Source organism: Thalassophryne amazonica, chromosome 7 (assembly GCF_902500255.1).
Source record: "Thalassophryne amazonica chromosome 7, fThaAma1.1, whole genome shotgun sequence".
NCBI classification, from domain to species: Eukaryota; Metazoa; Chordata; class Actinopteri; order Batrachoidiformes; family Batrachoididae; genus Thalassophryne; species Thalassophryne amazonica.
The window spans coordinates 96,765,107-96,982,542 of NC_047109.1; the positions used below are offsets into that span (position 1 = coordinate 96,765,107).

Here is a 217,436-nt window from a genome sequence, read left to right on the forward strand (position 1 = left end):
AATTCCTTTGTTTCACACGCTGCTCGAGACGGCGCTTTATCAAACTTTTTTCTGGTCCTGTGAAGAATATCCGAGTGGACACTATTCGAGAAATTCAGCTGGTTTTCAGTGAAAAGTTTAATGGCTGATGAGAGATTATGGGGTGTTTCTGTCGCTGTAACAACTTCCCACGGAGCGGGACGTCATGCAGCGCTTCCAGGCGCCGTCGTCGGCCTGTTTCGACCTAAAAACATCCTAATTTAAGGCTCTGTTGACCCAGGATGTCGTGAGAGAACAGAGAAGATTCAGAAGAGGCCGGCATGAGGACTTTATGCGGACATTCCACTGTTTAAGGACATTTTTTAATGAAAGACGTGCGCGCAAATTCGCCGAGTCGTTTCCGTGACGACTCGGTGAATCTGTGCGCCGCGACAGGAAAAACACCTCCGTGTTGAAAACCATTTGTAAAATTCAGGCAGCTTTTGATGGCTTTCAACAAGTGAGTAACTGAGAAATTGTTTAACAGCTTGGGCATGTTCCAACTTGCCCGTTAAGGTTTCCAACGGAGGTGTTTTTCCTGTCGCGACCCCCCGCGGTCGGGTCCGGCCCGACATGCGACTCTGCCCGCACGTTCTTTCATTACAAAATGTCCGTTAACAATGGAATGTCCGAATAAACTCCTCATGCCGACTTCTTCTGAAAGTTCTCTGTTCTCTGACGACTTACTGGGTCAACAGAGCCTGAAATGTGGAAGTTTTCAACTTGAAACGGCGAGACGCTGTCGCCTCGAAGCGCAGATCGCCGTCAGGCGCCGTGGGCCGTCCTTACGGCGACACTACCAGACCAAAATCTCTCATCAGCCATTAAAATTTTTACCGAAAACCAGCTGAATTTATCGAATGGTGTCCACTCAGTTGTGCCTTACAGTTTTGAAAAAATTTTGATCAAACAAAGCAGCAGTCTCTGAGCCATTCCTAAACAATGAAAAAATCGACAAGAGGGTGGACCACTCCCCACTCAAAGACTGCCCACAGGCGAATGACGTAACCGACAGGCGTGAAAAAACTCTTGCATGCCCACGAGGGTTCAAGCATGTCTGATGTAATCACACGTGATTCAAATCCATATGGTTTTTGAAAAAAATAATAAGATTGGATACTTTTCTAATAGACCTCGTAAATACTGCAAAGTCACTCAAACCTCTGGTCACAGCAGGTCTGGGAGCAAGCGCTGGTACCCTGCATCTCTGCACCAGCCACACACACACACACACACACACACACACACACACACACACACACACACACACACACACACACACACACACACACACACACCTCAGGTCCTGGATGGCAACCACCCAGGCAGACAAGAAAGGGTGGATGAGCTCCTTGTGAGTCAATAGCTATCATGTTTTTAAATAGTTTTATGTACTTTACTCATTTATTTTTTAATGTTGCACTGTAGTTTATGTGTGTGTGTCCCCTGGGCATGGTGTAGCTCTGTATCTGGGAACTATAGTATAGTTAGCATAGTACCTCTGGCCCACAAATAGACTAATCCTTTTTGGAAGGTTGTTAGCAGATTAGCAGTTCAGCTGCCACAAAATATTTTGCAAAGCTCGATACAGAAAAAGTAGGATTCTTGTTTCCGCACGTCGTGGGAGTAACTGCCGTTGCCTTTCATTGGAGGGTAGTGAATGTTATGAAGGGGGTGGAAAGAAGCCGTTTTTAGCGTCATCTTCGGAAAAGAAGAAACCACAGGATAGCATTGTGACTGGAACTGCGCCTAAAATATAAATACATTCTTTTAAAATAATTTTTATCTTATCATAAGAGCAGCATCTGCATTAGCTAGCTAGCTGCCATCCCTAGCACAGTCACTACAAAGTCCCTCCATGCTAGCTTGGCAAGTTAGCACGTGAGTGGCTCAAAAACAAGTTCATTTGAGAGCAAAACATTTGTTATTTTTTATTTTACCATAACATCTGGCTGACACCTAGTTAGTTTTTTCAAAATTCTGTAAAATGTATCTGCGCTTGTTATAAGTTTCACAACAGAGTAGCAAAGATTGTAATCATATAACGCTGGTATGACACAACGACAGAGTAACACACGCTTCAACCGTCGTATTCTGATGGTTGTCTTCTACCTGATGGTCAATATATCTGTATATATTTTTAAAAACATATCCATGCAGTTATATTTACAGTGTGAATTTCAAATGGTGCATTTTGAATGTAAGATTTGGGTGCCAACCATGACATCATGCATTATACTATCATCAGACTTGGAGTGTGCTGTGTGGGCCGCCCGAAGAGGAGGTACTGCTGGACCAACGCCAGAGGGCGCCCTGCCTGAAGGTGGGCTTCAGGCACCAGAGGGTGCAGCCACCGCCAGGAACTTGAGTTGACAGCTGTCACTTATCACCTCATCACACCTCACCCATAAAAGCCTGGAGAAGACACCACATCTTTGCCGAGAAATCGTCAAACCGTTCAGGTAGACACTCAGCCGTTGTGTAATTCAGCTAAGCTAAGTTGTGACGTATTTTGCATCTGAGCTGGTAGCTGTTGAACTGTGCTTTTGAGTTTGCAGCTCTTTCCACTGTCTACCGAGTTGGAGGGACTTGGTAAGAGTTCATGTTCCCGCTCTACACTCTTACACTCGTTGAGTGGAGGCTGCACATAAAACTCAAGGAAGTAGTGAGATCAGGAGGTGGTGTTTTCTCCAAAAGGATTTACCTGCTGACTGTTTTACTGGGTGTGTACACACACACCCACTATTAACTGTTTCTCTTTCCTGCCAGCAGTACCCGATCTGACAGCTGGAGACGGCGGCCACCTGGGGACTCAGGACTTGGCGGCTCCGGGGTGTTCCAGATCCATTGGCGGTGGAAATCGTGTGGGTCCCGACTCTTCTCATGATGGGCGTCTCCTATCCTCGAGTCTGCCCACACGACACCAACTTCATAACTGACTGTAGTATTGAATTGTATCTGTATCCATTGTGCACTTTTCACAACATTAAATTGTTACTTTGTATTTCCATTGACCATTCATTTACGCCCCCTGTTGTGGGTCCGTGTCATCACACTTTTCACAACAGGATTTCTCGGCCACGTCATGGATCCCGAGTGGCGTCAACCATCAGGTGAACCACCAATGGAAACACAGGGTGCACAGGGGCCAGCAGGAGGCGTATTAGGTGAGCTGCAGCAAATCTTAACCACCTTCACTGCTCGGTTGGACTTGGTAACCGAGCAGAACATTATACTCAATCGGAGGATGGAGGCTGTCACCGCTCAGGTGGAAGCGCACGCGCAGGGCGCTGCTGCGGCACCTCCTCCTGCTGCCCGAGTGCCAGATACAGATATTCCAGTGGTTGTTCAATGAACCCCCCCCCCCCGTCCCCTGAAGCATACATAAGCCCCCCGGAGCTGTACGGAGGCTGTGTCGAGACGTGCGCTGACTTTTTAATGCAATGTTCGCTCGTCTTTTCACAGCATCCTGTTATGTACGCGTCGGATGCCAGCCGGGTGGCTTATGTTATAAATTTGCTTCGAGGAGAGGCACGCGCCTGGGCTACGGCGCTCTGGGAGCAGAATTCACGGCTCCTAACGACATATACTGGGTTTGTGCGGGAGTTCAAACAAGTGTTTGATCACCCCAATAGAGGCGAGACCGCTTCGAACGTGCTGCTGTCAATGAGACAGCGGCGTCAGAGTGCAGCCGAATATGCAGTTGACTTCCGCATCGCGGCTGCGAGGTCCGGCTGGAATAATGTTGCACTCCGCACCGCCTTCGTAAACGGACTGTCTCCGGTCCTGAAGGAGCATCTGCTGGTGAAGGATGAACCGCGGGATTTCGATGGGCTTATTGATCTGGTTATACGGTTAGACAACCGATTGGAGGAACATCGTCGGGAGCGAGGCGAAGGGCGTGGCCAGGCACGAGTCGTCCCTCTCCCTTCCGGGTCTGAAAAGGTGCCGCCGTCCCCCCCCTCCACTGCCAGAGAGGTCCGTGTGGCAACAGCTCCCCCTGCTGATGATGCTATGGACACGAGCAGGGCTAAAGTAAAATCAGAGAATAGACAACGGAGGCTGGCCCGTGGGGAATGCTTTTTCTGTGGCTCGAGTGAGCACATACAGAAGAATTGCCCCAAGCCCTGACCTCCACTAAAGTCCCTTTCACCTGGTCAGATCGGTGCGAAGCCGTGTTTAAGGAGTTGAAACGTCGGTTCTCGACTGCACCTGTTCTGGTGCAGCCTGACCCCGATCGCCAGTTTATAGTCGAAGTGGATGCCTCTGACTCAGGGATAGGAGCCGTGCTGTCCCAGAGTGGGGAGTCCAATAAGGTTCTCCATCCTTGTGCCTACTACTCCCGCAGGTTGACCCCGGCTGAAAGGAACTATGACGTCGGCAATCGGGAACTTCTGGCGGTGAAAGAGGCTCTTGAGGAGTGGAGACACCTTCTGGAGGGAGCCACGGTCCCCTTCACAGTTTTCACGGACCATCGGAACCTGGAATACATCCGGACCGCTAAGCGTCTGAACCCCAGGCAAGCCCGTTGGTCACTGTTCTTCGGTCGGTTTGACTTCCAGATCACGTATCGCCCCGGGACCAAAAACCAACGGTCCAATGCACTGTCCTGGGTGCATGAAGAGGAAGTCAAACCAGAGCTGTCGGATCCACCGGACACCATAATCCCCGAGTCCACTGTCGTCGCAACCCTCACCTGGGACGTGGAGAAGACCGTCCGGGAGGCCCTGGCACGACACCCGGACCCTGGAGATGGACCTAAGAACAGACTATACGTCCCACCAGAGGCCAGGGCTGTGGTCTTGGACTTCTGTCACGGTTCCAAGCTCTCCTGCCACCCAGGGGTGCGAAGAACCGTGGCAGTGGTCCGGCAGCGCTTCTGGTGGGCGTCACTGGAAACTGACATCCGGGAGTATGTCCAGGCCTGCACCACCTGCGCCAGGGGCAAGGCTGAACACAGGAAGGCCCAAGGATTCCTCCAGCCGCTGCCAGTGCCTCGTTGCCCCTGGTCCCACATAGGCCTGGACTTCGTCACGGGTCTCCCTGCGTCCCAGGGAATGACAACCACCCTGACGATAGTGGACCGGATCTCCAAGGCGGCCCACTTTGTGGCCCTCCCGAAGCTCCCGACGGCCCAGGAGACTGCAGACCTCCTGGTCCACCACGTCGTGCGTCTGCATGGTATCCCCACGAACATAGTCTTGGATCGTGGTCCCCAGTTCTCCTTGCAAGTCTGGAGGAGTTTCTGTAGGGAACTGGGGGCCACTGTGAGCCTCTCGTCCGGGTAAGCCTTATCACACCCCCGGGAGGCGCCCGTTGAGGGGGGGGTCCTGTTGTGTGGGTCGCACGAAGAGGAGGTACTGCTGGCCCAACGCCAGAGGGCGCCCTGCCTGAAGGCGGGCTTCAGGCACCAGAGGGCGCAGCCACCGCCAGGAACTTGAGTTTACAGCTGTCACTTATCACCTCATCACACCTCACCCATAAAAGCCTGGAGAAGACACCACATCTTTGCCGAGAAATCGTCAAACCGTTCAGGTAGACACTCAGCCGTTGTGTAATTCAGCTAAGCTAAGTTGTGATGTATTTTGCATCTGAGCTGGTAGCTGTTGAACTGTGCTTTTGAGTTTGCAGCTCTTTCCACTGTCTGCCGAGGTGGAGGGAGTTGGTAAGAGTTGGCGTTCCCGCTCTACACTGTTACACTCATTGAGTGGAGGCTGCACGTAAAACTCAAGGAAGTAGTGAGATCAGGAGGTGGTGTTTTCTCCAAAAGGATTTACCTGCTGACTGTTTTACTGGGTGTATACACACACACACTATTAACTGTTTCTGATTCCTGCCAGCAGTACCCGATCTGACAGCTGGAGACGGTGGCCACCTGGGGACTCAGGACTTGGCAGCTCCGGGGTGTTCCAGATCCGTTGGCGGTGGAAATCGTGTGGGTCCCGACTCTTCTCTGGACGGGCATCTCCTATCCTCGAGCCTGCCCACACGACACCAACTTCATAATTGACGGTAGTATTGAATTGTATCTGTATCCGTTGTGCACTTTTCACAACATTAAACTGTTACTTTGTATTTCCATTGACCATTCATTTACGCCCCCAGTTGTGGGTCCGTGTCATCACACTTTTCACAACAGAGTGTTTGGATTCTTTGATCTTGGAATAAATGCTCCACTTTTTAAAATTTTTACAGTCTTGGCAGAGATAAGCTTCTGTCCTCCGTGTCGGTCTCTACCTGCTCCCAACTGCGATAAACACAGACCTTATCACAGTCATTTACAAGTGTCCACATGCTTCTTGAAGGCTGCTGAGTGCATTATAGGTCATCTCACAGGGGGAAAAGAAGCTACATATCCTTTTCTGGAGTGCGGAAGAACGAGTAAAATGGGCGATGATGTAAAGCAAACACTCGGTGACTGGTGCTGCCAGTTGTGTCTGGTGTGTAATTTCTTTATTGCAGTCATTGGCTTTCTGAACTGACCTTGACTCTGCTGCTCTGTGGTTTACATCGTCCCTCTGGAATTTCCATCCTATAATGTTTTCAGGCTTTTGGATTTGTGCATCACGTGTCATAATAAAAGTAATCCGTAATATGTAGACATTGTTACCAAATGTGATTATTTTGGATTAACAGCTAAATGTAAAAAAAAAAAAAGTGTTTATTTACCACAACAATAAAGTCATTTGCTTATCAGTCTCCAAGCTCTGTGCCAGGCACAGTGTAGATTATATATGTGTAAATAATTGATTGTACAATTAAATAATGAAATACAACGTTATTACTAGTCTTACTTTAATTCCTGTTGTGACACTGGATTTTCTGTGTATTCAGTACTATTGCAAATACTGCTACTATACTACAAATAACAATGTCATCTATATTCTTTCTCCTTTTCTTGTAATGTTATTTTCAGTGTTGAATGGGCTTTGATTCAATATATTACTTTTATGGGCAGTGTAATCAATAAAATATCAGATTGAGTACACTGTAAAATAATGAACAGGAATTTTGGATACCCTGATTGCAGGACCTAAGAAGCTGAGTGAGGAGTTGGAGTGTCTGAAATTACGTTTGTCCTGGATCAAAATAAGATCCAGGCTTACAATGACTTCCTGGACTCGGCCATCAGAAGTGCATCTGTATGTGGTGAAGGTGTTGGACTTGAAGGGACATTTACCGTACTTATCTTGGCAGTGACATTCATGTGATTGAGTCATGAGATCACTGGACAGAGGTGTCTGGTTGTACAGTGGCTGGTAACAACTGTTACTTCACAGCAAGAAGGTCCTGGGATCACTTCCCACTTTGTCCAGTTTATCTTTGACTGCCACACAACCCTTCCACCGTATTGGCTCCAAATAGTTTAACCTTTCAGTGTCACCCAAGGTCAAAAGTCATGTGACCAATATAAAGGTGATATAGGTGTTTGTTGTGTTTAATAGTAACCACAAGTATACAGTGCATCTGAAAAGTATTCACAGTGCTTCACGTTTTCCACATTTTGTTATGTACAGCCTTATTCCATAATGCATGAAATTAATTTTTTTCCTCAAAATTGTATACACAATACCCCATAATGACAACGCTTTTGAGATTTCTTTAAATTTAATTAAGATAAAAAAAACTAAGAAATCACATATGCATAAGTATTCACAGCCTTTGCCATGAAATACAAAATTGAGCTATTGTGCATCCTGTTTCCACTGATCATCCTTGAGATGTTTCTACAGTTTAATTGGAGTCCACCTGGGGTAAATTCAATTGACTGGACATAATTTGGAAAGACACACACCTGTCTTCATATAAGGTCCCACAGTTGACAGCACATGTCAGAGCACAAACCAAGCATGAAGTCAAAGGAATTGTCTGTAGACCTCCAAGACAGGATTATCTCCAGGCACAAATCTGGGGAAGGGAACAGAAACATTTCTGCTACTTTGAAGGTCCCAATGAGCACAGTGGGCTCCATCATCTGTAAATGGAAGATGGTGGGATCTACCAGGACTCTTCCTAGATTTAGCCACCTGGCTAAACTGAACGATCATGGGAGAAGGGCCTTAGTCAGGGAGGTGACCAAGAACCTGATGGTCACCCTGTCACAGCTCAAGCATTCCTCTGTGGAGAGAAGAGAACCTTCCAGAAGGACAAAGATCTCTGCAGCAATACACCAATCAGGCCTGTATGGCAGAGTGGCCAGATGGAAGCCCAAATGGCATCCCGCCTGGAGTTTGCCAGAAGGCACCTGAAGGACTCTCAGACCATGAGAAACAAAATTCTCTGGTCTGATGAGATAAAGATTGAACTCTCTGGCGTGAATGCTAGGCGTCATGTTTGGAGGAAACCATGCACCATCCCTACAGTGAAGCATGGTGGTGGCAACATCATGCTGTGGGGATGTTTTTCAGTGGCAGGAACTGGGAGACTAGTCAGGATTGAGGAAAAGATTAATGCAGCAATGTACAGAGACATCCTGGATGAAAACCTGCTCCAGAGCGCTCTTGACCTCAGATTGGGGCGATGGTTCATCTTTCAGCAGGACAATGACCCTAAGCACACAGCCAAGATATCAAAGGAGTGGCTTCAGGACAACACTGTGAATGTCCTTGAGTGGCCCAGCCAGAGCCCAGACCTGAATCTGATTGAACATCTCTGGAGAGATCTGAAAATGGCTGTGCACCAACACTCCCCATCCAACTTGATGGAGCTTGAGAGGTGCTGCAAAGAAGGAATGGACAAAACTGCCATACTACTACACATACTGATACTAGGTGCATCAAGCCTGTGGCATCATATTCAAGAAGACGTGAAGCTGTAATTGCTGCCAAAGGTGCATCAACAAAGTACTGAGCAAAGGGTGTGAATGCTTATGTACACGCGATTTCTTAGCTTTTTATTTTTAATAAATTTACAAATAATTCAACAACAACAAAAAAACTTTTTTCATGTTGCCATTATGGGGTGTTATGAGTATAATTTTGAATTTACTCCATTTTGGAATAAGGCTGTAACATAAAATGTGGAAAACATTGAAGCACTGTGAATACTTTCCAGACGTATTTGTGATCCCTTCCTCAGAGTAGCCATTCAAAATACCCATATGTAGATAAGCATTAGTTCAAATGTTTGATCTTTCCTGTGACTGTGACTTTGATTCTATCCACTTTACACCATTTGTACCAGCTGTTCAACATCCAGAGTACCATATAATATCAAAGGATGCCAGTAACCTGCAGGCTGATCGAGATTGGAGAACAGAATTGGACTTGGACAAAAAGCTTGTGTTTCCCCCAGACAGAATTGAAACACTGCCCAGATATGGTGCTGTGGTCCACAACAACCATGTTGCCATACGTTGTGGAAGTGACAGTACCATGGGAAGGTGGTGTTGAAGAAGCCAGTCCATGTACTTCAACCTGGCACCTGAACTTACTCAGCGTGGATGGAAGACCAATATTTTCCCTGTATATAGGGTGTCCCAAAAAATGTACAAATTATAAAATGCTTTGGTAATTTTGTCACTAATGCTTAATTTCTTTCTGAAGACACCCTTAAGTTTATTTTGATTCAAGCAAGTCCCAGGAAAAATGCCAAGACTAACCAACAACAATGGCCAAAAATTATTGTATGAACATTGCACAGTAAACCAGGAGAACCATGGTGAAATGATTTGGGTCCTCTATCTGCTTGAGCTACGTACTCAGGACAGTAGGAGAAACAACATGATCCAGGTGAGAACCCGGTGGTTCCAGCAAGATGGGGAACCCAGCCAGGGAAAGCAGGCGTTTTCTCAAACAACAGTTTGAAGGCCGGTTTATCTCTCTCTCTATGACGACATTGAGTGACCACTGTATTCCCCTGACTTTACTCCTCCAGACTTCTTCTTGTGGGGTGTCTCAAGTCCAGGATCTATGGAAACTCTCAGCCAAAGTCTCTTCAGCTGAAGGAAAACATCCGCCGATAATTTGGAACATTCCTCAGTAAACGTTTTCCAGAGTGGTGGAGAACATGACAACGCATTTGCAGGCAGTAATCAGACAACGTGGAGTCTACTTCAAACATTTCTAAAAGAAAATGACACCTTATACCAAAATTTTAATTTTGGTGGCACTTTTGACATTAGTACAATAAACTTCAACCTTTCAGCTATCAAGACATATATCTATTTTAAAAATATATGTCCTGACCATCTTATTTGCAGATGAAAAGTTATATATTTTTCTGGGACACCCTATAAGTAGCATGCAGGGGATTTGTTGTTCCATCTCGAGCCAGTCTACTGAAGCAGATGGTGCCAACTGGTTGTTTGCTCCAAAAAGCAATCATGTCTTTGTCAAATGCAGCAGAAGTAAGCAGGAAACACAACAGCTTGACTGCAAGATGAAGACAGGAGGGAATGGAGGGGGGTGTACTTGGGACAGCAGGTATTAACTCTCCGCAGACCTTGTGGGTTCATCAAAGCAGGGTGCCTACCTGATGACCCAATCATGCCCCTCTAACCTCATCTTCATCACTCCAATCCCACTGCCAATCTCAGGAGCACAGGCTTTCTTACCATATTGAAACACCACAACCTACAAACGACTGAAAATAGACACAATAAATGGGAATAAAACAGTGACTCCATGTTGTGAGGGTTTAACTTATAGGTCAATGCCCTCTCATTGCCTTGCCCACTTTGCACCTGTGGAGGTGTGAGCTGGCACTACGAAGGGACACGGTGTGCACTAATTACCTTTGTAGTCCTTGGCAGCTTGGTACTGCTTGGGTTAACGACACCAGCACAAAGATAAGAGCCAACCCTCTTGATATCCAGGCATTTACTCCTGTAGCTCCATTTCATTGAGAAAAGCTTATCAGATTCCCAGGGTTATTCCACCAGTCACCTGGCAGAGCGCATGGCTGTTTTTCACCAGGTCTATTGACAAGTCAAGGTCCACAAAAGGGGGGTGGTTGGCTTTATAAAATGAAAGGCAGCGGCGGGAGTCGATACAAGGCACCTTTCACACGCTCACGTTTAGAATCTCCAGCGTGCAACATGGATAACAGATGTCATTGTTCTGCCAGCAGCGACAGGCTGTCAAATCCAATCCTCTACAACATCCTCAGCCAAGTGGACAATGAGAACAGCAGCTTCGGCTCCACTTCCCTTCCTCACAGGTGTAACTGTGAGACGAGATGGACGGTCTGCTTGCTGAGGCTGTCTGAGGCGTGCAAAGACGCTTCAGCAGTTCTGGTGAAAACCGCCAGCTTCATGAAGAATCTACCTGCTTTTAACCAGCTTCCTCCAAATGACCAGTTCTCACTTCTCAAAGCCTGCTGGGCTCCGCTCTTCATTTTGGGTCTGGCGCAAGAACACGTGGACTTTGAGGTGACGGAGAGCCCGGCTGACAGTATGCTGAAGAAGATCCTCCTGAACGGCCAGCAGAGCCCCGAGACGAAGAGAGAGCAGCCCACCATGGCCGGTGTCAGCAAACTGAAATCCTGCCTCAAAAAGTTTTGGACATTGGATTTAAGTCCCAAGGAGTACGCGTACCTCAAAGGGACCACGATATTTAATCCAGGTATGCGTTTTAATGTGAATACTATTGAAACAGTGTCATTTGCTGCAGGATTGAATGACATATCTTTACATTTTACAGATGTTCCAGACTTAAATGCAGCTATGTTTGTTCAAGGGCTGCAACAAGAAGCTCAGCACGCCCTCAGTGAGGTGGTGCAGCTCCTTCACCCAGGTGACCCGGAGCGGTTTGCCCGCATCCTCCTCACGGCCTCCACGCTGCAGACCATCACGCCCAGCCTCATCACAGAACTCTTCTTCCGGCCCGTGATCGGCCAGACGGATCTGCTCGAGCTGCTCGTCGATATGCTCTTCTGCAGCGAGGCTTCTTGAAACTGCCGAGTCCTCAGGAAAAGAAGGAAGAAAAATTACGCAAAAACATAAAGCTGTAAATGACTGAAGCTGTGGCTACTTTAAAGACTGCAAACATAATATCTGCTAAGTGGAGAGTTTTCCACATCTTAAAAAAAAGACTGTTCATACTGTTAATATGCTGTATTCTATGTGTTCTTCAGTGTTGTAAATAATTTTTGTGTGCATTTCTGCATATTTCAAATAAATATTTTTGTACATGAAGCAAATAGTCCAAATCTGAGTTGCTGCCAATCGACAGACAGATGACAGAGGATGTGTTTGACAAATTTAATGCTTCAAAAACAGTTAAAGGTAATGAAAGATTGCTGAATATCACCCGGCTGAGGTGCCTCCACTTTTTGGGAGCCTGCTCTTGTGAAGCATCTTCAGACAACCCATGTTGTGATTTGGCATGATATAAATTTAATTAAATCTCGAAGATTTATGAATACTAAATAGAAATAAGTAAAATGTGTGAGCTCTTAACCTTTTATTTTAGTTAAGACTATGTACAACATGTGCTTCGAGGTGGTCTCCCACTCTGCAATGGATGAAACAGGTAATGAAGATCAGTTGTCAAACCCTCTAGAAATTTGCGGTGTCAGGGTTTCAACAATTAATTCAAAAAGGAATTCAGCCAATATACATGTATAGAGGGATATAACTCTGCAGATCTATACATATAGATATACAATTAGCTGAATTGTTTGTTGACATTTTGGCACTGCTAATTTCTAGAGGGACTGATTTACTCAAGTATTGTCTTTCTTGAGGTACTTGTACTTTTAGTATTTCTATATTCTACTACCTCTGACTATGACTTGACTTCTACTTCACTACAAAATCTTAGATGGAAAATATCCTACTTTATTTGGGAGCTTTTGCTGCTAGTTATATTTGTTTACTAATGATTATTTTTGTAATTGATTACTCTATTAATTAATCCATTAATCTCATGATCGTTTTTTTCCTGTTCTGTTGATTATATTCTGATTCGCTGATTAATTATTTGGTAAACTCATCATAAAATTCCACCAATAACTTTCAATCTTGTATTAAAATACAACATATAAAGGACATCAAGTAAGAATAATAATAAAAACGTACACAGCTTTACCGCTTCTCAGAGACACAAGAAGACACACAAAGTAAACTCATGACATATTTTATAGGGCTGTAACTAAAGATGACATTTTCATTATCAAGTAATTGATCTGGTCATTATTTTGCGGGTGGATCAATTAGGTGTTTGGTCCATAAAATGTCTTTCAGGGGTTCTCAAAGCCGAAGATGACATTCTCAAATGTGCTGTTTTGTCTCCAATACAAATATATTCAGTTTACTGATAAAAAAAAAAACATTCGCATTTAAGAAGCTGAAATCAGAGAATCTTGACATTAAAAGACACAAAAGATTAACAAAATAGTTGCTGATGAATTTAATGATTAATCACTGCAGCTTTATATATATATATATATATATATATATATATATATATATATATATATAATACTATAAAGCTCCACATTAATGCATCAATAATTTTAATTGATTAAGACAGTACATTATTTGTCCCAATAGCAAACATAATACATTGTTAGGGTGTCTAAAATGTTGCATAGTAATACAGGTAGATACTAAAAATAATACCATCATGTAGCATATTGTATTCACATAATCAGACATAAGCTTGTAACCAGTGTTCACTAAGATGCTCTTGAGCAAGGTCCTAAGACACCCCAGGTGTGCAGTTGAGCAAACACAAGTGCTTTCAGATGGAAAAGTCAATTCAGTCAATTTAGAAGGGATAAATTCTGAGACAAAATAAATTTTTACTCTTAAATTTTTTTAATTTTTACTCTTTCCAAAACAGTAATAGTGCAGTAAGCCACACCCAAAGCCAGTTGACTGACAGACTAAGAGAAAAACTGTTTTCTTCATTATTATTTATTATTTTGTAGTTACTCATATTTTTCATATTTCTATTCGCATTCTATTTTGCTTGATAGTTCCACATGTATTCTTGTTTGTTTGTTTTTTTTCCCTTTTACGTCACTCTCACCGCCTTGTAGTTTCCGGTCGGTAAAACAGCAGCCAGTGTCTTTTTTATGTAGTACTGGACAAAACACAAATCACATGCACAACTTAAACCAAACTGCCAGTTTGATTACTTATTTGCACAAATTAAACACATTTACAAAATCAGACATTAACAAAAATGATGAAACCTGAGGGTTTTTTTTTTTGTAATTTGTCTCCCTCTGGTGAAAATTGTTGGTCATCAGCGACATAAAATCTGTACTAAAACATGAGCTTTTTGTCCAACAAACATTTTTACTAAAGTCACACTCCGACACTGTATGCGTTATAACTTTTATGTACAAACACAAAAATATAGTCTAAAAGTAAAACCAAATTTTGCTCCATCTGACACACAGAGTGACAGTCGGCCTTGTTTCAATAAAACATTTGACCACATCGCACCACTGGATTATTATTGTTTTAATGAAATGAAGATATATTAATCTTTTTTTTCTGTAAAGTCTGATCACATGCCAGTAATTATTGCTGACATAACACTGCTATCATACAACCAAACATCCACAACAGTTTTCAAAAACTGACTGTGCAAGAAGGAAACAAGTGAGGGAAGCCACCAAGGTCTCCAGAAAACCGTGAAGTAGTTATAGGTCTGAGAACTGCTCACTCCAGATAGAGTTACCATCTACAGTAGTGTTCAGAATAATAGTAGTGCTATGTGACTAAAAAGATTAATCCAGGTTTTGAGTATATTTCTTATTGTTACATGGGAAACAAGGCACCAGTAGATTCAGTAGAATCTCACAAATCCAACAAGACCAAGCATTCATGATATGCACACTCTTAAGGCTATGAAATTGGGCTATTAGTAAAAAAAAAAGTAGAAAAGGGGGTGTTCACAATAATAGTAGCATCTGCTGTTGATGGTACAAACTCAAAACTATTATGTTCAAACTGCTTTTTTAGCGATCCTGTGAATAACTAAACTAGTATTTAGTTGTATAACCACAGTTTTTCATGATTTCTTCACATCTGCGAGGCATAGAGTCAACCAACTTGTGGCACCTTTCAGCTGTTATTCCACTCCAAGATTCTTTAACAACATTCCACAATTCATTCATATTTCTTGGTTTTGCTTCAGAAACAGCTTTTTTGATGTCACCCCACAAGTTCTCAATTGGATATAGGTCCGGGGATTGGGTAGGCCACTCCAAAACATTAATTTTGTTGGTTTGGAACCAGGATTTTGCTTGTTTACTAGTGTGCTTGGGGTCATTGTCTTGTTGAAACACCCATTTCAAGGGCATGTCCTCTTCAGCATAAGGCAACATGACCTCTTCAAGTATTTTGACATATCCAAACTGATCCATGATACCTGGTATGCGATATATAGGCCAAACTGTTGTGTGGGCCGCTGAAGAGGAGGTACTGCTGGCCCACCACCACCAGAGGGTGCCCTGCTTGGAGTGCGGGCTCCAAGCACGAGAGGGCGCCAGACCTAGAAGAAGTGACAGCTGTCATTCATCCCCTGCACCAGCTGTCACTCGTTCATCATCATCACCACCATAAAAGCCGGACTGCAACTCCACCTCCTCGCCGAGAAATCGACTACCAGTACCAAGGTAATTTCTCTGCTGACTAACACTGTGTGTGTAATAACTTGAACTTCTATTGCAGCCGTTTTCCTGGAGTGTTGCCTTATCTGGAGGATTGGCGTTTGGTGTGACAGCGACGGCTTCGCCTCTCGCCCCATCTCAGATAAGTGGTTGACCAGGAGCTGCACGAGTGTGTGTGATTTGGAGGTGGAGGTGCTCCCTCCTAATTGTGTTTGGACTGTGAATTACTGAGTGTGCGGACTCACACTCACACATCATATCTCTGCTTTCTGCCAGCAGTACCAGGGTCGACAGCCGAAGACAGAGGCCACCTGGGGACTCGGGACTTGGCGGCTCCGGTGTTCTTCAGACCATTGGTGGTGGAAGCCGTGTGGGACGCGGCTTCTCTCTCGTCGGGTGTCTTCTATCTTCGAGCCTGCCCACACGTCACCTGGTGTTTGACTGTGAAGATCACTGCACGTTTCGTTGTGTATTATCACAACATTAAATTGTTACCTTTTGGCTTACTCATTGTCCGTTCATTTGCGCCCCCTGTTGTGGGTCCGTGCTACGACACCTTCCCAACACAAACACCATAGTAGGAGAAACATGCCCATATCATGATGCTTGCACCACCATGCTTCACTGTCTTCACTGTGAACTGTGGCTTGAATTCAGAGTTTGGGGGTCGTCTCACAAACTGTCTGCGGCCCTTAGACCCAAAAAGAACAGTTTTACTCTCAACAGTCCACAAAATATTCCTCCATTTCTCTTTAGGCCAGTTGATGTGTTCTTTGGCAAATTGTAACCTCTTCTGCACATCTTTTATTTAACAGAGGGACTTTGCGGGGGATTCTTGCAAATTAATTAGCTTCACACAGGCATCTTCTGTCACAGCACTTACAGGTAATTCCACACTGTCTTTGATCATCCTGGAGCTGATCAATGGGTGAGCCTTTGCCATTCTGGTTATTCTTCTATCCATTTTGATGGTTGTTTTTCATTTTCTTCCACACGTCTGTTTTTTTGTCCATTTTAAAGCATTAGAGATCATTGTAGATGAACAGCCTATAATTGTTTGCACCTGCGTATAAGTTTTCCCCTCTCCAATCAACTTTTTAATCATACTACACTGTTCTTCATAAAAATGTCATCAAGTCCCATTTTCCTCAGGCTTTCAAAGAGAAAAGCATGTTCAACAGGTGCTGGCTTCATCCTTAAATAGGGAACACCTGATTCACACCCGTTTGTTCCACAAAACTGACGAACTCACTGACTGAATGCCACTACTATTATTGTGAACACCCCCTTTTCTACTTTTTTTTTTTACTAATAGCCCAATTTCATAGCCTTAAGTGTGTGCATATCATGAATGCTTGGTCTTGCTGGATTTGTGAGAATCTACTGAATCTACTGGTACCTTGTTTCCCATGTAACAATAAGAAACATACTCAAAACCTGGATTAATCTTTTTAGTCACGTAGCACTACTATTATTCTGAACACTACTGTATATATTAAAAACCAAATGGCCCGTGTACACGTATGCGTGCGTGTGTATAACTTTGATCACAGACAAACTGGGGAGAGCTGATACTTGAAATCATATATATATATTAAAAGTGAAGTGGTGTCTGTGTACGTGTATGCGTGCATTTGTGATTTTTATAGAGTAAGTTCAATGCAAGTACATAATATAACTGTAAATACATTAAAAATACATGGATAACACAAGGAAGTGAAAACACTTATTTCTAAAGTGGTCCATTTAAAAATCAAATGACAAAATAGAAGTAATAATAAAATAATAATAACGATAGTGTGTGTATATGATAATGAGAACCTAAACAATTTATAAATACATCAAGACAGTAAAGTAACACTAAAAATTATGTAATTAACAGGAAATAAAAGGGTGGAGTTCTTCTAAAAACTGTCGAAGTCTAAGGTTCTAAAACATTCTGGACTGAAACGTCATTTCAATTCATTATAGAATCTTTGCATAATTTATTACCATCCTTGAAAAATGTCAGCTGCCTATTTTAGAAACACTATCCAATCTAAAGCCCGTGGATCCTCACGGACAAAATGCTAGTAGTTCGTATTTCTTGATTAATGTAAATTAATTCCAAAACATACTCAGCAACTTGAAAATGCTCCTGCATCCAGTCCCACTTGTCTGGAGGAAACTGGCTGTAATCATGATGATTGTAATAACAATAATCCTTATGTTTTGTCTCATTACTTATGGCCTCTGAAATTGTTGAGACTATGTATAAAAATGGCTGTAATTCCTAAATGGTTAAGGTAATATTTTAGTTACAGAGTTTCAATTAAAGTTGCACATCTACACTACAAGCATATTTTTGAGTTATGTCAACTCCACTGTGGTGGTATAGAGGCAAAATTCAAAGAAGAGCTCTCAGAGAGCACAATATCTGCCGCTGGCAAATACTGCTTTGGTACAAGTGCTTGTTACATTCCAGTGATATTTTAAGGTATGTGATAGTTGACTATGACTTCAGAATGCAAACACTAACTCGTGAAACTGACAGTGTCTAGGTTTGTTAATCAAGGACCATGACTCTGCCAAAATGTCTCAATTTTGTACAATATGCATATTACAAACCTATAACAAGGAATTGTACCAAGTTTCAGAAAATTAAGTTTCCTCCTTAAAATGTGAGAGGAGTTGATTTCAAAATGCAGGCACCAACTCATGAAACTGATGAGTCTAGATTTGTTAATCAAGGTCCATAACTCTGGTAAAATCGGCCCAACTCAAACAATGTGATATGCTTATTACCAATGTATAACATGGAGTTGTACCAAGTTTCACGAAATTCATCCTAAAAATGTGAGTTGATTCCAGAACACATATCCTTTTTTGGGACAGACAGACAGAAGGAAAGCACCACAACATAATGTGTGGCACTCACGTCTTTCATTTTGTGTCATGTTCATGTTGTGGTGATAGATTAAACATAGATTTTTGGAAAGCTTACACCACCTGGAACCTCAGTCTTGGCTGTTATAAAATACTTCATTTGTTGTGTTACTCAATTTAAGCATCCTAAATACTTCAAGTGATTCTTGCACAGTCCTTTGCATTACAGGAATGAAGAAATACATAAGTCATGTATACACCCTGAGGCCCATCAGTATCTTATCCTTGGATTCCAAAGGGTGAAGTGGATTAAACCCTACTATCAAGACTGGAAAACGGGTGTGACAGGATGCAAATGCTGGACTCGAACTCAAGGCTTGGTAGGCAAAAACAGTTTACTTGGGCAAAAAACAGGGTCTGGTACACGGGCAGGCAATCCAACAAAGTGAACAAGAGCAAATACATCAGGCAGGTGCGTGGTCGAAAATACAAGCAAGAGGTCAAAGCACACGGGAAGCAAGCAGGTCGAGAACAAGACAAAGAAGGCTGGAGAGAAGGCATAGAGCGCATCAATCTGGCGAGGTAACAGAACAAAAAGAGGATCTTAAATACACCCAAGTGATGAAGTGTACATTGGGAGCAAGTGTGCGTGGAACTCACCAGAATGCAGCTGTGGCCAGGGAGAGGGAAACACCCACCACCAAGAGACAGGAGATACAACCAAGAGAGACAGGAACAGAAAAACTCAAGCAAGGAAAAACCCAGACAAGAGAATAAGACTACAGCGAGGCAAACATAGCAAAAGCATGAAAACACAACCAGGCAGAACCTCACATCCTGACACCTACGACTCCCCTTGGATGGAGAAACTAATCTCATCAGGTTATTTCGCCACCTGAGGCCATTACCCATTTACAGCTGGATGTACTGGGACAATGCAGATGAAGCATCTCATTCAAGGGCACAGACACGTAGCGGGATGAGAAATCAAACCCAAACCTTTACCACACTGAGCTACCTGCTCCACATGCTGAGAATTATGATGAATATATCAACACAATAAATATTCTTTAGTATTTTCTGCTGCTACAGCTTTTTACCCAAGGCCAAAATATGGCCATAGGGTATTGCGAAAACTTTGCATCTGTCTGTGCTCAGTATAACTCCAGTCCTATTACTGTCAGGGTCTTCAAACTCACAGGGAGCACTCTTGGGACAGAGACCTTGGACAAGTTCAAAGATGACAAACCTGGACCTAGTTTAAGTGGTCAAAACATCACATTCTGTTTCCTATTTTTATGCTCATATGGCCGAGGGTATTTTAGCATTGTGTTATATTTATACAATGAGTACATCTTATTTAATTAAGCTTAAGAGAAAAGGATGGTATATATATATATATATATATATATATATATAAACAGTGCGGGACTGGCATCTTAAGGTTGACCTCGGGAGACAGATTAAATTCCCGGAAAACATTGCAGTGACCACACTCAGGCCGGACATAGTCTTGGTGTCAGAAACAACAAGGCAAGTGGTCCTGCTGGAGTTGACTGTTCCCTGGGAAGACCAGCTGGAGGAGGCCTTTGAGAGGAAGAGGGCCAAGTATGAGGAGTTGGCAAGCGAATGCCGAAGCAGGGGATAGAGGACTCAATGCAACCCCATTGAGGTCAGCTGCAGAGAATTCACTGGCCAGTCACTCATCAGAGCACTCAAGATGTTGGGAGTGAAGGGACTGCATTGCAGAAGAGCAATTAAAAACATCACTGACGTGGCAGAAAAGGCGTCAAGATGGCTGTGGATCAAATGGGGTGATCCGTGGACCGTTAAGCTACTCAGACACAAGCCGGGGCCTGATCACCCCCGGCTGGGTCATATATAGAGTACATTACTGTTTGTATAACTTCATAACTGATGTAAAGTCCAAGACATCTTCACCGACTTGGAAATGTTCATGTATCCATCCCCAGACTTGTCTACAGAAAAACTAGCAATAAAACTGATTATTTATTTATTTAAGTATTATACCAAAGGGGACCATTACTTAGGCAACCCATCATCTTGGCTTTTATATTTTTAATTAATTTATATCACATTGTAGAGATATGCTTTGAGTGGAAGATAATTTTAGAAATTTGTATATTGAAAACCTTGATTTGGTTTTTGTATTCGAAATGGCATAAACAAATTAAAATGAGTGAAATACCAAGGGGCCGACTACTTTTGCAAGCCACTGTATATATATATATATATATATATATATATATATACATATATATATACACACACACACACACACACACACGAGACATACACCATCTCCAATTTTAAGATACTTGTTTTTGTATTTTACACAACCTGATGCATAATTTGGCTCACTTATTGATGAAAACAAAAGATGAATGTATTAAATCAAGTTTCTATGTCATTTAGAAGCTGACAGAACATGTCTATTTTACGGCCACAGTTTATGTATATGTAAATCCTTAACCCCTTTTGCCCCACTGGCAATAATTGTTGCTGAGGTGTATCATTGTCATTTTCTACTCACAAAAAACAAACAAACAAAAAAATCTCAAAAGGTACTAATGCAACTTTTTCCACTTATAAAAAATAGCTGGGCATAAACGGGTTAGATTATCCCAGCATTTATGTTTCCAAAAATATGTTTGCTACTGTCTTTTGTTGACATTGTGAGCCTGACTATTTTATGAAAACATGCATTCAGTTTTGATTTACTGGCAAAGCCAATAAAAGGTCAGCTTTTTTTTTTTTTTTCATTCCAAGATTTTCCAAGATGGCGGCAGGTCATCAGAGTGCTGTGCTGCTCTGAGAAGTATATCTTGTTTTAATGTGTTATGTGATTTTAGACTGCAAAAGTTTTTTTTAAGCTGCAAAATCCAAAACCTTTTTGAGGTTTTAATATTTTATTATTATTATTACACCTGGGCCTGCCTGCTCTGCTGGCTGCTCCATATCTGGGCCTGCACTGTCCGGCTGCTCTACACCTGGGCTTGCCTGCTGTGCTGGTAGCTGCAACAGCTGGGCTTGCCTGCTAACTGTTCCACACTTGGCTGGCTGCTATTTCGTGACTGCAATTTCCCTACCATAATTGCTGACTCTACCTGGTATGGCTTTCAATTTAAGTATGCTTTTCCCATGTGTTTTGCTGTGGCTTCTGCTCACTTGTCATAATTTTTATAATAGCCATGAAAAATTGTCTACATTTAGTTTTGGACAGATGCAGAGTGCCCATGTTTCTGAGTATATGCAGGCTGATGTGACCTATGAGCATACCAAGTCAACTGCCTCTATAAAGTTGCCAATATCAAACCTAAACAAGCTCTATGTTCTACAACCTCGGGTCATAAATCAACTGCTTAGTCTCTCAGTCTTATATAATTTTTCCCTTAATGAAACTTCAATCATGTTACTTTCCATTGAAACCCTATCTAAAAACCCTACAGCTCTCCGTTTTGGTAAACAAAGACAACTAATTCTTCTGTTACTTTTACTATCTGGAAACATACAACCAAACCCTGGCTCAGAGGTTCAAACTCCATCTGATCTTAAATCCTTACCTGGCCTTAAAGTAATTCATTTAAATGTTTGCAGTTTTCGACCCAAAATTGACCAAGTTAGAACCTGGGTAAAGTCAACAGGAGCACATAGTTATTTCTGAAACTTGGCTAACCAAATCAGTATCTGACAACGATGTTCACATAAATGGCTTTGAAATCTATCATGCTGATAGGCTAGCGAAAGGTGGAGGGGTTGCTATTTATGTAAATTCATCCCTCCATGTAAATTTGTTACAGGTTGTTTCTATTTGTAAACAATTTGAATTTTTCTAATTAAAGATTGAAATTGCCAAGGGCTTGCATGTAAATGTTGTGGGATGTTATAGGCCTCCCTCTGCCATCTCAAATGCACTCCAATCATTGAAGGATTTGTTATTTAAATTTGACTCAAATGAAACTATACTAATTGGAGATTTAAATTGGGACTGGCTAAATTCAAATTCGGATGATTTCAAAACTGTATGTGATCAACTGAATCTAACACAGCTAATTTCATCCCCCACTCGTCCAAATAAGTGTCCTTCGAAGTCCACATTGATTGATTTGATATTAACAAATGCCCCACATAAATACTGCTCACCTGGGGTTTTTTGCAATGATCTCAGTGACCACTGCATCATGGCCACTGTTAGGAATACTAAAATGGATAAAAAGAAACCACAAGTCATTGTAAAGAGAGATTTAAAACATTTCAGTGAACAGGCATTTAATCATGACCTTTCTAAGTGCCAGTGGAACAGAATTGAACTCATTCCAGATGTTGAAACAGCTTGGTCATTTTTCTATGAGTGTTTCATGGCTACAGTTAACCAGCACGCCCCCTTTAAGAAATTTAGAATTAAAGGAAGAGATAATCCTTGGTTTACCAAGGATTATCTCTTCCTTTAATTCTAATTTTAATTGTTTAATTTTGTAGAAAAAAAAGCAGATCACAGACATGACACAAAACTAAAGTCATTTCAAATGGCAACTTTCTGGCTTTAAGAAATCAGGAAAAAAAAATTGTGGCAGTAACGGTTACTTTTTTAGACCAAGCAGAGGGAAAAAATATGGAATCACTCAATTCTGAGGAAAAAATTATGGAATCATGAAAAACAAAAGAACGCTCCAACACATCACTAGTATTTTGTTGCACCACCTCTGGCTTTTATAACAGCTTGCAGTCTCTGAGGCATGGACTTAATGAGTGACAAACAGTACTCTTCATCAATCTGGCTCCAACTTTCTCTGATTGCTGTTGCCAGATCAGCTTTGCAGGTTGGAGCCTTGTCATGGACCATTTTCTTCAACTTCCACCAAAGATTTTCAATTGGATTAAGATCCGGACTATTTGCAGGCCATGACATTGACCCTATGTGTCTTTTTTGCAAGGAATGTTTTCACAGTTTTTGCTCTATGGCAAGATGCATTATCATCTTGAAAAATGATTTCATCATCCCCAGACATCCTTTCAATTGATGGGATAAGAAAAGTGTCCAAAATATCAACGTAAACTTGTGCATTTATTGATGATGTAATGACAGCCATCTCCCCAGTGCCTTTACCTGACATGCAGCCCCATATCATCAATGACTGTGGAAATTTACATGTTCTCTTCAGGCAGTCATCTTTATAAATCTCATTGGAACGGCACCAAACAAAAGTTCCAGCATCATCACCTTGCCCAATGCAGATTCGAGATTCATCACTGAATATGACTTTCATCCAGTCATTCACAGTCCATGACTGCTTTTCCTTAACTCATTGTAACCTTGTTTTTTTTTCTGTTTAGGTGTTAATGATGGCTTTCGTTTAGCTTTTCTGTATGTAAATCCCATTTCCTTTAGGTGGTTTCTTATAGTTCGGTCACAGACGACTCCAGTTTCCTCCCATTCGTTCCTCAATTGTTTTGTTGTGCATTTTCGATTTTTGAGACATATTGCTTTAAGTTTTCTGTCTTGACGCTTTGATGTCTTCCTTGGTCTACCAGTATGTTTGCCTTTAACAACCTTCCCATGTTGTTTGTATTTGGTCTAGAGTTTAGACACAGCTGACTGAACAACCAACATCTTTTGCAACATTGCGTGATGATTTACCCTCTTTTAAGAGTTTGATAATCCTCTCCTTTGTTTCAATTGACATCTCTCGTGTTGGAGCCATGATTCATGTCAGTCCACTTAGTGCAACAGCTCTCCAAGGTGTGATCACTCCTTTTTAGATGCAGACTAACGATCAGATCTAATTTATGCAGGTGTTAGTTTTGGGGATGAAAATTTACAGGGTGATTCCATAATTTATTCCTCAGAATTGAGTGAGTCCATATTTTTTTTTCCCTCTGCTTGGTCTAAAAAAGTAACCATTACTGACTGCCACAATTTTTTTCTTGATTTCTTATAGTGTTTCTTAAAGGCAGAAAGTTGCCATTTGAAATGACTTTAGTTTTGTGTCATGTCTGTGATCTGCTTTTTTTTTTTTTTCTACAAAATTAAACAACTGAATGAACATCCTCCGAGGCCGGCGATTCCATAATTATTGCCAGGGGTTGTAAATAGCTGTATTGTATGAAAATGTCTTATGTCTTGAAATTGTGATCTGTGCCGCTGTCTTGGCCAGGACTCCCTTGAAAAAGAGATTAGTAATCGCAATGGGACTTTCCTGGTTAAATAATAAAAAGAAAACATGACCTATATTTTGCAACATTAAAAGAAAAGAAAGACTGCGAACACAACAGGCACTTCCATGTATGACAATCAGCTCATTATGTCTGTAGTCATCCTGTTAACAGACACATAACCTCCTCAGTAGAGGTAACAAACCCTGTCGATTTCTGCCGGTCTGTTGTATGTCAGTTGTGTAACACAATGACACCTACACCTCATACAGGTAAAACAAGAATGTGTTGGTGGGGGTAGGATGCACTGTAACACATTACAAGGAGCAAAACCTAAAATATTAACATCTGGAACTGACTGTACGCATTGCGCTCACTGAGATCAGTGATGTTACAGCAGCAAAAAATGTTCCACGCACCATCTTTCTAATGAAAAGATAAAAACAGTGAGATTTTGTAGTTTTGCCCATTTCTTTTCAAAGTGTTCAATGGTGGAAACTACAAAACATTCCGAATACAACCAGTGCACACTGAGATCATTTCTGGGATTGTAAGAAGACAGCCAATGTTTGAGGTTTTTTCTTCTTTAAATGCACAACACTTCAGGAGAAGTAAAAGAGCTGCAACTTGAAGGTTCCTACTTCAAATTGAATTAAACCTCCAAATACGAATCCTTTCATTTGACCCACAAAAATGGAACTTTGGGGCATGTAAACATTCCCAAACCCAGGCTGATTTTCAGTTCTTGTCTTTGCAATAAAGGACAAAGACAAATGCCAGGATTTTATTTCCTTTTTGGCAGAACCAGCCAAACAAGTTCCCTATTTGGCTGAGGGCAGAAAAAGCCTGCCTGCTACAACACAGTGACCTCAGGGAGATGAGCTCAGCAACAACAATCCAACATATGAGAGGGGAAAAAAAAAAAAAAAAAAAAAAAAAAACAGGTTAGAGAGACAGGGCCGGAAAACCCGGTGAGGGAAAACGTGCAGACAGTCAGTTACACATCAAATGAGGCACTTATCCTGAGACGTGGCTGCTGTCATATTTTCTACAGATGTGAGTGAAAATTACTCAAAATAAATTACAGTTCCTTAATGAATCCACATCGAGTTTTCATTTTGTCAAAAACAGGTCATACCATTTAATAACAACAACAATAATAATAATAAAAAAAACCTGTGACTAAATATCACAGATGGTTTAGCAATTCAGAAAATAGACTGAAAAATATGTGCATAAAAATATGGCTTAACAGCTGGAGCTTCACGCTTCATGGCAAAAGAAGCACAAACATATATGGCAGGAGGGAGGAACACACCCCCACCTCCCAAAAAAGAAGAAAACCAAAACCACACACACAAACACACACATCTTCCACAGACAGGAATGAGGACGGTTATGTTGTGTCATCTTGTGTGCCAACCGATGGAGTGTATTTCATGTCCCAACACAACTTCACACGCAGCACACAAATACTTAAGACTTGCATTGTTGATTACCTTTTGTCAAGACGAAACAAATGTTTGTGGGCTACATGCTGTAAAAATAAGCATCCGAATTAAAATAACACTCGATAATAGCAGGACCACGGAAAAAGAGGCCTACCAAGGCCCAACTGAAAGGTGGTCCGCTCAGTAACAGCAAAAAAAGGTAACAGAAGGTACTGTAAATTTGTCCATCTAGCTGGCTACAAATCTAGTCAATAACTCTTTTCTTTCTTTTTTTTTTAAACCTGCTGTCCATCAGAGAAGCAGAGGAGCACCTGAAGAGTCCGTTTCAGTGTCATGATGATAGGGCGAGTAGGCTGTGGCCATACTGGAGGAGTACTCTGCAAGAAAAGAAAAAAAAGAAAAAAAAGAAGCCACATTTAAATGCACAGAAATGATAAGAAACAAAAACAACAACAAGTAGACATCAAGTTCACAAAATGAGATTCTCGTCCTCTGCCACACTAGTTGTTTGCAGGGGTGGAACGATATGCTAGCTCCACAATAAGATACACTGACCACAATTTGATACACAACTACATAATTTTTCACACTAATTACCGTATTTTCTGAAGTAAACGTAACATTTTTTTAAATTAATTTGGGAGGTCCTGCAACTTATACCAAAAAAAAAAAACAAAAAAAAAACATGCATTAGGTAATAATAACAATAACTATTTATATAGGGCTTCCTTTGGGAAGCCCTATATAAATAGTGAAACAAAATCAACTCCAATAATAAAATAAAAAATGCCAATAAGAAGTACACTGCAACAATGCACAAAATTTCCAAATTAAAGAGCTGATAATACAGGAAAAGGTGCGACATACTTTGGAAAATACAGTAAGCAAAAAAGTAATCCTTGGTGAACTTTTAACTTTCAACAAATACACTTTGAAGTATAAATTGTATAAATATAAAACTGTCATCTTGATGTTATTGCGTTTCGATTTGTATACTTCATAAATAATTTATGATTCTTCTGCAAAATATCATGATTTCTTGCATGTTGTAAACTTTTCATTAGAGCCTGACTGATATGGAATTTTTGGGGGCCAATATGATTCAGATATTAGGAAGTAAAAACAAATTGCGATTATATACGCACGCATGCACGCGCGCACAGCATTCACAGTGCTTTTTCCACATTTTGTTGTGACAGCCTTATTCCAAAATGGTGTAAACTCATTTTCCCGCTCAAAATTGTACTCACAACACCCCATAATGACAACATGGAAAAAGCTTTTGGAAATTTTTGCTAATTTATTAAAAATATAAACCTAATAAATCACGTGTACATAAGTATTCACTCTGTTGAAGCATCTTTGGCAGCAATTGCAGCATCAAGTCTTCTTGAAAATAATGCATCTATCTTTGGGCAGTTTTGTCCATTCCTCTTCACAGCACCTCTCAAGCTCCATCAGGTTGGATTGGGAGCGTCGGTGCACAGCCATTTTCAGATCTCTACAGAGATATTCAATCGGATTCAGGTCTGGGCTCTGGCTGGACCACTCAAGGATATTCACAGCGTTGTCCTGAAGCCACTCCTTTGATATCTTGGCTGCGTGCTTAGGGTCAATGTCCTGCTGACCAATGAACCGTCGCCCCAGTCTGAGGTCAAGAGCGCTCTGGAGCAGTTTTTTATCCAGGATGTGTCTGTACATTGCTGCATTCACCTTTCCCTCACTCCTGACTACTCTCCCTGTTCCTGCTGTCACTGAAAAACATCCCCACAGCATGATGCTGCCACCACCATGCTTCACTGTAGGGATGGTGCCTGGTTTCCTTCAAATATGACACCTGGCATTCACACCAAAGAATTCAATCTTTGTCTCATCAGACCTGAGAATTTTGTTTCTCATCGTCTGAGAGTCCTTCAGGTGCCTTTTGGCAAACTCCAGGTGGGCTGTCATGTGCCTTTTACTAAGGAGTGGCTTCCATCTGGCCACTCTACCATACAGGCCTGATTGGTGGGTTACTGCAGACCTGGTTGTCCTTCTGGAAGGTTCCCCTCTTTCCACAGAGGAATGCTGTATAGCTCTGACAGAGTGACCATCAGGTTCTTGGTCACTTCGCTGACTAAGGCCCTTCTCCCCCACTCGCTCAGTTTAGAAAGGCACCCAACTCTAGGAAGAGTCCTCACAGATCCCAACTTCTTCCATTTACAGATGATGAGGCCACTGTGCCCACTGGGGCCTTAAAAGCAGGAGAAATGTTTCTGTACCCTTCCCCAGATTTGTGTCTCAAGACAATCCTGTCTTGAAGGTCTACAGACAATTCCTTTGACCTGATGCTTGGTTTGTGCTCTGACATGCACTGTCAGCTGTGGGACCTTATATGTAGACAGGTGTGTGTGCGCCTTTCCAAATCATGTCTAATCAACTGTAATTGACCTCAGGTGGACTCAAATTAAGCGGTCGAATCATCAAGGATGATCAGTGAAAACAGGATGCACCTGAGCTCAACTTGGAGCTTCATGGCAAAGGCTGTGAATACTTATGTACATATGATTTCTTAGTTTTTTAATAAATTTGCAAAAAATCAAAAAAAAAAAAAAAAGAAAAAAGAACTTTTTTCACATTGTCATTATGGGGTATTGTGTGTAAAATTTTGAGAGGGAAAAATAAATTTCATGCATTTTGGAATAAGGCTGTAACATAAAATGTGGAAAAAGTGAAGCGCTGTGAATACTTTTCAGGCGTACTGTATGCACAAAGTGTGAAGAGTAATACTTAGTACTGACACTTCCCCAGAACGACTGCACTAATTCAGACATATGCAACAGGACACGCGGCCCTGTTAACACAGGCCCTTTTCAAGAACAGAACAACAAAAAAAACTGCTGCATGGTAATCCATCTGCAACCCAAGCTTCGCACTAAAATGACACAATAAACCGGGTGACATGACGTGGGGTATAGTTAATGTGACTTGATCCACAATCCTGGCAGGGGGTGTATCGTGACCTCTGAGCTCGAGGGGAAACGCGGTGGCATGATTGGTGGGTGTACAGCAGAGAACCAAGAGAGAAGGCCAACTATAAGCAAGGGACTGTAACATACAGAAAAAAAAAAATGGGGGGGGGAGTGGAGGAAGCAGAGCTTTCACTGTTAAGGCGGCATGTACAGGAAAGCAGAGAGGAGGTGAGAAAGTGCCTGCAGCAGCAGAGGGGACAATGAATGGTGGAGAATGAACCCACTCAGATCTGAATCACCTAGGGATTAATTAAACATCAATGTCCGAGGCACACAAAGACTACAACGTGCTGAAAGCAGTAAATCGACAGATTTACTGATCAGTTCATCTTTTTTTTTTTTAAACAGTAAAAGAATGATATTTATCAGAAAATCATAACGGCCAAAATCAGAACTGCTCCTGCTTCATATGTGAAAACTCACTTCTAAAATGACTGTATACCAAATTCCTTTTAAATGTCAACAAACACATTTTAAACTGCTTAAACCGTGACACGACACTGAGTGGTTTTATACAACCACTAAAACTAAACACAAAATCAACTTTTAACTTTATTTATAGAGCAAATTTTATGACCAGAGAAATTCAAGTGCTTTCCAATAAACAACGCTGAAAAAGCAGTCAAAAAACAGCAGTGGGTCTATTATTCATTTATGTATACAGTGCCCTCTAAAAGTATTGGAACACTTGGTATATCACACATTTTAATTTGTTTTTGCCATTTCAAATACAAGAAATACAAAAATCTAAATTTATTTTCATTAATTCAAACCGAAAACAAATCTCTACAACTTGATATCATTTAATTAAAAATATAAAAGCCAAGATGATGGTTGCATAAGTAATGGAACGCTTTGGTATAATACCCGTAAATAATCAGTTTTATTACCAGTTTTCTTGGGTTTTCTCCTATATACGAGGTCTATTAGATAAGAAACCGACACTTATTATTTTTTTTAACTATATGGATTTGAATGACGTGCGATTACACCAATCATGCTTGAACCCTCGTGCGCATGCGTGAGTTTTTTCACGCGTGTCGGTGACGTCATTTCCCTGTGGGCAGGCCTTGAGTGAGATGTGGTCCTGCCCTCTCAGCTGAATTCCTTTGTTTCACACGCTGCTCCAGACGGCGTGCGTTGCTTTATCAAATTTTTTTCTGTACCTGTGAGGAATATCTGAGTGGACACTATTCGAGAAATTAAGATGGTTTTCTGTGAAAAGTTTAACGGCTGATGAGAGATTACGAGGTGTTTGTCGCTGTAAGGACTTCCCACGGAGCGGGACGTCGTGCAGCACTTCCAGGCGCCGTCGTCGGCATGTTTCGACCTGAAAACATCCTAATTTAAGGCTTAATTCACCCAGGACGTCGTGAGAGAACAGAGAAGATTCAGAAGAGGCCGGCATGAGGACTTTATGCGGACATTCCACTGTTTAAGGACATTTTTTAATGAAAGACATGTGCGCAAATTCGCCGAGTCGTTTCCGTGACGACTCGGCGAATCTGTGTGCGCCGCGACAGGAAAAACACCTCTGTGTTGAAAACCATTTGTAAAATTCAGGCGGCTTTTGATGGCTTTCAACAAGTGAGTAACTGAGAAATTGTTTAACAGCTTGGGCATGTTCCAACTTGCCCGTTAAGGTTTCCAACAGAGGTGTTTTTCCTGTCGCGACCCCCCGCAGTCGGGTCCGGCCCGACATGCGACTCTGCCCGCACGTTCTTTCATTACAAAATGTCTGTTAACAATGGAATGTCCGAATAAACTCCTCATGCCAACTTCTTCTGAAAGTTCTCTGTTCTCTGACGACTTCCTGGGTCAACAGAGCCTGAAATGTGGAAGTTTTCAACTTGAAACGGCGAGACGCTGCCGCCTCGAAGCGCAGATCGGCGTCAGGCACCGTCGGCCGTCCTTACGGCGACACTACCAGACCAAAATCTCTCATCAGCTGTTAAAATTTTTACCGAAAACCAGCTGAATTTATCGAATGGTGTCCACTCAGTTGTGCCTTACAGTTTTGAAAAAATTTTGATCAAACAAAGCAGCAGTCTCTGAGCCATTCCTAAACAATGAAAAAAATCGACGAGAGGGTGGGCCACTCCTCACTCAAAGACTGCCCACAGGCGAATGACGTAACCGATAGGCGTGAAAAAACTCTCGCATGCCCACGAGGGTTCAAGCATGTCTGATGTAATCACACGTGATTCAAATCCATATGTTTTTTGAAAAAAATAATAAGGTCGGATACTTTTCTAATAGACCTCGTGTATATATATATATATATATATATATATATATAAAAATCCTGTCAAATCCTGAATACCCACTACAATGTCTGGCATTTTTTGCACAAGTACTTTCCTCTGTTACATTTAATATGAAAGCTAAATTATGAATGAATATCAGAGTTTAACTAACTCATTCATGTCATGCAGTTGGCACTTATACAATCTTATTGTGTTTGATATATTTATTTAATTTAGATTTGTGATTAACAATCATAAAAATGTTTATAAAGGAACTTGAGGGTTGGGAGGAGTAGTTTGATGGTATTAATCCCCTATTGCTCCCAGTGTGTAGTGAGTGCCATGTATGGCAGCACCCTGACATCGAGGTGAATGTGAGACATAATTGTAAAGCGCTTTGAGCGTCTGATGCAGATGGAAAAGCGCTATGTAAATGCAGTCCATTTATTAAACAAAAATGTGGAAGAGTGCCCTTTATACAAACTGTATATGAAAAATACATAAATATGATTTTTAAAATCAGTACCTATGCTTGTATTTTATGGAATAAATTTAAGGTGACTAAATTACATATTACGCATGTGAAATTAAAATTCTTCACCAAGAATATACTGAGTTGATTTGGGTTTAATGCTCATTTAAACATGCTTAAAATAACTTTACACCACATATTAATAAGGACAAGAACTGATGTGAATTTATTGATAACAATGCCATTACAGATTCTGATTATCAGTCTGATTCTTTGCAGATTCTGATCAATTTTCTGTGTGGCAAAAAATACAGTAGATCTACACAGGTTTTTGGCATCATTGCAGCCATTTTCCTTGTTACTAGATACATAGCTTGGTGTCATGACATCACGTTTGACATCATGACACATGAGGTTTTGCAGCACCGAACTGTCACAAAAACAGGGAAGGACTGATAATATGATTATAACATCTGAGGCATACAGTTTCAATGAACTGGAAAATTTGGAACCAGTTTTTGATTTCCATCCATAGATATTAACACCTAACCACTGTTAAACAGCTCAAATCCAATGGTTGAAATGCAGATTGAAAATAAACTTAATCTGGATTTTGGACAGTTAATATCCAAACTCTTTGGGTTCTGGGACACTGATTTATCTGGCTTTTAATAATTAGTATAATACATAATTTGTTGTTGCAGCTGCAAATATAATTAAGGTAAACTACAAAGCAGCCTTATGCTACAGTCACCTTATCTCCAAAGGAGGGTGACAAGCAGTTGGATTTGTCGCCTGATGGGCGTCCCCGGGGCATGCACGCTGACATCTGCAAAAGAGGTCTCAATAGCAACTGCAGATGTTTTATCTGATTACAAAAATAGCATTTCTAGATTTAGAGGTATTCATTTCTTGCTAACCTTTACAAAATATATGAGAAACATGTTAGATTTATACAGAAATAAGGTGTTTCTTAGAGTTTTCTGAAATCTCTGTTTATTTTGTTTGAGCGAGCAGCCAGCTGATGTCACGTTGCCTTTTTTTTTTTCTTTTAACTGACTGGCAGTCATTGTGTTGCATCCCTCAGTATTTGCATAAAATAGAGTTCTGGTCTATTCTGGCCACGCCTAGCTGGCAGCAAAGTGTATCTTGCTGCTGCTGAACGGCCACTCTGATTGAAAGTGAAGGGCATATTTTGCCTCTGTCGGTTGTAGGTAATGTGACCATACCTTTACTGGTGGATGCTGACTAACTTTAGATCTGATTTTACCCACATGTTGAAGTATTTATGTATAAGACAAGAAAAACCTAAGAAATGCATTATTGTGACTGTGCAGTAGTAATCATGGATGCTTAGGAGAAAAAAAAAAAAGACAGCAATGTGATTCATCTATAATATTAAAGACAGCAAAAGTTACCTCAAATGCTATAGGCGTTTGGAAAGCTAAGGGGGGGTCCAGAAAATTCTGAGAATACAAGTGCCCTGTGGTGCATTCTTTGGACTAAATTTGGACCTGAAACAGCTGTTAAATTTCTCTTGTGATCTCATGCAGTATGGCACAACATGTGGCTTTTGAATGCATGTTGTGCCATCCTGTAGGAGCATGTACAGAATATAACAACAACAGTTTACAAATATAGCTAAATGTTCATGAAAACTTTAGTTTGTTTGTGATTGGGCTCAAAGAGGCAATTAAAAATCATAACTCAACTAAAATGTTATAAATAACTTCATAACTGTTTTCAGACTAGGTAAAGAGATATATCATAATATCATACCATAATACTGAAGCCACTCGAGTACTATTATTCATTCAATAATGCACAACAATAAAATGTTAAATTTGTTTAAATTATCCATCTCAGTCTGAGCCCAAACACCTTTAAGAATCTGAACCTGAATTTATTTATTTTTTGATTTTATACAGAAATGTATTTATTGATTGACATACCTTAACATACCTTATAGTAAAAAAGCCACATATTCTTGTGTAAATTCCTGTAAATCCACTCAAAGCCACCGTGTCTTTTTCCCATGAAAAACGTCTACATTAATAAAAACTCATTTACACTCGTGTAAATTCATGTAAATCCATTCAAAGTCAGTCTTTTTCCCAGTGAAAGAAAGTCTAGATAAATGAAAAAAGTCACAATCTTTTCTAAAATCCTGTTTGAACAGCATAATGTTTATTTTCCAGAGAGAAAAAAAATTCTTACCGTGTTTCCTGAGGGCACAGTTCACTTTTCCCGTTTCTTTTATCTTTCAGGTGTGTTGATGAAGCCAGCGACGATTCCACGGATTCTTGTCCTTATCAGACTTTTTCAAACAATCTTTCTCGCCATCTTCTCTCTGTCCGACGTCGGTCCGTGACAGAGACATGCTGCACAAGTCTTCTTTTAAAAACTTTAGCGCTCTAAAGGTTTGCGATGTCCACATGCTACCTTTAGCTTAAGCTACGTGCAGGAGACACACAGCGTCGCCGCAGCAACCAACCAGTCTCACTTTACGACAACTGTCGCAACAGCCAGGCTTTTTTTTCCCTCCGAGGATACTGATTTCTATCAGTGTCCGCGGACTGCCGCGGTCTTATAAAACATGCACAGTGTTGTTAAAAAAAAAAAAAAAACAACACTTTGCGATAGACATTTTAAAAACTCTGACAATCATGATTACACAGTAAAACACTAACACCTCCCTCCCCATGATGAAATCCGAGGAATTTCACGGATCCACAGATTTTTCACAGCCCTGCATTTCTTTGAGACGGCAAGAATTTACAAAAATACGGAAAACTGTCCAAAGACAGTGAATAAGCATCCCTGAGTAATGGAAAATTCACACATATACTTACTTCTCGTACTGTAGAGTCTCATTTTCCTCGCCAGCTCATCTGATGGTGTCTGCTCCGACACTTTGACCTCTGGCACTGCAGCAGGGGACAAAAACAAAACAAAAAAGTCAAGACTGGGAGCATGCAGTGGTGCCATGTTTCATTGCCACATCCACCACACTATGAAATTGCCTGGGTCCTGGATGGCAACCACCTCAGAAAGGCAACCAGTCCATTCTCACCTCTCGTACCTAACCATCTATTTGCTGCAGTGAGAAGACGTGGCCTTCTCCTGCCACTGGGTTCCTCAACACTGAGGCACCTACATGCTGGATCACACAGCAAAACACTCCACATGGCCAAAATAATGAAGTTGACGCTCTTTCACAATGGACGTGATACTCGCCCTGTGCTCATATCATGTTTACTTACATACAGTGTCTTTTTTCCAACTGCTTAAAGTGAGAACAGTGCATGCAGCCAAACCCAGAAGTGCCACACCCAGCATATTTTAACAGAGCCCTTCACTTTTTTGTGCAGCCAATTAGAGTGCTTCAAGTTGAAAAATCATAACTTTTCAGAAAGGCACTGTGATATCACTGCAGTGCCTTTTCAGGCAACCAATCACTCACTCACTCACTCATCTTCAACCGCTTACTCTAATTAAGGGTCATGGGGGCTGGAGTCTATCCCAGTAGTCACAGGGTGTGAGACAGGGTACATCCTGGACAGGACGCCAGTCTGTCGCAGGGCCACATATACAAACCCAATTCCAATGAAGTTGGGACGTTGTGTAAAATGTAAATAAAAACAGAATACGATTCGCAAATCCTCTTCAACCTATATTCAATGGAATACACCACAAAGACAAGATATTTAATGTTCAAACTGATAAACTTTATTGTTTTTGTGCAAATATTTGCTCATTTTGAAATGGATGCCTGCAACACGTTTAAAAAAAAAGCTGGGACAGTGGTATGTTTACCACTGTGTTACATCACCTTTCCTTCTAACAACACTCAATAAGCATTTGGGAACTGAGGACACTAATTGTTGAAGCTTTATAGATAGAATTCTTTCCCATTCTTGCTTGATGAATGACTTCAGCTGTTCAACAGTCCGGGGTCTCAGTTGTCATATTTTGAGCTTCATAATGCGCCACACATTTTCAATGGGCGACAGGTCTGGTCTGCAGGCAGGCCAGTCTAGTACCAACACTCTTTTACTATGACGCCATGCTGTTGTAACACGTGCAGAATGTGGCTTGGCATCAGTGTTGTATAGTAACGAAGTAAAAATAATTCACTACTGTACTTAAGTACGTTTTGGGAGACTTTGTACTTTACTTGAGTTTGTTTTTTTTAATTCAGCTTACTTTCACTTTTACTTCACTACATTTCCAACCTTAATTGCATACTTCTACTCCGATACATTTTCTATGCGCCATGCCGTTACTCCTTACACACACACACACACACAAAAAAAAAAAAAAACACACACACGAAAAAAGTCGTGTTTTCACCCAGAGACACCACTGATTTACTAGTGACTGTAACGAAGTCAGGCCGATTTGTGATGAGGCATGTCCGGTAGGCTTTTTAGCAGTTGCCCACTTGTGGGGTGTTTGTCAGGAAAATGATCATTTCTCTGCATTGATTACAGACCTGCAGTGGGTCTGTAATCAACTTTACTGCAGCACGGCTTTGCTTTGAACCTTGAACCAATCGAAGCAATGATTCACAAGTCGAAGCAGTGCTTTGCTCTACGATTCATGGATTTTATTTCGCTTTATCCTAATTTTTTCCCGCTAAAACCCTGAAGGGCATATGTCTGTGAGTAATATTTCATATTTTTATGGTAAACCGACCTGTTATGGTCTGAAACAGTTGATAGATGTATTTTATAACTTAAAAATGGGACCGATGCTAATGCGTTAGCATGTCTATGGCGTTTTAAATGTTAAAGTTTGCATTAAGCTGTTCGCATCAGCACGTTTGTGTTGATTTGTTTTCTGTATAATTAATGGCTCAGCGTTCATTGTCATAAAAGAGTCAAATTGTAATTTTTTAAATGTATTTTTATTCATATATAATAGCAACAAAATAATAGTCTACATAATAGACAATAATAGTCAATAATAATAGACTAATAACGTCACAATATAATTTTAGAGAAAGACAAAAAGAACCTAATGAAACAAAACACAACAGAAAAGATAAAACCATGTGACAATGAAAATAAATAAACATATAGAAATAAAATGTTTCCTGTGAACACCTAGTGAGTAGCCTACTCTCGTTTATGCTGCGTTTACACATAACGACGACAAGTCACGAATGCCACGAAGTACACATTCTTGGCCGCTGATCACAAATGTGATTATTTGGGGCAGAGGCATCAGGTGTCCTCAGGAACTGCTGCAACCTGTTACCACACGTTACAATTAATGGCATGTGTTGCTGGAGAATTATCAGGAAACATTACACACGGTCAAGAATAGTGTTCCGCGTTGTTGCACGCTATTGCGCGTAACAGCATATTGTTAAGTTCTGTCACGTTGTGAACAAGGTGAATTGTCTCCACACACACCCATATTCATCCAACTGAATTCAGATCGCTCCAGTTTTTCAGAAGAACTTTGTGACTGCATGCATAGTTGGGCTCTGTGCCATGCAGTGGCGCAGAGAGGAGGAGGAGACGGATAGAGCCAGATGTGTGGCTTCATGCGGCTCTCGTCTCGCGCATTTTCCCAAACATCAGGCACATGCAGCAGGTGGAACACCTACAGGAGCACGCTGAAGAGCACTGAAATTAGACTTTTAGCTGACTTGGTGTCAGCAATCAAATTGAATGCGGTGCAGCAGGGTTTAATTGTGTGCACGCTTCTTCCTCTGCCGGACTGGAGGAGTTGCAGAGATGTCTGGCTGCACGTGAGTCTCCTCTCGCTCCTCTGGTTCCTCTGGCTCAGACTCGTTCTCCCGCTCATTGGCTACAACAGCAGGTGGAACACCTGCAGAAGGGTCCAGAGGAGCTTCAGCAGGAACTGTGGAACGACACTTGGAGCCGAGTTTAATTGTGCGCACCTGACAGAAAACTGATTTGTCATGGCGCGCAGTAAAATGTGACGCCACGTTACAAGTCGTGTCAAAACTTGACAGTTTCTGTGTCACTTCGTAATAACGCGTAACAATTTGTGCTCCACGAACCATCACAGGAACCACTACGAACGTTGTCACTTTCTATTAAGGATAAATACTCATGAAGACGGATCAATACGCTCAGTTGCGACCTCCACGACGCGAGACGAAATTAGGGTGGTGTGTGACATTCGTGGAAGATTTTTTGACAGGCAAAAACATGCTCCACGAATATCAAGAATATCACACACCAACACGCACTATTAAGAAACCTATTCAGACGCGTTAAGTCACATTAAGAATGTCAGGAATGTGTCTCGAATGACAGAAAAATGACATTCGTAACGTGTCTTGGTTATGTGTAAACGCACCTTTAGGTTTTGAAACCTTGTTTCTGAAGTGTTTTTGTGTGATGTGCACAATTTTTTCAGTATTTTGACTAATACTACCAGTCATTTACAAGCCTAGATAAACTTTTTTTTTTTATAAATCAGTCCGTTTTTGATTATTAACATTTACTTGTACTTTTACTTTCAATACTTGAGTACATTTAGTTGTACATTACTTGTCATACTTAAGTACAATAAATACTAGATACTTTAAGACTTTTACTTGAGTAGCATTTCAATCAGTGACTTGAACTTCTACCAAAGTAATTTTTTAACGGGTATTTGTACTTTTACTTAAGTGTGATTTTCCAGTACTTTATACAACACTGCTTGGCACTGTCTTGCTGAAATAAGCAGCATGTGTTGCTCCAAAACCTGGATGTACCTTTCAGCATTGATGGTGCCATCACAGATGTGTAAGTTGCCCATGCCATGGGCACTAACACACCCCCATACCATCACAGATGCTGGCATTTGAACTTTGCCCTGGTAACAGTCTGGATGGTCTTTTTCTGGAGGACACGGCATCCATGATGTCCAAAAAAAAATTTGAAATGTGGACTCATCAGACCACAGCACACTTTTACACTTTGCGCCTGTCCATTTCAAATGAGCTCTGGCCCAGAGAAGGTGGCGGCGTTTCTGGATATTGTTGATGTATGGCTTTCGCTTTGCATGGTAGAGTTTTAACTTGCACTCGATGTAGCGACAAACTGTGTTAACTGACGATGGTTTTCTGAAGTGTTCCTGAGTCCACGCGGTAAGATCCTTTACACAATGATGTCGGTTTTTAATGCAGTGCCGTGTAAGGGATTGAAGGTCACGGGCATTCAACGTTGGTTTTCGGCCTTGCCGCTTACGTGTAGAAAGTTCTCCAGAGTCTCTGAATTTTCTGATTATATTATGGACTGTAGATGATGGAATCCCTAAATTCCTTGCAATTGAACGTTGAGAAATATTGTTCTTAAACTACTGGACTATTTTTTCACACAGTTGTTCACAAAGTGGTGATCCTCACCCCATCTTTGCTTGTGGAGGACTGAGACTTTTGGGGATGCTCCTTTTATACCCAAACATGACACTCACAATTAGTGTCCTCAGTTCCCAAACGCTTATTGACTGCTGTTAAAAGGTGATGTAACACAGTGGTAAACATACCACTGTCCCAGCTTTTTTGAAATGTGTTGCAGGCATCCATTTCAAAATGAGCACATATTTGCACAAAAACAAAATTTATCAGTTTGAACATTAAATATCTTGTCTTTGTCGTGTATTCAATTGAATATAGGTTGAAGAGGATTTGGAAATCATTGTATTGTGTTTTTATTACACAATGTCCCAACTTCATTGGAATTGGGGTTGTAGACAAACAAACACATTCACACCCACACAGACAATTTAAAGTTTCCAATCCACTTAACCTGCATGTCTTTGGTTATGGGAGGAAGCCGGAGCACCCAGAGGGAACCCACGCAAACACTGGGAGAACATGCAAACTCCACACAGAAAGGCCACAGGTGGGAATCGAACCCATGACTTTCTTGCTGTGAGGCAACAGTGCTAACCACTAATCCACCGTGCTGCCACAACCAATCACAAGGAGTAAAATGTGTTACTCTCAAGGAAGGAGCCAACTTTGTTTTTGTGATTTCTGTCTGCAATCAGCCGACATTGCATAAAATCTATCAATATGACGAGTGTATACTAACAAGGCCTTATTCTCCCCTAATCAACAGCTTGTTTGATACAAAGTCATTCTAGCAGTACCCACGAACCTAGAACTTTGTTACCGGGAGACCTCGTAACAAAGACACCAAGTTGGTGTCTTAGGTCACCCATAATAATAAAAAACAAAGAAAAAAGAAGCTTCTTGGAGAAGCTTTAATAGACTTTACACTTGAGAAAATCTACTTATTTATGTTTATTGTGCCATATACCTGCATCCGCTTGCCTGAGATTAACAGCGTTTTCATGCCTGTAATACACCGGGTGTATCTGAGCCCAAAAATGAAAAAAAAAAATCTGACAAAACAGCGTCCCAGTCGAAACAATGAATAATTAAGAAAGGCCATGGATGCCTTTATGGTAACCGTGACAATGTTGGTAGGTTATTATTACGGTACTGACGTGACAGCCTAACCTTAATAGCCCAAGTAACCCAAATCAAACCCGTTTCCCAAATGACAGGCAGGGACGCTTATCACTACACTAACAAGGAGCTAGCAATACACACTGAGTGACAGAACATGAATTACAGATAGCCCCAAGATTTTAGCTCCAGCTGCCGTAACTGTAACCACTTTGATTAAGAAGAAATCACTGGTGGTATATTTGGTATGTTGCAGGTGGCAATTGAAAAAGACATCAGGCATTAAAAACGTCGTTAGAGGAGCAACTATTACTCCTAATTTGTTGGGGGAAAAAAATTAGTATGGTATGAAGTCAGATCTTACCGTCACTACTCATATAGTTCATGGTGTCGTTCCCGCTGTCCGGAGGGAGTGTCCCGTCACTCCTACCATTAGGGCGCTGTCCTGAGGACTTGTTCCTCTTACCCTTTCGTGTACTGATGCGGATGACCCCATGCACCAGCTTGCACTCTGCCTCCTGCTCCTCCAGGTTATAGTCCTGAGCGATGCTGTAGATGAGCTCACTGATCTCATTGGTCTTGCGGGAGAACGAGGAGTCAGAGGTGCACTTGGCCAGCTGGTCAATCTGATGCCAGGCGTAGAGCTCCAGCAGCTTTTTGGTGATAAGAGAGTCAATATCTGTGCCTGTGTCACTCAGATCATCTAAATCAAAGTCCTCCCGGGAGTACAGGCTAGCGTTGCTGTCCGGCCGTTGGTTGTCCCCCTTACCAGGCACACGGGGCCGTTTGGGGGCAGAGATCGGATACTTTACCGTCTTACCTGCGATGCGCACATCCGGATAGCGGAAGCTGTCATTCATGGGCAGCTTAGAGGCTTTGGTGGATTTGCTGGTCTCTAAAGGGGTGATGAAGGCAGGGGTAGTCCCTGCCATGCCATTAGGAGGGTGGGGCTCAGCACCTGTTTTAGGAGAGTGGTCTGTGGAGCTCTCGTTTAAAGGCAGACACGGCTCCTTGCTGCCATAAAACCCACAGGTCAGCACGCAGCAGATTAGGGCCTTACATCCACTCCAGCCCATCGAGGCACACGAGCCGCAGGCACGTCCGCTCATGGGCGCATTGTCCGCAGACCCAGGAATGAACCCTATCGTCTCTGACCGCCGCCCGGTGCCATTTCGTGGCTGACTTCTGCGACTGTACCGGTCAGGATAGCGAGAGTGGTCAGCATGGTGATTCTGAGCATGCTCCCCATGAGGATCCCTGCAGCAGTCGCGGTCACCTGCGCTCTCTCTGGACATGGTCCGAGCCTGTCTGTACTTGTCTGCTCTGGAGCTGGAGCTGTGATGTTTGTGGTGGCGGGTCTGCTGGGCCCCTGTGCTGTGGCCAGGCATGGCTCAAAGTGCCCGCAACCTGATGTGATGGAGACAAACAGTAACAATAACCTCTGAGGTATTAGCACACAGACCTGCACAGTTACACCGTGTGTACACTTTAAGATGTCCAACAGTAAACTGAGAAACTAGACTGAGAATAGTTTTGCACTTTTGGTCGCACCCAGCTTGTTTATCCTCCAGCAGCTGTACACAAAAACACTCCAACACACAGTTCAGTCAACATTTAACTCCTTTTCAAAAAATAAATAAGTCTTAATGAGTGAAACGTACCGCATAAGAGAAACCAGTTTTGGTTGTTTTATCCGGGATAACTTGATCAGCCAGGAAACCGCGGAAGTCTCAGGAGCGCAAACTTTCGTCTGTTAGCGCCACAAAGGAGGATTCGGGCGCACGCAGCTGAAGAACTAATTACTTATTTCCACCCGACGTCGAACCCTGCAAATGTCCAACGCGTCGCTTCTCCATAAACTTAAAAAAAAAAATACAAAAAACAAAAGCCTCGACTCATCCGTGTCGCATCCGATCTCTTAATGACTGGCTGCTTATTACCTGCGGCTACAGCTAATCCCAGATCCGACTCCCACCCACAGGTGAGCGGTGACGTCACAGGACGCCGAGACAAAAGCGCAGAAGAAGACGCGGAGGTAAACATTCTCGTTTAGTTCAGGATTAATTTTTTTTTTAACCAGTTTTAAATGGCATTTTTACAGTTTTAGTGTCTTTTTTTAATACTCTTATTGTCCGTGTTAGTTTGTGACTATTTATTAGGGGTTCGTGCCTATTAGAAACCCTTTTGTTTTCGCTGGGATTTTAGGGGTCCAAGCCCGACGGGGCTGTTCCCAGTCCCAGCAAGGCTGGGAACCACACGCACATCCAAGATGTATAAAAAGGTGTGCTGGATTAAGAAACCCGATCAAAACCAGAACATTTTTTTTCTGGTTTTGATCAGCATTTATGATTATTATTATTATTATTAGGGCGATCCAAGCTAAAGTAGGGCTGGGGACAGCGGCTGCAAACAGAACTGGCACAAAACCCTGTAACGAACTCAGATACAAAAAAATAAATAAAAAGGGGCGTGGCCTATTGGCTATTTTAACGTGGGCGTGGCTTACACCATTCAACTTCACTCACTCAGTCACTTAAGTTGGTTCCACTCCTCCAGCCAAGGCAAAGGAGTGGGTATCGGGTTATTTGGTCACGTGACTTTAGTCAGGATTCTGACATTTTGCTGATTGGCTGAGACACGCCACTCTCTGATTGGCTGCAGCCTTTGTTTACAACGTAGCACTGGTACCACAGTCTCTGGAGAAGTGGAACCAACTTACATTTTCGGCGGTTACGCCACAGCCAATCACAGAGCGTGGCATGATAGCCAATAGCGGCCGACGTATCAGATGGACCAATCACAGCCATGTTTTCAAAAACACGCTACCAGAGACTGTGGTACCAGTGCTATCAGTCACTCATTTTCAACTGGTTACTCCATTTTTTTTTAATTATTTAATTTAAAAATTGAATTACGGCTTAGTCCAAAAGGTCATGTGGGGCTGTAGCCTAACCCAGCAGTCACAGGATGTGAAGTGGGGGTACACCCTGGACAGGACGCCAGTCTGTCACAGGGCCACATATAGACAAACAAGCACATTCACACCCGCACACACACCTACAGACAATTTAAAATTTCCAGTCCACCTAACCTGCATGTCTTTGGATGTGGGAGGAAGCCGGAACACCTAGAGGGAACCCACACAAACACGGGGAGAACATGCAGACTCCACACAGAAAGGCCACAGTTGGGAATTGAACCCATGACCTTCTTGGTGTGAGACAACAGTAACCACTAAGTCACCGTGCTGCCACCATTCAACCTATCAAGCTAAAATTTTTAGGGATCTTGGATTTTTAGGGATCAACAAATCTGACAATTTTCCCTACAGGTGGCGCTAAAATAAAGAAAAATACATTTTTGACCAAAACTCCAACACCGTACATTGTTCAATCAACATCCATACATCGACAGATTCTTTGCGGTGTGATAAAGCTTGTGATATAGACCACACCTATTTCAGTATTGCAAAATATGTAAAACCTTAAAAATCGACCTCATCCCACGCCATCACTTCTATTGATACCACTATTTGCAAGTGCTATCTAGGGAGGAATAGAGCTTAAGTTATTAAAAGGAGCATGATAGTTCAAAAGATGCAGAACAAATCTTTGCAACAGTAACTTATATAAATCAAATCAAATCAATTTTATTTATATAGTGCCAAATCACAACAAACAGTTGCCCCAAGGCGCTGGGGCAACTGTAAACTGTTAGAAACTAGAAACTTGCCACAAGGATAAAGAAGAACAACAAACGCTGTGTAACAAATTTGGTAAACAAATGGCAGTAGGGCACCGCAGTCTCATTTGAACCCTGTGTGATATCACGGGATTGGCTCACAGTGGAGAGAAGAGGAGGCAGATGAAAGACATGTTAGCCTACACAGCTAGCCAGAGTAGCTCCGTTCTCTCACCTGTAAAACTGCCTTGACTTGTTTGTGGTCCAGGTCATAAACAAACCGCAAGACATGTCCACTTTCCCACCGCATCATCACTTTTTCTTTCATTTTCACTTTGTTTGCATGTAATTTCCCCTAAACCCATTGAAAATGCTGTTTTTTCCCCCCCCCAGAAGTAGAGAAATTACATCATTTAGTGATTACGTAAAGTGGGCATGCCTCATTATGCAAATTATACTCAAAACTACCTCCCCCCTCAAAATAATAAAAAAAAAAATCACCAAAAATCATGTTTGTCCTACAGAGCTGCAACATTTTTGACATATCCAGTGAATAAAGACCAAACTTTCATACACTGATACCTATTGTCTGTTTTGAAGTTTGTCACGCTATATTTTTTTTAAATATGAAAAATCATATTAAAATTAATGTTGTTCCATAGATTATATCAAATACCACCAAACTTGACAAAAACATTCTCTTAAATGTATATGACCTCTGTAATTTCTTTTTACATTTAGTCCAACTTTTCCAAAATAAGACTAATAGTATGAAAGGGGTGCGTCCCACACCATACAACTTATCAAGCTGAAATTTTTATGGTTGATAAAGATCTGTTCTGTACAGTATACCAATTACATTTATTCACCTGCAGGTGGCACTATTTTGGTCTGTAACACTGCAAAAATCAGTCAACATTCCAACAGTTAATGAAAATTCATACATTACCACAATATTTTAAGGGTTATGAATGTTCTACAATAGACTCTGCCCATTTCTACGTCTTATTTTTTTTTTTTATGAAAAATTGAAACATATTTCAAACTTATATTTTTTTCAACCTCTGCTTTGGTCATGAGTCTCATCTGCACCACAATCTGCACATACATTCAATGGACACTCACGTGTTCATGTTATTAAGATCATTAAGTCCAATAAACAAGAAAACTGGATCAATAACACAGACAAAATTAACAAAAACCTGTCTGCCAAATTTCATATAGTAGTCGGTCGTGCCCCAAGTGTGTGTGTGTGTGTATACAACCCCAATTCCAATGAAGTAGGGACATTGTGTAAAATGTAAATAAAAACAGAATACAATGATTTGCAAATCCTCTTCAACCTATATTTAATTGAACACACCACAAAGACAAGATATTTAATGTTCAAACTGAAACTTTATTGTTTTTGTGCAAATATTTGCTCATTTTGAAATGGATGCCTGCAACACATTTCAAAAAAGCTGGGACAGTGGTATGTTTACCACTGAGTTACATCACCTTCTAACAACACTCAATAAGCATGTGTGAAGGATCTTACCGCAGGGGCTCAGGAACACTTCATAAAACCATTGTCAGTTAACACAGTTCGTCACTACATCTACAAGTGCAAGTTAAAACTCTACCATGCAAAGCGAAAGCCATACATCAACAACAGAAACACCGCTGCCTTCTCTGGGCCCGAGCTCATTTGAAATGGACAGACACAAAGTGGAAAAGTGTTAGGGGTGCCGGAAAAAATCGATTCACGTCCGAATCGCGATTCTTATTTATTACGATTCTGAATCGATCCAAAATGTCCAAGAATCGATTTTTAAAAATCATTTTTTTAAACATTTTCTTACTTACTCGCTGCGTGTGCTGTTTGTCAGGTAACGGCTTCCATACTACAGCATCCCCACGAGGGGAGGGTCTGGCGTGCTTCAAACATTCGTGAGCTGTAGCTTAGCATGGCGGACAAAGAGCTAATTCAGCCAGCACCGTCTTTGCTGAAGGCAAATGTTTGAACGCATTTTGGATTTTATTATTTGCTGCGTAAGAAGGAGCTTGACATGACTTATGCAGTGTGCAAAATCTGCAAAATGAAAGTCAAGTACTTCGGAAACACTTCAACTCCGCAAACCCACATGCTACGCTATGACCTGGAGCTAAAATGAGCGGAGCAGCGGTATCTGCCGATGACTGACCAGCGCTTCGCTAAACTGCCAGCCAACTCTGAACGAGCAAAGCAGATGAGTAAATTTACATCTAGAATCACTTGATTAACCTTGTAAAGCTGCATTTTCTTAAACATAAACATTTTTTAAGTAATATAACTATTTCTCAGAGCTGTTTGGATCGAAAATCAATTCTGAATCGAATCGTCACCCCAAGAATCGGAATCGAACTGAATTGTGAGTTGTTGTACGATTCACATCGCTAAAAAGTGTGCTGTGGTCTGATGATTCCACGCTTAAAATTGTTTTTGGAAATCATGGACGTTGTGTCCTCCAGACAAAAAGGGAAAAGACCATCCAGATTGTTACCAGTGCAAAGTTCAAGAGCCATCATCTGTGATGGTATGGGGGTGTGTTAGTGCCTGTGGCATGGGCTACTCACATCTGTGATGGCGCCATCAATGCTGAAAGTACCATCCAGGTTTTGGAGCAACACATGCTGCCATCCAAGCAACGTCTTTTTCAGGGATGTCCCTGTTTATTTCAGCAAGACAATGCCAAGCCACATTCTGCACGTTACAACAGCATGGCTTCGTAGTAAAAGAGTGGTGGTACTAGACTGGCCTGACTGCAGTCCAGACCTGTCACCCATTGAAAATGTGTGGTGCATTATGAAGCGCAAAATACGACAACGGAGACCCCGGACTGTTGAACAACTGAAGTCGTACATCAAGCAAGAATGGGAAAGAATTCCACCTATAAAGCTTCAACAATTAGTGTCCTCAGTTTCCAAACACTTATTGAGTGTTGTTAGAAGGAAAGGTGATGTAACACAGTGGTAAACATACCACTGTCCCAGCTTTTTTTTAAATGTGTTGCAGGCATCCATTTCAAAATGAGCAAATATTTTCACAAAAACAATAAAGTTTCAGTTTGAACATTAAATATCTTGTCTTTGTGGTGTATTCAACTGAATATAGGTTGAAGGGGATTTGCAAATCATTGTATTCTGTTTTTATTTACATTTTACACAACATCCCAACTTAATTTGAATTGGGGTTGTATTTGCACTGAAAGGCTTGCACCTTACCTTTCGTTGTACTTGTTACAATGACAATAAAGAATGTGTATCTGTGTACTAGTTGCATTGTGAGGGAACATCACGTACAACATTACGATCACGTGTTGCATTTACTTGCGTATGATCCAGTATGCAGGTGACTCTGCTGAGGATTCCAGCAGCTGGAAAAGGTCAACTGGAGGAACACTTATTGCCTGGCTGCAGCAGATAGATGAGCACAGACTTCCGTGAAATGAGGTTGGATTAGTTGTCTGCCCGAGTGGTTGTAAATCAGGATCCAGGCCGGTTCTGTAGCGTAGTGGATGCAGGAATGCACAGCTGCAGTACCTGCTCCAAGACCTGACCTGACCTGAAATACTGGAAATGAAATGACCCAATAGCTGCACTATACAATCTGCTTTTCACAAAACAACAAATAATGCAATCAACTGATAAAGGTTCCCACTAATCATAAATAGATTAACTACTTATTTATTCTTGCAAATGTTTGCCCACTCATCCGTCTGACTTCTGCAACTAGATGTGTAGCCCCAGTACAGACATTAAATTAATATGTAAATTTGAGGGTGATTGTCTCTACTGTAAAGAAAAGTTGTTAGTCTACTTGTCTACAGAGGGTGAGTAGGGTGTTGGTTTTGATGGCTGTGAAGTATCCTTAATCCTCTTGTGGTGTAATGAAAAGACTGAATGATCAAAGACAGACCTCACCCTGATTTAAAAAAAAAAAGGCTTTTCCAGTGAGATAGGGCATTTTTCCAAGATGCTGATGAAATCTTTTAGCCACACATTTCCTATGGTAGACAATCAATAAGTTCAGAGTTGCTCAGATTTGGAGACATTTGCAAACATCCAGTGATGTTAATCCCCAATGCAAAGCTGCAGGACTGTCTAGCTTTGGCAGATCGTTCCAACTGTCTCTTAAAGATATTTGGCTACTGTCTATTAAAGATATTTCCTCATAAATTCTTCAAAAAGTATCTCTTCTTCAGTATTTGGGGTGTTAGTTTAAAAATGTGTTCTTGTTACAAATGACCTGTTTTAAAAGTTGTCCTATGCAAAATAATCCCATTAACACCAAGACAAAGCAGCACTCTGTGAGCCAAAATAAATTGTGTTATCCACAATAATCATTTTTACTAATCCTGTTACATGTAAAACAGCAACATTAGAGTGTGTATTTTTTCATATTTTATTGCACACAAAAATACGTAGCTTTTCCTTTTTCAAAAGACAGAGTCAGAGTGGTAACATAGAGGTACAGGCAGAATAACAGACATGTTATCATTATGGCCCTCGGGACAAAGGTAATTAAAAAAGGCATTTTACTGGTTACTCTGACATGGAACACAATAACTGGTGGAAAGCTGCATTTGCGACAACTGAAGAAGCCTTGTCATTTGTGCAGATGTTACGGCTCAGAGGCACTCAGAGTCGCACGGCTGCATCACCAGCAGGTGCGTTTCCCAAACAGTATCATTCATTCTGCCCCGTTTTTGCCTCTGTGGAAACACTTAATCACCCACTCTTTGAACAGAAACTTTTCATCTGAAGAAAAATGTCCATGCAGCACGGTCACTGTGGTGCCAATGTAATCCCAGTAGAAATAGCAGTAAAAATTAAATCAGTTAACATTTTATTTGGAACTTTACCACTTAATATGCACATTTTGTGTCATACAGCAGTTCTAATATTAATACCTTTAAATGTTACATGCAGACTTTACTGTGATTTCTACAGATTTCCATAATTATACAGATACCTACTTAATAAATACAGCTTTTTTCCAACTGATGCATTAATAATCTTGAGAGCTACACTATAAATCTACTTTGCTGCAAATTACATTTTGTGAGATCAATATATAATTTTCCTTGAAGTGAGTCTCCGTATAGTTTCACTTTTCAAGCATCTAAATATTTTATAGCAAAAACAAAGAAACCACAACTGACACAAATGTAGACATGAGACATTTTGAACTAGTACATATGTTTATTGTACCTGTGGGTTGTACTTTATAAAACTGCTTTTATGTGCACAAAATACACACAGTATTAAACATAAAGAGCCATGCAAGCCATAATTCATTTTTGTACTCTCACATACTCTATATATTCTTTCTCATGCATACATGCATTCACTCTCATATAGTGCGTATATTCTTTCTGATGCATACATGCATTCACTCTCACATACAGTGCATATATTCTTTCTCACATGTACAGGCATTCACTCTCACATACAGTGCATATATTCTTTCTCACATGTACAGGCATTCACTCTCACATACAGTGCATATATTCTTTCTCACGTGTACATACACTCACTCTCATACAGTACGTATTCTTTCTCACGTGTACATGCATTCACTGTCACATACAGTGCATATATTCTTTCTCACGTGTACATACACTCACTCTCATACAGTACGTATTCTTTCTCACGTGTACATGCATTCACTGTCACATACAGTGCATATATTCTTTCTCACGTGTACATACACTCACTCTCATACAGTACGTATTCTTTCTCACGTGTACATGCATTCACTGTCACATACAGTGCGTATATTTTCTCATGCGTACATGCACTCACTCTCATACAGTACGTATTCTTTCTCACGTGTACATGCATTCACTGTCACATACAGTGCGTATAGTCTCTCTCACGCGTACATGCACTCACTCTCACATACAGTGCGTACAGTCTCTCTCACGCGTACATGCATTCACTCTCACATACAGTGCGTACAGTCTCTCTCACACGTACATGCATTCACTCTCACATACAGTGCGTATATTCTTTCTCACGCGTACATGCATTCACTCTCATACAGTGTGTATATTCTTTCTCACGCGTACATGCATTCACTCTCATACAGTGCGTATATTCTTTCTCATGCATATATACATTCACTGTCACATACAATACGTACGTATATTCTTTCTCATGCGTACATGCACTTACTCTCACATACAGTACATATATTTTCTTACACGTACATACATTCACTCTTACATACAGTACGTACACTGTCACGCATACATACATTCACTCTCGCATACAGTATGTATATTCTCCGTCATGCGTACATTCATTCACTTTCACATACACTACATACATTCTCTGTCACACGTACATACATGCACTCTCGCATACAGCACGTATATTCTGTCACACGTACATACATTCACTCTCGCATACAGTACATATTCTGTTGCGTACATACATTCACTCTCACATACAGTACGTATATTCTCTGTCACGCATACATACGTTCACTCTCACATATAGTACGTACTTTTTATCACAAGTACATACATTCGCGCTCACATACAGTACTGTCACGTGTACATACATTCACTTTCACATACAGTATGTATATTGTCTGTCATGCATTCATACATTCACTCTCACATATAGTACGCACATTTTTTGTCACGCGTACATACAGTCACTCTCACATACAGTACATATATTCTGTCACACGTACACTCATCCACTCTCACATACAGTATGTATATTCTCTGTCACGTGTACATACATTCACTCACATATAGTACATATATTTTTGTCATGCGTACATACATTCACCCTCACATACAGTGCGTATATTCTTTGTCACGTGTACCAACCAACAATTTTCAAATGTCTTTTCCTCTTATTTTACTATTTATTAGAATTATTTTAGTCTGTTTATTTTCTATTAACAGTTCGAGATCTATTATTAGTTAGAGCTACTGCAAAAAAAACACTAATTTCTAAACCACTAATTTAGAATAATAAAGTATTTCTGATTCTGACTGGTTGCATATCCATCTGGAAGCACGATGATGGTTACCACAAACATGGAGTCATAAAACGTGTCGAAAGGACCAAGTATTCAACCAAGTATTGGGTGTAGTGTATGTAGCTGAGATAGTCTGAGTCTAAGCGCTCATCAGAGCATCCCAACTTCATTGTGCTGGCGCAGAACGCCTAATGTAAGACTTCCAAAGTTAGTTTGCTATGGTAAGCTCAGAGAAGAAAGAAGAACACAAGGTGGCTATCAGACCAACAGAAAGCTGCCACTGCAATTGGCTGTGATGTTCTCGTGCCAGCTTAGTGGACCATCAACAGTCCTGCCAGACCTAATGCAGCAGTCAACATCGGATTTGATGGCCTGCCGAAGAAGGAGTACTGTATAATTTTGCGCCTGTGATGTTTTTATGGAACCTGTAATCCAGATCCAGTGTGCACTGGCATATTGAACTGGCACAAGTTTTATGCCGGATGGCTTTCCTGACGCAACTCCAGATAACATGGAGAAACTGGCAGGTTTGAACCGTTAACCTTCTGCACTGAAACCACGCGCTCTGACCACTTGGCCACCACCCCTGTATTTTTTTTTTTTTTTATAAAAGCTGTAATAAATGAAAACTGGTGCATGAGCTTTATGGATGTTTGTTTTGTTTATTTGCTTTATTAAAGATGTATATTGTACAGTCATTTTACCTCAGAAAAAGAACCGTTCAAAGAAATGATTTAAAAGGCCGATATTGTCACACGAATTCATGTCCACCATGAGTGTATGCAAACCTCTTACCACAACTGTATGTGAGAGGGGAAATATGTGCATGAAGGAAAATATATATATATACGTGAGAAGGAAATGTATGCATAAGACGGACGACAGTTTATGTGTATAAGAAGCACAACATGTATTTGAGACTACAAGAATGAATAATGGCCTGCACAACCCCTCATACGGTAATAAAAGGTCTATGAAAAAACAGATACAATCAATCCGGTGCCTCCAACACAAAGGCACTTATTAGGCGAGAGTAAAACTGCAGTATATACAAAACCTAGAAACGCAATCACAGAAATTTAACTGAAATACAGCAACAGTAACAGCATAAACGACACGCACCTACATGTACTTCACATATGGTAAATTCAGTAAGTCATGGGATCATCGGCTTACAGGTGTGGTGGTCGTCACTTGTTTGACTTGTGTGTCCGTTGTGGGAATCTGAAGAATACAAGTATCCTGTGCCAGCTGCTGAGATGGAGGCAATCCAAGGTGTCCTTGTACCACACTGCCACTACTGTGTGCTGAAGAGTGGCCAAGCCGGGGGTCAGAGTCCATTTCATAGCGGTAATGATATCCATCTAGAATGTCTCGACATGCATCTCGCATTTCAATGATCCACTTCTTCAAACCTTTACGATTTAGGTAGACCACTAAGAGAAAGACCATGCCAACAAATCCAAGCACTAGCCCTAAGAAGACATAGGATGTCTGCAGGGTGAGGTCCGTCATCTCTTCTTGGACCGGAACAACGCAGCCAATTGCTTGTAGCCCAAGCCCTCGCAATGGAGTATCAATTAACCCACTTGGAGATGCACACCTTATGCTGTCCACATCTACCTGAGCCCTCGTTTCGTTCAGCCAGCTCATGAAGCTATGGATCTCACAAGAGCAGGTATAAGGGTTGTCGCCAAGAAGGATGCGGATGTGTCCGAGCCTACCGAACTCTTGGAGGGCATCAGGTCTGAATGTCCTGAAAGTATTGAAGGTCAAGTCCAACACCTCGAGGTGGTTCATACCCGAAAAAGTGCCACTGTACACGGCCATCAGAGAGTTATTAGCAAGGAAAAGTTGCTTCAGATTGGGAAGGTGGGAGAACATCCCAGGGGGAAGCAACGCCAGCTGGTTTCCAGAAAGGTCGAGCCGAAGCAGGCTCCCAAGGCTGCCCCAGCGCAGCGCCGTTGTAAGGTCCATCAGGGCTGTGAAGTTGTAGAGCGAGCGGCTCAGGTTGAGCTCCTGCAGGGGGCTGCCAGGAATGCTGAGAGCCTCAGGATGGATGAGAGCCAGCTGGTTGCCACTAAGGTCCAGGAAACGTAGGTTGATGAGGGTGAAGAAACTGTGGGACGCCATCTCTGTGACCCTGCAGAGACGCCTCATGTTTTAAACCTTCACATTTAGTTATTGCCCTTAAATCAACTACTGTGGCTTCAATGCACTGTTAAGATCAGATAAAACACCCTCAGGTACGGTTAGCATTTATTTATTTATTAGATACACAACACAAATTTAAATCATATAAATATTGGTTAAATTACAATCACGACATATTTTAAGGGATGGAAAAAAACAGACATTCTCACCTATTATTGCTTAAAATGATGTTGGTAAGATTCTCTAGTTCTGGAAAGGAATCGGGTCCAATCTGGCGAATATTATTTCCAGTGATAACGACAGTCCTTGCATATCCTGCAATACGTTCTGGCACAGAGAGCAGATCCTTGGAAACACATTTCACCGTGCGTGTGACAGTGAAGCATTCACAGCCAGAAGGACACTCCGAGCACCGGTACAGTGCACAGAGGAGCGCCCCCAAAAACACACGGAGTGCAAAAATACACATGTCGAAAAATAAATCCAGTGAAAGAAAAAAATAAAATAATAATAATTTAAAAAAATCTTTAAAAAACAAAAAATTCTAACACCTGAGTAGGAGTTGTGCAGCTTTTGCTCTCAAAAACTCATCTAAATACTGTGTACAGCATCAGTCGCTTGTCATCTGCTCCACTGTGGAACTCAAGGTTCTTGCGCACCGATGGTACTTCATATCATGTAGAATGTGCTGCATGGAAAAAAAAAGTATGTGGTTCCCTTAAAGGTACAGAGAATAATCAGGGGGTGTCCACAGACGCTCACCGACACCACAGACACTCCGTGGAAAAACCAACAGGCTGTGTACAGCACAGCCAAAATGAAATTATAGAATATAACTGTGGTAAACAGTAAAAAAAAAAAAAAGCTTCTGGGTATATATTGTTAAATAATATTATAAATAATAATGTATGCACATTTTTCTATACTCTCTGAGAAAATATGCAAGAAAACACAAGTTTATATCCCAGAAAAAAGGAGATTTTTAGAGGACAGCACCACTATTTATCACATGTAGGTCTGAAACACTATGTATCTCAAACATTTTTCAACAACATTTTTCAGCTTTAATATTTTGTTTCTCCTTTTGTAATGGCTCATCACTGATATACTGAATGTACAATAGATGTCTGGAAACACATTCATCCCTTCTCACGGGGGGGGGGGGGGGGGGGGGGGGGGGGGGGGGGGGGGGGGGGGGGGGGGGGGAATAAAAATTTTTCATCTGATAAACACTGGTGAGTCTAGGGAGTGGCCCGGGGTTGCATGCCCACCCCTGGAATGTGATTGGCCAGTCCATGACTGTAAATTATGATTGGCTAGGTGCAGTATTCCTGATGTCACTTTGGTCATTTGGGTTGGTATCACATCACTTATCCTCTTTAGAAAAAGGCTGGTTTTATTCTCTCATCTGATGACAATTTATAGATCATCAGCCTTAAATCTGAATGAAACCAATTTGTTTTTAATCAAGTAAGCTGACATAAGGAGGATTTCATGCCACCCGTCTATAGATCAGTGCCCGCTCCCTCAAGGGGCACCCCGAGTCAAAGTCAAATAAATCTGGACACACCACTGCTAAAAAAAAAAAAAAACTTATTTTATAATCATAACAACAAAAACACACGTGAAAAACACTTGTGATATTTGAGATGTTTTCAATTATAAATGAAAATAAAGAAGGAAAATTCTCAAATGTTGAAGTGGTTCTCAAACTGGGGTCAGATCACAATACGATATGAATCTTGGAAAAATATGAATGCAAAAAAAAAAAGAAAAAGACAAAAAGAAGCTTACCTTAGGGGACATTACAAGGGCTGTCAATAAAGTATAGGTCCTTTTTATTTTTTTCAAAAACTATATGGATTTCATTCATATGTTTTTACGTCAGACATGCTTGAACCCTCGTGCGCATGCGTGAGTTTTTCCACGCCTGTTGGTGACGTCATTCGCCTGTGAGCACTCCTTGTGGGAGGAGTCGTCCAGCCCCTCATCGGAATTCCTTTGTCTGAGAAGTTGCTGAGAGACTGGCGCTTTGTTTGATCAAAATTTTTTCTAAACCTGTGAGACACATCGAAGTGGACACGGTTCGAAAAATTAAGCTGTTTTCAGTGAAAATTTTAACGGCTGATGAGAGATTTTGAGGTGATACTGTCGCTTTAAGGATTTCCCACGCAGTGAGACGTCGTGCAGCGCTCCCAGGCGCCGTCGTCAGCCTGTTTCAAGCTGAAAACCTCCACATTTCAGGCTCTATTGATCCAGGACGTCGTGAGAGAACAGAAGTTTCAGAAGAAGTCGGTTTCAGCATTTTATCCGGATATTCCACTGTTAAAGGAGATTTTTTTAATGAAAGACGTGCGGGCGGATTGCAGCGTCGGCTCACAGCCGCCGCGACGCTCCGCCACAGGAAAAACACCTCCGTTGGAAGCCTTAAGGACAAGTTGGAACATGTCCAGCTGTTAAACAATTTCTCATATACTCACTCCACTGAAAGCCATCAAAAGCCGCCTGGATTTTACAAATGGTTATCAACACGGAGGTGTTTTTCCTGTGCCGCCGCACCGCGCTGGCTGCGTCCCGACGCGCGGACCCGTCCGCACGTCTTTCATTAAAAAAATCTCCTTTAACAGTGGAATATCCGGATAAAATGCTGAAACCGACTTCTTCTGAAACTTCTCTGTTCTCTCACAATGTCCTGGATCAATAGAGTCTGAAATGTGGAGGTTTTCAGCTTGAAACAGGCTGACGACGGCGCCTGAGAGTGTTGCGTGACGTCTCGCACCGTGGGAAGTCCTTAAAGCGACAGTATCACCTCAAAATCTCTCATCAGCCGTTAAAATTTTCACCGAAAACCAGCTTAATTTTTCGAACCGTGTCCACCTCGATGTGTCTCACAGGTTTAGAAAAAATTTTGATCAAACAAAGCGCCAGTCTCTCAGCAACTTCTCAGACAAAGGAATTCCGACGAGGGGCTGGACGACTCCTCCCACAAGGAGTGCTCACAGGCGAATGACGTCACCGACAGGCGTGGAAAAACTCACGCATGCGCACGAGGGTTCAAGCATGTCTGACGTAAAAACATATGAATGAAATCCATATAGATTTTGAAAAAATAAAAAGGACCTATACTTTATTGACAGCCCTCGTATTCCACCAAAGTATAATAAATAGCATGTAAATCAATTGGCTATATATATATATATATATATATATATATATATATATATATATATAGTGAGGAAAATAAGTATTTGAACACCCTGCGATTTTGCAAGTTCTCCCACTTAGAAATCATGGAGGGGTCTGAAATTTTCATCTTAGGTGCATGTCCACTGTGAGAGACATAATCTAAAAAAAAAAAAAATCTGGAAATCACAATGTATGATTTTTTTTTAATAATTTATTTGTATGTTACTGCTGCAAATAAGTATTTGATCACCTGTGAAAATCAATGTTAATATTTGGTACAGTAGCCTTTGTTTGCAATTACAGAGGTCAAATGTTTCCTGTAGTTCTTGTTCAAGTTTTCACACACACTGCAGCAGGGATTTTGGTTCAGTCCTCCATACAGATCTTCTCTAGATCTTTCAGGTTTAGAGTTTCAGTTCCCTCCAAAGATTTTCTATTGAGTTCAGCTCTGGAGACTGGCCAGGCCAGTCCAGGACCTTGAAATGCTTCTTACAGAGCCCCTCCTTAGTTACCCTGGCTGTGTGTTTGGGGTCATTGTCATGCTGGAAGACCCAGCCATGACCCATCTTCAATGTTCTTACTGAGGGAAGGAGGTTGTTTGCCAAAATCTCGCAATACATGACCCCATCCATCCTCCCTTCAATACGGTGCAGTCGTCCTGTCCCCTTTGCAGAAGAGCACCCCCAGAGTATGATGTTTCCACCCCCATGCTTCACGGTTGGGATGGTTTTCTTGGGGTTGTTCTCATCCTCTAAACATGGTAAGTGGAGTTGATTCAAAAAAGCTCTATTCTGGTCTCATCTGACCACATGACCTTCTCCCATGCCTCCTCTGGATCATCCAGATGGTCACTGGTGAACTTCAAACGGGCCTGGACATGTGCTGGCTTGAGCAGGGGGACCTTGCTGTCCTGCAGGATTTTAAACCATGACAGCATCATGTGTTACTAATGTAATATTTGTGACTGTGGTCCCAGCTCTCTTCAGGTCATTGACCAGGTCCTCCTGTGTAGTTCTGAGCTTTCTCAGAATCATCCTTACCCCACAAAGTGAGATCTTGCATGGAATCCCAGACCGAGGGAAATTGACAGTCATCTTGTGTTTCTTCCACTTTCTAATAAATAATCATAACAGTTGTTGTCTTCTACCAAACTGCTTGCCTGTTGTCCTGTAGTCCATCCCAGCCTTGTGCAGGTCTACAGTGGACAGGTTGGAGTGTGATTGATTGAGTGTGTGAACAGGTGTCTTTTATACAGGTAACAAGTTCAAACAGGTGCAATTAATACAGGTAAAGAGTGCAGAATAACAGGGCTTCTTAAAGAAAAATTAACAGGTCTGTGTGAGCCAGAATTCTTGCTGGTTGGTAGGTGTTGAAATACTTCTTTGCAGCAGTAACATACAAATAAATTATTAAAAAAAATCATACACTGTAATTTCCAGATTTTTTTTTTAGATTATGTCTCTCACAGTGGATATGCACCTAAGATGAAAATTTCAGACCCCTCCATGATTTCTAAGTGGGAGAACTTGCAAAATCGCAGGGTGTTCAAATATTTGTTTTCCTCACTGTATATATGATCGTGGTTCTGCATGTTACTCAACATATAATCAACATCTTCAACAGTTCACTGAAGTCTGTTCACGTGTTTCTAAGATATCTGACAAGCAAGCATGGCCAAAAATGTTACCTCTTCGGTGGCAGTAATGAATTTGATTTGTGTAGAAACAGAAAACAAAAGCCTGTTCTGAAGTAAAAACCACATGAAATGGACCTGATGGTATAACAGGAGGGGGTGGGGTGGGGTGGGGGAGGTAATATTTTGACAGAGAGAGAGAGAGTTTAAACTTATAAATTTGTGAGCAAAAACTCGACATTCTCTGATATTACAAAATCGGAACTTTGCCAGAAAAACTTAAAAGCCAACAGAAAAAAATAGATATTTGCAAGAAAAAAAATCAAATTCCTGAGAAAAACCCTCATAAATTTATGAGAAAAAAACTCAAAATTATTTACTGAAATTAAAATGGCAAAACTCAGAAAATAGTTGGAGGGCTCTTATGTCACTGAACCACAACACGGATGTAAATTAACACATTTGTGATATGTTTTCTGAATGAGAATGTGTGTGTGTGTGTGTGTGTGTGTGTGTGTGTGTGTGTGTGTGTGTGTGTGTGTGTGTGTGTGTGTGTGTGTGTGTGTGTGTGTGTGTGTGTGTGTGTGTGTGTGTGAGCCTCCAGAGAGAATCAAGCAAATTTTTTCTTCCAAATTTATGACTTCTACAACTTTCTTCTGCAACAGCACCAAGATGCAGTTGTATGATGGACAGGTCATTGACAGATCAAGATCAAGCAAGTACGTCTGTCAATCAAAAACAATTCAGCCAAACCTTCAACAGACTTTCAGTTGTTGTATCTAATTTATCATTTATACTGTTAAAAAATGATAAAGAAATCATCAATGGACTGCATTTATACAGCGCTTTTGCATCTACATCAGACGCTCAAAGCGCTTTACAATAATGCCTCACATTCACCCCAATGTCAGAAACATGATGGGTAACATTAATAAAGCCCAAGTGTCCCCTGAGTTACTGACAAATGAGTAAAACTGAACCGGTTTAACAGAAAGGGGAGGCTGACTCGGCTCTGAGAATGGAGAACAGTTTGAGAACCACTGTACCAAATGACTCAAAACAAAACAGCTGAGCTTTGCCTTGAGATACCGCGCAGAGACGCCGTCGACTCTGACGTGCTCTGCTTGGTACCGTGTGGGCAAACAAGCATCGCCTCAAAATGTGGCTCAATTCAACAGCCACTAACAGCACAAACAAAGTGTGTGAGTCGTCACTGGTGGGGTCGTTACTGCAGGTTGAAGGTCAGGATGAACGTGGCGAGGACTCCGCACAGCATGAAGAAGGGGAGCCAGGTCTTGAGAAACCCTGGCCAGCTGAAGGACAGAGAGAGGGTGACGTGTGTTAGCAGATCAACCGTGAACACCAGAGGATCCAACACCTACTGCTGTGTATTTTGAAGAAATAAGGACGTGTGATGAGTAATCGCACGGGCTTCCGCTCGCCTGCGCCTGGCGTCCTACTATACTTTAAACCCAGCTGGCGCAGGGACTTCCAGTGGAGAGGTGACCTCCAGCGGTGGCAAAGAGGGACGTGCATGTGTCAGTGATTAATTACATGACTCCCCTGCTGTTTTAAAGGCTGCCATGCTGTGGGAGTGTTTGTGCAGAAGCAGCACAAACTGTGACGTCTGCTCGCCGTATGTGGGTCAGCGGAGAATAATGGGGGGGGGGGTTGTCTCAGCCGGATGTCTCCTTTATGCTCAGCACAAACATCCAAGCAACATGAAAACAAAAGGCAACACACCATTACAAAAGTGCTGTTATTAATGCCTGCAATATTCTGTCTCTACTCATTCATATATAATATGGTCATTGGACTGCATTTAAACTCACCGGCCACTTTATTAGGTACACTTTGCGAATACCGGGTTGAACTGTCTTTTGCCTTTAGAACTACCTTAATTCTTCATGGCATAGATTCAACAAGGTGTTGGAAACATTCCTCAGAGGTGTTGAGTCTGTCCATTCTGACCTCCGACATCAGCAAGGCTGTGTGGGTGATTCTTAGACTACGGGCACTTTTATGTCCCTTGATCATATTTTATGAAAAAAGAAAAAAGGGGACATTTCACACTTTTATAGTTATATTTACAATGAAAGTGTTAAGAAATTTGTTCTAGTAGTCTATGATGACTTTTTCACCTTTTTTCAGCATCATTATATACAAATATTGCTGTTTTGTGCTTGTCCCACACCCAGACTTATGATCTTAAATGATAAAAATGAATAGTAAACAAACATTTTTTCTAATGTTTTAAAATATCTCTGAATAAAATATCAGTAAAATAATCAAAACATAATTGGGGTTTTCAATGTCATACAACTGTAGTGATTTTTTTCAAACGAAATGTAGTTGTCCCACACTACTGCCATAATTTTCACCACAACAATAATGTTCCTTTAAAAAGTTTGTATGAATGATTGTGTGGGTAGTTCCTACGGAGATAAACAGTAACATCAGAGCACATGTATATAGCGCCAAATCACAACAAACAGTTGCCCCAAGGCGCTTTATATTGTAAGGCAATGGTGTGGTGGAAATTACATTTACAAGGCCTATAGTTAAAGAATCACCCGTGTATGAGTATGAGCAGCCACACAGCTGTCGCTCACTGGATATCTTCTATTTTTCGGACCCTTCTCTGTAAACCCTAGAGCAGGGGTGGCCAAGTTCGGTCCTCAAGATCTACCTTCCTGACACTCTTAGTTGTCTCCCTGCTCCAACACACTTGAATCCAATGAAAGACTCGTTAGCAGACTTTTAATGAGCCTTTCATTGGATTCAGGTGTGTTGGAGCAGGGAGACAACTAAGAGTGTCAGGAAGGTGGCTCTCGAGGACCGAACTTGGCCACCCCTGCCCTAGAGATTGTTCTATGTGTGAAAATCCCAGTAGATCAGCAGTTTCTGAAATACTCAGATGAGCCCGTCTGACACCAACAACTATGCCACGTTCAAACTCACTTAAATCTCCTTTCTACCCCATTCTGATGCTCGGTTTGAACTTCAGCAAGTCGTCTTCACCACATCTAGACACCTAAATACACTGAGTTGCTGCCATGTAATTCGGTGATTAGCTATTTGTGTTAACAAGCAATTGAATAGGTGTACCTAATAAAGTGGCCGGTGAGTGTATATAGGACTTTCATGGTCAAAGCGCTTTACAGTGATGCCTCACATTCACACATTAATGTCAGCCTGCTGCAAGGCAAGACACTCACCTGCACACCAGGAGCAACTTGGGGATTAAGGACCTTACCCAAGGTTCATTCGTGATTTGAACCAAGGTCCCTCTGGTCACAAGCCCACTACTTTAAGCATTTGGTCATCACCCCACCCCCATCCCCCCACCCCCCACTTTACTTTGCTTTATTGGTCTCCACCTGGGAGTCAAACTCATTAGATCAATTTCCAGAGCTCTCACTCACTCATATTCTATACCTGCTTACCCCAATTAAGGGTCACTGGGGGGGCTGGAGCCTATCCCAGCAGTCATAGGGTGAGAGGTCGGGTACACCCTGGACAGGACACCAGTCTATTGCAGGACCACATACAGATAGACAAACATAGTCACACCCACACACACCTACGGTCAATTTAAAGTTTCCAATCCGCTAACCTGCATGTCTTTTGAAGTAGGAAGAAGCCGGAGCACCCGGAGAGAACCCACCCAAAACAAGGAGAACATGCAAACTCCACACAGGAAGGACCAGGTGGGAAGCAATCCCACGACCTTCTTGCTGTGAAGCAACAGTGCAAACCACTAAGCCATTGTGCTGCCCACTTCAGAGCTGGGTTTAAAATATGTTCTAAATCTATAAGTATTTCGACAGTTGCACGTTTTTTTATCTGCTTTGATTCGAGATGTGCACATAGTGTAGTGTACACATTCAGTTTTAATTCCAGCGGTGTAACAAAATATCACATTAATCATAAAGAAATTACATCAATGTACAGTCCCTTCATTGTCAGAGGCCATAAGTAATTGGACAACTGACTGACAAACTGTTTCAGGGCTCAGTGTGACCTGTAGATAAAAGGTCTAAAGTTGATTTCAGAACTGTTGAATTTGTATTTGGCAGCTGTTCAAATGAACTCTGAATTCCACCAAAACCTCTTTAGAGGCCACAATTAGGGTGAAAACACAAAATAAACCTATGAGACAGATTGTGTAAAATTTAGGAGTAGTCAAATCAGCAATTTGGTACATTCCTAAAGAGAAGCAAAAAAACAAAAAACAAAAGGACTGGAAGAACACAGAAGATGATTTACGCAAATGATGGAAAAATGACTTCCTTGCTGAAGAAATCACATACATACATCAAAGTCAAGACCTCTGGAGGTGTGTCAGATCATATATTTCAGTTTCAGTTCTCTGTCCTTTGATACTTTGGTCGGTTTGTATGACCTGACAGAATTACCGCATTACAGTTTGACGCTGCCTGCATTATGTTCACCATTCAGCTGCTTCCAGTTGTTCAGGGTCAAAAACATGATTACGATCTGAGACCTGGCAATCGTGATGCTGAGATGTTACAGCTGAGGGATGAAAAGCGGTGAGCAAAAGCTTTGGCAGTAAGCGATCCCTCTTCAACTGCCAAGCAGCAATGCTTTATCCCTGCAAATGAAGATCCGACATCAAGAATGAGTGTTGGGACTTCCGGTTATGGCGCGTAGCTGCAAGGTCGCTTGGACAGAGGCTCCGCCTGGGTTGAAACAATTTGTAAGCTTTAACAGTCTATATCGAGCAAACTGTGACCAAAATTAATCCTAAGGTCTGAATGTCGTATTATGTCGAAGAATCGAGGGAGAAAACAGACAATTAAACTTAAAAAACACGACGTTGGAGCATTACGCGAGGACGAGTCCGAAGGAGCTGAGGATAGCACTATGCTAAAGCAGGACGAAGCTACTGACGTGAGTAAAATCCTGTCAGCTATAAAATCACTCAGAAATGACTTTACCACGCAACTGCATGAAGTCAGAAATGACTTCTCCACGCAAATGCATGAAGTGGTCTCCTCTAACCACGAGATTAAAGAAGCTATAGGGACCTTCTCGGAAAGACTCATTGAAGCCGAGAACCGCATTAGTGCGGCGGAGGACCAGATCTCCTCTCTCACAGTAATGGCCGACACCACAAAGGGAAAAGTCCAAAAGCTTGCTACGCAGATGGAAGAGATCGAGAACCAACGCCGACGTTGTAATCTAAAGCTGGTTGGAATTCCTGAGGGCTCTGAAAAGCGAGACTGCCGTGCGTTTCTGATGACATGGCTACCGCAAGTGCTGGGTATGGAGGATCACCTGGACATCGAGCAAGCCTACCGCCTGGGTATGACGCCAACAGCAAAAAACCATCAACAACAAAGTGAGACAAAGCCGCATGTTGTGCTTGTGAAATTTCTGTCTTATCCTGACAGAGACAAAGTGATGAAGGTGGCATGTCTGAAGGAGGTTAAACTTGAAAGCAATTGGGTGTTGTTCTTCCCGGACCTATCACCAAAATTCCAGAAACAACGAAAACTTTTTGATGGTGTTAAACTACGACTGAGAGACTTGAATATAAACTGTGGACTCATATTTCCCACGCGATTGTGGATCTGGCACGAAGACACCTGGCACTTCTTTGACTCTACTGCTAAGGCTGAGAAACTCGTCGATAAGCTGGAGCGCTGCAATCCGCAAGACACCCGACGTGAACCTTCCGAGGAACAAGGGTAACATAATACCGACTGTCTGATTGACAGTCCAGATTGTCAACAATAACCTGCTGTTGTGTAGCTGCTGTGACATTGGAATGTGTGTAAGAGACAATAATAGTATGGTCTAGGCTACTGTGGACTGTGAAATATTTTCTTTTTGGTCACAAAAGAAAATAATATTTTTCCCTTTTTTTTATTATTTGGGCGGAGTTTATATCCAAGGTACTATTTTTTTGTTGACTGTTTTTTTTTTTCTCCATTGTGACGATTGGTTGCTCACTGGTCCCTCTACAGGATTAGGTTGGAGCCTGGCCGGGAGGCTGGTTAAGGGGGGAGGGGGATGTGCATTTTTGTCCGCACAGGATCGGTGTTTGGCCTTGTTTGGGATAGGCCTGTGTTTGCTGTGTTCTATGTTTGTTTTGAAGGCACATTATTGGTAATATTTTATGTTCTGGTAATGTTTAATTTACAGATGGTATCATGAGCAGAAATTTAAGGGTAAATATGATTTCATGGAATGTTAGGGGTCTTAGAAAAGTTGGTGAAGTTGAAACAAGTAACATCCAGATTGAAACAACTAAAAACACAGATAGCCTTTCTTCAGGAAACTCATTTACTTTCATCTGAACTTATACCATTAAAAAGGAGATGGCCAGGGCAGATCATAGCAGCCTCATATTCCTCTCATGCAAGAGGGGTAGCAATACTAATTCACTCTTCTGTTCCATTAAAAATTCACAATACCATATTAGACTCAGCGGGCAGATACTGTGTTGTACAGGGTTCAATATTTGATCAAGATATTAATTTGGTTTGTGTTTATGGGCCAAACAATGATGATGCCTCTTTCTATGACAATTTATTTTTAACCTTATCATCACTATATGGTGACTTCTGCCTAGCAGGGGACTTCAATTGTACTCTGGATCCAGCCCTTGACAAATCCTCAGGTATCGATGTCACACACATTCAAAGTAGGAAAGCAATTCAATACCATATAAATAAGTTTGGTCTATGTGACATTTGGAGATACAAAAACTCATCTAGACGTGAATACTCTTGCTACTCTGCTACTCATAATTCATACTCTCGTATCGATTATTTCCTTTTCTCTAAATCCCTTATAGAAAATGTGAATGACTGTGAGTACAAAAGTATTGTCATCTCAGATCATGCGCCACTGTTGCTCTCCTACACTGTCATTGGAGCTTGCAAAGGACCTTCAGTGTGGCGATTAAGCCCACAATGGATCCATGATAGCGAGTTTTTGACATTTCTTGAGGCAAATATTGATATCTACTTTAAAATGAACACCAACCAAACATCCGCGTCAATTAGGTGGGAGGCGTTCAAAGCCTTTATCAGGGGACAAATGATCAGCTATACAAGCAGTATTTCAAATAAACAACATATAAAGCTGATAAGAGTTGGAAAAAGACATTAAAGAATTAGAAGAAGAAATTAATATTCGCAATAAGAAGGAGACCAAACAAAAACTGGACATTCTTAGAGCTCAGTATAATGAGTTGTCAGCAAATAAGGCAGCATCTAGCCTAATGAAACTAAAACAGACATTCTACGACCAAGGGGAAAAAGCAGGGAAGCTATTGGCTTGGCGTATAAAATCATTACAGAATGAAACAGCAGTCTTTGAACTTGAGTCTGAACTAGGGAATCCAATTACTAATTTACAAGATATCAATAAAAACTTTCAGGCATTCTATTCAAAACTATATACATCAGAAACTAAAGCAACCCCTCACTCACTTGACAACTTTTTAAACCAAATTAACATACCTACACTCAACAGAAATATAAACGCAACAGTTTTGGTTTTGCTCCCATGTTGTATGAGATGAACTCAAAGATCTAAAACTTTTTCCACATACACAATATCACCATTTCCCTCAAATATTGTTCACAAACCAGTCTAAATCTGTGATAGTGAGCACTTCTCCTTTGCTGAGATAATCCATCCCACCTCACAGGTGTGCCATATCAAGATGCTGATTAGACACCATGATTAGTGCACAGGTGTGCCTTAGACTGCCCACAATAAAAGGCCACTCTGAACGGTGCAGTTTTATCACACAGCACAATGCCACAGATGTCGCAAGATTTGAGGGAGTGTGCAATTGGCATGCTGACAGCAGGAATGTCAACCAGAGCTGTTGCTCGTGTATTGAATGTTCATTTCTCTACCATAAGCCGTCTCCAAAGGCGTTTCAGAGAATTTGGCAGTACATCCAACCAGCCTCACAACCGCAGACCACGTGTAACCACACCAGCCCAGGACCTCCACATCCAGCATGTTCACCTCCAAGTTCGTCTGAGACCAGCCACTCGGACAGCTGCTGAAACAATCAGTTTGCATAACCAAAGAATTTCTGCACAAACTGTCAGAAACCGTCTCAGGGAAGCTCATCTGCATGCTCGTTGTCCTCATCGGGGTCTCGACCTGACTCCAGATCGTCGTCGTAACCGACTTGAGTGGGCAAATGCTCACTTTTGGCACGTTGGAGAGGTGTTCTCTTCACGGATGAATCCCGTTTCACACTGTTCAGGGCAGATGGCAGACAGCGTGTGTGGCGTCGTGTGGGTGAGTGGTTTTCTGATGTCAATGTTGTGGATCGAGTGGCCCATGGTGGCGGTGGGGTTATGCTATGGGCAGGCGTCTGTTATGGACGAAGAACACAGGTGCATTTTATTGATGGCATTTTGAATGCACAGAGATACCGTGACGAGATCCTGAGGCCCATTGTTGTGCCATACATCCAAGAACATCACCTCATGTTGCAGCAGGATAATGCACGGCCCCATGTTGCAAGGATCTGTACACAATTCTTGGAAGCTGAAAATGTCCCAGTTCTTGCATGGCCGGCATACTCACCGGACATGTCACCCATTGAGCATGTTTGGGATGCTCTGGACCGGCGTATACGACAGCGTGTACCAGTTCCTGCCAATATCCAGCAACTTCGCACAGCCAATGAAGAGGAGTGGACCAACATTCCACAGGCCACAATTGACAACCTGATCAACTCTATGCGAAGGAGATGTGTTGCACTGCATGAGGCAAATGGTGGTCACACCAGATACTGACTGGTATCCCCCCCCAATAAAACAAAACTGCACCTTTCAGAGTGGCCTTTTATTGTGGACAGTCTAAGGCACACCTGTGCACTAATCATGGTGTCTAATCAGCATCTTGATATGGCACACCTGTGAGGTGGGATGGATTATCTCAGCAAAGGAGAAGTGCTCACTATCACAGATTTAGACTGGTTTGTGAACAATATTTGAGGGAAATGGTGATATTGTGTATGTGGAAAAAGTTTTAGATCTTTGAGTTCATCTCATACAAAATGGGAGCAAAACCAAAAGTGTTGCATTTATATTTTTGTTGAGTGTAGGTTGGATGATAATGCTCAAGAAGAACTTAACCTCCCAATATCCCGGTCTGAGATATCAGAGGCTATTGATAGTATGAAAGGAGGGAAAACACCAGGGCCCGACGGCATTCCTATTGACATCTATAAAACATTTAAAGGCATGCTACTTACTCCCTTATTAGATATGTATGAGGAATCGTTAGAGAAAGGTGAATTACCCTCAACGCTAAAGACCGCACTTATAACCTTAATATTAAAATCTGGCAAACCTTCTACAAAATGTGAGTCATACCGCCCAATATCTTTGATCAATAATGATGCCAATATAATAGCCAAAGTTCTTGCACGCCGACTAGAGAAGCATTTGCCATCTATTGTTGAGCCAGACCAAAATGGTTTTATATTGGGCAGACAAGGCTTCCACAATATCCGCAGGGTATTAAATATTATACATGCTAAAAAAGAAACACCTGACACGGCCGTGATAGGTTTAGACGCTTTAAAGGCCTTTGATATGGTGGAACACACATACCTATTTGAAGTTCTTCAACATTTTGGTATAAGCAGTTATTTCCTTAACTGGATTAAGATCTTGTACTATGACTCAAGGGCATCAGTACTGACAAACCACATAGTGTCAAAACAGTTTCCTCTTTCCAGAGGCACAAGACAAGGATGTCCCTTATCACCTCTTCTTTTTGTGTTAGCTATAGAACCCTTGGCTATTACAATCAGAAACAATCTTGAGATAACCGGTATTAACATAAATGATAGAGAATAAAATAGCACTCTTTGCTGATGATGTGGTTGTCTTCCTGACCAACCTGAAGCAATCTGTACCTGCCCTATTGAAATGTATAGAAATATTTGGGAATTTTTCTGGCTATAAAGTTAATGCAACAAAATCTACAATTATGTTCCTGAAAAGCTCAGAAAGGATAACTCCACCGCTCTACACCCCCTTCAAGAATGTCCAGGATAGTTTCACGTATCTGGGTGTTAAAATTACACCAACAATGGAATCATTGGTACCCGCTAATTATGACCCCGTAGTTGAATCTGTGATGGGCTCTATAAACAGATGGAAATCTTTGCCACTGTCCATGATTGGACGTATTAACGTTCTGAAAATGAATGTTCTCCCTAAGCTCCTTTACCTCTTTCAAACCATTCCACTTGCTCCTCCTACTAACTTTTTTTGTCAAAATGAAGCAGATCTTTTGTCATTTTATTTGGAATGATAGACGCCCCAGGTTACGCATGACTCTGTTGTATTTACCATATGATAGGGGTGGGTTAAAAGTCCCTTTTCTCCAAGGATACTATTGGGCTGCACAATTGAGGGCGGCTTCATACTGGTTTGACACTACGTCATTCTCTAATTGGGCGAGGATGGAGGAGAGGACAACCTCCAAAATCCCTCTTAAGTTAAATCTCCATTCAGCAAACCTTTCTATTTTGAAAAAACTAACCTTAATTCCTTTTGTTAGGAATACAGTGATCATCTGGCACGAGGATTTGAACTACTTAAAAGAAAATGCTGCTTTATCCCAATTTACTCCCATTTGGGGAAATAGAAATTTCACACCAGGTACAAACGATCTTGGTTTTAAGATATGGGCTAATAAGGGCATCAGCAAAATATCAGATCTTTATGATAGAGAAGTCCTTTTAAGTTTTACTGATGTCAAGCAAAGATTTAACATTGATGCCAAACATTTTTTCAAATACTTGCAGATCAGACATTTCATAAAACAAACTCAAAACTCCTTAAACCTGCCCCCCCTGAACACTATTGAAATGATAGCTATGAACTATTGTGGTAGACCCGGACTCATTTCTCGATTCTACCACAATATCATTGCAAAATCAATAGAATCCTCAGACGATAAAAGACATGCCTGGTGTCTAGATCTTAAAGAAGAAATAACTGATGAAGAATGGAAACATGTATCCTTACAAAGCCAAGTTCAAACGATAAATACACGGTTTAAATTACTTCAGTACAAATGGCTGATGAGAACATATATCACTCCAGTAGTACAACATCGTATTGATCCTAACACACCTGATCTATGTGTTAAATGTGGCACACATAAAGGGACTCTATTTCATTGTCTTTGGGAGTGTTCCATTATCCAAGAATTTTGGAAGGAGATAATTACGACTTTGTCTAAGATTACTGATACACATCTTCCACTATGCCCTAAGCTCTGTATACTGGGACTTTTCCCAGAAAATTGTACACTCAGTAAATTTGAGAAAGCAATGGTCATGTATTGTATACTTGAAGCAAAATATAAAATTGCTCTGTCATGGAGATCTATGTATAGGCCAAGTAAGCAAATGTGGGCTGAAGGACTCTCACACTGTATAGCCATGGAGAAATTGACATACTTGATCATGGGGAAATATAACAAATTTGTTAAGATCTGGAATTTGTTTATGGAGTTTTTGGAGGGAGGGGGTTTGTCTGAAATTGTATAACTTATTCCTTTTTTTTGTTTTGCTCATGGTATTCTGTTTATTTTATTCACTAATGTTAATTTCCAGATTTTATATTTACTTAGTGTTGTCCCTGAAGACTATGTTTGTTAACGTGCCTTCTTTTGTTCTTGTTGTTTAGTTTTTGTATGTGCTTGTTAATTAAAAGGAAAAAATCAATAAAGATATTTGTAAAAAAAAAAAGAATGAGTGTTGGATTGCCAAATCTGCTGTGATCCAAACCTTCATGGACAGACGCCACAGGAGCAACTTTTAAGCAGAGGTGAACACAGCCTATGGACCCTGAAGAAATGATGTCACATCTGTTAATGGAAATGATGGACACACGCTCTTGAAGGACCTGTCCTTACCAGATGGGTGCAACTCAACTGTTCATCCATTGTGGATCCCTGGACAGTGTCTCTCAGCACCCCATGCCACATGAGGTAGATACACCGCCAACCATCCTGGAGGTCTCTGCAGCCAACCAAAGCTTTACAAACTACAAATCAGCAGGTTCGGATGGCATTTCAATGGAGATCTTCAAGATTAACGAACATTTTCTTGCCTCCACGTGAATTTTATTCAGATCTGGGAGAAAGTCGATGTCCTTTTGTATTTCAGAAACACCCTCATTGTCACAGTCTTCAAGTAGACTAACAAGCAAGTATGCGGGAAGTACATCGGCTTTTCGGTGCTCTATATTGCAGGACTGGCTCTCTTCAGTCACTGAAGAACTGCTCAATAATTGCAATATGGCTTACGCCCCAACCGAGGAACAATTGATATGATTTTTCTTGGTGCATCAACTCCAAGAAAAGGCTCATGACCATCAGGTACTCTTTCACTTCATATTTTGGGACCTGAAGAAAGTGTTTGATTCTATCTGAAGGGAAACTTTATGGAAGTTCTTTGTGAAGTGCGCCATCCCCCCGCCCAGATTCATCACTGTAACCCAAGAGCTTCATGACAGCACCTCTGGAGAAATCCTTCTTCATAGAACAATATCTCAGAGTTTTTGATTAAGACCAGTGTAAAACTATGCCATGTGATGGCCCCATTCCCCTTTGCCATCTACCATGCAGCACTTTACGCATTTATGATCAATGACCCCATGGGACAAATACCTGATAGTCTCCACTAGGATGGATGGCATTGTGTTCCATCCCATAAGGCTGAGGACCAAGATGAAGACCTTCCAGATCACAGTAACGGAAGTTGCAGTATGCGGATGATGTTACAATGAACATCTGCAGTGACCTTCTACAACAAAATACTGATAGGTGGTCCACTGGAGTAGCCATCAATGTACCAAAAACCAAGAGCCTCCATCAGCATGCCCTGGTTGAACCACCACATCTTCCAGATCTAATCATCATGTGTGCAACCCCTATCAGATAGTTCTCATCTTTCCCATACCAAGGGAGCATCCTTTCTTCTTCCAGTACTCTTGATGATGAGACTGCCAACAGAATTCGACTTGCTCAAGCCATATTTGGCAAACTCCTCCGAAGAGTCTTCCATGAACTGTATCCTCTCGAAGGGACCGAAGAGCGACATGCACAGGGCTGTGGTCATCAGCACTCTCCTGTATGTATCTGAGACCTAGGTCACATACTACCGCCACATCAAGACCCTGGAACAGTTCCATCAAAGCTATTCACAGAATATCTTGGGGATCTCTTGGGAGGGAAAGAAGATGAACACAGCAGTCTTAGAGTTGGCCAATATGGACTCCAATGAGCCCCTGATCCTGTGCAACCAACTCAAATGGACTGGACATCTAATCCGAATGGATGATGAATCCCTACCAAAACTTTTCTTCTATGGTGAACTTCCCATTGGATTGCAAAAAGCACACAGAGGAGCAATGACAACGACCATCAAGGAAGAACCGACCCTCCCAATCCTTGCCTGCATCGTAGAATCCTCTTCCATTCTGGACTCTGTCTTCGCAGCCATGTTCAATCTCAAAATCAACAACAACATTGAGCTTATCAAGCTCGGTGAGAAAGGAGAAGAGGAGGAAAGAGTGACTCCTTACTTGAACTACGGTGGACTGGCGACAGTTTAGCTGGAAACCTTTCAATTTTATGGATTTTAATTATTTTTGTTTCCCAACTATTATGCGCCGCATCTTCATCTTTGCCATATTTCTTGTTTGAGTTGGTAAATGTTGGCTGGTTGCTATGCTAACATATAAATCCTCTGGTTGGTGCCTTCAAACAACAAAATATTTCACCTGTGTGAATTTAATATTTGAGTTGTGCTTGTATTTGCAGTTCTCACTGATAATTGTTAAATCTGTGAGATATTAAAATATTACAGTCAAGTAAATAGATATTTGTTTAAATTTAGAATTTGGACAGTAATTTTTTTTTTTAAAGAATGACCCGTAACCATACACTGAGAATAGGACAGCGGAAGCCATCGCTGTGTCCATTGATTTTAACATATAAAAGGCTGAAGAAGGCACAAATACTTACCTCACATGTTTTCCATGGATGAGCATCAGCACACACAGATTCATCATGTTCCAAGATGTGCTGTTGTCATAGCGCATGAGGTTCAGGGCCATGGCCACGTGGGAATGACAGTTATCAAAACACAGATTGTGCTTCAACAACACAGACAAAGTAGTTAGAATATCAATAAGGCTGGAGAAAAACATTTAGTTTCTAGTAAAGAAGTACATTTGTAGGTTGATTTCAATATAACAATTTAAGATTTTCATACCGGCCTACATTTGTATTCCTCAGATGCATCGTGTACGGCTTTGTCCCACGTAGCAACGCCATTGCCACAAACTTTATCAACATCAAGCTTCCAATACCTGAGATATTAACATTCCATCAGCAGCAATCACAAACAAACTGCTGGGTAAATACCATTTTAATAGTCAACATGATTTTAATTAATAAACTTACTTTGTTGGTCTGCCAAAGCCCATGTTGTCCTCCTGAAAGTAAATAAAATTTGATGATTAATGATTTTCCTGATGCATGTGGCCATTGAGATGTCATTAAAACTAAATAAATAAAAACATCTTGGTTTATCAATTTTGTAAGAAAGTTTAAATGTACCAAAAACATTTATTTTTTTGATTTTCCAATTTCAAAAGGAGGCTGTGGCATTCTTACATTTGGGAATAGCTGTATCATTTTCATCAACGTATCATTTTGAACAACTAGCTAGCTAGCAAGTCTGCTCACCAGGTGAAATAAAGAATTAATAATATTAATAGAATATTTGTGCCATCTAATATTGTGTTAAGATCACCTGCAGTATGGTTTAGAATATGTTATATACTTCAGCAGGGTCGAATTTTATCAATGTACGATACCCATCACCATAGTTTACCATGGAGAGCAATATAACGAGTAGGCCCAGACGGCTAGCTCGCTCAAGTGTAGTGCACGAACTATGAAGTAAATTATGAACATTTAAAATTTGATGAGACACTCTATTGTGGCTAGTAATTAGGATATCTGCATCTATACGCGAGCATGGAGAGGACTATAGGAAACAGGACGTGATAGCTAGCTCGCTGGTTGTAAGTGCACATACACTTCAAATCAATCGCTGGAAGCATTTTATTTATTTATTTATTTTTTGCTAAGTTTTCTGCCCAAACCTGTCAAATTGAATAGATACAAACCTAAAACGACAATAACTGATAGCAAGCATCAACAATTAGTCTTTATATAACGGCTGAGTGGATCCTTGTCATTTGTTTGGTGCTTTATATGTCACATGACATTGATTATTCATCTCATTTGTGTTGCATTGCATTTAGATTGCAGTTTGGTTCCATTTAGAGTGCAAATTTGGTTCCATACGTTTGGTACCACTGCACTCTGCACATGTACGTGCACACGTGTTTGCACACGCGCACATGCACACACACACACACATACACACACACACAAAACAAATCCACTGCGCTGTCTGGAGGCTGTTGGCAGGAAGATGGAATGAAAAGCTGGACTAATTTCTGACGTAATTTTTTTTTCCGCTGCACTAAGGATGTGCACAGTCTTTTTTTTTTTTGGTAGTACATGTGCCCACATGCACCGACCTGGTTGCGTGTGTGCGTGCGCGGGGGACAACGACTCTAACGAGACAATTTGATTGAGCTAACTGACACTGCTAATTCTTGTAACACACACAACTTAAAACAACTGGACTGAGGAACTACACAAAGTCTTTTTTTTAATGGAAGTACGAAGTCAGTGCACAGTATCACTGGACTACATGTCACAATTTGGACTTTAGCAGCAGTGGAACACCAAAATGTAAGTCCCTTTTCTGTTGTTTATAAATTAATAAAATATCAAATGACAAGAATCTATTTTAGCCGTTATATAAAACAAATAATGAATGTTTTTACATTCTTTCAAAGGAACAAATATTTGCCTCATTGAATGGTATGTTCCAGCTTTCACCTCATGAAATATTCATAACATTGAACTCATAAACATTCATGATTTGTATAACATTGAAAAAAATAGCTTTAATAATTTGAGAATGAGTAATCAAGGGCGCAATTTAGAACTAGAAATTGGGAAGGGACAAAGTGCGAGGACTGCAGGGCCGAAGCCCATAGGCCGGGGGTGTGGGGGCCGCTTTAGGCCCCCAGAAGCCAACGGTTTCTAGATAAGCTCAGATGCATTCTGAGCATCCAGAACAGTAATTTTAATGTTTTGAGAAGACCATAAAGTGGACACCATTTGACTTATGCAATTTGAAACTGTGGATATAAGTACTTTATTCTGAGACTAGCCAGCATTGATTTTATTAACATCCTGGTGTAAATAAGGTATCACCACATGTGTAGAACTCAAAAAGAATGATAGGTTGAGTTCTCATTAAAAAAACAACTGCAATGTGGTAAAATGTCTTCATAAATATGAAAGAACAGGCTCTTAATAATTGTTAGCTATCGCATACTGTATTTTTTTTTCTCAAGATTTGTTTTTGCATAAGTTTGAAAAAACAACAGATCATAAGTTTAGGATAAATTACTTATCATGAATTTAATTTTCAAAGTGGCACTAATGACAACACTCATAACATAATTTCGCTTGCATAGACTGATTTTGGAGATCAAGCAATAATTGCAGATGGGCTTTCTGAGGTCCCAGATAGCTTTTCTGATTTCCTTTTCTAACTTTCAGAATTTAGTAAATTAGCATATGGTCCATTGATACTTATGTGTAGACACTAGTCCCTAGAGGCAACTATTTTTGGTTTCAAATCTGGGCAAATGCAGTCCCAGAAAATCCCGAATGTGACAAACAAGAAACAGGTGTTGTCAATGCTGCTAAAAATACAAACTTGCAGAAACAAAGATACTACAACCCCTAGCAAAAATTATGGAATCACCGGTCTCGGAGGATGTTCATTCAGTTGTTTAATTTTGTAGAAAAAAAGCAGATCACAGACATGACACAAAACTAAAGTAATTTCAAATGGCAACTTTCTGGCTTTAAGAAACACTATAAGAAATCAGGAAAAAAAATTGTGGCAGTCAGTAACAGTTACTTGTTTAGACCAAGCAGAGGGAAAAAAATATGGAATCACTCAATTCTGAGGAAAAAATTATGGAATCATGAAAAACAAAAGAACGCTCCAACACATCACTAGTATTTTGTTGCACCACCTCTGGCTTTTATAACAGCTTGCAGTCTCTGAGGCATGGACTTAATGAGTGACAAACAGTACTCTTCATCAATCTGGCTCCAACTTTCTCTGATTGCTGTTGCCAGATCAGCTTTGCAGGTTGGAGCCTTGTCATGGACCATTTTCTTCAACTTCCACCAAAGATTTTCAATTGGATTAAGATCCGGACTATTTGCAGGCCATGACATTGACCCTATGTGTCTTTTTGCAAGGAATGTTTTCACAGTTTTTGCTCTATGGCAAGATGCATTATCATCTTGAAAAATGATTTCATCATCCCCAAACATCCTTTCAATTGATGGGATAAGAAAAGTGTCCAAAACATCAATGTAAACTTGTGCATTTATTGATGATGTAATGACAGCCATCTCCCCAGTGCCTTTACCCGACATGCAACCCCATATCATCAATGACTGTGGAAATATACATGTTCTCTTCAGACAGTCATCTTTATAAATCTCATTGGAACGGCACCAGACAAATGTTCCAGCATCATCACCTTGCCCAATGCAGATTCGAGATTCATCACTGAATATGACTTTCATCCAGTCATCCACAGTCCACGATTAGCCCATTACAACCTTGTTTTTTTTCTGTTTAGGTGTTAATGATGGCTTTCGTTTAGCTTTTCTGTATGTAAATCCCATTTCCTTTAGGCGGTTTCTTACAGTTCGGTCACAGACGTTGACTCCAGTTTCCTCCCACTCGTTCCTCATTTGTTTTGTTGTGCATTTTCGATTTTTGAGACATATTGCTTTAAGTTTTCTGTCTTGATGCTTCGATGTCTTCCTTGGTCTACCAGTATGTTTGCCTTTAACAACCTTCCCATGTTGTTTGTATTTGGTCCAGAGTTTAGACACAGCTGACTGTGAACAACCAACATCTTTTGCAACATTGCGTGATGATTTACCCTCTTTTAAGATAATCCTCTCCTTTGTTTCAATTGACATCTCTTGTGTTGGAGCCATGATTCATGTCAGTCCACTTGGTGCAACAGCTCTCCAAGGTGGTGTGATCACTCCTTTTTAGATGCAGATTAACGAGCAGATCTGATTTGATGCAGGTGTTAGTTTTGGAGATGAAAATTTACAGGGTGATTCCATAATTTATTCCTCAGAATTGAGTGATTCCATATTTTTTTCCCTCTGCTTTGTCTAAAAATGTAACCGTTACTGACTGCCACAATTTTTTTTCCCCTGATTTCTTATAGTGTTTCTTAAAGCCAGAAAGTTGCCATTTGAAATGACTTTAGTTTTGTGTCATGTCTGTGATCTGCTTTTTTTCTACAAAATTAAACAACTGAATGAACATCCTCCGAGGCCGGTGATTCCATAATTTTTGCCAGGGGTTGTATTCTGACATGGTTTTGCACATAAGACTGGCATAGCATGTTTCAAGTACACACATATATGTCAGAAGGTGGGGGGGACATACTATATTCTGTCCCCCCTGGTTGAAAAGTGGGGGGGGGGGACCTGTCCCCCTATCCCCCACCAAATTGCGCCCATGTGAGTAATACCGTGCTTTTTCAATTTCTGGGCATGATTTTACAAAATATGACTAAATTTGTTGTAACAACCTCACTCCCAAAAAGGACTGTGAAGGCAACACTTGTCTTATCAAATGCCTCCTGCACACTAGCTTTGAGGTTCCTACCACCTACGTCTGTCCCTTGCTACAAAAATCTAAAGCCGCCCCTGCCAAGATAACACATAAAAGCCATTGAAGAAATTTAATCTTGAATTGTGCAAAACCTACTCACAGAGACAAAGTATGATCCTGCAAAATCTCGTACGACTCCAGTAGAGGTGCATATACCCATGTGACCAATGAAGGGGAGCACCCACCTGCAGGATGCATCCACAAAAAACATGTCAACAGAAGAGAACAAATGGAAGAAGGATGGCGCAAAAACGCAGGATAACAAAAATATCTAGCTTCATTTCATTTGACGTTTGCAGAGTGGATCAGCACTCGGCTGCATTAAGATAACCGGACAGACTATTGGCTCCTTACGATAAGATGGGGATCGGTGTCCACACGATGCAGTGCGGGTAACGACTGTGTTTTCTGTCGCTTTTGGAGAAATCGCCGTGATAATTCACCATCGCGTCGTTGTCGTAGGCCTCCGCCATCACTGAGCTGACAAGTAGAGGTGGGCGGATCGATCCTACTATCGATACCAAAGCTGTATTGATATTGAACGATCCTCGTGTAAAAAGATCGATACTCAAGCTTTTTTTTTTTTCTCCCGCAAGCACTGACTGCTGCGCACGCAGATTCATCAAAGTCTACTCTCTGTCTGTAAGAGCATCGCTGCACTTTGTCACACAACACAGAGCAGCTCAACCTTGTATTGTGGTTTGTCAGCCCTCTACCTCAGGAGATTTTAAGTTGTGTTGAGTGATATTTTTTTAAACAAAAACGTTGATTGTGATTATAAAGTATTTTGTTGTCATGTACAATGTTTGGCGAAATTCTATCCTAGGTCTTTTGGATCGTTTGGATCTATGAAGCTTAAATATGAAAATGTATCTGTATTGGTATCTATCAGCAATACTGGGCCTGCATTTACTTGGTATCGGATCACTACCAAAATTCCCAGTATCGCCCACATCTACTGACAAGAGGAACAGCGCCGCGCAGCGGGAGGGCGCACCGCCTCCGCTGTTCGTGAATGCACCGTGATTCATAGGTTCCCCCCCCCCCCCCAGCTGTTCTTGAATGCAGCATCAGTAGTTTTTTTTTTAAAAAAAGCAACACTAGAATTTTTGTGCTAGTAATCACATCTATTGATTAAAAAAAATCTTTGCTGTCAAATGTTATATACACTTCTAGAAAACTAGAGCTGAAATTTCACATCTTTTCATGGAGCTATAAAACTGCTGAGGCAGCAGAAAAGCCTAGAACTCATGGATGTCTTGTTGGCTTCCCTCACCGGTCTCCTTGCATGGTCAGTCCACCTACTCCAGACAGATTAACCATACAGTACCAAACTGGTTGTATCCCCATGCTTTGGAAAAATCCAGGTATATACCATCTGAATAAAATGAATGATTTTAGTACAATAAAGCAAAGACAATAAATGTTAGAACCTAATTCACCCAATTAAAAGGGTATATTATGAGGTCTAACCCTTTAACATCCAGATCAATTAAAAAAAACAAAAACCAAACTTTGTTGTGTCTGTAATCTGTCTGCCACCTGCTGAATGGTTAGTGGATGTTGGGATTGCTGATGGATTAGAAGCAGGTGTGGTTGTCACCACAGAAGCGTACTAAATCAGAGAAATTCATTTTCTGATTTGTGCAACTGTTACGGAGTGTAGTTTTGAAGTTACATGTAGTTTTAAATTAGCGTGTTTGTCACTTTCTTTCGTGGTCACTTCTTTCTTCATATTTGATGCAAATGAAGTCCAAGACATATAAGTGAGAAAACTGTCCGATTGTATGTGAAAATATAGATCGAATGTGCATAAATGGTTAATGCACCTGTTTTGTTAAATCCCTTGAATTAAAGCTGACAGTCTAGACAACCAGCGGGTCTTGTGAACTCCATCGTGGCAGTGCGCAGAGACAAGAAGCCAAAAACTATTTTACTATCCAAACACTTATATACCTGACGGTATATTCCTGAAACTTCCATTACTCCTAAAGTTGGGTCACCTCATTAATGAGCAGAATGTGGGGCGTGTGATACGTCTCGTGCACTGTGCTCACATTTGTTCCTTCGTAGTCAGCAAAAGCGCAGCCAGTAGAGGACAATGATGAATGATAGTCTTACATCTCGCCAACCTAGTTAGCATTGTTTTAGCACTGCGGCAGTTTGAGGACACGTTTCCATTCAAGGAATAAAATACATCACCAGCAACACATTCACAGCAAATAACTACACATAATAAGGTGTTAAATTATTTTATTCTTTCCTTTTTTTTGCATGAAAGGCAATTGCAGAATTCCTTAAAGAAAACAGAGTATCTCAAATGAGTTAAAGCAAAACACATGGAAGCCTCATGTTGCATGTTGTTGAAGACCCATTCTTTAAATTTACCATAGCTGTGGGCAAAGAAAGCCCAATGAGTTGGTTTCTGAGCGCAGAATGTGTGGCTCCAACTCTCTTATCTAGTGCTATGGCCAAACAAGCCACGTGCAAGCAGGGCTGAAGGTCTGACTACAGCAAAGAACTCCAGCCAGAACCACATAGCTGTCAGAGCAAAGCCCCGTCATCGCCAACAAACAGAACAGTTCCACGAAAAAACTGGAACTGCTCCCCCAGCTGGACCAAGTGCCCCGTCCACGCCTGAAAGGTTTCACACTGACAATCCACGCCAAACTACATCTCAACATTTTGTGAACAATGGGACTTTAAAATGAAGTCTATTATAAAATTAAGCATTCATTGATATTTTCTTGGTAACATTTTGTTAATATTATCAACATAGTGAAATAAAACTTTGAAACTATAATACGACAAAATCCTGTTTCCCTGAAACAGAGAACACTAAACATTAATCCTTGGCCAATGAAATGACAGATGACATCCTTTGGAAGAAGCAGCAATGTGATCTTATCAAAGGCTTTACTCTTAACATGATTCGTCACTGCCCAAACACCTGGAAATTTCCCCCAAAGTGACAATTTAAAGTGTTGCCTTCCCGTGAGACATGAGCAAGTCTGAGGCAGAAATAAAGATGTGGGTGTGCAGCCTTTCAGAGAAGAGCGACCACCGACACTCCTCCATCTGTAGAGCAGACAGAATACACGACGACGCGCCGTGTTCGTCCTCCACGGAGAACATGGCGAGCATGTGGAGAGACAGACCTGAAAATAGGTCGCCAGACAGTGGGCTGCTCCTTCAGTGTGTCTTCAACTTAAACCTGAAGAAGGTTAAGTGCTGAACTCCTCCTCCTCCTCCTTTTTGAGACGCTGGGGAGTTATGTCAAATGTGCCCCCTCCCAACCCCCCGAGGACCGCAGAGGAATGGGCAGAGGTGGTGCCGGTGCATGGAAGGAGCGAGCTGGCATCTCCTCTTCCCTCGGTGAAATCCTCTGCCTCCCCAAAAGTTGTCTCCACGAGTCCTCTTGCAGGACAGAGGAGGGTGATGCATAGTGCAGAGATGTGACATGACATTCACTCAATGTTTCTGTCAGACCGGGGAAATTACAGTTCAAAGAGGAGCCTGGAGAGCAATTTTCTTCCTACCTCCAACCTACAGAATGGCTAACGATTTATGTCATCTTTTTTGTTGTTGTTTTTAGCTTGGCCGACACTGCACTTGTCCCTCTGAGCTGTCCTCGTCATCAGAACCATCTGGAACGACGCCACGCAGGCCTGTGATGCGATAACCCATGTTGAGCAGCATTACCTCCAGGGGGTCAGCGTTCATACGCCTCTGGTTGGCCTGCGCGGCACCTTCCATGTCCTCCACCACTCGCCCGTTCTCATTCTCAGTCTGCAGTGACAGAGAACACCAGAGAAGACCAAGGACAGAGCTTAAGACAGGTACTTATCGATTAAAGGACAGGTTCACTTTTTTACATCTCCAGTCATGTTAAAATGTGTTCAGCAGTCAAGCCTGTGAGGACTTTGATGATTACAGTTCCAAAAAACAAAACAAAACAATAAAAATAAAAAAATAAAAACTTTTTTTTGTGTAAAATTAGTTTAGAAAGGAATGAATGAGAGTAAACACAGCAGGCATACAGAGAGTTAAAATCCACTGTGCACTAAAAATGGAGTCAGAATAATGCTTTAATGCTGTCTGCTTTGTAATTATTGACATGTGACATGTGAAGAAAGATGGGCAGCTTCTTGGTGTATTTTTTTTTCTAATATACCAGTTTACGTCCACTTTGTGTGCCCGGTCCGGTCACACGGCGATAGCTGAACAAAGGAAAAAAATTCACAAAGTCACAAATCGTCAAGAAAAAGTGGACAAATGATCCGGCACTTCTCCCATCACTGAAAAGCCTGCAAGTCCAGAGCACATAAAAGAACGAAACAAAACAGAAACTAACAAAAGAAAAACAAAGTGAACCTTGACGCTTTAAACAAAATGTAAACAAAACATTCATGATGTGACTTTCTCCAAACTACTGACATCTCAGGTAAATGTTTCCCCTCCCAGGACCAAAATACACAATGTTGCTTTTTACCTCTGGCCTGGGGGTCCACAGCCGGACCACAGGATCAATGCCACTTGTAGCCAGGAAGCAGTAGGAGGGATGGGGTTGGAGGCAGTTGACTATGGACTCATCCCCCTGTAGAATTCTCACCAAATTAGTTGTTTCCTTTTCCCAGATAAAGAAGGAGCCATCATCTGAACCGCTGACAATGTACTGGCCTTTGCTGTTGAGACAAAATGACTCTTCAGGCCTGCTAACATCTCTGAATGCCAGTCTAAGAAGTGTACTTGGATGTTACTGTTTAATGTCAACGGTTGTCTGTTGCATTATTTAATGGATCGGCTCATTACTTTACAGCTGTAGTTGTGGGCGTGAACAATTCTGGTGTGAACAGTAATAATGTATCACAGGTCCCTGTGAGCTCAGCAGGTTCTGTACTCTATCAAACTGTAATAAGTTTAACAGCCCAGAAGGATTTGTGATCCAGCTTCTTCAAATGGAACAATAAAATGCAAGAATAAAAAACAAAAAAGGCATTCTTTCTCTGAGTAATGACACCCCACACAGTCATTACGCATACTGCTTGGATCTCTGATTTACTTTATTACCATTCCTTTGTAATTTGTCATGGCCCACTGAAGTGAAGTCAAACTTTGCCAGAACTGTCTGTGAATTTCACCAAAATTTACAACAAAATTATGACTAAGTTAATTAATTCACAGAAAATTTTATGCAATACGCTTTTGTCCAGTTATGAGTGGACAGCGAGTGTGACAGCAATGATAAATGACAAGTCATTTATCACTGATGGCAGTCCCGCCAGCAGTGGCGACAGACACATTAGCTGGTACTGTTTAGGCACCTTGACACTTGCATGAATTTGATCCCCGCACTGCGGCGCAATTTGTCCTTGCCAATGTGTCCCGCTTAGCCCCACACAGTGGTGGGCACAGCTAACCAAAAAGTTAGCTTCCATAACCACTAATCAGCTAACTGAAAAGTTTTATAACGCTAAACCAATAAACCACAAAAAAAAAAAAAAAAAAAAAAAATCTCTGAAGTTACAGCTATCCTCTAAACGAGAACTTTCAGTATTGTCTCCGGTACACTCTCAGCTACCAACAAGCCAATTTTGAGTTTAAACACAGCCAACATTTCTGATAGAATCAAAGACAATCACAAACCCAAACACAGCCAAATAGTCAGCGCTTCTGTCTTTGTGCGCCCTGCCCACTGCTGTATGCTGTAGGGAAGCGTCATTTACCTTGAGAGGATACAGAGGTCCAGCCGTGAGGCAGATGTCTTGAAAAGGAAAGCAGGTTTGACTTATGGTTTTGATTTATAAATCAAATTAATCTGGATAGAATAACTACATTAACGTCAACTCTGTCATTTGTACAAAGTGAAAATATAACACATATCTGTTAATTTTAAAATAATGTACTAATTCTGAAGTTTTGAACATTAACACACAGATGCCCAAAGGAATTATGGGTAAACTGAGTCTTTGCTCACACTGATTGATTGAGTCATTCCTTCTATGTAAAAACCAACACAAGTTAATGTAACGTGTGTGTTGGTGTTTACAAATAAATGTGCTTTTGTAAAATGCCATTTTTTTCATTTGTTAAAAAAAAAAAAAAAAGGCATTTGCAAAACCGAAAAGTCTGTTAAGTTGTGATTCGACAGCCGTGTGATATAACCAGGCGCCAGTAGATTGCAGTGTTCTATGCATTTAGACCCATCTACTGGATGGCAGTGGGAATGGTGCCTGGTTATATCACACGGTTGTTGACCTGAATCTTGGCCTTATGCACTCTCAAAATCATTTGTGCACAAATTAATCAAACAATAATAACAAATTACATGATGTGCACGTGCAATCACATTTCTAATGCTATACAGTTTTTCTCCTTTTTTTCCCTCACCCTGGCCACTCGTGTGCACTTTTCCCATTTGGAGTTAAAAAAAAAAATGGAGGCGACCACCGCCCACAAATTGTTTATGGAAGCCCAGTAGAAATTTGTGACAGTTGAATGTGTCATTAGACCTGCAAAATGTGTAAATATATAGTGTGTAATGTTCTCCAGTCTTACAGATGTTTTTATATCAGCATAAATCTTTCTGACTAACAAAACATGTTTGCCATTGTCTAAAACCTTCATTCTACACTTCATTTTTTTTGATTAATTGTGATTATACAACATGTGTTTCTTCACATTAAACAATGTATGTACTGTTTCTGTCAAAGTGCTTAAAATGCATAATAAATTTCATCCAATCACAATGCAGTTTGTATTTCTGCTGCACTGATGTCGCTCTGTAATTTGTGGCTTTTAGGCCAAAGTACTTGTGAATCCACCAAGTGAGGCCTCTTGTAATGGAGTCAGATCTACTAACCTTCCAAAGAAGTTAGCCTCTTTGATATCGGTGGTGGTGTTGCAGTGACCACAGTATCGGTGCTTGTAGTCAAAGCTTCGCTCCCTCAACACCAGCTCGTCTTCAGGAATGGACTCCTTCCGACTGAACGAATGGAAGCGAATGGAACTGTTGGACTTCTTATCTTCTGCTAACACAGAAATAAAGGCAAGAAATGGATAGTGTGACTCTTCTACACACTTTCAAAAACGTGCCGAGGAGAAGTAAATCAAACATACTAGGCCTCAAGGTTCATTTTTACGCTTGCTCTGCTAATTGCAGAAAATACCAATGGAATAAACAAATAAATAAAAATATGTGTCTTTAAACTATAACTAGGATTTAGTAAGTTTGTATGAGATTAAACATTATTCAAAGAGAGCAAACAATAAGTAGCAGGCCCTCCTTTTATTTTAAATTCTACTCAATGTGTTGACAGCAGCAAGAGCAATGCAAAGTTTGGTACATTCCTGTGCTTGTATGTTAAGTTGGAGTATTGTGTTATAGTTGAGATGACAATCAAGTCTGGAAATTATTTCTATAGCAAAAGTTTGGTGCTTTAAAGATGGCATATGGTCTATTTGTACAGCAAAAGATTGCCGCTTTATAATGGGTACAGCCTTCCCTAACACACCACCATGAAATGGTTTCAATCAGCCAAGGCATTCTTTAGTTACTGCGCAAAAACAAAAACTACAATGTTCCCAAGGCAGCCATACTGGATGATGGATAACCCCATCTTCAAAAAGAATCTTCCTCCAGCCTTCACTAACACACCAGCACAAAATGGTTTTAATTAGACAAATTGTTCTTTAGTTTTTCTGTGTAAAAAATGATGGAAGTCCGGACGTACAGCGTGAATATATAATCCCCCCCCCCCTGTTTACAATGTTTAAACCTCTCCTCATCAATCCCCCAAATGTCTACAAAAAAAATTTATAAGTATTTCTGTGCCCAAACAAAGCTCTGGCAGTGCACCGTGTTCATCTGCACACAGAGGAAACTGTGGAATATGTTGTGGCGTGTAAATCTAATTTCACTCTTTCCTACCTGACTCTGTCTTGGTGAAGAGAGCGGCCTTGATATCTTTATCCAAAGCATCACATGCACTGCTGTGTGCCTGCTCTGGAAACTTCCCCTTAAAATCATCCAGACACTCCAGAGCTTCTGCCACATACTTCAGCTCAAACAGACACCGTGCCAGCCTGAAATGAGCCTTCAAATGCCCCGGGTTGAGATTCAGAGCTTTCAGGCAGTCTCTGAGGGCATCATAATGGTCACCGTCCCTGACAATCACACACACAAACACTTTCACAGCCTTTAGCAAAGGACAGTGAAGAATTTCTCTGGGTGGGTATCATGACAGAAGGAGGCCTACCACTTGCGCTTCATGTAGGCTGCAGCCCGGTTCCCGTACAGCATGGCATTGCAGCTGGCCTGACGGATGACTAAACTGTAGAGCTGGATGGCCTGAGTCCACTGCTGCTGTGCAAATGCATCATTAGCTTGTTGCTTTATCTTCTCCAAATGAGGAGGAAGTTCTGTGGAACTGGGGAAGGGGCAGAGTAGACAAAAAAATGAGAGAATGAACTACAGGGGGAGGTGATGGTCTAGTGGTTAAGGTGTTGGGCTTGAGACCAGAAGATCCTGGGTTCAAATCCCCGCCTGACTGGAAAATCACTAAGGGCCCTTGGGCAAGGTCTTTAATCCCCTATTGCTCCCGGTGTGTAGTGAGCGCCTTGTATGGCAGCACCCTGACATCGGGGTGAATGTGAGGCATTATTGTAAAGCGCTTTGAGCATCTGATGCAGATGGAAAAGCGCTATATAAATGCAGTCCATTTACCATTTACAGCGTGTAAGCAATTAGATTTGGAACTGTACTGATTCACCCTAGCCCTGGTTACCCCTGGTTAAATAAAGGTTAAATCAAATTTAATCAAAGCTGACTAGGTATCTGTTCCAGACCAGATCCAACTGCTTCAAATTACTTCTGTTAAAACTCACAACCTCAAATTTTCAAAAATGTTAACAGGTAAAGAAAGAGGTAAATGATAATGTTTTAAATCTCCAGCTGCTTCAAACTTTTATCAACTCTCTCCTGAACCAAGGACCAAGTCTCCATCAAATTTCACTGAAATCCATCTTTTACTTTGAGTTTCTATGCATGCAGTCAGTCAAACACAGACACACGTGCTCATATACATATTTTCAGTCCTTGATGGATGCCAGAGATGATAAAATTATTACCTGGAGTACATTGCGCTTCCGGCAAATCGAATATGGCTGGTTGCCAAGTGAATTCCATTGGATACACCATTGGTTGTCTTTCCATTTTTCACTTCACCTGGAAAGCAGGAACATACACAGCCAGTATATGACACTTATGTGCTTCAACGTGAGACATTGCTCAAAGTAATTTGTTAATGGGGACAGAACTACCTCACCTGTTGATGACTGACACCTTTTTGGAAGTAAGAAGGTATATGGCCTCTGCTTAAATGTCAGGTCAAATAAATAAACCTGGAAGATCCCAAAAATAATAAAAAATGAATTAAGAAATACAAAGCTAGTACCATCACATAAATTAGGACCTCCTGTCACCACTTCCTGTGTCTTTACCTGTTCCCCTCCCATGTTAACGAGAAGCTCAGTGCCATCGGGACTGAAGGTGACATAGGTTGCCACCAGCACCCTCAAGCGGTTGTTGTAGTCAGGGAGTTTCACCGGTAGGTGCCCTAGACAAGACAACAAAAGCTTCTGCAAAACTGTGCATTTCTGCTGGATGCTACATTCTGCCTGGTCACAACACAACAACAACATGTGAGCCAAAACATGTGCACCTGCAACATAATACTGTCCAGCTCCGTCTGGAATGGGCTTCTGGCTTTCACAGAATGTGTGCACAGCAGCTGATGTGCTCTGACTCATAGATTTCCTGCACATAATGCAAGCAAGAAAAATGCATGTGAGTGTCCTCACCATAAACAAGCACAGGTTTCAGTTTTAATACCTGAGATTGATCTGTTCCACACACATTTTATGTGCAGTTATTTTAAAAAGATCCATAATGTGATTGACTTGGGCTAATTTATAGTAGCTGCAGTTTTTCACCAGTAGGGGGTGCACTAATATTCACAGGACTAAGTATAACCCTCTGGAGTCCAAGGTATAATTGGCTGTTTTTGATTACTTTTGGTTTTACCTTTATAATTTACCTTTAAAAATTGTTTACCTGGCCTTGTTTGGTGTTTTTTTTTTTTTTTTTTAGTACAACCTCACCTGTGTGAATTTCCAGTTTTTCATTCATTCTGACCTACTGTATTAACACAGTGAACCTAAAAATAACAAAAAACATAAAATCCGAGTAGAAAAAAAGTTTGTTTTTTTACTGTGAAAACCACAAACTTGTTTAATGAACTATTTTCATAACTTCAAATGTAAACAGAAATTGTGAATTTCAAAAACATATGTACAAATGTAGCAAAAAAAAAGTTAAATATAACTATTTACATAAATGCAGGAATGCTTCAGGCGGTTTTTGTACAATTATTAAGATAAGATTTAGAATTTCAAAAACATATGTACAAATATAGCCGCTGCTCCTCCACGGCGAAAGGAGTTAGTTGATGTGGCTCGGGCATCTTTTCCGGATGCCCCCTGGACGCCTCGCTGGAGAGGTGTTCCGGGCACGTCCCACTGGGAGGAGGCCCCGGAGAAGACCCAGGACATGCTGGAGGGATTACATCTTTCGGCTGGCTTGGGAACGCCTTGGGGTTCCCCCGGAGGAGCTGGGGGAGGTGTGTGTGGATCGGGAGGTCTGGGCGGCTTTGCTTGAGCTGCTGCCCCCGCGACCCGACTCCGGATAAAGCGGAAGAAAATGGATGGATGGATGGATGTACAAATATAGTGCAGGAAATGCTAATGCTAAACTTTTTAGAAAACAATCAGATGTCAAAATGAGATTTAGAATGTAAATATAAATGGCAAATTTCAAAAACATATGTACAATGTAGTGCAGGACATGCTACACTATTTGTGCCACTCAAAAAAACAATTCCTGTCCAACACAACACAGAGAGGCACATCGCAGGCCTGACACGGTGTCCGCGGTGTGTCACTCCTCTTGTTGCCCACGAGAAGGCACAGTTGGTACCTCAATCTGCCTTTTGGCGAGGATCTGTGCCTGTCACAACTGGCACAGAAACGTGGTTCTGGCTCCTGTTCTGTGGGACACCTGTTTTGTCTGTGGCACACAGTTGACACACAAGCTCCACCATACAGTCCTTGTGTGTCATGGGCTGCACTTGCTTGACACTGCTGATCTCATGATGCAAGATGAATGCATTTGTGGTTGCAATGTCAAAGAAGTGCAGCAACACTGTCCTGTACCAGTGTGCAGTTTTCCGATGGGTGGAGTAGTACTGGATGAGCTGGTCAGATAGGTCGAGTCCACCCGTGTTTTTATTATAAGCCGACACTGGGATAAGACAGGGAATGTCTTTCACCGTCCAGCGTCCATCCTTCCCATCCTTCACCCTTCTCCGCACTGTCTCACCCAAAAATGCATGGTGGATGGTGGAGCACACAGACACCTCCCATGTGTCCATCCACTTTACAAACACCAGATCCATCTAATAAATCCTCTTGCAGATTTTTTTGTGAGAGCATTTGCTCTCCCTCTGGGACATCCTTGTCTGTTCTCCCTGTATGTGCCACATGCCCCAAACTTGATGTTAGCCAGGTCCATGAACAGTTTGGGACTCATGTAAAAATTGTCCATGTAAATGTGGTACCCAGTACCAAGCGAGGATGGCTGGATCAGGTTCATGACCACATCGTAGTGCTCACTTGTAAATGGTGAACTTGAGTGTGTAGCCGTTACTTAAAAACAGCCAACATGAAAAGTTTCATGCCCCATTTTGTTGGCTTTATCTTCAAATATTAAATCATTCCAGTTATTGCCTTCGTCGCCACCATCCTTTCATCCACTGCCAGCTCCCTCCTCGGGTGGTAATAAGCCTGGCAGGCAGTGATGATGTCATCATAAAGAGGCCTGACTTGAAACAGTTTGTCATGACCTGCTATTCTCTTTTTCTATCACTTCTTTTACTTAGGTGGATGTTCCAGAATATCGATCTAAATCTGTCTCTGGACATTAGTTTTGGTGGAAAGGGAACAGACAAAATATTACTTTGTTTGCAGTAGTCCTGGAGACTTGGCAGTGACACCAACGACATGTATATTAGAAGTCCAAAAAATTTGTACAGATCTTCCATTTCAATGTCCGTCCAGTTGTATTTTTCCCTAATTCCTTGTTTTTTGCAGCAATTTTATTGGTGCTGGTACAAATTGTTCCAATTGTGTCAGTTGACAAAAAAAAACAAATGAAAACGGTCTTTTGGACTTTGGGTGGAAAGTCTATCAACTGGACTCCTGGTGTTCTTCAAGGCTGAAATCTGCTTACTGCTGGAGCGGTGTCTGCATCCTCCTCCGTGTTCCAGCAGTTGGCGCTGGGGCGTGTCTCTGTTGCGCGTCCGAGCGGAGAGCTGGATCTGGAAACAGAAGCGCAAGCTCCAAACCTCTCTTCAGATCTCCGTGCGCACGTTGGTGGATCCACCTGCTTTGGTTGCTCCCCCAGAACAGAAGAGGGATCATCTCTTTCATGACCAGAATCCTCACTGTCTGTTTCAGACTCTGACAACACACTGCATGCTCTGTCTTCCTCCAGTTCAAAAAAAATAACTGAAGCGCTTGCTCCACATTCATAAAACGTCTCATTTTTACAAAAAAAAAAAAAAACCCAAACAACAACAAAACACTAACCACACACGCTTCCCAGCAACAAAGAGAAAACACACACACACAATCAGACCCATGTGGCGTGGGTGGGCTGTGATCAAACATGTGGGGTTAGTGACTTCTGATTGGTAGAAAATTTCAGGAGCCAACCAATGAGGAAGAAGTAGTCATATTTCTTCCCACCATTGTCGCTGCTGCAGTAGAGAAGGAAATGCTCCTTTTGGCTGTGTGTGTGTACATAAACGCGCAGTGAAAAATGATATTCATGAAAACGCATGGTGTAAAAATACTCATAAGTCAAGTTATACTAGGCCTATTAACAAAATTTAAAAAGTGCTATAAAGGTTGAAGTCTCCACATTCAACATGCATTTAAAGGGAGCCTCAGAGTGCAGCAGATTGAGTGTTACATCCGCTTAATTAGGACATGTGACTTTTTACGTGAGGGCGTGTCATTCGACTCCAGAGGGTTAAAGCTGTGTCAAAGCTGTGAAATTTAATCTACAATATGTTTACATGTTTGACCTTTATCATATTTAAGCAGGCAGCTATAACATACCTATAGTTATGAATCATTCTTATGTCATACAGGCGGACAAAAGGCCCATTGGCCCCCACTGCCAAGTAGTTGTTGTCTCTGGGATTGACAGCCAAACATTTGGCTTCAACCAGCTGACCGCAGAACTCCGTCAGGTCAATTAGTACCTCTGAACGTTTACTGTTCTCCCTCAAATCGTATTGCCTGCATAGAACACAGAAAAGAATGATGATTGGCACCAAAAAAAGAGTGTTTGTCTTTTGGTTTAAAAATAAAAAGTGATGTAATTAATTCTTGGTTCTAACCTGATGATGCCATCCTCTGCAGCGCTCCAGAAAGTGTTAGGCCACATGGGTGCTGTGGCGATGCGTTTGACTCTGTTTGTATGGTCAGAAAACATGTGTATGGTTTCCTTCACCGTCAAGTCGTGCACGTGGACCTTTGTGTCGGCAGCACCTGTCACCAAAATTCTGTCTCCCGAGTGAGGGAGGAACTGCACAGACAGAGAAGAGTGTATCCTTGTAATGTCTGTGGAGATTCGCACTCATCCAGGCTCTGGTAATCGAGTAGGCCGAGTCAGCTCAAGTAGAATTATTTGGCTAATTGAAGACGCCAGAAAAGCTTCATCAGTACTAGTCACCTATTCTGTTCACACACGTTATGGATCTGATTATGGATTTGAAAGAGATTTCAAAGAAGCCATCTTTGTTAAAATGTTGAGACTTTGTCAACAGGGGCGGGTGAGCGGCTGAGATACCATCTCTCCCATCTATAATTCTGTCCTTTCACCAATACCAGAGACTCAAAGAATATTCTCACCTCTCTTCAAGTGAAACTAAGAACAATAGCAACTTGCACCTGAACTCAAGTGGCCTCCGTTGACCAAAGACTCTTAACGACTTTCTTGACATCACTGTGACATCAGTGACCCCACAAAAGATAAATATTTAAGTCTCTCACTACTCCTTCTGATTAAGCTTTTCTGGGTGAGAAGTGAAATATTATCTTTAAGGAGAAACATATCCAACTGACCTGACACAACCCACATGAATAACCCTACAATGTTTTTAGGCAGAGTATTTACAGGACCAATGTATTAATGTTCTTTTCCTACGGCACAGAGTATACTGTAATTACAGGCTACAGATGACAACTAAATATTTTCCCTCCAGTCAACCTCACATCTAAGCATCCTCTTCAGACAATACAGTAGTTTTCCTTTCAATTTGAAATACAACTGTCTCCACATTCTGAGACTGTCCTCCTTTGGCATGTTTTTTTGTTGCATCATTTATTTCTATCTTTGGTGCATTGACAGTCTTTGGCTATGTGCAGCAGTTATTTTAAAAGTGCTGTATGAACAGATGTTCATTTGAATTGATGGAGCAGTTCTAAAACTAGCTTTGCCATAAAAAGCTTCGACAAAGACACACAAGCTGTAGCAACATTCTTATTTAGTTGTAAAGAAAAGCTGTAAGTAGCCAAAATAGCCAGGAGAACACTGACAGCCCATTTACAATCTGTCACCCAACAGAAGATGGTGGTCAGTATTTAGGGCTGGGCAATTAATTGAATTTTGTGCTCTGCCTATGTGCTTGCTCTGGGGGGCGTAGGCGAGGCATATATTGAATATGCTGGTTATAATTTGTAACATCCACACCCAAACCAACAGTTATAAAAAAAAACCATCATCCAGTCCACAAAAATGTGTGTTAAACACCCAAACCAACAGTTACCTTGTTAATCTTAGCTCACTTGTTAACAACAGGGTGGGGGCGTTTGGGCTTCATTCATCCGGCTCAGGTCATGCTGGTCTTGTCCAAGGGGTATCTCTTTACCAGTTTATCACACAATATTTCTATTATACAGTATAGTTATACTATAATTATAATTACGTTTTCTTTTCTTTTATATCATATAAGATTTCTATGATATAGTATAGTTATATTATTATTAGAATTACATTTTTGCTTTTATTTTGTATTTGCTTTTCAGTTCAATTAGATTTAAAATTGAAGTTATACTTAAAGAAAATCTTTAAAAAATGTTTTACTCCATTTATCTTGTCTGAATTTATATTGGGACTCTTTATTCTCAGCACCAAATCCCAGTAGACATCTTTGGACAGTTTAGATTCAGACAGAATGTTGGATGTTTCACTGCAGACTTCAGATCTCTCCTGGATCATGTCTATATAAACACCAACCAAGAATAGCGTAATTATAGATCTGTCTGATGTAATAAGGCAAGACTGTTAAAGAATGGATAAAAGAAAACTAGCTTACAATGTTAAAGTAATTTAAAAAATAAAAAAAATCTGAGGCAGCTCTGTATCACCAAAATTGAATCAACTAAAAAAGGAAAATATTCTGCAGCTTTGCTCGCTGACCATTCAACAATAAGGTGAAAAGCCAGACCCATTTAACCCAAATGTTGCTGAATGAATTGAACACTGTATTATCCAAGTAGTAAAAATAATATTGGTAATTGTAAAATTGAACAGCCACATTTTTGACAACACTACATTCGGCCTCGTCCAGCCGGCCCATAGTCCAGACCACATCTTTCATTCAGGACACCAATGGGACCGCTCCAAACATGGACTCGATCACCCACACTAGTCAAAGAAATTAGATTTGTGGGTGTAACACGCTCAGGCACAGTCCCAGTGTACAGTGTGCGTACGCCCTCACACAGCCATTGTGCGGTGTGTACATGGACTCAGATTGCTGTCTAATCATATTACACATGGATTAATGAGGCGCCTCTTATTAACATATTATAAAACTTTCCATCTGACATTCAACATATGTCACTGACTGGAAGGACATTCTGAGAGCATACCACTGCTGGGGTAACGCTTACCTCTGCCAATCAACAGTGGGAATGCTCACTATATTTCTCACCAAGATCTTTGTGATGTCATTAGGAGAGAATGTTCAGCAACAGAAAAGCCAAGAACTTTTTTTCTGAATTATAAGAAAAACAAACAGCCAAAAGGAAAAACTCGAAGGCAGAGTGGATCACCAACAAAAGTTTGATAAAGTGTTCCTTCATACTTGCTGAAATCCAATGACCAGTTTTTGAAACATCCTACATTTAGAGATAGGACAGACAGACAGGTTCGATCACACAATTTGGATCACTTGGCAGAAGTAAAAATTAATCTGTCTTACCTTTACAGAGAAAATATTCGCTGCATGGCCTGTGTGCATAGTAGTAAGTTTTTTGTGTCGGAATGGATCCCAAACGATAGCATGTTGATCATCTGAGCCCGAGGCCAGCAGACTGAAAACAAACAGAACACCAAGATGAGAGAAGACCGTTAGTTTGAGCTACTCATTGGTTATAAGCTATTCTTCACTGTCACTACTGGCTTGTGCACTGTGAGCACTACACCTCCTGGTTGGGTTGTGTTTGTTGCTGAGAATGACCTAAGAATGTGCTTGTCACACCCACGTAACACATTTAAGTAATTAACAGCAAGTATTAGTTGATGTTAGCACACAAAGCATTTGACAATGGCACAAACTCACTACAGTGAATTTTGTTTGTTGATACAAATGTTCATGTGCTTTATTTTGGTTTACAATAAACAAGCAGGAATGACCTTGGTGGCCATCAGACCTAGGCTTCAGAAATACAATAAACTGACAAACAAGCTCATTTCAAGCTACATTTACCTTCAAGCACACCTGCTACTAATTCTCATCACTCACGCCAGAAGATTATTCACTAGAACCACCCCACACAAGTCCAGCAGATGGCAGTGTCATCTTAATAAACTTGATGAGATGGACTCATTTTACAGGGTATATCTAGGAATCATATTTTTCTCAAGTCACATGTATCTCCGATTTCTAATCCCAACATCATTTCTTGTGATTACATTTTGTCAAATAGCTGGGAGTGCAAAAGAGAATCATCACAAACACACTACAGTAATGTACTTTTAAAATACACAAGCATGTAGCCATCTAACAGTAACAGATGCAGTGCTAGAACCTTATTTTGAAGACTTACTCTCCTCGTTCATTCCATTCCAAGCAGTTCACACAACCAGTATGGCCCTGTTTATAAACAAAACAGAAAAAAATATATGTAATGATAAGATGCAGAAATATATTCTCCTCACACATGTACAAACATTGACACTTGCTGGACCTCACCTGAAGCTCTGCCTCAAGTCCAAGTCTCTTGATGAAAGGGTCAGTCACATGATAAATCCTTTGGAAGCCTGGTGCTCTCTTGTCCTGAAAATATCAATTAAAATCTTGGTCATTTCTTACTCTGTTAACACCTGAACCCTGAAATGATTTTTAAACACGTGCCCAAATTGTAAGATTAGTAAGATTACTCAAAAACTACTGAACTAATTACCACAAAACCTGAAACAGTCAGGGCAAGAAAAACTTTTGTGGTGCAGAGTGGTTCAAGATAAAGGTGCAGATGCAAAAATGATACATTCTGCACATCCAACATTTTTCATTTTGAGTCTCAGCATTCACTAGAGCTGCTTCCCAATAAATGTTTTTTTTCTTGTGACGGCAATAGCAAGCCTTTATCGTGAAAATGACTCTGGCCATTCACAGGAACACTGCTTCTGCTACATTTACCTCAAATTAATTTGTTGGACACTCACCCTGATCTGCCTATGTAGGACGTCTCTGGTGATGTTGATGGTAGTCATGACCTCACCACAAAGGATAAAGCCGGGTCAAAGCCGGAGGTTCCAGAGGTCAGAGCTCAGAGGACATTTATGCTGTTCTTGGTGAATACGCTGCAGGGAAGCTGAAAACATTCCAAGAAAAAACAAAACAAGATAACATGCAATGAATGCTATGTATTTATACGGCAACGGTATTACATGATTTTAATACTACTTTAAAACAAGGGAGGGTAAGGTTTTGAATCTGTGGAAGCCAACACTAAATTCTGTGACCTAGTGATGAATTTTGTGAACAACAGCATCTGTCTGTTAAGAGGATTATGCTAAATGTTTGTAGTTCATCTCCACAAATGAAGCGGGAGCTCAGGTCAGGTTTAAGAGCATGCAATGGTGCTGCACATCAACACAGTAACCTACCACTTAAAAAAAAAATGGCTTTAGATCCCAGCTGATAATCACCAAACTAAACCTGTGGTCACTTCTTAACTCTCAAGAGTAAGCCTCTACCTGCCACAGCTGGGTATTACCTGGGCAGCCCCATTCTCTGGTTTAGTCACTGGGGGTCCTGGGTAATAAGGAAACTCCACTGCAAATGAACAACCACATACTGATGAAACCATTCATTCATGCATAGCCTATGATACACAATGAACAACAGAAATGTCTACTGCCCGTTTTTTATGAGATGATAAAATATGCAATCAGAAAGTATCAGGATTGTTTAATTTACTGTATTGCATGAACTGGTCCAACAAACATGGAATATTAACCCCAATGCAAAATTTTAGGACTTTTTCTTCATTTGCTAGGGTCCTCAACAGAGAGACAACTGCAGGCTGCATTGTGTATACAAAAAAGTGCCACATGACCAAGAATCTCCATATGTCAAAATCTGTAGACATTGTATATTGATGTTTGACACCATCTGTTGAAAGCCTTAAAGTATTAACTGAATGAACTGACAAGAGCAAGATTAAATGGTAAATGGACTGCATTTATATAGTGATTTTCCATCTGCATCAGACACTCAAAGCGCTTTACAATAATGCCTCACATTCACCCCGATATGAGGGTGCTGCCATACAAGGCGCTCCCTACACACCAGGAGCAATAGGGGATTAAAAACCTTGCCCAAGGGCCATCAGTGATTTTCCAGTCAGGCTGGAATTTGAACCGAGGATCTTCTGGTCTCAAGCCAAACACCTTAGCCACTAGACCATCACCTCCCCTAAATTAAATTAGTGATAGGTTAGATTGTGTCAGTTATAATACACTTCTATTTAACTGCCAAGAAAAGATTGGCCTTTCGTGCATCAGCATCGCCAAAACAACTCAATCCAGTGATCTCATGGCTCCGTGAATTCTTCAAAGGCATCTCTTCATCTTGAACGCTGGTTTCCATCGACATCTCACTGTTGAGATTAACTTGACAAGATACATTTTCTCCATTACATGCATTTGTTTACAACACAGTCGTCCTCAGAGCCAACAACTTTGCCAACATTACCCAATGAAGGCAGTTTGCTTCCCCCACTTTGAGTGGGCGTGTCCCACAACATTAAAAAACGACTGTTTCACGCCTACATGTTGCTGGGGGCAATTTCTACACAAATTGATTAAACTCCAACCATGTTTACGTGGGGGAAAGTGAATAAACGCAAATTTCCCGTAAAAATGTCATTACTTATGAAGCAGATGAACTTGATAAACAGTCAAAGAGCAGTCTGAGGACCACAGAGGTTGAGGTGACGCTTTTATTTAATCGGCATAAATCCACGAACTGTAAGCGACTGAAAACAGATGTTTACCTCATAATGTCAGGTAACGTTAGCTGATCTGCACACTTCGACTCCTAAAAACAAGGCCAGTTCATTAGCTACCTGGCTAACGCTAGCTGATTCTTGTAGCGCTGTCAGTGTTACAAAAATAAATAAATAAAAACGGACCAATCCGCAGAACTCGAATTGTTCACGGTGTTCAGCACAACGGCCAGTTAGGAGTGTTTTAGCCACCGGGCCTTTCAGGGAATAGGCTAACTTTAGCGTGTTTGCGCTAGCTAAACAAAACATCCACTCCGTCTAATGTTACTGTTAAAACCCCGCAAGTCAAAAAGCATTGTGATTTAGCACGGCGTATAAAATCTCACCGTTTTGCTCAAGATAATCGGGCACCTGTCAAGAAATGTCCATTTAATAAACGTACTAAATCCCACTCTCTAAGTTTGTTGACAGGATTCTCGCTGATAGTGTGTGTAACTTGAAAACAACCCTCCTCCCACAGCGAACAGTAACTTTGTTCCGCCAGCTAAAACGCTCCGCTAACAACACATTAATAATTAAATAGTGATTACTTTAAAAGTTAATTCACAGATTTAAAGCCTCAATCTAATATAATATAAATCCCTTTAGACGACCAGTTTCCGTTAAATTACCTACACTGTCGTACTTTTATTTTGAAATCCAGAATTATGGTATTAAATTTGTATCTTCTTCCGTTTTTGATGCCAACCCCAGTGGTATGCCGCCATAAACGGTGAGGTAGTTATACTCACTTACTCATCTTCAATCTAGTTGGGGGCTCGCCCATGACCCATTGGAGACTCACCTATGACTTGGGCCCTGCCCTGGGGATGCTGATGTGAACAATTACTATGACCTATAAATGGACTTGTGTTTTGTTCCTATTTTACATGTTTGATAATACATGGCCTAAGACATAGTGGGTCACCCCTCTGAGTCTGGACTGCTTGAGGTTTCTTCATAAAAAAACACCAAGTTTTTCCTTATCACTGTCACCTACTTGCTTGCTCAGGGGGATTGGTAAGGTTAGACCTTACCCTTGTGAAGCACAATGGGGCAACGTATGTTGTGATTTGACACTATATAAATAAATTGAATTGAAATGAGTAAGAGAGAGAGAGAGAAGGCTGGATGATGTGGAGAGAGTGAATTGGAAAATGCAAGTTATTATTAATAAGGATGAAGTGAAGATGGCTTTGAAGAGTGGAAAGGCAGTTGGTCCAGATGACATACCAGTGCAGGCATGGAAATGGTTAATGGAGATTCTTCTGATTTTTAAGAATAAGGGTGATGTACAGAGCTGCAGTAACAGAGGCATAAAGGTGATCAGCCACAGCATGAAGTTATGGGAAAGAGTAGTGGAAATCAGGCTTAGAAAACAGGTGAAAATGTGTGAGCAGTAATGTGGATTCATGCAGAGAAAGAGCACTACAGATGCAATGTTTGCTCTGAACGTGCTGAGGGAGAAATATAGAGAAGGCCATAAAGAGATACATTGTGTGTTTGTGGATTTAGAAAAAGTTTGACAGGATGCCAAGAGAAGAGTTGTGGCATTGTATGAGGATGTCTGGAGTGACAGAGAAGTATGTGAGGATGGTGCAGGACATGTACAAGGACAGTGTGACAACAGTGAGATGTGCAGTAGGAATTGCAGACGCATTCAAGATGTGGGGGTGGGAGTACATCAAAGACTGGCTCTGAGCTCTTTCTTGTTTGTAATGGTGATTGACATGTTGATGGACGGACAAGATCAGATAGGAGTCTCCATGTTCTATGATGTTTGTAGATGACATTATGATCTGCAGCGAGAGTAAAGAGCACTTGGAGAAGTGGATATGTGCTCTGGAGCGAAGGGGAATGAAAGTCAGTAGAAGCAAGACTGAGTACATGTGTGTGTGAATGAGAGGGAGCCCAGTAGAATAGTGTGGCTACAAGGAGTAGAAGTGGTGAAGGTCAAAATATTGAAGAGTGTGGTAGAGAGGTGAAGAAGATGAAGGTGGAGAAAAGGTGGCAGGAGTGATGAAAGGATATCTGCAATAGAGGTGGGCAGATCAATCCTAATATCGATACCAACGCTGGTATTGATATTGAACGATCCTCGTGTAAAAAGATCGATACTCAAGGTTTTTTTCTCTCCTGCACACACTGACTGCTGTACACGCAGGTTCATCAAAGTCTACTCTTTGTCTGTAAGAGCAGCGCTGCGCTGTGTCACACAACATGGAGCAGTGCACCCTCCCCCCTCTGGTCTTTTGTTGTTGCGCCATCATGTGGCTCAGCGGCGCCAGCCAACAGCCATGCAGGTAGGATCAGCCTGGCCCGCCCACTCAGCGCCCTCCTCAAGTCAGCCCTCTACCTCAGGAGATTTTAAGTTGTGTTGAGTGATATTTTTTAAACAAAAATGTTGATTGTGATAATGAGGTATTTTGTTGTCACGTACAATGTTTGGCGAAATTCTATCCTAGGTCTTTTGGATCCTTTGGATCTATGAAGCTTAAATATGAAAAGTATTGGTATCAATATCGGCGATACTGGGCCTGTATTTACTTGGTATCAGATCAATACCAAAATTCTCGGTATCGCCCACCTCTAATCTGTAAGAGTGAAAAGGGAAAGTTTACAAGATGTAGTGAAGCCAGCTATGTTGGACGACTTGGAGATGTGGCACTAACAAAAAGACAGGAGGCAGAATTGGAGGTGGCAGAGGTGAAGACACTGTGAGTTTCTTTCAGAAAGACACGGATGGACAGGATTAGGAATAACTATATCAGAGGAGGGACAGCACAAGTAGGACGGTTTGGAGACAAAGTCAGAGGGATGAAATTGAGATGGTTTGGACATGTGCAGAGGAGGGACAACTAGTATATAGAGAGAAGGATGATGAGTAGACAAAGGTGGTTTTTGGATGTACTGAGGGAGGACATGCAGGTTGATGGTGTAAAAGAGGAAGACACAGAGTACAGGGTTAGATGAGGACAGTTGATCTGCTGTGCCGACTTGTAGTGGGGCAGTTGAAAGAAGAAGAAGAAGGTATCCTATCTGTCATTGTGCTCTGTGTTTTACAGCTGGAGTGTCTCAGAAACTCAAGAAAATCCTTAGAAAAGACAACATACCCCATTTTCTCAAACCCATTAACCCACTGCATTATTTTCCAAGATCATTTGAACAACACCCAAGCAGAGTGTAATTGCAGCGCTGGTGTCAGAAAACAAGTGTTACAATAATGAACAAGAAGGAACTGAGGGAGTGCAAAGCTCTGCCAAGGCCACATGTTCCTGAATGCTTTAAATTTCTTCTGGATCCTCGATCCAAAATATGTACCAGATAAAATTAAAAAAATCCCCCATTTTATTCAGACAATATCAACTTCCTCTCGCAACTTTTTGAGTTAAATGATGCTATCTAGAGGTGGATGGATCGATCCTAATATCGATACCAACGCCGGTATTGATATTGAACGATCCTTGTGTAAAAAAATCGATACTCAAGCTTTTTCCTCTCCTGCATGCACTGAGTGCTGCGCACGCAGATTCATCAAAGTCTCCTCTCTGTCTTTAAGAGCAGTGCTGCGCTGTGTCACACAACACGGAGCAGGGCAACCTTGTATTGTGGTTTGTCAGCCCTCTACCTCAGGATATTTTGTTTTAAGTTGTGTTACGTGATATTTTTTTAAACAAAAATGTTGATTGTGTTAATAAAGTATTTTGTTATCACATACAATGTCTAGTGAAATTCTATCCTAGGTCTTTTGGATCCTTTGGATCTATGAAGCTTAAATATGAAAAAGTATCGGTATTGGTATCGGTATCGATATCGGCGATACTGGGCCTGTATTTACTTGGTATCAGATCAATACCAAAATTCCCGGTATCGCCCACCTCTACTGCTATCTGTCAAACATTCTTCTGGATCTCAGTTCCAGATTATATTCCAGATCACCTCCAAAACAGAATTGCTTACTTCCCTGAACATTATTCACCTGCTCAACAAATTTCATTGAAATCCGCACATTTCTTTTTGAGTTATCCCGCTAAATGTCAACAAACAGACGAACAAACGCTGGTGAAAAAATTTCCTCCTTGGTGGAGGTAAAAAGAAAACAAAACTGAAAACATAAGAGCGATAAAGGGAAAACAATCACTAAGAGCCACATCACTGCTGAAATGCATTCAGCTCTTTTCTGAGCTGTGCAAAGACTATTTTCTTGTATTTTTGCTTTTCTTTACTTTTTGGTAATAGTGATCACATAAATTTTGTTCACATAATCACACAGTTTTAATCCTTGCACAGAGATGAATTATATTTAAACAAACAAAAACCAAAAAGAGAGGAATGTATTCATGACAGTCACACTAAAGGGACTTTGTCCATTTTGTGGATAGAAGGTAAAATTGATTCTATTTGATTAATGCAGTTGAACTGTGCCAACCTTCAAAACCGAAATGTGTGTGTTGAGAAACCACTTGATCCAGTTTGTTTTAACTGTTACTCATTGTGATGATCTAAAGAAACAAGGCCACCTTTTTCCTGATGAACAAATTTATTTGTGTGTTTTTTCCACATACAATCTCATTTCTTGTACTAGACTGGTTAATGCTAGGGACTGTGTTTCACATGTCCAACGCTGGTGTCCCAACTTCTGACTACTTCCCGTCAGCATTTATTTTAGTTTCACTTCTTTGTACTCTTTGTACTCTTCTTTGTACTCTGTTCTCTTTGGCGTGTGCCAATACCTTCAACCAGGGTGAAAAGCAGAAGTATTAAATGTACAACTGCAGATGTTCGACGCTTTTTGACATAATGCAAAGGACATTTAAGAAAACGCTGAATTTACAAGTTCTGTATATTGTTTCTCTGCATGTAATATATACAATCAATCAATCAATCAATCAATCAACATTTATTTATAAAGTACTTTACAGCAGCCAGATGGTGTCCAAAGTGTTTTCCGGTAAAAACACAGATTCATAAAAATAAAATTAAAACATCACTCAGTCAGGTACAATGATCAGTGATGTCATTTTCTATCTTTTCTTCTGTACACCACCACAATGAAGTTGAAATGAAATAATAAAGGCGTGCTTGTTGTGTAGATCATTAGCTTTAAATCTGGTTTTAGACTATATGAACCCTTTAATAATAACTATCTTATTTGAGGAAGCATAGACTATTTTCATTTTCACTGCTCAATGAAAATAAAAAATTTAAATCAAAACCTCAATCAAGCAGTTTGCAGTTTAACAAATATGTAATTGTGTGCAGAGATGTTCATGCATGATAGGTGCTGCTTGTTTAATGAGATTCTGTGGTTCTCAAACCAGACCCCCTCTACACCCTGGCTGCGCCTAGAAATTCTGTCCATAAAAATAATGAACAGAACCGGTGACAAAGGGCAGCCCTGGCGGAGGCCAACGTGCACTGGAAACAGGTTTGACTTACTACCGGCAATGCGAACCAAGCTCCTGCTGCGGTCGTACAGGGACCGGATAGCCCTTAGCACAGGGTGCCCCGAGGGACACGGTTGAACGCCTTCTCCAGATCCACAAAACACATGTGGACTGGTTGGGCGAACTCCCATGAACCCTCGAGCACCCGATGGAGCGTGTAGAGCTGGTCCAGTGTGCTGCGACCAGGACGAAAACCACACTGCTCCTCCTGAATCCGAGGTTCGACCATCGGTCGAATTCTCCTCTCCAGTACTCTGGAATAGACCTTACTGGGGAGGCTAAGGAGTGTGATCTCCCTATAGTTGGAACACACCCTCCGGTCCCCCTTCTTAAACAGAGGGACCACCACCCCGGTCTGCCAATCCAGAGGCACTGTCCCCGATCGCCACGCGATGTTGCAGAGGCGTGTCAGCCAAGACAGCCCCACAACATCCAGAGACTTAAGGTACTCAGGACGGATTTCATCCACCCCAGGGGCCTTGCCACCGAGGAGCTTTCTAACCACCTCCGTGACTTCGGCCTGGGTACTTCCAATACATTACTGGAAAATATTAATTATTATTATTATTAAAACTATATATATATATATATATATATATATATATATATATATATATATATATATATATATATATATATAAAAAATAACGTTTAGTACTTTTGAATTTCCATGACATCACGTCACTTTGATGAGGTTCGTTCGTTTTCTGTTCCTACAGTGTTGCTTCACAATATTTCTACGATTCGTTTAATCAAGCACAGCGTCAGTGTTGTAAGGCGATAACAAACTCTACTTTTACATGTGTAAAAGATAATAAATAAACAAACAAACAAACCCTGAGGAATAGTTGAAAATATAACACAGTTTGTGCGGACGGACGGTGCCGACGTGTAAATCGAGCGCACATCGTTGCGCTCGAGCTCGTTCCTGCTGCGACTCCTTTAGTTAGCGGCAGCGGCAGTGGCAGTGGATGGTGAAGATTTGGCTTTGGTTATCATCTTAAAACTGAGATTTATTGCTGTATTCTTTTAACGAAAGGTAAAGTAACGTTTTGGGAATTAATAACAGTTATGTTAGTTATATTACCCAACTTTAACAAGAGAGAGCTCAGAGAGAACTGTTGTATTAAGTTACGTGTTTTAGTACTCGGCGACGTTGCATTAGCTGTTAGCTGACTTAGCTTGTAGGACGGAAACAGATTTCATCGTGGATTAGCTAAACAATAGTTAACGGGTGCAGCACAATGCTGTAAGCGTAACCTAACGTTATTGCGGCGGAGTTATTATTTTTGCTGCGTTTAATATGTTAGGTATTTGCGCTTTGCAGGAATTTGTGAAAAATCTTACATTTAAATTGGCTTTGAATGAAGGTTAACCTAGCTCGTAGCTAGCTTTGTCATTTCCTCGATGAAGTGTTTACCGTTACTAATATCAGGATGCTTCGGTTTGTCGTTAAACACCACAGTTGCTCGATGATGTACAGTTTGCCGATGCCTCATTGTAACATAGCTGGATATTTTGGAAGCTGATTATGTAACGTTACGTGACTTGGGGCTCATGTTGTTTTTGTTTTGTACCTAGAAAAGTTTAATGAGGCTATTTGTGGCTGGCTTAAGGATTTAAGATGTGCGTAGGTGAGCGGATGTGTCACTGGCAGTTAACAGCTGTTACATTTAGCTATTATCCTTCAATAGATAATAATAATATTAATAACAAAAATCAGAATAAAATAATAAAAGTATGCATCAAAAATTCTGGTAGTCATGCTTGGTACATCACAAAGCTTAATCAGTATTTTTTTCTACTTCCAACCACAGACTGTAAATCTTTATTAATTTATCAGAGGATATTTACTTATAGTTGACCCCACACAGGTTAAATTTAACATTTACATTCATATCCTACTAGAACTTTGTTGATGCCATGTTACTAAGCTTATGCATGTTTTTATCTTAGGTGTGTGTGTGTATATATATATATATATATATATATAGTATGCTCTGGTGCATGCGTGCAAAGTCGTTGGTGAGGTTTTCTGTCATCTGAAAATGTAGATTCACACTTTCAGTGATAATACTAAATTGTCTTTTCACAATTATCACTACTCTAAGCTCACCACTTTTTCTAAGCTCATATTGCAAGATCTTTTCACAAATATGACAGCCTTGTGTTCACCAAAGCCGAGGGGACTTCCAGCGAGGCAAACTGGGACTGTCAATATCATTTGTTAAGGAACAAACAACTTGGATTGAAGAAATCTGTGCCAAATCTGTGCCAAACATGCATGTATGCATGCTATAGAATGCATATGTGCATATGGCTTTGTGGGTAGTGTCAAATTACTGAATCCACCAAGGATGCAATGTCTCAGCTTCATTTGATTATCAGACTGTTTTGAAGCAGGATATCCCAAAAACACATGAACACATTTTAGTGAAATTTAGTGGATGAAGAAAGATTCATTCAAATTTGAGCCAAGTGGGGTTCCAGGGTTCATTTTGATTAATGTTCTTATAATGTCTCATACATTTCAATATTATTTGTTCTCTTCTGAAACAGTGCCTTTATGGTTTCATGACTATCTGTGTTTTGCTTTATTACTTAATAGCAGGATAACAGAAAAGTTATTGATTTGATTTAAATGCTTAACCATGTTTGAGTGAAATGGCAGATGTCCAGTTTGTTATGAATCAGCACATGCTTAAAATATATGAACCCTGTTTGCTGCTGAATTTGGGAGGTGGGTTACGGTTCTAGCTAGGATAAAATTTTAGCATAGTGGTAATGTCGAGGGAGCGAAGCGACTGGGGGGGGAAGCTTTTGAAAATTCAATCTAAAAATTGGCCATTCTCGGGGTACTCAAAGGGAAAAGCCAGGTACGACTGCCCAAGTCCCTTCATCATGTCCAGAAGGCTGTTGAAGTTTGTTGAGTGGGCAGTCTCATTCTGGGTTAGCCAGTACATGGCCCTCAGTGAGGCAGTCGGAGTTTGTGGACATTTTTAAGTCAAGACTTAAAACCTATTTTTATTCTTTTTCTTATGAGTAGTTTTTATTTTGTTATGTTTGATTCTTTTACTTCTGTTTTTAATTAGGTATTTGAATTTTTATTTATTTATTTATTTATTTTAATTTTTTTATGTTGAACTGTTCTGTGTGAGGCACCTTGAGATGGCTTTTGTTGTAATTTGGCGCTTTATAAGCTGATTAAGTTGAAAGTGAACAAGATTTTAGTGAGTCTTAAAGTAAATAAATATGAAATTGGTTACTGGATCCTTAAACTCTGGACATAATAAACTCTACATGGTGGATCCTTGATCTCTGGACATAAACAGAAATAAAATCTTAGTTTTTGTCAAAAGCATTTCCTTTCAGACATTATTATTGGCATGAATGTATTTCCATACCTATGAGCTGAGCTCTACAGCTACGGTGCAGGTCAGTTTATAAAGAATGCAGGACATCTCATTTTGGGAGGAAAAAACGTTTTAGTTGATAGTAGTTAATTGTCTGTATCGCAACATTTGTAAGAGGTGTCATTTTATTTAAAGTGGCGATTCATTCTGAAGTTATTAATTCCGAGTGGACTCTGTCTCAGCAGAGAGCCGCGCAGCGTTTAAAGCTGCGACAACGGAACAGAGGACAATTATTGTTTCTCGACTGCAGCAACCCGAGTCCCAGTTAGCGACTTTAATCCACACAAAAGTGACTCATGATAGTTTAATGGCTTTCAGAGGGGTTAAGAAGCGGACTTACCACTTCTGAAGAGCAGCGAATCAAAGAGCCACGAGCCACGCTTCAAACTGGAGTCACACTGCAGAAACGGTTGATTACAGACGCTGTATTGAAAATCGTAACGGTCCAAAATTATAACGTAACGGGCCGTAACGCAAGTTTGCGCTAGCTAGAACTCTGGATGGGGTTAATAAGGTTGAAGGGTCATTACACCTTATGGCCCAGTCACACGGCACACGGCGATTCCTGAACGAAGGGAAAAAGTAAGAAACGTTACAATTCGTTGAGAAAAGGTGGACAAAAGAGCTTTTATCGCCGAACAGTCTGCGAAGCAAGAGCGCAAAAGGGACGAAAGAGGAACTTAACAAAACCGAAGCTCACGATCTCAACGAAACGCGCCTGGAGCCACTGCTGGAGCAGAGCGTGTAAGTGTAAAGATGATTGAATACAACCCCTGGCAAAAATTATGGAATCACCGGCCTCGGAGGATGTTCATTCAGTTGTTTAATTTTGTATTTAAAAAAAAAAGCAGGTCACAGACATGACACAAAACTAAAGTCATTTCAAATGGCTACTTTCTGGCTTTAAGAAACACTATAAGAAATCAAGAAAAAAAAAGTTGTGGCAGTCAGTAACGGTTACTTTTTTAGACCAAGCAGAGGGAAAAAAATATGGACTCACTCAATTCTGAGGAATAAATTATGGAATCACCCTGTAAATTTTCATCCCCAAAACTAACACCTACATCAAATCAGATCTGCTCGTTAGTCTGCATCTAAAAAGGAGTGATCACACCTTGGAGAGCTGTTGCACCAAGTGGACTGACATGAATCATGGCTCCAACATGAGAGATGTCAATTGAAACAAAGGAGAGGATTATCAAACTCTTAAAAGAGGGTAAATCATCACGCAGTGTTGCAAAAGATGTTGGTTGTTCACAGTCAGCTGTGTCTAAACTCTGGACCAAATACAAACAACATGGGAAGGTTGTTAAAGGCAAACATACTGGTAGACCAAGGAAGACATCAAAGCATCAAGACAGAAAACTTAAAGCAATATGTCTCAAAAATTGAAAATGCACAACAAAACAAATGAGGAATGAATGGGAGGAAACTGGAGTCAACGTCTGTGACCGAACTGTAAGAAACCGCCTAAAGGAAATGGGATTTACATACATAAAAGCTAAATGAAAGCCATCATTAACACCTAAACAGAAAAAAACAAGGTTACAATGGGCTAAGGATTGTGGATGACTGGATGAAAGTCATATTCAGTGATGAATCTCGAATCTGCATTGGGCAAGGTGATGATGCTGGAACTTTTATTTGGTACCTTTCCAATGAGATTTATAAAGATGACTGCCTGAAGAGAACATGTAAATTTCCACAGTCATTGATGATATGGGGCTGCATGTCAGGTAAAGGCACTGGGGAGATGGCTGTCATCACATCATCAATAAATGCACAAGTTTACGTTGATATTTTGGACACTTTTCTTATCCCATCAATTGAAAGGATGTTTGGGGATGATATCATTTTTCAAGATGATAATGCATCTTGCCATAGAGCAAAAACTGTGAAAACATTCCTTGCAAAAAGACACATAGGGTCAATGTCATGGCCTGCAAATAGTCCGGATCTTAATCCAGTTGAAAATCTTTGGTGGAAGTTGAAGAAAATGGTCCATGACAAGGCTCCAACCTGCAAAGCTGATCTGGCAACAGCAATCAGAGAAAGCTGGAGCCAGATTGATGAAGAGTACTGTTTGTCACTCATTAAGTCCATGCCTCAGAGATTGCAAGCTGTTATAAAAGCCAGATGTGGTGCAACAAAATACTAGTGATGTGTTGGAGCGTTCTTTTGTTTTCATGATTCCATAATTTTTTCCTCAGAATTGAGTGATTCCATATTTTTTTTCCCTCTGCTTGGTCTAAAAAAGTAACCGTTACTGACTGCCACAATTTTTTTTCCTGATTTTTTTATAGTGTTTCTTAAAGCCAGAAAGTTGCCATTTGAAATGACTTTAGTTTTGTGTCATGTCTGTGATCTGCTTTTTTTCTACAAAATTAAACAACTGAATGAGTATCCTCCGAGACCGGTGATTCCATAATTTTTGCCAGGGGTTCTATCTGCAAGAGTGAAGGGGAAAATCTACAAGACAGTCGTGAGACCAGCTATGCTGTACGGTTTAGAGATGGAGGCACTAGCAAAAAGACAGAAGACAGCACTGAAGGTGGCAGTTTTTGCAATTTTTACTAGGGGTTGTATATCATAGCAGTAAATTAATCAGTGCGTGTGAAGGTGCGCATTGACTCTTGCGGTCATTTCCACCAGCTGATCACTGATCCACAACGTGAATCAGAACAGCTCTTTATATCATCATTTTGATTCATCTGCCTGTTGCCACATGTACAGAAGGAACAGAAAGAACTCATATTGTTATATTTAATAAAAATAATAAGCGCACGCAGGAGCTCCTGCTGCCGCTAATGCTGCATTTAAGTACCTTTGGAAATTACACAACTTTTTCGTTGTTTCAAATTCAACAGTTGCTTGTGGCAAAATAATTAATTATATCCACACAAAAGATTAATTTTGGCCTATGTAATGTGCCTGAGCCCATTGAAGCTGCCCCCCACACTGATAAAAAAAATCCAAGCAAGCAGGCTGAGTTTGCCCTGTAATTTCCGACAGTACATGTACGCAGCAGCAGCCTCAGCGCTCACAAACCGGCTTCTGCACTGTATGAAAACGTTCAGCTGCTCCAACGAAGTAAATTAAACAATAACGTTACAAAAACTACACAAACAATTAAAAAAACGTCAAGAACGACAGCAAAACAAAACAGACGAACTGAGGTTTTCGTTGCCCTTCGTTCAAAATTTTCAACGGTATAGAAATCCTGACGAAGCGCCTGCTGCAGGAACGAAGCTGCGCGAAGGTTAAACGATGCCAACGACAGTCAACGAAAGTCCAGATTTCTTGTTTCATCAGGGCTTCGTCACCCTTCGTTAAGTGCCGTGTGACTGGGCCATTCGTGGAGATTTATGCTCTACGGCTCAGTTGATTAGGTGACTGATAGAAAAATAAATATCAATCCTTGTAAGCACAACTCCCCTGATTTCAGTGAAGCCTCACACACTGGTAGCACACCATATTAAGGAAAATGATTATGGTTTAACGTCTTCAGCGGGAGATACAGTATTTGGGATCTTGAATCATAGTGACTTTGTAAACTTCTCTTCAGCTGCTTCAGGGATTTCATTGAAACTTCACATCATTTTCCTTGCTATTGTTACTTGTACGCTTGCTCAGTAGTGGTTGTTAAGGTTGGTTAAGGTTATACCTTACTCATGTGAGGTACTTTTAGGCAGTGATGTTGTGATTTGGCGCTACATAAATAAAATAAATTGAATTGAAATAATGGCAGCACACCATATGGAGATATACATGAAGTAAAACAATTTTGGACTGCTGGAGACTAACTGAGCCTAATATAGAACTTTTGTTGCTTGTGTGTGTGTGTATGTATGTATGTGTGTGTGTGTGTATATATATATATATATATATATATATATATATATATATATATATATATATATATATATATATATATATATATATATATAGGGTGGTTCAAAAAAATAAAAGTTGGAAATTCATTACTCTCACCCCTTCATTTTATGATGCTTTGGGGAAAAAAGAGAGCCTGCCAAATATTTTTGTCATACATTAATATTTAGAGGTAGCACATCATAGCTGAAGGTTGTAAATATATCAATTATCGCTGCCCGAGTGCCCGTGCAATAGGTTATCCATTATCCAGTATCTAATCACATCACTTATAAAGAGGATAGAAGTTAACCACCTGAGTGTAACTAAAGTATAATTTTATGTTCAATTTAAAACTATACCTGGGTTTAAATATTTCTCACAAACAACATACTTTCAAAAATGTTATTTCAGGCTACAAGCTGAAAATTTTGCTTCAATTCACAGCTTCTTTTCTTTCAGATCTTTGGTGATGGTGAATCTAACATGAGATAAATGTAAAAAGAGACACTTGCTGACTTAACATGCTTAACCATTAACTGGAAACTTCAGTAAAACATGTCAGCTACTAGAAGTAGAACATTTGTATACCTTATTGGTTCCACTGACTGAAATAAAGGGAAACAAATTGTCCTCAAATGGGCAAATACTCAAGGTATTTTTCTTCAAACACACTGATTTGAAGAAAACTGTCCATGATGCTGCTGTGACCTCTATAGACATGGCAATTCCTTTTTGGGAGAGAGCTAGAATCCCACTGAGGGCAAAGCAGCATCTGATCACAAAGTTAGAAAAGGTGTTCGGAAAATGGAAAACATTGAAAAAGACCAAGAATCGCAGTACAGACAAGCAGAAGAAAGATGAAACAGTGTTTTGTGAATCTTTGGAGGACTTGTTTGACATGGCACATCAGGATGTCCTAACAATGATAAAGTTGAAGATGACAGACAGTTCCTACTTGCTCAGCGAGAGAAAGGTAGAGGATGCATGACAGGCATAGATAAAATACAAACTGCCAAAGAACAAAGAGCAGAAAAAAGGAAAGCTGCAGAAGCAAAATACAAAGAGAAACTGGAGGAGCCTGGACCATCTAATGTCTCACTACCTGACACTGTCTCCAGCCAGAGTGAAGAGAACACAGAAAGTCCAGATGAAGAATTTGTTATGCCAGTGCCACAAAAACCCAGTAAAATTAAAGCTGTTGTAACACCAGGACATGCAGCAGCATTGGATAGGACCAAAACAACAGACAGAAGTGCCACCTATATTCTGACTGAAACAGCAGCGAGTCTTGGTCATGATGCAAGCAACTTAAATATCATTATCATGTAAAGGATGTTCTCTTATGTTACACAGCTGTATAATTGGTTCTTGTGCTGATTCATACATTTTTGAATATTAAGTACTGCAAGGCATAAAGAATATTATTGTTTGGAGCTAGATCAAAATATATGTGGAAATATATAAAGCATAGACTTATTTAAATTTATCAATAATGAAACAGTATTTCATCAATAAAATGAAAATGCAATGTTTGATTGTTACAAAATCTTCGCTACCCCAGTATGTAGGTATTGTAGGAGCATGATACATGTACGAGAAGAACTGCATCTCACAATTCATGTTTTAGTGTTAACTATTTTATGGGATATGAAAAGATTTGATTTTCCAATGTATTGCTTTAATTTCTGTCCTGACATATCAATATTAAACTGACAGAAATAATTTGGAAATAGCTGGAAATGACCATACTGTATGACAAAGTTATTGCGAGCAAAATCTTTAAGGGCTGTGTGCTACCAGTAAAAATTATTAGAGTTTTATGAAATTGTACATGATGTGTTTTTATGTTAGGTACAACAAATTTAGAGGGTGAGACTCGAAGCTTTTTGAAAAAATTTTTTTTGACCATTTTTATGGACCACCCTAAGATATATATATATATATATATATATATCTATATATATATATAAATTGTTACAGTAATCTGAATTTACTAAAAAGATTAACCTGTGTTCTACACAGTAAAAGAAGGAAGTCATGTTGCCCTCTTTTTTTTTTTTAAATGTGTGGGGAAACTTGATGGTTCTAAACTACAGCAGCATGTTCATGATGCATTGTGACAGAGAAATGTTAGCGGATGTTGAAAGTGGTTTTCCTGTTGCCTTGCGTTGTCTGCTCAAGCGTTTAATTTGTGAACTGAAACAGCCGCTGCTGTTGTGCAGCTCAGTTGCTGCAGCTGCAGAGCTTTGTGAAGGAGTGGAGACAAGTGGAATCACGGTTTATTGTTGCTGCATGATACAAAAAGACTTCATTAAGGCACCATCATTCACATTTGTTGAAGGCACTAACAATTCCTACAGTGGTTGATGTTAGAAGTGAGAATGCATACAGCTTGTAGAGCTTTGTCTATTAGATCTTCAGTTTAAAAAAATCCAGTCCAGATTTCTTTCATATTCTAAATGGCGAGATCATCAAGAACACACTATTTGATAAATTTATATTGCAGGGCCATCAGCCATTGGATTGGATTTTTAACTTTAGGAAATTATCCGTTGACTTTCAGTGTAATGGCACCACTGATTCTTTAAGAAATCTCTTTTTACACGATGATTTTGTAAATCCATGGTTTGCTGAGTTCACTCTTGTCAGCGTACTTGCTCTATTGTGTTCATTGTTTTATAGTTTTTATTGTTGCATTTTATTCTTGTTTGTATGGATATTATTTCCCCCAATATTGGGGGATTTAATAAAGAAATAAAAAATAAATAAGACATTATTCATCCTCAGTGAATTGCTCGTTCAAGGGTGCAGCATTTAATATTTGTAGCTTTAATAACTCTGCAGCACTCTGTGTTCTTTAGTATGTTTTTTTTCCTTAGCAGGATTAAAGAAGAAAAAAGAGAGCAGTTGACGTGGCCAAAGAATTGCTTAAGTTTTACATGGTTTGGGAACTTGCCAGACTTTCAGCATGCAACACTACTGATTGAAGTATTTTCCTTTTTTGTCGACAGAGACATAGTAGATGTGTAATCATAGTCATTGGAGACCTTATAAAATGTAAAGCTATGATTTTAGCTGTGCCTTCTAGACAATTCCATTTATCCCAACACACTTTGTTTGACATATTGAACATGTTGTGGTTACACTTGGCCTTTGGTTAAAAAGATGAATTTTAATGTGATATGATCAACATTCTAGAAGTAACATTTTTCACTGACTAAAAAATGTTAGTATGTGGGGATTCCAAAATAATTAGGAAGGGATCTGTTTCACAATAAAAGCTAACTTATTTATGAAAGAGGGAGCCCAACCAGTTACACAAAAGAAGAGCCTTTTAGTGTGTGTGTGTGTGTGTGTGTGTGTGTGTGTGTGTGTGTGTGTGTGTGTGTGTGTGTGTGTGTGTGTGTGTGTGTGTGTGTATATAAACCCATCCCAATTACAGTTAGACACAATTTAACCACGAGGAGCAGTGGGCCGTCACAGTGGCACCCGAGGACTAGTGCAGCAGATAACTGAAACAATCCTTCACATGGATATGCAAGCATCAGATTTGGCATGAATGTTCTTCATAAATCAGTGTTTGAGAAAAAAGTGCTGGCCACTTGAAAATCCAATATGACAGCCAGGTACAGGTCAATGAAGAATTACACGAGGTCAAAATTTAAAAATGCTCCATTCATATTGAAAGCTATACTACAATATGTGCCTGATCACAAAGATTCCAAAAAGGTATAGTTTGGGCTATCTATGACTGAATGTTATGGGGTAAAAACAGCAAGAATGGTAAGAAAGGTCAGTTTCAGTTTGTACAGGGGTCAAAAGTTTATGTTGCACCAATTTTGGCAAGACGTGGTGCAAATTATTGGTTAAAATAATAGGATTAACAAATGAAATAGTTTTGACTGTGTTACCCTGTAACGTGACAACTAAGCATGACACATGGTGCAAACTATTCCTTTTTAAAACCCTATTAACTCAACCAATAATTTGCATCACATTTGACAAAAATTGGAGGAACTTTAACTTTTGACCGCTGTACAAACTGAAACTGACCTTTCTTACCATTCTTGCTGTTTTTACCCCATAACGCCATAACATTCAGTCATAGATAGCCCAAACTATATCTTTTTGGAATCTTTGTGATCAGACACATAATGTGGTATAGCTTTCAATATGATTGTAGCATTTTTAAATTTTGACCCCTACCTGGCCGTCATATTGGATTTTCACGTGGCCAGCACTTTTTTCCCAAACACTGATTTATGTAGAACATTCATGCCAAATCTGATGCTTGCATAACCATTTGAACAATTCTGGCCAAAAGTCATACTTATCTGCTCCACTAGACCAACTTCAGACATAGAGACGCTGCCTTGGTCAGGTGCAGAGAAAGGAGCAGACCCTAATGGTGATGGTCTAGTAGTTAAGCCTTGGGCTTGAGACCAGAGGATCCTCGGTTCAAATCCAAGCCTGACCGGAAAATCACTAAGGTCCTTAATCCCCAAATTGCTCCCAGTGTGTAGTGAGTGCCTTATATGGTGGCACCTTCACATAAGGGTCAATGTGAGGCATTATTGTGAAGCCCTTTGTGCGTCTGATGCAGATGGAAAAGCACTATATAAATGCAGTCCATTTAAATAAGCATGTTTTGATTATGGGAGGAAACCAGAGTGCCTGGAGGAAACCCATACAGACATGGGGAGAACATGCAAACACCACACGGAAAGGGCGGGAAGCTATCCCACGACCTTCTTGCTGTGAGGCACCAGTGCTGATCATAAGCCACTGTGCTACTAAAAATAAATATACAGTAATTTTCATGATTTTCCTTTATAAATCATTGTTGTCTGGATAAGTTTTAGTTAAATAATCATATAGCAGGCGAACACACTATTTGAGAAGTGAAACGAAGTTTCTAGTATTTACAGAAAGTGTGCAATAATTATTTAAACAAAATTAGGCAGATTAGCACTAATTATTGGAACACAAAATTGGTTTGGTAAGCTCATTGACCCTTGACCTCCTTAATTGCTCTTCTCATAGCTGATATTGGGGGAAAAAAAGACTAACTGTACTGTGCTAATGATCTCATTTCAGCCTCGTGACATTGTGTTGAATGGAATGACCACCTCACAGAGATGCATTGAATCCAAACCATCAGGTAAACTGACAGTCTGTTAGTAAAATGACTGTTTCAGTTCAGCATGCATCAGTATTATCATTACAACTGTTACCCTGTTTATTATTTACATATAAGCTCGGTTTGCTGACATGGAGTGGCAGACGCCAGCTGTGACAGAGAAGTTCCAAAGCCGTTTTGGCCACCGACCAGGAACGGCGGACAGCGGAGACACTGGTCTTGGGACTTCAGCATCTGACAGTGCAGAAGGTGATGATTTCTACATGTGGGTGTATTGTGCAATATTGTTTTGAACTGTCTCCATACAGAGGGTTGTGACGTATTTTGTACTTCCCCCACCCTCAGCAAGGTGTTTTAATATTGGAATTATTTATTTTTACTTAAATATTTTGTGACAACTCTACATACATGCACTTGACAGAATATTTGTGTTCCTTAATATAGTGTCACATTTTTAAGTAGATGCTTTAGATATGTGCTGAAAGTAGTGTTACATTATGTACACTTAAAGGGGATAGAGAATCAAAATCATCTTTTTCATGTTTTTGGTGTTAGTTCAGAGTCTCCCCGCTGTGGGCAAAACACACGAAGTGCCAGCAAGTTTCAGAACCTCTGTTTCAAGTATTTCTCCTTTTTTGAATTGCCGCTAGAAAACAGGCCAATCCGTTTTTAAGAGAAAACTTAGGTCACTTTTTCACCAATAGCCCCCCCACACACACACCCACACCCTTTCACACACGCCCCTTCGAAATTAATTATTCATAAGGTTGTGCCCACCCATTCGTAACACTCGAAGAGAAGCAATGGCGAGCTACAGGTGTGCTTTCCCAGGCTGTTTTAGTGGACTACGATCTTCCCACGGAAAGCATTGTACGCGATCACTGGCTTTTATTCATTTTTAACCGCATCCCCAGTACATACAACCGCCGACTATTTCTTTGCTCTGCGCATTTCACGGAGGACTGTTTCACAAACCTTGCACAATTTCGAGCTGGCTTCAGTTGGCATTTAATACTCAGTACAGGGTCAATTCTGACTTTGCGACAAAATCAACCCAAGCAATCAGTACAGCCTGTAAGTATCACATTTTCTTTTGTTTTAAATTTGTGTTGTGCTGTATTCCTGTTGTAAGAATTGCACGTTAGAATTAGAATTAGAATGTGAATGGTTTGTTCCTCTAAAGGGAATGAGCTAACCCCTTAGCAGCTAGGGATGTGTATCGAGAACCGGTTCCTTTTGGGTATCGTTAAGAAATGACTCGATCAACCGACATCAATAAACTTTGTGCTTAACTATTATGTTATCGGTCCTTCAGAGTGGCCCTTGTTTTGGGGGGTGTTTATCAGGAAAATGATAATTTCTGTATTAATTACAGACCCTGCAGCGGGTCCGTAAACAACTTTTCTGCAGCGCGGCTTTGCTTTGAACCTTGAACCAATCGAAGCAGCACTTCGCAGATTGAAGCAATGCTTCGATTACTCTTTCTTTCTTTTGCTTAATTTTCTCCTGCTAAAACCCTAAAGAGCATACGTCTGTGAGTATTATTTACCTTTTCTATGTTAAACCGACCTGTTATGTTCTTCTGAAACAGTTGCTAGATGTATTTTATAACTTAAAAATGGGAGCGATGCTAACGCGTTAGCATGTCTATGGCATTTTCAATGTTAAAAGTTAGCATTGCAGCTGTCATCACGTTCGGGTGCATTTGTTTTCAAATTGTAATATTTCTTACATTTTTTTTTGTTTATATATTAATAATCTAATGATTATTATATACAATTTTAGAGAAAGAGGCAAAAAAAACCTGAATAGAAACACAACAGAAAATATAAAAGCAATGAAAATAAATAAATAATGCTTTCTTTTCAGTGAGAGCGAGGGCAGCCAATCAAACAACGGCAACCGATCAGCGCCACCTACTTGCATTTCAAAATGAGGTTGCCAAATAAGCTCCGAAACGAAGCCATTAAAGGCAAACGAGGCATTCTAAACCCAGCATAGTAACATAGCTGTTTCAGAGAGCCTTTTAGGAAGGTTCTGAGCCATTACAGACCCAACCAATTTTTTGGGGGCTACATATCACATCACAGAACAAGGATTAATGCCCCATTCAACCTCTCTCTATCACCTTTAAAGGCAGACTGAGAAGATTTCATCTTTGTTTGTTTGGTTGTTTATAAAGCTATTTATAGAATGAGAAAAAAATCCTATTGCTGCTCCAGAGTTTAGATTATCATCTCAGACAAAACTATTCAAAGACTGTTGAAATGACCTGTTAGTCCTTATTGATAGGTCTTGGTGTGAGATTGACATGTTCCAACAAGTACTACCGTTTGTCTTTGATAAGTGTCAAAGGATTTTTAATTTCTTATTTTGCTTTTTTGTGTGTGTGTGTGTGGGGGGGGGGGGGGGGGGGGGGGGGGTTCGATGTTAGTGTCAACAGTATGAAATATTTTCATAATCAGGTATTCTACAGATTATATTTAATATAGTGAAAATTACATTATACTCTATGCACTACTCCTATTTTAGCTAACATAGTGAGCAGTTTGTTAGCTGCTTGCATGGTTCGCCATGTTATTTACAGAAGCAGTGCATTTAATCATAATTGGTGACATTAGAGTAGAGGTAATCCTTGGGAGGGCTTTTTTGGAAATTTGCTTAATTAAATACACGTGCACTTTGTTGTTGGAAACTGAGTGCAGGTTTCCGGGCAAATGCACTTAAATGTGGTTCGAGCTGGTTAAATATGCAGAGAGCTCTGTGGTTGATATTTCATTTCCCTTCACGTTCATGCCAGTATGAAAGAGTCTACAAATTACCTTATTATTGAGGCATTTTCACCCAAAGAACTGTCACTCACTGGATGATGGTGTTTACAGTCTGTGTAAAGCCTAAAGTTTGATTGTGTGTTAAATAAATAAATAAAATTTGGTTGCCAAACAGTTCCAGGAAAAACTCAATCTCTTCAGGCAGCACCAGTCATTCTGTGGTTGAAATCACTTAGACCTCTTTTTCCTCAGTCATTATGTTTGTTTGACATGAGTTGGAGGAGGAGTGGATGTGGAGCAGCAACATGGCATCAATATATAAAATATAAGGATGGTCTGAAAAATCAGGAACAGACATTTAACTTTCCAAAATAAGCATCCAAATTTTCCAAAGGTTTGTCAGATGTCAGTATTTTAACATTTTCTTTATGGATTTGGAGGCCTATCAAGATAACAAGAGTTATGCATCCCCCCCAAATAAAGAAATGATTGACACCCTCCCTGCTGGGATATATTTTGTACCACAGATGTCTTTTGTCATGAAATGGCCTGTTGGGGCAGCCAAATGCTTTTAAGAGGTTGGGGGCCTAGCACCAGGGTGGCCCCTAGGCCCTCATCATTAACAACAACAAAAAAAGATTTAATCTAAAAAATAAAAATAAAAAAAGTTTCCGGAAAGGGTGGTATCAGCAGATGGTCGACGTAATAAGGTTTTTTTTTTATGTGATTAAAAGTTAACTCACCAATCAAAATATATACATTTTATACATTTAAGCTAGACATAAAATACTTAGTTTATGTACTTGGCTTCATGGAAAACTCCTTACCCACTTCTGCATTGAGTTGTTGCCATATGATTGGCTTCACAAGATATTTACATCAGAAAGTCAGTGTACTGAATAATAAGAACCCGTATGTAATTTTCTTTGAAACAATTTTATTTATGCTTGCTGTCTCCACAATAATATTTTTATCTGTGGTGCTTTTAATTTGTCTTTATTTTTCAGAAAAATTGAAGAGCGTCCATTTTTATTATATAAACTTTGAATCAACTGATTCAGGTCAGATAATTAAATAGTAATTGTATGTGTGGGGGGGGTTCAAAGTGAGCCTACTACACCTGTTGACTTAGTGCTTTTTCTGTTATTTTGTTTTTTTTTTATTTTGGTACCATAATATAAGGTCTGGCAGAGCATTGTCTTGTATAACTAAAACATGTACTAGTGCAACTTTTAAAAGTGATTAACTGACTTGAGCTGCAAATGTGACATTTTGTCATCAGCTTTACAAGAGTTTTTATCAAGAAAACAATATTTCTTCATTATTACAGTGTCATTCCAATTGCTTGGTGTTTCTGACTCTTCCCTTCTACAGGTTCAAGTAGTGAATGTTATTTACTTCGTATAGGTGTGAAAGATGAAGGCTTGGTAGATGTTTTCTCAGCAGATTAGTTTGGACTTGTTCTTGTGTCATGAATCATTTAAGGATAGAGGCATCTTTTTATATGTGATTTAAATTTTTTATATGTAATGCTGTTTGTAATACTCAAGGTTTTTTGCAAATTTTTACTTTTCTGTTACAGTGAAGCACTTCTAGTTTTATGAATTTTTGTTGGAAATAGAATGGGAGGAGGAGGAAAAAAAAATCCCATTCTTTCACCCTCTGAATTTGGATGGACGTGTGTGTGAGATGTTTGTCAAAGTGGGAGGAGGCAAGGTGCCTAAATAAGCTGGCTCTCATAGATCCCTCTGTAACTTGAGAGGTGGGCTATAAATACTCCTAACCTTTCCTGTGTATGCCTGTTTGTGTGTTGTTTGTGCAGAGCTTGGTACAGACTGGTTTTGGCTGTTGGTACCACAATGCAGCTTTTAGACATATGACGAGTGTCCTCGTGGTCGTCTTGACGTCAGTTGTTGATTTGATGCCGTTCAGAAATGCGGAGGAGGAGTACTGGTTTGTTTTTAAGTGTACTACGTGTGAACTCAGTTCAGTTCACCTTTAGGGGAGAAAAAATGCCTACTTGTGAAACAAGTTTGTTGCGTTGGAGTGAATGCAGGTGTCTATACTTCAACAGTCTCTCAGGTTTGTACCACTGCTCAAATTATTTATGTAACTTGAAGTTGTGTCAGGGCATTCAGATGTGAATATAATCATTTTTACTGACCTTGGCATTTGTACATTGTGTGTTTAACAGATCTGGTTTATATTCAGTTTTTTTGTGATTGAAATAAGATGACGAACATTTCTGTGCAGTATGTTTTTCAAAGAAGGTTGAGTGCACTTCTTGGTAATCGGAGTGTATTTTGTTATTATACCTTACGTCATCATGACTGAAAGTGAGGCTTTTTATTATTATCCCAAGTGAATTAATGTCCAGTTTGTATCAGTGGTATCGTCATTTATCAGGCAGTTTACTCGTGATACTTGAATAATTTATTAACAGTGCAGTAAGTGCCTTTAAACAGAAACCATTGGCTTGAGTCTATTAAAAAAGGTGAAGAGCTTTTTTCCCCTGTTGTTGTATTGCATAGTGACAGTTAATTCTTTTAGTGGCGTCACCTCATCAACAAAGTAGGCCACCTATAAACCCTGCTCCATCTACTCTACATCACCACCTGAAAAATAGAGAGAATGACCTCCAGTAGTGCTCTAGATATTATGCACCACTTCTTACATGCCCCCCCCCCCCGTGAAAGAATAATGCTTAAAAGAATTGCTAATACTGTGCTTATTTTATTCTCTTCAGATTTCTGCAGTTCAAGCAGCAGCCCCTCTTTCCAGCCCATCCGCAGTCAAATCCCAATTCCCACTGCACATGTCATGCCATCCACGGCCGGAGCCCCGGCCTCTAAGCCCCATCCATCTGTCCAGGATGAGTCCCAGGTCTCTGAGGTCCATAGGAATTCCTCTGGTTCCAGAACACCAAGTGGTTTCGACTTCAAAGTCTTCGTCGTCTCCAAATCGGCATCTTCGCCCAACTTGGACGGCCCCACAGGTGTGGGCGGAGATCCTGTGGGGCCAAAGTCCAGACTGTTTGAGCCGATACCCGCAGCCCTCGTCAACGGACTGGACCACTCGCTTTTCCCGACAGACCACACGCGGGTGGATGAGGGCCAGAGGTTTGACACTCCTGTTGTGGAACCTACGCTAAATCAGGTCAGCCCTGCTTAGGGGGGATATGCTCTGATCTCAGACTCCGATTACAGATGACTGGGCTGAGAGAGACTGTAGACTGTGTGTCAGAGGCCTACAGAGGAGGTATGGAACACAGCTATAAGGTTCTGCCTGAGACTAGGCCTGGAGTTCCCAGTACCGCTGAGCCGTCTAATCAGAGAGGCAGTCCTCATTGTGGGGTTGGATCAGCTGGAATATATGCAAGTCCTTTCAGCCTGACGCAGACGCAGACTTTGCTGAGGGAACATGCAGGAACCAAGAGTTATGACCCATTGTGTCAGGAACGATGCAGCGAACTCCCCAGCTGGCAGCAGCAACATAAGCAGCAGCTGGATAATTTGCACCTGCAGGTAGAACAAATGCTGGTAAGAATTTATGCCAAAATACAATGTAAAAAATGTGAAGTGTGATTACAGACTGATGCGGGCAGAGCTTATGTAGTTACTCTTCTCCATGTGCTTGTGCCCAAGATAATTAAAAAAAAACTTAACAGTTAAATTTTGGTAAAAATTTTATGTGGAGATAATATTAAAACATTTACAAAGAAAAACTGATCAGCTTAGCTTTGTAGAAAGGAAAAAAAAACACTAACTTCTCCACATTACAGTTTTACAGTAAGTCTTCATTGCTGTTTCAGAATTAAATGTTTTTATTGTTGTGTACAGTCAGGAATGTATTTGGAGTGGCAACCAGCTTTATGTATCTTACCTTCAGTGCAGACCTCTGGAGCTGCTTCTAGACTTGTGCTGTAACTTGGGTTGGGGGGAAACAAGTCAGCATTCCATCGTCTGCTACTGGGTGCACATATCTTACTGCACTTGATACATAAATAATGTTTGTACTGGCATCCTTACTGACTTTCCCAAGGTTTTGGGATGCAGTGACTCCCTGCATTTGCCTGGCAATCCACTGGTCCGTCCAGTGATAGGGAAACACTGGAATTGGCCTCTGGCTGACATTGATGGGAGGGCGATTGCTTGTGTGGTAGTTGCCACATTCAGTAAAAACCTTGAACCAGATGTGATTATGTAGCTCAAAAGTTATCAACCATCACTTAATTTAAATGGATGGCAAAAGTATATGAAGCATGTGTTTGTAAAGATTTGGTTGTTGCAGTAGTTGAATGATCACTGACTGAAATTGTGTGAGAATGTTTATGTGCAGTCCCAAAGTCAGAAAAGGTTTGAACATAGGGCAAATGCAAATAATACAAGAAAAGGGAGTGATTCTTACATTTACATTGCCTTTACCATTGCCTTTTCTTTCATTGCCACAGTATGACCAAGATTTCATGTATTGTGTGGTTTGTTAATATACGAGGTCTGTTAGAAAAGTATCCGTCCTTAGTTATTTTTTCAAAAACCATATGGATTTGAATCACGTGTGATTACATCAGACATGCTTGAACCCTCGTGGGCATGCAGAGTTGTTTTCACGCCTGTCGGTTACGTCATTCGCCTGTGGGCAGTCCTTTGAGTGAGGAGTGGCCCACCCTCTCGTCGTTTTTTTCATTGTTTAGGAATGGCTCAGAGACTGCTGCTTTGTTTGATCAAAATTTGTTTAAAAAACTGTAAGGCACAACTGAGTGGACACCGTTCGATAAATTCAGATAGTTTTCGGTAAAAATTTTAAACGGCTGATGAGAGGTTTTTGGTTTGTAAGTGTCGCTTTAAGGACGCCTGACGGCGATCTGCGCTCCGAGGCGGCGGCGTCTCGCTGTTCAAGCTGAAAAACTTCCGCATTTCGGCTCTGTTCACCCAGGTCATCGTCAGAGAAACAGAGAAGGTTTCAGAAGAGGTGTCGGGCATGAGGAGGTTTATGCGGACATTCCACTGTTAAAGGAGATTTTGTAATGAAAGAACGTGCGGGCAGATTCGCATGATCTGGGCCGGACCCCGACCACAGGGGTCGCTGACAGGAAAAACCCTCCGTTGGAACCTTAACTAACAAGTTGGGAACATGCCCAGCTGTTAAACATTTCTCAGAGTACTCACTTGTTGAAAGCCATCAGAAGCCGCCTGAATTTTACAATGTTTTCACACGGAGGTGTTTTTCCTGTCGCGCGCAGACGGATTGCGGCGGCATCACGGAACCGACTCGGCGAATATGCCCGCACGTTCTTTCATTACAAAATCTCCTTTAACAGTGGAATGTCCGCATAAACTCCTCATGCCGACTTCTTCTGAAACTTCTCTGTTCTCTGACGACGACCTGGGTGAACAGAGCCTGAAATGTGGAAGTTTTCAGCTTGAAACAGCCAGACGGACACCACCTCCGACCGCGCCGCGCCGATCCGCTTTGTGAGCTGTCCTTAAAGCGAAAGAAACTCCACAATCTCTCATCAGCTGTTAAACTTTTCACCGAGAACCAGCTGAATTTCTCGAACAGTGTCCACTCGGATATCCCTCACAGGTCCTGAAAAAAGTTTGATAAAGCAACGCGCGCCGTCTCCAGCAGCGTCTCAGACAAAGGATTTCAGCCGAGAGAGCTGGATCAGTGCTCACTCAAAGCCTGCCCACAGGCGAATGACGTCACCGACACTCGTGAAAAAACTCACGCATACGCACGAGGGTTCAAGCATGTCTGGTGTAATCGCATGTGATTCAAATCCATATAGTGGTTTTTTTTTTTTTTTTATAAAACTGTCGGTTAGTTTTCTAATAGACCTTATACATCCATTCCTGAATTTAAGTCCTGCAACACATAAAAAATAGTTGGGATACTAAAGCATTTACCAATTTGTAATGTTGCCATTCATTCTCACTACATTTAAAATGTTTTTGCATCAAGGATACCATTTGATGAGGATTTTCAGGTGTTATTTTGTCCCATTCTTCCTGCAAACACGTCTTAAAACGTGTAGCAACACTGGGTCATCATTGCATTTTTCATTTCAAAATGCTACACACATTCTCTGTTGGGGACAGATCCGGACTGCAGACATAAGTGACAGTTTGTGAATGTAAGGTCGTGTTACTCTTGGCTGTGTATGTCAGCTATTGATGAATGACCGTTCTTGATGGAGTGCTGGCCTAGGGATTGGAGATCACATTTAACATTTACGCAGTGAAATTTTTCCAGATTCCTTGACTTGTTAATGATGTTATGCCTGTAGAAGAAGAAACATGTCGATCCTTACAATCCTTTGAGGAACCTTTTTTTTTTTTTTTTTTTATATAAAACATTTTGACAGTTTTATGATGCATTTGTTGGCAAACTGTAGAGAGGCTGCCATCTTTACCTCTCAAAGCTCAGCCTTTTGTGGAATGCAACTTTGGTACCATGTCTGATTAACATTACTGGTTGACCTCACCTGTTTGAAATCGCATCATTATTTATGTATTTATTTTATTATTTTTTACCTCATGACTTTCCCTAATTAACTCCCTCCCAATTTATTTTGGAATGTGTTCGCAGTCTTATGCTGGAATGTGTGTGTGTGTGTGTGTGTGTATATATGTATATGTGTGTATATATATATATATATATATAAATTAAATGAAGTTCACCACAAATAACATGAAATATCTTGGGTTCACAATATCTGTAATGAAATAAAAGTGAGAATCATTGCTCTTTTTCCCTCTCCATCCATTTTTCATACAATTGCAACCTTTTCTAATTTTGAAGTTGCTCATTTGTTGACATTCTAGTGTTCCTGCTGATGTTTCAAATGAAAAGACAAAAGTGCTTTGACCTTTGGTGATGGTGGGGGTGGATTGAATTTTTAAATACTTCATTTTGTCATGTGAAATGCATAATTCCAAGCCATTTGCATTTTGTTTTGTATAGCAAAATTTTGACCCATTACTCTGAACATGGACCGGTTGTCTGCCTGGGTGGTTGCCATCCAGGACCCAAGGTGATTTTGTGGTGTCATGGATGCGGCGAAGTGTGGCGGCACCAGTGTGTGCTGCTAAAGTTGACTTGACTATGAACAAATGTTGCCAGGAGTTCAGGGGAATTCTGTACAAAATCTTGCAAGTGAAAGAAAAGTTTTTGCTTATAAACATTTTCACAGTGCAGTGTTTTTAAAGGATGGACTTCTGTTAATGTGCCTGTAAGGTTAACATATATTATTTGAAACTCAACTGATGGTTGGTGAGAAAAGTTGTGCGGTGGGACGGCTATGCCATCTTCTGTCACACATTGGCACTATTTAAAAGCCCTATTTTGAGCCTTTAACGTTACTTTATCTAGTTGGTGTGGAGTGGACTATTAAAGCAGCAGCAGAGTGAGTTAGCAGATCTCAACAGTAATGGTTTGCTTCCGCAGAGCCCAGGATAGTCTAGGATAGCACGCATTGCACAGTTGTCTGCTTTGTGAATAAACAGACTGACGTAATAGACGTCGTCGTATGTGAAGTAAAATGGACTAAGAGGTAACGTGATGGTAATTTCACTTAGTGTGTTAATGGTTAGTTCTGGGAGCATGGTAATGCACGTTGCCGCTTTCACCACACTACAAAGCTGCCTTGGATCCTGGTAATAATCACCCAGGCAGATAACCGGTTTGTCGCCACCTCTCAAAAGTAGCCGCCTAGCTGAGGCAGCCAGGTGAAGTGCAGACATCCTTTCACTTTCTCCAGCCGCTGGGGTCCTCAACTTGGGGAGACTCTGGTGAGGCATGTGGCCCGGTTCTCTCTGCATGATCCAGCATGTAGGTGCCTCAGTGTTCAGGACCCCATCAACTGAAAAAGGTCAAGGTGACACCCACTTTACACCTGGCTGAGGCAGTTAGGTGGTCACTTTTGAGAGGTGGGGATGGACCAGTTGTCTGCCTCAGTGGTTGCCATCTGGGACCCAGGCTGGTTCCATATTGTGGTGGATGTGGGGACATGTGGCAACAGTGTATTCTTCCTCTCTTAAGACCAGTTTAGTGGGTTAGGTTTGGAACAGCATATTAATACCTGTATAATATGCTGAGAGAGTGCCAGTCAGCAGTAAATAAATTAGATAATTACTTTGTTTTTCTCTTTTTACTGCAGTTGATGAGTACTGGAGCTGGTCAGTATCCTTTGTATTCCTCTGTTCACCCAGCCAGTGAAAGTCTGCTGAAAGAGAAGGATCTTATTATCGAGAGGTAAGCATGGCCGTGCAAAAGCCTAGCTGCATATATTGAGATGCCATTCACAAACTTTTCATTAAGTCTTGCGGTGAAAGATGAAACGTTTCAACTTTCACCGCTTGAAATATTCTTTCCATTGCTCAAATGAAAAAAACATTCATTACTTTGTTTATATTATATAACACCTTCAATAGATCCCTGTCATTTGATATTTTATTATACTCAACAAAAATATAAACGCAACACTTTTGGTTTTGCTCCCATTTTGTATGAGATGAACTCAAAGATCTAAAACTTTTTCCACATACACAATATCACCATTTCCCTCAAATATTGTTCACAAACCAGTCTAAATCTGTGATAGTGAGCACTTCTGCTTTGCTGAGATAATCCATCCCACCTCACAGGTGTGCCATATCAAGATGCTGATTAGACACCATGATTAGTGCACAGGTGTGCCTTAGACTGCCCACAATAAAAGGCCACTCTGAAAGGTGCAGTTTTGTTTTATTGGGGGGGGATACCAGTCAGTATCTGGTGTGACCACCATTTGCCTCATGCAGTGCAACACATCTCCTTCGCATCATCCGTGAAGAGAACACCTCTCCAACGTGCCAAACGCCAGCGAATGTGAGCATTTGCCCACTCAAGTCGGTTACGACGACGAACTGGAGTCAGGTCGAGACCCCGATGAGGACGACGAGCATGCAGATGAGCTTCCCTGAGACGGTTTCTGACAGTTTGTGCAGAAATTCTTTGGTTATGCAAACCGATTGTTTCAGCAGCTGTCCGAGTGGCTGGTCTCAGACGATCTTGGAGGTAAACATGCTGGATGTGGAGGTCCTGGGCTGGTGTGGTTACACGTGGTCTGCGGTTGTGAGGCTGGTTGGATGTACTGCCAAATTCTCTGAAACGACTTTGGAGACGGCTTATGGTAGAGAAATGAACATTCAATACACGAGCAACAGCTTTGGTTGACATTCCTGCTGTCAGCATGCCAATTGCACGCTCCCTCAAATCTTGCGACATCTGTGGCATTGTGCTGTGTGATAAAACTGCACCTTTCAGAGTGGCCTTTTATTGTGGGCAGTCTAAGGCACACCTGTGCACTAATCATGGTGTCTAATCAGCATCTTGATATGGCACACCTGTGAGGTGGGATGGATTATCTCAGCAAAGGAGAAGTGCTCACTATCACAGATTTAGACTGGTTTATGAACAATATTTGAGGGAAATGGTGATACTGTGTATGTGGAAAAAGTTTTAGATCTTTGAGTTCATCTCATACAAAATGGGAGCAAAACCAAAAGTGTTGCGTTTATATTTTTGTTGAGTGTAGTTTATAAACAAGAGAAAAGGGACTTAAATTTTGGTGTGTGTCACTGGTCCTTTTGAGGTCAAGAGGTTCCAAACAGTCCAACACAAACGTTAAATAGCAGTCTAATCCAAATCCAAAATTGTTCTCAGTCAACTTACAAAAACAGTCAGATAGTTCAAAAACAATCCTGACAACGTAGTCTGTACCTGATGCCGTGCATTGGCTTCTTTGTGTACAGACAGCTGTCTGCTGCTTTTTTTTTTTTTTTTTTTTTTTTTTTTTTTTAGTCCAGCAAAAAAATCGTGACAGAAATTTGTCGAGCTCTTGTTCCAACAGCACTTGTATTTCAGCTAAAGACGTCCCAGTGAATACTGCAAATGCCTCCAGACGGCTTATGGCTTACTGGACTGTCAGCGAACTTGTTTAAATTGTTGTCTGTCACCAAAAAAAAACCCATCATGTTTGTTTTTAAGATAAGTGCAGTCGCCGCTAGTGTGAGCTTGTGGTGGGCGGGGCGTGCAGTATCCAGCAATAAAATGCACTCCCCTTCAGTGTCAACTTATTTATTTGTTTGTGTAACTTCCCCACTTGAAAGAGATGGATTCTTTAACCCAGAGTTATATCTGGATTCCACTCAATCACAACAGCACCTTTTATTTTTTTCTGTTCTTTTATTTGCAGATTCATTTTTGTAATTTGACAGTTGCATTTTTTTCATTCATTCAAGTTAAACTTTCTTGAGTTTGACTTGACACTCAGCAGGAATATAGTGTCTGTTCAGTCTGCTCTCAGATTTATTTATTTGTTGTCTTTTGTGATAGATTTTTTTTTTTTTTTTTTGTGACAGATGACTGTAGACTGAGACGGCAAACGCTTAAACCCTTCACAGCTTCACATTCACAGTGTGACAAATTTTGCTCCATCTGGTTGGTTGCCTAAAAAAGCACTGCAGTGACAATATGGCAGCTTTCTTAAAAGTTCAGAGATTTCCAACTTCTGGTGTTCGCAACAGTCTTGCAAAAAAAAAAAAAAAATAGTGCTCTGGAAAAGACATTGGGTGCAATGTTTTTTCCTCTGTGCAGCCAGTTGTGGCTACCTACATTCTGTTCTGATTCAGAGTAATTTAAAAAAATTTGGGCACGTGCCCTTACTCATTCCCAGTACGACCGTAACATTTGAAAGTCCGTGAGGCTGCAGAATGGTGTGATGCTAAGGTGACATCCCCATAAGGATGTGGTGCCATGCAACAGGAGCCTGTCCTCCTCAAAAATAAATGAGTGCAGGTGTTCATTGAAGAGAGGGTGGCAGAAAACATATTTATGCAAAGAGCTTGAGAACGCCGATTTTGTCATTGTTTGACACACACATTTATGTGTATCAAACAATGACTAATTAGTCATTGACACACATAAATATGTAAATTTTAAATTGTCATGCCAAAGCTACTTGCTTGTGTAGCGGCTTGTTCTGCGTTGTTGTAATTTGACTCCTCTCACTCGCTTCCCTCGGGACGCAAACTCGCGGTCTTTGCTATGGGAGGTGGACGTTCTGTCCAGTCGGCTAAAACCCGGCTCTGGCCCGAGTGGCCGGAGTATCCTTTGGCTATTGGGGGACTGAGGCCTGTTGACTACCATATGCACAGCGACTCCTGCTAGCCTCCGTCACATATGCACATGCAGACGAGTGGTAGTTACTCTGACATTTACAAATGAGGCTTACATGGCGTAGTCTTGTTGAGTATGTTTATAAATCTTTTTTTCTTCATACATGCTGTCTGCAGACAGCTCCACAAATTGTCAGTGTTAAGTAAGAGGGAAGCGCTTAGTAGCAACTGAACATGCATTAAATTTGCAAACTGTCATTTGATTGTCTACAGTTTATGACACTGTTGATAAATGTTAACTATTGCCTGCACAGTATTGGTGATAGGCGGTCCTCGTCAAAATTATTGGCACTCCTCATTTTTATGCCAGCTGTGAAAATGACTTTAATTTAAAACACAAACAAATCATTGCAAAAAGACAAATGCAAGCTTAAGAGAGCGAATGCATAGTAGTGGAAGAGTGGTAGTAACTGTTAGTAGATGGGGGTAAGAAGGTTGTAGATTGCTACAAAAAAAATGGAGGTTGTCATTGTTGACAAATGTTCTGTAACTAAATGTTAGTGGAGGTGCCATTAACTGTGTCCACAAAATTGGTTCATTTGCATGTATCGATCAAAATACTCTGACTTGAAAACTAGTGGTGCCAGTGATTTTGACCAGGGCTTTAATGGCCTAAATATTTAATTTTGTTTCAGACTTTGACAAGAATGCGAGCGAAGGAGATTCAGTATCATGAGAGGATAAATTTAAGAGTTGATGATTTACCACACCTTGCTGACTGTACACTTCTTTTACGAGAGTGATTTTGTTTGTTTTTTGTTGTTGTTTTTTTTCCCCCCTGCGTTATTTTTGTTTTGATGATGATGCTCGAATCTGGAAATGATACAGACAACAGCAGCATATGACCCAGTTGGAGCAGCGTCTGAGGGAAAGTGAACTGCAAGTCCACGGCACCCTCTTGGGTCGAGGAGCTTCTTATGGAGACATGTACATGCTCAGGCTGCAGGTTTGTGGAACAATACGCAGCAGTGATACTCCTGTGCTGTACTGTCATTCTTTTCACACGGCTTCTTAAATTGTGGCTCTACAGGAAGCTCAGAGGGAGAACGCGTTCCTGAGGGCCCAGTTTGCCGAGCGCACAGATTGTGCTGTGCTGGAGAAAGTGGAAGCCGAGCGCAGACTGGGAGCCTTGGAGGCCGAGACTCGCCGATTGACTGACAGCCTAAAGGAGAGCAGTGACAGGCATGCAGAGGAGATGAAGAAACAAGAAGAGAGGGTTTGTGCTCACTTAACACTTTTTGATAATAAAAACAGTGCAAGCTAGGAACCTCAGGACTCTATTTATTTTTATGAAACTGCTGTGAGAGTATCATAAAAATAAACATATATATATCCACAGTGACAGCTTCCATCACCAAGTACAGCGTGTGTGTTTTCACATTAGCTGTAATGCAGGTCATGACTGCTCTAATTACTCTTTCAGTTGGTTGCCCATACACTTTGACCATTTTAGATTATTTATTTAATTATTAATTTGTAATTCCTGGGTTGTCCTTTATTTGTGTGGTTCGCTCCTTTACAAGGGAATGCTGACACTTTTAAACCAATGGAGTATTTTTAGATCCAGGGTCACCAACCCTGTTCCTGGAGAGCACCTGTCCTGCATGTTTTCCACTTCTACCTACTCAAGTCATATGTTTTATTTATTTATTTATTTTTTGTGGTGTTTTTCAGCGCTTGCTTGGCTGAACACACTTGATAGTTATTTGCTAATTGGGAGGGGAACAGGGAGCGTTAGAAAACATGCAGGACAGGTGCCCTCCAGGAACAGGGTTCGTGACCCCGTTTTACATCGATTTGACTTCAACTATTCACTTGGGACTCGAGATTTTAACCCTCTGGGGTCCAGGGGTATTTTGTAGATTTAATCATACTTCCAGTCATTCCAGGGTTTTTGTGTTTTGCCCATGTGTTGCATATCAAAATGTTCACAACAATCTCAGCTTTCAGAATATCTGTCACATATTTGTCTAGAATGCTGTGTGTAGAAATATTTTCGCTCTAGATCTGAAAAATTAATGCATTTTTAAAAGCAATTTTTTTTTTCCTTGACACATTTTTCACTATACATTGTCTTTGTATTTGTGCAGATGCGCAGTCGAGACAAACACATCAACAATTTGAAAAAAAAGTGTCAGAAGGAGGCAGAACTGAATCGAGAGAAGCAGCAGCGTATTGAGACTCTGGAGCGTTACTTAGCCGACCTGCCAACCTTGGAGGACTACCAGAGCCAGAACAAACAGGTTCAGATGGTTCTGCTTCCACTCCTGTCACTAAGTCTATTGTAAAATGTGTAACTAATTTGTGATAACTGTGGATATGTTGTTGTCAAAATCAGCTCCTGGAGGCTGAACAGCAGGCAGTTGTGCTTCAAGAACGAGTAAAAGAACTGGAAGATCGTCTGGAGACGATGCGCGCTCAACTACATGAGAAAGACACACAGCTGGAGGAGCAGAAACGCAGAGAGAGAGACCTGTTGACCACAGTTACTGAGTATGCACACAACCACAGTGTGCCTGCTTTTCAGTGGGCATCAGGCTGTTTACATCCTAAACAAAGAGATGGTGAAAATAATGTCTCTGTTTCGTCTTCATTAGTATGCAGCAGCGGGTGCAGCAAGGCCTTGAGGATGGAGCCAGACTGCCTTCATTGGATGTTGAGAAGCTTAGAGGAGAGAATATGGTTTTGAGAGAAGAGCAGCAGCGACTCAAAAAGGTCCTGTTGTCGGTGTTGTCTATCTGTTTGGAGTTACCCTCGTATTGACTATTTTATTTTTAAAATGCCTGAATATTGGGTAATAGCTGCATTTGTGTAGCAGTTAATAAAATCAAATGCAATGAGTTTTCACCTCTATGGCATGCATACAGAAAAATATTACCTAGGATCAAGTAGCACAGTGGATTCAAAAAACATCGACTGAGCCAGTTTGATGAAGTTTCGTGACAGAAGAAGATATAGTATAGTAACATCAGATTACCGGTGCTGATGAATCCCAAAAAATATATAGATTACCTAAACTAACTAGCCTAAACTTTCTTGGCAAACTCCGCTCATGTACAGTTTAAAATGCTTTTATTGTTGAGCAAATTCTGGAAATTGTTGCACTTTACTAACCGGAGGTGCTGTTAGTCTCATTGCTGCCGGGTAAGTCGGTGTTCCACTGCTGTGCTGTTGTGTGGCTTCCATCCATGTAGTGTGTAAAATCACTTACTGATTGCTGTACCTTAGATAAAGCTGGTATCACTCTGATACTGTTGGCTTAAGTTCAGTAAAGTAGACGATATTGTATTTTCTGTGTGCAGGTTATTGAGAAGCAACACAGGATGATGGAACAGCTTGGCTCCCAGATCCAGGTGTTTATTTTCTACAGCTCGACTATAAATCATTTGTGAGATTAATTTTCTGCGACTTGCCTCCAAATACTTTTTTGTGACTGCAGAATCTGGAGGAGCAGATGTCCCGAGAGGAGAGCACCTCCCACGCTCTCAGACAAGAGGTTTTAGCCAAAGAACAGAATATGTTAGAGCTCCACAAGGCCATAAAGGAGGTGAGAAATTCAGAAACTCCATTTTTTTTTTCTCAAACCCCTCAAGACAGTAAAATGTTTGATGCGAGGAAAGTCATATTGTCATGGGAAAGCTAGAATTCTGGCTTTAAATGATAAACTTTGGAATTTTTATGTTATAATTTTGAGATAGGATTCCCCCCCCCCCACCCCCGAAAAAACAAAAAAAACAACTAAAAAACAATTAAAGAAGAGCACCATAGTTTATCTAAGAACAGTGAAACCAGGCTGGAAAAAACCCTCTGTATATTTAATTCCAACAGGCCATGCTCCAGGTTCACATGCTGAGAGTTGGGGGCGGGGGGGTGCTGAACTCTTCAGCACTCTGATCAGGCCAATTGATGAAGTTGCTGTTGCTTGTCCTCAAAGAAATGTCAGGAAATCCTCTGACAGAACCACTGGCTAACAGTTGCACTAACAACTGCATTTCAGCTGTCTGCACAGAACCAGGACCTGATGGAGCAGAATCTCACCCTGCAGGACCAGTTGAGTACTCCGGAGCACAGGAGGGCTAACCAGGCCTCCTCTGCTCTGCAGCCAACAGGGGCTCATCTCACACAGAGGCTCCATGTGGAGATTGCTTCCTGCCTCAGCGACCTGCGCTCACTGTGCAGCATTCTAACCCAGAGAGCTCAGGGGCAAGATCCCAACCTCTCCCTGCTGCTGGGGCTCACAAGTAAGAACCACCTCCTGTTTTTTCTTTTTGTGCTGATGGTAGAGTTAATCTCCTTCACACTGCACAAACACTACTGAGACAGTGTGGTGTGTGTGTGTTTTATTCCCAGCACCTCCACCAGTGGCTGAGCAGTTCGAGGACTGGATGGATCCAGAGGTCCTGCAGAAGAAGCTGGTTGAAGCTCAGCAGCTCCGGCGAGATGTGGAGGAACTACGCAATGTGATATTGGATCGATACGCTCAGGATATGGGAGAAAACTGCATTACCCAATAACCTCGTCACCTGGATGACAGGTGAAACCAGCATCCGTCCATTTCACCTGCAAACCGTCTCAGACTGATCATGCATGCACAGTTACGGAATGTCAGAAAGAGGACTGAATATTAACTGACTTAAAATGGGGACAGAGAAAAGCTCAGATGCTTTCTTTTCTACTTCCTGCAGCCCGCCTTTAGCTGAGAACCTTCCCGTCCTCTGCAAGTCCGTCTATTTCTGTCCAAGGGCTGAAAATATCTTACCTCCGATACTTGATCCTTAAGCGACGTGTGTTTTAATAACGATGATGTGATACTGTCGGCTACCAAACAGTCTTATACTATATATATTTTTTGTTCTTGTTTATTCTAGTGGATTTTTGTGTTGCTGACCCACAAAAATAACTTATTTAAATTTGTTTTCCCTCTAGAGGGGAATAATGCAAGATGTGGTTGACAATCAACTGAAACTGTGTGTTTGTGTGTGTACGTGTCCGTGTTTATGTGAGGTTTTTGGAGAAATGTTAGGAATTTGCCATCATTTGAGAATGGTGAACACTGTAACATTAGAAACTGCTGTGAGCTACGAGAGCGAACAACCAAATCAGCATCTGTCAGGCCTGAAACTGTTTAACTACCAAAGATTCTCACGCTGAAGCAGTTACGTGAGTCTGAATGTTTGTGCTTGTTTGAATGAACACCAACATGTGCCTTTTTTGTCAGTTTTTTTGTTTTGTGTTGTTTTTGTTTTGGTCACACATGCAACAATGCTAACTCATTAGAAACCAGCCGCAAAGCGTACAGCAGCAGACCAGAATACATTCCCTGACTCTGAATGTAGCGGTTAACTTTGGGCCATGTTGCAGTTTGAAGAGGCCCTTACTGTTTGTTTTTAATTCATCATTCTGGATAATCTCAAAAATAATATGACCGATGTAGATGAGTAAACTCACAGTACTTTGTACATTTCAGGTTAATAATAGAAAACTAATTCAGCAGGTTTAATATATGACTGAGAAACAGTGTTAACCTTTGCTGTGTATTTTTTTTTTTTTCTGCGTCGTTTTTGTGAAAGCATTCTGGGTCCTCCCGATGTGTAGCTGTAATAATATTCTAACGTCCCTCAAACCTGTTGTCAAGTGTGCAAAGGTCCCATGAAGTGGTTTGAGATTTTAACGTCTGCATTTTGTTTTTTGTTTTTTTTTTGGGTCCACCAACATGAAGCACTCAGTGTCTGTCCCATATTTAATGGCAGGAGAATTTGGGAGGGGCCGCTTTAATCCCAGAGGGGTGAGGCTGATATTCTTTTCAGTATAGGACCTTTAAACTAGATTAGCACAAGAGTTGTTGTTAGAAAGTCAGGATCCGCATGCCTTAACATCTCAAATGTTTTGCTAAAGGGAAAAGATGTTTATATTTTCATACTTTGGTTATTCTTTGTATTTGGATATTTTAGAAATAAAAAGTTATGACCTTCACTTTAGAGTTTCCCTCAGATTTTTCAGTTCTGTTGTGTATATTAAGGAAGCTGCTTTTTTTTATGCTTTCAGTTATCTGGATCAATTGATGACATCAAGAATGTCACCAAAGGAAACGAGTCATCAGGAGATAACCCCCCATCCTCACCCCGGTCCCCACAAATCAGTAATACAAAGTGTCAGGGGATCACCCAAGTACACTGTTAAGCTAAATATTAATGAAATTGGTCAACTGTTTCTTGAGATGTTGCACTAACCAGCAAAAACAGACAAGCATACTGATCGCTATATCCCAGCTGTATTTCAAACCGGGGAATTAAAAAAAGGGGAAAAAATCTTGCAAAGCAGACTGATGAAGGGGTTATTTTATTCACTTATTGAGCAGTAGTTGACTTGGTGTGTTGTCTCGTCTTCAGTAACAGATATGCATTAGTTGTTAGACCACAAGAAAGGAGTGTTTGGCTGTCATCAACGTAGCGCCGCTGCGGGTACATGCTGATGATGTCATAATCAGAGGCACTGACCCCTCTAGAAACAACAATAAAAAAATTTTCAGAAAGCTTGCATAAAGTTAAAGCTTTGATAAAAGAAGCTCTCTCACCTGTGGTTGTCCAGATACTGTCGAAGGTGACCAATTGTTTCTGAGAAGCACATTTTCAGTAGGTAAGTGTGATGGCCATCCTCTGATTTTACCTTCATCGTGACCACGCCGTTGGTCGACGGCAGCCTTAGTTTGAAAGGGTAACAAGGCCAACAATTTAGTCATGATGGAAAAGTCAGTCATTGGTGCGTTTCACGAGTGAGCAGAACTGTAAGGACCTATTTCCTCACAAAGTGCAAAACATTGAATTGCAACCTGGATATTTTCTACTTCATATAACAGGACATTTTGCAACATTAATGTGGTTTGAAGAATGTGTTTTTTGTTTTGTTTTTTTCTATTTGACACTTCATAAATTGTACCATTGTATCTGTTTTTTATGTTCATTAAATGTATCTTGAACAAGGGCAATACTTACCCTAAACCTATGACATTGAGTGCAACCTTGTGCAAGGTCTAATCAGGGATATGTAATCTATATCAGCAAGTTTCATGATGATCCATGAAGTTCTTGAGGCATTATAGTTTTCTGAGACGCAAGCCCCTAATGAGAAACAAATGCCCCAACTCAGAACTTCTGAGGTCTTAGTGAAGTAATCTCCATACTAAGTTTTGTCTTGATACAGTCTTTTTCAACATACACTACATACACAATATTTCAGACACTTCGCCTCCTGGTGGCCACAATTGGAGTTGAAATACACCTAACATTAAACTTGTCAGATCTTATGTAAACGGAGGCCAGCAAGTGTCGCTGTGCAGATGTAGTTAGTAAACCACACTCCCAATAGCTCAAAAGGATTCTCTGGTCACAAGGCCAGAGCCCTGGTTTTGGTCTGGGTAGAGAGTCCGACTTCCATGCCGAGGATCGTAAGTTCGCGTCCCGAGGGGAGTGAATGGGCGGAGTCATAACGACAATGCAGAGTGCAGCCGCTACACTTACGGAGGTCTTATGTACTGTACACAGATTCACCTTGATATACAGTATAAAGTTTCAGAGACTCCACCCCAGGTGGCCACAGTTGAAAGTACCCAATGTCAAGCGTGTCTGAGGTCGTAGTGAAATGACCTTGTGTACTAAATTTCACCTTGATACACAAAGTCTGTCCAAGATATTATACACATCAACCACAGATGAATGTGCGCACAGGCAGAGTTGAGCAGTTCCTAGACCTGCTTTGACTTGGGTGAAGCAGGAGAGAGAGAAAAACAAAACAAAAACGTGATAGATTCCCCAACCTTGAACCATGTGTACCTTTGGTTTACTGCCTGCAGTGTGGGTGTGTTGATGAGGACTGATGATTTACTTTTCTGGTCAACAGATGAACCCTGAAGAAAGAACTTGATTATCAGACTAGTATTTAGTAATGCTTGTATTAGCAAAACAGGAGATCATACAAACCTCTGCAAAGTCTACAGGGTCAAACCTACAGCAGGGTTCATTCGCTGACTGCCTGATTCTTACCTGCAGATCAGCCTTCACCGAGTCCCTCATGTCAATCACTTGGCCGGACTTCACTACCACCTTTGGCAACCTATTTTGGAACTGATCCATGCTCAGTGTTTTGCCTGTCAACAAGCAAGAGAAGTTACAACAGTGACCACAATGATTACTTTTATTTTTGGGGTCTGTATTTTGCTGTAAATGAATCACAAACCAGGATTTTCAGAGGTAATGGCTTTTAGGATTCCACCACAAGGTGCCTGTCCTTTACCGGGAAATTTAGCCCATGGCTGTGCGGCGATATACTCCTCTTCTCGTCTGTCGTCAACCTGCACAAAGCTCCTGATAAGTCAACTGGGACAATACTTAACCTAATCTGCATCATCAAACCCAACCTAGAACTTGTGCAAGGTCTTACCGAGGTATAAGCTACAATAGCAATTTTGATCGTGATCCATGGAGGCCTTGTGGAGTTATTACATTGATAGGTTTTTGAACCTCTGCCTCGTTGAAAACTTTAAATGTGCCCAACCTTGTTTACCAAGTTTCAATCAAGATATTGCAAACAAAATATTTCAGACTCTTGCCCCTGGTGGCTATAATGAGAATGAAAATACACCCAACATAGAACTTGTCTGAGGTCTTCGTTATGTATGACCTTGTGTAGCGTATTAGAAGTGTTTCTTAAGATGTCTCGTACACAAGGTTCCAGAGGCACGGCCCCTGATGACAACAATTAAAACTGAAATGCACCCAAATGCTGAACTTGTCCAAGGTCTTAGTTTGGTGACCTTATGAAACAAGCTTCACCTTGCTATGTGAAGTGTTTCTCAACATCGCATACACAGAATGTTTCTGAGATTCAGCCCACTGGTGGTCACAATTACAACTGAAACACACCCAATGCTGAACATGTCCAAAGTCTAAGTGAAGCCACCTTGTGGGCTAAGTTCTCCCACACGTGGTCCTAGACCTGCTCTGTCTTTCACACATTTCATCATTTGTGCAAAAACGTTGAAATGGAGACGCACTTGAAAAGGTACGCCATCTGGAAACCTGTCCTGCAGCTCAGATGGAAAATACCCGTCCATCAGATCTTGCATGCACTGCTAGAAAACCAAAACAAAGATGTAAACGAACAAATATTGCATTAGTTTCTTTTTAAACTGTCTGGTTTTACCAGACTAACCTGAGTGCTGTGCTCCTGATACGAACGGAAGGGCCCGTCAAACATGACAATGCCGTTACTGTAAAGCCTCAGTCGAATTGGATCCTTCTGCGCCAACCGAGCTCCTGTGGCTGTTGCTTGTATGAAAGACTCCCCCTCCCCGACAAGGGCGTTCAGCTCCCTGATCCTCTTCAGCACAAGGTCAAAGTTCATGTGGAAGTCCTCCAGAGTGGTGCCTGTGGAGTAAAGATGCCCGTCAAGTCAGTCAGCCTCTGCTCACTGAACGTTTTTAGGAAAGCTACAGAGAGCCGAGGACAGTACCAGGCTCGGTAAGGCTTCCTTTCAAGCTGTCTGATGCATCACGTGTGTCCGTGTCTCCCACCCACATCAAACCATAGTCGCTGAGAAAGCGCTGCAACATACACAACAGCAACGCTGCAGTGATCCAGATTGAAAAGACTCGAGCTGATGAATACAAATCATCAAATAAACTTGCCTCCATTTCCTGTACTTGTTTCTGGAGTTGTTGATACCTCAGAACAAAATCATCTCCATCAGTCTGATCACGTGCACGCGCTAAATTCACATAAAGATGAGATGATGCAAACTCAAACTGCTTCAGTGTCAATGCAAATCTAAATGAAAAATCAAACTTTCTGCACGATTTAGACAAATACCTGATTCTTTCACATGCCGCAGTTTATCCTCCAAGGCAGAAATGTGTTTATCCTTCAGAAGAAGTACAGATATGATACTTGGTGATTCGTGTACATATGTGACAGGGCCGTACAAAATTCAGACCTGAATTGACAATCAGGTCAAATCAAGTCGGAGTATAGTGATGCTGCGCTTTGCCCCATCCATAACACCACAGAACCACCTTGGGTCCTGGATTGCAACCACCCAGGCAGAAAACCGGTCAACAGCAGAGCAGCATGACTCTTAAATTTCAATTAAATTCTAGGGTGCAGAATTACAATTCTAAAATTTTGAATTTTGCACAGCCCTGGTATGTGAGTGTGTTCCTATTTATCAGTGACTACAGGAGGTGTTTGTTGACCTTCCGCTTGATCTCCTGCGCTTGGCTCCTCACTCTTGCTTCCAGCTGGTTGACTCGCTGTATCGCGGCAGACATCAGCTCCAAGTCGCTTGGTGGGGTGCCTGATGAATCACACATTCACTGATTCATGCACAAAACACTTCAGATTTTAAATTTTAATTCCGAGCGCTGTAGTCTTGTGTTAAAGTATATAAATTCACTGTACGTATAATGTCTGTGTATTTCAGTGATGTATACAATCATATTACAGTCATATTATTTCTTATTCACAGTGCTTCACTTTTTCTACATTTCGTTATGTTACAGCCGTCTGATGGATGGATGAAATTCTTTTTTTTCCTCCAAAATTCTACACACAATACCCCATAATGACAATATTAAAAATGTTTTTCAGAGTTTATTAAAAATAAAAATCTAAGAAATCACAAGTACATAAATATTCAGAGCCTTTGCCATGAAGCTCAAAATTGAGCTCAGATGCATGTTGTTTCCACTGATCATCCTTGAGATGTTTCTACAGCTTAATTGGAGTCCACTTGGGGTAAATTCAGGTGATTGGACATGATTTGGAAAAGCACACACCTGTCTACATATAAGGTCCCACAGTTGACAGTGCATGTCAGAGTACAAACCAAGCATGAAATCAAAGGAATTGTCTGTAGACCTCCAAGGCAGCATTGTCTCCAGGCACAAATCTGGGGAAGGGTACAGAAATATTTCTCCTGCTTTAAAGGTCCCAATGAGCACAGTGGCCTCCATCATCCATGAATGGAAGAAGTTCGGATCCACCAGGACTCTTCCTAGAGCTGGCCGCCCGTCTAAACTGAGTGATCAGGGAGAAAGGCCTTAGTCAGGGAGGTGACCAAGAACCTGATGGTCAATCTGTCAGCTCCAGCATTCTTCTGTGGAGAGAGGAGAACCATCCAGAAGGACAACTGTCTCTGCAGCAATCCACCAGTCAGCCCTGTACGGTAGTGTGGCCAGATGGAAACCACTCCTTAGTAAAAGGCACCTGAAGGACTCTCAGACCATGAGAAACAAAATTTTCTGGTCTGATGAGACTGATTGAAGATTGAACTCTTTGGCGTGAATACCAGGCGTCATGTTTGGAGGAAACCAGGCACCATCCCTACAGTGAAGCATGGTGGTGGCAGCATCATGCTGTGGGGATGTTTTTCAGCAGCAGGAACTGGGAGATGAGTCAGGATTAAATCAAATCAAATCAATTTTATTTATATAGCGCCAAATCACAACAAACAGTTACCCCAAGGTGCTTTATATTGTAAGGCAAGGCCATACAATAATTACGGAAAAACCCCAACGGTCAAAACGACCCCCTGTGAGCAAGCACTTGGCAACAGTGGGAAGGAAAAACTCCCTTTTAACAGGAAGAAACCTCCAGCAGAACCAGGCTCAGGGAGGGGCAATCTTCTGCTGGGACTGGTTGGGGCTGAGGGAGAGAACCAGGAAAAAGACATGCTGTGGAGGGGAGCAGAGATCAATCACTAATGATTAAATGCAGAGTGGTGCATACAGAGCAAAAAGAGAAAGAAACACTCAGTGCATCATGGGAACCCCCCAGCAGTCTAAGTCTATAGCAGCATAACTAAGGGATGGTTCAGGGTCACCTGATCCAGCCCTAACTATAAGCTTTAGCAAAAAGGAAAGTTTTAAGCCTAATCTTAAAAGTAGAGAGGGTGTCTGTCTCCCTGATCTGAATTGGGAGCTGGTTCCAGAGGAGAGGAGCCTGAAAGCTGAAGGCTCTGCCTCCCATTCTACTCTTACAAACCCTAGGAACTACAAGTAAGCCTGCAGTCTGAGAGCGAAGCACTCTATTGGGGTGATATGGTACTATGAGGTCCCTAAGATAAGATGGGACCTGATTATTCAAAACCTTATAAGTAAGAAGAAGAATTTTAAATTCTATTCTAGAATTAACAGGAAGCCAATGAAGAGAGGCCAATATGGGTGAGATATGCTCTCTCCTTCTAGTCCCTGTCAGTACTCTAGCTGCAGCATTTTGAATTAACTGAAGGCTTTTCAGGGAACTTTTAGGACAACCTGATAATAATGAATTACAATAGTCCAGCCTAGAGGAAATAAATGCATGAATTAGTTTTTCAGCATCACTCTGAGACAAGACCTTTCTAATTTTAGAGATATTGCGCAAATGCAAAAAAGCAGTCCTACATATTTGTTTAATATGCGCATTGAAGGACATATCCTAATCAAAATTGACTCCAAGATTTCTCACAGTATTACTAGAGGTCAGGGTAATGCCATCCAGAGTAAGGATCTGGTTAGACAACATGTTTCTAAGATTTGTGGGGCCAAGTACAATAATTTCAGTTTTATCTGAGTTTAAAAGCAGGAAATTAGAGGTCATCCATGTCTTTATGTCTGTAAGACAATCCTGCAGTTTAGCTAAATGGTTAATTAAGGGAAAGATGAATGCAGCAATGTACAGAGACATCTTGGATGTGGATGAAAACTTGCTCCAGAGTGCTCTTGACCTCAGACTTTCAGCAGGACAATGACCCTCAGCACACAGCCAAAATATCAAAGGAGTGGCTTCAGGACAACTCTGTGAATGTCCTTGAGTGGCCCAGCCAGATCCCATTTTGCAGCATTTAAGTATACAAAATCATCACTTTCCATTTTTGCAGACTTAAATGATATAAAATCATGATATTCCTTTTTGCACAGTGTTAAATTATGGTCCTTTCTGCACAGTGCTAAAGGATATAAAATGATCATATTCCTTTTTTGCAGTGTTAAATTACACTAAATCATCACATTCCACTTTTTGCACAATGTAAAATTATGTTAAATGACGTATTAGTGAGATATAAACTACAGCAGCAAGTTTTTCGTGACCCATGAAGGCCTCGTGGAGTTATTACACTGATTAGAGTTCTGAAAATTTACCTTTGATGGCCAAAATCTTTCCTGTGCTCAACTTTTTAGTGAGATGACCTTACTGCATACACAATTGAGAGACTCTGCCCCCTGGTGCCTTAGCCTGGAAAAAGAGTATGTTGCGCTATAAAAAAAGCCCTCCGTAAAGCTAGGACATCTTACTACTCATCACTAATTGAAGAAAATAAGAACAACCCCAGGTTTCTTTTCAGCACTGTAGCCAGGCTGACAAAGAGTCAGAGCTCTATTGAGCCAAGTATTCCTTTAACTTTAACTAGTAATGACTTCATGACTTTCTTTGCTAATAACATTTTAACTATTAGAGAAAAAATTACTCATAACCATCCCAAAGACATATCGTTATCTTTGGCTGCTTTCAGTAAAGTAAGTAAAGTAAGTCCCTTCGGCTGCTCCCTTGTTTGCACTTGGGGTCGCCACAGCAAATCCAAGGTGGATCTGCATGTTGAATTGGCACACGTTTTACGCCGGATGCCCTTCCTGACGCAACTCCACATTACATGGAGAAATGTGGCAGGGGTGGGATTTGAACCCGGAACCTTCTGAAATGAAACCAAGCGCATTAACCACTTGGCCACCAGCCCTGCTCTTTGGCTACTTTCAGTAATGCTGGTATTTGGTTAGACTCTTTCTCTCCGATTGTTCTGTCTGAGTTATTTTCATTAGTTACTTCCTCCAAACCATCAACATGTCTATTAGACCCCATTCCTACCAGGCTGCTCAAGGAAGCCCTACCATTAATTAATGCTTCGATCTTAAATATGATCAATCTATCTTTATTAGTTGGCTATGTACCACAGGCTTTTAAAGTGGCAGTAATTAAACCATTACTTAAAAAGCCATCACTTGACCCAGCTATCTTAGCTAATCATAGGCCAATCTCCAACCTTCCTTTCCTCTCAAAAATTCTTGAAAGGGTAGTTGTAAAACAGCTAACTGATCATCTGCAGAGGAATGGTCTATTTGAAGAGTTTCAGTCAGGTTTTAGAATTCATCATAGTACAGAAACAGCATTAGTGAAGGTTACAAATGATCTTATACGGCCTCAGACAGTGGACTCATCTCCGTGCTTTTCCTGTTAGACCTCAGTGCTGCTTTGCTGCACTGAGGTCTGCTTTGCTGCTGCACTCAGTGCTGCACATGCTTCCCTTAGGCAGTATTATTAGAAAGCATTGCTTAAATTTTCATTGTTACGCAGCTGATTCCCAGCTTTATCTATCCATGAAGCCAGAGGACACACACCAATTAGTTAAACTGCAGGATTGTCTTACAGACATAAAGACATGGATGACCTCTAATTTCCTGCTTTTAAATTCAGATAAAACTGAAGTTATTGTACTTGGCCCCACAAATCTTAGAAACATGGTGTCTAACCAGATCCTTACTCTGGATGGCATTACCCTGACCTCTAGTAATACTGTGAGAAATCTTGGAGTCATTTTTGATCAGGATATGTCCTTCAATGCACATATTAAGCAAATATGTAGGACTGCTTTTTTGCATTTGCGCAATATCTCTAAAATTAGAAAGGTCTTGTCTCAGAGTGATGCTGAAAAACTAATTCATGCATTTATTTCCTCCAGGCTGGACTATTGTAATTCATTATTATCAGGTTGTCCTAAAAGTTCCCTGAAAAGCCTTCAGTTAATTCAAAATGCTGCAGCTAGAGTACTGACGGGGACAAGAAGGAGAGAGCATATCTCACCCATATTGGCCTCTCTTCATTGGCTTCCTGTTAATTCTAGAATAGAATTTAAAATTATTCTTCTTACTTATAAGGTTTTGAATAATCAGGTCCCATCTTATCTTAGGGACCTCATAGTACCATATCACCCCAATAGAGTGCTTCGCTCTCAGACTGCAGGCTTACTTGTAGTTCCTAGGGTTTTTAAGAGTAGAATGGGAGGCAGAGACTTCAGCTTTCAGTCTCCTCTCCTCTGGAACCAGCTCCCAATTCAGATCAGGGAGACAGACACCCTCTCTACTTTTAAGATTAGGCTTAAAACTTTCCTTTTTGCTAAAGCTTATAATTAGGGCTGGATCAGGTGACCCTGAACCATCCCTTAGTTATGCTGCTATAGACTTAGACTGCTGGGGGGTTCCCATGATGCACTGAGTGTTTCTTTCTCTTTTTGCTCTGTATGCACCACTCTGCATTTAATCATTAGTGATTGATGTCTGCTCCCCTCCACAGCATGTCTTTTTCCTGGTTCTCTCCCTCAGCCCCAACCAGTCCCAGCAGAAGACTGCCCCTCCCTGAGCCTGGTTCTGCTGGAGGTTTCTTCCTGTTAAAAGGGAGTTTTTCCTTCCCACTGTCGCCAAGTGCTTGCTCACAGGGGGTCATTTTGACCGTTGGGGTTTTTCTGTAATTATTGTATGGCTTTTGCCTTACAATATAAAGCACCCTGGGGCAACTGTTTGTTGTGATTTGGCGCTATATAAATAAAACTGATTTGATTTGATTTTGATTTGGTGGCTACAATTACAATGAAAATGTGCCAAACATACATGATATCGGTGACCTTGTTGAACAAGCTTCACCTTGATATTTGAGCTATGTAAAATCATCATATTTCTTTTTTCCAGAATGTGAGGATATATTCCTTTTTTGGCCAGTGTTAAATGACGTAAATTCATCATATTTCCATTTTGCAGTATTAAATAATATAAAATTACCACTTTCCTTTTTTGCAGGCTTAAATTATGGTCTTTTTTTGCCCAGTGATAAAGTATATAAAATGATCATATTCCTTTTTTTGGCAGTGGTAAATTATACTAAATTACCACATTCCTATTTTGCACTATGTAAAATTATATTATCACTAGCTGAGTTACCTGTTCTATGCACAGTTAATAGAGATGAATTTTAGTCAAGTCATTGTATATTTCATGTCACTTTAGTTAAGGTGTAGTAAGTTGCATTGCATTATGTGTATGTTGTCATCATTAATTTTCATACAGTAATTTGTGACATTCATGAGACTCAAGTGAATGATGACAAAAAGGTGAGATCGTGTCATATCACTGTAATGCTCTGCCACGCTGTACACAGCACGTACATTTTTATTGAAAAAACATACGCTTTAACTTGCACATGGTGCACACAGGCCCATTCAGATTGTCATTAAAATGTACCCTAGCCAGCTGCTACTACGTGCAGCAAGTAAAGTGTGATGCTGAGTACCAGGTGAACCGCGAAACAGGTCGTGATCTAATATATAAGGTTGGCCATGTTTGTGTGTATGTTCGTGCACGTACACCCCCCCCCACCCCACCCCCCCGGTGCCCCCAGTCACCATAGCAAGTTTGAGGTCAATTACTTACTGTGGCTGTGCATAGCAAACACTGTCGTGCACACACACACACACACACACACACGGTCAGCTTTATATATTAGATATTCCCTTTTTTTGGTGGTATTAAGGTCTGACTTTACCCTTAGGTGACTTATGTTCTGATTTGGTGCTGTATAACTATTGATTTGAATTGAAATATTAAATGTGACATTCCACGTCCCAACAGCCAGGGGCTGTGAGCATGGACTGGGCCGCCGGGCCACCCGCCCTCGACCGCCACCCAATCCTCTCTGCACCAGACCCCCATGGCCCCTTCTGCAGGTGGGGAACCCACAGGAGGGCGGGCCCACGTCGCTCTTTCGGGCTGAGCCCGGCCGGGTCCCATGGGCTAAGGCCCGACCACCAGGTGCTTGCGCGCGAGCCCCAACCCCAGGCCTGGCTCCAGGGTGGGACCCCGGCTCTGCCATACTGGGCGACATCTCGGTCCTTGAATTTTTACTGGTCATGGAGGTTCTGAACTGCCCTTACTCTGACCCATCACCTAGGACCTGTTTGCCTTGGGAGACCCTACAGGGAGCACAAAGCCCACGACAACATAGCTCCTAGGATCATCCGGGTACGCAAACTCCCCCACCACGCTAAGGTGGCAGCTAGAGGGGGAGTACTAGAGGGGGATTTACCGATCAATCTACGTTCCGATCCTCACCTATGGTCATGAGATTTGGCTCATGACTGAAAGAACGAGATCGCGAGTACAAGTGGCCGAGATGAGTTTCCTCTGCAGGGTGGCTGGGCGCTCCCTTTGAGATAGGGTGAGGAGCTCGGTCACTCGGGAGGAGCTCGGAGTTGAGCCGCTGCTCCTCCATGTCGAAAGGAGTCAGTTGAGGTGGCTCGGGCATCTTTTCCGGATGCTCCCTGGACGCCTCGCTGGAGAGGTGTTCCGGGCACATCCCATTGGGAGGAGGCCCCGGGGAAGACCCAGGACACACTGGAGGGACTACATCTCTCGGCTGGCTTGGGAACGCCTTGGGGTTCCCCCGGAGGAGCTGGAGGAGGTGTGTGTGGATCGGGAGGTCTGGGCGGCTTTGCTTGAGCTGCTGCCCCCGCGACCCAACTCTGGATAAAGCGGAAGAAAATGGATGGATGGATGGATGAAATATTAAATGATATCACCTTAATCCTTTTTTATCGTGTTAAATCATCATATTACTTTGATTTACAGTGCACAATTATTTTCACTATCACATTAAAAATAATATCAGGTCTTTTAATTGCATTCAAGAATGCATAATAATTTTGTTTGCACTGTCAAAATAAGTAATCTTTTTGCACAATTTATTATACTTCGCAAAGAAACATTTGCGACTGTTTCAGATCAGATATAATTTGATTTAGGATTGATTGCACTTCCATTTTCTTTTTCTTTATTGCGTTTTGGCCCTTAGGTCTCAGGTCCACCTTTGATTCCTGCAGGGTCGGACTTTGAGCTGGAGACATCAAGGACAAGAAACTCGGGGTCTGTCGGAAGAAGCATTAATCAATGTTACCTAAAGCTACAAACAAACAAACAAAGAGGCGGTCTGTTTTACCTGCCGGCTCCCTCCTGATCGTCAGACCTTCACTGCTGCTGTGAGTGAAAAGAAATGAACAGAATTTCATTTCATCTGTTCACAGCTGAGTGATGAAGTTATAAAGTCGGACGTTTGAAGGAAATGAGTAAATATAATAATAAGTGACCGGTGTTTGTGTTTGTCAGAGGTCGGCAGGGCGGCGCGTCTCGTCTTCTTCAGCAGAGACAAAGGTGAACTCATCATCTCACTTCCTCAACGGACACAAAAGACACAAAACTACGAAAAAAAGAAAGAAAATTAAATTAAAAATAAGCGCCGAACTGTCTGAGCACGAACATAACGTTTCAGCGCAAACGTTAGAGTCTTACGTTTTTCCTGTGTTTGGTATTTGTCGCCTTTGGCAACCAAAGGCCGTAATAACGAGACAAACCGTGTGGGGGCGCTGTTTCCTCTCTCTCTCTCTCTCTCTCTCTCTCTCTCTCTCTCTCTCTCTCTCTCTCTCTCTCTCTCATTTTCTCATTTAACTGTTTAGATCTTTGCAGAATTAGATGTATTAGATGTAAAGTGATCTCAGTTTAGGTCTTTGCTGCACTGGTGGCTCCAGAAAACTTTTGTTGGGGTGGGCTTAGCACACTCACAAATGTAGACTCCCGAGATCTCCAGCAGTTGCAGCTCAGCTCAAAGGTTACAACCCAGGGGCAGATGTGGGGGGTGGTGGGATATTGGGGGAACCTCCTCCTTTTCATAGGACAAAGAAAAAAAAATCAGCTAGATACATTTATACCAGACCATGATTCAGCAAGGTGTAGCAAGGGTGTTCACTTTTTTAGCCACAGACATTTCAAATGTTCTCTGTTATTTGTCATCATAACATTGCAGCATTACATTTATAATTGTACAATAAAAGTTCAAATTCATTAAAAAAAACAGGTTATAAAGAATCTTTTCTCTGATGTGTATTTTGTAGTGAATTATACACCAAAATGCAAGAAATGAAACATAAAATTTAAAAATTTTCTGAAAGACATTCCCCAGACCCCCCCTAGTGAAGTATGACCCGTTGGTTATGCCTGACTTGTTCACAAATCCACCCCCCCCTTTACAAAATCCTGGATTTGCCCCTGTTACAACCTCTGTTAGAATAATGACAGTTATTACAACAGTGGGCACAAATTCACAGTAAACTCAACCACTATTTTATTGTTACTGTAATTAATGTATGTTAATTAATTAATGTAATGTATTGTAATTATTGTTATTACAGTAATGTTTGAATTCACAGTGCAATTTGTAATAATTATATTTAATTATTAATTACATATACATATTACAAAAAAAGTCAAAGAGGAGGAGGAGATACTGTCAAATTTGAGTTTCTGTCAAAATTGTGATTCTGCAAATTACTGTCAAAAGTCTGGGGGGCACAAAACAGCACCACAAAACAGTGACAACACGTGCAACAGTAAGACACACCAGCAAAAACTGTGTCTGTGACAACAACAAAGACACCAACAAGGACATTTATTATGAGCTAAAAGACAAGTCATAATTATGAGATAATTTGTCAAAATTTTGCCTTTCTTAGTCATGAGGTTAAAAAAAATGTAAATTTTGACTTTGTATCACATTTATAAGAAACAGTCAAAACGTTTTGGCTTTATAAGCAATAATATAAGATAGTGGGGAGGTGATGGTCCAGTGGTAAGTGGTGGGCTTGAGACAGAGGATCCTCGGTTCAAATCCCAACTGACTGGAAAATCACTAAGGGCCCATGGGAAAGGTCCTTATCCCTAGTTGCTCCCCGTGTGTAGTAGGTGCCTTGTATGCAGCAGTCTGATATCGGGGTGAATGTGAGGCAGTATTGTAAAGCGTTTTGAGCGTCTGATGCAGATGGAAAAGTGCTATATAAATGCAGCCAGCAGCCCATTTACCATTATACTAAAATCATAATTTTGAGATTATGTGGGTTAAAACTTTGACAATATGATCATCATTTCGAAGTCAAAATTTTGACTTTTTTATATTCTCATAATTTGGACATCTGTGTGCAATTTTTTTTGTGCATCATTTGAGAATGATCATCTTATTTTCCGTGGATTCAGGATGAGGTGAGAGGATTCTGTTTGACGTTACTAAAGATTATTGTCCTATATAAATCATACCGGCCGTCGCCACCGGGTGGCGCTGCGGTGGCCTGACTGTGCTGCGTTCAGTGCCTGTCGGACACAGAGGATGCTGCGGCCTGGCTGCTCCCGCTCATCACATCCATCATCTCCCCGGGTCGACTAGCAGCTGGTCCGCGTCATGGCGGCGCCTGTCGCACGTTTCGACAGCGACTGGCCCGTTGTGGGTGATTTTAGTCTGGATTCGGAGCTCCCGCAGAAAGGCCACCTTGTGTCAGCGGAGCTGCTGCTGGATGATGATCCGGACCGCAGCAGCTTTTCTCCGGCGGATAGCGACGCGTTCCGCTCGTTCCGCTCGTTCCGCTCTACGGAGGATCTAGTCAAAGACTTCGATGAGAAGTTATCGGTGTGTTTTCAGAATTACGAAGCGACGACCGAAAGCTTCTCTCCTGTGACTGTTATCTCCGAGGACACGGTGTTGGAGACAGACGAGTGAGTGTTTCATTTATTTATGGAGGAGGATTCCACCACAAAACAACACCGTGGGTCGCTTTTTACATGAACCACCCTGACGACCGGGGATGGACCAGTGCGGGATTTAAGACTGTAATACAGATTATTTAACACCACGATAGAGCCGATTTAACACTATAATACAGATGATTTAACACAATGATAGCCCTGATTGATCACTGTAATACATATGATTTAATACTGTACTACACATAATTTAACACCACAATGTAACACTGTAATATAGATGATTTAACACTATCATAGACCTGATTTAACAATGATTTAACACTATGATAGACCTGATTTAACACTATAATACAGTTGATTTAATACTATGATAGACATGATTTAACACTGTAATACACATTATTTAACACCACAAGAGATCACATTTAACACTGTAATAAAAATGATTTAACACCATGATAAACCTGATTTATCACTGTAATACATATGATTTAATACTGTACTACACATAATTTAACACCACAATGTAACACTGTAATAGATGATTTACACTATCATAGACCTGATTTAACACAATGATAGACCTGGTTTGACTCTCCAATACAGATGATTTAGCACTATGATAGCCCTGATTGATCACTGTAATACATATGATTTAATACTGTACTACACATAATTTAACACCACAATGTAACACTGTAATATAGATGATTTAACACTATCATAGACCTGAATTAACAATGATTTAACACTATCATAGACCTGATTTAACACTATAATACAGTTGATTTAATACTATGATAGACATGATTTAACACTGTAATACAGATTATTTAACACCACAAGAGATCACATTTAACACTGTAATAAAAATGATTTAACACCATGATAAACCTGATTTATCACTGTAACACATATGATTTAATACTGTACTACATATGACCTTTTGTCTGACTTGGTGCTTAGCTCAGATAAGATAATTATAGTGGGCGATTTTAACATCCACACAGATGCTGAGAATGACAGCCTCAACACTGCATTTAATCTATTATTAGACTCTATTGGCTTTGCTCAAAAAGTAAATGAGTCCACCCACCACTTTAATCATATCTTAGATCTTGTTCTGACTTATGGTATGGAAATAGAAGACTTAACAGTATTCCCTGAAAACTCCCTTCTGTCTGATCATTTCTTAATAACATTTACATTTACTCTGATGGACTACCCAGCAGTGGGGAATATGTTTCATTACACTAGAAGTCTTTCAGAAAGCGCTGTAACTAGGTTTAAGGATATGATTCCTTCTTTATGTTCTCTAATGCCATATATCAACACAGTGCAGAGTAGCTACCTAAACTCTGTAAGTGAGATAGAGTATCTCGTCAATAGTTTTACATCCTCATTGAAGACAACTTTGGATGCTGTAGCTCCTCTAAAAAAGAGAGCTTTAAATCAGAAGTGCCTGACTCCGTGGTATAACTCACAAACTCGTAGCTTAAAGCAGATAACCCATAAGTTGGAGAGGAAATGGTGTCTCACTAATTTAGAAGATCTTCACTTAGCCTGGAAAAAAGAGTCTGTTGCTCTATAAAAAAGCCCTCCGTAAAGCTAGGACATCTTTCTACTCATCACTAATTGAAGAAAATAAGAACAACCCCAGGTTTCTTTCAGCACTGTAGCCAGGCTGACAAAGAGTCAGAGCTCTATTGAGCTGAGTATTCCATTAACTTTAACTAGTAATGACTTCATGACTTTCTTTGCTAACAAAATTTAACTATTAGAGAAAAAAATTACTCATAACCATCCCAAAGACGTATCGTTATCTTTGGCTGCTTTCAATGATGCCGGTATTTGGTTAGACTCTTTCTCTCCGATTGTTCTGTCTGAGTTATTTTCATTAGTTACTTCATCCAAACCATCAACATGTTTATTAGACCCCATTCCTACCAGGCTGCTCAAGGAAGCCCTACCATTATTTAATGCTTCAATCTTAAATATGATCAATCTATCTTGTTAGTTGGCTATGTACCACAGGCTTTTAAGGTGGCAGTAATTAAACCATTACTTAAAAAGCCATCACTTGACCCAGCTATCTTAGCTAATTATAGGCCAATCTCCAACCTTCCTTTTCTCTCTCAAAATTCTTGAAAGGGTAGTTGTAAACAGCTAACTGATCATCTGCAGAGGAATGGTCTATTTGAAGAGTTTCAGGTTTTAGAATTCATCATAGTACAGAAACCAGCATTAGTGAAGGTTACAAATGATCTTCTTATGGCCTCGGACAGTGGACTCATCTCTGTGCTTGTTCTGTTAGACCTCAGTGCTGCTTTTGATACTGTGACCATAAAATTTATTACAGAGATTAGAGCATGCCATAGGTATTAAAGGCACTGCGCTGTGGTGTTTGAATCATATTTGTCTAATAGATTACAATTTGTTCATGTAAATGGGGAATCTTCTTCACAGACTAAAGTTAATTATGGAGTTCCACAAGGTTCTGTGCTAGGACCAATTTTATTCACTTTATACATGCTTCCCTTAGGCAGTATTATTAGATGGTATTGCTTAAATTTCATTGTTACGCAGATGATACCCAGCTTTATCTATCCATGAAGCCAGAGGACACACAACAATTAGCTAAACTGCAGGATTGTCTTACAGACATAAAGACAGGGATGACCTCTAATTTCCTGCTTTTAAACTCAGATAAAACTGAAGTTATTGTACTTGGCCCCACAAATCTTAGAAACATGGTGTCTAACCAGATCCTTACTCTGGATGGCATTACCTGACCTCTAGTAATACTGTGAGAAATCTTGGAGTCATTTTTGATCAGGATATGTCATTCAAAGCGCATATTAAACAAATATGTAGGACTGCTTTTTGCATTTACGCAATATCTCTAAAATCAGAAAAGGTCTTGTCTCAGAGTGATGCTGAAAAACTAATTCATGCATTATTTCCTCTAGGCTGGACTATTGTAATTCATTATTATCAGGTTGTCCTAAAAGTTCCCTAAAAAGCCTTCAGTTAATTCAAAATGCTGCAGCTAGAGTACTGACGGGGACTAGAAGGAGAGAGCATATCTCACCCATATTGGCCTCTCTTCATTGGCTTCCTGTTAATTCTAGAACAGAATTTAAAATTCTTCTTCTTACTTATAAGGTTTTGAATAATCAGGTCCCATCTTATCTTAGGGACCTCGTAGTACCATATCACCCCAATAGAGTGCTTCGCTCTCAGACTGCAGGCTTACTTGTAGTTCCTAGGGTTTGTAAGAGTAGAATGGGAGGCAGAGCCTTCAGCTTTCAGGCTCCTCTCCTATGGAACCAGCTCCAATTCAGATCAGGGAGACAGACACCCTCTCTACTTTTAAGATTAGGCTTAAAACTTTCCTTTTTGCTAAAGCTTATAGTTAGGGCTGGATCAGGTGACCCTGAACCATCCCTTAGTTATGCTGCTATAGATGTAGACTGCCTGGGGGTTCCCATGATGCACTGTTTCTTTCTCTTTTTACTCTGTATGCACCACTCTGCATTTAATCATTAGTGATCGATCTCTGCTCCCCTCCACAGCATGTCTTTTTCCTGGTTCTCTCCCTCAGCCCCAACCAGTCCCCAGCAGAAGACTGCCCCTCCCTGAGCCTTGTTCTGCTGGAGGTTTCTTCCTGTTAAAAGGGAGTTTTTCCTTCCCACTGTAGCCAAGTGCTTGCTCACAGGGGGTCGTTTTGACCGTTGGGGTTTTACATAATTATTGTATGGCCTTGCCTTACAATATAAAGCGCCTTGGGGCAACTGTTTGTTGTGATTTGGCGCTATATAAAAAAATTGATTGATTGATTGATATGACTTAAAACCACAATAGATCTGAAGCAACACTGTAATATAGATGATTTAACACCACGATAGACCTGATTTAACACTATAAAACAGATCATTTAACACTATGATAGACCTGATTTAACACTGTAATATAGATTATTTAACACCACAAGAGATCACATTTAACACTGTAATAAAGATGATTTAACACCATGATAGACCTGAGTTATCACTGTAATACATATGATTTAATACTGTACTACACATGATTTAAAACCACAATAGATCTGAAGCAACACTGTCATAGAGATGATTTAACACCACGATAGACCTGATTTAACACTATAATACATATCATTTAACACTATGTTAGACCTGATTTAACACTATAATACAGATGATTTAACACCATGATAGACCTGATTTAACACTGTAATATGGATGATTTAACACTATGTTGGGGCAGTATGTCTCATGGCTAATATGCTATCTGTATAAGGAGATATGAAGTTATTAGTGTTATATGAAGTTAGCAAAGTAGCATATTAGCCATGAGACATACTGCCACAACAACTACCATAGACCTGATTTAACACAATGATAGACCTGGTTTGACTCTCCAATAGAGATGATTTAGCACTATGATAGACATGATTTGAGACAAGACTTCAGATTATTTAACACTATGGCAGAACTGATTTGACACTGTAATACAGGTCATTTAACACTATGGTAGTCCTGATTTGACACTGTAATACAGGTAATTTAACACTATGGTAGACCTGATTTGACACTGTAATACAGGTCATTTAATACTATGGTAGACCTGATTTAACACTGTAATACAGGTAATTTAAACTAAGATAGACCTGATTTAACACTGTAATACAGGTAATTTCAAAACATATTTCAGTGTATTTGAAGGCTGTGGGTGTGTGCTCCCACAGGAGGTACTATAAATAATTTTTAGGCTTTATTGAAAATGTCAAATGTTGTCTACGATGGTTTGATGCACCAGTCAAATTATGAGCTCAGGATGAGTGCCGAGATCAAAACCGCTTAATCTGGTATATTTGCAGATGTGCCTTCTAAAAATAAATCTTCTGCATGCTGTCCCTGCTGATGATTTGGCAACAAATGTAGGTTAGTTTTCAGGAAGGTTGCGTTAATAAAACATCATGGTTTATTTTGGGAGTGTCATGGTCAGAGATGAAACGGTCATTGCGGTATTGTAACTTGTGCCATTGGTATGAATCAAATTGTAAACACTACTTAATAGGACAGTGCCTTGCTAAAGTATTTGTCTTATTGGTATTTCACACATTTTAATTTATTTATGCCATTTCAAATACAAAAAGTAAATCTGTCATGGTTCGAGGAGGTGTGGCACAGAAGGTTGTAGGATGCAGATGCAGACTCAGACAAAAACGCCGGAGTAATCAAAAAGGCTTTATCTGGAAGACTGGAACACAGGTACACAGTATAACAGTCAGCGAGGCTCAGGTAACAGGCAGACATGATGCCGAGGTGAGGTCCAAAAAAAACACAAGCAGAGTACAGGTACATGGTGTGGTGGAGTTCAGAGGCAGAGGTCAAAAAGCAAAGCAGGGTCAATACAGACAGGCAATCAAACAAGGCTGGAACAACGACATAAAGTTCAACAAACTGGCAGAGAGGTGGAGAACTCAAAGGGCTTAAATAGGATAGGGTGATTAGGAGAACGAGACACAGGTGTGGGTGAACAATCAGGAAAGGGGCGTGGCAAACAGAAGGGACAAGACACACCCATACCAAACCCTGAACACCAGACAACAGCGTGCAGTTAGACAAAAGAAAAGTGAACAGGACCCAACTAAAAGATGAACCTAAAACCACAGTGATCCAAATAAAATATCAAAACCAAAGATGAACCAAACCCAAGGCCAATAAATATGAAATAAAATAAAGAAGACCCAACATGAAGAAACAAGGAATTAAACCAGGAAACAAATGTAAGAACTGAAAAGGGATCAAGGAAATAAAGGCTGAGAAAAAACTCGTAACATGTGGCAAAAGTATAATAGATAATACAGCTAATGACTACACAACGGTGAAAAATGAAGGCTGGACAGAAACTAGAACGCAACTAGACACATGACTAAAGTATGACAAACAGAGACATATGACTAAAGTATAATAAACAGAAAATAAATGATGAACAGAAAAAAAACAGTGACTACAATGTAATAAACAGAAAATCAAAGATAGAGGCTCAAAGAGGTGGGCAAGGACACAGACATGGGACAAAATCAAAACATGAGCCCAGGACAGGGCAGAACATGGCAAAATCAGGCTTCTCAACATAAAATTTTCTAAAATTATCTTTAAACTCAAACTTAAAGCAAATCTCTACAACTTGATATAAATCAGTTCAAATATAAAAGCCAAGATGATGGGCTGCATAAGTAATGGAACGCTTTGGTATAATACCTGTAAATAATCAGTTTTAAATCAGTTTTAATAATCAGTTCATGTTTTTATACATGAACATTTCCAAGTCACTGAATATGTCTTGGACTTTATTTACATCAGTTATGAAGAAATACAAACAGTATGACACTCTATGGTAAATCTGTGTGGAGTAGACAGTTCTCAAGAACTGAGTGACTGTGCAAGATTGAGAAGAGTGAGGAAAGCCACAAAGACAACCCAGAAGAAGTTATAGGCTTCTGTGGCTGTGACTGAAGAAACTGTGCAGAGTGCACGTTTTGCATTTTGTATCACCAGTTACACAGCTTCATGATGAAGTGGTACAGAGGAGGGTTTTATTAAAAAGAAGACCTGAAAGTTCAGATACAATTTGCCAGAAGGTACATCTGAGATGGAAGCCTAGATTTGATGTTTTGGTGAAAGAAAGACAGACAAACACATGTTTGCACTTTATAATGTGATGCTTGGTTTTCTCCATCCCATAATGCAATTTTGATGTTGTGTTTTTGTAATTCTTTCCATGACAGGTGAAGCACATCTTTGAAACTCACACACCAGACTAGATATCTGTGGTGAGGTCAGGCTTGACAGAACTTGTCCAGACTTGCGGCAGATGTTACGTATCTGTTTAGATGGGCTGAAAATTAACCAGTGATGTCATACAGTCCCATTTACTGGGTGTGTCTGTAGTGAATCACTTTGCAGTGAAATGTCTGAAAAGTTCTCTCATCTCCTTTTGTCCTCACAGAATTTGGTCGGCTTTGACCAGTAAATTTGGTCACGTGATGCCAGTGGACTGGAAACGGTCTCGGACACGCTTCCTCCACATTCCCGTATTCAACCTGGAGGACACACCCGTGTGTAATTCCAACCCTCCCATTCCTGCCCCACTTTTCCCTTAGCTCCGCCCCTTTCCCCTCATCAAATCTCTCCTTTTATCATTCATCAGATAAACCAGCAGGATTTAGCACTTTGATTAAATTCCCCCTCTCCCTGTTGTATCGTTGCCAGAGAAATCGTGATGTCACGGCAGAGCCGCTGGACGATGAGGAGCTGAGGGAGCAGCTGGACACGCACTCCATTATCGTCTCCTCTCTTGCTGAGGAGCCCCTCTTCACTGCAGAGCAGGTAAACATTAAGTCCTCAATGTGGTTGGAGAGCTTCAGTGGTGCAGAGCTCAACGTGGCTGAAATCCATCTCGTTACTTACAGTGCATTGATTCGACAGTGTCCGATGTGTGTTGCTGTAGGTTATTGAAGAGTTAGAAGAAATGATGCAGGATTCTCCTAACATGGACACTGGGCAGGATCCCTCTCAGTCGTACCTGTCCATGATGTCCCTGGGCGTCCTGCGGTCCAACTTCAGCCCCGGCTTCAAGGAGAGTGAGTGTCCTCTGATCAGGACTCAAGTTTACCCGCGCTCATCTGTGTGCCCGTGGGCATGTTGATGTTGAAATCGAGCTGTGGTCAGGCACCGTGCTGGTGCATTTTTGTTGTTGGGAAGCGGAAAACAGTGGTGCCATCGAACATGAAAATCCTAGTCTAAAATTCGGGCATTAAACACGTATACAAAAAGATTTGAACCAGGGACTGTTGATTTGCAAGGCAGGTACATGAACGGCTTACCACCAACCCTGTTGTCAAGGGCAACAAAGACAAGTGCCATTACCGGCATACAAATTTTTGTTTTGTTACATGGAGGTAATGTTTTCACCGGTGTTTGTCCGTTTGCCTGTTTGTTCGTTTGCTTACCTCTTAGCAGGATAACTCAAAAAGTAATGAATGGATTCAAATGAAATTTGGTAAGCAGATAGACATTGTTTTGAAAAGCAAGTGATTCAGTTTAGTAGGTGATCCAGATTGTATTCTGGAGCTGAGATCCAGAAAAATGTTTGACACAAAGCACTATTTATCTCAAAACATGGTGAGAGGATGAAGATGATGATGATATTTGGCTAGCAGATGGATAATGTGCTAGAAAATGAAGTATTTTATTCTGAATTTCATCCAGAAAATATTTTTCATCAAGGATCCAGAAGTAATTTTAAGCATTCAGGAACTTTGTATTAAAAAATGTATTAATAATGAACTTTGCTCATGTTATTTCAGTGCTTTGCTCTTGGAAATAATTTGTGTAATTTGTGATTCAATCCATAAGATATTCTGGAATCCAGAATCCAGAAAAACATCAAAAAGTGATCCTGAATGGATCTTGATGAAGTTTTATGAGCATATATTAATTCTTAGGAAAGCAGGCTTGATGGTTGATGATAAATGCATGTGAAAGTGGGTATTTTGGCGGTGGGGAATATGTGGCCTTGGCAGAGGTAATACACTCCCTGAGTGCCTTCTGGTTGGTTTGTTTGTTTGTATTTCACCATTGTGAGGTGGAAAAGTTCTGGTCTGAAGATGATACTGTGAACCCAGCTTTAGTAATCTTAAGATGCAGCTGATCATACATCCTTTTAGCTCCATACACATTTGTTTTTATCCACTTTTGTGCAGTTATTCCTGTGAAACCTATCAAAATATCTAAACCACAGCCTGTAAAACACACATGTAATCCCGGGGTTTGGCCTTTATCCTGCACAGGAGTGAGGGTCCTGAGCGTCGCAGAGCTGAACGAGCGCCTGGAGGGAACGGAGACGGTGATCAGGAGGTTATCTGAGGAGCTGGTGGTCCATCTGGCTCTGAGGGACGAGCTGGAGTTTGAGAAGGAGGTGAAGAACAGCTTCATTTCGGCGCTCATCGATGTCCAAAACCGGCAGAAGGAGCACCGTGAAATGCTGAAGAAAAACAAGAAGCTGAAGGCTGGAGCTGGGACCTCTCAGGGCTACACATCAGTTAGTACTTTCTTCTTGTTACATTTCAAACAGAGGTAACTTTTTTTGGGACAGGACCATTTGCTGCATTAGTTGTGAATCTGAGCCTCGTGTTTTCGCCTGCTGCACTTCGTGGCTCGTTTCCTGCTCTTTGGTGACTTGCTGTCTGACATTTCTCTGCTTTGCTTTATTCGTCTTCAGCGCTTCAGAGTGAACCGACTCTCCTCTGTCATTCAAAACAGTTTCTGGCAAAAATTTGGGAGCGGGTGTCCTGACAAACAGGTTATTTTCTATTTCTCTTTGAGATGCTGAATTTCAACATTCCTGCACTGATAATTCACACTTTAATGCATCACCTCAACAACTGTAGCTCAACTTTTGTTTCCCCCCAAATATCTTGCCAGTTATTCTGATGTTTCTGCTGTTTTTTTTAAAAATGATGCTCTGCAGTTCTTGACCACGGTCATCCCGTATGAGAAGAAAGGATGTCCTCCTTCTATTCAGGACCTCCAGATTCTGACAAAGAGTAGGTTTCCTCCTCTGAACAGTGATAAACATGTAACTGAGTGAATCAACCGCTCACTGCTTTGTGTCCACTGTCCTTCAGTTCTTCTCGCAATGAGAGACGAGAGCGACAAGGTGCCCAGCCTCTTAACTGACTACATTCTCAAAGGTGAGTCCATGATCAATTACTGATCAGATGTCCTGCTAAATCAATAATCAGAATTCACAGCATCTCAAATAATACCTAATATGATGAGACAACTCATGTTAATATCATTACACAACCTAAAGTCAAAACAAGCAAAAAAAAAACCAAACAAAAACCTGCAGTCTTTTACAAAAATGTATAAGCAAAGACAAATGACTAAAACATTATCTATCTATAAAGTGTGTGTGTGTGCGTGTGTGTGTGTGTGTCTCACATTTGTCTCTGACTGTCAGAGCGGCCTCAGCTTTCAGATATGAATTGCGCATGGCACGATGGTGTACATCATTTATTCTGAAAATATTTGGGATTCATTTTCAAAACCTTTATTTTGAAGTCATCACTATTGGAACAAGGTGGAACATTCTCATGTGACAGCTTTGACAAAGATGATCGACAAAGATGAGTCACTCTCTGCCTTAAACAGATGACTCTCTCTAACACATTCATGGGGGAGAGATGGAAGAAATAAATTAAAGAAGTAAATAATACATACACAGTCTAAAAGATATGAGAGCCACAGACCACAGGCAGGCACACAGACGCTTCTTGCTTTATTATTACAAGACGGAACGTTCTCACACGTCAGCTTCGACAAAGATCGTCAACAAAGCTCCCACGTTTCTATAGAAATACATATGTACATCCTACGGGCGCTGCATGTCAGGAACTGAGGTGGCAAGGCACGGCAGGCGGATGGACACAAATGCATTACTCAGATGTGGGTTAAGAAAAGGCTTTATCCAAAAACAGGCTCAATTCAATACACAAGAAGTCAGTCAGTACAGGCGGATGTACAAATGGTCAAGAGGCGAGGACGTGGTCAAACAACAAGCGAGGATCAGACATAGAGAAGCAGGTTCACTGGCGCAGGCAGAGACGTGGTCAGAAAACAGGCGAGAGTCGAGCACAGAAAGACACAGAGCAAAAACAAGACGAGGAAACCTTAGAACGAGGGCAAGGGCACAAGGCATGGAGCACAACGAATGAGCAGTGAAACAGAGGAAAACATGGACTTAAACAGATTAATCAGGGTGCGATAAGATGCAGGTGCAGGGAAGAAGGCGTGGCCAGACGAGACAAGAGCGGAGTGACAAGAGGTGTGTCAGACAAAAGCAGCAAAACAGGAATGTGACAGTGACTAGACAAATGATGAACAACTAATAACGAAACCTATAATCCAAATGTGAGTGAAACAAAATGAATACATAAAAGAGCAGAAACAGAACAACTGCTAGTGACTAAAGTGATACTGATCCAAATGGAAAATCACAGCTGAAGAAAAAACTACCACAAAATAGAATACCTATAAAATGTAAAATAAACAGAGACAAGACTAAAGTATAACCGAACATGCATAATAAACAGAAAACCAAAACAGAAATTACGAAGTTGTCAGGAATTGAGTTTTGTCTGCTTTTATTTCTTGCCTTTGATGTGTTTTTTTCCTCTTTGGGTGTGTCTGTCACTTTTTCTCTTGTCTGTCTCTGCTGGCTCTTGGTGGTGGGTGTTTCCCTCTCTCTGGCCACACCCTCATTCTGGTGTATTCCTGCACACTGGCTCTCAATCTGCACCTCATCACCTGGGTGTATTTAAGATCTTCATTTTGCTTTACTTCCTCGCCAGATTGATGCGCCTAGTGCCTTCTCTCCAGCTTTGTATCTTGTTATCTCGTTCTGCCTGCTTCATGTGTTTTTTGACCACCTGCCTGTATCCTCAACCACGCCTTTGCCTGATGTTCCTAGTTTTGTTATTCCTGTTGGAATGCCTTACTGTGTACGGGACCACGGTTACTGTTTCAGTAAACTGTTTTTACATACAGAGCCAGCTGTCTCAGTCTTGCATTTGTGTCCCGCCTGAACCATCACCCAGACCTGATAGAAGGAACAAATAGAAAATCAAAACTGAGGATCAAAGAAGTAGCAAAGACGAGGACAGGGAAAAAAACATGATGACCCAGGGCCAGATTAGGGCCAAAATCTGACACTGCACTAGTTTAAGTTAAAATATAAATAAAACGGTGGACTGCTTCAGTATTTACCACCATCTGATTTATTATTTAAATGCAATCTATCATTTTTTGTTTTATTTCGACTTAATTTAAGATCAAGAGGAGAAATTTAAAAATATTTTTGCATCAATATATGTACTAGTGCACATACAGACTATGTGCTGACTGTATCTGTTAAATTTGAGAATGATCATTATAGATACGCATTCTTGAACTGCCCAGCAGGTGGCAGACAGGTGTACGATATTTATGTAAGCAAAAAAAAAGTTGCTTTTTCAACTGATTAAGTGGATTAACGTCAACTGTTGAATCAGTTTATTGTCATATCTGCTCATTTAATGCCAAAATCAGTCATTAAGCAAAAGATGTTCAAACGAGAACAAACAAGAAACCTGTAAATAATGCATTTATTCATTCATTCATGTTCTAAACTCATGCTTTCCTTTTAAGAGTTACAGGAGCTCTGGAGCTTGTCCCAATGCTTAAATAATGTTTTGTGCTGTGGAGTGCAGTTTTTTTTTCCAGTATTTTTATTAAATTTTCTTGCAAAGATATAACAATATGAAAAATTGACAATATGAACATGTCAGTATACAAGTAGAACAGTACATTTCACACACACACACACACATCCATACTTGTGCACATATAAACCTTACATTACGCAATTTATCACGATCCACTCAAATATCACTATTCAGCAGTAACAAAAAGGAAAATGCATAATAATAATAATAATAATAATAATGTAGAGATGACTTCTGTATTTCCTATTTCATAGATATAATATTCAAATATGGTTCCCACAATTTAACAAAATCTTTTCGTTTACCCTTGACTATATATGTCAGTCTTTCAAGACCTATACATTCTGAAAGTTCCTTAATCCACTGTCTTGGGGAAGGGGCTTCAATATTCTTCCAATTCAGAGCAATAACTCTTCTAGCTTGTAAAAGTCCAAAATCCAATAGTTTCACTTGTTTTTTTTTTGCAGTAGGCCATCAGGATATATTCCTAATATACATAATTTTGCACAAAGTGGAATGTTTATATTTAATATTTCCATTAAGCATTGAATTACATTTTTCCAAAAAAGTTGAATTGTCGCGCATTCCCAAAGACAGTGTACAAGAGTTCCTTTAAAGTTACCACATTTATTACAAGTGTCGGGAATATTATTAGAGATATGGTGAAGTATTTCAGGAGTTATATATGTCCTTGTTAGCCATTTGTATTGAAGTAGTTTAAGTCTTGTATTTATTGTTTGTTTCTGTGCTCTTAAACATGCTTCGTTCCATTCAGTTTCACTGCAAGTCATTCCTCCAAGCATTCAATTTATCTAGTGTTGAATCTTTAGACCATGAGCAGGTTGTAAAATTTTGATAATAGACCTTTCCCTTTCTGGTGTTTTATAGTAATTTCTTCAATTGTTGATAGACAGGGGATGTTCGTACTTTCTCTATATTTTGATGATATGAAATTTCTTAATTGTAACTATTTTAAAAAGTGCTTTTTGGGGATTTGAAATTTTTTCACACAATTCATTGAATGTAAGCAGTTTTCCATCTACATATAGGTCCTTGATTGTCTGAATGCCTTTGTCTTTCCATAATTTGAATCCTCCATCCATCCTACCTGGTATGAACTGGTTATTGTTCCATATAGGGTTTTTGACCAGTTTATGGGCATTGTGCCACACAGTTATTGTGTTTTTTAGAAATGGATTTTTTGTTTGTTTTTTAAGTAGTTTTATATCAGATGAATATAAATAGTTGTTTATTGGTAAATTTGGGATTGATGTTGCTCGATGGATACCCAAGCTGGAGGAGTGCCTGTACTAAAATAGTGCAATGCTGATGTTAATTGTGCTGCCATATAATACCACTGAAGGTTTGGAAATTGAAGGCCCCCTCTTTCATAATGTAAATAAAGTAGCTTGAACCGAAGTCTTGCTTTCCTCTTGTTCCATATGAATTCACTGATAGTTGATAGTTGCTAATCTTAGGGTGTCTGGGAGGGTCCCAATTTTGTATGATTCTTTAAACATGTCTAAGAGTGGCTGGGCTACTTTATCTTTGAACATCTTATAAAATTCTACCGGTAGCCCATCTGGCCCCGGTGCTCTGCCGCTGTTCAAACTTCCTATTGCTTCTTTTATATCAGTAATTGTCAATGTCCTGTCCAGTATTTCATTATCTTCCTCTGACAGTTTTGGAAATTGTAATTTATCCAGGAAGTTGTTTTGGATTTCTTCATTCACGTTGCATTCTGATTTATACAAATGTTTATAAAATGTCCTAAAACTATCGTTTATTTCTAGAGGGTCACAAGTTAGATCATCCAAGTTTGTTTTTATACTAAGAATTGCTCTGTCTGATTGCATTTTTTTTTTTATCCTCCAGGCTAACAGTTTACTTGCTTTTTCTCCCTGGTCGTAATATGCTTGCTTTGTCCACATTAAACTTTTTGCTACTTTTTCAGTTGTTAGTTTATCATATTTAGCTCTCATAATTCTTAAATTTTGCAATTTGTCTAGGTCATTAGTGTTAGAAAATTCATTTTCTAAAGTTTTAATTTGTTGTTCCATTAATTTAATCTCCATGTTATACTTTTTATTTCTAGTCCCTATGAAACTTATTATTTCACCTCGTATATAAGCTTTAAAAGCTTCCCATCTAATACTAGCAGATGTTTCTTCTTTATTATAGTCAAAATAATCAAATTTTACGAATACTTCATCTTGTAACAAGAAGGTCTGTAATCTCCATCTTTTTGGACTATACACTATTTTACCCAATTGTATCTTAACAGAGACCGGCGCGTGATCACTCAGTACAATGCTATTATACCAACACTCTTTCACTTGTGGCTCCAAATCTACAGATGTTAACAAATAATCAATGCGTGAGTGGCTTTTACAGCTGCCTGAAAAACAGGAATATTGACTACTATTTGGATTTCTAATCCTCCATATATCATGTAGTTTTAGATCTTTCATATAGTTATGAAGTATCTTCCTGGTTTTCATATGTGTGCTATCACTTTGAGATGAACGGTCTAAGACTGGGTTGAGAGTGCAATTAAAGTCTCCCCCCATGATACACATTCCATCTGAAGTGGAAATATTAAGAAAAAGATTTTCAAAAAAAGATGGGGAGTCATAGTTGGGGCCATAAATATTTATAAGATTCATCTTTTGAGAGAGTATAGTACCTTGTAATATAATATATCTTCCTCCTGGATCAATAATAACCTTGGATTTCTGAAATGGTATTGATTTATGAATCAAAATTAAAACCCCTCTGGCATGACACACTTGGCCAGCCATCTTTTGGTTAGTATTTTAATATCTTGCATAGTCAGGTGTGATTCTTGTAGGTAAATAATTTTAGATTTTAACAACTTTATTCTATTCAATATTTTTTTCACTTTAATTAATTTTCTCATTCCCCTGACATTCCAGCTTGTAATAAGAACATCAAAATTTTCTTTTTTACTTCCCATTTAGTGACTTATGATAAACAAGATTAGGACCAAAGATCACCATACCTCTTTCCTTGATAAAGTGCACATTTACACAGTCATACTCATTCATGCACATATATACACACACATTGAACCCAGAACATATTTTAAACTTCCCCTTACCCACCCCTGGTATTCCATCCAGTGGAATGACAACCCCACCCCTTTGAACACTGAAGTTCCCCAGGATGCCGATTCACAATGCTGGGGAGAAGCTAATCAACATAACCTTTCTCCCTTGTTCCAACATCGGCACCCCAACACCATGTTAGTTCTAATGTCTCTTAACCCCCTTGAAATAAGTATAACAATGAAAGATGTAAAAATAACAGTATACTGTATATATTGTTATTGATATCCAAATTATAACTGCCAGCTATAACCTTGAGTTACTGAAGCTTAGCTTAGTAAATAAACAAAAAATATTTTAAGTGAAAATATAGACATTTGAAAAAAACAAAAACACACCCTGTATTTATCAGGTATCACCTGCTTAGAAATGTTTGTTTTATATCAGGAAATTCTTGATCCACATATTACCACACGTTTCAATTCAAACGCCACCGGTGACCTCCGTGGAACCTTGGAGTCGCCTGTAGAATTCCTTTGCTTCCTTAGGTGTGGAAAAAAGGTGGATCTTACTGTCATGGAGAATTCTAATCCTGCATGGATTGTATTGAAACCCACGGAAAGCGTTAATGTCGATGAAGTTCTTGATGACGGGTTGAAAGTTCTTTCTTGTCCGGGCTGTTTCGGCCGAGAAGTCTTGTGCAAACGTGATCCTCTGACCATTGTGCAAGATTTGTTGTTTTCTTGCTTCTCGGTAAACAAACTCTCTCTCTTGTAAGTTTAGAAACCGGATCAGAATGGCTCTGTTCTGGCCCGGTCTGGCTGTTGCTGATGTGCGGTGGGCTCGTTCCAATGTAAATGAACGGTGCGTCAGGCCCAGCCATTTCGGTAGCATCTCAGTAATATAGTCGATAAGTCTACTATTCCCCTCGACTCCTTCACGTATTCCAAACACACAGAGATTTTTACGTCTTCCATGATTTTCCACATCCTCCAATTTAGCCTCCAGGGAAGCAATGCGCTTAAGAGCAGTTTGTAGAGTTGTGTCGGCTTCCTCCTGTTTAGTTTCGGATGCGGCTATGCGGGCTTCGGCCTGCTCAATGCGAGTCGTGTTTGCTGAGACCTCAGCCCCAACCAGTCCCAGCAGAAGACTGCCCCTCCCTGAGCCTGGTTCTGCTGGAGGTTTCTTCCTGTTAAAAGGGAGTTTTTCCTTCCCACTGTAGCCAAGTGCTTGCTCACAGGGGGTCGTTTTGACCGTTGGGGTTTTACATAATTATTGTATGGCCTTGCCTTACAATATAAAGCGCCTTGGGGCAACTGTTTGTTGTGATTTGGCGCTATATAAAAAAATTGATTGATTGAGACGTCTTGTATTGTCTGTGTTAGGTTACTCTCTAATGTTGTGAGGGCGGATGACATATTGCTCAAACTTTGGTCAATACCATCGAGTCTTCCTCCAAAGTCTGAGCGCATTGACTTTAGTTCTGACAGTACATCTTCGATGCTAGCCATATTAGCACTCTCCGTGTTAGTAGTAGCATTAGCATCCGTGCTATCCTGGAGATTTGTCGGGGTTGTTCTGGTACTCGTTTTGCGTCGCGGGTGAAAGATCGCACTGTTTCATGGACGTTGTCTTTTGACATGACCCCCACGCAGCATGTAAAGTGAAAGTTGGCAGTTAATAAGGGTTTTGTTCATAAAACAAGGACATGGTGTCGGAAGCCACAGCGCTAAGTCGCCATCTTGGTCACGTGGTTCCCGGAAAACCCGTGGAGTGCAGTTTTTAGACCAGATTAAATAATTCAGAATATTTTTCATTGTTACTAAAAGTGTTGTTTTGTGTCTAAGTGGTTTGTACATATGTTTCCAAAACTGAAGCTTCTGGTTTGGGCCACCCCTGCCACTCTCCATACGAGTATCTTTATGAATCCAGTCAATCTTAGTTCTTTTCCTTGTGTTTTATATATTTCAACACCAGACGGCGTAAATCAACTGGGATATCTCTAAACATTTGATTAAAATATGTTTCTGACATCGAGGCCCCTTTTGCTACGGCGTGCGGTGTCTTTGTTTTGATGCGGGATCCGGAACAATGCTTCGAAACATGCGTTGCAAAGGTTTTGAAATGTTCTGGAGCAGCGTTTCGAGTTTCCCATCACTAAATTGCAGAACTGACAAAAAGTTTAGTTATCCCTGACCACACTTTCTGCCTTATTCTTTTATTCTGGTTTTACTTACCTGTTGTATTGTATAATTTTATTCTGTATTTTCCAAGCGGTAAGCTTCAATGGGCTCACCCGGAAGAAGAAAAAGTTCCAGTTCCAGCTGGTTTGACTCGAAGATAGTGTTCAGGCTTCTTTTGTCACACATGCCCCACGTCTTTGTCAATTTGTGGGTTCGACGTGACGTAGCCAGCGTCAGTGCTGCCAACATAGCAACGCTTAGATACGGGCTTCATATGGTCTGCTCTAGTGTCGCTGACTGAACGTTCCCCTCTAAAAACTGGTCCACCCTGCCTTCACTGTGCCTTCACTGTACATACGTCTGAGTATGACTCTCTGAGTCTGACTCTTTACACCCAAAGCGATCAAAGGGAATAATGTGATTATTAACCATCACATGACAAATTAAAACCTCTTAAATCATTCTAAAGTCAGTTTGAAGCAGAAACGAGGTGATAATCGTTGAATCACTGCTGATGCTCAGAAATGATGCACGCGCAGTGAAGGCAGGGCGTGTCGGTTTTTAGGAGGGACCGCTCGATTGGAGACACCGAATCTCTATAGAAAACCTATGGGTGTTATGCAGGCTTCGTCCACTCTACGGTATTTTCCCAAGTAGTTGCTTCTTATTGTGATTGCTAGCTTAACCTGTTAGCCAATTCTCACTTGAAAGGCTGGCGCTGGTGGGCCTTGTGCACCAATGAGACCACTAAATGTCCATTGTTCAGTAGGTGGCAGAAAAATGACATGTTCTTTCAATCACAGCTTTTCATAATCTATCCCCCATTTACTAACCATCCAGCAGGTGGCAGACACATTAGTGTTTTTGCACAAGTTGTTTTTACCGCCATCTATTCAGTTCATCCTCAATATGTGCTCTTTTAATTTATTGAGTTATAAGATGATGATATTGTCTTTTATTTATTGTTGATACAAGATGAGTGACGGGGGGCTGGGGGGGCACTCACTCGCTTATCTACATTTTTGCTGTACCAGCCCGACATTGTTATCAACCATCTTAGTTATTGATGGATCCAGCTGTTAGATAAGTTATATCGGCTGGCAATGATTTCAGTTCTTTTTAAAACATTATCAGCACAGCCTTGTATTTTCAGAAAACAGACATAAAAATATTAAATCAATCAATCAACATTTATTATAAAGCGCTTTACAGCACCGAGTTGGTGTCCAAAGTGCTTAACATTAAAAACACCAAATTTACAAAAATAAAACACATATAAAATAAAATTTTAAAACAACCAATAAAAAAAGAACATAAAAATAACAGAACATGTCACCTCCCCACTAAGCGTTAAAAGCCAGTTTAAATAAATAAGTCTTTAACTTAGATTTAAAAAGTGCTAGGTCAGGAATAGTACGTAACTCAAGAGGTAGCTCATTCCACAGTCTCGGGCCAGCTACCGCGAAAGCATGATCACTCCAGCTTTTATATCTTGAACTTGGAACATCTAAGTAAAGCTGGCCAGACGCCCTTAATGTTCTACTGTAGGTGCGCAAAGTTAAAATTTCAGACAAGTAGGGAGGTGCAGGCCATAAATAGCTTTAAAAACAAACATTAAAATTTAAAATCAATTCTAAAACGAACTGGAAGCCAGTGGAGTGAGTACAGGACGGGTGTAACATGCTCACGTCTAAAAGTGTTTGTTAAAAGACGAGCAGCAGCATTCTGCACCAACTGGAGACGTGCAAGAGACGACTGATTAATGCCCGAATAAAGTGCATTACAATAATCAAGTCTGGAGCTGATGAAAGCATGAATGGCCGTCTCAAGATCACGTCTACTGAGAAAGTGCTTTATTTTAGCCAAAAGGCGAAGTTGGAAAAAACTAGTTTTGACAACAGAATTTATCTGTTGATTGAACCTCAAACAGCTGTCAAATATCACTCCCAAATTCTTGACAGCTGGTTTTACATAGTTAGCCAAAGCACCAAAATTTGGTGTTACCACATTTGGTATGCCAGAGCGCTCAACACCATGATCTCTGTTTTACCATCATTCAGGTAAAGGAAGTTTTGGGACAGCCACTGCTTTACATCACGAATACAATTAAATAATGATGACAAAGCATCACTCCCATTAGTCCTCACAAGCAGATAGATTTGCAGATCATCTGCATAACAATGAAAGGACAGGTTGTGCTGGGTTATAATTGACCCCAATGGCAGAATGTACAAAGAAAATAGAATCTGCCCAAGGACAGATCCCTCTGGAACTCCACAGCACAGAGGAGCAGTTGATGAGGAAAGGTCCCCAATCATGACAGAAAAGCTGCTTTCAGCCAAATATGACCTAAACCACTTAAGTGCAGTACCTTGAATGCCAATAAAATGTTCCAACCGGGAAACAAGTACTGTGTGATCCACAGTATCAAAGGCTGCTGTGAGGTCCAACAGAACCAGCACAGTAGGATTCCCTGCATCCACCGACAAAGTAATGTCATTATGAACTTTTAAAAGTGCTGACTCAGTGCTGTGTTGCGATCTAAACCCAGATTGGAATTTTTCAAGGATGAGATTGTCTTCTAAAAATGATTGTAACTGTAAAAAGACAACCTTTTCTAAAACTTTAGATAGAAATGGCAGATGAGACACAGGTCTAAAATTGGATAAAACTGATGAGTCCAGGTGAGGTTTTTTAAGAAGAGGTCAAACCACAGCATGTTTAAAAGCAGCTGGAACAGACCCTGATCTAAGACAAGCATTGATAAAAGTTAGGAGACCCACCCCAACAGTATTAAAAACATCCTTCAGCACCTTAGCTGGAACAACATCTAAAGGACAACTTGTAGATTTTATGTGTTTTACAACATCAGCGAGAGATGCAAAAGAAATGGGCTCAAACTGTTCGAGCACAGCAGAATGTGCACGAGGAGCAGACAACTCAACATTACAGCTCTGATCAGCGTTCTGTCTGACTGAAACCTTGTCAATAAAAACTGAAGAAACTCCTCACAGGTTGTGGTTGTAGCGTCCATCAAAACAGAGGTGTGTGGATTTACAAGTTTATAGTCTGAAATAACACACTGGGACGATGACAATTGCTAGAAATAATATGAGACAGATATTGTGCTTTTGCCTCCTTCACAGCCTTCTGATAGTCAGTCAGACTGTCCCTCAGAAAACCCAGAGACACCTGTAGTTTGTCCTTTTTCCATTTTGTCTCCGCCCGTCTGCAGCGTTGCCTGAGGGCACGGGTCCGTGGCATTTAACCAGTGATGCCGGTAACGCGTTACTTAGTAACGCGTTACTCTAATCTGACCACTTTTTTTAGTAATGAGTAATCTAACGTGTTAATCTTTCCAAAACAGTAATCAGATTAAAGTTACTTCTCCATGTCACTGTGCGTTACTATTATTTTCATTGTGGGTCGATAGCAGCATTAAACTTGGTCTGTGGGCAGGGGGTCGGGGTTCGACTGAACTGCCCACTTTCAGTGAGCTGTGAGCTTTTCATCCGCGGTTTTTTTTTGCAGCTGCTCGACTCGTCCTCACCTCTTAAAGCGCGGTGATCAGCACACCTGCACTGAGCTTTACAAAGACATTTTATACTTTTTTACCTCCTTTATTTAGAATTCTGAGCTGAGCCGCTCCGTATCTGCTCGTTTAAAACAGCTGATCCTCCGCGACGCGTCAACAACTAACACTATTTTCCACTCAAATGCACCTAAACTCTCTTTCTGAGGACCACATGATGTGAAAATGCAATAAAACTTTCTTACCTGTAAATCTGGTCATGTTTTCTGCATAAATAAATGTTATCCATTCTTTGTGCGCAAACGCCAAAGCAGGGGCGAATCCAGATGGAATGGGGGCGTGGGGCAAGGATGTGCCCCCCCTCACAACACCCCTAGATTAAAGGTCCAGTTTTGAAGCCGTTTTTTACTACAACTACTAATATTACTTAAAATAATAATAATTTCGACAAGTAAAATGTTTAGAGAGAATTTAAATGTTAGAAAAATGTTAGAATTTAATAGTTACATTTCTAAACAATGTAGGTTTGAAATTGCAAGTTTTACTGTTACAGTGCTGTCAACAGTTAAATATGAGGTCAAGAAAGAGGTCTTTATTTTACTTTTTATAAAACAAGTATTTATTCTCATTGAAGTCAAGAAAGTGTTGTGAAAGTGTAGTGACACGGACCCACAACAGGGGGCGCAAATGAACGGTCAATAGATGAGCCAAAAAGTAACAATTTAATGTTGTGAAGGTGCACAACGAATATACAAACAATCTCAGAATCTGATAACAGTCAATCCACAAAGGTGACGTGTGGGCAGGCTCGAGGATAGAAGACGTCTGTCCTGAGAAGAGCCGGAACCACACGATTTCCGCCGCCACCAAACCTGGTGAATACTGGAGCCGCCAAGTCCCGAATTCCCAGGTGATCACCGTCCCCGACTGTCGGATCTGGTACTGCTGGCGAAGAGCAAAGACAGTCAAGTGTGGGTGTGTGTACACCCCGTAACAACAACGGTGGGAATGCCACCTCCACCTCTAACACACACTCGTGCAACGTCTGTGTAACCACTTATCTGAATCTGCAGGCTGAGAAGGTTACCTCCATAGAAGTACGATATCTCGGCGATGAGGTGGAGGTGACGTCTGGGTTTTATGGAGTGAGATGATGAATCATGAATGAGTGACAGCTGTCAGGAAATAATGAGTGACAGCTGTCACTCCCGGCTGTGTCCGTGGCGGCAGCGCCCTCTCGTGCCTGAAGCCCGCACTTCAGGCAGGGCGCCCTCTGGTGGTGGGCCAGCAGTACCTCCTCTTCTGGCGGCCCACACAACAGAAAGGGTGACTATAAAGTGAGTTTTGGCAAAACCGGTATCATTGTCATGTTGAGGTGGCAGAGGGTTGTTGTCGGCAGCTGGGAAAAGTAACTAAAAAAGTAACTAGTAATCTAACTTAGTTACTTTTACAGTTGAGTAATCAGTAAAGTAACTAAGTTACTTTTCAAGGAGTAATCAGTAATTGGATTACTTTTTCAAAGTACTGTGGCAACACTGCATTTAACCAGGGGTCGGATTTTGATTTCCTGGATTTGCAGCGCATCGGTGCAACAGAGTCCAAAATTACTGTGCATGTAGAGTGGAAAGAAGAAAGGATGTTATCTGGGAGTAATGGAGAAACCAGTCCATTCATGGCATAAAACTGAGAGTCCATGAAGGCAGCAGCAAAGTCCCCCGCTGTCGAGGAGGTGACCAAACGGCGGCGAGAGACAGGAACAAGTGGCTTACTAGCAGATGGAGGAGCAATAAATTCAAAAATAACAGGAAAGTGATCTGAAATAGCAATGTCTGATATGTCCTTAAGTGAAACTGAGAGCCCAAAAGAAATAACCAGGTCTAAGGTGTGTCCAAGATTATGTGTTGGTCCATCCACAACTTGTGTTAGACCAAAAGAGTTCAGGAGGCTTTTAAATCATCAGCCAGCTGATTACAAGGAAAACAGATATGAATATTAAATCACCACAGACCAAAAATTTATCATATTTTGGGATAAAATCTGCCAGAAACTCAGAAAACTCCTGAATAAAATCCTTATTAAATTTTGGTGAACGATAAACAACAGCACAGAGCACAGGACAGTCGAACTCCATCACAAACAACTGAAGTTCAAAAGTGGAGTAGCCTTAGAAGATAAAAATCGGCATTTAAAGCTGTCTTTAAAAACCGTGGCCACACCCCCGCCTCTACCTGATGCTCGGGGGAGCTGAAAAATGAGCAGCCGGGGGGAGGAGCCCAGAAAAGGCGCTATTTTCACCTGGTTTCAACCAGGTCTCCGTTAACAGGAGAAAGTCCAGATCACGACTGGAGAAAAAGTCATTCAAAATGAAAGTCTTACTTGTGAGTGACCTTGTGCCACACGGACTGAACGCACGTCAGTCTGCTGCGAGACACGACTGAGTGGGCGCAGGTTCTCCTGCACGCAGCCACGACTGCAGCTCCTCACAGGGATGGCGACGCGGAAGTGGAGACCCGGCACCCCGGACAACCGGCCGGAGCCACCGATAGCGAAAAGTCAGGGAACGCCGCACGTCGTAAGCCGTCATATGGTGTGAAGAATCCAGCTATGAACTGTCGTGGAGCATGTTTCAGGAAACAGCCCAGGCACACTCTGAGCCGAACACGGACTCCTCCTCTCTTCCCGCTCCTCTGCAGCGCAGACGCGGAGGCAACATGCCAGAGCGGGCCGGCATAGAAAGTCCGTACGGACGCTAAGACAGGCGGCGGTTGGCAGCCGCGTCCCTGGCCGTCCACACCGAGCCAGGAACAGCGAAATTCTCCAGCGAAGCCCGAATGCTGTTAAGGAGTCTGGCAATCATACACCAGGGCGGTGACACATTCACGCAACAAAGTGCAAGAACAATAAAAACGACACTAAAGAAGCGAGTGCCCGACGGCAGGCCACATACAACGTGCCATCTTGACACCATCTTGACAAAAATTTACGAGGGTCTATTAGAAAAGTATCCGACCTTATTATTTTTTTCAAAAACCATATGGATTTGAATCACGTGTGATTACATCAGACATGCTTGAACCCTCGTGGGCATGCGAGAGTTTTTTTCATGCCTGTCGGTTATGTCATTCGCCTGTGGGCAGTCTTTGAGTGAGGAGTGGCCCACCCTCTCGTCGTTTTTTCATTGTTTAGGAATGGCTCAGAGACTGCTGCTTTGTTTGATAAAAAATTTTTCAAAACTGTAAGGCACAACTAAGTGGACACCATTCGATAAATTCAGCTGGTTTTAACGGCTGATGAGAGATTTTGGTCTGTAACTGTCGCTTTAAGGACGGCCCACGGCGCCTGACGGCGATCTGCGCTTCGAGGCGGCAGCGTCTCACCGTTTCAAGTTGAAAACTTGCACATTTCAGGCTCTTCAAGTTGTCAGAGAACAGAGAACTTTCAGAAGAAGTCGGCATGAGGAGTTTATTCGGACATTCCATTGTTAACGGACATTTTGTAATGAAAGAACGTGCGGGCAGAGTCGCATGTCGGGCCGGACCTGACCGCGGGGGTCACAATCAATCAATCAATTTTATTTATATAGCGCCAAATCACAACAAACAGTTGCCCCAAGGCGCTTTATATTGTAAGGCAAGGCCATACAATAATTACGTAAAAACCCCAACGGTCAAATAGGTGCAATAGGAAAAACACCTCCGTTGGAAACCTTAACAGGCAAGTTGGAACATGCCCAAGCTGTTAAACAATTTCTCAGTTACTCACTTGTTGAAAGCCATCAAAAGCCGCCTGAATTTTACAAATGGTTTTCAACACGGAGGTGTTTTTCCTGTCGCGGTGCACACAGATTTGCCGAGTCGTCACGGAAACGACTCAGCGAATTTGCACGCACGTCTTTCATTACAAAATGTCCTTAAACAGTAGAATGTCCTCATGCCGGCCTCTTCTGAATCTTCTCTGTTCTCTCACGACGTCCTGGGTGAATTAAGCCTTAAATTAGGATGTTTTCAGGTCGAAAACAGGCCGACGACGGCGCCTGGAAGCGCTGCACGACGTCCCGCGTGGGAAGTCCTTACACCGACAGAAACACCCCATAATCTCTCATCAGCCGTTAAACTTTTCACCGAAAACCAGCTTAATTTCTCGAATAGTGTCCACTCGGATATTCCTCACAGGTGCAGAAAAAATGTTGATAAAGCAACGCACACCGTCTCGAGCAGCGTGTGAAACAAAGGAATTCAGCCAAGAGGGCGGGATCACATCTCACTCAAGGTCTGCCCACAGGGAAATGACGTCACCGACGCGTGAAAAAACTCATGCATGCGCACGAGGGTTCAAGCATGATTGGTGTAATCGCACGTCATTCAAATCCATATAGTTAAAAAAAAAATAAAAGGGTCGGTTTATTATCTAATAGACCACGTAGTGTTACCATTAAATGTTGCATTCATGTATTCTGTTGGAAAATAAAATAAACATGAACAAAACAACAACTAAAGGCAAGTTGCTCCTTGAATTATGTTGCAGTTTGGCAGCTGATTCTAGATGTCAGAATTTTGAGAGCAGCTTAAAAATAAATAAATAAATAAATAATAATAAAAAACAGATATTCAAAAGTTTATAACTGTTATCACACAACAGCACTGCAGCTGCAGATTATTGTCAAATATTTAAAGCAATCTGTCCAGAATTGTGACAAAATCCAGTGCATGCATTTTCAGTAACACACAGGCAAAAAAACGTATTATAAAAACTCAAACGCACAAAATGTCAAATTGTAATGCAGCGCTAGGTACTGTTTTTATCCTGTTATCTTTAGTGTATCTCCTGTCTTCCTTCTCTTTTTTTTTCTTTTCTTCCGTGCTGTGTTCACTCTGCAGCTCTGATGTGAGCGATGGACGAAGGTTTGTGACACCTTCACAGGTGACGTGTTAGAGCGCCCCCTCTTGTCCAATCAACTGTAGTGCAGTGTGACCCTGACCTTTGCACTTTGTCCCTCTCTCTCACAGTGATTGGTTGCAGCATGATTATAAACCTCACTGATATTAGAGCTCTGTTTACTCTGCAGATGTTTCCTTCTTTATGGTTTTTACACCATGATGTTCAATAATATCTTTCATAAATACGCTTAAGAAAATCGCAGTCCTTTTCTACACTGTACAAAGCTGCTGTTTATTCCTTTTGTATTTCCTGTTCTCTCCTCCTCCTCTGTGGTTTTTATGACATCATCTCGTGCTGCAGTTTGATTGGTCGGTCACAGTTATGATGATATGTCTCTCTGTTGTTATTTCAGTGCTTTGTCCGACATAGTGCAGACAGATGGAGCCTGAAGCTCTGCACAGACTTCACAGTGAGCCCACAGGAACAGGATTCTTTCTATTTGTTGTTGTACAGTACATTTCGTTTGTTTTTTGTTTTTCTTGCATTTTTTCCCTTTCCATTTTTTCCTCTCTTCTGTGCTTCTTTTAACATTTTTTTTTTCATTTTGTGCCACACTTCAAGATTTTGCAAACCCTTTGTGTTGATGAACATTCAGACTTTGTTATTACTGTTTTGAATTCTTTTGCAGTAAAATTCAAGTAAATACTTCATACAGTAGCAAGAAAATATTTAGGTACCATTGGGGCATTTTTTGTGACTTGTGATTTTTTTTAAGTAATGTATTAGAAAAGGATTTTTCTTGTTTTTTAAACTGCCTTTTGAGCTATAATAGAAGCCTATAATGCCTTCAGAGTTGCCATGGTGTCCTTGGTGACTTCCTTCACTTGTCTCCTTGCACACTCCCTCAGTTTTGGAGAACTCCCTCCTTGAGACAGATTTTCCATACAGTATAATGCTGTTCAGATTTCTTACAGATTGATGTAAATGAAGTCCAAAACTTATTCAGTGACATGGAAACATTCCTGTATTCATGCCTTCACTTGTCTAAAAAAACGGCTGTAAAAGTGATGCTTGTCTACACATAGGCATTCTGTTATTTTCACTTTGATATTTTAATGTACTTTATATCATGTGGTAGTGATCTCTTGTCACTTTAAGTTTAAAGGGAATATGTATAGAAATTGGAATAAAGAGAAGCTTGAAATATTTTTCTTTAATTTGATGTCATAAAAAATATGTAAAATCCAAAGGATGTCCAAACTTTACCCCTTTTCATGCCTATACTGTATAGTCATCATTGCCGTACAGTGTATACATTATTATTTTCCACAATGTTTAAAGCCAAGAAATTATTTGAAATTAGCACTGACACTTCTGATTACCTACTGTAACTAAATAACTATGCATTTGAATGAATACTGTATTATCTTAAAATGTGACCGATGCACTGTCTGTACTTTTGGAGCTCTGAAACAGAGACTGTAGCATCATCGTGCCTCCTTGTGCACAGCGCAGCACAGTGAAGGGCATTTTATGGAATAATACAAACTGCCTTTGCATTTGCCTAAATTTTTGTATTAGAAATTATTTTCAATGAGTGATGTATTGATGGTCTATTTATCTGCTTCTTTGTTAATTTATTTCAAAAGTATTTGGTTTTAGATATAATAATAAAACACAGTCCTCTTTCTTATCTAACATTTTGTCCTTGAGATTGCTTTTATTTATATATATATATACTAGCTGAATTACCTGTTCTACGCACGCGTAACAGAGAAGAATTTTAGCCATGTCATTGTATATTTCATGTCACTTTAGTTAAGGTGTAGTAAGTTGCATTGCATTGTGTGTATGTTGTCATCATTAATTTTCATAGAGCAATTTGTGACATTCATGAGACTTAAGTGAATGATAAAAAGGTGATAGCATGTCATATCATGGCAATGCTGTGGGATATATAATGAATGTTCTTAGTGTTTCTGCAGATGTTTCCCCAGCTCTATTACATTTCATCCGTTTAGCACTAGGGGTTTTATGACCTAACGCCTCCTGCTTCTTGGGAGGCATTTCGACAGTTTGCATGTTGTACACAGCAGGTACATTTTAAGTAAAAAAATGCACACCTTAACTCACATGCAGTGTGCACTGGCCCGTTCAGTTTCTAATTAAAGTACGCCCTCACCAACCGCTACAACGTAGTAAGGTGTGATGCTGCTACCTGACCTGAGTACCATTTGAACTGTGAAAATAAGGGCTCTCGTGAGCGGGTCGTGATCTAATATATAAGGCTGACCGTGTGTGTGTGTGTGTGTGTGTTTGCGCACGTACGCTTTCGCCCTTGGTGCCCCCAGTCACCAGGTTTGGTGACGAGTGTCAATTGTCGAACACACATCGTGCCACATACGTACATAGATTACCTTTTATATATATAGATGATGTGTAACTAGATAGCAACATCCTGTATCAATGAGGAAAGTACATTATGCTTCATTACAGCAACTTAGGTTTGACCATTGATATGCTCAAGGTCAAATACAACGTTGTATGTTATAAGCCCATATATGACTTCCTGTCATTGACTAATAGTAACTATGGATCTATCTGTTATTGATGAGCCACTATAAATAATCAAAGCTTGAGCAACCTTGAGTTTGACCCTTAAGATCAAATGTAGTGATACATTTTGAGAGGCCCCATATGGCTTCAAAGGCAAACGTTTACTTCAGAGGAGGCATGCATTATTATTACCCTGCACATTGGCAAAGCAGAAATACAGTGAGGAAAATAAGTATTTGAACACCCTGCAATTTTGCAAGTTCTTCCACTTAGAAATCATGGAGGGGTCTGAAATTTTCTTAGGTGCATGTCCACTGTGAGAGACAATCTAAAAAAAAAAAAAAATCCGGAAATCACAATGTATGATTTTTTAAATAATTTATTTGTATGTTACTGCTGCAAATAAGTATTTGAACACCTGTGAAAATCAATGTTAATATTCGGTACAGTAGCCTTTGTTTGCAATTACAGAGGTCAGACGTTTCCTGTAGTTTTTCACCAGGTTTTCACACACTGCAGCAGGGATTTTGGTTCAGTCCTCCACACAGATCTTCTCCAGATCTTTCAGGTTTGGAGTTTCAGCTCCCTCCAAAGATTTTCTATTGAGTTCAGGTCTGGAGACTGGACAGGCCACTCCAGGACCTTGAAATGCTTCTTACAGAGCCCCTCCTTAGTTGCCCTGGCTGTGTGTTTGGGGTCATTGTCATGCTGGAAGACCCAGCCATGACCCATCTTCAATGCTCTTACTGAGGGAAGGAGGTTGTTTGCCAAAATCTTGCAGTACACGACCTCATCCATCCTCCCTTCAAAACGGTGCAGTCGTCCTGTCCCCTTTGCAGAAGAGCACCCCCAGAGTATGATGTTTCCACCCCCATGCTTCACGGTTGGGATGGTTTTCTTGGGGTTGTTCTCATCCTCTAAACATGGTAAGTGGAGTTGATTCCAAAAAGCTCTATTCTGGTCTCATCTGACCACATGACCTTCTCCCATGCCTCCTCTGGATCATCCAGATGGTCCCTGGTGAACTTCAAACGGGCCTGGACATGTGCTGGCTTGAGCAGGGGGACCTTGTTGCCCTGCAGGATTTTAAATCATGACAGCATCATGTGTTACTAATGTAATCTTTGTGACTGTGGTCCCAGCTCTCTTCAGCTCATTGACCAGGTCCACCTGTGTAGTTATGAGCTTTCTCAGAATCATCCATACCCCACAAAGTGAGATCTTGCATGGAATCCCAGACCGAGGGAGATGACAGTCATCTTGTGTTTCTTCCACTTTCTAATAAATAATCATAAGAGTTGTTGTCTTCTACCAAGATGCTTGCCTGTTGTCCTGTAGTCCATCCCAGCCTTGTGCAGGTCTACAGTTTTGTCCCTGGTGTCCTTAGACAGCTCTTTGGTCTTGGCTATGGTGTACAGGTTGGAGTGTGATTGAGTGTGTGAACAGGCGTCTTTTATACAGGTAACAAGTTCAAACAGGTGCAATTAATACAGGTAAAGTGTGCTGAATAAGAGGGCTTCTTAAAGAAAAATTAACAGGTCTGTGTGAGCCAGAATTCTTGCTGGTTGGTAGGTGTTCAAATACTTATTTGCAGCAGTAATATACTGTACAAATAAATTATTAAAAAAATCATACATTGTGATTTACGGATTTTTTTTTTTTTTAGATTATGTCTCTCACAGTGGACATGCACCTAAGATGAAAATTTCAGACCCCTCCATGATTTCTAAGTGGGAGAACGTGCAAAACCACAGGGTGTTCAAATACTTATTTTCCTCACTGCGTGCTTTCAGTGGTGTGTGTGGTCTGTGGAAAAGACGGCTGGATGAATTTCCTTCAACCATGATGGGAATATTACTTGGATAGATATCTAGATGTGTTTAGGTTTTGGAGTAGTTTGGTCAAAGGCCAAGAAAAACATGATCCAGAAATATTTTATTTTGTATAGTTCAACAATCAAAAACCCTAGATCAGTATTTCAGATCAAGGACCTCTTAATAATAAGAAAAAAATCTTGTTGACCACAAAACTCTGCAAATATCCAAAAATAATCGGCCTGCTTACCACTCCAACAGTGTATTACTATCTATTAGACTTTGGAGTTGTTTTTCAGCAGTTTGAGAAACATGTTTAAGTTAGAATATGATATTGATTTAAAATGTGATATTTTGCCAATATACTCACAGAGCACTAGGGGTTGCTCAAGGACCACCAGTGGTCCACAAACCACTGTGTCAAAGGTCTGGCCTCGATGGATGTTCAAAACTACCGTATGTATTAATCAGTGAGACAGGTTCGAATCAACACAGGCTTGAAAAGATGAAACCGAATCAAACTACTTTCTTTGTAGTGCAGCAGCTAAAAGCATATTTAGAGCAAAATCGTGCAAATGGTGATACAAGCACCAAAGTTGGCACAAATACTCCTTAGACATTACTCTTTTGAACAAACCGACTGGCCACTTGAATTTTCAATAGACGGTCAGGTAGGGGTCAATTGAAGAATTACACAGGGGTTAAAATTGAAAATGCTCAAATCATATTGAAAGCTACACCACATTAGTTGTCTGATCGTAAAGATTCCAAAAAGTATAGTTTGGACTATCTATGACTGAATGTTATGGAGTTATGGTGTAAAAACAGCAAAAATGGTGACGAAGGTCAGTGTCAGTTTGTACAGGGGTCAAAAGTTAAAGCTGCTCTAATTTTGGTAAAACATGATGCAAATTATTAGTTGGGTTAACAGGGTTTTAAAAAGGAATAGTTTGGACCATGTATCATGCTTAGTTATCATGTTATGGGGTAACATATGTCACATGTCAATCAATCAATCAATTTTATTTATATAGCGCCAAATCACAACAAACAGTTGCCCCAAGGCGCTTTATTTGTAAGGCAAGGCCATACAATAATTATGTAAAAACCCCAACGGTCAAAATGACCCCCTGTGAGCAAGCACTTGGCGACAGTGGGAAGGAAAAACTCCCTTTTAACAGGAAGAAACCTCCAGCAGAACCAGGCTCAGGGAGGGGCAGTCTTCTGGGACTGGTTGGGGCTGAGGGAGAGAACCAGGAAAAAGACATGCTGTGGAGGGAGCAGACATCAATCACTAATAATTAAATGCAGAGTGGTGCATACAGAGCAAAAGGAGAAAGAAACACTCAGTGCATCATGGGAACCCCCCAGCAGTCTAAGTCTATAGCAGCATAACTAAAGGATGGTTCAGGGTCACCTGATCCAGCCCTAACTATAAGCTTTAGCAAAAAGGAAAGTTTTAAGCCTAATCTTAAAAGTAGAGAGGGTGTCTGTCTCCCTGATCTGAATTGGGAGCTGGTTCCACAGGAGAGGAGCCTGAAAGCTGAAGGCTCTGCCTCCCATTCTACTCTTACAAACCCTAGGAACTACAAGTAAGCCTGCAGTCTGAGAGCGAAGCACTCTATTGGGGTGATATGGTACTATGAGGTCCCTAAGATAAGATGGGACCTGATTATTCAAAACCTTATAAGTAAGAAGAAGAATTTTAAATTCTGTTCTAGAATTAACAGGAAGCCAATGAAGAGAGGCCAATATGTGTGAGATATGCTCTCTCCTTCTAGTCCCCGTTAGTACTCTAGCTGCAGCATTTTGAATTAACTGAAGGCTTTTTAGGGAACTTTTAGGACAACCTGATAATAATGAATTACAATAGTCCAGCCTAGAGGAAATAAATGCATGAATTAGTTTTTCAGCATCACTCTGAGACAAGACCTTTCTGATTTTAGAGATATTGCGTAAATGCAAAAAAGCAGTCCTACATATTTGTTTAATATGCGCTTTGAATGACATATCCTGATCAAAATGACTCCAAGATTTCTCACAGTATTACTAGAGGTCAGGGTAATGCCATCCAGAGTAAGGATCTGGTTAGACACCATGTTTCTAAGATTTGTGGGGCCAAGTACAATAACTTCAGTTTTATCTGAGTTTAAAAGCAGGAAATTAGAGGTCATCCATGTCTTTATGTCTGTAAGACAATCCTGCAGTTTAGCTAATTGGTGTGTGTCCTCTGGCTTCATGGATAGATAAAGCTGGGTATCATCTGCGTAACAATGAAAATTTAAGCAATACCGTCTAATAATACTGCCTAAGGGAAGCATGTATAAAGTGAATAAAATTGGTCCTAGCACAGAACCTTGTGGAACTCCATAATTAACCTTAGTCTGTGAAGAAGATTCCCCATTTACATGAACAAATTGTAATCTATTAGACAAATATGATTCAAACCACCGCAGCGCAGTGCCTTTAATACCTATGGCATGCTCTAATCTCTGTAATAAAATTTTATGGTCAACAGTATCAGAAGCAGCACTGAGGTCTAACAGAACAAGCACAGAGATGAGTCCACTGTCCGAGGCCATAAGAAGATCATTTGTAACCTTCACTAATGCTGTTTCTGTACTATGATGAATTCTAAAACCTGACTGAAACTCTTCAAATAGACCATTCCTCTGCAGATGATCAGTTAGCTGTTTTACAACTACCCTTTCAAGACTTTTTGAGAGAAAAGGAAGGTTGGAGATTGGCCTATAATTAGCTAAGATAGCTGGGTCAAGTGATGGCTTTTTAAGTAATGGTTTAATTACTGCCACCTTAAAAGCCTGTGGTACATAGCCAACTAACAAAGACAGATTGATCATATTTAAGATCGAAGCATTAAATAATGGTAGGGCTTCCTTGAGCAGCCTGGTAGGAATGGGGTCTAATAAACATGTTGATGGTTTGGATGAAGTAACTAATGAAAATAACTCAGACAGAACAATCGGAGAGAAAGAGTCTAACCAAATACCGGCATCACTGAAAGCAGCCAAAGATAACGATACGTCTTTGGGATGGTTATGAGTAATTTTTTCTCTAATAGTTAAAATTTTGTTAGCAAAGAAAGTCATGAAGTCATTACTAGTTAAAGTTAATGGAATACTCAGCTCAATAGAGCTCTGACTCTTTGTCAGCCTGGCTACAGTGCTGAAAAAAACCTGGGGTTGTTCTTATTTTCTTCAATTAGTGATGAGTAGAAAGATGTCCTAGCTTTACGGAGGGCTTTTTTATAGAGCAACAGACTCTTTTTCCAGGCTAAGTGAAGATCTTCTAAATTAGTGAGACGCCATTTCCTCTCTAACTTACGGGATATCTGCTTTAAGCTACGAGTTTGTGAGTTATACCACGGAGTCAGACACTTCTGATTTAAAGCTCTCTTTTTCAGAGGAGCTACAGCATCCAAAGTTGTCTTCAATGAGGATGTAAAACTATTGACGAGATACTCTATCTCCCTTACAGAGTTTAGGTAGCTACTCTGCACTGTGTTGGTATATGGCATTAGAGAACATAAAGAAGGAATCATATCCTTAAACCTAGTTACAGCGCTTTCTGAAAGACTTCTAGTGTAATGAAACTTATCCCCACTGCTGAGTAGTCCATCAGAGTAAATGTAAATGTTATTAAGAAATGATCAGACAGAAGGGAGTTTTCAGGGAATACTGTTAAGTCTTCTATTTCCATACCATAAGTCAGACAACAAGATATGATTAAAGTTGTGGGTGGACTCATTTACTTTTTGAGCAAAGCCAATAGAGTCCAATAATAGATTAAATGCAGTGTTGAGGCTGTCATTCTCAGCATCTGTGTGGATGTTAAAATCGCCCACTATAATTATCTTATCTGAGCTAAGCACTAAGTCAGACAAAAGGTCTGAAAATTCACAGAGAAACTCACAGTAACGACCAGGTGGACGATAGATAATACAAATAAAACTGGTTTTGGGACTTCCAATTTGGATGGACAAGACTAAGAGACAAGCTTTCAAATGAATTAAAGCTCTGTCTGGGTTTTTGATTAATTAATAAGCTGGAATGGAAGATTGCTGCTAATCCTCCGCCCCGGCCCGTGCTACGAGCATTCTGACAGTTAGTGTGACTCGGGGGTGTTGACTCATTTAAACTAACATATTCATCCTGCTGTAACCAGGTTTCTGTTAGGCAGAATAAATCAATATGTTGATCAATTATTATATCATTTACCAACAGGGACTTAGAAGAGAGAGACCTAATGTTTAATAGACCACATTTAACTGTTTTAGTCTGTGGTGCAGTTGAAGGTGCTATATTATTTTTTCTTTTTGAATTTTTATGCTTAAATAGATTTTTGCTGGTTATTGGTGGTCTGGGAGCAGGCACCGTCTCTACGGGGATGGGGTAATGAGGGGATGGCAGGGGGAGAGAAGCTGCAGAGAGGTGTGTAAGACTACAACTCTGCAACTTCCTTATGCAGTGTTCGCTCGTCTTCGCACAACGTCCCGTCATGTACGCGACTGATGCTAGTAAGGTAGCTTATGTGATTAATCTGCTTCGCGGTGAGGCACGCGCTTGGGCTACAGCGCTCTGGGAGCAAAATTCACGGCTCCTTCTGACATATGATGGGTTTGTGAGGGAGTTCAGAACAGTGTTCGGTCACCCAAATAGAGGAGACCGCTTCAGCTGTGCTGCTGTCAATGAGACAGGGGCGCCGGAGCGCAGCTGCTTATGCAGTTGACTTCCGCATCGCGGCTGCGAGGTCCAGCTGGAATAGCACTGCCCTCCGTGCCGCCTTCGTAAACGGACTGTCGTTGGTTCTGAAGGAGCACCTGGTGGCTAAGGACGAACCGCGGGATTTAGACGGGCTTATTGATCTCGTTATACGGTTAGACAATCGGTTAGAAGAACGCCGTCGGGAACGAGACGAAGGGCGTGGCCGGGCACGCGCCGTCCCTCTCCCTTCCGGTTCCGACCGAGTTCCGCCCTCCCCACGTTCCACGGCCTCTACGCTCCGTATGGTTACAGCTCCCCCTGCTGATGAAGCTATGGACACGAGCAGGGCCACATTTAGGCCACCAGATAGACCGAGGAGGCTGGTCCGCGGAGCGTGCTTTATTTGTGGCTCGATAGAGCACCAATTGAGAGACTGCCCCGAGCGGTTAAACACCAACGCCCACCCCTAGAAACTGGGCTAGGGGTGGGCCAAGACATTCACGTGGGACATACCCATATTGCCACACGACTCCCAGTTACAATCCTTTACGAGGATTTAACCCTTCAGGCCCCAGCACTGGTGGACACGGGCTCTGAAGGGAATCTGCTAGACAGCAGATGGGCCAGGGAGGCAGGGCTCCCTCTGGTGGTGCTTACTTCACCAGTGCAGGTGCGGGCACTAGATGGCTCCCTACTCCCTCTAATCACACATAAGACACCACCAGTAACTCTGGTGGTGTCAGGGAACCACAGGGAGGAGATCGAGTTTTTCATGTCTCCTGCCACCTCCCGTGTGATTCTCGGGTTCCTCTGGATGTTAAAACACAATCCCGGATCGATTGGCCGTCCGGGGTAGTGGTTCAGTGGAGCGAGACCTGCCATCGGGTATGTTTAGGTTCCTCGGTTCATCCCGGTTCCCAGGGTAGGGAGGAGGTCAGAGTCCCGCCCAATCTTGGGACGGTGCCGGTGGAGTACCATGACCTTGTGGATGTGTTCAGTAAGGATCTGGCGCTCACCCTTCCCCCGCACCGTCCGTACGATTGTGCCATTGATTTGGTTCCGGGCGTTGAGTTCCCGTCCAGCAGGCTGTACAACCTCTCACGATCTGAGCGCGAATCAATGGAGACCTACATCCGGGACTCTTTAGAGCCGGGTTGATCCGGAATTCCGCCTCCCGATGGGTGCAGGTTTCTTTTTGTGGGAAAAAAAATGGCGGACTTCGTCCATGCATTGATTATAGGGGGCTGAACGAAATCACGGTTCGTAACCGATACCCGTTGCCCTTGTTGGATTCAGTGTTCACGCCCCTGCATGGAGCCCAAATTTTCACTAAGCTGGATCTTAGAAATGCGTATCACCTGGTTCGGATCCGGAAGGGAGACGAGTGGAAGACGGCATTTAACACCCCATTAGGTCACTTTGAGTACCTGGTCATGCCGTTCGGCCTTACAAACGCCCCCGCGACGTTCCAAGCATTGGTTAATGATGTCTTGCGGGATTTTCTGCACCGATTCGTCTTCGTATATCTGGACGATATACTCATCTTTTCTCCGGATCCTGAGACCCATGTCCGGCATGTACGTCAGGTCCTGAAGCGGTTGTTGGAGAACCGGCTGTTTGTGAAGGGCGAGAAGTGTGAATTTCACCACACTTCTTTGTCCTTCCTGGGGTTTATCATCTCCCCCAACTCCGTCGCTCCTGATCCGGCCAAGGTTGCGGCGGTGAGAGACTGGCCGCAACCTACCAGCCGTAGGAAGCTGCAACAGTTCCTCGGCTTTGCAAATTCTACAGGAGGTTCATTAAGGGCTACAGTCAGGTAGTTAGCCCCCTGACAGCCCTGACCTCTCCAAAAGTCCCCTTCACCTGGTCGGATCGGTGCGATGCCGCGTTCAGGAGTTGAAACGGCGCTTCTCGTCTGCACCTGTTCTGGTGCAGCCCGATCCTAGTCGCCAGTTTGTGGTTGAAGTGGACGCCTCGGACTCAGGGATAGGAGCTGTGCTTTCCCAGAGCGGAGAGACCGATAAGGTCCTTCACCCGTGTGCCTATTTTTCCCGCAGGTTGACCCCGGCCGAACGGAACTATGACGTCGGCAATCGAGAACTCCTTGCGGTGAAAGAGGCTCTTGAAGAGTGGAGACATCTGTTGGAGGGAACGTCCGTGCCATTCATGGTTTTCACTGACCACCGGAACCTGGAGTATATCAGGACCGCCAAGCGGCTGAACCCCAGCAAGCCCGCTGGTCACTGTTCTTCGGCCGTTTTGACTTCCGGATCACCTACCGCCCCGGGACCAAAAACCAGAGATCGGATGCCTTGTCCCGGGTGCATGAAGACGAAGTCAAAACGGAGTTGTCGGATCCACCGGAACCTATCATCCCGGAGTCCGCTATCGTGGCCACTCTCACCTGGGACGTAGAGAAAACCGTCCGGGAGGCCCTGGCACGGAGCCCGGACCCCGGAACTGGGCCGAAGAACAAACTTTACGTCCCACCAGAGGCCAGCGCTGCAGTCCTGGACTTCTGTCACGGCTCCAAGTTCTCCTGTCATCCAGGGGTGCGAAGAACCGTGGCAGTTGTCCGGCAACGCTTCTGGTGGGCGTCCCTGGAGGCCGACGTCCGGGATTATATCCAGGCCTGCACCACCTGTGCCAGGGGCAAGGCTGACCACCGCAGGGCATCGGGACTGCTCCAGCCGCTGCCTGTGCCTCATCGCCCCTGGTCCCACATCGGCCTGGATTTTGTCACGGGCCTCCCGCCGTCCCAGGCAACACCACCATCCTCACGATAGTGGACCGATTCTCCAAGGCGGCCCACTTCGTGGCCCTCCCGAAGCTCCCGACTGCCCAGGAGACAGCGGACCTCTTGGTCCGGCTGCATGGGATCCCAACAGACATCGTCTCCGATCGCGGTCCCCAGTTCTCCTCGCAAGTCTGGAGGAGCTTCTGCCTGGAACTGGGGGCCACGGTGAGTCTCTCGTCCGGGTATCATCCTCAGACCAACGGGCAAGCAGGAGGCCAATCAGGAGGTGGAACAGGCCCTGCGCTGCGTGACGGCCGCGCACCCGGCGGCCTGGAGTACCCATTTGGCCTGGATCGAGTATGCCCATAACAGCCAGGTGTCTTCTGCCACCGGCCTCTCCCCTTTTGAGGTGAGTCTGGGGTACCAGCCCCCGTTGTTTCCGGTGGTTGAGGGAGAGGTCGGTGTGCCCTCGGTCCAGGCCCACCTGCGGAAGTGCCGTCGGGTGTGGCGCGCCGCCCATTCTGCTTTGCTAAAGGCCCGGACGAGGGCAAAAGCCCATGCAGACCGTCGGCGGACCCCGGCCCCTGCGTATCGGCCAGGGCAGGAGGTGTGGTTGTCGACAAAGGACATACCCCTCAAAGTGGACTCCCCTAAACTGCAGGATCGTTACATCGGCCCCTTCAAGATCCTCAAGGTCATCATCCAGCCGCAGTGAGGCTTCAGCTTCCGGCCTCACTGCGGATCCATCCTGTGTTCCATGTGTCCCGGATAAAGCCGCATCACACCTCACCCCTCTGTGCTCCGGGCCCGGCACCACCTCCTGCCCGGATCATCGATGGCGAGCCGGCTTGGACTGTGCGCCGGCTTTTGGATGTCCGTAGGATGGGCCGGGCTTCCAGTATTTGGTGGACTGGGAGGGGTATGGACCCGAAGAACGCTCCTGGGTGAAGAAGAGCTTCATCCTGGACCCGGCCTCCTGGCCGACTTCTACCGCCGCCACCCGGACAAGCCTGGTCGGGCGCCAGGAGGCGCCCGTTGAGGGGGGGGTCCTGTTGTGTGGGCCGCTGAAGAGGAGGTACTGCTGGCCCACCACCACCAGAGGACACCCTGCCTGGAGTGCGGGCTCCAGGCACAAGAGGGCGCTGCCGCCTCACAGGAGCAGCCGGGGTGACAGCTGTCCTTATCCCTACGACAGCTGTCACCAATCCTGATCTTCAGTAGATATCAGCAAGACGGCATCTCCACCTCGTTGCCGAGATATCGCTCTACCTAGGAGGTAAAGTGCTCAGCCGATTGTGTTGTCTTCCCGACAATAATACTTTGTTGCTTTGTGTGTTAATAGCAGACAGTGAGTATTTACAGCTGGAGACTGTGTTGGACTTTTTCCTACCTCTTTGATAAGTACTCACACTCCTGCACTTACCAGTTTCTGATGAGAGGTGGAGGTGGTTTTCCCAACATACGTGTTGCTGGGTGCAAACGCATCCACATCTAACTGTTTTTTGTTCCTCGCCAGCAGTACCAGATCCGACAAGCGGAGGCAGTGGCCACCTGGGAGTTCGGGACTTGGCGGCTCCAGTATTCCCGGGGTTCGGTGGCGGAGGAAATCGTGTGGTTCCGGTTCTGCTTTGGACGGACGTCTCTTATCTTCGAGCCTGCCCACGTGACACATTTTGTGAATTGACTTCATTGCTTACTATTGTGATCTGCCGTGTTTGTTGTGCTTATTCACAACAGTAAAGCGTTGTTATTTGACTTCCTCCATTGTCCGTTCATTTGCGCCCCCTGTTGTGGGTCCGTGTTCCTACACTTTCACAACAGTCATCCATGTCTTTATGTCTGTAAGACAATCCTGCAGTTAGCTAATTGGTGTGTGTCCTCTGGCTTCATGGATAGATAAAGCTGGGTATCATCTGCGTAACAATGAAAATTTAAGCAATGCCGTCTAATAATACTGCCTAAGGGAAGCATGTATAAAGTGAAAAATTGGTCCTAGCACAGAACCTTGTGGAACTCCATAATTAACCTTAGTCTGTGAAGAAGATTCCCCATTTACATGAACAAATTGTAATCTATTAGATAAATATGAATCAAACCACCGCAGCGCAGTGCCTTTAATACCTATGGCATGCTCTAATCTCTGTAAAAATCTTATGGTCAACAGTATCAAAAGCAGCACTGAGGTCTAACAGAACAAGCACAGATGAGTCCACTGTCTGAGGCCATAAGAAGATCATTTGTAACCTTCACTAATGCTGTTTCTGTACTATGATGAATTCTAAAACCTGACTGAAACTCTTCAAATAGACCATTCCTCTGCAGATGATCAGTTAGCTGTTTTACAACTACCCTTTCAAGAATTTTTGAGAGAAAAGGAAGGTTGGAGATTGGCCTAATTAGCTAAGATAGCTGGGTCAAGTGATGGCTTTTAAGTAATGGTTTAATTACTGCCACCTTAAAAGCCTGTGGTACATAGCCAACTAATAAAGATAGATTGATCATATTTAAGATCGAAGCATTAAATAATGGTAGGGCTTCCTTGAGCAGCCTGGTAGGAATGGGGTCTAATAAACATGTTGAGGTTTGGATGAAGTAACTAATGAAATAACTCAGACAGAACAATCTGAGAGAGAGTCTAACCAAATGCCGGCATCACTGAAAGCAGCCAAAGATAACGATACGTCTTTGGCAAATGTGTCATTTCCGTTTCTTCTTATTCTTTCTACCGTCAATAAAAGACATTATATTCATGTCTTTCACGATACTAATGAAGTATTCAGTTTCCTCCCGCTCCAAAAGTGTGGTGCTGAGCTGCTGCGTCTGGATTTCACCATACTTGTTTACCTCTGCTTCTATGGTGTCCGGTGGGTTGCGCGCGCTGCATACAAGTAGTTGCCGTACTCAAAAGACCAAAGATAACGATACGTCTTTGGGATGGTTATGAGTAATTTTTTCTCTAATAGTTAAAATTTTATTAGCAAAGAAAGTCATGAAGTCATTACTAGTTAAAGTTAAAGGAATACTCGGCTCAATAGAGCTCTGACTCTTTGTCAGCCTGGCTACAGTGCTGAAAAGAAACCTGGGGTTGTTCTTATTTTCTTCAATTAGTGAGAGTAGTAAGATGTCCTAGCTTTACGGAGGGCTTTTTTTTATAGAGCAACAGACTCTTTTTCCAGGCTAAGTGAAGATCTTCTAAATTAGTGAGACGCCATTTCCTCTCCAACTTACGGGTTATCTGCTTTAAGCTGCGAGTTTGTGAGTTATACACAGAGTCAGGCACTTCTGATTTAAAGCTCTCTTTTCAGAGGAGCTACAGCATCCAAAGTTGTCTTCAATGAGGATGTAAAACTATTGACGAGATACTCTATCTCATTACAGAGTTTAGGTAGCTACTCTGCACTGTGTTGGTATATGGCATTAGAGAACATAAAGAAGGAATCATATCCTTAAACCTAGTTACAGCGCTTCTGAAAGACTTCTAGTGTAATGAAACGTATTCCCCACTGCTGGGTAGTCCATCAGAGTAAATGTAAATGTTATTAAGAAATGATCAGACAGAAGGGAGTTTTCAGGGAATACTGTTAAGTCTTCAATTTCCATACCATAAGTCAGAACAAGATCTAAGATATGATTAAAGTTGTGGGTGGACTCATTTACATTTTGAGCAAAGCCAATTGAGTCTAATAATAGATTAAATGCAGTGTTGAGGCTGTCATTCTCAGCATCTGTGTGGATGTTAAAATCGCCCACTATAATTATCTTATCTGAGCTAAGCACTAAGTCAGACAAAAGGTCTGAAAATTCACAGAGAAACTCACAGTAACGACCAGGTGGACGATAGATAATAACAAATAAAACTGGTTTTTGGGACTTCCAATTTGGATGGACAAGACTAAGAGTCAAGCTTTCAAATGAATTAAAGCTCTGTCTGGGTTTTTGATTAATTAATAAGCTGGAATGGAAGATTGCTGCTAATCCTCCGCCTCGGCCCGTGCTACGAGCATTCTGGCAGTTAGTGTGACTCGGGGGTGTTGACTCATTTAAACTAACATATTCATCCTGCTGTAACCAGGTTTCTGTAAGATGTCAGAGAATCCAGTGGATGTTGACATTGTTTGACCTTTATTTTGGAGACCAAACATTCAACACAATCAAAACTATTCAATTTATTAATCCTATTAGCTCAATCAATAATTTGCATGACTTTTTACCAAAACTGGAGGAACTTTAACTTTGACCCCTGTATAAACAGAAACTGTCCTTTGTCACCATTTTTGCTGTTTTTACCCCAAACTCCTGATCATTCGGTCATAGATAGTCCAAACTACACCTTTTTGTAATCTATATGATCAGACAAATAAAGTGGTGTAGTTTTCAAAATGATTTGAGTATTTTAATTTTGACCCCGTGTAATTCATTGACCCCTACCTGGCCGCCAAGTGAAAATTCAAGTGGCCAGCTGGTTTGTTCAAAAGACTAACGTCTAATGCCAACTTTGGTGCTTGTATCACCATTTGCACGATTGTTTCAGTTATCTGCTGCACTATTGCAGCATTTCTTCATAACGAAAGATTCGGCTGTGCGTCAGCTCCAGCTCACTGTGGAAAACCAGATGTTGGTTTTAGTGTAAACCACAGAAACAAGATCAACACTTGACCTTACTGGGAACAAGAAGAATCATGTGCAAAACATTTCAAGAATGTTTTACAAACAACAACAACAACAACAAAAAACTGCAGTTAGAACCTTAAAACATGTCACGATTGCATCAGTGTTATTAAAGGTTTCTCTTTGCTACGAATGGGTGTGAAACATCTGGAAGACATTTGTTCTGTTTGACAGATTTCTTCATTCTGCAGTGAAACATCAGTGTGGGTCTGTCCAACCCTCACAGCGAGTCAGCGACACATCGCTCTGTGGTCCACGCTCACTAACACCACCACAACGTGGATTTAAGCTTTTTTTTTAGTTTATTATGGAGCCTAAGGGTGTCTGCTTGGTGCTTTTTATCTTTCTGCTGGTAAACAACACCGTCCAGCAGAATCCACCAAAGAAAAGAAACAGCAAGAAAGGTAGGATTTACTAACGAGTTTTCACCGGAATATCTAAAACTGTAAATCCATTTTTCTAAAAGAAATCAACTGAATTTACACGTGGTTTCTGGATGTTGCATTGATTTTTTTTTTCTTGCTTTGACAGAGAGTGCAAACAGTGCTGCCATCGAGGAACTCAAAAAACAGATTCAAGACATTGTTCAAGAGGTGAATCTGTTGAAAGAGATGCAAGCTTTACAAACAGGTATTGTTTCTGGAAGAAAAAAAGCTAAAAAATATGCTTATCCTCAAAACTCTTATTGGACTATTGGGATTTTGTTTGTTATAATGTCTTTCTTAGTTGTATTTTATTGTTGAGGTCTTTGTGTTACTGAGTTTTGTTTATTGCTCCCTGTGGCGATAACGGGCCTTTTTGTTAATAATAAATTCCCTTAATTAATTAATTACCTTATCACGGTGTTTCAGTGTGTCACTCTGTGAATACTTCCCATTTAGTGACTTATGATAACAAGATTAGGACCAAAGATCACCATACCTCTTTCCTTGATAAAGTGCACATTTACACAGTCATACTCATTCATGCACATATATACACACACATTGAACCCAGAACATATTTTAAACTTCCCCTTACCCCCCCTGGTATTCCATCCAGTGGAATGAGAACCCCACCCCTTTGAACACTGAAGTTCCCCAGGATGCCGATCCAATACTGGGGAGAAGCTAACAACATGACCTTTCTCCCTTGTTCCAACATCGACACCCCAACACCATGTTAGTTCTAATGTCTCTTAACCCCCTTGAAATAAGTATAACAATGAAGATGTAAAAATAACAGTATACTGTATATATTGTATTGATATCCAAATTATAACTGCCAACTATAACCTTGAGTTACTGAAGCTTAGCTTAGTAAATAAACAAAAAATATTTTAAATGAAAATATAGACATAAGAAAAAAACAAAACACACCCTGTATTTATCAGGTATCACCTGCTTAGAAATGTTTGTTTTATATCAGGAAATTCTTGATCCACATATTACCACACGTTTCAGTTCAAACGCCACCGTGACTCCGTGGAACCTTGAAGTCGCCTGTAGAATTCCTCTGCTTCCTTAGGTGTGGAAAAAAGGTGGATCTTACTGTCATGGAGAATTCTAATCCTGCATGGATTGTATTGAAACCCACGGAAAGCGTTAATGTCGATGAAGTTCTTGATGACGGGTTGAAAGTTCTTTCTTGTCCGGGCTGTTTCGGCCGAGAAGTCTTGTGCAAACGTGATCCTCTGACCATTGTGCAAGATTTGTTGTTTTCTTGCTTCTCGGTAAACAAACTCTCTCTCTTGTAAGTTTAGAAACCGGATCAGAATGGCTCTGTTCTGGCCCGGTCTGGCTGTTGCTGATGTGCGGTGGGCTCGTTCCAATGTAAATGAACGGTGCGTCAGGCCCAGCCATTTCGGTAGCATCTCAGTAATATAGTCGATAAGTCTACTATTCCCCTCGACTCCTTCACGTATTCCAAACACACAGAGATTTTTACGTCTTCCATGATTTTCCACATCCTCCAATTTAGCCTCCAGGGAAGCAATGCGCTTAAGAGCAGTTTGTAGAGTTGTGTCGCTTCCTCCTGTTTAGTTTCGGATGCGGCTATGCGGGCTTCGGCCTGCTCAATGCGAGTCGTGTTTGCTGAGACCTCAGCCCCAACCAGTCCCAGCAGAAGACTGCCCCTCCCTGAGCCTGGTTCTGCTGGAGGTTTCTTCCTGTTAAAAGGGAGTTTTTCCTTCCCACTGTAGCCAAGTGCTTGCTCACAGGGGTCGTTTTGACCGTTGGGGTTTTACATAATTATTGTATGGCCTTGCCTTACAATATAAAGCGCCTTGGGGCAACTGTTTGTTGTGATTTGGCGCTATATAAAAAAATTGATTGATTGAGACGTCTTGTATTGTCTGTGTTAGGTTACTCTCTAATGTTGTGAGGGCGGATGACATATTGCTCAAACTTTGGTCAATACCATCGAGTCTTCCTCCAAAGTCTGAGCGCATTGACTTTAGTTCTGACAGTACATCTTCGATGCTAGCCATATTAGCACTCTCCGTGTTAGTAGTAGCATTAGCATCCGTGCTATCCTGGAGATTTGTCGGGGTTGTTCTGGTACTCGTTTTGCGTCCGCGGGTGAAAAGATCGCACTGTTTCATGGACGTTGTCTTTGACATGACCCCCACGCAGCATGTAAAGTGAAAGTTGGCAGTTAATAAGGGTTTTGTTCATAAAAACAAGGACATGGTGTCGGAGCCACAGCGCTAAGTCGCCATCTTGGTCACGTGGTTCCCGGAAAACCCGTGGAGTGCAGTTTTTAGACCAGATTAAATAATTCAGAATATTTTTTTCATACTAAAAGTGTTGTTTTGTGTCTAAGTGGTTTGTACATATGTTTCCAAAACTGAAGCTTCTGGTTTTGGGCCACCCCTGCCCACTCTCCATACGAGTATTCTTTATGAATCCAGTCAATCTTAGTTCTTTTCCTTGTGTTTTATATATTTCAACACCAGACGGCGTAAATCAACTGGGATATCTCTAAACATTTGATTAAAATATGTTTCTGACATCGAGGCCCCTTTTGCTACGGCGTGCGGTGTCTTTGTTTTGATGCGGGATCCGGAACAATGCTTCGAAACATGCGTTGCAAAGGTTTTGAAATGTTCTGGAGCAGCGTTTCGAGTTTCCCATCACTAAATTGCAGAACTGACAAAAAGTTTAGTTATCCCTGACCACACGTTCTGCCTTATTCTTTTATGGTTTTACTTACCTGTTGTATTGTATATTTTATTCTGTATTTTCCAAGCGGTAAGCTTCAATGGGCTCACCCGGAAGAAGAAAAAGTTCCAGTTCCAGCTGGTTTGGACTCGAAGATAGTGTTCAGGCTTCTTTTGTCACACATGCCCCACGTCTTTGTCAATTTGTGGGTTCGACGTGACGTAGCCAGCGTCAGTGCTGCCAACATAGGCAAACCGCTTAGATACGGGCTGCATAATAGGTCTTGCTCTAGTGTCGCTGACTGAACGTTCCTCCCTCTAAAAACTGGTCCCCCCTGCCTTCACTGTTGCCTTCACTGTACATACGTCCTGAGTCGACTATCTCAGGTTCTGACTCTTTAAACCCAAAGCGATCAAAGGGAATAATGTGATTATTAACCATCACATGACAAATTAAAACCTCTTAAATCATTCTAAGTCCGTTTGAAGCGAAACGATGGTATATCGTTGAATCACTGCTGATGCTCAGAAATGATGCACGCGCAGGGAAGGCAGGGGCGTGTCGGTTTTTAGAGGGACCGCTCGATTGGAGACACCGAATCTCTATAGAAAACCTATGGGTGTTATGCAGGCTTCGTCCACTCTACGGTATTTTCCCAAGTAGTTGCTTCTTATTGTGATTGCTAGCTTAACCTGTTAGCCAATTCTCACTTGAAAGGCTGGCGCTGGTGGGCCTTGTGCACCAATGAGACCACTAAATGTCCATTGTTCAGTAGGTGGCAGAAAAATGACATGTTCTTTCAATCACAGCTTTTCATAATCTATCCCCCATTTACTAACCATCCAGCAGGTGGCAGACCATTAGTGTTTTTTGCACAAGGTTGTTTTACCGCCCATCTATTCAGTTCATCCTCAATATGTGCTCTTTTAATTTATTGAGTTATAAGATGATGATATTGTCTTTTATTTATTGTTGATACAAGATGAGTGACGGGGGGCTGGGGGGGCACTCACTCGCTTATCTACATTTTTGCTGTACCAGCCCGACATTGTTATCAAACCATCTTAGTTTATTGATGGATCCAGCTGTTAGATAAGTTATTATCGGCTGGCACTGATTTCAGTTCTTTTTAAAACATTATCAGCACAGCCTTGTATTTTCAGAAACACAGACATAAAAAATATAAATCAATCAATCAACATTTATTTATAAAGCGCTTTACAGCACCGATTGGTGTCCAAAGTGCTTAACATTAAAAACACAAATTTACAAAAATAAAACACATATAAAATAAAATTTAAAACACACATAAAAAAGAACATAAAAATAACAGAACATGTCACCTCCCCACTAAGCGTTAAAAGCCAGTTTAAATAAATAAGTCTTTAACTTAGATTTAAAAAGGCTAGGTCAGGAATAGTACGTAAACTCAAGAGGTAGCTCATTCCACAGTCTCGGGCCAGCTACCGCGAAAGCATGATCACTCCAGCTTTTATATCTTGAACTTGGAACATCTAAGTAAAGCTGGCCAGACGCCCTTAATGTTCTACTGTAGGTGCGCAAAGTTAAAATTTCAGACAAGTAGGGAGGTGCAAGGCCATAAATAGCTTTAAAAACAAACATTAAAATTTTAAAATCAATTCTAAAACGAACTGGAAGCCAGTGGAGTGAGTACAGGACGGGTGTAACATGCTCACGTCTAAAAGTGTTTGTTAAAAGACGAGCAGCAGCATTCTGCACCAACTGGAGACGTGCAAGAGACGACTGATTAATGCCCGAATAAAGTGCATTACAATAATCAAGTCTGGAGCTGATGAAAGCATGAATGGCCGTCTCAAGATCACGTCTACTGAGAAAGTGCTTTATTTTAGCCAAAAGGCGAAGTTGGAAAAAACTAGTTTTGACAACAGAATTTATCTGTTGATTGAACCTCAAACAGCTGTCAAATATCACTCCCAAATTCTTGACAGCTGGTTTTACATAGTTAGCCAAAGCACCAAAATTTGGTGTTACCACATTTGGTATGCCAGAGCGCTCAAACACCATGATCTCTGTTTTACCATCATTCAGGTAAAGGAAGTTTTGGGACAGCCACTGCTTTACATCACGAATACAATTAAATAATGATGACAAAGCATCACTCCCATTAGTCCTCACAGGCAGATAGATTTGCAGATCATCTGCATAACAATGAAAGGACAGGTTGTGCTGGGTTATAATTGACCCCAATGGCAGAATGTACAAAGAAAATAGAATCTGCCCAAGGACAGATCCCTCTGGAACTCCACAGCACAGAGGAGCAGTTGATGAGGAAAGGTCCCCAATCATGACAGAAAAGCTGCTTTCAGCCAAATATGACCTAAACCACTTAAGTGCAGTACCTTGAATGCCAATAAAATGTTCCAACCGGGAAACAAGTACTGTGTGATCCACAGTATCAAAGGCTGCTGTGAGGTCCAACAGAACCAGCACAGTAGGATTCCCTGCATCCACCGACAAAGTAATGTCATTATGAACTTTTTAAAAGTGCTGACTCAGTGCTGTGTTGCGATCTAAACCCAGATTGGAATTTTTCAAGGATGAGATTGTCTTCTAAAAATGATTGTAACTGTAAAAAGACAACCTTTTCTAAAACTTTAGATAGAAATGGCAGATGAGACACAGGTCTAAAATTGGATAAAACTGATGAGTCCAGGTGAGGTTTTTTAAGAAGAGGTCAAACCACAGCATGTTTAAAAGCAGCTGGAACAGACCCTGATCTAAGACAAGCATTGATAAAAGTTAGGAGACCCACCCCAACAGTATTAAAAACATCCTTCAGCACCTTAGCTGGAACAACATCTAAAGGACAACTTGTAGATTTTATGTGTTTTACAACATCAGCGAGAGATGCAAAAGAAATGGGCTCAAACTGTTCGAGCACAGCAGAATGTGCACGAGGAGCAGACAACTCAACATTACAGCTCTGATCAGCGTTCTGTCTGACTGAAACCTTGTCAATAAAAAACTGAAGAAACTCCTCACAGGTTGTGGTTGTAGCGTCCATCAAAACAGAGGTGTGTGGATTTACAAGTTTATAGTCTGAAATAACACACTGGGACGATGACAATTGCTAGAAATAATATGAGACAGATATTGTGCTTTTGCCTCCTTCACAGCCTTCTGATAGTCAGTCAGACTGTCCCTCAGAAAACCCAGAGACACCTGTAGTTTGTCCTTTTTCCATTTTGTCTCCGCCCGTCTGCAGCGTTGCCTGAGGGCACGGGTCGTGGCATTTAACCAGTGATGCCGGTAACGCGTTACTTAGTAACGCGTTACTCTAATCTGACCACTTTTTTTAGTAATGAGTAATCTAACGTGTTAATCTTTCCAAAACAGTAATCAGATTAAAGTTACTTCTCCATGTCACTGTGCGTTACTATTATTTTTCATTGTGGGTCGATAGCAGCATTAAACTTGGTCTGTGGGCAGGGGGTCGGGGTTCGACTGAACTGCCCACTTTCAGTGAGCTGTGAGCTTTTCATCCGCGGTTTTTTTTGCAGCTGCTCGACTCGTCCTCACCTCTTAAAGCGCGGTGATCAGCACACCTGCACTGAGCTTTACAAAGACATTTTTATACTTTTTTACCTCCTTTATTTAGAATTCTGAGCTGAGCCGCTCCGTATCTGCTCGTTAAAACAGCTGATCCTCCGCGACGCGTCAACAACTAACACTATTTTCCACTCAAATGCACCTAAACTCTCTTTCTGAGGACCACATGATGTGAAAATGCAATAAAACTTTCTTACCTGTAAATCTGGTCATGTTTTCTGCATAAATAAATGTTATCCATTCTTTGTGCGCAAACGCCAAAGCAGGGGCGAATCCAGATGGAATGGGGGCGTGGGGCAAGGATGTGCCCCCCCTCACAACACCCCTAGATTAAAGGTCCAGTTTTGAAGCCGTTTTTTACTACAACTACTAATATTACTTAAAGTAATAATAATTTCGACAAGTAAAATGTTTAGAGAGAATTTAAATGTTAGAAAAATGTTAGAATTTAATAGTTACATTTCTAAACAATGTAGGTTTGAAATTGCAAGTTTTACTGTTACAGTGCTGTCAACAGTTAAATATGAGGTCAAGAAGAGGTCTTTATTTTACTTTTTATAAAACAAGTATTTATTCTCATTGAAGTCAAGAAAGTGTTGTGAAAGTGTAGTGACACGGACCCACAACAGGGGGCGCAAATGAACGGTCAATAGATGAGCCAAAAAGTAACAATTTAATGTTGTGAAGGTGCACAACGAATATACAAACAATCTCAGAATCTGATAACAGTCAATCCACAAAGGTGACGTGTGGGCAGGCTCGAGGATAGAAGACGTCTGTCCTGAGAAGAGCCGGAACCACACGATTTCCGCCGCCACCAAACCTGGTGAATACTGGAGCCGCCAAGTCCCGAATTCCCAGGTGATCACCGTCCCCGACTGTCGGATCTGGTACTGCTGGCGAAGAGCAAAGACAGTCAAGTGTGGGTGTGTGTACACCCCGTAACAACAACGGTGGGAATGCCACCTCCACCTCTAACACACACTCGTGCAACGTCTGTGTAACCACTTATCTGAATCTGCAGGCTGAGAAGGTTACCTCCATAGAAGTACGATATCTCGGCGATGAGGTGGAGGTGACGTCTGGGTTTTATGGAGTGAGATGATGAATCATGAATGAGTGACAGCTGTCAGGAAATAATGAGTGACAGCTGTCACTCCCGGCTGTGTCCGTGGCGGCAGCGCCCTCTCGTGCCTGAAGCCCGCACTTCAGGCAGGGCGCCCTCTGGTGGTGGGCCAGCAGTACCTCCTCTTCTGGCGGCCCACACAACAGAAAGGGTGACTATAAAGTGAGTTTTGGCAAAACCGGTATCATTGTCATGTTGAGGTGGCAGAGGGTTGTTGTCGGCAGCTGGGAAAAGTAACTAAAAAAGTAACTAGTAATCTAACTTAGTTACTTTTACAGTTGAGTAATCAGTAAAGTAACTAAGTTACTTTTTCAAGGAGTAATCAGTAATTGGATTACTTTTTCAAAGTAACTGTGGCAACACTGCATTTAACCAGGGGTCGGATTTTGATTTCCTGGATTTGCAGCGCATCGGTGCAACAGAGTCCAAAATTACTGTGCATGTAGAGTGGAAAGAAGAAAGGATGTTATCTGGGAGTAATGGAGAAACCAGTCCATTCATGGCATAAAACTGAGAGTCCATGAAGGCAGCAGCAAAGTCCCCCGCTGTCGAGGAGGTGACCAAACGGCGGCGAGAGACAGGAACAAGTGGCTTACTAGCAGATGGAGGAGCAATAAATTCAAAAATAACAGGAAAGTGATCTGAAATAGCAATGTCTGATATGTCCTTAAGTGAAACTGAGAGCCCAAAAGAAATAACCAGGTCTAAGGTGTGTCCAAGATTATGTGTTGGTCCATCCACAACTTGTGTTAGACCAAAAGAGTTCAGGAGGCTTTTAAAATCATCAGCCAGCTGATTACAAGGAAAACAGATATGAATATTAAAATCACCACAGACCAAAAATTTATCATATTTTGGGATAAAATCTGCCAGAAACTCAGAAAACTCCTGAATAAAATCCTTATTAAATTTTGGTGAACGATAAACAACAGCACAGAGCACAGGACAGTCGAACTCCATCACAAACAACTGAAGTTCAAAAGTGGAGTAGCCTTAGAAGATAAAAATCGGCATTTAAAGCTGTCTTTAAAAACCGTGGCCACACCCCCGCCTCTACCTGATGCTCGGGGGAGCTGAAAAATGAGCAGCCGGGGGGGAGGAGCCCAGAAAAGGCGCTATTTTCACCTGGTTTCAACCAGGTCTCCGTTAACAGGAGAAAGTCCAGATCACGACTGGAGAAAAAGTCATTCAAAATGAAAGTCTTACTTGTGAGTGACCTTGTGCCACACGGACTGAACGCACGTCAGTCTGCTGCGAGACACGACTGAGTGGGCGCAGGTTCTCCTGCACGCAGCCACGACTGCAGCTCCTCACAGGATGGCGACGCGGAAGTGGAGACCCGGCACCCCGGACAACCGGCCGGAGCCACCGATAGCGAAAAGTCAGGGAACGCCGCACGTCGTAGCCGTCATATGGTGTGAAGAATCCAGCTATGAACTGTCGTGGAGCATGTTTGCAGGAAACAGCCAGGCACACTCTGAGCCGAACACGGACTCCTCCTCTCTTCCCGCGTCCTCTGCAGCGCAGACGCGGAGGCAACATGCCAAGCGGCCGGCATAGAAAGTCCGGTACGGACGCTAAGACAGGCGGCGGGGGCAGCCGCGTCCCTGGCCGTCCACCCGAGCCAGGAACAGCGAAATTCTCCAGCGAAGCCCGAATGCTGTTAAGAGTCTGGCAATCATACACCAGGAGCGGTGACACATTCCACGCAACAAAGTGCAAGAACAATAAAAACGACACTAAAAGAAGCGAGTGCCGACGGCAGGCCACATACAACGGTGCCATCTTGACACCATCTTGACAAAATTTACGAGGTCTATTAGAAAAGTATCCGACCTTATTATTTTTTTCAAAAACCATATGGATTTGAATCACGTGTGATTACATCAGACATGCTTGAACCCTCGTGGGCATGCGAGAGTTTTTTCATGCCTGTCGGTTATGTCATTCGCCTGTGGGCAGTCTTTGAGTGAGGAGTGGCCCACCCTCTCGTCGTTTTTTCATTGTTTAGGAATGGCTCAGAGACTGCTGCTTTGTTTGATAAAAAATTTTTCAAAACTGTAAGGCACAACTAAGTGGACACCATTCGATAAATTCAGCTGGTTTTAACGGCTGATGAGAGATTTTGGTCTGTAACTGTCGCTTTAAGGACGGCCCACGGCGCCTGACGGCGATCTGCGCTTCGAGGCGGCAGCGTCTCACCGTTTCAAGTTGAAAACTTGCACATTTCAGGCTCTTCAAGTTGTCAGAGAACAGAGAACTTTCAGAAGAAGTCGGCATGAGGAGTTTATTCGGACATTCCATTGTTAACGGACATTTTGTAATGAAAGAACGTGCGGGCAGAGTCGCATGTCGGGCCGGACCTGACCGCGGGGGTCACAATCAATCAATCAATTTTATTTATATAGCGCCAAATCACAACAAACAGTTGCCCCAAGGCGCTTTATATTGTAAGGCAAGGCCATACAATAATTACGTAAAAACCCCAACGGTCAAATAGGTGCAATAGGAAAAACACCTCCGTTGGAAACCTTAACAGGCAAGTTGGAACATGCCCAAGCTGTTAAACAATTTCTCAGTTACTCACTTGTTGAAAGCCATCAAAAGCCGCCTGAATTTTACAAATGGTTTTCAACACGGAGGTGTTTTTCCTGTCGCGGTGCACACAGATTTGCCGAGTCGTCACGGAAACGACTCAGCGAATTTGCACGCACGTCTTTCATTACAAAATGTCCTTAAACAGTAGAATGTCCTCATGCCGGCCTCTTCTGAATCTTCTCTGTTCTCTCACGACGTCCTGGGTGAATTAAGCCTTAAATTAGGATGTTTTCAGGTCGAAAACAGGCCGACGACGGCGCCTGGAAGCGCTGCACGACGTCCCGCGTGGGAAGTCCTTACACCGACAGAAACACCCCATAATCTCTCATCAGCCGTTAAACTTTTCACCGAAAACCAGCTTAATTTCTCGAATAGTGTCCACTCGGATATTCCTCACAGGTGCAGAAAAAATGTTGATAAAGCAACGCACACCGTCTCGAGCAGCGTGTGAAACAAAGGAATTCAGCCAATGAGGGCGGGATCAACATCTCACTTCAAGGTCTGCCCACAGGGAAATGAACGTCACCGACGCTGGTGAAAAAACTCATGCATGCGCACGAGGGTTCAAGCATGATTGGTGTATCGCACGTCATTCAAAATCCCATATAGTTAAAAAAAAATAAAAGGGTCGGTTTATTATCTAATAGACCAGTAGTGTTACCATTAAATGTTGCATTCATGTATTCTGTTGGAAATAAAATAAACATGAACAAAACAACAACTAAGGCAAGTTGCTCCTTGAATTATGTTGCAGTTTGGCAGCTGATTCTAGATGTCGAATTTTGAGAGCAGCTTAAAAATACATGAATAAATATAATAATAAAAAACAGATATTCAAAAGTTTATAACTGTTATCACACAACAGCACTGCAGCTGCAGGATTATTGTCAAATATTTAAAGCAATCTGTCCAGAATATGTGACAAAATCCCAGTGCATGCATTTTTCAGTACACCACAGGCAAAAAAACGTATTATAAAAACTCAAACGCACAAAATGTCAAATTTGTCAGCAGCGCTAGGTACTGTTTTTATCCTGTTATCTTTAGTGTATCTCCGTTCTTCCTTCTCTTTTTTTTTTCTTTCTTCCGTTGCTGTGTTCACTCTGCAGCTCTGATGTGAGCGATGGACGAAGGTTGTGACACCTTCACAGGTGACGTGTTAGAGCGCCCCCCTCTTGTCCACATCAACTGTAGTGCAGTGTGACCCTGACCCTTTGCACTTTGTCCCTCTCTCTCACAGTGATGGTGCAGCATGATTATAAACCTCATGATATTAGAGCTCTGTTTACTCTGCAGATGTTTCCTTCTTTATGGTTTTTACACCATGAGTTCAATAATATCTTCATAAATACGCTTAAGAAAATCGCAGTCCTTTTCTACACTGTACAAAGCTGCTGTTTATTCCTTTTGTATTTCCTGTTCTCATTCTCCTCCTCTGTGGTTTTTATATGACCTCATCTCGTGCTGCAGTTTGATTGGTCGGTCCACAGTTATGATGATATAGTCTCTCTGTTGTTATTTTCAGTGCTTTGTCCGACATAGTGCAGACAGATGGAGCCTGAAGCTCTGCACAGACTTCACAGTGAGCCCACAGGAACAGGATTCTTTCTATTTGTTGTTGTACAGTACATTTCGTTTGTTTTTTGTTTTTCTTGCATTTTTTCCCTTTCCATTTTTTCCTCTCTTCTGTGCTTCTTTTAACATTTTTTTTTTTCATTTTGTGCCACACTTCAAGATTTTGCAAACCCTTTGTGTTGATGAACATTCAGACTTTTGTTATTACTGTTTTGAATTCTTTTGCAGTAAAATTCAAAGTAAAATACTTCATACAGTAGCAAGAAAATATTTAGGTACCATTGGGGCATTTTTTGTGACTTGTGATTTTTTTTAAGTAATGTATTAGAAAAGGATTTTCTTGTTTTTTAAACTGCATTTTGAGCTATAATATAGAAGCCTATAATGCCTTCAGAGTTTGCCATGGTGTCTTGGTGACTTCCTTCACTTGTCTCCTTGCACACTCCCTCAGTTTTGGAGAAACTCCCTCCTTGAGACAGATTTTCCATACAGTATAATGCTGTTCAGATTTCTTACAGATTGAGGTAAATGAAGTCCAAAACTTATTCAGTGACATGGAAACATTCTGTATTCATGCCTTCACTTGTCTAAAAAACGGCTGTAAAAGTGATGCTTGTCTACACATAGGCATTCTGTTATTTTCACTTTGATATTTTAATGTACTTTATATCATGTGGTAGTGATCTCTTGTCACTTTAAGTTTAAAGGGAATATGTATAGAATTGGAATAAAGAGAAGCTTGAAATATTTTTCTTTAATTTGATGTCATAAAAAATATGTAAAATCCAAAGGATGTCCAAACTTTACCCCTTTTCATGCCTATACTGTATAGTCATCATTGCCGTACAGTGTATACATTATTATTTTCCACAATGTTTAAAGCCAAGAAATTATTTGAAATTAGCACTGACACTTCTGATTACCTACTGTAACTAAATAACTATGCATTTGAATGAATACTGTATTATCTTAAAATGTGACCGATGCCACTGTCTGTACTTTTGAGCTCTGAAACAGAGACTGTAGCATCATCGTGCCTCCTTGTGCACAGCGCAGCACAGTGAAGGGCATTTTATGGAATAATACAAACTGCCTTTGCATTTGCCTAAATTTTTGTATTAGAAATTATTTTCAATGAGTGATGTATTGATGGTCTATTTATCTGCTTCTTTGTTAATTTATTTCAAAAGTATTTGGTTTTAGATATAATAATAAACACAGTCCTCTTTCTTATCTAACATTTTGTCCTTGAGATTGCTTTTATTTATATATATATATACTAGCTGAATTACCTGTTCTAACGCACGCGTAACAGAGAAGAATTTTAGCCATGTCATTGTATATTTCATGTCACTTTAGTTAAGGTGTAGTAAGTTGCATTGCATTGTGTGTATGTTTGTCATCATTAATTTTCATAGAGCATTTTGTGACATTCATGAGACTTAAGTGAATGATACAAAGGTGATAGCATGTCATATCATGGCAATGCTGTGGGATATATAATGAATGTTCTTAGTGTTTCTGCAGATGTTTCCCCAGCTCTATTACATTTCATCCGTTTAGCACTAGGGGTTTTATGACCTAACGCCTCCTGCTTCTTGGGAGGCATTTCGGAAGTTTGCATGTTGTACACAGCAGGTACATTTTAAGTAAAAAAATGCACACCTTAACTCACATGCAGTGTGCAACTGGCCCGTTCAGTTTCTATTAAAGTACGCCCTCACCAACCGCTACAACGTAGTAAGGTGTGATGCTGCTACCTGACCTGAGTACCATTTGAACTGTGAAAATAAGGGCTCTCGTGAGCGGGTCGTGATCTAATATATAAGGCTGACCGTGTGTGGTGTGTTTGTGTGTGTTTGCGCACGTACGCTTTCGCCCTTGGTGCCCCCAGTCACCAGGTTTGGTGACGAGTGTCAATTGCGAACACACATCGTGCCACATACGTACATAGATTACCTTTATATATATAGATGATGTGTAACTAGATAGCAACATCCTGTATCAATGAGGAAAGTACATTATGCTTCATTACAGCAACTTAGGTTTGACCATTGATATGCTCAAGGTCAAATACAACGTTGTATGTTATAAGCCCATATATGACTTCCTGTCATTGACTAATAGTACTATGGATCTATCTGTTATTGATGAGCCACTATAATAATCAAAGCTTGAGCAACCTTGAGTTTGACCCTTAAGATCAAATGTAGTGATACATTTTGAGAGGCCCCATATGGCTTCAAAGGCAACGTTACTTCAGAGGAGGCATGCATTATTATTACCCTGCACATTGGCAAAGCAGAAATACAGTGAGGAAAATAAGTATTTGAACACCCTGCAATTTTGCAAGTTCTTCCACTTAGAAATCATGGAGGGGTCTGAAATTTTCTTAGGTGCATGTCCACTGTGAGGAGACAATCTAAAAAAAAAAAAAATCGGAAATCACAATGTATGATTTTTTAAATAATTTATTTGTATGTTACTGCTGCAAATAAGTATTTGAACACCTGTGAAAATCAATGTTAATATTCGGTACAGTAGCCTTTGTTTGCAATTACAGAGGTCAGACGTTTCCTGTAGTTTTCACCAGGTTTCACACACTGCAGCAGGGATTTGGTTCAGTCCTCCACACAGATCTCTCCAGATCTTTCAGGTTGGAGTTTCAGCTCCCTCAAAGATTTTCTATTGAGTTCAGGTCTGGAGACTGGACAGGCCACTCCAGGACCTTGAATGCTTCTTACAGAGCCCCTCCTAGTTGCCCTGGCTGTGTGTTTGGGTCATTGTCATGCTGGAAGACCCAGCCATGACCCATCTTCAATGCTCTTACTGAGGGAAGGAGGTTGTTTGCCAAAATCTTGCAGTACACGACCTCATCCATCCTCCCTTCAAAACGGTGCAGTCGTCCTGTCCCCTTTGCAGAAGAGCACCCCCAGAGTATGATGTTTCCACCCCCATGCTTCACGGTTGGGATGGTTTTCTTGGGGTTGTTCTCATCCTCTAAACATGGTAAGTGGAGTTGATTCCAAAAAGCTCTATTCTGGTCTCATCTGACCACATGACCTTCTCCCATGCCTCCTCTGGATCATCCAGATGGTCCCTGGTGAACTTCAAACGGGCCTGGACATGTGCTGGCTTGAGCAGGGGGACCTTGTTGCCCTGCAGGATTTTAAATCATGACAGCATCATGTGTTACTAATGTAATCTTTGTGACTGTGGTCCCAGCTCTCTTCAGCTCATTGACCAGGTCCACCTGTGTAGTTATGAGCTTTCTCAGAATCATCCATACCCCACAAAGTGAGATCTTGCATGGAATCCCAGACCGAGGGAGATGACAGTCATCTTGTGTTTCTTCCACTTTCTAATAAATAATCATAGAGTTGTTGTCTTCTACCAAGATGCTTGCCTGTTGTCCTGTAGTCCATCCAGCCTTGTGCAGGTCTACAGTTTTGTCCCTGGTGTCCTTAGACAGCTCTTTGGTCTTGGCTATGGTGTACAGGTTGGAGTGTGATTGAGTGTGTGAACAGGCGTCTTTTATACAGGTAACAAGTTCAAACAGGTGCAATTAATACAGGTAAAGTGTGCTGAATAAGAGGGCTTCTTAAAGAAAAATTAACAGGTCTGTGTGAGCCAGAATTCTTGCTGGTTGGTAGGTGTTCAAATACTTATTTGCAGCAGTAATATACTGTACAAATAAATTATTAAAAAAATCATACATTGTGATTTCCGGATTTTTTTTTTTTTTTTAGATTATGTCTCTCACAGTGGACATGCACCTAAGATGAAAATTTCAGACCCCTCCATGATTTCTAAGTGGGAGAACGTGCAAAACCACAGGGTGTTCAAATACTTATTTTCCTCACTGCGTGCTTTCAGTGGTGTGTGTGTGTCTGTGGAAAAGACGGCTGGATGAATTTCCTTCAACCATGATGGGAATATTACTTGGATAGATATCTAGATGTGTTTAGGTTTTGGAGTAGTTTGGTCAAAGGCCAAGAAAAACATGATCCAGAAATATTTTATTTTGTATAGTTCAACAATCAAAAACCCTAGATCAGTATTTCAGATCAAGGACCTCTTAATAATAAGAAAAAAATCTTGTTGACCACAAAACTCTGCAAATATCCAAAAATAATCGGCCTGCTTACCACTCCAACAGTGTATTACTATCTATTAGACTTTGGAGTTGTTTTTCAGCAGTTTGAGAAACATGTTAAGTTAGAATATGATATTGATTTAAAATGTGATATTTTGCCAATATACTCACAGAGCACTAGGGTTGCTCAAGGACCACCAGTGGTCCACAAACCACTGTGTCAAAGGTCTGGCCTCGATGGATGTTCAAAACTACCGTATGTATTAATCAGTGAGACAGGTTCGAATCAACACAGGCTTGAAAAGATGAAACCGAATCAAACTACTTTCTTTGTAGTGCAGCAGCTAAAAGCATATTTAGAGCAAAATCGTGCAAATGGTGATACAAGCACCAAAGTTGGCACAAATACTCCTTAGACATTACTCTTTTGAACAAACCGACTGGCCACTTGAATTTTCAATAGACGGTCAGGTAGGGGTCAATTGAAGAATTACACAGGGGTTAAAATTGAAAATGCTCAAATCATATTGAAAGCTACACCACATTAGTTGTCTGATCGTAAAGATTCCAAAAAGTATAGTTTGGACTATCTATGACTGAATGTTATGGAGTTATGGTGTAAAAACAGCAAAAATGGTGACGAAGGTCAGTGTCAGTTTGTACAGGGGTCAAAAGTTAAAGCTGCTCTAATTTTGGTAAAACATGATGCAAATTATTAGTTGGGTTAACAGGGTTTTAAAAAGGAATAGTTTGGACCATGTATCATGCTTAGTTATCATGTTATGGGGTAACATATGTCACATGTCAATCAATCAATCAATTTTATTTATATAGCGCCAAATCACAACAAACAGTTGCCCCAAGGCGCTTTATATTGTAAGGCAAGGCCATACAATAATTATGTAAAAACCCCAACGGTCAAAATGACCCCCTGTGAGCAAGCACTTGGCGACAGTGGGAAGGAAAAACTCCCTTTTAACAGGAAGAAACCTCCAGCAGAACCAGGCTCAGGGAGGGGCAGTCTTCTGCTGGGACTGGTTGGGGCTGAGGGAGAGAACCAGGAAAAAGACATGCTGTGGAGGGGAGCAGACATCAATCACTAATAATTAAATGCAGAGTGGTGCATACAGAGCAAAAGGAGAAAGAAACACTCAGTGCATCATGGGAACCCCCCAGCAGTCTAAGTCTATAGCAGCATAACTAAAGGATGGTTCAGGGTCACCTGATCCAGCCCTAACTATAAGCTTAGCAAAAAGGAAAGTTTTAAGCCTAATCTTAAAAGTAGAGAGGGTGTCTGTCTCCCTGATCTGAATTGGGAGCTGGTTCCACAGGAGAGGAGCCTGAAAGCTGAAGGCTCTGCCTCCCATTCTACTCTTACAAACCCTAGGAACTACAAGTAAGCCTGCAGTCTGAGAGCGAAGCACTCTATTGGGGTGATATGGTACTATGAGGTCCCTAAGATAAGATGGGACCTGATTATTCAAAACCTTATAAGTAAGAAGAAGAATTTTAAATTCTGTTCTAGAATTAACAGGAAGCCAATGAAGAGAGGCCAATATGTGTGAGATATGCTCTCTCCTTCTAGTCCCCGTTAGTACTCTAGCTGCAGCATTTTGAATTAACTGAAGGCTTTTTAGGGAACTTTTAGGACAACCTGATAATAATGAATTACAATAGTCCAGCTAGAGGAAATAAATGCATGAATTAGTTTTTCAGCATCACTCTGAGACAAGACCTTTCTGATTTTAGAGATATTGCGTAATGCAAAAAAGCAGTCCTACATATTTGTTTAATATGCGCTTTGAATGACATATCCTGATCAAAAATGACTCCAAGATTTCTCACAGTATTACTAGAGGTCAGGGTAATGCCATCCAGAGTAAGGATCTGGTTAGACACCATGTTTCTAAGATTTGTGGGGCCAAGTACAATAACTTCAGTTTTATCTGAGTTTAAAAGCAGGAAATTAGAGGTCATCCATGTCTTTATGTCTGTAAGACAATCCTGCAGTTTAGCTAATTGGTGTGTGTCCTCTGGCTTCATGGATAGATAAAGCTGGGTATCATCTGCGTAACAATGAAAATTTAAGCAATACCGTCTAATAATACTGCCTAAGGGAAGCATGTATAAAGTGAATAAAATTGGTCCTAGCACAGAACCTTGTGGAACTCCATAATTAACCTTAGTCTGTGAAGAAGATTCCCCATTTACATGAACAAATTGTAATCTATTAGACAAATATGATTCAAACCACCGCAGCGCAGTGCCTTTAATACCTATGGCATGCTCTAATCTCTGTAATAAATTTTATGGTCAACAGTATCAGAAGCAGCACTGAGGTCTAACAGAACAAGCACAGAGATGAGTCCACTGTCCGAGGCCATAAGAGATCATTTGTAACCTTCACTAATGCTGTTCTGTACTATGATGAATTCTAAAACCTGACTGAAACTCTTCAAATAGACCATTCCTCTGCAGATGATCAGTTAGCTGTTTTACAACTACCCTTTCAAGACTTTTTGAGAGAAAAGGAAGGTTGGAGATTGGCCTATAATTAGCTAAGATAGCTGGGTCAAGTGATGGCTTTTAAGTAATGGTTTAATTACTGCCACCTTAAAAGCCTGTGGTACATAGCCAACTAACAAAGACAGATTGATCATATTTAAGATCGAAGCATTAAATAATGGTAGGGCTTCCTTGAGCAGCCTGGTAGGAATGGGGTCTAATAAACATGTTGATGGTTTGGATGAAGTAACTAATGAAAATAACTCAGACAGAACAATCGGAGAGAAAGAGTCTAACCAAATACCGGCATCACTGAAAGCAGCCAAAGATAACGATACGTCTTTGGGATGGTTATGAGTAATTTTTTCTCTAATAGTTAAAATTTTGTTAGCAAAGAAAGTCATGAAGTCATTACTAGTTAAAGTTAATGGAATACTCAGCTCAATAGAGCTCTGACTCTTTGTCAGCCTGGCTACAGTGCTGAAAAGAAACCTGGGGTTGTTCTTATTTTCTTCAATTAGTGATGAGTAGAAAGATGTCCTAGCTTTACGGAGGGCTTTTTTATAGAGCAACAGACTCTTTTTCCAGGCTAAGTGAAGATCTTCTAAATTAGTGAGACGCCATTTCCTCTCTAACTTACGGGATATCTGCTTTAAGCTACGAGTTTGTGAGTTATACCACGGAGTCAGACACTTCTGATTTAAAGCTCTCTTTTTCAGAGGAGCTACAGCATCCAAAGTTGTCTTCAATGAGGATGTAAAACTATTGACGAGATACTCTATCTCCCTTACAGAGTTTAGGTAGCTACTCTGCACTGTGTTGGTATATGGCATTAGAGAACATAAAGAAGGAATCATATCCTTAAACCTAGTTACAGCGCTTTCTGAAAGACTTCTAGTGTAATGAAACTTATTCCCCACTGCTGAGTAGTCCATCAGAGTAAATGTAAATGTTATTAAGAAATGATCAGACAGAAGGGAGTTTTCAGGGAATACTGTTAAGTCTTCTATTTCCATACCATAAGTCAGAACAAGATCTAAGATATGATTAAAGTTGTGGGTGGACTCATTTACTTTTTGAGCAAAGCCAATAGAGTCCAATAATAGATTAATGCAGTGTTGAGGCTGTCATTCTCAGCATCTGTGTGGATGTTAAAATCGCCCACTATAATTATCTTATCTGAGCTAAGCACTAAGTCAGACAAAAGGTCTGAAAATTCACAGAGAAACTCACAGTAACGACCAGGTGGACGATAGATAATAACAAATAAAACTGGTTTTTGGGACTTCCAATTTGGATGGACAAGACTAAGAGACAAGCTTTCAAATGAATTAAAGCTCTGTCTGGGTTTTTGATTAATTAATAAGCTGGAATGGAAGATTGCTGCTAATCCTCCGCCCCGGCCCGTGCTACGAGCATTCTGACAGTTAGTGTGACTCGGGGGTGTTGACTCATTTAAACTAACATATTCATCCTGCTGTAACCAGGTTTCTGTTAGGCAGAATAAATCAATATGTTGATCAATTATTATATCATTTACCAACAGGGACTTAGAAGAGAGAGACCTAATGTTTAATAGACCACATTTAACTGTTTTAGTCTGTGGTGCAGTTGAAGGTGCTATATTATTTTTTCTTTTTGAATTTTTATGCTTAAATAGATTTTTGCTGGTTATTGGTGGTCTGGGAGCAGGCACCGTCTCTACGGGGATGGGGTAATGAGGGGATGGCAGGGGGAGAGAAGCTGCAGAGAGGTGTGTAAGACTACAACTCTGCAGCTTCCTTATGCAGTGTTCGCTCGTCTTCGCACAACGTCCGTCATGTACGCGACTGATGCTAGTAAGGTAGCTTATGTGATTAATCTGCTTCGCGGTGAGGCACGCGCTTGGGCTACAGCGCTCTGGGAGCAAAATTCACGGCTCCTTCTGACATATGATGGGTTTGTGAGGGAGTTCAGAACAGTGTTCGGTCACCCAAATAGAGGAGAGACCGCTTCAGCTGTGCTGCTGTCAATGAGACAGGGGCGCCGGAGCGCAGCTGCTTATGCAGTTGACTTCCGCATCGCGGCTGCGAGGTCCAGCTGGAATAGCACTGCCCTCCGTGCCGCCTTCGTAAACGGACTGTCGTTGGTTCTGAAGGAGCACCTGGTGGCTAAGGACGAACCGCGGGATTTAGACGGGCTTATTGATCTCGTTATACGGTTAGACAATCGGTTAGAAGAACGCCGTCGGGAACGAGACGAAGGGCGTGGCCGGGCACGCGCCGTCCCTCTCCCTTCCGGTTCCGACCGAGTTCCGCCCTCCCCACGTTCCACGGCCTCTACGCTCCGTATGGTTACAGCTCCCCCTGCTGATGAAGCTATGGACACGAGCAGGGCCACATTTAGGCCACCAGATAGACCGAGGAGGCTGGTCCGCGGAGCGTGCTTTATTTGTGGCTCGATAGAGCACCAATTGAGAGACTGCCCCGAGCGGTTAAACACCAACGCCCACCCCTAGAAACTGGGCTAGGGGTGGGCCAAGACATTCACGTGGGACATACCCATATTGCCACACGACTCCCAGTTACAATCCTTTACGAGGATTTAACCCTTCAGGCCCCAGCACTGGTGGACACGGGCTCTGAAGGGAATCTGCTAGACAGCAGATGGGCCAGGGAGGCAGGGCTCCCTCTGGTGGTGCTTACTTCACCAGTGCAGGTGCGGGCACTAGATGGCTCCCTACTCCCTCTAATCACACATAAGACACCACCAGTAACTCTGGTGGTGTCAGGGAACCACAGGGAGGAGATCGAGTTTTTCATGACTCCTGCCACCTCCCGTGTGATTCTCGGGTTCCTCTGGATGTTAAAACACAATCCCCGGATCGATTGGCCGTCCGGGGTAGTGGTTCAGTGGAGCGAGACCTGCCATCGGGTATGTTTAGGTTCCTCGGTTCATCCCGGTTCCCAGGGTAGGGAGGAGGTCAGAGTCCCGCCCAATCTTGGGACGGTGCCGGTGGAGTACCATGACCTTGTGGATGTGTTCAGTAAGGATCTGGCGCTCACCCTTCCCCCGCACCGTCCGTACGATTGTGCCATTGATTTGGTTCCGGGCGTTGAGTTCCCGTCCAGCAGGCTGTACAACCTCTCACGATCTGAGCGCGAATCAATGGAGACCTACATCCGGGACTCTTTAGAGCCGGGTTGATCCGGAATTCCACCTCCCCGATGGGTGCAGGTTTCTTTTTTGTGGGAAAAAAAGATGGCGGACTTCGTCCATGCATTGATTATAGGGGGCTGAACGAAATCACGGTTCGTAACCGATACCCGTTGCCCTTGTTGGATTCAGTGTTCACGCCCCTGCATGGAGCCCAAATTTTCACTAAGCTGGATCTTAGAAATGCGTATCACCTGGTTCGGATCCGGAAGGGAGACGAGTGGAAGACGGCATTTAACACCCCATTAGGTCACTTTGAGTACCTGGTCATGCCGTTCGGCCTTACAAACGCCCCCGCGACGTTCCAAGCATTGGTTAATGATGTCTTGCGGGATTTTCTGCACCGATTCGTCTTCGTATATCTGGACGATATACTCATCTTTTCTCCGGATCCTGAGACCCATGTCCGGCATGTATGTCAGGTCCTGAAGCGGTTGTTGGAGAACCGGCTGTTTGTGAAGGGCGAGAAGTGTGAATTTCACCACACTTCTTTGTCCTTCCTGGGGTTTATCATCTCCCCCAACTCCGTCGCTCCTGATCCAGCCAAGGTTGCGGCGGTGAGAGACTGGCCGCAACCTACCAGCCGTAGGAAGCTGCAACAGTTCCTCGGCTTTGCAAATTTCTACAGGAGGTTCATTAAGGGCTACAGTCAGGTAGTTAGCCCCCTGACAGCCCTGACCTCTCCAAAAGTCCCCTTCACCTGGTCGGATCGGTGCGATGCCGCGTTCAAGGAGTTGAAACGGCGCTTCTCGTCTGCACCTGTTCTGGTGCAGCCCGATCCTAGTCGCCAGTTTGTGGTTGAAGTGGACGCCTCGGACTCAGGGATAGGAGCTGTGCTTTCCCAGAGCGGAGAGACCGATAAGGTCCTTCACCCGTGTGCCTATTTTTCCCGCAGGTTGACCCCGGCTGAACGGAACTATGACGTCGGCAATCGAGAACTCCTTGCGGTGAAAGAGGCTCTTGAAGAGTGGAGACATCTGTTGGAGGGAACGTCCGTGCCATTCATGGTTTTCACTGACCACCGGAACCTGGAGTATATCAGGACCGCCAAGCGGCTGAACCCCAGGCAAGCCCGCTGGTCACTGTTCTTCGGCCGTTTTGACTTCCGGATCACCTACCGCCCCGGGACCAAAAACCAGAGATCGGATGCCTTGTCCCGGGTGCATGAAGACGAAGTCAAAACGGAGTTGTCGGATCCACCGGAACCTATCATCCCGGAGTCCGCTATCGTGGCCACTCTCACCTGGGACGTAGAGAAAACCGTCCGGGAGGCCCTGGCACGGAGCCCGGACCCCGGAACTGGGCCGAAGAACAAACTTTACGTCCCACCAGAGGCCAGCGCTGCAGTCCTGGACTTCTGTCACGGCTCCAAGTTCTCCTGTCATCCAGGGGTGCGAAGAACCGTGGCAGTTGTCCGGCAACGCTTCTGGTGGGCGTCCCTGGAGGCCGACGTCCGGGATTATATCCAGGCCTGCACCACCTGTGCCAGGGGCAAGGCTGACCACCGCAGGGCATCGGGACTGCTCCAGCCGCTGCCTGTGCCTCATCGCCCCTGGTCCCACATCGGCCTGGATTTTGTCACGGGCCTCCCGCCGTCCCAGGGCAACACCACCATCCTCACGATAGTGGACCGATTCTCCAAGGCGGCCCACTTCGTGGCCCTCCCGAAGCTCCCGACTGCCCAGGAGACAGCGGACCTCTTGGTCCGGCTGCATGGGATCCCAACAGACATCGTCTCCGATCGCGGCCCCCAGTTCTCCTCGCAAGTCTGGAGGAGCTTCTGCCTGGAACTGGGGGCCACGGTGAGTCTCTCGTCCGGGTATCATCCTCAGACCAACGGGCAAGCAGGAGGCCAATCAGGAGGTGGAACAGGCCCTGCGCTGCGTGACGGCCGCGCACCCGGCGGCCTGGAGTACCCATTTGGCCTGGATCGAGTATGCCCATAACAGCCAGGTGTCTTCTGCCACCGGCCTCTCCCCTTTTGAGGTGAGTCTGGGGTACCAGCCCCCGTTGTTTCCGGTGGTTGAGGGAGAGGTCGGTGTGCCCTCGGTCCAGGCCCACCTGCGGAAGTGCCGTCGGGTGTGGCGCGCCGCCCATTCTGCTTTGCTAAAGGCCCGGACGAGGGCAAAAGCCCATGCAGACCGTCGGCGGACCCCGGCCCCTGCGTATCGGCCAGGGCAGGAGGTGTGGTTGTCGACAAAGGACATACCCCTCAAAGTGGACTCCCCTAAACTGCAGGATCGTTACATCGGCCCCTTCAAGATCCTCAAGGTCATCAGTCCAGCCGCAGTGAGGCTTCAGCTTCCGGCCTCACTGCGGATCCATCCTGTGTTCCATGTGTCCCGGATAAAGCCGCATCACACCTCACCCCTCTGTGCTCCGGGCCCGGCACCACCTCCTGCCCGGATCATCGATGGCGAGCCGGCTTGGACTGTGCGCCGGCTTTTGGATGTCCGTAGGATGGGCCGGGGCTTCCAGTATTTGGTGGACTGGGAGGGGTATGGACCCGAAGAACGCTCCTGGGTGAAGAAGAGCTTCATCCTGGACCCGGCCCTCCTGGCCGACTTCTACCGCCGCCACCCGGACAAGCCTGGTCGGGCGCCAGGAGGCGCCCGTTGAGGGGGGGGGTCCTGTTGTGTGGGCCGCTGAAGAGGAGGTACTGCTGGCCCACCACCACCAGAGGACACCCTGCCTGGAGTGCGGGCTCCAGGCACAAGAGGGCGCTGCCGCCTCACAGGAGCAGCCGGGGTGACAGCTGTCACTTATCACCTACGACAGCTGTCACCAATCATCTGATCTTCAGTAGTATATCAGCAAGACGGCATCTCCACCTCGTTGCCGAGATATCGCTCTACCTAGGAGGTAAAGTGCTCAGCCGATTGTGTTGTCTTCCCGACAATAATACTTTGTTGCTTTGTGTGTTTAATAGCAGACAGTGAGTATTTACAGCTGGAGACTGTGTTGGACTTTTTCCCTACCTCTTTGATAAGTACTCACACTCCTGCACTTACCAGTTTCTGATGAGAGGTGGAGGTGGTTTTCCCAACATACGTGTTGCTGGGTGCAAACGCATCCACATCTAACTGTTTTTTGTTCCTCGCCAGCAGTACCAGATCCGACAAGCGGAGGCAGTGGCCACCTGGGAGTTCGGGACTTGGCGGCTCCAGTATTCCCGGGGTTCAGTGGCGGAGGAAATCGTGTGGTTCCGGTTCTGCTTTGGACGGACGTCTCTTATCTTCGAGCCTGCCCACGTGACACATTTTTGTGAATTGACTTCATTGCTTACTATTGTGATCTGCCGTGTTTGTTGTGCTTATTCACAACAGTAAAGCGTTGTTATTTGACTTCCTCCATTGTCCGTTCATTTGCGCCCCCTGTTGTGGGTCCGTGTTCCTACACTTTCACAACAGTCATCCATGTCTTTATGTCTGTAAGACAATCCTGCAGTTTAGCTAATTGGTGTGTGTCCTCTGGCTTCATGGATAGATAAAGCTGGGTATCATCTGCGTAACAATGAAAATTTAAGCAATGCCGTCTAATAATACTGCCTAAGGGAAGCATGTATAAAGTGAATAAAATTGGTCCTAGCACAGAACCTTGTGGAACTCCATAATTAACCTTAGTCTGTGAAGAAGATTCCCCATTTACATGAACAAATTGTAATCTATTAGATAAATATGAATCAAACCACCGCAGCGCAGTGCCTTTAATACCTATGGCATGCTCTAATCTCTGTAATAAAATCTTATGGTCAACAGTATCAAAAGCAGCACTGAGGTCTAACAGAACAAGCACAGAGATGAGTCCACTGTCTGAGGCCATAAGAAGATCATTTGTAACCTTCACTAATGCTGTTTCTGTACTATGATGAATTCTAAAACCTGACTGAAACTCTTCAAATAGACCATTCCTCTGCAGATGATCAGTTAGCTGTTTTACAACTACCCTTTCAAGAATTTTGAGAGAAAAGGAAGGTTGGAGATTGGCCTATAATTAGCTAAGATAGCTGGGTCAAGTGATGGCTTTTTAAGTAA

General features: G+C 41.5%; 8 protein-coding genes and 2 long non-coding RNA genes across 20 annotated transcripts; 4 read left to right on the forward strand and 6 right to left on the reverse strand.

Moving 5' to 3' along the window:
* The first annotated feature begins 11,008 nt into the window (after window positions 1–11,008).
* nr0b2a (nuclear receptor subfamily 0, group B, member 2a) lies at window positions 11,009–12,049 on the forward strand. Its single transcript, XM_034173572.1, has 2 exons — window positions 11,009–11,582; window positions 11,661–12,049. The coding sequence occupies exons 1-2, from the start codon at window positions 11,057–11,059 to the stop codon at window positions 11,909–11,911; spliced, it is 777 nt and encodes a 258-aa protein (XP_034029463.1). The 5' UTR covers window positions 11,009–11,056; the 3' UTR covers window positions 11,912–12,049.
* Window positions 12,050–25,747: 13,698 nt separating this feature from the next.
* kdf1a (keratinocyte differentiation factor 1a) lies at window positions 25,748–42,294 on the reverse strand. 2 transcript variants are annotated; one of them, XM_034175162.1, is made up of 4 exons: window positions 41,915–42,294; window positions 40,618–41,660; window positions 34,660–34,734; window positions 25,748–26,455 (listed from the first exon to the last, which is right to left on the reverse strand). In XM_034175162.1, exons 2-4 carry the CDS (start codon window positions 41,639–41,641, stop codon window positions 26,370–26,372), a joined length of 1,185 nt encoding a protein of 394 aa, XP_034031053.1. In that variant the 5' UTR covers window positions 41,642–41,660; window positions 41,915–42,294; the 3' UTR covers window positions 25,748–26,369. The 2 variants fall into 2 exon arrangements, with proteins under 2 accessions (XP_034031053.1, XP_034031054.1); XM_034175163.1 differs by lacking the exon at window positions 41,915–42,294 and having other exon boundaries at window positions 40,618–41,774.
* A 9,379-nt stretch (window positions 42,295–51,673) lies between these two features.
* LOC117514622 lies at window positions 51,674–58,968 on the forward strand. Its single transcript, XR_004561911.1, has 3 exons — window positions 51,674–51,808; window positions 52,875–52,878; window positions 58,843–58,968. It is a non-coding gene; the product is annotated as an uncharacterized LOC117514622 (long non-coding RNA).
* Window positions 52,099–53,605, reverse strand: LOC117514620 (trophoblast glycoprotein-like). The gene is made up of 2 exons (XM_034175168.1): window positions 53,322–53,605; window positions 52,099–53,101 (listed from the first exon to the last, which is right to left on the reverse strand). Exons 1-2 carry the CDS (start codon window positions 53,579–53,581, stop codon window positions 52,123–52,125), a joined length of 1,239 nt encoding a protein of 412 aa, XP_034031059.1. The 5' UTR covers window positions 53,582–53,605; the 3' UTR covers window positions 52,099–52,122.
* LOC117514621 (transmembrane protein 222-like) lies at window positions 53,664–77,335 on the reverse strand. 2 transcript variants are annotated; one of them, XM_034175169.1, is made up of 6 exons: window positions 77,205–77,329; window positions 76,951–77,035; window positions 72,434–72,465; window positions 72,243–72,339; window positions 71,993–72,123; window positions 53,664–53,800 (listed from the first exon to the last, which is right to left on the reverse strand). In XM_034175169.1, the coding sequence occupies exons 1-6, from the start codon at window positions 77,321–77,323 to the stop codon at window positions 53,782–53,784; spliced, it is 483 nt and encodes a 160-aa protein (XP_034031060.1). In that variant the 5' UTR covers window positions 77,324–77,329; the 3' UTR covers window positions 53,664–53,781. The 2 variants fall into 2 exon arrangements, with proteins under 2 accessions (XP_034031060.1, XP_034031061.1); XM_034175170.1 differs by lacking the exon at window positions 53,664–53,800 and adding an exon at window positions 58,988–59,244 and having other exon boundaries at window positions 77,205–77,335.
* Window positions 77,336–79,089: 1,754 nt separating this feature from the next.
* wdtc1 (WD and tetratricopeptide repeats 1) lies at window positions 79,090–97,040 on the reverse strand. Of its 5 annotated transcripts, XR_004561910.1 has the most exons (17): window positions 96,884–97,040; window positions 94,711–94,859; window positions 94,238–94,321; window positions 94,092–94,138; window positions 93,245–93,356; window positions 90,374–90,561; window positions 90,090–90,272; window positions 86,573–86,667; window positions 86,352–86,467; window positions 86,177–86,252; window positions 85,980–86,076; window positions 85,109–85,279; window positions 84,781–85,016; window positions 83,713–83,881; window positions 81,343–81,535; window positions 80,390–80,639; window positions 79,090–80,267 (listed from the first exon to the last, which is right to left on the reverse strand). XR_004561910.1 is itself a non-coding variant. In XM_034175167.1 (16 exons), the coding sequence occupies exons 2-16, from the start codon at window positions 94,756–94,758 to the stop codon at window positions 80,442–80,444; spliced, it is 2,010 nt and encodes a 669-aa protein (XP_034031058.1). In that variant the 5' UTR covers window positions 94,759–94,859; window positions 96,884–97,040; the 3' UTR covers window positions 79,090–80,441. The 5 variants fall into 5 exon arrangements, 4 of the variants coding, with proteins under 4 accessions (XP_034031058.1, XP_034031055.1, XP_034031056.1 ...); XM_034175167.1 differs by having other exon boundaries at window positions 79,090–80,639; window positions 83,713–83,878; XM_034175164.1 differs by having other exon boundaries at window positions 79,090–80,639.
* Window positions 97,041–102,928: 5,888 nt separating this feature from the next.
* Window positions 102,929–134,375, forward strand: LOC117514623 (centrosomal protein of 85 kDa-like). Its single transcript, XM_034175172.1, is given in 15 exon segments — window positions 102,929–103,022; window positions 114,367–114,430; window positions 114,527–114,658; window positions 119,927–120,336; window positions 120,339–120,719; window positions 125,342–125,436; window positions 129,231–129,348; window positions 129,433–129,618; window positions 130,493–130,645; window positions 130,741–130,895; window positions 131,000–131,117; window positions 131,705–131,755; window positions 131,842–131,949; window positions 132,400–132,643; window positions 132,753–134,375. Coding segments are annotated over 14 exon segments (2,355 nt in total). The 5' UTR covers window positions 102,929–103,022; window positions 114,367–114,390; the 3' UTR covers window positions 132,917–134,375.
* A 350-nt stretch (window positions 134,376–134,725) lies between these two features.
* On the reverse strand, window positions 134,726–146,711 carry ubxn11 (UBX domain protein 11). Of its 4 annotated transcripts, XM_034175175.1 has the most exons (14): window positions 146,619–146,692; window positions 146,471–146,508; window positions 146,340–146,399; window positions 138,649–138,749; window positions 138,266–138,317; window positions 138,085–138,164; window positions 137,910–138,000; window positions 137,610–137,824; window positions 137,452–137,529; window positions 136,635–136,749; window positions 136,442–136,545; window positions 136,232–136,305; window positions 134,977–135,102; window positions 134,726–134,903 (listed from the first exon to the last, which is right to left on the reverse strand). In XM_034175175.1, the coding sequence occupies exons 1-14, from the start codon at window positions 146,690–146,692 to the stop codon at window positions 134,750–134,752; spliced, it is 1,362 nt and encodes a 453-aa protein (XP_034031066.1). In that variant the 3' UTR covers window positions 134,726–134,749. The 4 variants fall into 4 exon arrangements, with proteins under 4 accessions (XP_034031066.1, XP_034031064.1, XP_034031065.1 ...); XM_034175173.1 differs by having other exon boundaries at window positions 137,910–138,164; XM_034175174.1 differs by lacking the exon at window positions 146,340–146,399 and having other exon boundaries at window positions 137,910–138,164; window positions 146,619–146,711.
* A 1,838-nt stretch (window positions 146,712–148,549) lies between these two features.
* fez2 (fasciculation and elongation protein zeta 2) lies at window positions 148,550–175,701 on the forward strand. 2 transcript variants are annotated; one of them, XM_034175177.1, is made up of 9 exons: window positions 148,550–149,067; window positions 156,097–156,205; window positions 156,360–156,476; window positions 156,598–156,730; window positions 157,940–158,198; window positions 158,370–158,451; window positions 158,620–158,695; window positions 158,777–158,842; window positions 175,490–175,701. In XM_034175177.1, the coding sequence occupies exons 1-9, from the start codon at window positions 148,757–148,759 to the stop codon at window positions 175,504–175,506; spliced, it is 1,170 nt and encodes a 389-aa protein (XP_034031068.1). In that variant the 5' UTR covers window positions 148,550–148,756; the 3' UTR covers window positions 175,507–175,701. The 2 variants fall into 2 exon arrangements, with proteins under 2 accessions (XP_034031068.1, XP_034031069.1); XM_034175178.1 differs by having other exon boundaries at window positions 148,757–149,067; window positions 157,940–158,190; window positions 158,371–158,451.
* Window positions 175,702–203,308: 27,607 nt separating this feature from the next.
* LOC117513352 lies at window positions 203,309–207,854 on the reverse strand. Its single transcript, XR_004561577.1, has 3 exons — window positions 207,774–207,854; window positions 205,659–205,668; window positions 203,309–203,321 (listed from the first exon to the last, which is right to left on the reverse strand). It is a non-coding gene; the product is annotated as an uncharacterized LOC117513352 (long non-coding RNA).
* Window positions 207,855–217,436: the final 9,582 nt, after the last annotated feature.

Excerpts from the sequence above, each read along its gene's own strand:
- LOC117514621 (XM_034175170.1), bottom strand. The coding sequence starts at position 77,323 with ATGGCGGAGGCCTACGACAACGACGCGATGGTGAATTATCACGGCGAT. Across the intron at positions 77,036-77,204 it reads ACACCGATCCCCATCTTATC|GTGGGTGCTCCCCTTCATTG; the intron begins GTAAGGAGCCAA and ends TGCATCCTGCAG. Across the intron at positions 59,245-71,992 it reads ATCCATGGAAAACATGTGAG|CTGGCCAGGGTTTCTCAAGA; the intron begins GTAAGTATTTGT and ends TCTGTCCTTCAG.
- kdf1a (XM_034175162.1), bottom strand. The coding sequence starts at position 41,641 with ATGCCTGGCCACAGCACAGGGGCCCAGCAGACCCGCCACCACAAACAT. Across the intron at positions 34,735-40,617 it reads GAACTATATGAGTAGTGACG|TGCCAGAGGTCAAAGTGTCG; the intron begins GTAAGATCTGAC and ends CCCCTGCTGCAG. Across the intron at positions 26,456-34,659 it reads GAGACTCTACAGTACGAGAA|AGTACTCCTCCAGTATGGCC; the intron begins GTAAGTATATGT and ends CTTTTCTTGCAG.
- fez2 (XM_034175177.1), top strand. The coding sequence starts at position 148,757 with ATGGCGGCGCCTGTCGCACGTTTCGACAGCGACTGGCCCGTTGTGGGT. Across the intron at positions 149,068-156,096 it reads ACGGTGTTGGAGACAGACGA|AATTTGGTCGGCTTTGACCA; the intron begins GTGAGTGTTTCA and ends TTGTCCTCACAG. Across the intron at positions 158,696-158,776 it reads CCTCCAGATTCTGACAAAGA|TTCTTCTCGCAATGAGAGAC; the intron begins GTAGGTTTCCTC and ends ACTGTCCTTCAG.
- LOC117514620 (XM_034175168.1), bottom strand. The coding sequence starts at position 53,581 with ATGTGTATTTTTGCACTCCGTGTGTTTTTGGGGGCGCTCCTCTGTGCA. Across the intron at positions 53,102-53,321 it reads ATCATTTTAAGCAATAATAG|GGTCACAGAGATGGCGTCCC; the intron begins GTGAGAATGTCT and ends GCGTCTCTGCAG.
- nr0b2a (XM_034173572.1), top strand. The coding sequence starts at position 11,057 with ATGGATAACAGATGTCATTGTTCTGCCAGCAGCGACAGGCTGTCAAAT. Across the intron at positions 11,583-11,660 it reads GACCACGATATTTAATCCAG|ATGTTCCAGACTTAAATGCA; the intron begins GTATGCGTTTTA and ends TACATTTTACAG.
- ubxn11 (XM_034175173.1), bottom strand. The coding sequence starts at position 146,692 with ATGAGTTCACCTTTGTCTCTGCTGAAGAAGACGAGACGCGCCGCCCTG. Across the intron at positions 146,509-146,618 it reads TCTGACAAACACAAACACCG|CAGCAGTGAAGGTCTGACGA; the intron begins GTCACTTATTAT and ends TTTCACTCACAG. Across the intron at positions 134,904-134,976 it reads CAGTATCTGGACAACCACAG|AGGGGTCAGTGCCTCTGATT; the intron begins GTGAGAGAGCTT and ends TGTTGTTTCTAG.
- wdtc1 (XM_034175164.1), bottom strand. The coding sequence starts at position 94,758 with ATGACTACCATCAACATCACCAGAGACGTCCTACATAGGCAGATCAGG. Across the intron at positions 94,322-94,710 it reads TCCTACATAGGCAGATCAGG|GACAAGAGAGCACCAGGCTT; the intron begins GTGAGTGTCCAA and ends TGATATTTTCAG. Across the intron at positions 83,882-84,780 it reads CTTCACCAAGACAGAGTCAG|CAGAAGATAAGAAGTCCAAC; the intron begins GTAGGAAAGAGT and ends TTTCTGTGTTAG.